Consider the following 288358-nt stretch of genomic DNA (forward strand, 5'->3'; position numbering starts at 1 on the left):
TTTGTATATATGACTAGACTGTGAGCCCGTTGTTGGGTAGGGACCATCTCTATATGTCACCAACTTGTACTTCCCCAGCACTTAGTACAGTGCTCTGCACACAGTAAGCGCTCAATAAATACGATTGAGTGAATGAACGAATGATGGTTACATATACATCTAGACTGTAAGCTCGTTACGGGCAGGGTACTAATTCTGTTGCATTTTGCTCTCCCAAGCACTTAGTATAGTGCTCTATTCATTTTAGGCGTTCGATAAAAACCATTGATTGATTGATATGATGAGGCACGGACGTAACCAAGTTATATAGAAAAACCAAGGTGGTTGGAAATATGCACATCAGCACCTATAAATTGTTGTTGTTTTTATTATTATCTTGATATTTGCTAAGCTCTTACTAGGTGTCAAGTGCTGTGATGGGCACTGGGGTGGATACAAGTTAATCATTCCTTCATTCATTCAATTGTATTTATTGAGCGCTTACTGTGTGCAGAGCACTGTACTAAGCGCTTGGGAAGTACAAGTCAGGTCAGACACAGTCCCTGTCCCACATGAAGCTCACAGTCTGATAATGTAAGTCTTTGGCCTAGTGGAACAAGCATAAGGCTGGAAGTTAGGAGACCTGGGTTCTAATCCCAGCTCTGGCATTTTCCTGCTTGGGTAGCCACACAACCTCAATTTCCTCAACTGTAAAATAGGCATAAAATGTTTGTTATCCTTCCCTCTCAGACTGTGAGACCTGTTTGGGTCAAGAATTGTGTTCGATCCGATTGTTTTAGATCTACCCCCAGGGTTTAGCAAAGTGCTTGGTACTTAATAAGTGCTCGATAAATACCAATCAATCACTCAATCAGTGGTTTTTATTGAGCACTTGTGTTAAGAACACTGAACTTAGTGCTTGGGAAAGTACACTAGAGGTGGTAGAAGAAATCACTGCCCTCAAGGAGCTACCAATCTAGTGGGAGAAACAGACACTAAAATAATTTATTATTATTATTATTTGTTAAGTGCTTACTCTGTTCCAAGCACTGTTGTAAGCACTGGGGTAGATAAAGGGTAATCAGGTTGTCCCACACTGGGCTCACACTTTTAATCCCCATTTTACAGATGAGGTAACTGAGGCACAGAGAAGTTAAGTGACTTGCCCAAGGCCACAGAGCAGACAAGTGGCGCAGCTGGGATTAGAACCCATGTCCCCTATTATTATCATTATTATTATCATTATTATCATCATCATTTGGGGGCGTGGAATGTGTCTACTAACTCTGTTGTGATGATGATGATGATGGCATTTATTAAGTGCTTACTATGTGCAAAGCACTGTTCTAAGTGCTGGGGGGATACAAGGTGATCAGGTTGTCCCACGGGGGTGCTCACAGTCAATCCCCATTTTACAGATGAGGCAACTGAGGCACAGAGAAGTTAAGTGACTTGCCCAAGGCCACAGAGCCGACAAGGGGTGCAGCTGGGATTAGAGCCCATGTCTTCTATTATTATCATTATTATTATCATTATTATCATCATCATTTTGGGGCAGGGAATGTGTCTACTGACTCCGTTGTGCTCTCCCAAGAGCTTAGTATGGTGCTTTGCACACAGTAAGCACTCAATAAATACCACTAATGATGAGTATCATTATTACTATCATCCATTATCATTATTATCTATTCTTTATAATGAATCTGCCTGTGAACAGTAGACTATAAGTCAGTTTCTCCATGATAAGTCTGTCTCTAGAATGAAGCCTCTTTGAGGGCAGGGAATAGATCTACCAACTCTGTTTTATTGGCACAGAGTAAGCGCTTCCAGGAGAAGAGATCGATCGACAGTCTCAAAGGCGGTTGAGAGGTGAAGGAAGATTAGGATGAAGCCCACTAGATTTGGCCAAGAAGGGGGTCATTGTGAAGCAGCGTGGCCAAGCGGGAAGAGCCCAGACCCGGGAGCAGGAGACCTGAGTTCTAATCCTGGTCTGCCACTTGCCTGTTGTGCGACCTTGGGCGAATCACTTAACTTCTCTGCTTCCTCTTCTGAAAAAGGTGGATAATATTCCTGTTCTCCCTTCCTTTAAGGCTGGGAGCCGCATGTGGGATAGAGAATCAATCAATCGTATTTATTGAGCGCTTACTGTGTGCAGAGCACTGTACTAAGCGCTTAACGTGTCCGGTCTGATCAACCCCAGCGCTTGGTATGCCATAAGCAAATGCCAACAAATACCACAATTAGCATTATTATCACTGTTGCTCCGTAGAAACGTTTCAGAATCAATATTAGAAGACCTCTAGCAGAATCAGGTTTGAGGGCTTTGTGCTCACTAATGATTTATTCTGCTCTCTGAAATGCAACAAATTCTGAGCTTTGATAGGTCTATATCCCAATGCTTTACTGGTTTGAATCTATTCATCTTTATCCACCTCTGACTAGCATCTGCCTTGCAACCATCTCACCTACTGACGTTTTCATTTTCTAACTTCATCCCTTTCCGATAAATCAAACTCTAACTTATCCTAGCTTCTAATAATGTCTCCAAAGGCTTTCTAGATGATGACAAGTTTCTAATATGGTTTTTTTATGCCCCAATTTGAGCCATGGGACAATACCATCTGCGCTGATTATTGATAGCATCTCCAGGCAATTGGATTGTTTTCAATGAGCACTTATTTTCTGAATATAAATGCTATTATGCTTTAGGACGGGTCTCGTGTGAATCCAATATCAGGAAATTCTCTGACACACAGGAGAATGTGATGTAGAATTTCACAGCATTTTCTCTCAAACCTCTCTGAGCAGAACACGTTACCGGAAAGGAAGACCAACTGTTCATTTTGGGATGATAAAATGCTATCTGGTGCAAATGGAAATCTTCTGATACACCTTCAGCAAGTCACACTGCTTGCATCTTTATAATCTCTTCCAATGCCAAGGCAGCCTGGGGTTTCGGGTTCCTAGGTTTTTCTAAAGGAACTCAGAATGCAGTGAAATAGTGAGCTGATTCAGGGACCTGATTGTTGATTATCTGCAATTTTTAAGATTAAAATGATCAGCCGCAATGTTTCCGCCTGATCTGATCTTTCATCGTCACCATTCACACCACAGTGATTCCTGATAATGATAATGATGATGGTATTTGCTAAGTGCTTACTCTGTGTCCAGCACTGTACTAAGCATCGGGCTAGGTACAGAACAAAAGGATCAGACACAATCCCTGTCCCACATGAGGCCTTACATCCTAAGACAGACGGAGAATGGGTATTGAATCCCCATTATGCGGATGAGGAAACTGAGGCACAAAGAAGCTCAGTGACTTGCCCAAGGTTATCCAGCAGACATGAGCCTGTTTTTGGGTAGGGATTGTCTCTATTTGTTGCCAAATTGTACTTTCCAAGCGATTGTGTGCTCTGCACACAGTAAGCGCTCAATAAACACGATTGAATGAATGAATGCGGCCAAGCTGGGATTAGAACTCAGGTCTTCTGCCTCCTAGGGCCATGCACTTTCCACTAGGGTCTTTCTTACTCCTGCCGTGGACAGAAGCCTGCTAAGCAGGGTAATTTCCCAGTCAATTGGACCACTCAGCCGGCTAATTCCTTCAAAACAATAATTATAAATGAGGTATTTGTTATGCATTTACTATGTGCCAAGCACTGTGCTAAGAGCTGGGGTAGAAAGAACATAATTAGGTGACGCACACTCCCTGTCTCACGAGGGGCTCACAGTCTAAGGAACTAAGCGTGCCTGGCGGCTTTTCACCGTTGACTTCTAATTCCGGGTATCTTTAATCCTTGAGTAATAATCTGAGCCCTGGGCAGATAGTTTGACAGTATGAGTAATGGCTCCCTCCAATTTAGATTGTGAGCCCTGGGTGGGACAGGGCTTTCCCTGTGAGTTTGTCATCAGTTCATCTTCTTTTGACCTTGAGAGTTCCCTGAGGGTTGGGGCCTTGTCTGAATCTCTATCCCTATACCTTCCCCCAGAACTTGGTCAGGACTTTACCTGACCTGATTATCTTAGAACAGTGTTTGACACAAAGTGCTTAACAAATACCACTATCGTGATATCTCCTTGGTAGCTTCCCTTGGGGAAGAGGAGGAAAGGAAGGAGGAGGTTCCTCCGGCCACACCGGACCCGGTATGGCCCGGTGGTTGTGTCTGATGGAGCAGAGATGAGAGGTCGGTTATCCGGGAGATTGCCAGCTCCCTCCCAGCCCTGGAGCCACGGCAAGATCCACCCTGACAAGCACAGACACAATCCCACAGGCTCCCGCACCCTTTTCAAAAGAGCCATTGCACGGGGGTTGCCTTCCGGGGCGGTGAGCAAGAGGGTAATCAGGGGCCCGGCCCCTGAGTGCAGGCCCGCGGGCCGGGGGTCCGCCCTCCGGACCTGGCCCAGCCCCCAGAGCGGTACCACATCCTTGGCCCACGGGCCCCTCGTTGGGCAAAGTGTTTTGTGGGGACATGGTGAGTAGGCCGGGGCTCGGGTGGGGCCTGGAGGGTCCGGGGCGGTCACTACATAGGCTAGAGATGGAGCCTGGTTGGGGTGGAGCAAGGGCACAAGTGAGGATAGGGCCTATGGCCTATTTTAGCATCTATCGTCCCCTGCTAGATTGCAAGTTCCTTACAGGCCACGGCCACCGTCAATGAGCATTCTTCTAGACTGGGTAGGGACCGTCTCTATATGTTGCCAACTCGTACTTCCCAAGCGCTTAGTCCAGTGCTCTGCACACAGTGAGCGCTCAATAAATACGACTGAATGAATGATTGTGACCTGGAGCCTGGTAAGGAGGCTGCTCGTGGCTCATTCCCATTGGGCGCTCTGGGGGTGAGCGGTCTCCTTCCCCGCCTGGCTCGGCTGGTCTGTCTGGGCGGCGATGCCGCGGAGAGGAGGGCGAGAGGTAGGGGAAAGGCTGAGAGCAGCCGGAACTCACTGGACAGTCTCGGAGCCTCCATCGTGGCTCCTCTTCAACCCTCTGCTGGCTCTCGGAGGGCAGGTGGCCCAGCCAGGGCCGGGAATGTGTCTGTTTATTAATAATAATAATAATAATAAGGGCATTTATTAAGCGCTTACTATGTGCAAAGCACTGTTCTAAGCGCTGGGGAGGTTACAAGGTGATCAGGTTGTCCCACGGGGGGCTCACACTTTTAATCCCCATTTTACAGATGAGGTAACTGAGGCACAGAGAAGTGAAGTGACTTGCCCAAAGTCACACAGCTGACAATTGGCAGAGCCGGGATTTGAACCCATGAACTCTGACTCCAAAGCCCGGGCTCTTTCCAGTGAGCCACGCTGCTTCTCGTTATACTGTCCTCTCCCAAGGGCTTAGTACAGTGCTCTGTACAAAGTAAACATTCAATAAATATGATTGAGTGAATGAGTTTTATGTGATGCAGGGACTGTTAACCGATTGTATTCTATTTACCTCAGCTTGTCCCCTAATAAGTCTTTAACAAATACAACAATTATTGCTATTGTTAGGGCTTGGGGGGCTGCTGGAGACCTTGGGAGGGTCATCGGGTGGAATGATTGTGAGCAGGGAATGTGTCGGTTGTTGTATTGTACTCTCCCATGCGCTGAGTACAGTGCTCTGCACACAGTAAGCGCTCAATAAATGTGATTGAATGAATGAATCACTGCATCAGGCAAACTCCTCACCAAGCAGAAGCATCTGGTTGGAATGCTCTAATACACAGCTTGGCTTTAAAGAAACAAGGCACTGATTTTAGAGAGCCATGGCCAGAGAGATTACAGACCGCCTTTTGAGAGTCAGGCGGGCAAAGGGTTCAGCGGGCTACCGGCCCAACACTGTCTCTGGCCAATCTCGTATTTGCCCTCTCCTGCCAATCTTCCGGTTAAAGAAGCAGACAATGTCGCCTTTTAGATTCTGCCATCCAACCCTCCCCCTCGCCCACAGGAGTGGCGTGCGGCTGCCCCGGCCCTGGCATCTGACCCTTCTTTCTCAGAAAGCCTGTAACTGGGAGGGGGGTGGTCTCTGCCCTGACTTCAGGGGCCGGTTCTGGGCCCCGGGGGCTAGTCTAGACCGTTGCCAGGATATGTTCCAGGATTTGGAGGAAATGCCACCCCACCAGATGAGTCTGAAGCTGGGCTCCTGACTCAGGTTGGAACAGGGCCCGGAATTCAGGCCTGGGGACATCAGCAGATTCCAGGGGCCCAGGAAAGACCCCCGAAGGCAACCGGGCTTCCAAATCTGCACAGGGAATGCAGAAGCACAGGGAGCATGTTCAGCTAATAGTGATGGTATTTGTTAAGCGCTTAGTGTGTCTCATGCACTGTTCTAAGGGCCGCATAGCTAACACGCAGACACGACCGGTGTGTATGGTCAGCTAATGCAGATGCAAGATGATATGTATGCATAGCTAGTTGGGTATACTCAGCTAATACATATGCATAGCTAATATGCCTGCACAGCTAGTGTATATGCTCAGCTAAGGCATTATGCACAGCTAATATGTATGCACAATGGATATACTCAGTTAATTCAGCCCACCCCTGAACGACGAGAAGCTGGAACTGTAGCACAGCTGATACTGCTCTTGCCAGAAAACAGAGTGGCTTAGTGTAAGCCCAGACTGAGCCCCTTCCTTCCTCTCCCCCTCGTCCCCCTCTCCATCCCCCCCAATCTTACCTCCTTCCCTTCCCCACAGCACCTGTATATATGTATATATGTTTGTACATATTTTTTACTCTATTTATTTATTTATTTATTTTATTTGTACGGATCTATTCTATTTATTTTATTTTGTTAGTATGTTTGGTTTTGTTCTCTGTCTCCCCCTTCTAGACTGTGAGCCCACTGGTGGGTAGGGACTGTCTCTATATGTTGCCAATTTGTACTTCCCAAGCGCTTAGTACAGTGCCCTGCACACAGTAAGCGCTCAATAAATACGATTGATGATGATGATGATGGAAAGCTTAAGGGACTTGGAATGCAGAGCCGTGGGTTTGAGCCCAGCTCTGCCGCTGGCCAGCTGTGAAACCTTGGCCAGGTCACCTAACCTCTCTGGACCTCAATTTTCTCAACTGTAAAATGGAAATAGACAAAGACTGCGGGGGACAGTCTTTGTCCAACCTCAAACCTTGTATCTAATCCAGTGCTTAAAATATACCATCATTCATTCATTCTTTCATTCAATTGTATTTATTGAGCACTTACTGTGTGCAAAGCCCTTTTCTAAGCTCTAGGGAGAGTACAATACAACGACAGACACATTCCCTGCCCACAACTAGCTCACAGTCTAGATTATTTGTTGTTGTTGTTACTTCGTTGATTTGGTGTTTTTACGCTATTACGTCTTTCCCTGTGAGACTGTCATCAGTTCATCTTCTTTGACCTTGAGAGTTCCCTGAGGGTTGGGGCCATGTCTGAATCTCTATCCTTATACCTTCCCCCAAAACTTGGTACAGTGCTGAGCCCAAAATAAGTAGTAGACAAATGCACTAAATACTAATGGTAATAATGCCTATGTTCATTTAATATAAGCTGGCCATGTATTATAATAATAGTAATGATTGTGGTATTTGTTAAACACTTACTATGTGTCAAGCACTGTTCTGAGTGCTGAAAAAGAAAAAGAGACAAGATAATTGGGTCAGAAACAGTCCCTTTCCCATCCAGGGCTCACAATCTAAGTAGGAGGGAGAACAGGTATTGAGTTCCCATTTTACAGATGAGGTAACTAAGGCACAGAGAAGTTAAGTGACTTACCCAAGATCACACAGCAGGCACAAATAATAATAATAATAATAATGGCATTTATTAAGCGCTTACTATGTGCAAAGCACTGTTCTTTGGGCAGAGCGAAAACCAAAGCAGCATGGCTCAGTGGAAAGATCCCGGGCTTTGGAGTCAGAGGTCATGGGTTCAAATCCCGGCTCCTCCACTTGTCAGCTGGGTGACTTTGGGCAAGTCACTTCACTTCTCTGGGCCTCAGTTCCCTCATCTGTAAAATGGGGATGAAGACTGTGAGCCCCACGTGGGACAACCTCATGACCTTATATCTCCCCAGTGCTTAGAACAGTGCTTTGCACATAGTAAGTGCTTAATAAATGCCATCATTAAGGTGATCAGGTTGTCCTTCCTTTTCTTCCTTCAATCGTATTTATTGAGCGCTTCCTGTGTGCAGAGCACTGTACTAAGCGCTTGGGAAGTACAAGTCGGCAACGTATAGAGACGGTCCCTACCCAACAGGGGGCTCAATCAATCAATCAATCAATCGTATTAATTGAGTGCTAACTGTGTGCAGAGCACTGTACTAAGCGCTTGGGAAGCACAAGTTGGCAACGTATAGAGACAGTCCCTACCCAACAGTGGGCTCAATCAATCGTATTAATTGAGCGCTTACTGTGTGCAAAGCACTGTACTAAGCGCTTGGGAAGTACAAGTCGGCAACATCTAGAGACGGTCCCTACCCAACAGCGGACTCACAGTCTAGAAGGGGGAGACAGAGAACAAAACAAAACATATTGACAAAATAAAATAAATATGTACAAGTAAAATAAATATGTACAAACACATCTACATCATAAATACAGGTGACGTGGGGAGGGGAAGGAGGTAAGGCAGGGGGATGGGGAGAGGAAGGAGGGGGCTGAGTGTGGGAAGGCCTCCTGGAGGAGGTGAGCTCTCAGCAGAGCTTTGAAGGGAGGAAGAGAGCTAGCTTGGCGGATGTGCGGAGGGAGGGCATTCCAGGCCAGGGGGAGGACGTGGGCCGCTTACTGTGTGCAAAGCACTGTTCTAAGCGCTGGGGGGGGTTACAAGGTGATCAGGTTGTCCCACATGAGGCTCACAGTCTTAATCCCCATTTTCCAGATGAGGTAACTGAGGCCCAGAGAAGTGAAGTGACTTGCCCAAAGTCACCCAGCTGCCAAGTGGCGGAGTTGGGATTTGAACCCACGACCTCTGACTCCAAAGCCCGGGCTCTGTCCGCTGGGCCACGCTGCTTCTCTAACGTGGCACCCAGAAGAGGACTCGATTTAGTCACTAGGTGGCAGCATAGCCCCACCTGCCCTCCCGCCTGGAATAATAATAATAATAAAATAATAATAATAATAATAATAATAATATTTGTTAAGCGCTTACTATGTGCCAAGCACTGTTCTAAGCACTGGGAAAGATACAAGGTGATCAGGTTGCCCCACATGGGGCTCACAGTCTTCACCCCCATTTTACAGATGAGGGAATTGAGGCCCAGAGACTTGCCCAAAGTCACCCAGCTGACAAGTGGCAGAGCTGGGATTAGAACCCATGACCTCTGACTCCCAAGCCCGGGCTCTTTCCACTAAACCATGCTGCTTCATAATAATAATAATAATAATAATAACAATAATAATAATAATAGTATTTGTTAAGCACTTACTATGTGCCAAGCACTGTTCTAAGCACTGGGGAAGATACAAGGTGATCAGGTTGTCCCACGTGGGGCTCACAGTCATCATCCCCATTTTCCAGATGAGAACTGAGGCCCAGAGAAGTGAAGTGACTTGCCCAAGGTCACACAGCGGACAAGTGGCAGAGTCAGGATTAGAACCCATGACCTCTGACTCCCAAGCCCGGGCTCTTTCCACTAAACCATGCTGCTTAATAATAATAATAGTAATAATAATAATAATAATAATGATAACAATAATAATAATAATAATTTTGGTATTTGTTAAGCATTTACTATGTGCCAAGCACTGTTCTAAGCGCTGGGGAAGATACAAGGTGATCAGGTTGTCCCACGTGGGGCTCACAGTCTTCATCCCCATTTTCCAGATGAAAGAACTGAGGCCCAGAGAAGTGAAGTGACTTGCCCAAGGTCACACCGCAGACAAGTGGCAGAGTCAGGATTAGAACCCATGACCTCTGACTCCCAAGCCCGAGCTCTTACCACTAAGCCACACTGCTTCATCATCATCATCATCATCATCATCATCATCATCATCATCATCATGGTATTTGTTAAGTGCTTACTATGTGCCAAGCACTGTTCTAAGCGCTGGGGAAGATACAAGGTGATCAGGTTGTCCCACGTGGGGCTCACAGTCTTCATCCCCATTTTCCAGATGAGAACTGAGGCCCAGAGAAGTGAAGTGACTTGCCCAAGGTCACACAGCAGACAAGTGGCAGAGTCAGGATTAGAACCCATGACCTCTGACTCCCAAGCCAGGGCTCTTACCACTAAGCCACGCCGCTTCATCATCATCATCATCATCATAATGGTATTTGTTAAGCGCTTACTATGTGCCAAGCACTGTTCTAAGCGCTGGGGAAGATACAAGGTGATCAGGTTGCCCCACGTGGGACTCACAGTCTTCATCCCCATTTTCCAGATGACAGAACTGAGGCCCAGAGAAGTCTTGGAGGAGGTGAGCTCTCCGCAGGGCTTTGAAGGGAGGAAGAGAGCTAGCTTGGCAGATATGTGGAGGTTTAATAATAACTGTGATATTTGTTAAGCACTTACTGTGTGCCAGACACTGTGTTAAGCACTGGAGTAGGGACAATCAGGTCAGATGCAGTCCCTGTTCTATATGGGGCTCCCAGTTTAAACAAGAGGGAGAGTGGGTATTTAATTGCCATTTTACAGTTGAGGAAACCGAGCCACAGAGAAGTTGAGTGACTTGCCCAAGGTCACACAGTTCATTGTCCTTCTAGCAGCCCACCTCATTCAGAAGGCTTTCCTCAATTAGTCTTCCTTCTCCCCAGCTCAAAGCCTCCCAATTATTATCTCAGCACTTTCCCACTGGATCTGCACTTCTGCATTCGCAACCACCCATAACATTTTATACATATAGAGAAGCACCATGGCCTAGCAGAAAGAGCACGGGCCTGGAGTCTGAGGACCTGGGTTCTGGCATTAGAACCCCAAATCCCAGCTCTGACACTTGGGCAAGAGAAGCAGCGTGGCTCCGTGGAAAGAGCCCGGGCTTTGGAGTCGGAGGTCGTGCGTTCAAATCCCGGCTCCGCCAATTGTCAGCTGTGTGACTTTGGGTCACTTCACTTCTCTGGGCCTCAGTTACCTCATCTGGAAAATGGGGATGAAGGCCATGAGCCCCCCGTGGGACAACCTGATCACCTTGTATCCCCCCGAGTGGAACAGTGTTTTGCACATAGTAAGCCCTTAATAAATTCCATTATTATTATTATTGTCACTTCACTTCTATGTGCCTCATCTGTAAAACGGGTCATGGACTATATCCAAAATGATCCAAAATGATCAGCTTGTGTCTACCTCAAAGCTCAGTACAATGCCTGGCACATAGTAAGTATTTAAATACCATAAAAAAATCCATCTTTTACTATTTAAGCACTTACCCATATATTTATCTTTCTATCCCTTCCCCCCTATTTGTTGTTTATTTTTTGTCTACCCCCCACCGCTCCATTTTAAGTTCCTTGTTCCTTGTTCCTTGTTGTGGGAACAGGATGGCTTAGTGGAAAGAGCCCTGTCTTGGGAGTCACAGGTCGTGGGTTCTAATCCCAGGTCCACCACTTATCAGCTGTGTGACTTCGGGCAAGTCACTTAACTTCTCTGGGCCTCAGTTACCTCAGCTGTCAAATGGGGATTAAGACCGTGAGCCCCGCGTGGGACAACCAGATTACCTTGTATCTACCCCAGCGCTTAGAACAGTGCTTGGCACATAGTAAGCGCTTAACAAATGTTATCATCATCATTAAGCTCCAGGGATCACATTTTCTATTTCAACTGTACTGTCCCAAGCAGTTAGTATAGTACTGTGCACACAGCAGGCACTCACTGAACACTAATGATTAATTGTTTTGCTCCGGTCAAGACGGCAGGCTCCTGGAACCCAGAGTCCACGGAGACAGTTGGCCCATCCAAATGTCCCAACCGCTTATCAAGAGATCTGCTCTTTTCCCAGGGGGTGGAGAAGGTGGTAGCAACAAGTGCCAGCACCGATCATAATTCTGGGGCTTGTACAACTCTTCCTTAATAATTGTGGCATTTATTAAGCGCTTGACCTTGGGAGATACAAGATAATCCAGTGGGACACAGTCCCTGTCCCACATAGGGCTCGCAATCTAAGTAGGAAGGAGAATAGGTATTTAATCCCCATTTTACAGATGAGGTAACAGGCCCAGAGAAGTCAAGCGACTTGCTCAAGGTCACAGAGCAGGCCCCTGGTGAGTCCCAGGCCCGCGCTCTTTCCACTAGGCCACACTGCTCCTTCTGAGGAGAGGTCCAAGCTGAAAAGCGAATTGCCCTTCCCAGTTACTGCCCTGGGCCCTAGGGTCCTAATTGGGAATTTTTCCCTCAGCTATGTAACCTCCCAACGGTATTCCATGCTCAAATTTAGCGCTTATTACAGTGCTTTGTACACGGTAAACATTCAGTAAATATCACTGATGGATGGATTAACTTTACCCTCCCTATCCCCTTCCCTGCCCACCTCACTAGACAACCGAATTGAGTTCAGGGATTCACGGTCTTCATCGATGATATTCATTCATTCACTCAATCGTATTTATTTAGCGCTTACTGTGTGCAGAGCACTGGACTAAGCGCTTGGGAAGTACAAGTCGGCAACATATAGAGACGGTCCCTACCCAACAACAGACTCACAGTCTAGAAGGGGGAGACAGACAACAAAATAAAACGTGGAGACAGGTGGCAGAATCGTCAGAGCAAATAGAATTAAAGCTCTATGCACATCATTAACAAAATAAATAGTAAAAATGTACAAGTAGAATGGAGTAATAAATCTGTACAAATATTTATACAGGTGCTGTGGGGAGGGGAAGGAGGTATGGGGGGGGATGGGGAGGAGGAGGGGGAAAGGGGGGCTTAGCCTGGGAAGGCCTCCTGGAGGAGGTGAGCTCCCAGTAGGGCTTTGAAGGGATGAAGAGAGCTAGCTTGGAGGATGTGCGGAGGAAGGGCATTCCAGGCCAGTGGAAAAACGTGGGCCGGGGGTCGACGGCGGGACAGGCGAGAACGAGGTACGGTGAGGAGGTTATCTGAAGTGACATCGACTGGCTAAGCTTTTCTTCTTTGCAATGCCCCACGAATGCCACAATCAATCAATCCATCAGTCCTATTAACTGAGCACTTATTGTGTGTAGAGCAGTCATCATCATCAATCGTATTTATTGAGCGCTTACTATGTGCAGAGCACTGTACTAAGTGCTTGGGAAGTACAAATTGGCAACATACAGAGACAGTCCCTCAGAGCCCCATCTATTTGTTGACAAAGACTCTTGTGATGTCATAAGGGCCTATATTGAGTAATAGAGGGGATTCTGCGCACAGTAGAAGAAACCCAGGCGGGGTCTCTGATCCCAGGCGGCTCCTTCTGTGGATGCCGGGAAATAACGGCCCAGTGGGTTTTTCTTGGCAAATACAGGCGGTACTAAGGGCCAGCAGCATGTTGACAATATTCTGTATGGCCCCCATTGTGACTAGAATAGCCATTTGTTTTATTTTAGATTAGACAGTCCAGTTTGCAGCTGCTCTGTTCCTGCCTGGTACCGATAGAGAACAGGAGATTTTCAAGTCCCCGCCTCCCTCCACAGTGGCTTCTCCTGCCGAGTTCCGTGGCTCGAACGAGGTGCCAGACTTCATAATAATAATGATGGTATTTGTTGAGCGCTTACTATGTGCAAAGCACTGTTCTAAGCGCTGGGGAGGTTACAAGGTGATCAGGTTGTCCCACGGGGGGCTCACAGTTTTAATCCCCATTTTACAGAGGAGGGAACTGAAGCATGGAGAAGTTAAGTGACTTGCCCGAAGCCACACAGCTGACAGTTGGCGGAGTGGGATTTGAACCCATAACCTCTGACTCCAAAGCCCGAAAGAGCCACACTACTTCTTCATGTTAACAGAGTCGGTGAACACGTTCCCTGCCCACAGTGAGCTTACAGTCGAGAGGTCGTGGTTTGGGGTCTTTCTTCCTCTCCTGCTCAGAGGGATTTCCAAGTCCGCATCAGGGCAAGAGGGAGAAAGTCCTTGCTAGAGTGAATGTCCCCGTGGGCAGGGAACACATGTCTTGATCCTTCTGCAAGGACACCAAGTGGGTGCTCAATAAATGCTACTCTTCCTCCTCCTCCCCCATTACATACAAACACAGGTGGGGACGCAAAACTCTGGGAACCTGGGTGGAACGGGAAGAGGCTGGGGGGGGAGTTTGACGATCCCCTGGATAAACACCCTCAAATTGTGTAAAGTCAATATACTTCAATTAAAATGGCACACACAATGTCCTCACCTTACAATGTTTGCTGACATAATCAGAGAAGCAGCGTGGCTCAGTGGAAAGAGCCCGGGCTTTGGAGTCAGAGGTCATGGGTTCAAATCCTAGCTCTGCCACTTTTCAGCTGTGTGACTTTGGGCAAGTCACTTCACTGCTCTGTGCCTCAGTTACCTCATCTGTAAAATGGGGATTCAGACTGTGAGCCCCCCGTGGGACAACCTGATCACCTTGTAACCTCCCCAGCGCTTAGAACAGTGCTTTGCACATAGTAAGCACTTAATAAATGCCATCATTATTATTATTGTAATATAGCAATAAGCAGACGCATTTCCCGCCCGCAACGAACTTATAGTCTGGAGATTAGCTTGGCACTGTGGGTTTCCAGTGGACCTGGGGGAACCAAGTCCTGAAACTCCCTCCCTGTTCTTATGTCTGGGGAGTCCCCAGGGACCCTCTAGAAAATCCTTGTGGGCAGAGATCGTGACTACCAATTCTAATGTCGTCTGTCTCCCCACTTCTAGACTGTAAGTCTGGGGTGGGCAGGGATTTCTCTCCTTATTGCTGAATTGTACTTTCCAAGCACCTAGTATAGTGCTCTGCACACAGTAAGTGCTCAATCAATATGATTGAATGAATTGAATGAATGAAAACTGTTGTGTACTCTTCCAAGTGCTTAGTAGTACAGTACTTTACGTGCAGTAAATTGCACTGCAATTTGTATTGTAAAGATGCATAGATCAAGTAATCAATCATATTTATTGAGCGCTTACTTTGTGCAGAGCACTGAACTAAGCGCTTGGGAGAGTACAGTATAACAGGGCTTGTACACATGTTTCCTGCCCACAGTGAGCTGGGCCGTGTTCATATCAACGTATTCCCGTTGGGTAGGGACTGTCTCTATATGTTGCCAATTTGTACTTCCCAAGCGCTTAGTACAGTGCTCTGCACATAGTAAGCACTCAATAAATATGATTGATGGTGATGATGATGATATCAATCAATCGTATTTATTGAGCGCTAACCTTGTGCAGAGCATTTGCAGCTCAAGAGAAGAAATATCAAGAAATGTCAATTAGTCCACCGAGATTTTTGCTGTTAGTGGACTTTGTATACTACTTATAGACTTGTTGGGATTTAGATAAGTTTTACTGACTCATTATTTACTCATTTCACTCTCCTAGAAATGGGAACATTTTGATAAAAGATAGCTTTCCCTTCTCTCTGATGAAAGTTTCTCTGATAAAAGCTGCTTTTCCCTTTCATCAGAAAAATATGGCTTTCTACACACATTTCCACAGGTACTGCTGTTCATTAACAATGATGCTAGAAAGGTACGCACTTTATGTTCTTGTGTTCTTTTCTTCAGTGGTGGTGGCTTGCCCTTAGGTCACAAAGGTGGCATTTTATCAGGTCTTCCTGTTCTTGGTAACCACAGGTCCTAAATAACATTTACAATAGAAACACCCTCTGCAATTTGCTCTTCAGCACAGGGGCAGCTTGAAATGTGATACTGGCATGAAAGGAAAAAATGTCAAGTTTTAGAGTGTAGACTGTAAGCTCCCCTGGAAACTATAAGCTTCTGGTAGAATCATGTCTATCAACTCTGTTGTGTTGTACAAGCGCTTAGTTCAGTACTTTGCAAACTGTAAGTATTCAATCAATACCACTGATTGCTAATTCTGACCTCAAACCATCCTACTCCTGGGAGCGAGACCAGACTAGAAAGGATAAATCTGATCCTCTCCTTTGCTGAATTTCCACTGAATCAGAGAAAGGGATTAAAAAGTACAAGGAGGACAAGAGATTGTTCCTTGTTCGGAATAATCCATTTTTATTATTCTGTTTCGGTCTTGCACCAGCAAACACAAATTTACTAAAGTCGATTTATGAGTGCACAGCACAATAGACTCCTCAGTTATCTACTGCCCTTGTACGGTGGGAACTTAAGGACACAGGATGCCTGGGACTAAGTCAAGTCTGGATTGTGGGATATTGGATAATGAAGTGTTTTTATATTGACTGAAATGCAGATGAATGTGACCTGAGAATAAATAGGGTCACACATCAGGATCGGGGTTGGGAAAGTTTCAGTCATGATTTTGTTGGTTGTGTATCTTTTTCTCTATGGATACACTAGCACAATGATTGCAGATGGAGGTAGGGTGTTCTGGGAGAGATGTTCCATGGAGTCACCATGGGTTGGAGATGATTCAACGGCATAAGAAAAGATTAAGTATCTTTTTCTGTGAGAAATATCTAGCCTGATGTATCTGTTAGCTGTGAGTCTCAGCAGTAAATAGTTCTCCACTTCCTCATGGCCAGAAGTGCGGTACGAAACAGTTCAGATCTACTAAAAAAGCATAGATGTCTTGGAAAATTCTGGAAAACTCAACAAATCGGAGTCCCAATAAAAGAGTCTCCCTAACACATCCCCTTATCTGCCGCCATGTAGATTTTCCCTCATCCCTATTATTACTATAATAATATTTGTTAAGTGCTTACCCTGTGCCAAACATGGTATTAAGCACCGGAGATACTTGGGTTGGACATAATCCCAGTTCTATATGGAGCTCTCAGCCTAAGAGGGAGAACATGTATTTAATCCTCATTTTACAGATGAGGAAACTGAGACACAGAGAAGTTAAGTGACTTGCCTAGAGTCACACAGCAGGCAAATGGTGGACCTGGCTTTAGAACCCAGGTCCCCTGACTTTCAGGACCAAGCTCTTTCCACTAGACGAGGCTGCTCCTCTGTTTTAGATTGGAACCCTGTATCCTCCTTGATACCGCTGCTACCAGAGGTTCAAAGAAGGAGACGGAGTAACCTTTCATATAGCTCACACGCTAATTGATGATCTATTTCTAGACTCCCCATTTTCCCTGTGCTTCCTCTGTCCCATTTCTAGGGAAGGCCACGTCCTGTCTAGACAGACACAATAGCTTTTCAGGCAAACAATTTTCCAGACAGATGACGAAGAAAACTTCCTGGACTCTGCATTATGTTTAAGCGGGTACGTCAGAGACAAGTTTATTTCTACTAGTGCTAGTAGGGAGTGGTGGTAGACAGGCAAAGTTTCCTCTTTGAGAAGGAAAGTCAAGCCCAACTCAACTCCACATAATACAGAGTTGCTTTGTATGCAGTTGGTACAGCATCTGAGCTTCACATGTAATCAAAGAGCACATTATAAAGTATATACTTCTAAGTCAAGTAGTAGTAAATTTTAACTCGGTTAGCTGGCAGCGATCTTGACCTTGCTAAGGGATGAGAGCTCCCCAAACTCTCCCCCGAAGGTGGACATTTGGACAGGATGAAACAAAGGAAAGGAGGAAACATGTGATGTGCCTGCTCTGTGTAAATAGCAGCTTGACCAGACAAAATGGATTCCAAGCTCCTTGGTAGTCTACCACTTCTAGAGACTTTAGTTAGTTTAGTTAGTTTAGTTGCTCTTGTTCACCTAAACGAGATGGTTAGGAGACAATCAAGTGGGCCTAGAAGCAAAACAGCTTGAGGGCCAGTCTGAAGAGAGAAGGAACTAATACACCTAATTAGTAACGGCTCAGCAATTAAATTTTTTCCTTGTGCGCAGGTGCCCTCTTATCACAGACTCTAAGATTAATGGCTGACAAACTCTTTCGGCCTAAGCCTATTTCACTGAACCCTTAAAAGCCATTTTGAGAGCTGGGGTTTTATGTAGACCTCAGAAGATGCCTCATTCCCGGGTCTTAGTCCAAGAAAGTTTTGCAACCGAGTCGGCTTCTGGGAATCTAACACATATTTCTTAGGTTCTCTTTTAACTCCCATTTGTGAAAAATCCAGATTATCATTCCAATTTTCCTCTTCCAATCTTTAGTTACCTTTTCCTCAGAGCATTTGTTTATATAACATTTCCATATTCCAGTTTACCCAAACTATATAAGGAACACATACGTTTTCCTACATTTTGCACCACACATTCATTTCCATAGCGAACATATCAAGGCAAGTTTATTTGTTGCAACCATTATACTTATCCCTGCTGGATATAAAGTTGACCGCCTTTAGCAACTTAGCAAAATCTGCAGTTGAATTTCTGACAGTAATTAAATCACCACCCCTACAGGCATTCCTATCCAGATAAAAACAATTGCAAATCCTCCTCTCCCAGTTACCTCCTTTGCATTTTCATACTAATCAGTTGAGAACTAACTTTGCCAACAAAAATATCCACACGTCACAATAAAGCAACTTAATCATTTGCTTGCCTTCTCTCAAATTAATTTTTTCTTTGGTCTTCTAAACTGATAGCTCCAGCCCTCTAGGGTTAATAAGGATTAAGTTGGCCTAACCCCGTGCCTCAGTTGCAGATTCCCTGCAACTAAGCGGTGATTTCAAGCACTGCTGTGAAAGGGGAAACCATTAGAAACAACACCAAACCCATAAAATGACTCTCAACCTTTCTGCATCTTAAAACAGACCACAGATGTTATCTGGTCAGCTTCAGGAGCTTCTCATTTGATTGAGGCTAAAACTCTATGGATACACTGCAAGCACGATTGCAGATGGAGGTGGGGTATGCTGCGAGAGATGTGTCCATGGAGTCACTATTGGAGGGAGATGACTAGAGAGCATAAGACAAGACAAGAAGCCTCTTAACACTCTTCTTCCAGGGACTTCAGTATCAAATATCAGCAGGAAAGGTCTGATTCAGACAAACACTGATGTTCGTGAGATGCTGGTTTGTTCCTGCAACTTAAACTGGGTTAATGGGATTGAAATATATGTTTCGATCCCAGAAGTACCTCAGATATGATCCCGTTTAATAGCTTTCATTCCTCGGACTCTGGGAGGACCGGAGTCCGGGGGGTGGTAAATACAAAGGAGGGTTCCCCAGCAAGTTTGGTCTCACTGGGTCCCTTTCTTCCTTGATGATGGGTTAGAGGACCTTAGCCTGCCCTTCTGGAGTTTACGGGGGTGACTGGCGTGGGGGTTGACAAGCCGTTTTGATTTGGTGAAGGTCCAAAGGAGTCCCATTGTAGTCACCCTCCCCACACAACCCGATAAACAAAATTTGTCCAATCTTTTGCTCATTCACTGAGCTTTTCCTCTAATTCTTTACCTAGCTGGGCTGCCAAGTTTTGCTCCAGAATGGCAGCCTGGTAGGTCTTAAAGTTGGCCGCCAACTTAGCATTGCACATTTAGGTGCCAGTTCATCCCTTTCCTTTGCTAAAGCCCCTATTTCCTTTTGCACTTCTCTCTTTTCGTTGGCAGCCGCCTGCAGCGCAGTCACCGATAATCTCAACAGTGCAGTTTCCCTTGTACTTTCTTAACCTCACTCGCATTTCTCCATTTATAAAATTCTTCCCATAATTCCCTCAGTTCTGCACAGTGGGCAATTACCCAACCCACATCCCATCAAGAGTCTCTTCACCCTTCCTTTTTCAGGCTTTTGAGCAACGCATTGGTGTCATTCTACCCAGAGGATCAATTTGTACTTCCCAAGCGCTTAGTACAGTGCTCTGCACACAGTAAGCGCTCAATAAATATGATTGATGATGATGATGATGATGATCCTCATGGCCAAATCTGTCACTGGTCAATAAGACCTGGGCTTTGACATCCCACTTAGGCCCGCCGATGTGATTCAGGAGCTAGACAGAATGATCTGAGACGTGTTTAAAATAAGAATCTTGATTTTTCGTTTTCTTCAGGGAGTCCTTAAGACTCCTCACTTGAGATTACTGGTGCTTTTTAGAAGTTTCACATTACCAATCAAAACACAAATCCTGCTAACCTTGGTCAATTTTACTTCCTTTAGACTCTAATGCTCTCTGGATATGAGGTATTATGTCTAGATCGAAGGTTCCTCTTTGGGGGAACTGCTTAGTAGGGTTATCCAATTTATCTTAGGTCCATAATTAATTTACATACAATAAGTCGGAGTTCCCTTTGGTGGGAAAGGTATCGTTTTGAACTGTCCTGAGAACCAGTGCAGTTTGGGCACCCTATGATGCCCCGCTCTATCCAACTGAAGGTTTATCTCAACTTTCAGTTTTGTCCCCTGCCATCCACTCAGACGGAAGGCTTTATCTATGCCTTACACTCCAGGAAAGACACCCAAGGGATGCCAACCGGGAGTCAGATTTGGCAGACAAACGGAACAGAAGACAGGCAACCGCTGTTGATTTCATGAGGTTCCACCAAACCCACTTGCTTTAACAATCTACTGAATTACAGAGTGATTATGAGGCATCGACTTTTTTTAAAATGGTATTTGTTAAGCATGTGTCAAGCACTATTCTAAGTGCTCTCCCCATCGCTCCCCTCCCTCTCTGCCCTACCCCTTTCCCTTCCCCACAGCACTTGTGTATATTTGTAGATATTTATTACTCTATTAACTTTATTAAGTATGTGTATATGGCTGTAATTCTATTTCTTCTGATGGTATTGACACCTGTCTACTTGTTTTGTTTTGTTTTGTTGTCTGTCTCCCCCTTCTAGACTGGGAGCCTGTTGTTGGTTAGGGACTGTCTCTATCTGTTAACCAATTGTACTTCCCAAGCACTTAGCATAGTGCTCTGCACACAGTAAGCGCTCAATAAATAATAATAATAATAGTGGCATTTATTAAGTGCTTACTATGTGCAAAGCACCGTTCTAAGCGCTGGGGAGGTTACGAGTTGATCAGGTTGTCCCATGGGAGGCTCACAGTCTCCATCCCCATTTTACAGATGAGGTAACTGAGGCCCAGAGAAGTGAAGTGACTTGCCCAAATCACACAGCTGACAAGTGGCAGAGCCGGGATTTGGACCCATGACCTCTGACTCCAAAGCCTGGGCTCCTTCCACTGAGCCACGTTAAATACGATTGGATGAATGAATGAATGATTAATATTTTGGTGAGGCCCGAGGTAGGGATGGGCTGAGATTAGGGGCGCTTAGCGTGGCTCAGTGGAAAGAACCCGGGCTTTGGGGTCAGAGGTCATGGGTTCAAATCCCGCCTCCGCCATTTGTCAGCTGTGTGAGTTTGCGCAAGTCACTTCACTTCTCTGGACCTCAGTTCCCTCATCTGTAAAATGGGGATGAAGACTGTGAGCCCACCGTGGGACAACCTGATCACCTTGTAACTTCCCCAGCGCTTAGAACAGTGCTTTGCACACTGAAACAGCGTGGCTCAGTGGAAAGAGCCCAGGCTTTGGAGTCAGAGGTCATGGGTTCAAATCCCAGCTCCGCCACTTGTCAGCTGTGTGACTTCAGGCAAGTCACTTAACTTCTCCGGGCTTCAGTTCCCCCATCTGTAAAATGGGGGTGAAGACTGTGAGCACCCCTGTGGGACAACCTGATCACCTTGTAACTTCCCCAGTGCTTAGAACAGTGCTGAGCACAGAGAAGCAGTGTGGCTCAGTGGAAAGTGCATGGGATTAGGAGTCAAAGGTCATGGGTTCAAATCCCGCTTCCACCAGATGTTAGCTGTGTGTCTTTGGGCAAGTAATTTCACTTCTCTGTGTCTCAGTTCCCTCATCTGTCAAATGGGGATGAAGACAGTGAGCACCCCCGTGGGGCAACCTGATCACCTTGTAACCTCCCCAGCGCTTAGAACAGTGCTTTGCACATAGTGAGCGCTTAATAAATGCCATCATTATTATACAGCACCTATATATATGTTTGTATGCATTTATTACTCTATTTATTTTAGTTGTACATATTCTATTTATTTTATTTTGTTAATATGTTTTGTTTTGTTGTCTGTCTCCCCCTTGTAGACTGTGAGCCCACTGTTGGGTAGGGACCGTCTCTAGATGTTGCCAACTTGTACTTCCCAAGCGCTTAGTCCAGTGCTCTGCACACAGTAAGCGCTCAATAAATACGATTGATTGATTGATTGATTGATTGATTGTTGGGCTCTAGATGTTGCCAACCCGTACTTCCCAAGCGCTTAGGCCGGTGCTCTGCACACGGTCAGCGCTCAATAAATACGATTTTTAGACTGCGAGCCCACTGTTGGGTAGGGACTGTCTCTATGTGTTGCCGATTTGTATTTCCCAAGCGCTTAGTGCAGTGCTCTGCACATAGTAAGCGCTCAATAAATACGATTTTTAGACTGTGAGCCCACTGTTGGGTAGGGACTGTCTCTATGTGTTGCCAATTTGTATTTCCCAAGCGCTTAGTACAGTGCTCTGCACATAGTAAGCGCTCAATAAATACGATTGAGGATGATTGATTGAATGAACGAATGAATGAATGAATGAATGAATGAATGAATGAATGAATGAATGAATTTTGGGGCCCGAACGAGTCTCTTCCCGGAAGTGGGGGCCGGGCCTCAGCGGCCGGACGGCAGTGCGCATGCGCGGACGCGCCCCCGGGGCCGCGCGCTCTCCCCTCAGCACCGCCCCCCCTCCCGGGGGCAGGGCGGGGCCTGGAGAGGCGCCCTCCTGATTGGTCCGCTCCCGGGTAGCCCCGCCCCCCGCGCGGGCCGGCAGGACTTCCGGTTCCGGTCCCCCCCGTCCTGTCAGCGGCCGGTTATGGCGGCGGGAGGGAGGCTGGAGGAGGAGGCGGCCCGCTGGCTGCGCTGGGACCGGGTGAGTCCTCCACGTTCCCTCACTCCCTCCTTCACTCATTCATTCAATTCTATTTTTTTGTGGTATTTGTTAAGCGCCTACTATGTGCAAACCACTGTTTGAGCGCTTCCTACTACTACTAACAATAATGATGGTATTGGCTAAGCGCTCCTTCACTCATTCATTCAATTGTATTTTTTTAATGGTATTGGTTAAGTGCTTACTATGTGCAAACCACTGTTTGAGCGCTTACTAGTACTAATAATAATAGTGATGGTATTTGTTAAGCGCTCACTATATGCAAACCACTGTTTGAGCGCTTACTACTGCTACTACTAATAATGATGGTATTTGTTAAGCGCTTCCTATGTGCAAACCACTGTTTGAGCGCTTCCTACTACTACTAATAATAATGATGGTATTGGTTAAGCTCTCCTTCACTCATTCATTCAATTGTATTTTTTTTAATGGTATTGGTTAAGCGCCTACTATGTGCAAACCACAGTTTGAGCGCTTACTACTACTACTAATAATAATGATGGTATTTGTTAAGCGCTTCCTATGTGCAAACCACTGTTTGAGCGCTTACTGCTACTAATAATGATGGTATTGGTTAAGCGCTCCTTCACTCTTTCATTCAATTGTATTTTTTTTAATGGTATTGGTTAAGTGCTTACTATGTGCAAACCACAGTTTGAGCGCTTACTACTACTACTACTAATAATGATGGTATTTGTTAAGCGCTTCCTATGTGCAAACCACTGTTTGAGCGCTTCCTACTACTACTAATAATAATGATGGTATTGGTTAAGCGCTCCTTCACTCATTCATTCAATTGTATTTTTTTTTTAATGGTATTGGTTAAGTGCTTACTATGTGCAAACCACAGTTTGAGCGCTTACTACTACTACTAATAATAATGATGGTATTTGTTAAGCGCTTCCTATGTGCAAACCACTGTTTGAGCGCTTACTACTACTACTACTAATAATAATGATGGTATTTGTTAAGCGCTCCTTCACTCTTTCATTCAATTGTATTTTTTTATGGTATTTGTTAAGCGCCTACTATGTGCAAACCACTGTTTGAGCGCTTACTACTACTACTACTAATAATGATGGTATTTGTTAAGCGCTTCCTATGTGCAAACCACTGTTTGAGCGCTTACTACTAATAATAATGATGGTATTTGTGAAGCGCTCCTTCACTCATTCATTCAATTGTATTTTTTTAATGGTATTTGTTAAGCGCTTATTATGTGCAAACCACTGTTTGAGCGCTTCCTACTACTACTAATAATAATGATGGTATTTGTTAAGCGCTTACTATATGCAAAGCACTGTCTGAGCGCGTACTGCTACTAATAATAATGATGGTATTGGTTAAGCGCTCCTTCACTCATTCATTCACTTGTATTTTTTTAAATGGTATTGGTTAAGCGCTTACTATGTGCAAACCACTGTTTGAGCGCATACGGCTACTAATAATAATGATGGTATTTGTTAAGCGCTTACTATGTGCAAACCACTGTTTGAGCGCTTACTACTAATAATAATAATGATGGTATTTGTTAAGCGCTTCCTATGTGCAAACCACTGTTTGAGCGCTTACTGCTACTAATAATAATGATGGTATTTGTAAAGCGCTCCTTTACTCATTCATTCAATTGTATTTTTTTAAATGGTATTGGTTAAGCGCTTACTATGTGCAAACCATTGAGCACTTACTAGTACTAATAATAATAATGATGGTATTTGTTAAGTGCTCACTATGTGCAAACCACTGTTTGAGCGCTTCCTACTACTACTAATAATGATGGTATTTGTTAAGCGCTTACTACTAATAATGATGGTATTTGTAAAGCGCTCCTTCACTCATTCATTCAATTGTATTTTTTTAATGGTATTTGTTAAGCGCTTATTATGTGCAAACCACTGTTTGAGCGCTTCCTACTACTAATAATAATAATGATGGTATTTAAGCGCTTACTATATGCAAAGCACTGTCTGAGCGCGTACTGCTACTAATAATAATGATGGTATTGGTTAAGCGCTCCTTCACTCATTCATTCAATTGTATTTTTTTTAATGGTATTGGTTAAGCGCTTACTATGTGCAAACCACTGTTTGAGCGCTTCCTACTACTACTAATAATAATGATGGTATTTGTTAAGCGCTTACTATATGCAAAGCACTGTTTGAGCGCTTACTGCTACTAATAATAATGATGGTATTGGTTAAGCGCTCCTTCACTCATTCATTCAATTGTATTTTTTTTAATGGTATTGGTTAAGTGCTTACTATGTGCAAACCACTGTTTGAGCGCTTACTAGTACTACTAATAATAATGATGGTATTTGTTAAGCGCTTCCTATGTGCAAACCAGTTGGAGCGCTTACTACTAATAATAATAATAATGGTATTTGTTAAGCGCTTCTTATGTGCAAACCACTGTTTGAGCGCTTACTACTAATAATGATGGTATTTGTTAAGCGCTTACTATATGCAAACCACTGTTTGAGCGCTTACTGCTACTACTAATAATGATGGTATTGGTTAAACGCTCCTTCACTCATTCATTCAGTTGTATTTTTTTTAATGGTATTGGTTAAGTGCTTACTATGTGCAAACCACAGTTTGAGCGCTTCCTACTACTACTAATAATAATGATGGTATTTGTTAAGCGCTTCCTATGTGCAAACCACTGTTTGAGTGCTTACTACTACTAATAATAATGATGGTATTTGTGAAGCGCTCCTTCACTCATTCATTCAATTGTATTTTTTTTAATGGTATTGGTTAAGCGCTTACTATGTGCAAGCCACTGTTTGAGCGCTTACTACTACTACTAATAATGGTATTTGTTAAGCGCTTCCTATGTGCAAACCACTGTTTGAGCGGTTACTGTTACTAATAATAATGATGGTATTTGTTAAGCGCTCCTTCACTCTTTCATTCAATTGTATTTTTTTTAATGGTATTGGTTAAGTGCTTACTATGTGCAAACCACAGTTTGAGCGCTTACTACTACTACTACTAATAATGATGGTATTTGTTAAGCGCTTCCTATGTGCAAACCACTTTTTGAGCGCTTACTACTACTACTAATAATAATGATGGTATTAAGCGCTTCCTATGTGCAAACCGCTGTTTGAGCGCTTACTGCTACTAATAATGATGGTATTTGTGAAGCGCTCCTTCACTCATTCATTCAATTGTATTTTTTATAATGGTGTTGGTTAAGCGCTTAGTATGCGCAAACCACTGTTTGAGCGCTTACTACTACTACTAATAATAATGATGGTATTTGTTAAGCGCTTCCTATGTGCAAACCACTGTTTGAGCGGTTACTGTTACTAATAATAATGATGGTATTTGTTAAGCGCTCCTTCACTCTTTCATTCAATTGTATTTTTTTTAATGGTATTGGTTAAGTGCTTACTATGTGCAAACCACAGTTTGAGCGCTTACTACTACTACTACTAATAATGATGGTATTTGTTAAGCGCTTCCTATGTGCAAACCACTTTTTGAGCGCTTACTACTACTACTAATAATAATGATGGTATTAAGCGCTTCCTATGTGCAAACCGCTGTTTGAGCGCTTACTGCTACTAATAATGATGGTATTTGTGAAGCGCTCCTTCACTCATTCATTCAATTGTATTTTTTATAATGGTGTTGGTTAAGCGCTTAGTATGCGCAAACCACTGTTTGAGCGCTTACTACTACTACTAATAATAATGATGGTATTTGTTAAGCGCTTCCTATGTGCAAACCACTGTTTGAGCGCTTACTACTACTACTACTAACAATAATGATGGTATTGGTTAAGCGCTCCTTCACTCATTCATTCAATTGTATTTTTTTAATGGTATTGGTTAAGTGCTTACTATGTGCAAACCACTGTTTGAGCGCTTACTAGTACTAATAATAATAATGATGGTATTTGTTAAGCGCTTACTATATGCAAACCACTGTTTGAGCGCTTACTACTACTACTACTACTAATAATGATGGTATTTGTTAAGCGCTTCCTATGTGCAAACCACTGTTTGAGCGCTTACTGCTACTAATAATAATGATGGTATTTGTGAAGCGCTCCTTCACTCATTCATTCAGTTGTATTTTTTTTAATGGTATTGGTTAAGCGCTTACTATGTGCAAACCACTGTTTGAGCGCTTACTAGTACTACTAATAATAATGATGGTATTTGTTAAGCGCTTCCTATGTGCAAACCAGTTGGAGCGCTTACTACTACTAATAATAATGATGGTATTTGTTAAGCGCTTCTTATGTGCAAACCACTGTTTGAGCGCTTACTACTACTAATAATAATAATGATGGTATTTGTTAAACGCTCCTTCACTCTTTCATTCAACTGTATTTTTTTTATGGTGTTTGTTAAGCGCCTACTATGTGCAGACCACTGTTTGAGCGCTTACTACTACTACTAATAATAATGATGGTATTTGTTAAGCGCTTCCTATGTGCAAACCACTGTTTGAGCGCTTACTACTACTACTAATAATAATGATGGTATTTGTGAAGCGCTCCTTCACTCATTCATTCAATTGTATTTTTTTTAATGGTATTGGTTAAGCGCTTACTATGTGCAAGCCACTGTTTGAGCGCTTACTACTACTACTAATAATGATGGTATTTGTTAAGCGCTTCCTATGTGCAAACCACTGTTTGAGCGCTTACTGTTACTAATAATAATGATGGTATTTGTTAAGCGCTCCTTCACTCATTTATTCAATTGTATTTCTTATAATGGTGTTGGTTAAGCGCTTAGTATGCGCAAACCACTGTTTGAGCGCTTACTACTACTACTAATAATAATGATGGTATTTGTTAAGCGCTTCCTATGTGCAAAGCACTGTTTGAGCGCTTACTAATACTAATAATAATGATGGTATTTGTGAAGCACTCCTTCACTCATTCACTCAATTGTATTTTTTTTAATGGTATTGGTTAAGCGCTTACTATGTGCAAACCACAGTTTGAGCGCTTACTACTACTAATAATGATGGTATTTGCTAAGCGCTCACTATATGCAAATCACTGTTTGAGTGCTTACTACTACTACTAATAATAATGATGGTATTTGTTAAGTGCTTACTATATGCAAATCACTGTTTGAGCGCTTACTACTACTACTAATAATGATGGTATTTGTTAAGTGCTTACTATATGCAAATCACTGTTTGAGCGCTTACTGCTACTAATAATAATGATGGTATTTGTTAAACGCTCCTTCACTCATTCATTCAATTGTATTTTTTTAATGGTATTGGTTAAGTGCTTACTATGTGCAAACCACTGTTTGAGCGCTTACTAGTACTAATAATAATAATGATGGTATTTGTTAAGCGCTTCCTATATGCAAACCACTGTTTGAGTGCTTACTACTACTACTACTAATAATGATGGTATTTGTTAAGCGCTTCCTATGTGCAAACCACTGTTTGAGTGCTTACTGCTACTAATAATAATGATGGTATTTGTTAAGCGCTCCTTCACTCATTCATTCAATTGTATTTTTTAATGGTATTGGTTAAGCGCTTACTATGTGCAAACCACTGTTTGAGCGCTTACTACTACTACTGATAATAATGATGGTATTTGTTAAGCGCTTCCTATGTGCAAACCACTGTTTGAGCGCTTCCTACTACTACTACTAATAATGATGGTATTTGTTAAGCGCTTCCTATGTGCAAACCACTGTTTGAGCGCTTACTACTACTAATAATAATGATGGTATTTGTGAAGCGCTCCTTCACTCATTCATTCAGGTGTATTTTTTTTAATGGTATTGGTTAAGCGCTTACTATGTGCAAAGCACTGTTGGAGCGCTTACTGCTACTAATAATAATGATGGTATTGGTTAAGCGCTACTTCACTCATTCATTCAATTGTATTTTTTTTAATGGTATTGGTTAAGTGCTTACTATGTGCAAACCACAGTTTGAGCGCTTACTACTACTACTAATAATAATGATGGTATTTGTTAAGCGCTTCCTATGTGCAAACCAGTTTGAGCGCTTACTACTACTAATAATAATGATGGTATTTGTTAAGCGCTTCCTATGTGTAAACCACTGTTTGAGCGCTTACTACTACTACTAATAATAATGATGGTAACCAAGGCACTGAGAAGTTAAGTGACTTGCCCCAGGTTACCCAGCAGGCAGATTGCAGTCCTGGGATTAGAACCCAAGTCCTCTATCTCTCAGGCCTGTGCTCTTTCCACTAGGCCATGCTGCTTCCCAATTCCACACCTTTGATGGAATTTCATCTCCCCAAATCTTTGGTATTTTATAACATTCTTCTAAAGAAGCAGTCAAACTGGAACACAGTGGGCAAAAATGCGGCTGTCCTAGTTTTCCCTAATCGAAACCTAACCTCAGCCGAGTTGTGAAAAACACCAGAGAGCAAATTTCTGACGATCATTTTGTGGGAGAAATGAAACAGCCCGTCCTGTAGTGGGTAGTGGAACTGCTTACCCTGTAGTGCCTACTAAAGCCCTTGCACTTAATTCAGTACAGTAGCTTCCTCGTTTATAAAATCGGAGGATCCTGACCAGTTTCAGTATTTCTGGTGAAGGAGAGACAACGTCTGTTGACCGCATGGGGTGATCTGTTTTTGTGTTTTACAGAATCCTAAAACTTCAGAAATAGTTAAACAGCTGGTTGCAGATGGGAATACCGAAGAGCTGCAGAAATGTTTCGGTTCCCGAATGGAGTTTGGAACGGCTGGGCTCAGAGCTGCCATGGGAGCGGGAATTTCCCAGATGAACGATCTGACGATCATTCAGACCACTCAGGTACCGGCTTCAGTCTGACTTCCTTGGCGAGTGTCCGCTCCATCTAGCATTTGTGGTAGGGTAATTCCGAGGTTATAGTCTTGGCAATAGTTGGAGCGTTAACTATTTCCACTGCTGATTTTTACTGTGACTGTATTGATTATTCGATTCTCTGAGCAGCTTCCTCAGTTGCTAAGACAATCAGAGTTCGGTCACTGAAATGGTAAGCTGAAATGTAAAGTGAAATTGTTCTGCGTTCACATGAATAACTTCAGATTCGTGCCGGAGAGGTCGAGCTGGCGACTTTCAAAGACTAGGAACGAGTTTTGACAGGCTGGGATGGTTTCAACCATTCTAAGAAATGAAATTCCTCTTTTTTCCCCATTGCCTCCTCCCCCTCGCTCATCTGGTGCCCCCTCTCACCCAGACCCCCTCACTTATATCCCTCCCTCCCACTCTCTCTTTCTCTTGTCTTCGCTCTCTTTCCCTACCTCCCCTCAGAAAGACTAACTGGAGTCTAGCTGTTATCGTGGAACAGGTCACAAGTGAAAATCCCACCCGCAAAACAGCAGGATAGAGCCTTGGTCTGGGAATCTGAGACTGTTTCTGTCTGGAGCTGGCTAACGTGGGCGAGGAGCTTATATGTACTCCGTGCCCCAGCGGGACATGGCTGGCAGGATAACCGAGCCCGTGACACTGCGCAAACCACTAGCCCTACAGTCAGTTTCTTTCCTGAAACTCATCTGCCATTCCTTAAGTGGTATCGGGCAATTTGGGACCTGTCTCCCTTTTAGAAAGTAAGCTCCTTGAGGGTGTTCCCAACTGCCTACTATAGTGCTTCTCACACAGTAGGCCCTCAGGACAGTCTTCTGCCCTGATGCCCGGTGTAGTGTTCTGCATGAAGTCGTTGCTCAGAAAATTCTGGTGGTGATGTGACCAGTACGTAGAAGTGAGTTCCCAGCATGGCACTGGTTCAGTATCTGTTCTCAACGTAAAGGTGGATGTGATAACCCAGAGTTTTAAGCAATCTGATTCTCATCTGTTACGCATTGTAATACAAAACAATTCCTGCCAGAACGGATGCTGTCACGATAGGTTTGGGCTAGAGTGTGACAACAGAATAAGCAGACTTCTTCCAACAATGCAACCCTGTCTGGAATCAGCTCAGGGAACTGAAGAAAATAGTCAAAGATTCCCTCCACCTTTCTCCCTCCTCTCTTTCCCCTGCACCAACTAGAGGAGAGCTAACCATTGATTCATTGAACTGAAGATGCTGAATTTTTGCATAGGGGCTTTAAATGTTGTAAAATGTTAAGGATCTTCAAACACTTTGTTAGATCAACACCTTGTCATCATTACTTAGTATGTACTGAGTTCCCGTGATGTGCTATGTGTTGTACAGCAGACCAGAACACCCCAAATTTAGAGTAATTGTCAATTAATCAGTGGTATTTGAGTGCTTATTCTGGGCGAAGCACTGTTCTAAGCTCTTGGGAGAGTACGGTATTACAGAGGTGGTGAACACATTTGCTGTCCAATTGTCTTTTTACTCACCAGTGTTCTCCTTAAAAATGGTGCCCGAGGGTAATGGGTGAAAGCCTCCCTTAATTTTAATGGATGTTTTAACACGTTTGAATGTTCTACCCCATATGAATGAACAAACTGATGCCAGATACTTGGATATTTTTAGGGGTTTTGCAGATACCTAGAAAAGAATTTCAGCGATCTGAAGAAAAGAGGCGTGGTGATCAGTTTTGATGCTCGGGCTCACCCCCCAAGTGGAGGTAGCAGCAAAAGGTATTTTTGCGCTCTGCAAAATTGGATGGGCGACAAACTATCAGTGGTAATTTTTGGAGCACTTACTGTGTGCCGAACACTGCACTAAGCGCTTGCCTCCAGTGCTGCCCAAACCCTTTCTACTCTAGCAACGGTAGGGAGTGAGGGGAAAGGGCAGGAGTTGTCATGAATTCTCATTTAACGGATCTGAATGAGCCAAGGTTTGCTGCACAGCATTTCTGCCCAAATGCCTGATGACGCTGTTTACTGATCATCATCTCCCCGCATCATTCTGCATTTCTAGGTTTGCCCGGCTCGCCGCGACCGCTTTCATCAGTCAGGGAATCCCTGTGTATCTCTTCTCTAATATCACACCAACTCCTTGGGTGGTGAGTAAGCCTTTCCTCTCTTCTCTCATCTTGTAAAATTTATAAACGTGTATGTGAATATGTGAATTTGTCCTTTTTTTTGGTAAACAACACTGACACCAACTCCTTGGGTGGTGAGTAAGCCTTTCCTCTCTTCTCTCATCCTGTAAAATTTATAAACGTCTTAAGTGAATTTGTCTTATTTTTTGGTTAACAGCACTGTAGACAAAAGCTTTGGTTAACTATCCTCCCAGATAGTCCTTTGTAGTGACTTGGGTTGAATTTTTTAGTGCACCTAATTTTTTTTTTGCCCTCTTCATGTACAACTGAGCACAGATCAGAATGACTCCTTTTCTTTCTTGCCTCACAAGCAGTGTGGCCTAGTGGATAGAGCACAGACCTGAGAGTCAGAGGGACCTGGATTCTAATCCCAGTTCTGACACTTTTCTGCTGGATGACCTTGGGCAAGTCACTTCACTTTTCTGTGCCTCAGTTAACCTCATCTGTAAAATTAGGATTAAAACTAATGCTTAGTACATTAACTTAGTGCATTAAGTAATTAAACGCTTAGTACAGTGCTCTGCATACAGTAAGCGCTCAATAAATACGATTGAAGAAGTGAATGAAAACTATGAGCCCAAGTGGGACAGGGACTGTGTCCAACCTGATAAGTTTATACCTACCCCAGCATTTACTACAGTGCCTGGCACATAGTAAGCACTTAACAATACCATAATTAAAAAAAAAAGTCCACTACCACCCGAATCCTCATCAAGTAGCACCAACTTAATGCTGACTTGATGCCTGGAGTATTTTTGGCTAAAAATTCGTGGCGTAGGGTAGGCATGGTCCCCATCTTTGAGGAGCTTTAGAGCTATTTGCTGCACATAGTGAGTTGGAGGGTTAGGTCTTTAGAAGGGGCTTGATTTAGGGTGGGATGTTGAAGGCCATTTGGGGTCCTTAGGGAATCCTGGCCCAAATACCCTGGATTGGCCAGGAAGAATTGGTGAGGGTTGAGCAGGAGGCTGAGGTTAAGTAGGTGGGGTTATCAGGGAGAGGTACTGGAGCTAAAGGATGGGAATTTTTTTTTATGGTATTTGTTAAGGGTTTACTATGTGCCGGGCACTGTAGTAAGTGCTGGATTAGATACAAGCTAATCAAATTGGCAGCTAATCAGGGCGCACAGTCTTAATCCCCATTTTACAGATGAGGGAACTGAGATGCAATGAAGAGAAGTGATTTAGTGAAGGTCACCCTCCAGACAAGTGACGGAGCCAGGATTAGAACCGAGGCCCTACTGACTCCCGGGCCTGTCCTGTATCCACTAGGCTGGGCAGTTTCTCAATTTAGATGCATAGGGCAAAAGGGGAGCTTAGAATAATGGGGTGTCCTGGTCAAAGGGTACACTCGGAAGATGATTTTAATAGCGACAGGTGAAACAGAATTGAGGGAAGTGAGACTGGAGGTAGTTGCAGCCGCGCTGATGTTTTGGACAAAGTGGCCGATCACATGGAGGGGGAAAGAGGAGTGTCCACGAATTGAGACTTGAGAACAGGGAGTGGGTTAATGTTGCTTCTCACTGTGAGAGGGAAGTTGCTGGACTTGGTCATCATCATCATCATCAATCGTATTTATTGAGCGCTTACTGTGTGCAGAGCACTGTACTAAGCGCTTGGGAAGTACAAGTTGGCAACATATAGAGACAGTCCCTACCCAACAGTGGGCTCACAGTCTAAAAGGGTGAGAAGTGTGATCAGTCATATCCAGTTAGACCGAATCTGGTGGCCCCCCGACAGCGAGGTCCCATAGTGAAAACACTTGTCTTTGTCATGTTTAATCTGGGAACACCTTTTTAGTGACCTTTAAAAGGAAAGGAAGGCATGAAATAGCCCTCTCCCTCGGAGGGCCACAGGTGGGAGCAGATAGCTGGACCTGGGAATAGGAAGCAAGGTTTATCTGTCAGAAGTGGAAGGAGGTTCATTTGCGAAGAGAGGAGTCACTTAATTTCTCTGTGCCTCAGTTACCTCATCTGTAAAATGGGGATGAAGACCGTCAGCCCCAGGTGGGACAGAGGCTGTGTCCAACCTGACTAGCTTGTATGTACCCCAGTGCTTAGTAGCTTGCTTGGAACATACTAAGCACTTAATAAATGCCATTTTAAAAAAGCTAAAGTAAGGTGAAAGACACACTCTTAAATCAGATTCCCAGAGAGAAGTCAGAGCATAAAGCACCAACTCGTGGCTCAGTGGAAAGAGCCCGGGCTTTGGAGTCAGAGGTCATGGGTTCAAATCGCGGCTCCGTCACTTGTCAGCTGTGTGACTTTGGGCTTACCTTCCCTGTGCCTGTTTCCTCAACTGTAGAATGGGGATTAAGACTGTGAGCCCCCTGTGGGACAACCTGATCACCTTGTAACCTCCCCAGCGCTTAGAACAGTGCTTTGCACATAGTAAGCGCTTAATAAATGCCATTATTATTATTATTATTATTATTATTATAAATGGACAGTGATCTTTGGGCTGAGAAAAGTTAACCTACTGGCAGAATTCAGTGCAAAGGGAAATAAACAAGAATAAAGATACCCCTTTCACACCTCTGTAAAGGTGGTGATGTCAGAGTCTAGTCAATCAGTAAATCAGTCCTATCTGTTGAGCACTTACTGTGTGGGGAGCACTGTACTAATGGCCTGGGACAGTACAGTATAACAGAGGTGATAGACAGAATGCTCAGATGTCCACACAGAGTGCCTGGGGGGGATGACATTGAGCCTCACCCCTTCTCAGTTCCCTGCAGAAGTGATTAAAGGCAAAGCGAGAGGGTGAAAGCGACTGATGGCGGTGTGGGAGAGCATGCAGGGCTGTGTGCAGGAAGGTGGGTAGGTCCCAGGAAAAGCTGTTCACCTGCCATGGGCTACCCTGGGTCTCCCAATCCCTTCCCAGCTCACAGGAAAATCCTCGGAGTGTCCCTTCCAAAGTCATCGGGGATAGCCCTGCCAATTTGTAATCAGGCTGCAGCCATCTGCCTAGTGGAAGGGCCCCTCTCCAAACAAAGACAGAGACACCGTTTCCCCAAAAGGTCTCTCTCACCAGAGGGTCGGGCTGGAAACTCTCTTGCCACTGCCACCGGGCACTGCTCTGCCCCCCTCCAATCAACCAGTGGTATTTATTGAGTGCTTACTGTGTACGGAGCACTGTAGTAAGTGCTAGGGGACAGTTCAATACAATGGAGTTGGTAGAAGCCATCCTTGCCCTCGAGAAGCTTGCGATGGAGCCGCCACTCTCTGCCTTGCATGTTAGCCCACCCGTGTTAGCCGCTCTGAACCCAGGAGGAGTAGCAGTCATTTAGCAGAACCAGTGGCTTCTTGGGCTAGTTCAAAGGGTCCAGAGCCGGTGGAATCAATCGGTGGTATTTATTGAGCGCTTACCGTGTGCAGAGCACTGTACTAAATGCTTGAGAGAGTACTCTACAACAGAGTTGGTAGATATGTTCCACCTGTACAAAGAGTTTACAGTCTAGAGGGGAAGACAGACATTAATATAAATAACTAATTTGTAGCTCTGTACATAGGTACTGTGGACTTAGAGCTAGTTCTTAGATTAATTCTTAGTAATTCTTAGAACTAGAATTCTAAGAACTCCAACTCTACTGTAAGGAAGCGTTAGGACTTTGGTGACTATCAGTGCCAACAGGGAGAGAGGAGAATGGTGTCAGACTACGGTTCTGAATGAAGTCTCCGGCCATCTGTGGTACTCTGTGGGGAGGCTATCTGGTCTTTGCGAGGTGTTCCAAGAAGAGATTTTCTCAACGTCCTCACGGTTCCTTCCATTCTGATCTTAAGGCCCATTGTTTTTTTTTTAAAAAATCTATGTCAGAACTAAAAACATCATCTTACTTTTGGTAGCAACTTCCCAGCCAACTTAAGATTCACGCTATTTGAGAGTGGCTTTGTGCATGTGTAACTGGCAAGATATGACTGTAGTTTTAGGACATTTTTAAGCTGATTTGCCATAATGTTTGGTTTGTTGGGTGGAAATATATCGAATAATTTAAGCCTGCATTTCAGTGTGTGTGTGTTATTGGTTTTCACCTGTATTAAATTCATTCTTTCTAATCAATTCATTCTTTTCTAATATACCTACAGCCCTACACAGTGTCTCATCTGAATCTTTGTGCTGGAATCATGGTAACAGCTTCCCACAATCCAAAGCAGGATAATGGTTATAAGGTACTGTCGCGTTCCTTCCCATTGCAGTGTCTTTCTGGAGGCATCTCGTAAGTGTATCATTATTATTACATGGAAGGTTGCCGCATCAGAAGCTGCAGTAAATCAATGCGTCGATCCATTCATAATTCTTTTGTGTTTGTTGCGCTCTTTAGGTGTATTGGGACAACGGAGCTCAAATAATCTCTCCTCATGACAAAGGAATCGCTCAAGCTATTGAAGAGAATCTGGAACCCTGGCCTAAAGCATGGGATGATAGTCTGATTGACAACAATCCCCTTCTCCATGATCCATACACCAAAATCAATAAGGACTACTTTGAAGACTTGAAGAAATACTGCTTCCATAGGTAAATCGGAAGCGGTTTCACCTTTGCCCGTGACCGTGATCCACCGGCCAAGAAAACCCCCGCCTCACGTTCTCTTATAGTGGAGGGAAAGGTGGGGGAGTTGGATGGTCCATTCCTCCCCATGAGGGTGGGTATCCAGGAGGGCAACCAGCACTTGATTCCTTCAAGCATCCTGATGGTGGGGGCAGGGTGGGCGGGTGGACGTGGGTTTGACCCACGGCATTGGGTCACCCTCTTGGGTTCTCTCTAGTTCACTTTATTTGGCCAGTGTCTGCCCGACAGACTCGTTGTTTGTTTATCTTTTTAAGTCCAGTTTGCTCTCGGTCCCAGAGATAGCAGAATGACGGAATAGTCCCTGTTCAAAGGGCTGTGCTTTGGAAAGTAGGCTAAACCATCCAGAAATATGAATATGAAATACGAACTCAGTGATGCACCATTGGCATCATAGAGGGAGTTAAACAGAGGACCATAAGAAGAACCAGGTTCATTGGCCTTCAGTGGGAGGCTAGGTTTCTCACTTACTACTCTGGCTTCTTCACTGATGCGTATTTCTCAACCTTGTTGAGGCTGACCTGCCCCAGAACAATGAATGAGCTTTGAAGTGCCTATTTGATTATCTTCCTGCCCTCAATGTACTGTTTGACAGAAAATATTTGTTTGTCCAGAGCTTAACCAATTGCAAAACGGTTGCATCTTCGATTGCTTTTGACCAAGAATGAATCATCCCTTTACATGGAAAGCATGAAAAACCTAATGCTTTGATGTTTTAATTTTTACGTGGTATTTGTTAAGTGCTTACTACGTGCCAGGCACTGTACTGAGCTCTGGGGCTAATCAGGTTGCACACAATCCACGTCCTATGAGGGGCTCACGGTCTTAATCACCGTTTTACAGATGAGGGTAATTGAGGCACAGAGAAGTGAAGCGATTTGCTCAAGATCACACAGCAGACAAGTGAAGGAGCCTAGTATTAGAGCCCAGGTCCTTCTGGCTCCCAGCCCCCTGATCTATCTATCCAGTAGGCCACACTGCTTCTCAGAAAAGTATCTGTTAAGCAATTACAGGGCCAACAGGTTTTATTTCTGCTTTATGTGGCTGGTTGCAGGCAAATTCTTAGTAAAGAAAAGTTGATTAAAATAAGCTTCAGGTGAAATATGAAAGATCTTCTCCTCCCTGTTCCTACAGCCAAATAATGCTAACGTCGCCATGTCATGAGGTACCAGCTAGCAAATCACACTTCAGAATCGTAAATTTTGGAAGTATGTTTTGATTTATAAACTTAAACCTAATTTCAAAGTCAGTGTTGTCCATTTCCTTAATGTACTTCATTTCAGAAACATAAACAGGGAATCCAAAGTGAAATTTGTCCACACCTCGGTGCATGGAGTCGGCCATGATTTTGTGCAGTTGGCTTTCAAAGCGTTTGACTTTGCTCCTCCTTATGCTGTTCCCGAACAGAAAGACCCCGATCCAGAATTTCCAACAGTGAAATATCCAAATCCTGAAGAGGGTAAAGGAGTCTTGGTAAATGTTTTATTGGTTTTTTTTACAGCCAGTCTCTTGTTGAGTATTCAAAAATGTCAGCATTGAATGAAATAGCCCAGACCTGTTTGATTAGCCAGGAATCTTAACCTTTCCAGGTTAGAGTCCTCTAGTGTTGTGATTCTTAGGCTTGTACATAGGCCTTCTCAGCCACAAGCACACGCCTCGATCAAATCTTCACTGCCAGTAGCCTCATCTTCCAACCTGAAGGAAATTCGTTCTTGGGAAAAAAACCCATCCTCCAAAATCGCCTTTCCTGAATCACTGCATCAGTGGGAAATTGGGGATTAGCTTCCCAATATCTCAAACTGATTATTATTAAAAGATATTTTAAGATAATTTAACATGTAAATAAAATTCTGAAAATGAAAGCCGAAGATATGAGTTTATACATGTCGTCTTTCCCTTTAATCTCTACCTCCTTCTCTGGTTTCCCTCCTCTAATAATGATAATAAAAATATTAGTTAATCCTCCCTGTAGATCTCCCCCCCCCACCCCACCTCCCTCTTCCTGGCAGCACCTCCTTAAAGTGGAAATTGGTTCCTCCACTATGTTTTCCCAGGTTGCATTGTCTTTATGATTTAAGGCTTTATGACTAATGCCATCCTGTTTCTGGAGATATCGCCAGAATCAATCAGTGGTATTTATTGAGCCCTTATGTGCAAAGCACTGCAGTAAGCGCTTGGGAGAGTACAATACAACAGAGTTGGTAGATACGTTCCCTGAAAAAGGGACCGTTTATCTCCCTCTTCAGTACTTGTATTCTGTCTCGTAGGTAGGTTTAATTTGGCTCGTCAAACTCCTTCTTATCCAGGCAAATGGCTCTGCCTCCTCGGAGCTTGTCAAATATTGTGCCTTCTGAAATCAAGTTTTGAGACGTTTGACTTCACTAATTTCCCCAAATAAACTTCAGACTTTCCTCTAGACTGTTAACTCATTGTGAGAAGAGAATGTGTCTACCAACTCTTGTTTTGTACTCTCCCAAGCACTTAGTACGATGCTGTGCACATACAGTATGCGCTCAGTAAATACCATTGATTGATTCAAATTAGTTCCCCAGTTCATTCACAGTGATTCAATAGGGACTTTAATATGTCCTGGACTTTAATATGTCCTGGAATCTCCTCGAGCCACGAGAAAATTACAACAGAAACTACTGATAACAAGAAGGTGTGAAATGGGTCATGTATTATGTTTTGTTCAGTTCTCATTTTCATATCATGAGGAAGTTTAAGGCTGCAGTTATGGTTGGGTAATGAGACATCTCACTGTCATATTACACATTTTGAAACAAAACAAATGCACTTGGGATACACGATGGCTGCTAGTGTAAACCCCAAGTAATAAAATACCTTTGCGGTGCAGAACCCAAGTGGCAGGGTTCAAAGTGAAAAAAGAATGAAATGTTTTGAAGATTGTCATCATTTTCATCTCGATAAAACTGCCTCATTTTCCACCGTCTTGCAGACTTTATCATTTGCTCTCGCTGACAAAGTTGGGGCCAGAGTGATCTTAGCAAATGACCCGGATGCTGATCGACTTGCAGTAGCAGAGAAGCAAGAAAGGTAGAGTAATACGTGCCGAGTGCGGAAAGATTTTCAGTGCGCTGCTTAGGTTGTGTGCCAAATTCTGATGGCAGTTTCCCATTGCCGGGCCGGCTCGTGGAAAATAGAGAATGTGCTCATTTTGCTCCCACTAGCTCAGTAGAGTATTTTCCTCCTGTACCTTTAGGTGGTCTTCCATAGTAGAAATATTTTGCTTTTAAGGTACTCTTCTAAAAATGGCATGAATGAAGCACTTACTGTATGCTAGATGATCAAAATGATCAGATCACACATAGTTTCTGTTCCACCTGGGGCTCACTGTCTAAACAGGAGGGAGAGCCTTATTCCCCCATTTTACAGATTAGGGAATTTAGGTCCAGAGAGGTACTCCAGGTCTCATTGTCCTTCGGATGCTAGGCCTCATCCTTCATCCTGGCTTACCATTATTGTTATTATTATTATGAAAAATAGTGATAATAATTTTATTCATTCAGTCGTATTTATTGAGCGCTGACTGTGTGCAGAACACTGGAGGTTAGCTCTGCCGCTCAGCTCCTCTCTGTCCCTCATTCTCACCTGTCCCGCCGTCGACCCCCAGCCCACGTCTTCCCCCTGGCCTGGAATGCCCTCCCTCCATACATCCACCAAGCTAGCTCTCTTCCTCCCTTCAAAGCCCTACTGAGAGCTCACCTCCTCCAAGAGGCCTTCCCAGACTGACCCCCCTTTTCCTCTCCTCCTCCCCATCCTCCTCACCCCACCTCCGTCCCCTCCCCTTAGCACCTGTATATATATTTGTACAGATTTATTACTCCATTTGTTTTACTTGTACATATTTACTATTCTATTTATTTTGTTAATGATGTGCTTCTAGCTTTACTTCTATTTCTTCTGACGATTCTGACACCTGTCTCCATGTTTTGTTTTGCTGTCTGTCTCCCCCTTCTAGACGGTGAGCCCATTGTTGGGTAGGGACCGTCTCTATATGTTGCCGACTTGTACTTCCCAAGCACTTAGTCCTGCACACAGTAAACGCTCAATAAATGCGATTGAATGAATGAATGCTGTGAGCCAAGTTTTGGGGTAGAGTAAGTGCAATCAGATCAAATCCAGTCTCTTTCCCACATGGGGCTCACTCCACCTCTTCCCTCAAGCTGTGATTAGAATGTGTGTCTCACGCTCTTTACACTAGACTCCGCTACCTACTTTCCCCTGCTTTCTTAGAACTAGCAAGTTGGCAGAAAATTGCTTTCGGAAGCCAATTTTTTGCAGATTTATTCAGAATGCTCAGTGATTGGGAACTTTAAATAGAGAAGTTCAGGATTAAGAGTTCAAAGACAGTTGTGCCAAGCAGTCATCTTTCTTGGAGAAGCAGCATGGCTCCGTGGAAACAGCCCGGGCTTTGGAGTCAGAGGTCATGGGTTCAAATCCCGGCTCCGCCAGAGGTCAGCTGTGTGACTTTGGGCAAGTCACCTCACTTCTCTGAGCCTCAGTTACCTCATTTGTAAAATGGGGGATTAAGACTGTAAGCACCCCTGTGGGACAACTTGATCACCTTGTAACCTCCGCAGCACTTAGAACAGTGCTTTACACACAGTAAGCACTTACTAAATGCCATTATTCACCTGTCTACATGTTTTGTTGTCTGCCTCCCCCTTCTAGACTGTGAGCCCGTTGTGGGGTAGGAACCGTCTTTATATGTTGCCAACTTGTACTTCCAAGGGCTTAGTACAGTACTCTACACACAGTAAGCGCTCAATAAATACGATTGAATGAATGAACCTCTCCGCAGCCAGATGTAGACCATCCACTGCTCCCAAATGGAGTTAATGGGAATTGGAATGAATCTTTGGAGATTTGGCTCATTCCAGGTCCATCTGGGGTCCCGGGGGTCCCGGCTAGGACTTGTGGATCTGACGAGTGGACTCCTCTGAGTTTGGGTGTGGCAGGGATAAACCCTCTAGAAAGGGCTGGTCACATTTCCAGGGAGACAGGGCCAGGGAGGAAGAGGTCATGAGAGGTGGACTGGGGTGAATCAATCAATCAATCAATCGTATTTATTGAGCGCTTACTATGTGCAGAGCACTGTACTAAGCGCTTGGGAAGTACAAATTGGCAACACATAGAGACAGTCCCTACCCAACAGTGGGCTCACAGTCTAAAAGGGGGAGACAGAGAACAGAACCAAACATACCAACAAAATAAAATAAATAGGATAGAAATGTACAAGTAAAATAAATAAGTAAATAAGTAAATAAATAGAGTAATAAATATGTACAACCATATATACATATATACAGGTGCTGTGGGGAAGGGAAGGAGGTAAGATGGGGGGATGGAGAGGGGGACGAGGGGGAGAGGAAGGAAGGGGCTCAGTCTGGGAAGGCCTCCTGGAGGAGGTGAGCTCTCAGCAGGGCCTTGAAGGGAGGAAGAGAGCTAGCTTGGCGGATGGGCAGAGGGATTGGGGGCATTCCAGGCCCGGGGGATGACGTGAAGCATCACGTCAGGCCCGGAGGATGACGTGAAGCATCACGTCACCGGTGAAGCATCACCGGGGGGTGAAGCATGGAGCCCAGTTAACCATTAGCGATTCAGCTGCAGGACAAGTCTGTCCTCGAGGGGCCTCTTGGCTTAGAGATAGCACCGGAGAACTTGGTTGGAGAGGGATTCGACCACCAGCTACAGGTGACACAAGGCAGGTCCCATCCCAACCCCACCTGAAACGCCTTCCTCCTCCCGGGCCCTCCCCTGGCAGCCGATGAGAGCCCCGGTTCATTTTAGCCGCACTTTGAGCTCGGCATCCCCTCACTCCCCTCCTCATTTAAATATTGGTGGTATTTTTGTTTTCAGTGGTGAATGGAAAGTGTTTTCTGGAAACGAGCTGGGGGCCCTCTTAGGTTGGTGGACGTTCACCTGTTGGAAAGAGAAGAATCCGGACCTTACTGCGCTCAAAGACGTATACATGTTAGCCAGCACTGTCTCCTCCAAAATCCTAAGAGCCATAGCTTTAAAGGAGGGATTCCACTTTGAGGTAAAGCATTCCCTAAGCGTTCTTTTCTTCCCGTCCTTGGAGAATGGTTTGTGACTCTTTCGTCTGTGTGCTTCTGCCCTCAGGAGACTCTGACTGGCTTTAAGTGGATGGGAAACCGAGCCAAGCAACTGATAGACCAGGGGAAGAGTGTCCTGTTTGCATTTGAAGAAGCTATTGGTACGGAATGGTGGGCCATGGAAGTGTTCTGAGACCCTAGAAGATGTTAATTAAAAGCTTATTAAGCACCTCTCTTTTTTTTATATGTGTTAAGCACTTACTATGTGTCCAGCACTGCTCCAAGTGCTGAAGTAGATACAGGGCTATCAGGTTGGAGTCAGTCCTTGTCCCACATGGAGCTCACAGTCTCAGTAGGCGAGAGTAGGATTAATCCCCATTTTGCAATTGAGGAAACTGAAGCAGAGAAGTGGTGACTTGCCCAAGGTCACACAGTAAGCACATGGCAGAGCCAGCACTCAAAACCAGATCCTCTGTCTCCCAGGCCTGTGCTCCTTCCATTAGGCACAACTACTCTCTGCTACTCTGTCCAGGGCCCTGGACTAGGCTCTTGGGGGAGAGTCCTATAAAGATAAAAGCCTTAGGCTCTGCCCTTGAGGGGCTTACAGTCGATTTGGGGAGACAGGCAGTAACAAAGTAAACCAGGGGCCCCTTTATTTTGTGAAGGGACACTGAAATGTCCCAGCAGAGGCAGCCAGCTGGGTGATTTTAGCCTCCAGGCCCATCCCGGCTTCATGTGAGAAATTCAACGTCCTCCTGACGCCCAGCCAAACGATGTCGATGATAGTCTTGTCACAGCTGTGGGGTTGGGTTTATCATTGGGCTGACTCAGAAATGGCATTCCCTGTATTCTTAATTTATGCTCATCCCCAAGTGTGATAGCCCAAAGTTTATTGTATTTAAACAGCCTCAGCCAGTGTGCTGAAGAGGGCAAAACAAGGGGAAAGACACGGAAAAGGGCTTCCACTCGCCAACTAAATCATCTTTTATGGATGTGTTACAAATGGCTTAGCCGTGAGAAAGCATACTTTGTGCAGAGTAAGTGTTCAGTAACTGCCATGGAATGAATGAATGAATGAACGAATGAATGAAGAAACTTATTCTCACCCTGTTCGCGTGTTCTTTGCAGGATACATGTGCAGCTCCTACGTTCTGGACAAAGACGGCGTCAGTGCTGCTGCTATAACTGCCGAGTTGGCTAGTTTTCTGGACACTAAGAATATATCCTTATCTCAGCAACTGAAAAATATCTATGTTGAGTAAGTTCAAGTCGACTGTAACATTTTACAAAAGGGGTCACTCCACTTGGTCCAGTAGTATTGTTAGTCATGGAGCTCGTTGCTCCTACAACTTTCATTTTGAGAAAATGACTCACCGTCCTTCATGAAAGCTACTGGAGAATGTCTGTAATGTCAAGGCTTTGAAAGGGGCCACCGTAAACCAACTGCTACCAAGGAGATGCAGTCCTAGCCTGGGTAGTAGACAAATATCCGTGTCTGTTCTTAAGTGATGAAAGAAAAATCTAGACAGGTGAGAGAGTAATCCTGACTGTAATTAGCAGACGCAGTAGGGGAGGCAGAGAGCAATGTTCCCTCCCGGTGGTACAGACTTCTACCCCCTTGAGAACTTGCACGTACTGTCCCTGCGAACCATGGGCTTCAGAGAGCGCTCAGCTGGACCGATCTTGGCCTAATGTGGCTGGCAGCTTTTGCGATCAGCCAGCCCACTGCTAGGAACTGGTCCTACAAGGATAGGAAGAGCTTCTCCTTACGCATGCCCTACCCCCCTTTCTTCCTTTCTGGCGCAAAAGTGCAGCCTTGCAAGCCATTTTGCAGCAGGGTGGGCAAAATGTTGACAGTGAAGGGAGCATTAGCAATAAGGGATCATGCTAGGATTTGAAACAGAGCAACCAGAGGCAGTGCACCAGACAGCTGTCGTTGCCTCGGTCATAGGATTTTGAGAGTCAGTTTCCTTGCAATAAAATAAGCTTAATTCCTTTTTAGTCAGAAGGGTTTTTTTTGTTGTTTTTTTGTCCAGGTAGCACTCAAAAATCATTGAGTAGACTTAAAAAAAATGTCAGTGAAGTTTCAGCCTTGGATATGACAAGTATAGTTTTGTCAAATAAAATACCCACACTGCAGTGAGGCCAATAGGCTACCAAATAACTGACTATTTAAATCTGTGCTCCATCCAAAGTCTTGTAGCTTAGCTCTCTCATCCTTTTTAGGAACAAGAGATTGTGTGGGGCAGAGCTGACAAAAACCAGAGGGTGGCAGTGACCGCCGTGTGTTTACAGCACCTTCGCCTCTTGAAATCCTGCGGAGCTGAATTTATGCCTCCTCCAGACTTTCGGAGAGTTGAACTGTGTCTCAGCTAATAAACACTCAGCTCTCCTATAACATGGAAGGTTCGGGGGCAGTGACTGCTGTGTGTTCCCGGCACTTTTGCGTCTTGCAGTCCTGCTGAGCTGAATTTATGCCTCCTCCAGACTTTAGGAGAGTTGAGCTCTCTCTCAGCTAAAAAACACTCAGCTCTCCTATAACAATGAAGGTTCGTTCTTGACGAGTCCCGTGTTAATAAGAGCTTATGTGGTCATACGCATGGCTTGTTCAAGGCTGCACACGTGCTCTCAACTGTTTCTTCTGACATTGTATCATGTTCTAGAACAGCCCCCCTCCAGAATGGATGCCTATGTGGGCTCCCGGTATAAGAAACCTTCCCCTCCCCAATTTATGCCAGGTTGGGCTGGGCAGGGCCAGACTGCCCACCAAGGGCACACATTTAGCCTGCTGGGTGAGGCTGTGACAGTTCTCACTCCCGCACCTTCAGGATGGAGGGTGGAGGTTCCTCTGAACTGGCCCTTTTTCCTTCTCTCTACCTCTCTTGCTTGCTGTTTTTTTAATAGTATTTTTTATACACCAGGCAGTGTACCGAGCTCTGGGGTAGATACAAGCTAATCAGGTTTGACACGAAGCTAATCAGGTTGGACAAAGTCCATGTCCCACATGGGGCTCACAGTCTTAATCGCAATTTTACAGATGAGGTAACTGAGGCACAGAGAAGTGACTTGTCCAAGGTCACACAGCGGACAAGTGGCAGAGCCGGGATTAGAATCACTAGGCCACACTGCTTGTCTCTGTCTCTCCTCTCTCCCCCCACTCCCCAGCCATAGCACCACGTGCACAGCCAAAAGAATTTCTCCCGGTTGGAGAAAACAAAGCTACTGTGGTTTACTGGTGCAAATCTAGTTCCTCTCTCCTGAGCTCTTGTGGAGACAGGCTTTGGTGTTCACCCTGTAAGAGCAAAGTTAGACTGTTAAAATAGTAAATGCAGTGGTGTTAGAAAAGTGATGCAGTTAGGAAGATCAGAGACCACCATCACGTATGTTAACGACTCCATTAATGGTAGCCTCATTTGTATTGGTGACGCGATCTGCAGGTATTTTGGATTATGCATTTTCAAACTTGTTTCAATAGATACGGCTACCACATTGCCAAAACTTCATATTTTATCTGCCACGACCAAAAGATCATAAAGAGTCTATTTGAACACCTCCGTAATTATGATGGAAAGAACAATTACCCGAAGACCTGCGGCAAATTTGAGATTTCCGGCGTTCGCGATCTTACTACAGGCTATGACAGCAGCCAGCCAGACAAAAAAGCCGTGAGTAATTTCATCCGTTTCTCTCATTTAATACCGGTTCTCCATTTCCCTTTTGTCCCTAGAATATTTAAGCATTAGATTGGTTGGGAAGCCCTTCTGGCATGACCTCTGCCCAGATGATCTTAGACTGTGAGCCCACTGTTGGGTAGGGACTGTCTCTATATGTTGCCAACTTGTACTTCCCAAGCGCTTAGTACAGTGCTCTGCACACAGTAAGCGCTCAATAAATACGATTGATTGATTGATGATCTTGTGCTGGCTGGGTAGTACTCCCAGGCCTGGGTTCTTTCCTCTAGACCACGCGGTTTCTTTGACTGTTAACTGTTCACTTGGGTATCCTGGTTTTCACTGACAGGGACTGGAATCGGAGGGGCTCACTCTGACCAATCGATGAAGGAGATTGTAACTTTTAAAATGTAACTTTTAAACTTTTAAAATGTAACTCCTCACTCTCGGCTTCAAGGCTGTCCATCACCTCGCCCCCTCCTACCTCATCATCATCATCAATCGTATTTATTGAGCGCTTACTGTGTGCAGAGCACTGTACTAAGCGCTTGGGAAGTACAAATTGGCAACATATAGAGACAGTTCTCCAGCCCAGCCCGCACTCTCCGCTCCTCTGCCGCCGCTAACCTCCTCACTGTACCTCGTTCTCGCCTGTCCCGCCGTCGACCCCCGGCCCATGTCTTCCCCCTGGCCTGGAATGCCCTCCCTCCATACATCCACCAAGCTAGCTCTCTTCCTCCCTTCAAAGCCCTACTGAGAGCTCACCTCCTCCAAGAAGCCTTCCCAGACTGAGCCCCCCTTTTCCTCTCCTCCTCCCCATCCTCCCCACCCTACCTCCTTCCCCTCCCCACAGCACCTGTATATATGTTTGTACAGATTTATTACTCTATTTTACTTGTACATATTTACTATTCTATTTATTTTGTTAATGATGTGCATCTAGCTTTATTTCTATTTGTTCTGACGACTTGACACCTGTCCACATGTTTTGTTTTGTTGTCTGTCTCCCCCTTCTAGACTGTGAGCCCGTTGTTGGGTGGGGACCGTCTCTATATTTTGCCAACTTGTACTTCCCAAGAGCTTAGTACAGTGCTCTGCACACAGTAAGTGCTCAGTAAATACGATTGAATAAGCACCCACGATTCTTAGGCCCATGGAATTAATCATCAATCGTATTTATTGAGCGCTTACTATGTGCAGAGCACTGTACTAAGCGCTTGGGAAGTACAAATTGGCAACATATAGAGACAGTCCCTACCCAACAATGTTTCCACATTTCCATCTGTGCTGGCTTTTGGCCGTGAAGTTTGCTCCAAGTTCCGCATTCGTTTTTTTAGTGAAGGAGGCAAATGGGAGACACCGGAATATTTTATACAGAGCACGGCCTCCCATCATTATTCAACAATTCCTTTCAATTGATAGATTCTTCCCACAAGTCAGAGCAGTCAGATGATCACCTTCACATTTGCCAACGGAGGAGTGGCTACAATGAGGACCAGTGGCACCGAACCCAAGATCAAATATTACGCTGAGCTCGGGGCTCCTCCCGGAAACAGGTATGGCTGGTTCCTGGGATGCTTTTCCGTTTTTACTCTGTTCCAGATTTTGAGCTTTAACTGTTTTGAGAGGCTGGGGCAAGGTGGGCAGTGCCTTGTGAAACTGTATCTCCAGTGCCATTTCCAGCATTGTGATGCTATCCCATATTGCTATTGACTGCCTGATCTGTGAGCCCTGAGGCTTATTCACACCCCTGGGGCCCTTTGGGATCGGGGATGCCCGGTAGACCAGATTTTCTCTGAGAGAGAAACCACTAGGATACCTTTGGCCTGCTGGCAGAGAGTTCCTTCCGCTCTCCTCTGGAGAGCGCTTAGTACAGTGCTCTGCACACAGTAAGCGCTCAATAAATACGATTGATGATGAGCATGCCTTGCCTTCAGTTTCTTTCTTTCCCTCCGAGAGGCCCGGGGGTGGTGGTTGGCATGGGGATTGTCCGGGTGGGAGTCTGCCGGACAGTCAGAGGGTTCATGGAGGATTCACGGAGAAGCAGCGTGGCTCAGTGGAAAGAGCACGGGCTTTGGAGTCAGAGGTCAGGGGTTCGAATCCCGGCTCCGCCACGTCTGCTGTGTGACCTTGGGCAAGTTACTTAACTTCTCTGAGCCTCAGTACCTCATCTGTAAAATGGGGATTGACTGTGAGCCCCACGTGGGACAACTCAATCACCTTGTATCCTCCCCAGCACTTAGAACAGTGCTTTGCACATAGTAAGCGCTTAACAAATGCCATTATTATTATTTTATTATTATTATTATTATTGTTGTTGTTATTCATGTCCTGGATTGTCAGGCCCCAAGGCCCAGGCCTGTTTCTAGAAAAAGCCCAGCCCGGTCCCTGTCATCATCATCAATTGTATTTATTGAGCGCTTACTATGTGCAGAGCACTGTACCAAGCGCTTGGGAAGTACAAATTGGCAGCATATAGAGACGGTCCCTACCCAACAGTGGGCTCACAGTCTAAAAGGGGGAGACAGAGAACAAAACCAAACATACCAACAAAATAAAATAAATAGGATAGATATGTACAAGTAAAATAAATAAATAAATAAATAGAGTAATAAATATGTACAACCATAAATAAATATGTACAACCATAATAAATATGTACAACCATAGTCGAGAGAGCCTTTCAGCTCAATATGGAGGACATCCTGAAACAGCTTGGTTGGTTTCATGGAGGCGTGGCTGAGCCTGGTGCGAGCATGGTCCCCCAGTAAAGTTATCTGAAGCACTAGAAACCCTTCCTGAATTATTGCCAGCAGAACATTTTGATTGATCTGTAGGGAATTGTCCAACCTTAAAACTTATTCTGGTCGCAGAAAATCTTGGGTTTGTTAAGGGAAAACTAAATGGTGCTTCCAAGGCATCATCTTTGCTGCTGCCCCTACTTTACAGAGTAAGCTTGTGGTGGGCTGGGAATGTATCTGTTTATTGTTATATTGTACTCTCCCCGGTGATTACTACAGTGTTTTGCACACAGTAAGTGCTCAATAAATACAATTGAATGAATGAGGAATTCTCCTTTTCTCTTCCTCCTTCTGCTCCCCTCTCCCCACCCCAAGTCCGGGGTATCATTAACTGACATAAAATCCCCTCAGTAACTTTCATTTCTTCACCCAGGGCTGCTGCTTGCCCTTTGTCGGCCCTGTCAGGAACTTCCCTTCTGTATCCGGCTTCCTGTGGCCTCACCACCCCCGACTCACTGACTCACTCCCCCGGTCCCCAGAGAGTTGAATTCTTTGGTTCATTTTAAAAAAAAAAAAGAAAAAAAAAAGAAGTTAAGCCCATTTTACAAGGGAAACAACTTTTGAAAGCGCTGATTACCACAGCAGCAGGCATTTATATCAGTAGTATAGAGGGTACACCCAGTATCCTGCCTTTACAAGAATTTTAAAAAAGAAAAATCTAATAACCAAACTTTCTAACATTTTTGAAAGGGCCTTTTAACAATCTGCCTTACAGTTACAAGGGGAACTGTAAAAGCAGACATTAGTTTGAAGCTTAAGGACCTTCTCAGAGTATTTTTTGGTATGAAGAAATTGTTTACAAAACTTGCCCACAACTAAAAAGGCTGCAGGAAAAACTCAGAGACTTTGAAAAATGCTAATACTAACAATGGTACTCGTTAAGCACTTACTATATGCCGAGCACTGTGCTAAGCTCTGGGGTAGATGCAAGTTAATCAGGGTGGATGCAGTCCCTGTCCCATGTGGGCCTCACAGTTTTCATCCCCATTTTACAGATGAGGTAACTGAGGCCCAGAGAAGTGAAGTGAATTTCCCAAGGTCACGCAGCAGACACGTGGCAGAGGTAGGATTAGAACAGAGGCGGGATTAGAACCCAGGTCCTTCTGGCTCCCAGGCCCGAGCGGTATCCACTAAGCTACGCTACTTCTCACTAAGCCACGGTGCCTCTGTTTTGAGCACTTACTATGTGCAGAGCACTGTACTAAGCGCTTGGGAGAGTATAGTACAACAGAGTAGGCAGACACGTTCCCTGTCCACAACAAGCTCTGTGGTCTGGAGGAGGAAACGGACATTAATATAAATAAATAATTTACAGATATGTACATAAGTGCATACACACAGAGTTTCAAAACACCATTCACAAGAGAAAAAAACTTGGTTAAAGCATATCCTGCCCGGGCAGGGTAAATGAGTTACGGAATAACCATTATGGCCAATCTATTGGTTTTTTTCTCGCTGAGAGGCTACATTCTGTACACTCTTGCTTTTTTATTTCTCTTCCCAAGTCCTGGATGCATCTTCTTGGTCAGTTGGTAAAGGAGACCTAACGTCTGGAGAGGTTTAGAGGTTTAAATCCTTGAACTGGTTTCAAGACCATTCAGTCTTGAATGTCTTTTTCTTCATGCAAATTAATATGCCCTTCTGAGGAAGAGGAACTGAAATTCTCAACAGCATCTCATTCAGATGCATTATCGATAATATTTATTGAGCACTTACCCTATGCAGAGCACCGCATTATGCACTTGGGAGAGTATAATAGAATTAGTAGGCATGATCTCTGCCCTCGAGGTGCTTACAATATAATGGGGGAGACGGACGGTAACATAAATGACAAGTAGAAAGAAGTAAAAGAAACTAAAATATGCATCAAGCATTACTGAGGTTGTGAATACTTAGAAGCTTACTTGGCTCGGAAGTGCAGAAATAGCAGCTGGGTGACGGAAACTGAGGAGATTAGAAATCAGTCAGAGAAGGCCTCCCTGAGAAGATGTGATTTCAAAAGGGCTTTGATGGTGGAGAGGACAGTGGTTTGTAAGATTCAAGGGGAAGGGAATTCCAGGCAGGTGTGAGGAGGTGAGCAAGAGGCAGAAGAGATCAGAGCGGGGTACAGTGACTAAGCTGGAGAGGAAAAAAGTGCGCGAGCTGGGATGTAGTGGGCGACGTGAGTGGGTAAGTTGAGTGAGAGAGTTGATTGGCAGCCGTAAACCAAGGGACAGGAGTTTCTGTTTGAGATTATTTGAAGAGTGGGGAGATGTACAGAGTGATGTGTGAGAAAGATGCTTTGGACAGCAGAGGGAATTGTGGAGAGAGAGACTGAGGGTGGGGAGATCAGCAAGGAGGCTGATGCAGTAGTCACGTTAGGCTATGACGAGGGCCTGGATCAGTGTGTTGGCCGTTTAGTTGGAGATGAAGGAGTGGATTCTGAGAGAGAAGTGAAGGAAGAACCACCTGGATTTGAAAACAGCCTGGATGTGAAGGTTGAGAGAGCCAAGAGCCAAGAACTGTGCCAAACCTATGGGACTGAGAGATGGGAAGGATGGTGGTATGGGGAAGATGAGCTCAGTTTGGAACTTGTTGAGTTTGAAGTCCCAACAGGACATTCGGGCGGAAATGTGTGATTCTAGAGATGGAGATGGTCTGGGCCAGTGCAGTAGATTTGGGAGTCACCTGCATTTCCAATGTAGTCGAAGCCATGGGAGTGGATGAGTTCCCTATGGGAGTGAGTGCAAATTGAGAAGAGAAGGAGACCCAGAAGAGAGCTTTGGGATTGCCCGCGGATAGGGTGTGGGAAGCAGGTGAGAGCTGGCGAGAGAAACCAGGAAGGAGCAGCCAGAGAGGTTGGAGGAGAACCAAAAGAGAGGGCCGGGAAAACCAAGGTGGTGTGTGTTTCCAGGAGAAGGGAGTGGTCCGCAATGTCAAAGGCACTTAGAAGAGAAAGGAAAATTAGGTAGAGCCTGTGAGATTTAGCCGTTTCAGTGGAATGAAGGGGGTGGAAAGTGGATTGCAGAGGGACCAGAAGTGAGTTGGAGCAGAAAAAGAGGCGGGCAGAGGGTGTAAAGAATCCATTTGAGGAGTTGAGACAGGAATGGGAGGAGGGACTGGGAGGGATAGCTGGGGGCGGGGGGGTTCAGGAGGGATAGGGAAGACTTGGGCAGGTGTGAAGACTCAGGCCAGGGCACGATTGATGATCGTCCTTCCAATCAATCAATCAATCAATCGTATTTATTGAGCGCATACTATGTGCAGAGCACTGTACTAAGCGCTTGGGAAGTACAAATTGGTAACACATAGAGACAGTCCCTACCCAACAGTGGGCTCACAGTCTCCTTCCAGAAGGAGAGAAGTGTCTTTAGAAGATGGGAGGGGAGGGGGTCGGAGGAGAGAGTGGCGGCGGTGAGTTTTGAAAGCAGATGGGTGATCTGTTGAGTGAAACTTTCACTTCTGAAAAATTTGAGGATCAAATGGAGGGTAGCTTCTGGGGCGTAGCTGCCTCAGCACCCCCTTTGTGGCCGCTTTCAAAACCCTAGATGGACTGGCCAGTTTCCTTTTTGGAAGTGACATTTCAGATCTTACCCAAAGGGCACCCGGCTCCAGTAAGCGCGTGTCACCCCTCTAAATCCGGCTCCGGCCTGGGCACGAGCAAAGCTTGCTCAAGCGTGGGAAAAGCTGTGGGCAGCTACCGTTTTAGCCCAGCGAGCTTTCCCCTGTGTTCATCTTTCCCGCGCGTGCTTGGATCCTGTCGTCTGGTCTCTCTTTCCCCACTGCTCCCTTGAGTTCCCACATGCTCTGGGAATGCCAGTCAGCAGCCAGGCTGTTTGCCAATTCCGTCAGCTGGCTCCCTGGGCCTGGGAGCAGTGTGAGAGCAGTGAGTCCCTCCTTTCATTCATTCAGTCGTATTTATTGAGCGCTTACTGTGTGCAGAGCACTGTACTAAGCGCTTGGGAAGTACAAGTTGGCAACATATAGAGACGGTTCCTACCCAACAGCGGGCTCACAGTCTAGACTAGTTACAGTCTGTGTTTTACCTGCTCAGCCCAGGGTGGGCTCTTGGGAAAATGTCAGTGCAATGCTAAGTACTTAAAAAAAAATTGAGGTATTTAATTTAATAAATTATTTATTATTATTTAATTTAATTTAATGTTCCAGGCACTGTACTAAGTGCTAGGGTACGCACAAGGTAATTGGATTGGACACAGCCCCTGTCCTATTTTGGGCTCACAGTTTTAATCCCCGTTTTACAAATGAGGTCACTGAGGCGCAGAGAAGTGAATGATTTGCCCAAGGTGTCACAGCAGACAAGTGGCGGAGCTAGGATTAGAACCCAGGTCCTCCTGACTCCCGGGCCTGTGTTCTAACCACTAGGCCACTCTGCTTCTGTAGTATTCTGGAACCACAGCCAAAAGCATATTTTCAGCCTCGTGGATCCACGTAATCGTGTTTGCAGACATACTGTGAAGGGAAAAGATTAGCTGCTTTTAACATCTCTTTTGTAAGTCCACGTACATTGCAGAAGGTCATAAGCTCCTGGAGGGCCCAGATCGTGGGAAGCAGCATGGCCTAACTATAAGAGTGTAGGATTGGGAGTTCAGGAGACCTAGGCTCTGATCCCAGCTCTGCTCCTCTGTTTCCTCATCTGTAGAATGGGCATTCAGTACCTGTTCTCCCACATCGGGCAGGAACTGCGTCTTATCTGATTGTAGAGCAGTGCTTGGCACATAGTAAGCACTTAACAAATGCCATTATTATTATCTACCCAAGAGTTTAGCACACAGTAATTGCCGAAGAAATACCACAATTATTTTTATTGTTATTTTTGTGAAGTCTTCTTTTACTGTACTCTCCAAAGCACTTTCAGTGATCTGCATGCAGTAGGTTCTTAACGCATGATTGAGTACAATGATTTGGGGGGGGGGGGGGGGGGGGGGGGGCATTTGTTCATTCATTCATTCAATCGTATTTATTGAGCGCTTACTGTGTGCAGAGCATTGTACTAAGCGCTTGGGAAGTACAAATTGTTAAGCACTTACTGTGTGCCAGGCAATGTACTAAGCGCTGGGGTAGATTCAAGGTAATCACGTGCAATGCTGGTGGGGTCCAGAGAGTCCCTTCTGCAGCTGGGTCGAGGCTGGGGATTGCCTCACAGTGGTTCCCCAGAAGCCAGCCTGCCAGCCTTAATGAAGCCCCCCTTTCCTCTTCTCCCACTCCTTTCTGCGTCACCCTGACTTGCCCCCTTTATTCATCCCCCCTCCCAGCCCCACAGCACTTATGTCTATAGTCAGCACTTATGTCTATATCTGTAATTCACTGATTTATAATAATAGTGTTGGTATTTGCTAAGCGCTTACTATGTGCCAAGCACTGTTCTGAGCACTGGGGAGGATGCAAGGTAATCAAGGTTGTCCCACGTGGGGCTCACAGTCTTAATCCCCATTTTACAGGTGAGGAAACTGAGGCACAGAGAATCAATCAATCGTATTTATTGAGCGCTTACTATGTGCAGAGCACTGTACTAAGCGCTTGGGAAGTACAAATTGGCAACATATAGAGACAGTCCCTACCCAACAGTGGGCTTACAGTCTAAAAGGGGGAGACAGAGAACAAAACCAAACATACTAACAAAATAAAATAAATAGGATAGATATGTACAAGTAAAATCAATCAATAAATAAATAGAGTAATAAATATGTACAAATACATATACATATATACAGGTGCTGTGGGGAAGGGAAGGAGGGAAGATGGGGGGGATGGAGAGGGAGACGAGGGGGAGAGGAAGGAAGGGGCTCAGTCTGGGAAGGCCTCCTGGAGGAGGTGAGCTCTCAGAAGTTAAGTGACTTGCCCAAAGTCACACAGCTGACGAGTGGCGGAGTTGGGATTAGAACCCATGACCGCCGACTCCCAAGCCCGGGATCTTTCCACTGAACCACGCTGCTTCTCACGTCTCTCTCCCACTCTATCAATCAATCAATCAATCGTATTTATTGAGCGCTTACTATGTGCAGAGCACTGTACTAAGCGCTTGGGAAGTACAAATTGGCAACACATAGAGACAGTCCCTACCCAACAGTGGGCTCACAGTCTAAAAGGGGGAGACAGAGAACAGAACCAAACATACCAACAAAATAAAATAAATAGGATAGAAATGTACAAGTAAAATAAATAAATAAATAAATAGAGTAATAAATATGTACAACCATATATACATATATACAGGTGCTGTGGGGAAGGGAAGGAGGTAAGATGGGGGGATGGAGAGGGGGATGAGGGGGAGAGGAAGGAAGGGGCTCTAGACTGTAAGCTCACTTGGGGCAGGGAATGTGTCTGTTTATTGTTATATTGTACCCTCCCAAGCGCATAGTACAGTGCTCTGCACACAGAAAGCGCTCAGTAAATACAATTAGATGGATGAACGGATGCCTGGCCCCGGCTAGAACGGCCTCACCCGTGACTGAAGGCTCACTCTGCCAGGGCAGAGTGTCTCCCCCGGCTTGTGCCCTCGTTGTGCCAGCGCTGGGCCTCCTCCCAGGCTGTACCCTCCGGGCCAGCCTATCTCTTAGCTCTTTGGGAGCTCTTCGTAACCACGTCTCTGTTTGGCTTCTTTTCTTCCAGCGACCCTGAGCTGCTGAAGAAGGAACTGAACGATCTGGCCGATGCCATTGAAAAGCACTTCTTTCAGCCAGAAAAGAATAATCTGCAGCCCAAGGCTGAGTAAAGACCACGCCAGCCTCGGGCCACACTCCCTGGCCCTAATCGATTGGGAATGGTTCCGCGGAGCTTTACCTGGAGAGCAGCTTTCTAAGAGGGAATGGTATTTATTAAAGCACATACCGTGTGCGAAGCATTGAACTAAGTTCGGGGAGAGAATATACATGTGGGAATTAGGATTCCGGTCCCTCGGGGGTGGGGGGGGTGCTCTGCAAATTATCGCTCAAACTATTTGCATCTTGCAAAGATGAATTGCTCATCGTATCCAGCTAATATGCTTTAATGCGGACGGGAGCACCTGCTTGTCCTCTAAAGGAAATGACCATTCCTTCTCTTGAGCTTTCTAAACAGCTTTCATTAGTCACTTTAAGTAGAGCCATTTGTAAAATAATCTTATCATGTGCCTTAAATCCACAGAAATGACTGTTTTGAGGGGGATAGCCCTGAGTTATTTCTGCTCAAGTGAAACAGCCAGCAGTGTACTCACAGATTACGTTTTTGTTAACCGCCAATTCTCCGTGGCATTTCTGGCTTCCGTGCAATCAGCGGGTCACCAATTGAAAAGCACTCCTCATTGTTCCCAGCCTGGGGAACAAACTCCTCAAAGGCCCTCGGGTTGTGAATTGTCCAATTTAGATTCCTGCGTGTTAAAAGATATGCCTATAAAAATGACCATTTACCTTTCATAGCCTTCTGCTAAGAACATGATTTTTAGAGGTTTTTCCGTTGCTTCATTTTGTGAAAATAAAATGTATTTTCCTTATTGGATGGCTCTGTGGAATCATGAAAACCAAAGAACTGCTAACTTGAAAACAGTACATCGTTTCTCTCTCGGTAGCTTAATGACTTCTTTTGCTCTGGGTGATTTATGTAATGAAGATTCAGGATGGATTTGATGCAGTAAGTAGTGACCTCAGTTTAACTGTTGGGTTTTATACCTGCTAGCGTTCTTCATCCGAGACAGAGTGGCCCGTGGGAACTCTTTCCGGGGAGACTGTTCCAAAAATAATGCCCTCCTCCTCCTCTTTTCTTCCTCCCCACTTGATCCCTCATTCATTCAAGACAACACTGTGCCCGTGCCCAGACTAGTAGCTCTTATGAATCAATCAAGCCATTGTATTTATTGACCGCTTACTATGTGCTGAGCACTCTGCTGAGTGCCGTACAGTACAACAGAATTAGTAGACACATTCCCTACCCATAAGGACCTTACAGTTTTTATGAACGCATTTTTCACCTTACTCCTGCAGTTCACCTTAAATCCTCAGTATTGAAGACACCCCACCGTACTAGGTACTTTTTAATAGAATTTCTGGGACATTTCTTCCCCTCTAAACGCTCCAGTCTGTGGCAGAACGGGGTAGGCAAGATCAAACTAAATAGAAGCACAAAAAAGGGAGGGTGAGGGGCTGGGCAGAGCCCAAATGGAATCATCTGGGGAGCTAGATGGATGTTCCAGCTGTGATTGCAAGGGTTTAGACCATCAATCAATCATATTTATTGAGCGCTTACTGTGCACTGAGCACTGTACTGAGTGCTCGGGACATTACAGTAGTCGGTAGACACGCTCTCTGCCCACAACGAGCATCAGCCCCCTTTTAGACTATGAGCCCAATATTACTATGTGCTCTGCACATAGTAAGCACTCAATAAATACGATTGATGATGATGATCAGCCTCATCCAGGGCTTTAAACAGGCCTCGTTCCGTCTTTCAAGATTTACACATTTAGCAGAAGCTGATTCCAGCTCGGTTTTAGAAGGTGCTTAGGTTTGGCAGGTCGACATTTCATTACGTTTCCCTGTTGGCACGTTTTTTAGAGTAAGCCTGTGCAGATTGTCCCGGCTGATCAGACTAGGCCAGTTAGTCTCGTAAGTCCCTTGTCCCTTTGCCTTTACTGACCAGCAGCCCGAAGAGTTGGGACACGTCCAGGAACTGGCCTTGCTACAGGGTACCAGGACCACCCCAACCTCACCTGGAAAGATGCCGCAGTTCAGTGTCGGCCAACCTACATCTCCGGGCTCCTGGAGCGGCCCCCACCTCGTCACTCTGGCAAGATGTGTTAAAAATGTTGTTGAGAATCTCATTAATTTGAGAAAACGAAAGTTTCCGCCAGCGTCGCGGTTAGAGCCTCTTCCCGACACCCTGGTTGTTTCCCTGGCTGACCCGCTGCTGCAGTCGCACTTCTTTATTTTGAGCCGTTTTCACAGGAGCAGTCAGATGTCCCCACAGCCGGTGGCCAGGGTTTGCTTGTGACCCGAGGCCAGCTCCATTCCGTGGCTGGGCAGGCAACGAGATCTCACTGAGCTGCAGGGACCCGGGCTCCCGGGCCGAGAGGCAGCCCGACTCCATCTCCCGGCCTGGCTCAGCAGGAGACGCTTGGGCCCGGACTCCGGCACCTTCCTCCTCCTCCACCTTCCCTTCCCCCATCGATGGGCCTCCACTCGCGAGTGGAAATCCAGCCGCCAAGTGAGGAAAAATCCAGCGTTCTTTAGTGGGGGGGTCCACAGATCAGCTCTAAAGCGGAGGCAGCGGGGCGAGAAAGGCCAAACTGTCTTAACGGGTCCAACTTAAGAGTTGTTATTTCCTGAGTGGGTTTGACTGGGTTCCATACAGGATTATAATAATGGCCCCAGGGGACGGTAATAATAACCTTTGAGGTGTTGGAGCAGAAAATAAGCTCTGGTGTTGCCAGCAGACTTGGCCCCCTTCTAGCTATTAGTTCTCCTTCTGCGGCCTAGATTCCCAGCCAGTCCTTTGGTAGGGCCTTCGGCCCACAGTCTCCGGGCCTACCTGAGTCTACTGCGTTATAGCTCTTGTTTTTGTTTCCAGGATTATTTCTGGCCACAAAGGGTGTCCGGCCCAAGTTCAGTATTGATGTGAGAGGGGGAACCCCTATTTCCAGTTCGCTCAAAAGCACAGATCGATAGTGATGGGGCTTTTCTCGTCCAAAAGTACAACAGAATTAGTGGACACATTTCCTACCCATAATGACCTTACGGTTTTTATGAAAACTGGAATGCCCTCCCTCTGTACATCCGCCAAGCTAGCTCTCTTCCTCCTTTCAAAGCCCTACTGAGAGCTCACCTCCTCCAGGAGGCCTTCCCAGACTGAGCCCCCTCTTCCCTCTCCCCCTCCTCCCCCTCCCCACAGCACCTGTATATATGTTTATATGTTTGTACATATTTATTACTCTATTTTACTTGTACATATTTTATTTTGTTAATATGTTTTTTGTTGTCTCCCCCTTCTAGACTGTGAGCCCGCTGTCGGGTAGGGACCGTCTCTATATGTTGCCAACTTGTACTTCCCAAGCGCTTAGTCCAGTGCTCTGCACACAGTAAGCGCTCAATAAATATGATTGAATGAATGAAAGCATTCGTAACTTTCATTCATTTCATTTCATTTTATGAAAGCGTTCATAACTGGCCTAGTCTGATCAGCCAGGACATTCTGCACAGACTTACTCTAAAAAACGTGCAAACAGGGAAACTTGATGAAATATCGACCTGCCAAACCTAAGCACCTTCTAAAACCGAGCTGGAATCAGCTTCTGCTAAGCAACGTGACCTAGTGGAAGGAGCTCTGGCCTGGGAGCCGGAGAACCTGATTTCTAAACCCTGCCTCAGTCACTTATAATAATAATAATAATGGCATTCATTAAGCGCTTATTATGTGCAAAGCACTGTTCCAAGCGCTGGGGAGGTTACAAGGTGATCAGGTTGTCTCACGGGGGGGCTCACAGTCTTAATCCGCATTTAACAGATGAGGTAACTGAGGCACAGAGAAGTGAAGTGACTTGCCCAAAGTCACACAGCTGACAATTGGCAGAGCTGGGATTTGAACCCCTGACCTCTGCCTCCAAAGCCCAAGTTCTTTCCACTGAGCCACGCTGCTTCTCACTTGTCTGCTGTGTGACCTAGGGCAAGTCACTTAACTTTCCTGTGCCTGTTACCTCATCTATAAAATAGGAATTAAGATTGTGAGCCCCACGTGGGACAACCTGATCACCTTGTATCACCCAGTGCTTTGCACATAGTAAGCGCTCAATAAGTACGAATGAATGAATGAATGAAACTAGCTTTACTTCTATTTATTCTGATGACACCTGTCCACGTGTTTTGTTGTCTGTCTCCCCCTTCTAGACTGTGAGCCCACTGCTGGGTAGGGACCGTCTCTATATGTTGCCAACTTGGACTTCCCAAGCGCTTAGTACAGTGCTCTGCACACAGTAAGCACTCAATAAATACGATTGATTGAATGAATGAATGAATGAATGAATGAAGACTGTGAGCCCTATGTGGGACAGGGACTGTGTCCAATCTGATGATCTTTTATCTACCCCAGTGCTTAGTACGGTGCCTGGCACATAGTAAGCGCTTAAATACCATAAAAAGCAGTTCCCCAAGTGCCAGCAGACTGTCAGATTCATCTCTGCGAACAGAAGGCGATTCCCAGCATCGATGCAAGCTGACCTGTGTTTCTGTTGCCCAATGTCAGATCTGTGAGGTAACAAAAAGGAAACCGTGCAAATGAAACAGCTCAAGTGACCAATTCTGGATGTGGGGGATTGGAAGGACGGAGCAAGGGAACCAGGGGCTATTGGGGGCTTTCCTAAGGCAGGAGACCTCACGGCCTTCCGAGGAGAAGCGGTCTGGCCTAGCGGAAAGATCACGGGCCTTGGAGCCGAAGGACCTGGATTCTAATCCTTGCTCTGCCACTTGTCTCCTGGGTGACCTTGGGCAAATTAACAATAATAATAATAATGGCATTTATTAAGCGCTTACTACGTGCAAAGCACCGTTCTAAGCGCTGGGAAGGTTACAAGGTGATCAGGTTGTCCCACGGGGGGTTCACAGTCAATCCCCATTTGACAGATGAGGTAACTGAGGCACGGAGAAGTGAAGTGACTTGCCCCAAGTCACACAGCTGGCAGTTGGCGGAGCCGGGATTTGAACCCATGACCTCCGACTTCAGAGCCCGTGCTCTTTCCACTGAGCCCCGCTGCTTCTCTACTCTGGCACTTACGTAGGTGACATCTCGCCTCTTGGGTATGTGAAATCTTTCCATTTGGGGCAACCATGGGTTTGATTGGAGGGGCCTAGGGTTCTGGAGCAATATCATGTCAGCCTCGGGGAAAGGAAGTGGGGATAATTCTCCCGGCTCTGTTTCCTTAGGTCACGATTGCCAAATCTTCCCGGGGATGGGGAGGAATAGAAGAAGGATGAGGCGCTTAAGGTGACCCTCCAGTCATCCGTATGTGACAGAGTAATTAACTACTCTGTGCCTGTTACCTCATCTGCAAAATGGAGATTAAATCCTCCTTCCAATTTAGATTGCAGGCCCCTATGTAGAACGGGAAATTAGTCCAACCTGATAACTTGTATCTACCCCAGCATTTAGGACAGTGCTTGCCGCGTAGTGAGCACTTAACAAATACTATTGTTTAATAAAAAAAAATGATGTGGAGATGTGCTCAAGACCAGCATTCCAGGCCCCCTGAATCAGCAGCTGGAACAGAAGGGAGAGAGGAGTAAGGAGGACTTTGTCGAATCTGGCGTGGACCTTACGTCCTGCAGGGAACACTATTTTGCAGGCGCTATAACTAGGCCCCTTAATAATAATAATGGCATTTATTACGCGCTTTCTATGTGAAAAGCACTGTTCTAAGCGCTGGGGAGTCTTGGGGCTCACAGTCTTAATCCGCATTTTACAGTTGAGGGAACTGAGGCCCAGGGAAGTTAAGTGACTTGCCCAAAGTCACACAGCTGACAAATGGCAGAGCCGGGATTTCATCATCATCATCAATCGTATTTATTGAGCGCTTACTGTGTGCAGAGCACCATACTAAGCACCTGGGAAGTACAATTTGGCAACATAGAGAGACAGTCCCTACCCGACAGTGGGCACAGTCTAAAAGGGGGAGACAGAGAACAAAACCAAACATACTAACAAAATAAAATAAATAGAATAGATATGTACAAGTAAAATAGAGTAATAAAATAAATAGATAAATAAATAGAGTAATAATAGAGGGATTTGAACCGATAACCTCTGACTCCAAAGCCCCTGCTCTGTCCACTGGGCCATGATGCTTCCTTAATCTTAAAGAATTAAGATTGCTTAATTCTTTCAGACAATCAATCTAATTAGTGAGCACTTTTACCCCACATCGCCATCGGATAAAGTTGCACACGGACTCTCGTGGGCCCGGTTCAGGGCCAGATGCTGACCAAACTGAGTCGCGGTGCTCTCTCTGACTTGACTGCACATAGTAAGCGCTCAATAAATACGATTGATGATGATGACTGCAAATGCCAGATCAGATTCATTCATTCGTTCATTCCATCGTATTTATTGAGCGCTTACTGTGTGCAGAGCACTGTACTAAGCGCTTGGGAAGTACAAGTTGGCAACATATAGAGACGGTCCCCACCCAACAGCAGGCTCACAGTCTAGAAATTCATTCATTCATTCAATCGTATCTATTGAGCGCTTACTGTGTGCAGAGCACTGTACTAAGTGCTTGGGAAGTACAATTTGGCAACGTATAGAGACGGTCCCTACCCAACAGTGGGCTCACAGTCTAGAAATGCGTAAGTATGTGAAGTGTTTCCATTTGGGACAACCGTGGGTTTGATTGGAGGGGCCTAGAGCAATCATGTCAGCCTCGGGGAGAGGAAGTGGGGATAATTCTCCGGGCTCTGTTTCCTTGGGTCATAATTGCCGAATCTCCCCCGGGGTGGGGAGGAATAGAAGAAGGATGAGGCGCTTAAGGTGACCTTCCAGTCACATGTATGTGACATTTCTCCTCTTTGGTTTGTGAAGCCTTTCCTTTTGGGACAACTGTGGGTTTGATTGGAGGGGCCTAGAGCAATCATGTCAGCCTCGGGGAAAGGAAGTGGGGATAATTCTCCAGGCTCTGTTTCCTTAGGTCATAATTGCCGAATCTCGCCCGGGGTGGGGAGGAATAGAACAAGGATGAGGCGCTTAAGGTGACCCTCCAGTCATACGTATGTGACATCTTGCCTCTTTGGTATGTGAAGCCTTTCCATTTGGGGCAACCGTGGGTTTGATTGGAGGGGCCTAGAGCAATCATGTCAGCCTCGGGGAGAGGAAGTGGGGATAATTCTCCGGGCTCTGTTTCCTTAGGTCATAATTGCCGAATCTCCCCCGGGGTGGGGAGGAACAGAACAAGGATGAGGCGCTTAAGGTGACCCTCCAGTCATACGTATGTGACATCTCGCCTCTTTGGTATGTGAAGCCTTTCCATTTGGGACAACCGTGGGTTTGATTGGAGGGGCCTAGAGCAATCATGTCAGCCTCGGGGAGAGGAAGTGGGGATAATTCTCCGGGCTCTGTTTCCTTGGGTCATAATTGCCAAATCTCTCCAGGGTGAGGAGGAATAGAAGAAGGATGAGGCGCTTAAGGTGACCCTCCAGTCATACGTGACATCTCGCCTCTTTGGTATGTGAAGTCTTTCCATTTGGGACAACCGTGGGTTTGATTGGAGGGGCCTAGAGCAATCATGTCAGCCTCGGGGAGAGGAAGTGGGGGTAATTCTCCGGGCTCTGTTTCCTTAGGTCACAATTGCCGAATCTCCCCTGGGGTGGGGAGGAATAGAACAAGGATGAGGTGCTTAAGGTGACTCCAGTCACATGTATGTGACATCTCGCCTCTTTGGTATGTGAAGTCCTTCCATTTGGGACAACCGTGGGTTTGATTGGAGGGGCCTAGAGCAATCATGTCAGCCTCGGGGAGAGGAAGTGGGGATTATTCTCCGGGCTCTGTTTCCTTAGGTCACAATTGCCGAATCTCCCCTGGGGTGGGGAGGAATAGAACAAGGATGAGGTGCTTAAGGTGACTCCAGTCACATGTATGTGACATCTCGCCTCTTTGGTATGTGAAGTCCTTCCATTTGGGACAACCGTGGGTTTGATTGGAGGGGCCTAGAGCAATCATGTCAGCCTCGGGGAGAGGAAGTGGGGATAATTCTCCGGGCTCTGTTTCCTTAGGTCATAAATGCCAAATCTCTCCGGGATGGGGAGGAATAGAAGAAAGGATGAGGCGCTTAAGGTGACCCTCCAGTCATCCGTATGTGACATCTCGCCTCTCTCTCAACACTGAGGAGAGAAACTGAAGTCGGCCAGCGTAAAGGCCAGATGGTTGAAGGAGCCGGAGAGCACACCCTGATCCGGAGGAGATTTAACAGATAGGGTAAGGAGCTGAAAAAGGAACTGGAAGCTGTGCCCAAACCTCTGCCTTGTCCATAAAAGGAGATTTCAGCTTTGAGCGGCACATAACCTCCAGCGCCACCAATCTCTCATCACAGGGCTTTCAGACCTCCCTGAATCATCATAACAGCGATGGCATTTGTTAAGCGCTTGCTTTGCGCCAAGCACTGTTCTAAGCGCTGAAGGGGATACGAGGTGATCAGGTTGTCCCACGTGGGGCTCACAGTCTTCATCCCCATTTTCCGGATGAGGGAACGGAGGCCCAGAGAAGTGAAGCGACCTGCCCGAAGTCACACGGCTGACAAGTGGCAGAGGCGGGATTAGAACCCATGACCTCTGGCTCTGAAGCGAGGGCTCTCTGCTCTGAGCCACGCTGCTTCTCCTCAACACGCTAGGTGGTTGCCCAAACCTGCCACTTAGGCACTTTGCTTGGAACAGAGGGGGGGAAATCATCAAACAAGACACAGTTCACAATCCCGTCTGGGGACTTTCAGTCTGGTGCTGCCTGGAGGAACCACCATTGAGGACGGGAGAAGATGGACGGGGAGAGTAGCAATCGTTCAGTTCATTCCCAACCCAAGGGCCTGACAGGCTCCTCTCTCTCCCCCCAACCCCCCTCAGGGATGGGCCCCCTCAGGCCCGGTTGCCCCGGGAATGGGCCCTACCGGCTCCGGAGGGCCCCGCCCCTCGCTCCGGCCCCGCCCACTTCCTCCTCTTCTAGACCGGGAGCCCACTGTTTGGGGAGGGACCGTCTCTCTGTGTTGCCACCTTGGGCTTCCTAAGCGCTTAGTCCAGTGCTCTGCACACAGTAAGCGCTCAATAAATACGATTGATTGATATTGATTGATTGATTGATGATTGATTGATTGATTGATTCCTCCTCCCGGCTCTGGCCCCGCCCCCCTTTCCCCCACCACCTCCGGCCCCCGCCCCTCTCCGGCCCCGCCCCTCTCCGGCCCCGCCCCTCGCTCCGGCCCCGCCCCTTCCCTCCGCCCTCAGGCCCCGCCCCCTCTCAGGCCCCTCCCCTTTTGCTCCCCGTCCCGGGCCCCGCCCCCTTTCCCTCCCCCCCGCCCAGGCCCCTCCCCTCTCGCGGGCCCCGCCCCTTTCCTCCTCCCGGCTCTGGCCCCGCCCCCTCCCCCCCACCACCTCAGGCTCCGCCCCTCTCGCAGGCCCCGCCCCTCACTCCGGCCCCGCCCCTTCCCTCCACCCCTCTGTCCCCGCCCCTCGCTCCGGCCCCGCCCCCTTTCCCTCCCCCTTCCCGGGCCCCGCCCCTCGCTCCGGCCACGCCCCTTCCCTCCGCCCTCGGGCCCCGCCCCCTCTCCTGCCCCTCCCCTTTTGCTTCCCGCCCCGGGCCCCGCCCCCTTTCCCTCCCCCCCGCCCAGGCCCCCTCCCCTCTCGCGGGCCCCGCCCCTTTCCTCCTCCCGGCTCTGGCCCCGCCCCTCTCTCAGGGCCCGCCCCTCGCTCCGGCCCCGCCCCCTTTCCCTCCCCCTCTCCCGGGCCCCGGCCCCGCCCCTTCCCTCCGCCCTCGGGCCCCGCCCCCTTTCCCTCCCCCCGCCCAGGCCCCTCCCCTCTCGCGGGCCCCGCCCCTTTCCTCCTCCCGGCTCTGGCCCCGCCCCTCTCGCAGGCCCCGGCCCTCGCTCCGGCCCCGCCCCCTTTCCCTCTCCCGGGCCCCGGCCCCGCCCCTTCCCTCCAGCCTCAGGCCCCGCCCCCCTCATGCCCCTCCCCTTTTGCTCCCCTCCCCGGGCCCCGCCTCTTCCCTTCTCCCGGCTCTGGCCCCGCCCCTCTCGCAGGCCCCGCCCCTTTCCTCCTCCCGGCTCTGGCCCCGCCCCTCTCCCGGGCCCCGCCCCTTCCCTCCACCCCCTGGCCCCGCCCCTCTCTCCGGCCCCGCCCCCTTTCCCTCTCCCCTTCCCGGGCCCCTTCCCTCTGCCCCGGGCCCCGCCCCGTTCCCTTCCCCCCCCGCCAAGGCCCCTCCCCTCTCACGGGCCCCGCCCCTTTCCTCCCCCCAGCTCCGGCCCCGCCCCCTTTCCCCTCCCCCCTTCCCGTACCCCGCCCCTCGCTCCGGCCCCGCCCCTTCCCTCCGCCCTCAGGCCCCGCCCCCTCTCAGGCCCCACCCCTTTTGCTCCCCCGCCCACCTCTCCGGTCCCGCCCCCTTTCCCCTCCCCCCTTCCCGGGCCCCGCCCCTCTCTCCGGCCCCGCCCCTTCCCACCGCCCTCCGGCCCCGCCCCCTTTTCCTCCCCCCGCCCCGGTCCCCGCCCCCCTCTCCCGGGGCCCCGCCCCCTTCCCGTCCTCCCGCCCCGCCCCTCTCTCCCGGGGCCCCGCCCCTTTCTCTCTCCCTCCCGGAGCCCCGCCCCTTTCTCTCTCTCCCCCTCCCGGGGCCCCGCCCCTTTTCCCCGCCCCCTCCGTCCCCGGGCCCCGCGGCCGGGAGGGAGGAAGGGAGGGAGCCGGGAGCGGCCGGAGGGAGCGGCCGCCCCGTCCTCCGCCCGTCGGGGATGGACCCACCGCCACCCGACGAGCAGGACGCCCCCGACGGCCAGGTCGGTGCACCGCCCCCGGGGAACGGGCCGGACCGGACCGGACCGGACCGGACCGGACTGGGCCGCTGCGCTTGTGGCCAGACTTTCCTTCCTTCCTTCCTTCCTTCCTTCCTTCCTTCATTCATGCAATCCTACTGATGGAGCGCTTACCGGCCTCAGACCAATCAATCAATCAATCAATCAATCGTATTGATTGAGCGCTTACTGGGTGCAGAGCACTGGACTAAGCGCTTGGGAAGTCCCAGTCATTCATTCAATCCCATTGATTGAGCGCTTACTGTGTGCAGAGCACTGGACTAAGCGCCTGGGAAGTCCCAGTCATTCATTCAATCCTATTGATTGAGCGCTTACTGTGTGCAGAGCACTGGACTAAGCACTAAGGAAGTCCCAGTCATTCATTCAATCCTATTGATTGAGCGCTTACTATGTGCAGAGCACTGGACTAAGCGCCTGGGAAGTCCCAGTCATTCATTCAATCCCATTGATTGAGCGCTTACTGGGTGCAGAGCACTGGACTAAGCGCCTGGGAAGTCCCACTCATTCATTCAATCCTATTGATTGAGCGCTTACTGGGTGCAGAGCACTGGACTAAGCGCCTGGGAAGTCCCAGTCATTCATTGGTTTTGTTCTCCGTCTCCCCCTTTTAGACTGTGAGCCCACTGTTGGGTAGGGACCGTCTCTAGATGTTGCCAATTTGTACTTCCCAAGCGCTTAGTACAGTGCTCTGCACGCAGTAAGCGCTCAATAAATACGATTGAAGGTGATGATGATGACTGTCTCTAGATGTTGCCAACTTGGGCTTCCCAAGCGCTTAGTACAGTGCTCTGCGCACAGTAAGCACTCAATAAATATGATTGATTGATTGAGCGCTTACTGTGTGCAGAGCACTGTACTGAGCGCTTGGGCAGTCCAAGTTGGCAACATAGAGAGACGGTCCCTACCCAACAGCGGGCTCACAGTCTTGTCTGCACCTCTATATATGTTTGTGCGTATTTATTACTCTACTTATTTTATTTGTGCCTATTTATTCCATTTATTTTACTGGGTTAATATGCATATATGTTTGTACGTATTTATTACTCTATTTTATTTGTACATATTTATTCCATTTATTTTATTGGGTTAATATGTATGTATGTTTGTACGTATTTATCACTCTATTAATTTTACTTGTACGTATTTATTCCATTTATTTTATTGGGTCAATATGTATATATGTTTGCATGTATTTAGTACTCTATTTTACTTGCACATATTTATTCTATTTATAATAATAATAATGGCATTTATTGAGCACTTACTATGTGCAAAGCACTGTTCTAAGCGCTGGGGAGGTTACGAGGTGATCAGGTTGTCCCATGGCGGGGGGCTCACAGTCTTCATCCCCATTTGACAGGTGAGGTCACTGAGGCTCAGAGAATAATAATAATAATAATGGTATTTGTTAAGCGCTTACTATGTGCAAAGCACTGTTCTAAGCGCTGCGGAGGTTACAAGGTGATCAGGTTGTCCCACATGGGGATCACAGTCTTCATCCCCACTTGACAGATGAGGGAACTGAGGCTCAGAGAAGTGAAGTGACTTGCCCAAAGTCACACAGCTGACAACTGGTGGAGTCGGGATTTGAACTCGTGACCTCTGACTTCAAAGCCCAGGCTCTTTCCACTGAGCCACGCTGCTTCTTTATTTATTTTACTTTGTTACTATGTTTTATTTCGTTGTCTGTCTCCCCCTTCTAGACTGTGAGCCCACTGTTGGGTAGGGACCGTCTCTACGTGTTGCCAACTTGGACTTCCCAAGCGCTTAGTACAGCGCTCTGCACACAGTAAGCGCTCAATAAATCCGATTGAATGAATGAATGAATGTTTTGTTTTGTTCTCTGTCTCCCCCTCCTAGACTGTGAGCCCGCCGTTGGGAAGGGACCATCTCTATAATAATAGTAATAACAATAATAATGATGGTATTTATTAAGCGCTTACTATGAGCAAAGCACTGTTCTAAGCGCTGGGGAGTTACAAGGCGATCAGGTTGTCCCACGGGGGGCTCACACTCTTCATCCCCATTTTACAGATGAGATCACTGAGGCCCAGAGAAGTGAAGTGACTGGCCCAAAGTCACACAGCTGACAGGCAGAGCCGGGATTTGAACCTGTGACCTCTGACTCCAAAGCCCGGGCTCTCTCCACGGAGCCACGCTGCTTCTCTATATGTTGCCAACTTATACTTTCCAAGCGCTTAGTCCGGTGCTCTGCACACAGTGAGCGCTCAATAAATACGATTGAATGAATGAATGAATGAATGAATGAATGCAGCTGCCTCTGTCTGTGTCTGTTACTCTTTATTTTACTTGTGCATATTCTATTTATCTTATTTTGTTAATATGTTTTGTTTTGTTCTCTGTCTCCCCCTTCTAGACTGTGAGCCCACTGTTGGGTAGGGACCGTCTCTAGATGTTGCCAACTTGGACTTCCCAAGCGCTTAGTACGGTGCTCTGCACACAGTAAGCGCTCAATCAGTCCGATTGAATGAACGAATGAATGAATGTGTGTGTGTGATTCTAGACTGTGAGCCCACTGTTGGGTAGGGACCGTCTCTAGATGTTGCCAACTTGGACTTCCCAATCGCTTAGCACAGTGCTCTGCACACAGGAAGCGCTCAATAAATACAATTGAATGAATGAATGAATGAATTTGTGTGTTTGTGTGTGTGCACACCAGACACACAGACAGACAGAGCAGTGTCCGAGTGTCTGCGGAGCAGGCGGTCAGTGTGGGTGCCCCAGCCGGCCGGGGTCTTCTTTCCCTTGTCTCTCCCCTGCTACTGCCCCCTCAATCAATCAATCAATCAATCGTATTTATTGAGCGCTTACTATGTGCAGAGCACTGTACTAAGCGCTTGGGAAGTACAAATTGGCATCACATAGAGACAGTCCCTACCCAACAGTGGGCTCACAGTCTAAAAGGGGGAGACAGAGAACAGAACCAAACATACCAACAAAATAAAATAAGTAGGATAGAAATGTACAAGTAAAATAAATAAATAGAGTGAGCGCTTAGTACAGTGCTCTGCACACAGTAAGTGCACAGTAAATATGATTGAATGAATGCATGGATAATTAATGATGTTTGCTGATAATAATAATTTTGGTATTTGTTAAGCGCTCACTATGTGCCAAGCGGTGTTCTCAGCGCTGGGGGCGGTTCCAAGCTAATCGGGTTGTCCCACGTGGAGCTCACGGTCTTCATCCCCATTTTCCAGTTGAGGGAACTGAGGCCCAGAGAAGTGATGTAATGATAATGGCATTTATTAAGCACTTACTGTGTGCCAAGCATTGTTCTAAGCGCTGGGGAGGTTACAAGGTGATCAGGTTGTCCCACGGGGGGCTCACGGTTTTCATCCCCATTTTCCAGTTGGGGGAACTGAGGCCCAGAGATGTGATGTAATAATAATAATGGCATTTATTAAGCACTTACTATGTTCTAAGCGCTGGGGAGGTTACAAGGTGATCAGGTTGTCCCACTGGGGGCTCATGGTCTTCATCCCCATTTTCCAGTTGAGGGAACTGAGGCCCAGAGAGGTGATGTAATAATAATGATGGCATTTATTAAGCACTTACTATGTTCTAAGCGCTGGGGAGGTTACAAGGTGATCAGGTTGTCCCACGGGGGGCTCACAGTCTTCATCCCCATTTTCCAGTTGAGGGAACTGAGGCCCAGAGAAGTGATGTAATAATAATGATAATAATGGCATTTATTAAGCGCTTACTATGTTCTAAGCGCTGGGGAGGTTACAAGGTGATCAGGTTGTCCCACGTGGGACTCACGGTCTTCATCCCCATTTTACAGATGAAGGAACTGAGGCCCAGAGAAGTGAAGTGACTTGCCCAAAGTCACCCAGCGGACAAGTGAGGGAGCCGGAATTTGAACCCATGACCTCTGACTCCCAAGCCCGTGGTCTTTCCACTGTGCTAGCGGTTACTATGTGCCGAGCGCTGTTCTAAGCTCTGGGGTGGATATCAATCAGGTCATGTAGACGGTGAGCCCGTTGTTGGGTAGGGACCGGCTCTATCTGTTGCCAATTTGTACTTAGTACAGTGCTCTGCACACAGTAAGCGCTCAATTAATACGATTGAATGAATGAATGAATTGGAATGTGACTCCACGGTGGCTGGCCCTGGCTCCTTGTCGAATAATAATAAAATAAAATATAATATAATATAATATAATATAATATATTATAATATAATATAATATAATATAATATAATGTAACATATAATAATATAATAATAATAGCATTTGTTAAATGCTTATTTTGTGCCAAGCGGTTTGCTAAGTGCTGGAGTAGATGGATTATAACAATAATAATAATAATAATAATAATAATAATAATAATAATAATAATTCAATCAGATCGGACACAGTCCCTGTCCCACGTGGGGCTCAGAGTCTAAGGAGGAGGGAGAAACAGGTACTGACTCCCCATTTTATAGCTGAGGCGATGCTGCTTCTCTTGGGGAGCAGGAGGGTGGGGGAACAGGGGAGGAGCATGCCCTATGATGATGGTATCTGTTAAGCTCTTGCTATGTGCTAAGTACTGTTCTAAGCGCTGGGGAAGATACAATCAATCAATCGTATTTATTGAGCGCTTACTGTGTGCAGAGCACTGTACTAAGCGCTTGGGAAGTACAAGATGACAAGGTCATCAGGTTGTCCCACGTGGTGCTCACAGTCTTTATCCCCATTTTCCAGATGAGGTAACTGAGGCCCAGAGAAGTGAAGTGACTTTCCCAAGGTCACACAGCAGACAGGTGGGGGAGCCGGGATTAGAACCCACGGCCTGTAACCCCGGCTCCACCCTGCCCTGGGTGATAATCCTGACTCTGCCACTTGCCTACTGTTTGGGCAACTCACTTAACTTCTCTGCCGCGCTCTCCTCCTCCTCTTCCTCTGTGACGTGAGGATTCGATACTTGTTCATCATCATCATCATCAATCATATTTATTGAGCGCTTACTATGTGCAGAGCACTGTACTAAGCACTTGGGAAGTACAAATTGGCAACATAGAGAGACAGTCCCTACCCAACAGTGGGCTCACAGTCTAAAAGGGGGAGACAGAGAACAAAACCAAACGTACTAACAAAATAAAATAAATAGAATAGATATGTACAAATAAAATAAATAAATAAATAAGTAGAGTAAAAAGATATGTACAAACATATATACACGTTCTCCCTCGTCCTCACGCCGTGAACCCCGTGTGGGTCAGGGACTGTGGCTGATCTGATGATCTTGTCTCTACCCCAGTGCTCAGTACAGTCTTGGCACATAGTAAGCCCTCATCCCATAGCGCAGTTACTTATTAAGAGCCGGGTCCTCATCTCTCAAGTCTCCCTTAGACCTCGCCCCGGCCACCAGGCCAGAACAGTGCTTTGCACATAGTAAGCGCTTAACAAATGCCATTATTATTATTATTATTATTATTATTATTATTATTACCACTGCCCCCCAGGACCCGCCCTGGGCCCAAGGGCACTTTCTTAGAGGGTGCCACTTGCGGCTGCCCGGACATTGAGAGTTGCTTTTAGACTGTGAGCCCACTGTTGGGTAGGGACTGTCTCTATGTGTTGCCAATTTGTACTTCCCAAGCGCTTAGTACAGTGCTCTGCACATAGTAAGCGCTCAATAAATACGATTGATTGATTGATTGATTGATTGATTGCCCAGGGCATCGAGGCATTTCAGGCACGCAGCACCAGGAGAGGCGGGCCCCTGTCCTGTCCGGGCATCACCACCCTGGTCCGTTGGGTAGGGACTGTCTCTATATGTTGCCAACTTGTACTTCCCAAGCGCTTAGTACAGCGCTCTGCACACAGTAAGCGCTCAATAAATACGATTGATTGCGGTTGAGCCGTGGCAGCACAGGGGAAACCTGCAGGTCCCTGGGCCCACCGTGATCCCGCCCAGTGTCACAGGAGTCGGAAGACCCGGCAGGCGGGATCGGCCTCTCGGAGGTCCGCGAGCAGCACCGAACCGACCCCAGCCCCACAGTGCCCGCCCCCCCGCCCCAGAAAGCACTTTATTTCCACCCTCGGTGCTGTACTGAACCACACTCACGTCAGCACGCACGGCTCTCTCCCTGGAGGCCTTGGCCTGGTTAGCTCGAGAGCGGCGGGCCTCAGGGAAGGCCTCGTGCCTCAGGTCAATTGTTGTGTCGTCCTTTGTCCGTCTATGTTGGGGGGGATGTAATAATAATAATAATAATAATGATGGCATTTATTCATTTAATCGTATTTATTGAGCGCTTCCTGTGTGCAGAGCACTGGACTAAGTGCTTGGGAAGAACAGGTTGGCCACATCTAGAGACGGTCCCTACCCAACAGCGGGCTCACAGGCTAGAAGCGCTTACTGTGTGCAAAGCACTGTTCTAGGTGCTGGGGAGGTTAGAGCTCACCTCCTCCAGGAGGCCTTCCCAGACTGAGCCCCTTCCTTCCTCTCCCCCTCGTCCCCCTCTCCATCCCCCCATCTTACCTCCTTCCCTTCCCCACAGCACCTGTATATATGTATATATGTTTGTACATATTTATTACTCATTTATTTATTTTACTTGTACATGTCTATTCTATTTTATTTTGTTAGTATATTTGGTTTTGTTCTGTCTCCCCCTTTTAGACTGTGAGCCCACTGTTGGGTAGGGACCGTCTCTATATGTTGCCAACTTGTACTTCCCAAGCGCTTAGTACAGTGCTCTGCACACAGTAAGCGCTCAATAAATACGATTGATTGATTGATTGGGTTGCCCCCACCGTGGGGCTCACATCCCCATTTGACAGATGAGGCGGCTGAGGCACAGAGGAGTGGGGTGGCTTGCCCAGGGTCACACGGCTGACAAGTGGCGGAGCCGGGATTTGAACCCCTAACCTCAGACTCCTCCTTTCCCCTCCCCACAGCACCTGTATATATGTTTGTACGTATTTACTACTCTATTTTATTTGTACATATTCATTCGATTTATTTTATTTTGCTCCTATGTTTTGTTTTGTTGTCTGTCTCCCCCTTCTAGACCGTGAGCCCGCTGTTGGGTGGGGACCGTCTCTAGATGTTGCCAACGTGTCCTTCCCAAGCGCTTAGTCCAGTGCTCTGCACACAGTAAGCGCTCAATAAATACGATTGAATGAAGGAATTAATGAAGTACTGTAGGGGATTTTCGCAGAAACCCCCGGCCTCCCTCAACCCGGAACTGACTGTGGTGGGGCTTTTCCGGCCTGCACGGGCCAGGCCGGGGCCCTGGGGATTTCTATCCAGCGACAGCTCGTTGAACCATCTGATCCTCTTCTTTTTGATCTGTAAGTTTTCTTTGCGTGGCTCAGTGGAAAGAGCCCGGGCTTTGGAGGCAGAGGTCACGGGTTCGAATCCCGGCCCCGCCACATGGCTGCTGTGTGACCTTGGGCAAGCCACTGAACTTCTCGGAGCTTCAGTTCCCTCATCTGGAAAATGGAGATTAAGACTGTGTGACTGTGGGACCACTTGATCACCTCCAGCCAGTTTTGTTGTCTGTCTCCCCCTTCTAGACTGTGAGCCCGCTGTTGGGTAGGGACCATCTCTATATGTTGCCAACTTGTACTTTCCAAGCGCTTAGTACAGTGCTCTGCACACAGTAAGCGCTCAATAAATATGATTGAATGAATGAATGAATGTTTTGCACATAATAAGTGCTTAACAAATGCCATTATTATTATTATTATTATTTCTGAGCCTTAAGCAGGTCCCCGGCAGGGCAGGGGCAGGACCCAGGAGCGAAAAGTTCACACTAGGGATCAGAGGGTGAAATATGTCTGGATGGGCACAAATGCAAAAATCCCTATCCTTAAACACTGACCCTGAGGATGAGAGGAGCGTCCCTTTGGGTTATAAGGAGAGTGAAAGTCCTGCCCTCTAGACCTTAAGCTCGTTGAGGGCAGGGAACGTGTCAGTTTATTGTTGTATCGTACTCTCCCAAGTGCTTAGTACAGTACTTTATCCACAGTAAGCACTCAATAAATGCAATTGAATGAATGAATGAAATACAATTGACTGACTGACTGTCTTACCGTAACTATCGCCCAAAGAACCTGAATTAGAGCAGAGCAACAGTATCGTGTTCAAAACTTGATCTGGGCCAGAACAGCTCAAGAATCTTTTTACCAACTATCACTGCAACGTAAATCTATATATATATAGCTTTTTAATCTTCAGATTAGCAGCCGTCCTCACTTAAAATTTGAAGCAGATTTAGTTTCAGGAGTTGAAACTGAGACCGCTGTTCCCTGGCCCTGACATTTTGTAGAGCAAAAAGATGCCCCCCAACTGGTGTTTCTTGGCTATTCGATCTTACCTCTTCAGTCAGGAAGAGCTAGAGGAAGAGAAAGGAGAAATCAAAACGGTTGAATCGGGCCCGGACGGAAGTGTGGCAGAAGATCAGGTGTTCTCTGAGGATGTCGGTCCCCGCCGAGGCCCATTTTGTAGGTGAAGTGTTAAGCAGGTTAAATCCGCCCTCAGATCTCACATCCTTAGGTGGCTTTTCCAAACGCTGACACCCCTGAGAGTGAAAAACAGCAAGGACGTTGCTCACTAGGACTGTGTTTTAAATCAAATTGGAGGTTTCGGTTTCGATTCCTGGCGTCGGAGTCAGTTGGCTCTTTGCTGTTTACCGTGCGGTCGGCGAAGGATTCAAAGCTGGCAGAATAAGAATGGCATTTGCTCTGCGCTTCGTCTGTACCAGGTGCTCTGGTGGATACAGGACAATCAGGTCGGACACAAGCCCCGTCCCACATGGGGCTCTCAGTCTAAGGGCAGTGGAGAATGGGTATTTCATCTCCATTTTACAGATGAGGGAACTGAGGCACAGAGAAGGTGACTTGTCCAAGGTCTCATTGCTCCCCCCCTTCTAGACTGTGAGCCCACTGTTGGGTAGGGACCGTCTCTATATGTTGCCAACTTGTACTTCCCAAGCGCTTGGTACAGTGCTCTGCACATAGTAAGCACTCAATAAATACGATTTGATTGATTGATTGAGTGGCAGAACCCGGGTTAGGACCCAGGTCTCCTGACTCCTAGTCCTGTGCCACATTGCTTGTCTCTGAATCATTCGCCTCGTGGTTTGAACTCTGTAACATCCGCCGTCCCCCGTCCTCCCCCCGGGTTCGTTGGAGATCCTTTCAGTCAATCAGCGATATTTATCGAGCGCTTACCGTGGGCAGATCACTGTCCTGAGCACTTGGCAGAGAAGCGGCGTGGCTTAATAGAGAGAGCAGGGGCTTGAGAGTCAGAAGGTCACGGTTCTAATCCCGGCTCCACCGCTCGTCTGCTGTGTGGTCTTGAGCGGGCTCGTGAGACGGGAAGGATGGTAGTGCCGTCAACGGAGATGGGAAAGTCAGGGAGAGGGCAGGGTTTGGGAGGGAAGACAAGGAGTTCAGATTGAGCAAATCACTTCTCCGGGCCTCAGTTACCTCATCTGTAAAATGAGGATTAAGACTATGAGCCCCATGTGGGAAACGGGCTATGTCCAACCAAATTTGCTTGTAAGTACCTCAGCCTGGTACTTCAGTCTGTACTTCACGCTGCTGCCTGGATCATCTTTGTGCAGAAATGCTCTGGGCATGTCACTCCCCTCCTCAAAAATCTCCAGTGGCTGCCAGTCAACCTACGCATCAAGCAAAAACTCCTCACTCTCGGCTTCCAGGCTGTCCATCCCCTCGCCCCCTCCTACCTCACCTCCCTTCTCTCCTTCTCCAGCCCAGCCCGCACCCTCCGCTCCTCTGCCACCGCTAACCTCCTCACTGGGCCTCGTTCTCGCCTGTCCCGCCATCGACCCCCGGCTCACGTCCTCCCCCTGGCCCGGAATGCCCTCCCTCCTCACATCCGCCAAGCTCGCTCTCTTCCTCCCTTCAAAGCCCTACTGAGAGCTCACCTCCTCCAGGAGGCCTTCCCACACTGAGCCCCCTTTTTCCTCTCCTCCTCCCCATCCCCCCCACCCTACCTCCTTCCCCTCCCCACAGCACCTGTATATATGTATATATGTTTGTACATATTTATTACTCTATTTATGTATTTATTTTATTTGTACATATTCTATTTATTTTATTTTGTGAATATGTTTTGTTTTGTTCTCTGTCTCCCCCTTCTAGACTGTGAGCCCGCTGTTGGGTAGGGACCGTCTCCATATGTCGCCGACTTGTACTTCCCAAGCGCTTAGTCCAGTGCTCTGCACACAGTAAGCGCTCAATAAATACGATTGAATGAATGAACGAATACAGATTTATTACTCTATTTATTTTACTTGTACATATTTACCATTCTACTTATTTTGTTAATGATGTGCATCTAGCTTTATCTCTATTTATTCTGATGACTTGACACCTGTCCACGTGTTTTGTTTCGTTGTCTGTCTCCCCCTTCCAGACTGTGAGCCCGTTGTTGGGTAGGGACCATCTCTATATGTCGTGTACTTCCCAAGCTCTTAGAACAGTGCTCTGCACACAGTAAGCGCTCAGTAAATACGATTAAATGAATGAATGAATGGTAGATGGTATGCGCTTAACAAATGTCATCATTATTATTATTGATTACTTTATTATTTTACTTGTACATACCTATTCTATTTTATTTTATTTTGTTAGCATGTTTGGTTTTGTTCTCTTGTCTCCCCCTTCTAGACTGTGAGCACACTGTTGGGTAGGGACTGTCTCTAGATGTTGCCAACTTGTACTTCCCAAGCGCTCAGTACAGTGCTCTGCACACGGTAAGCGCTCAATAAATACGATTGATTGATTGATTGGTTATTATTATTACATTTTAACCAAGTTGGTAGACACATTCCCTTCCCAGAGCAGGCTCACAGTCTAGTTCCAGCCGCATCCGAGAGGGGTGGAGGGTCAGGGCAGTGGCGACTCCAGCTTTCCCCTCCTTTCCGAGGGACCCCACCTCTCCCAGATGGACGTTTGCCCGTCAGCCTCTCGTCCTTCCTCTCCAGGAGCCGCCCGCAGAGGTAGGAGAACCGCCGGTGCCAACGGCTTGAGCCCCAGAGGATCCCGGGCCGGGGCGCCTGCAGGATGGAGCCGATCACGTTCACGGCCGGGAGGCCCACGGGCACCGAGGTGCCGGCCGAGTTCTCTCTGGAGCTGGTGGGCTCGCTGGCCGTGCACCCCCTCACCACCATGCCCATCCTGCCCTGGGTGGTGGCCGAGGTGCGGGGCCTGCGGCCCAGGCAGCCCGGCGCCCAGCGCATCCGGCTCCTGGTGTCCGGCGCGGGGCTGAAGGGCGAGCCGGACCCGGGGGCCGGCCAGCAGCGGGACCCCCCCATCCGCCCCTGCGTCTTCGAGCACAAGCCCCAGCACGTGCGCAAGCTGATCCACAACAGCCACGACCCGAGCTACTTCGCCTGTCTGGTCAAGGACCACGCCGAGGCCCCACGGCAGAGCGTCTGTTACGTGTTCCGAGCCGACGACCAAACCAAAGTAGGTGCGGGGCCTGGGCCGGGGCTGCGGGGAAATTCCCCCCACGATCCTTCCAGAAACGCTGAGAGGGGGACAGTGGGACTACTACCAAGCGCTTAGTACAGTGCTCTGCACGTAGTAAGCGCTCAATAAATACGATTGATGATGATGATGACAGGAGCACCGGGCCCCAGCCTCCGGATGCTCTGGCTATTTCCACTCCGGCCTCCCCCTGAGAATCTTTTGACCAAGGAGTGGAGCCCATTGACCCTTTCATAGAGAAGCAGCAGGGCTCAGTGGAAAGAACGCAGGCTTGAGAGTCAGAGGTCATGGGTTCCAATCCCGGCTCTGCCACTTGTCCCCTGGGTGACTTTGGGCAAGTCACTTCACTTCTCTGCGCCTCGGTTACCTCCTCTGGAAAATGGGGATGAAGACTGTGAGCCCCATGTGGGACAACCTGATTACCTTGTATCTCCCCCAGCACTTAGAACAGTGATTGGCGCTTAGTAAACACTTAAATACCAAAATTACTATTATTATTATTATTTGGTATTTGTTAAGAGCCCCTTCCTTCCTCTCCCCCTCGTCCCCCTCTCCATCCCCCCCTTCTTACCTCCTTCCCTTCCCCACAGCACCTGTATATATGTATATATGTTTGTACATATTTATTACTCTATTTATTTATTTATTTATTTTACTTGTACATATCTATTCTATTTATTTTATTTTGTTAGTATGTTTGGTTTTGTTCTCTGTTTTCCCCTTATAGACTGTGAGCCCACTGTTGGGTAGGGACTGACTCTATATGTTGCCAATTTGTACTTCCCAAGCGCTTAGTACAGTGCTCTGCACATAGTAAGCGCTCAATAAATACGATTGATGATGATTGATGATGATGGCCTAGTGTGAAGAGCGCAGGCCATGAGTTCGAGTCAGTAGGCCCTGGGTTCTAGTCCTGGCTTCACCACTTGTCTGCTGTGTGATCTTGGGCCATCACTTCACTTCTGTGTACCTCAGTTACCTTCTCAGTGCCTCAGTAAAATGGGAATTAAGATTGCGTGCACCCTATGCAGGATACGGACTGTATACAACCTGATTATCTTGTATCTTCCCTGCACTTAGTACAGTGCCTGGAATGTGGCTGTTTAATAATAATAATAATAATGATGGTATTTGTTAAGCGCTTACTATGTGCAAAGCACTGTTCTAAGTGCTGGGGGATACAAGGTGATGAGGTTGTCCCACGTGGGGCTCACAGTCTTTATCCCCATTTTACAGATGAGGTAACTGAGGCACAGAGAAGTTAAGTGGCTTGCCCAAGGTCTCACAGCTGACAAGTGACGGAGCCGGGATTTAGAACCCATGGCCTCTGACTCCCAAGCCCGGGCTCTTTCCACTGAGCCACGCCGCTTATTGGCATATTGTACTCTCCCAAGCACTTAGTACAGTGCTCTGCACACAATAAGCAATCAATAAATGTGATTGAATAAGTGAATGAACAAACATCTTAAAAAAGTTTTTACTCTTTGTCAAGGACTGTTCTAAGATCTGGGGCAGATACAAGATAATCAGGTTGTATGCAGATGTTGTCCCCCTTGGGGCTCACAATGTAAGGCGGGGGGACCCTTGTAACCCACCATACCATGAAGGAACGTGGCTCTGTGGAAAGAGCATGGAGTCAGAGGTCCTGGGTTCAAATCCCAGCTCTGCCAATTGTCAGCTGTGTGACTTTCGGCAAGTCACTTAACTTCTCTGGGCCTCAGTTGCCTCACCTGTTAAATGGGGATTAAGATTGTGTGCCCCTCGTGGGACAACCTGATCACCTTGTAACCTCCCCAGCGCTTAGAACAGTGCTTTGCACATAGTAAGCGCTTAATAATTGCCATTATTATTATTATTATTATTATAACCCCCTCATTCATTCATTCAATCATATTTATTGAGCGCTTACTGTGTGCAGAGCACTGTACCGAGCGCTTGGGAAGTACAAGTTGGCAACATATAGAGACGGTCCCTCGTGAGAAATGTCCCGAGCCATCATCATCAGTGATATCTATTGTGCACTTACTATGTGCCGAGCACTGTACCAAGCGCTTGGGAGAGTACAATACAATAGATGGGCAGAGCTATTCCCTGCCCGCAATGAGCTTCCAGTCCAGAGGCATATGGGTGACTCTCGCGGCTGGCCGGAGTGAGCATCTGTCTTTGGTGAGCGAGAGGGCTGCCCTTTCCCTGCGCCTATAGCACTCCTGGACAACATCTACACATTTGTGGTTCTTGTGGGCTCAAAGCCTGGCACGAGGGTGATGTACCCACAGAAAGGTGACATGTTTGCCCAGCGGACCCTCCGAAGGGTGCCATGGTTGCCCTCTGGGCTCACAGAAGGGTGGCGTGGTTGATCAGGAGACCCACAGAAAGGGTGGCATGTCTGCCCAGTGAGTCCACGGATGGGTGGCACGGTTGTCCGGTGAATCCACTGATGGGTGATGTGTTTTCCCGGTGGACCCACAAACGGGTGGCATGGCTGCCCAGTGGAGCCAATGGTAGGTGGTGTGGCCACCAGTGGGTCCACGCATAGGTGGCACGGCTGCCCTGTGGATGTACAGACACGTGGCATGGGCGCCCAGTGGATCCGTGGACTGGTGAAGTGGTTGCCCAGTGGGCCCATGGGCGGGTGGCATGGCTGCCCGGTGGACCAACAGAAAGGTGATATGGTCGCCCAGTGGATCCACAGATGGGGGGCATGGTTGCCCAGTGGACCCTCAGGTGGGTGTGAAGGTTGATGGTCTTAGTGGCACCAGATGGGCCTGGCTGCCTGGCCCCCTCGGATCCCCGATGGGACTGAGGGGAGGTGCCGAGAAAGGGGCTCCGGGGAAAGAAGAAGGAGCCGGCATTGAAGGAGAATGAGGCTGACAGGGTTTGGGGAGTGGAGGGTAGGCATTGAATGGGGAGAGGGGCGAAGGGAGGCTTGGTGTACGTTGAGGGACGGGAGAGTGGGTAAGCAGGGGCAGAGCGGGGCGAATCCCCAAGAGCGGGCAGAGCTGGCTCTGGAAAATGGCTGGGGGCCGGGAGGTGGTCACGAGATGAGGGGAACAGGGGCCTGTTCTGAAATCATCGACCCCTCAGCCTTTCCCTGACCCGTGCTCGCGGCTCTCCTTTTTGCCAGAAGCTGCTATTGAGGGTTTTGCTCTTCTCACATTTCATATTCCCCCCTACCCACCAGTCTGCCCACATGCCTGGGTCTGACCGCCCGGGCTCCTGGGGTATAAACACATTCCTTCTAAAGGCTGTGGGTCCGGGAACGGTTCCTCCGTCCTTGTTTAAGACCGGGCCGCTTAAAGGCTCGGCCGCATGTGAGCAGTCAGGTGGCGTCTCTGCAGGGCTGTACTCGGGCTTGTGACTTGATTTTCCCGTAGCCTTCCTGGTCACCGGCTAATCTCCCAGCTGGGGGCCTGGCCCAGGGGAGCTGTTGAAAGCAGCACCTCCCTTCTCCAAATCCCAGCCCCCATCTCACCCCCTCTGTCGCCCCTGGCAGCCCCCAGTCCTGTCTGGAATGAGGGAGCCAGCCGGAGCAGGGGATGTGGTCCCCGGGCCGGGGTTGCCGAGGGAACGGAAGAGTTTCGGGCCCGAGCTCGTGAAAAACACTGCTCCGGGCCCAGGCCGAAGGCCCATCCGCCCAGGAGCCTTGGCATGCGGGCCTTTAAAAGCTGGCACTTAAAAGCCTGCCCTTTAAAGCTGGCCCTTAAAAGCCCCAGGCCGGGGCCGGGGCCGCCAAGACAACGGGAGAGTTTTGGAGCAAGAGCCCAGTTACCCACTTGTCCTATTTATTTATTTATTCTATTTATTCTATTTTGTTAGTCTGTTTGGTTTCGTTCTCCGCCTCCCCCTTTTAGACAGTGAGCCCGCTGTTGGGTAGGGACCGTCTCTGTATGTTGCCAATTTGTACTTCCCAAGCGCTCAGCACGGTGCTCTGCACACAGTAAGCGCTCAATAAATACGATTGATGATGATGATGCTTAGTACGGTGCTCTGCACACGGTAAGCGCTCAATAAAAACGACTGAAGGAATGAATGAGCAACACTGTTTCGGGCCCAGGCCGAAAGCCTGTCTGGCCCAGGAGTCTTGGCATGCCGGCCTTTAAAAGCATCGGTCTGCAGAGGCCTCCCACCCGCACCGGTCGAGGGTTGTGGGCCGCGCTGGTCTGCCAAGGCCCGTGCCCGGAGGCGTGTGTGCCCGATCCCTAATCTTCTGGCTCGGTGGGGACCAGAGCTGAGACGGGGCAATAATTCATCGTGGTTCAGAGGCCTGGAGCTGGGGTTGAGTCAGCCCACCTGTCTCCGGCCCCTCAGCGGCTGGGTCAGCCGTGGGTCGGCTAGCCGGGTGCGATAGCGGCCTACTTGGAGCTGATCACAGCGCCTCGGGCCCGCATTCCCTACCTTGGGGGCTTCCTCTCTCCTTGTCTCCCATCATCAATCATCATCATCGATCGTATTTATTGAGCGCTTACTATGTGCAGAGCACTGTACTAAGCGCTTGGGAAGTACAAATTGGCAACACATAGAGACAGTCCCTACCCAACAGTGGGCTCACAGTCTAAAAGGGGGAGACAGAGAACAGAACCAAACATACCAACAAAATAAAATAAATAGGATAGAAATGTACAAGTAAAATAAATAAATAAATAAATAGAGTAATAAATATGTACAACCATATATACATATATACAGGTCCCACGTGTCCCACGTGGGCCTCACAGTCTTCATCATCACCAGGGGCTCACAGTCTTCATCCCCATTTTACAGATGAGGTAACTGAGGCCCAGAGAATTAAAGTGACTTGCCCAAAGTCACCCAGCTGACTATCGGAGGAGCCGGGATTTGAACCCCTGACCTCCGACTCCAAAGCCCGGGCTCTTTCCACCGAGCCACGCTGCTTCAGGCAGAAGGGTCTGGCTTGCGCAGGGGGCTTGTGGACGAGGCGGCCAAGATTGTGCCACCCGGCTGTACCCGGCCCAATTCCTGCAGGAATGTCCAAACCGGCATCCTGGATGTGGTGGCCCTGGGGGGCCCCCGCCGGAAACCGCAGGGAGTCCTCCTGGGAGCCCTCCCCAGAGATCCCCTGTATATATGTATATATGTTTGTACATATTTATTACTCTATTTGTTTATTTATTTATTATTTTATTTGTACATATCTATTCTATTTATTTTATTTTGTTAGTGTGTTTGGTTTTGTTCTCTGTCTCCCCCTTTTAGACCGTGAACCCACTGTTGGGTAGGGACCGTCTCTCTATGTTGCCCATTTGTACTTCCCAAGCGCTTAGTACGGCGCTCTGCACATAGTAAGCGCTCAATAAATACGATTGATGATGATGATGATGATGATCCCCAGGGGGCCATCCTTTGCGGGGGCTGCAGGGAACCTTCCCCGTGGGGCCGCAGGGAGTCCATTCCCAGGAGTCTTTTTATTACTCTATTTATTACTCTATTTATTTATTTATTACTCTATTTATTTATTTATTGATTTATTTTGTCGCTCTATTTATTTATTTATTTATTTATTTTACTTGTACATTTCTATACTATTTATTTTATTTTGTTGGTATGTTTGGTTCTGTTCTCTGTCTCCCCCTTTTAGACTGCGAGCCCACTGTTGGGTAGGGACTGTCTCTATGTGTTGCCAATTTGTACTTCCCAAGCGCTTAGTACAGTGCTCTGCACATAGTAAGCGCTCAATAAATGCGATTGATTGATTGATTGATTGATTGAGTCGCAGGGAGTCCATTCCCAGGAGTCGCAGGGAGCTGGGGGGCTACTCAGGGTTTTCAGAGAGGTCGGTGGCCCACGTTATTCCACCCAAAACTACAGGCCGGTGCTGCTGAGCTTCAGGAGGGAGGAGGAGAGATCCCAGGGGGTACAAGAAGCTGCCAGCCCCAGCTGGCCCGGACCCTCAATCATCCCGGCTCCAAACCCCAGGAGCCAAGTCCCCTTTCAGACACATTTGTCATTACTGGCCTCCACCGACAGCCATCCAGCCATCATCATCATCATCAATCGTATTTATTGAGCGCTTACTATGTGCAGAGCACCGTACTAAGCGCTTGGGAAGTACAAATTGGCACCATATAGAGACAGTCCCTACCCAACAGCGGGCTCACAGTCTAAAAGGGGGAGACAGACAACAAAACCAAACATACTAACAAAATAAAATAAATAGAATAGATATGCACAAGTAAAATAGAGTAATAAATATGTACAAACATATATACAGGTGCTGTGGGGAAGGGAAGGAGGTAAGGCGGGGGGGATGGGGAGGGGGAGGAGGGGGAGAGGAAGGAAGGGGCTCAGTCTGGGAAGGCCTCCTGGAGGAGGTGAGCTCTCAGCAGGGCCTTGAAGAGTACAGTGCTCTGCACATAGTAAGCGTTCAATAAATACGATTGATTGATTGATTGATTGATTGAAAGAAGAGAGCTAGCTTGGTGGATGGGCAGAGGGAGGGCATTCCAGGCCCGGGGATGAAGACTGTGAGCTCCCCGTGGGCCAGCCTGATCACCTTGTAAGCTCCCCGGCGCTTAGAACAGCGTTTTGCACATAGTAAGCGCTTGATACATGCCCTAAAAAGAAGAGGGGGAGACCCAAGGGCCCGGGCTGTCAGGCGCTCAGTGGGGGAAGGAACGCCCTTAGACCACCAGGGGGCGATCATGGGGCGGCCCTGTCGGGTTGGGACACGGGCGCCCCCTGGTGGTGCGACGGAGCACTCGCTCTCCCCCAACAGTTGGGGGAATTGAGGTTCAATTCAATTCAATTCAATCGTATTTATTCATCATCATCATCAATCGTATTTATTGAGCGCTTACTATGTGCAGAGCCCTGTACTAAGCGCTTGGGAAGTACAAATTGGCAACATATAGAGACAGTCCCGACCCAACAGTGGGCTCACAGTCTGAAAGGGGGAGACAGAGCGCTTCCTGTGTGCAGAGCACTGTACTAAGCGCTTGGGAAGTACAAGTCGGCAATAATAATAATAATAATGACATTTGTTAAGCGCTTACTATGCGCAAAGCACTGTTCTAAGCGCTGGGGTGGCTACAGGGTGATCAGGTTGCCCCACGTGGGGCTCACAGTTTCAATCCCCATTTTACAGATGAGGGAACTGAGGCCCAGAGAAGTGAAGTGACTTGCCCAAAGCATATAGAGACGGTCCCTTCCCAACAACGGGCTCACAGTCTAGAAGGGGGAGACAGGGAACCAAACAAAACATGTGGATGGGTGTCAAGCAGCGTGGCTCAGCGGAAATCAATCAATCAATCAATCGTATTTATTGAGCGCTTACTGTGTGCAGAGCACTGTACTAAGCACTTGGGGAGTCCAAGTCGGCGACATATAGAGACGGTCCCTACCCAACACCGGGCTCACAGTCTAGAAGGGGGAGGCAGATGACAAAACAAAACATGTGGACGGGTGTCAAGCAGCGTGGCTCAGTGGAAATCAATCAATCAATCAATCAGTCGTATTTATTGAGCGCTTACTGTGTGCAGAGCACTGTACTAAGCGCTTGGGAAGTACAAGTTGGCAACATAAGTTGGAAAGAGCCCGGGCTTTGGAGTCAGAGGTCCCGGGTTCAAAATCTGGCTCCGCCAACTGTCAGCTGTGTGACTTTGGGCAAGTCACTTCACTCCTCTGGGCCTCAGTTCCCTCATCTGTAAAATGGGGATTAAGACCGTGAGCCCCCACTTAATCAATCAATCAATCGTATTTATTGAGCACTTACTGTGTGCAGAGCACTGTACTAAGCGCTTGGGAAGTACAAGTTGACAACATATAGAGACAGTCCCTAACCAACAGTGGGCTCACAGTCTAAAAGGTGGGCTCACAGTCTAAACTTAACTTCTCTGGGCCTTAGTTCCCTTATCTGTAAAATGGGGATTAAGACTGTGAGCCCCCCGTGGGACAACCTGATCACCTTGTAACCTCCCCAGCACTTAGAACAGTGCTTTGCACATAGTAAGTGCTTAATAAATACCATTATTATTATTATTATTATCAGAATTAGTAGAAGTAAAGCTAGAGTCATTCATTCATTCAATCGTATTTATTGAGCACTTACTGTGTGCAGAGCACTGGACTAAGCGCTTGGGAAGTACAAGTTGGCAACGTATAGAGACGGTCCCTACCCAACAGTGGGCTCACAGGCTAGAAGGGGGAGACGGACAACAAAACAAAACATGTGGGCAGGTGTCAAGGCATCAGAATAAATAGAAGTGAAGCTAGATGCACATCATTAATGAAATAAATAGAGTAGTAAATATGTACAAGTAAAATAGAGTAATGAATCTGTACAAACATATATACAGGTGCTGTGGGGAGGGGAAGGAGGGAGGGTAGGGGGATGGGGAGGAGGAGAGGAAAAAGGGGGCTCAATGTGGGAAGGCCTCCTGGAGGAGGTGAGCTCTCAGTAGGGCTTTGAAGGGGGGAAGAGAGCTAGCTTGGCGGATGTGTGGAGGGAGGGCATTCCGGGCCAGGGGAAGGACGTGGTCCACCACGTCCAGCTCCGCCACTTGCCCGTGAAGCCCACTGACTGCCCTGTATCTCAGTTTCCCCATCTGTAAAGTAAGAATTTAGCACTTGTTCTCCCTTCCCTTTAGACTGTGAGCTCTGCAAGGGGTAGGGAAGGTGCTGCATCTCCCCCAGCACAGCGCTTGGCACAGAGTACACATTTAGCAAGGACCACAGTTATTATTCAGCAGCACATTGGACCGATGATTTGAAGGGGAAGGAGGTGAGATGGGCTGTACCTACTTCTTAAGGTCCGGGAAAGTCATTAAGGGATGCAGATGGGGGGTGGAGGCTGAGGGTGGAGGATGGATTTGTGGGGTAATAATAATGATGATGGCATTTATTAAGCGCTTACTATGCGCAAAGCACTGTTCTAAGCACTGGGGAGGTTACAAGCTGATCAGGTTGCCCCACGGGGGGCTCACAGTCTTCATCCCCATTTTATAGATGAGGTAACTGAAGCACAGAGAAGTTAAGTGACTTGCCCAGAGTCACACAGCTGACAACTGGTGGAGCAGGAATTTGAACCCATGACCTCTGACTCCGAAGCCCGGGCTCTTTACCACCGAGCCACGGACTGGGGGTGTTTGATGTCCTCAAGAAAAGAGAAGCAGCGTGGCCTAGTGGATAGAGCACGGGCCTGGGAATCAGAAGGACCTGGGTTCTAATCCCAGCTCTGCCACTCGCCTGCTGGGTGACCTTGGGCAAGTCACTTCACTTCCCTTCAAGGCCCTACTGAGAGCTCACCTCCTCCAGGAGGCCTTCCCTGACCGAGCCCCCTCTTTCCTCTCCCCCTCCTTCCCCTCTCCATCCCCCCCGCCTTGCCTCCTTCCCTTCCCCACAGCACCTGTATAGATGTATATATGCTTGTACGGATTTATCACTCTATTAATTTGCTTATAATTTATTATTTATTTTACTTGTACATATCTATCCTACTTATTTTATTTTGTTAGTATGTTTGGTTCTGTTCTCTGTCTCCCCCTTTTAGACTGTGAGCCCACTGTTGGGTAGGGACTGTCTCTATATATTGCCAATTTGTACTTCCCAAGCGCTTAGTACAGTGCTCTGCACATAGTAAGCGCTCAATAAATACGATTGATGATGATGATGTTGGGTAGGGACCGTCTCTAGATGTTGCCAACTTGTCCTTCCCAAGCGCTTAGTCCAGTGCTCTGCACACAGTAAGCGCTCAATAAATATGATTGATCGATTGATTGATTGATTGACCATGATTGGTCCGGACGTGGGGGCGTGGTCTCGCCCCTGATTGGGTCCGTGCGTGGGGGGGCGTGGCCGGATCGTGGGGGGCGTGTCCCGGACCACGATTGGTCCGGGATCCGGGGCGTGGCCTGACCGGGGGGGGGGGGGGGGCGTGTCCTGGGCCATGATTGGGTCCTGCGGGGTGGGCGTGGCCTGGCCGTGGGGGGGGACGACGTGTCATGATTGGGTCCGTGCGGGGGGGCGTGGCCTGACCGTTGGGGGGGGCGTGTCCCGGACCACGATTGGCCCGGACATTGGGGGCGTGGCCTGGCCCCGGCGCGGTGGGCGTGTCCTGCCGTTTGTGGGCGTGTCCCGAGCCGTGATTGGGTCCCTGCGTTGGGGCGTGTCCTGGCCGTGGGGCCCGGACGGTCCCCTCCCCTCTTCCCCTCCCGTCCCCTCCCCGTCCCTCCCCGGCGGCGGCGGCGGCGGCGGCCCGCGGTCGCAGGGTCCGGTCGGCTCGGCCCGGCTCTCGGAGCGGCCCGGCCCGGCTCCCGGCCCCCGGCTCCCGGCCCCCGGCCCCCGGCTCCCGGCCCCCGGCTCCCGGCTCCCGGCTCCCGGCTTGGCGCGCTCGCCGGGGGACGATGTCCCCGCTGTTCAGCTGGGTGGCCAAGGTAGGGCGGCTGGGAAACTTTTCTCTTTTGTCCCCGCCTCTCCCGCCCATCGCCCATCGCCCGCCGGGCCGGGGCCGGAGGGGGGCCGGAGGGGGACCGGGCTGGGGGCCGGGCCGGGCCGGGCCCCGGGGAAAGGCAGGAGGCGCCGCAGACCGAGGGCCGGGCCCCGCCCCGCCGCCCCACACCCCGCTCCCCTACAAACACACACACACACACACACACACACACACACACACACACACACAGAGAGCCCCCACCCTCTTCCTCCCCCCTTCTTCTCCTCCTCCCCCTCCTCCTCCCCCCTTCCTCTTCCTCCCCTTCCTCTTCCTCCTTCTCTTCTCCTCCTCCCCTCCTCCTCTTTCTCTTCTCCTTCACCACCTCCCCTCCTCCTCCTTCTCCTGTCCTTCTCCTCCTCCTCCTCCTTCTTCACCAGCTCCCCTCCTCCTTCTCCTCCTCCTCCTCTTCTCCTCTCCTCCTCCTCCTCTTCTTCTCCTCCTTCTATTCCTCCTCCCTCCTCATCTTCCCCTCCTCCTCCACCTCCTCCTCCCATTTCCTCTCTTTCATCTTTCTCCTTCTCCTCCTCCTCCTCCTCTTCTCTTCCTCCTTCTCCTCTTCTACTTCCCCTCTCCTCCTCCTCCTTCTATTCCTCCTCCCTCCTCATCTTCCCCTCCTCCTCCACCTTCTCCTCCCACTTCCTCCCTTTCATCTTCCTCCTTCTCCTCCTCCTCTTCTCCTTCTCCTCTTCTACTTCTCCTCTTATTTCCTCCCCTTCATCTTCCTCCTCCCTTCCTCCTCCTCCTCCTCTCCTTCTCCTCCTCTTTCTCCTTCTATTCTTCCTCCCACCTCACCTTCCCCTCCTCCACCTCCTCCTCCTCCTCCCTTCCTCCTCCTCCTCCTCCACCTCACCTCCTCCTCCTCCTCCTTCTCCTTCACCACCTCACCTCCTCCTTCTCCTCCTCCTTCTCCTTCACCACCTCACCTCCTCCTTCTCCTCCTCCTTCTCCTTCACCACCTCACCTCCTCCTCCTCCTCCTCCTCCTCTTCTCCTCCCTTTCTATAATAATAATTTTGGTATTTATTAAGCACTTATGTGCAAAGCACTGTTCTAAGCGCTGGGGAGGATGCACAGTGATCAGGTTGTCCCATGTGGGGCTCACAATCTTAATCCCCACTTGACAGATGAGGTAACTGAGGCACAGAGAAGTTAAGTGACTTGCCCAAAGTCACACAGCTGCCAAGCGGCAGAGCCGGGATTTGAACCCATGACCTCTGACTCCCAAGCCCGGGCTCTTTCCGCTGAGCCACGCTGCTTCTCCTCCTCTTCCTTCTTCTCTTCCTCCTCCCTCCTCATCTTCCCCTCCTCCTCCTCCTCCTCTTCTCCTTCTCATCTCCTCATCCACCTCCTCCTCTTCCCCTCCTCCTTTTCCTCCCCTTCATCTTCCTCCTCCCCTCCTCCCCCTCCTTCCTCCCCCTCTTCCCTCCTCCTCCTCCTCCTCCCTTTTTCTCCCCTTCATCTTTCTCCTTCCTCCACCCTCCTCCCTTTTCCTCCCCTCCTCCCTTTTTCTCCCCTTCCTCTTTCTCCTTCCTCCTCCCTTTTCCTCCCCTCCTCCATCCTTCTCCCGGGTCCGGGAGCCTCCGGTGGGCGAGGCCGCGGGAAACTTTGGGGGCACTCCATGTCTCCCCACTTGGGTCTGCCTGCCCGTCCCCCCCACCCAAGCCCATCACCCCGGACTCACTCCATCAGTCATTGTAAGCCCTCTGTGGGTGGGAACTGTCTCTCTTCTTCATAATAATAATAATAATAATTATTATTATTATTATTATAAGAATAGCATTTGTTAAGTGCTTGTACCACGTGGAGCTCACAGTCTTCACCCCCATTTTACAGATGAGGTCACTGAGGCACAGAGAATAATAATAAAAATAGTATTTTTATTACGCGCCAAGCACTGTTCTAAGCGCTGGGGAAGATACAAGGTAATTAGGTCGCTCCACATGGGGCTCACAGTCTTCACCCCCATTTTACGGATGAGGGAACTGAGGCCCAGAGAAGTGAAGTGACTTGCCCAGAGTCACACAGCTGACAAGTGGTGGAGTTAGGATTAGAACCCATGACCTCCGACTCCCAAGCCCGGGCTCTTTCCGCTGAGCCACGCTGCTTCCCATCTTTAGTGCTAGATTGTACTCTCCAAGTACACGTTAAGCGCTCAATAAATACGATTGAATGGATGAATGAATCAGGAGACCGTGTGGACAGGGAACAAACTCTATTGTACTTTCCTGAGCCCTTAGGACAGTGCTCTGCGCTTCGTAAGTACGATTGAATGAATGAATGAATCGAGCACTTACTCTGTGCTGAGCACTGTATTAGCGAAGCAGCGTGGCTCAGTGGAAATAACGTGGGCTTGGGAGTCCGAGGACGTGGGTTCTAATCCCGGCTCCGCCACTTGCTTGCTGTGTGACTTTGGGCAAGTCACTTCACTTCTCTGGGCCTCAGTTACCTCATCTGTAAAATGGGGGTGAAGGCTGTGAGCCCTACGTGGGCCAACCTGATTCCCCCAGCACTTAGAACAGTGCTTGGCACATAGTAAGTGCTTAACAAATGCTATTATTATTTTTATGACTACTACTAAACTCTTGGGAAGGAACGGGCAACCCCATCGCTTCCTGGAGCACCTGGGAGGCGTTCGGGGAGAAGGGGGCTCGTGCTTTCGGGGGTAAAACAGCCGGTGGCCACTGCAACTTAATAAGCGTAATAATAATAATAATGATGGTATTTGTTAAGTGCTTACTATGTGCCAAGCACCGTTCTAAGCGCTAGGTTAGATACAAGCTAATCAGGTGTCCCCGTGGGGCTCACAGTCTTAATCCCCGTTTTACAGATGAGGGGACTGAGGCATGGAGAAGTGAAGTGACTTGCCCAGGGTCACACAGCAGACAAGTAGAAGAGTCGGCATTAGAACCCATGACCTTCTGACTTTTAGGCCCGTGCTCTGTTCACTATGCCCCTTCTGCCCCCTCCTTTCCCCCCTCAACCCCCTGCCCCTTCACCTCTGCCCGTTGTTGGGTCGGGATTGTCTCTATTTGTTGCCAAATTGTACTTTCCAAGCACTTAGTACAGCGCCCTGCACACAAAAAGCAACGTGGCTCAGTGGAAAGAGCCCGGGTTTTAGAGGCCGTGGGTTCTAATCCCGTCTCTGCCACTTGTCAGCCGTGTGACTTTGGGCGAGTCGCTTCGCTTCCCTGGGCCTCAGTTCCCTCATCCGTGAAATGGGGGTTAAGATTGTGAGCCCCACGTGGGGCAACCTGATCACCTTGTATCCTCCCCATTCATCCATTCATTCATATTGAGCGCTTACTGTGTGCAGAGCACTGTACTAAGCGCCAACGTCCCCTTTGCACATAGCACTTAACAAATGCCATCATTATTGTTATTAAGTGCTCAATAAATACGGTCGAATGAATGAACGGACAAAGATGACCTGTGGGCAGGGACTCTGTTGTACTTTCCCGAGCCCTTAGGACAGTGCTGTGCACACAGTAAGCACTCAATAAATGCACTGGAGAGGCTGGGGGCTCCTTGGAAGGGAACAGCTGGACTTCCCAATGAGCCGGTGCCAGTTATTGGAAGCGGGCTGTGGCCAGGGAAAGTCCGAATGAATCCGAGACACGATCCCCGCCCCGGAGAAGCTTGCAGGAACCTCCGTGCGGTTTTCTTGGTGAGGAGTTCTACGCAAGCAAGATCGGGCAGGAATCCGGCTTTATCTCGATCTGCCTCCACTTATCCTGCCCCGGAGCATGTAGTGGTAGCAGTAATAGTAGTTATTAAGCACCTACTGGGTGTAGAACCCTGGGAGAGGACACACCGTCGGGAATTCAATTTTATTTTTCCTCCAGGGCTTGCATCTAGCACTAAAGGGGTGACAGAGGATTGGCGATGGGCTTGTAGAGGAAGAGTAAACCATTCAGAACACCAGATCAACAAAAAAGATGAGGCGAGGGAGGTGACCCAAGCGCTGAGTACGGTGTGCTGTACACACACACGATAAGATCAATCAGTCGTATTTATTGAGCGCTTACTGTGTGCGGAGCACTGTACTAAGCGCTTGGGAAGTACAAACTGGCAACATAAGATGGCAGAAATTCCCATTTCCCCGATCCAAGGATTGTGGGCATGCCAGTACCCACCACCCCCTGTTGCCCAGAAGTTCAGGGGCCTGAGAGAAGCCCTGAGTCTGGCTTGCATTCCCTCTCCTTTCCCTGTCTGCCCATATCCCATTCATTCATTCACTCAGTTGTATTTATTGAGCGCTTACTGTGTGCAGAGCACTGTACTAAGCGCTTGGGAAGTAGAAGTCGGCAACATCCAACTGAGGCCGGGTGGGGGTGAGGTGCCGTCTCACTCGGGCCCGTTCTTTCCCCATTTTCCCTGATCTCGCTCTTCCTCCCCTGGGACTCCCAGCTCCTAGTGGCTGGAAACTTTGGGATTTTCCGATCTGACTTATTTCACCAGAATGGAAGGGAACCTGGTCGCTTTATTCTTTTGTGCCAGGAGAGTGTCACCCGTGGCCGTTCACTCCCGGCTTCTGGCCTTTTGAGCAGTCAGTATCTCAGTTTCCCTCTTGGTTTTCCAAGCGCTTTCCTTACGACTGTCTCTTCCTTTTGTTTTCTTGCCCTGGCCTTTCACTCTTCCTCCTCCTCCCTTCCAACTCTTCCTTCTTCACATCCCACTCCCCCAACCCTAAACCCTCCCTATCTGCTACATTGTTTGCATGCCTTTCCGCCGGATTGCTGGGTCCCTCTGGTTGTGTGCGTTTCGTCTTAGGTTTTGCTAAACATTACGCGTTTGCTTTTCATGTACCTTGGTGTTGAAAATGGGATTCTGGCCTGCTCCTATTAACCTAGGAGCTCGTGTCCGTGTTAACGAGACTCGTTGTCGCTGCCGAAAACGGTCACACTGTTTCTCCATTCATAAGAAAGGGGATTAGGGGTTGAGCCCGTGCACATTCTTCTTTGTCAGAAGTGGTTTCAAGAATTGTCGAGCAAGGAGAGTTACCAGGGCTTGACGGGAACAGCCATTAGAGGAATGGATGTCGCACCTTGTGTGCACCACAGAGCTCTGTCAAGGAGCTAGGTGATAAATGTATAAACGATTATTGTACTTGTTAAGCGTTTTCTAGGTGCCGGGCACTGTGCTGGAAAAGATAGAAAGATGTGTCAGATGGGACACATCTCACAGTCTACAGAGGTGGGAGAACAAGCGTCTCATTCCCGTTTTACAGATGAGGCGACTGAGGCCCAGAGATGTTCAAGTGATTTGCCCGTGGCTGCTCGGCAGAAAAATAGCCGAGCCGAGATTAGGAGCTAGGCGTCCTGACTCCCAGCCCTGCACCCTTTCCACTCACTAAGCCATAGTATTTCCTTTCCTAGGAAAAGAGCCACCGCAGCTCCCCTTCATGAGGTTTCATGGAAGGGCCTCCCGCGTGCCTGAATCCACTGTCTGAGGACCAGAGGGGCAGCGGTGGAGAAAGAGGGAGTGGTTCCTCTTCCTCCTCTCCTCCGTTCCCTCTCTTTTTTCCTCTTCTCCATTCCCGCTTTCTTTTCCCCCGTCTCCTCAAAGCCCTCCACCCCAACTCAGTAGGAAAAGTTGGCATCCCTGCCTGAAAGTGCCCCCCTGGGAAGAAAGCTGCTCAGATGATTAGCGACCTTTTTCTGGTGGAGCTGCTGGACTCAGGCCCGACGAGTGAGTCCTGCCGGGAATACCGGAGGGCCAGAGGGTCTCCCTGCCCAACAGTGGGCTCACAGTCTAAAAGGGGGAGACAGAGAACAAAACCCAACATACTAACAAAATAAAATAAATACAATAGATTTGTACAAGTAAAATAAATAGAGTAATAAATATGTACAAACATATATACAGGTGCTGTGGGGAAGGGGGTGGAGACTTCAAGCTGCAGGAGCTTACAGTTGTCGTGATGTTGACTTTGAGCCCCCAAAAGCAGGGGACTGATGGATGATCAGAGTTCAAAAAATGTTTTAAACCCCCTTTTCAAGTACGTTAGTGGACTCCCCAGTGGAGAAGGATGGCTGAGCGTCAGTACTAGGAGCAACTGTGTGAAGGAATGGATTCTGGTGCCAGAGGGTTGTGCAGTGTGCCTCTTGCTCGCCACGCCTCATCTTGCCCCTGCCAGCCGTGATCCCGATGAGTGAATTGCACTCGCTGCACGCTGCTAGATTATCAATCAATCAATCAATCGTATTTATTGAGCGCTTACTATGTGCAGAGCACTGTACTAAGCGCTTGGGAAGTACAAATTGGCAACATATAGAGACAGGCCCTACCCAACAGTGGGCTCACAGTCTAAAAGGGGGAGACAGAGAACAAAACCAAACATACTAACAAAATAAATAGAATAGATATGTACAAGTAAAATAAATAAATCCTTGAGGGCAGAGATCCCTCTTATGCTCCCAAGTGTATAGCCCCTTCTTTCCTCTCCCCCTCGTCCCCCTCTCCATCCCCCCGTCTTACCTCCTTCCCTTCCCCACAGCACCTGTATATATGTATATATGGTTGTACATATTTATTACTCTATTTATTTATTTATTTATTTATTTTACTTGTACATTTCTATCCTACTTATTTTATTTTGTTGGTATGTTTGGTTCTGTTCTCTGTCTCCCCCTTTTAGACTGTGAGCCCACTGTTGGGTAGGGACTGTCTCTATGTGATGCCAATTTGTACTTCCCAAGCGCTTAGTACAGTGCTCTGCACATAGTAAGCGCTCAATAAATACGATTGATTGATTGATTGATTGATTGATTGATAGTACAGTGCTCTGCAGGCAGGAACTGCTCAGTAAGCACAATTGAATGAGTAGACCAGCCAGGATACAGCACATTGGAAAGGGGCACATGAAGGTTTATTTATGTTTATGTCTGTTTTCTGTTTTTCTGGGATCTTGCCTAGTGACTCTATCGTACTCTCCCACACGCATAGCACAGTGCTGTGCATGCAGGAGATGCCCAATCAGTACTACTGAAGAATGGATTGGTTGCCACCAGGAACGTGTCTGAGGTTTTTTGCAGGGCTTTGAGGAAATAATTGCCCCGGAGCCAAGAGGGGAAAAGGGCCTGCCTCACGATCGGAGGCACATATTACCAGAGGGGCGACATTTCCATTTGAACTTGAAGTTGAAGAAGGGGAGAGAGGCCCCATTTACCTCCTCAGAAGCTGGGGCTGGGGGAGAAATGAAGGAAAGGACAAGGAACATTGGAACTTTTAGACTGTGAGCCCACTGTTGGGTGGAGACTGTCTCTGTATGTTGCCAACTTGTACTTCCCAAGCGCTTAGTACAGTGCTCTGCACACAGTAAGCGCTCGATAAATACGGTTGATTGATTGATTGATTGGAACGTGGGAGAAAGGGTTGCTGAGATCCCAACAGGGCCTGGGCAGCACCTCTGCAGAAAGGCAGGGCCGCTGGTCAATCAGTGGGATTTAATAATAATAATAATGATAATAATGATGGCATTTATTAAGCACTTACTATGTGCAAAGCACTGTTCTAAGCACTGGGGAAGTTACAAGGTGATCAGGTTGTCCCTCGGGGGGCTCACATGCTTCATCCCCATTTTACAGATGAGGTAACTGAGGCCCAGAGAAGTTACGTGACTTGCCCAAAGTCACACAGCTGACAAGTGGCGGAGCCGGGATTTGAACCCATGACCTCTGACTCCAAAGCCCAGGCTCTTTCCGCTGAGCCACGCTGCTTCTTATTGAGCACTTACTGCGTGCAGTACATTGTACTCAGCACTTGGATCACCCTGGGGTAACATCTTCTCCATTAAGGTCACTGTAAGCTCGATGTGGGCCGGGAATGTGTCTGTTATATTGTATTCTCCCAAGCGCTTAGTACAGTGGTTGGCACACAGTAAGCGCTCAGTACATATGATTGATAGAATGAATGGATGAATTTTCCCCAAGAGGCCTTCCCCAGTTAAGCCCTCTTTTCCCCAGCTCGCTCTCCCCTCTGGGTCATCTATGGATTTGGATTTGTGGTCTTCAGACATTTGATATTCAACCCATCCACAGCTCCACAGCACTTGTGTGCATATCTTCATATCTTCATATCTTCATCCCCATCTAGACTATAAGATCATCAGGTTGGAGAAGCAGCGTGGCTCAGTGGAAAGAGCCCGGGCTTTGGAGTCAGAGATTATAGGTTCGAATCCCGGCTCTGCCACATGTCTGCTGTGTGACCTTGGGTAAGTCACTTAACTTCTCTGAGCCTCAGTTACCTCATCTGTAAAATGGGGATTAAGACTGTGAGCCCCACATGGGACAACCTCATTACCTTGTTTCCTCTCCCCAGTGCTTCGAACAGTGCTTTGCACATGGTAAGTGCTTAACAAATGCCATTATCTTTTAGACTGTGAGCCCACTGTTGGGTAGGGACTGTCTCTATATGTTGCCAATTTGTACTTCCCAAGCGCTTAGTACAGTGCTCTGCACATAGTAAGCGCTCAATAAATACGATTGATGATGATGATGATGATCATTATGGGCAGCGAACGTGTCTGCTGATCCTGTTGTACTCTCCCAAGTGCTTAGTACAGTGCTCTGCATGTAGTAAGCACTCAAAATACCATTGACTGACCGACTGATCGATTGGGAGAGTACTTTAGAGTTAATGGGCACATTCCTTGCCCTCAGGGAGCTTACCATCTACTGTGTGCATGGCACTGTCTTAAGCACATGGGAGAGTACTTAGTGGACATGATTACTGCCCTACGGAATACATTCAATCAGTGGTGTTTATGGAGCAATATGTGTAGAGCACTGTACTAAACGCTACAACGAAATTAGTGGATGCATTCGCTCCCCACAACGAACTTACAGTCTAGAGGGTAGGGATGGGGAGGACTGAAAGGGGGCAAGGTGCCCAATGAATCACTGTGAGCCCGTTGTTGGGTAGGGACCGTCTCTATACGTTGCCAACTTGTGCTTCCCAGGTGCTTAGTACAGTGCTCTGCACACAGTAAGCGCTCAATAAATGCGATTGAATGAATGAATCAAACAAAAGTGGATCAAGGATGGGGTGAGCCCTGGACAAATTTACGGGGCAAGAGGAGGAAGCCCAGAAGGAAGAGTTTCCACTATAAGGGCTAAGGAGAGTTTTTGCTCTTTGGCCAAACAGAGCCAGTCCGTCAGTCATATATTTTTGAGCACTTACTGGGTACAGAGCACTGTACCTAGCGCTTGGGAGGGTACAGTGTAGCAACCTAACAGCTACATTCCCTGCCCACAGCGAGCTTACAGTCTAGAAGCTTATAGTCTAGCTGGTAAAAGACGTCCCTGAGAAGGCTGAAATGAGGTGAAAGAGTTTGGCGGCCTCGGCTAAGACACCACTGTGGGTGTCCGAGGCCGGCTCATGTTCATTTGGGCCTTCTGCCCCTCGCCGTTCACGGAGCCCTTCCCGGAAATACTCCAGCCCAAAGCCTTCACTGACCGTGTGGGCGGCTCCTAAATCCCACAGGTCTCTCCAGAATTCCCAATTTTGCTCCTAACTGGTCTTCAGCGTTAAGGACATGAAAAAGAGCCTGTTTTTCAGCACATCTCAGAAAGGCTCCGTTTGCTTAACTTTGCTGAAAGCAAAGGATTGTGCCTGAAGCATGAAGTAGAAAGCAGAGGCAAGACAACCTCGCCTTTGTGCTGCTGCTAATGGCTTCCGGAGTCTCCCCGTCTAGACTGGAAGCTCCTTGTGGGCAGAGTTCGTGGCTGCCAACTCTGTTGGGTTGCATTCTCCCAAGTGCTTGGTACTGACTAGTACTGATTGACTGATTGATGGTCCGTGGCTCCTCTGGCTATTTGGCCTCCGAGGGGTGCGGTCGTGGGTTTTCGAGTGGCTATGTGGCCTGATGGCATGGAGGCTGGTGCCTGGGAGCTGCCCTCCCTGGCTCCTGGCCCATTTTCTAGCTCCCAACCGGGAAATCCTCCCGCTGTAGCCTTCCCAGAATCCCGGCATCTTTTGGTGGTTTCGGCTCCCTCCGCCCCCACCCCCCGGAGATAGCGTTGTAGCGTTTAGTACAGTGCGCTACTCACATTACTCAATAAATACCACTGATTGAATGTATTCCGTAAGGCAGTAATCACGTCCACTAACTCTGCTGTACTCTCCCATGTGCTTAAAACAGTGCCATGCACACAGTAGATGGTAAGCTCCCTGAGGGCAAGGAATGTGTCCATTAACTCTAAAGTACTCTCCCAATCGATCAGTCGGTCAGTCAATGGTATTTTGAGTGCTCACTACATGCAGAGCTCCCTCCCGCCTCGGTGGGAGCCCCACACCGGTGATCCTAGGCTGCCCTGGACGGGCTTCGGGGCCGGGAGATAACCTGGAGCTTGGGGATTAGCCTGGCCCCCGAGCCAGGTCTCCCTGGAAAAAGGCAAAGTTTGGGGCTGGACTCCAGGTTGGAAAAAAAGCAGAGGCTGGACTCCAAGTCGGGGCCTCAGTGGGCTCGCGGCTACAGAGTTGAGGGGGCTTTTCCCCTTCACTGATCTGAGACGGAAGAAACACCCCACACGTTTCTCTAGGTTTTCAACACCACACGTCCAGCTCCTCCGAAAAGGGGACGAAATTCCCACACGTAGGAGGTGATGTTCCTCTGTCGGAATGTGCGTTCCTTTATTTGATAACGATAATAATAATTGGGGTATTTGTTAAACGCTTATTACGTGCCAGGCACTGTGCAAAGCACGGGGGTAGATACAATACAGTCAGATCAGACACAGTGTAAGGGGAAGAGAGAACCGTTATTTAATCCCCATTTTATCAACATGGGAACTGAGAGAAGGGAAGTGACTTGCTCAAGGTGACCCAGCAGGCGGGAGCCAGAGCTGGAGTTAGAAGAGAGGGTTCCCGATTCCCAGTCCCGGGCTCTTTCCATTGGACTACACTGCTCCCTCTCTTTGCCACCCCAATTTGCGTGTTAGTTGAAAACATGGTAGGCCGAGAATGCCCGAGAAGGGTGCTGAACTCACTCCTTGCCCTCCTATTTGTCCCAAATTCCATCCCAAATAACAATAATAATAATAATAATGGCATTTATTAAGCGCTTACTATGTGCAAAGCACTGTTCTAAGCACTGGGGAGGTTACAAGGTGATCAGATTGTCCCACGGGGGGGGGGCTCACAATCTTAATCCCCATTTTACAGACGAGGTAACTGAGGCACAGATAAGTTAAGTGACTTGCCCAAAGTCACACAGCTGACAATTGGCGGAGCCGGGATTCGACTCCATGAACTCTGACTCCAAAGCCCATGCTCTTTGCCCTGAGCCCTAATTGGAATTGATCTGATACTATCTTCAGAGTAGATGGAAATAGAAGTCCCAATAAATCTGGAATCTCAATACTACTACTACTCCTCATAATAGTAATAATAATAATGGTATTTAGTAAGCACTGACTATGTAGTAGTAATAATGATTGTGGTATTTGTTAAACGCTACGTGCCAGGCACAGTACTAAGCACTGGGGCGGTTACAAGCAATTCGGGTTGGACATAGTCCCTGTCCCATTTGGCTCACAGTCTCAATCCCCATTTTCCAAATGAGATAACTGAGACTCAGAGAAGTGAAGTGACTTGCCCAAGGTCACACAGCAGATAAGTGGCAGAGCTGGGATTAGAACCCATGACCTCCTGACTCTTAGGCCAGTGCTCTGTCCACTCTGCCGTGCCGGTCGGTGCCAAACACTGTACTAAGCACTGGGGTAGATACAAGATAATCAGGTCCCACATGGGGCTCACAGTCTAAGTAGGAAGAAGAACCGATATCGAACCCCCTTTTGCAGATGGGAATCGAGGCACAGAGAAAGTAAGGGACTTGCAAAAGCTCAGATAGAAGATATGTGGCTGTGCCGAGATTAGAACCCAGGTCCTCAGACTCCCAGGCCTGTGCTCTGTTCTCTAGGCCACACTGCTTCCCTCGGTAGTGGGACTGGGCAACCACTGGCTATGGGTTCAAATCCCGGCTCCGCCAACTGTCAGCTGTGTGACTTTGGGCAAGTCATTTAACTTCTCTGGGCCTCAGTTCCCTCATCTGTAAAATGGGGATTAAAACTGTGAGCCCCACGTGGGACAACCTCATCACCTTGCATCCTCCCCAGCGTTTAGAACAGTGCTTTGCACATAGTAAGCGCTTAACAAATACCATTATTATTATTATTATTATGGCAGCGCTGCCCTGGGTGCCCAGGGAATTGGCAATAAGAGCAAGAGGCGGGGCCCTTCCAATCTTCTCTTCTAGGGTATCACCCATCTGCTTTCCTCTTGTAATAGCGGTAGAGAGCGTGTCTAGCAACTCCATTGTATCGTACTCTCCCAAGTGTGGAGAATAGTGCTCTGCGCACAGTAATCGCTCAATAAATATCATTGATTGTTAGACACCATATCTCTATTCATGCCATCTCTTATGGATAACATCTGAGCTCACGCAGCTTCATGGAGCTGTGTCCAGGAGGCCTTCCCAGACTGAGCCCCCTCCTTCCTCTCCACCCCCCACCTTACCTCCTTCCCTTCCCCACACCACCTGTATATATGTATATATGTTTGTACATATTTATTACTCTATTTATTTATTTATTTTACTTGTACATATCTTTTCTGTTTATTTTATTTTGTCAGTATGTTTGGTTTTGTTCTCTGTCTCCCCCTTTTAGACTGTGAGCCCACTGTTGGGTAGGGACTGTCTCTATATGTTCCCCATTTGTACTTCGCAAGCGCTTAGTACAGCGCTCTGCACATAGTAAGCGCTCAATAAATACGATTGATGATGATGATGATGATGAGAGACTGAACGACATTCGTTTGCCGGGTGGGTCCTGCTTTTTTTGTGCCATTCTTCTCCCGTGCGGACCTGGGGGAAGCAGTTTAATAGCTCCAGATGAGATAACTCCGGTCTGCTTTCCTAATAGTGGACGCATGACCTCATTTCCCCCCTCTCCCCGACTTCCTTCTCCCTCGCCTCTTTGTCCCCCGTGCTTCTAATCCCAGAGCTCGGCATCAGCAACAGTGACCCCTTCCCCTTACCTCCTTCCCCTCCCCACAGCACGTGTATATTTGTATATATGTCTGTATGTATTTATTACTCTATTTTACTTGTACATATTTATTCTATTTATTTTATTTTGTTAATATGTTTTGTTTCGTTGTCTGTCTCCCCCCTTCTAGACTGTGAGCCCGCTGTTGGGTAGGGACCGTCTCTATATGTTGCCAACTTGTACTTCCCAAGCGCCTAGTACAGTGTCCTGCACACAGTAAGCGCTCAGTAAATACGATTGAATGAATTGGCTGGTGCTCTGGTAGCCGGAAGGCCTTCCTTGGTCTGTGGTTCCCACGTGCAAGCCTTGGGCGTGATTCTGTTCGATCGGGTGCCGGTCTCCGGGGAGTAGGGTTGCTCCTTCCCAGAATACGTAGCACGACGGGCATGACATCCAGTCACAAACTAGAGTGAAAGCCATTTTTTTTGTCTGTCTTCCCTGTTGGAATGCAAGCTCCTTGTGGGCCGGGAATGTGTCGTGGCCTTCTGTCGTTCTTTCCCCAGCATGTACTACAAGCACTGCATTGCGTCCAGTTGGGCGCTCAGTAAACATTACCACCACCACCACCAGACCCTGCCATTGCCTTTTAGACTGTGAGCCCACTGCTGGGTAGGGACCGTCTCTATATGTTGCCAACTTGTACTTCCCAAGCGCTTAGTACAGTGCTCTGCACACAGTAAGCGCTCAATAAATGCGATTGATTGATTGGTGTCGCTTAGGAGTTGGGTCTCTTGGACATTGGCGGAGGCGGCTGCCAACCGGCTCCGTTCATCCGCAGTTCTGGCAAAGGGCCGACTCGCTGGGATCCCTGCCCAGGGAAATGTGGAATTCTGCCACTTTTTGCCTTCAACAGTTTTACGGCGGGCTGTCGTACATTTAATCCCCAAGTCCATGCCTGCAGTTTTTGGTCAATGCAGCACTTCCTAAATCTGAACAAAGGAAAACCGGTCAGGCATTCAAGAGTATTTGAGTGCTCACTGTGTATAGAGCACTGAACTGAGCACTGTAGCAAGCATTCGAGAGCATGGAATTGAAGTAGTAGCCACAGTTCCTCCTCATCAGTGGTATTTATTGAGCACTTACTGTGTGCAGTAAGCGGAGGAGTCCAGTGCAGCAGAGGTAGTAGACACATTCCCTGCCCACAACGAGCTCCCTACTGACAAGGAGCTTAGAGTGTTTTTTTCTTGTTTGTGTGTGTTTTGTTTTTTAATGGTATTTGGTAAGCGTTTACTATGTGCCAGTCACTGTACTAAGCCCTGGGGTACAGCCAAGTGAATCAGATTGGACACAATCTAGTGAGGGAAACTGACTCTGAAATGAAAAACAAGCAGAAGGAAGCAAGAGGCTGTACATTTCTACCCATCAGTCAGTCAATCACATTTGAGTGCTTATTGCATGCAGAGCACTGTACTAGGTGCTTGGGAGAGTACAATATAATAGAGGTGATAGACACATTTCCTGCCCACAACAAGCTTCAAGTCTAAAGGGGAAGACAAGACATTAATATAAATAAATTACGGATATCTACATAAGTGCCTTGGGACTGAGATAGTAGTGAATAAAGGGAGCAAATCCAAGTGCAAGGGTGACACAGAAGGGAGTGGGAGAAGAAGAAATGAGGACTTAGGGAAGGCCTCTTGAAGGAGATGTGCCTTCAATAAGGCTTTGAAGGCGGGAGGAATGATCACCTGTCCGATACGAAGAGGGAGGGCATTCCAGACCAGAGGCAGAACATGGTCGGAGACAAGAGAGACGAGATTGAGGTACAGTGAGAAGGTTACCATTAGAGGAGCAAAGTGTGCAGGCTGATTTGTAGTAGGAAAGCAGTGAGGTAAGGTAGGAGGGGGCAAGATGATGGATTGCTTTAAAGCCAATGGTGAGGAGTTTATGTGATGCAGAGATGGATAGGCACCCACTGGAGTTTCTGGAGGAGTGGGGAAGCATGGACCGAGCGTTTATGTAGAAAAATGATTCATTCATTCAATCATATTTATTGAGCGCTTACTGTGTGCAGAACACTGTACTAAGCACTTGGGAAGTACAAGGCGGCAACAAATAGAGACGGTCCCTACCCAGCAACGGGCTCACAGTCTAGCAGGGGGAGACAGACAGCAAAACAAAACATGTAGGCAGGTGTCAAAATCAAAACCGTCAGAATAAATAGAATTAGAGCTTTATGCACATTATTAATAAAATAGAGTAGTAAATATGTACAAGTAAAATAGAGTAATAAATATGTACAAATATATACAAGTGCTATGGGGAGGGGAAGGAGGGTTGGGGGAAGATGGGGAGAAGGAGAGGAAAGAAGGGGGCTCAGTCTGGGAAGGTCTCCTGGAGGAAGTGAGCTCTCAGTAGGGCTTTGAAGGGAGGAAGAGAGCTAATTTGGTGGATATGAGGAGGGAGGGCATTCCAGACCAGGGGAAGGACGTGGGGTAGGTGTCGATGGCGGGGCAGGTGAGAATGAGGCACAGTGAGGAAGTTAGCGGCAGAGGAGTGGAGTGTGCGGGCTGGGCTGTAGAAGGAGAGAAGGGAGGTGAGGTTGGAGGGGGCGAGGTGATGGACAGCCTTGAAACCGAGAGTGAGGACTTTTTGCTAGAAAAATGATCTTGGCAGCAGAGTGAAGTATGGCCTGGAGTGGGGAGAGACAGGATAATGAAAGAAGAGAAAGTTGGGGAAGTGAGGTCTTTGTTAGGGAAGGCCTTTTGAGAGAGAGGTGATTTTAGTGAGGCTTTGAAAGTGGGGAGAGTAGTGATCTGTTTTACGTGAAGGGAGGGAATTCCAGGCCAGAGAGAGGATGTGGGCAAGGGTGGTGGTGAGATAGATAGACAAGATAGAGGTAGAGTGATTTAGGTGGTGGTAGAAGAGCGGTGTGCGGGCTGGATTGTAGCAGGAAATGAGTGAGGTAAGATAGGAGTGGGTGAGCTGATTGAGGGCTTTCAAAGCCAATGGTAAGGTGTTCACATTCTTCCATTCCAAAGGGCGGAGGTTGAGCCATTTTCAGACCTATTGCTTTTCCCAAGGGCTCCTTTTGCTCAGCTCCCGTCCGTGTGTGTCCAGATTTCCCCTTCTGACCCTTCAAGGGTTGGCCTTTTTCTTTTCCAAGTAAATCTGTACATTCAGGGAATGCCAACCTAAGAAACCTGACCTCCACGCCTCAACTCAGGAATGCCTATTAAAGCCAAAGTTTTTTTTTAAACTTGGGAAAGTGACATGGTTCTCTTTGCAGAGTTATTCCTTAAGTCAAACAGGCTGGAATTTGGAGGAAGAGCTTCCAAAGGTGGCGTTATCACTAAGGTTTACTGCTAAGTGGGAGCCAGGTGTGGGACACTCTGGGAGGCAGACACAGGAACACGGAGCCCTTTGACCTCCGATCTTGGAAAGAAGTGCGGCTTCGTGGAGCAGTGTGGGTTCCTGCCTTGCCCCTCTGCTCGGCCCAGGAAACATGGTGTGCAAATGCCTCCCTTCCTGCTCCGTGCTCCATGCTCCCTGTTCCGGGTTTCCTGCTCCTGTGAGAGGGAGGGGTTGAGCACTTTAGAGATTGGTTCCAGGAGCCAGATTTGGGGCTGGGAGAGGGAAGCGCTCGGCTGTGGTAGCTCAGCCCGCATCTTGGCTTCCCTGACTCCTGCGGGCCCTTGTCAGCTGGATCCGTAGCAGCCACAGACACAATTGATTGCCACCTTCCCTTTCTGCTGCCAGGGAGCCAGCTGAAGGGGCTTGTCCTCCAGCCAGGCTAAGTACCTTTGTGCCAGCCTCACACAGGTCCTGGCTGCCCAGGAGGGTGGCGGTGGCAGTAGGAGAACAGGCAACCTGGGCTCCCTCTAGGCATCCCGAGCCGCTATTAATAATAATAATTATAATGGTGTTTGTTAAGCTCTTACTATGTGCCACGCACTGTTTTAAGCACTGGGGTAGATAGAAGGTAATCAGGTTGTCCCACGAGGGGCTCACAGTCTTAATCCCCATTGAGGTCACTGTGGCACAGAGAAAAGTTACGTGACTTACCCAAAGCCACCCAGCTGACAAGCGGCAGAACCGGGATTAGAACCCACAACCTCTGACTCCCAAGCACGGGCTCTTTCCACTAAGCCACGCTTCTTCTCTATTGGACCCCATGGGTCACTCGGAGGCCCCCCTAGCCCGACATGGCTCATGGCCCTGGCCTGAGGCAGGTTTCCCTGGATTCCCTGATGCTTTCATTCATTCAGTCTATTTATTGAGCGCTTACTGTGTGCAGAGCACTGTACTAAGCGCTTGGGAAGTACAAGTTGGCAACATATAGAGACTGTCCCTACCCAACAGTGGGCTCTCAGTCTAGATGCTTTGGTCCCCAGACCCTTTGGAAGGCCCCCAGTTGGGAACACATCTTGCATTTGTTAAGCACTTTCTACGTCCCAGGCACTGTACTAAGCACTAGGGTACAGGTTGAATCCATGGCCAGTCACGGAGGCCCCTGCATTTACGTGTCTGGCTCTGGGATGCATATGAGGATGAGGAATATTAGTTTCCCTGGCAGATGACGGTGATGAGTATGCTCTTAAGGCACGTGGACAATTATGTCCATTTCACAAAGCTGCCACAATATTCTGGGCTGAAAAGTAACCTGGAAGAAGATTTAAGTTATGCAATAGCTACACACTGAAAATGTAGAAAAAAACCAAGATTTTCGTTGGCAGCACAGAACGACATGCCGTCATGGAATTCTGCTGGCTAGTAATCTGATAAAGCACTGGTATTTGATGATACATGGATTTAAAGACAGAAAATAGAATCACAAAAAGCTTTAGGGAACTTGGCAGACAAAGCTGGGGGTGACAGTGGGGTATCGAGTTTCACACCGAGGAGCGGAAGGTCAGTAATGTCAAGCCATTTATCTGGCAGTGAGACTTGGAACTGATAATTTCTTATCTGCACTGTTGTTTCTTAATCACAAGGCTCACCAGGTGGAATGGTCCTAGAGAAGAGAGTCTGGGGTGACAAGGTAATCTCGCCAATTTGGTGGAAACCCTCAACGTTTAAATCAAACTTCTGCATTTTTTTAAAGGTTTGCATACATCTATTTTTTTTTTTATTTCTGCCGGACAAGAAATGCATAGCTAAATCTGTGTTTCAGAGATTCAAAACTTCTTCACAGACTCTGTCGGAGCACATTTGTAATGCTAGCTGGAACACAGAATGTCATATATTGGAAACTTTTAATAGACTCAGCTCTGCCCCGAGGCTTGATTTTTGTGTGTATTTTGGCTAAAGCACAACTGGGGAATTGGGCCTATTTTTTGAAAACACAAGCCAGATTGGGCTCTGCGGACCATATTGTTGGAGAAACAGCAGGTGCCTTCATTTGTGATGTCAGAGCAGGTGAGCACCTCAGCATCAGTTTTCCTCTGTGCGAGGATTGACGAGAGGTGAGGAGGAGAGCCGGTTGCACGGTCATTCCCAGAGGGGTATAACCCCAGGGAGAACTCAACACTCCCAGAACTCTTTTTTTCTTTCTAAATGGTATTTATTAAGCAGTTACTATTTTCCAGGCACCGTTCTAGGACTTGGGTGGGTATAAGCTAATCAGGTTACACAATCCATTTCCCACGTGGGGCTCACAGTCGTACCCTCCATTTTACAGATGAGGTAACTGAGGCCCAGAGAAGTGAAGTGACCTGCCCAAGATCACAAAGCAGACAAGTGGCAGAGCCCAGGATTGGAACCCAGGTCGTTCTGACTCCCAGTCCTGTGCTCTCTCCACTAGGCCTCTATGCTTCATGATCATCCTTGTTGGGCCGTCCATCATTTAGCAGTCTTTTCCATCAAGCGTCAGCTGTGTGACTTTGGGCAAGTCACTTAACTTCTCTGTGCCTCAGTTACCTCATCTGCAAAATGGGGATTAAGAGGGTGAGCCCCCAGTGGGACAACCTGATCAACTTGTAACTTCCCCAGTGCTTAAAACAGTGCTTTGCACATAGTAAGCACTTAATAAATGCCATCATTAATTATTCATGTTCCACTTTTTAGTTTCTCCTGTCATTTCATGATGTCCTTGTCTTTTTGTGTCAGCCGCAGCGCTCTCGGTTCAGGTTTCTCCAGACTCACCTCTTCTTGGCTCCTGTTTCTTTCCACTCCTTTCTCTCTCTCATCCAGGGTGACACTTTTTCCCCTTCGGGCAGGGAATAGTTCTACTCTTTATGGCGCAGTGCTTATCCAGCTGTTTTTGATTTTGCTTCTGCGATCTTGCTTATCTTTGATATCTGTTGGTTGGAGGGAAGCAGTGTGGCTTACTGAAAAGAGCACGGGCCTCGCCGTCAGAGAACCCGGGTTGTGATCCTTGCTCTGCCACTTGCTTGCTTTGTGACCTTGGGCAAGTCACCTTGCTTCTCTGTACCTCACTTACCTCGTCTTTAAAATAGCGATTAAATGGGTGTTCTCCCTCCCCCTGAGAGCGTGAGCACCGTGTGGGGCAGGGAGTGTGTCTGACTACAGCGCTTACTACAGTGCTTGGTACATTGTAAATGCATAACAAATGCTACAGTTATTAGTGTATGTGCTCAATAAATACCACCCATTGATTGATAATAATGATGACGGCACTTGTTAAGCGCTTACTATGTGCGAAGCACAGTTCTAAGTGCTGGGAGGGATACAAGGTAATGAGATTGTCCCGCGTGGGGCTCGCAGTCTTAATTCCCATTTTACAGATGAAGTAACTGAGGCTCAGAGAAGTTAAGTGACCTGCCCAAAGTCACACAGCTGCGGAGCCAGGATTTGAACCCATGACCTCTGCCTCCCAAGCCCGGCCTCTTTCCACCGAGCCACGCTGCGATCGAGCACTAACTCTGTGCAGGGCATGGTACTTAATGCTTGGAAGCGTACAATAGAGTGAGAAGTCAAGATGCTTAAAGGCTAGCAGTTTGACAATGACAGTGCCCTTGAGGTGACCTTCTAGTGGCCAAGGAACCTATCCCACCGAGCCTTCGGACTGCTTGTCCACTTCCCACCCTGGCTTTGGGCCACCGAGTCATTGCGCTTCTCATTTGGCAGTCGCCTCACTGGGTCGGCAGGATCCACGCCATTCACGGGCGCCGACTCCAGGGCCAGTAGGTTTGGCACCGCGGGGAAAAGTTATTAGCTTTGCCCCCGTGGTCTCTGGGGCAGGGCCAGCAGCCATGTCTATCTTGCCCCACTCCCACAGCTGGAAAGGACCAGGGATGGAGTCGGGATGGCGGCTCCGCCTCTTCCCTGCCACCAGCAAGGAGGAGAGAGATGGTGAGGGCACCGCAGCTGGGTTTCTCCTGGCCTCGGGGACTGGGTGTGAACAGGGGCATGGTATTGGTGTTCTTCTTGTCCTCATCCTGGGGATGGACCATCTGCCCGTCCCCTGCCCCCACCGTCTCTCCCCGGCATTGTGGTGGTAGGGCACCAGAGGAGGAGCTTTGGAACGAGTGCGTTCCCATCCGATGGACACTCCGAGGCCAGGCCGGAAAACGGGAGGGTGAGAGGAAGTGTGAGTGTGGACGGCGGACTGTGGATTTGTGACGACTGCGAGGTTTTGGTTGGCCCAGGGACCAGGGAAATCTGTGGGCCAGTGGGAATAAAGATGGTGGTATTTGTTAATCGCTTACTACGGGCCAAGCACCAGGCTAAGCGCAGGGAGAGATATAGGCCAAGTAGATCGGGCACAGTCTTTCTCCTGCACATCAGTCAGTAAATTGTATTTATTGAGCATTTACTGTGTGCAGAGCACTGTACTAAGCACTTGGGAGAGTACAGTATAACAGTGTAGTAGATACATTCCTTGCCCACAGTGAGCTTACAGTCTGGAAGGGGAGACAGATGTTAATGTAAATAAATAATAATAATGATGATGGCATTTAAGTGCTTACTATGTGCAAAGCACTGTTCTAAGCACTGGGGAGGATACAAGGTGATCAGGTTGTCCCACGTGGGTCTCACAGTCTTAATCCCCATTTTACAGATGAGGGAACTGAGGCACAGAGAAGTTAAGTGACTTGCCCAAGGTCACACAGCTGACAATTGGCGCAGCCGGGATTTGAACCCATGACCCCGGACTCCCAAACCCACGCTCTTTCCATTGAGCCACGCTGCTTCTCTTTAAAATTAAAGATCTGTGCATAAGGGTCGTGGGGCTGGGAGGGAGGATGAATAAAGCAAGCAAGTCAGGGGGTCACAAAAGGGAGTGGGAGAAGAGGAAAAGAGGGCTCAGTCAGAGAAGGCCTCTTGGAGGAGATGTGCCTTCAGTATGACTTCAGAGGTGGGAAGAGTAATAGTCTGTTGAATATAAAGAGGGAGAGTGTACCAGGCCAGAGGAAGGACATGGGCGAGTGGTTGCCGATGAGACAGATGAGACTGAAGAACAGTGAGAAGGGTAGCAATAGAGGAGTGAAGTGTGTGGCTGGGAGAGTAATGAGCTGAGGTAGGAGGGGGCAAGGAGATTGAGTGCTTTAAAGCCGATGGTGAGGAGTTTCTGTTTGATGCAGAGGTGGACAGGCAACCACCGGAGGTTCTTGAAGAGTGGAGAAATATGAGCTGAATGTTTTCATAAAAAAATGACATGAGGCTCGCAGTCTCTGACCTTCAGGGAAACTTGGGAGTCGGCACTACCTGGCGGGGTCTCTGAAGAACCATGGGTTGAAGCCCTCCTGCCGGGAACCAAGACGTCCCCCTCCCCCCCGCCACCTCCCAAAAGTTGCCCAGAGCCAATCAACCTTTCCTCCCCATTGTCCCTCCCCTGCACCGACCCCTCTGGTGTGGCTGCCCCCATCATTTCTGGCCGGCTTACCACTTCTTGGATTCTTTAGACTATAAACTCCTCCCCTAGACCTTGTGGAGAGGGAACGTTTCTCTCCCAAATCTGTTGTATCACATTCTTCCAAGCGCTTAATACAGTGCCCCGGCCCACGTCATCCCCCTGGCCTGGAATACCCTCCCTCCGCTCATCCACCAAGTTAGCTCTCTTCCTCCCTTCAAAACCCTACTGAGAGCTCACCTCCTCCAGGAGGCCTTCCCACAATGAGCCCCCTTTCCTTTCCCCCTTCCCATTCCCCCCAGCCTTACCTCCTTCCCCTCCCCACAGCACCTGTATATATATTTGTATGTATTTATTACTCTATTTTATTTGTACATATTTATTCTATGTATTTTATTTTGTTAATATGTTTTGTTTTGTTCTCTGTCTCCCCGTCCTAGACTGTGAGCCCACTGTTGGGTAGGGACCGTCTCTAGATGTTGCCAACTTGTACTTCCCAAGCGCTTAGTCCAGTGCTCTGCACGCAGTAAGCGCTCAATAAATACAATTGAATGAATGAATGAAAATGAACGCTCCGTACACAGTACACGCCCAGTAACTATCATTGATTGATCCAGTCTCTAATTTTCCACAGGTGCCAGAAATCATCGGCTCCATCAGACAGGCTGGGAAGATCGCCCGCCAAGAAGAGTTCCACTCTCCTTCCGAGTTCGACGACACTTTCGCCAAGAAGTTCGAGGTCCTGTTCTGTGGGCGTGTGACCGTAGCCCACAAGAAGGCCCCCCCAGCGCTAATCGATGAGTGCATCGAGAAGTTCAACCACGTCAGCTGCTCCCGCAAAGCGGAGTCTGACTCGACCTCCCGGAGCCTACAGGCCTCAAACAGCTCGGAAGGGCTCTCGCTCTCGGAGAAGTTCCGGTCGGCCTTTCAACCCGGGAGCGGCGAGGAAGGGGACAGGCGGCCTATTCGCAAGTCTTGCTCTCAGCCCGGACTGCGTTCCTTGGCTTTCAGGAAGGAATTTCACGATGGAAGCCGCAGGACCGGTAGCCTTTTCCGATCCTTTGAAGGAAACGACATCGAGAGCCACCTCCTTGGGGGCCACAACACGGTGCAGCCGACAGACATTGAGGAAAATCGAACTATGTTATTCACGGTAATGCTGTCTGCCTTAAACCTCTGAGTAGGAAAAGTTCCAAAGCAGACAGGCCAAAGTCACTGCAGATAATTCTTGGGAGTTTGAGATAAATACAGCCAACTGGGCGGCGTCTACCCATGGCATTTATTATGTGCAAGAATATTGTACAAAGCTCTTGAGGGCTTCTCAAGATAAACGCTCCCCCGTCAATCGGACGTATCTGGGGAACTCCCAATTGAAATATTCTTTGGCATGTGAAAATGGTTTCTGGGTTTACGTGCATAAAAAAGATGTTTTAAAAGCATCAAAACTAGACCAGATGAAACAGCAATATAGGGAGGGGGTCATAAAACTGGGAAAAATAACTCCTTTCGAAAGAAGCGCTCGAACCTATCCAAAGTTCACCCAGAATAAGGTTGTTTAGAGGTTCAGGGGTTACATTTGAACATCATCATTCCCTCTGGGTATTATCTGCCAAGGATCCATAAAAATGCAATGCAGATAACTTTGGACTCTGTAGCTGGTCCCCGCTGAGCCCATGGAGGGCCCAGAGGAAGTGGGGAAGGTTTGTGAAAAGGAAACCTCGTTTTGATTTCATTTCACAACCTATTGGGCAGAGTTGGGGGATGGCTAGACTTCCACTTTCTTTTTCCCTCTTCCTTGTTGTGTGACTATTCAGTTCTTACTGGGTTGATCAATGAGAAAAGTAGGGAGGCACTCACCATAATAATTCTGGAAGCAAACAAGTCTTACTGTAATGCTAGATATTTCCTCTCTCTCTCTCTCCCTCTCTTTCCCTCTCTCTCACTCACTCTCTCTCACACACACACAAATATAGGATAGAACAGTTCAGAGTACTTTCTGTGTATATATATATATATATATATATATATATATATATATATATATAATATTAGCTTTGTGCTGTCTTTTTTTTAATTACTGTAAGTATGCCCTGCTCATCTTTTTCAAAGTTTCACCTGTGTACATTCCCAATTTTACATGAAATAGGGACAGTGAGTTGCTTAGTCATATGAATTTTAAGGGAATGCAGCAACAGCATTAGGAACATTGGGAAGCAGTGCAGTCTAGTGGAAAGAGCACAGGTCTGGGAGCCAGAGGACCTGGGTTCTAATCCCGGGTCTGTCCCTTGTCTGCTGGGTGACCTTGAGCAAGTCACTTCTCTTCCTCTGTACCTGTTACCTCATCTGCCAAATGGGGATTAAGACTGAGCCTTAGGTGGGACAGGGATTGTGTCCAACCCTATTGATTATCTTATATCTTTCCCAGTGCTTTGTACAGTGCCTGGCACATAGTATGGGCTTAACAAATTCCATAAAAGAAAAACCTGAAACCTTGAAAAGGAACTGTTCTCTCCGGCTCCCATCCACACCCCCATCCTCCCCTCCCACTTCTCTAACCTCTCCCCCAGGGCTGGCATGGTTCTGAAACAGCCCACGTGCCAGGACGGGTGCAGGCCGAGGGTCTTCCGCCATCCTGGAGCAGCTCTAGGTCGGATTCAGCCTTCCCGAGACCCTCAGGGGTCCATTGGGGCACTTCAGATCAGAATGACATGCCCCTACCCCTGCTTCCTATGCCTTTCCACTCCAGGGCCATCCCCACAAAGCACAGGCAGTGGAAACTCTGTCCATATTATTATGAACCCAGCTCGGAATAAGTAGCCAAGGGCAGGAGGGATCATCTGACGTGGACCTCAGCCTCCTCCCGCATACCCCACTCCACCATTTGGGATGAAGTGTCCACGAGTTCAAGAAGAGAAGGAGGCTATGGATGAGGCTAGTGAGACACATTAGAGCTTAAAGGGACTGAGCCCGTCAACGTTTAGAAAACTGAGATGTATAGAAAACCAACACTGGAAACGTCAGTTTTAAGTCTGATTTTTGTCCTTTGACAGTTCTGTTGCCTGGGAAAGGATTTGGCTTTTTTTGTTTATTTTGTTTTGTTGTGTTTCTTTCATTTTCGAGCTTGTGTTCTTTAAACCACGGTCCAAATTTGATAACCGTCTTAAAGTTGGCCAAATTATATGAGAATCAGAGTGCGGGGCTGTTTGGTAAAGGAGCTTCCGTTAGTTGTTAGGAAGGTAATAATAATAATTGTGATGTGCTATGAAGTGATATTGCTTTGTACCAAGCATGATACTGAGCACTGGGATAGATACAATGTAAGAAGATCAGAGTCACAGTCTTGAGGGGAGGGAGAGCAGGTATTTGATCTTCATTTAACAGATGAGGAAACTGACGCATGTAACAATAAAGTGACTTGCCTGAGGTCACAGAGCAGGTAAGAGGTGAAACTGGAATTAGAACCCAGGATCCTGACACCCAGGCCCAAGGTCTTTCCACTATTGCACAGTGCTTCTCAGATGTGAAAGAGGAGGACATCTGGTGATTCTAAATCATTGCAGAGCTAGGATTTAGTTAAAACTGGTATTCCTTTTTTGTTTCCGTACTTATAACCCTCTCACAGACCACAGCAACCAGAAATGGAATGCGGGTCAAATGGTTTGAATCGAAGGATAAATGTGTGTTTTAAATTTTTTAGATCGGCCAGTCTGCGGTCTTCCTCATCAGTCCTGACACAAAGAAAGTAGCGCTGGAGAAAAGCTTTAAGGAGATTTCCTTTTGCTCTCAGGTAAATTGGCTGTAGGGGTTGATTCCCATCCTCCAAATGGGTTTCTGGACTGAGATCATCTCTCCTTGGTCCACGCGGCAGTCGAGCCAAATAGGCTGCAGCTATTTTCAAAGCTACGCCCATACATTCATTTGGGGGCCTGGACTATCGTGCCAGTTAGGGGAGTGGGAAAGGAAGACGGGGATCCTTGAACTTCCTGTCGTATTTGGTTATCTTTAATGAGGACATTTTAGATTTTCTAAATAGGGCCCTGAAAGTGTATGATTATGTCTTCAAGTCTCCCCCCTGGGGGTGTGCAGAAAATCACTGAAGTTCTTCTTGGGCTGGCTGGCCCTGTCCTGAATTGTCTTCCTGGCAATCATTGGCCAGGGGTCCCTTTCCTGTGCCCTTTAGGAGGAAGGACCCCGGGGTCCATTAGACCTAGCAGGGAGGCCTTTCTCTTCATGTCTTTCTTCACTGTAAACACTGGGATAGAATGCACAGGTGGAGATTAGACACAGCCCCTGGCCCTCAGTGGGCTCTGTGCCTATCCTTGCATGTGCCTCCTAAATGGCCGAGGAAAGGATGACTGACAGCTGAACCGGTGCTCCATTCAGAATCTCCCAAGGCGCACCAAGTGCATTTCCTATGACAAATCCTCCAAAACAATTGCAGACCCATCGATTATCCAATGCGTAGCCTTCAGTGAAACCAGTGAGCCCAGCCTGGGAACCTAGCAGATCTCCGTGTCTCCGGCCTAACCTTGTGGCACCTGAGAAACTGGGCAGATGGGCCCGAGGTCTCGGTCCTGAAGAACTTTGGGGTTACCTCTTTTGGGGGAACCAAGCAGAAGGTGCCGATCGAGACTTGTCTTCTGGGAGTTGGAACCCACACTAGATTTGAACTCCAATTCATCTCCATTGAAAATGTTTCTTGACTCCTCTTTTAATGCTTCTTTGGTGCTTACACAACACCAAGCTGCACTGAAATAACCCTGGAGGCCTGTCGAGGGAAAGAAGCTTTCCAAAAGGAGCCATTGGAATCTTGAAAGGCACTGCCCCTTCCCCCAGGGGAACACCAGTGCTGTCCCTCAGGGATGAGCAAGCTCCCTGTCCTCGGATTCCCCACCCCCAAGCAGAGCCCGCTGTAGAGGCTATTTCTGATTTCAGAGGGGACAAGAAGTTCTTGGATTTGTTGGCTCAGCGGCTGCTGTTTGTCAAAGAGAAACGTTGGGGTAGTTGAGTGAACAGCCTCAGGAGGGCAAGGCTTCCGAGTAGTCTGTGCTCTGATGTAAGCTCGTTGTGGGCAGGGAATGTTTCTGTTTATTGTTGTAGTATTCTCTCTCAAGTGCTTAGTACACTCTGCATGGAGTAAGCGCTTAGTAAATACGATTGAATGAGTGAATCCCTGGCCGGACCCTTGAGGGTCTCGCTGGTTCCTGTCCCTCTAGGGGATCCCTGCCGCCTTCTCTCACCACTGAGCTGGGGCCTGTGCCATTTTCACAGCTCAGCTCAACCCACGTCTGCCCTAGAAGGTTGCAGACATGGATGCTTAGTACAGTGCTCTGCATACAGTAAGCACTCCATAAATGCCACTTACTGACTTCATTCAGATTTCCCTCCTCCTGGCTTAGTGTGGACCCATCTCTATACAGCTAGCCGGTAAGCCGGTGTCCATGGCAGCATGGGATTCATACAGTCCCATGGAATGGGGGGCCGGGGGCTTCCTTGGGCCTGTAGGGTGCACAGTGTCGAGGGAGCAGTGAGACAGCCCTTCTGAGGAAGGGTAAACGGGGGGAAGAGTAGACTGGGGGCTTGGGGCATCAAGCTGGCATCCACCTCCAGGACAAAGTGGGCAGAGCTGAGGGGCGGCAAGGACTTGGAACAACAGGAAAAGCCCACCAAGGTGGGAGGAGAGGAGCGGTTCTCGGCCGGTCCGCCGGCAGGTTTTCAGCTGGGCTGCTCCCTTCAGATCTGCGTTCACTTTATTTTCTGCCCCCAGTCCCACAGTCCAGGAGCCTCAGCGCCCGTGTCTTACAAGGACCTGACTGCAGGAAAGGCGGTGGGGCAGTTGGGTCCCTCGTGATCTCGCTCAGGAGCAGCCATCTAGGTTCCCGGGCTGCTGCAGAGAGCCCCGGAACAGGGCCAGCGGGGACTGTCCGGGATCCTCGGGTTCCGCCAGCCACCACCCTTCCCACGGGGAACCCACAGGCCCCGGCTGTCGGCGACCGTCTCCTTGCCCCCTCCCGCCGGTGACATCGGAAGCTCCTGGCTGGGGAGCCGGGGGCCAGTCTGTCTGTTTGCTTTATGATATTTAAGTGCTTACTATGTGTTGAACACCTTTCTAAGTGCTGGGATAGATACAGGTCAGGTTGGACACAGTCCCTGTCCCGTATGGGCCTCACAGTCTAAGGTCTGAGCTGCTCACACCCAGTGTTCCTTCCTTGGGGCCAGGACAACAGGTGGGCACTCAGAAACCGGTGCAGACTGCCATGAAAACGCCAGCCCTGGGAGCCTACAGAGGAACCGAACAGATCTCTTTGAAATATTAATCCCATTCTGCCTTTGCCTTAATGGCCGTAATGGCCTCCGGATTTCTGAACCGGCTCCTCATTTGCCTTGGCAAATGGTCTGGGGACCGGGAAGGGGGTGCGGGGGCGGGCGCAGCCTCCGGCTTTCTGCCGCTGGATTTCTGTACCTCGTTTCTCCCATTGGCTGCTTTTAGAGGAAGTACTGTGTGAATATTGATGACTGAGAAAGGTGGAATAGAGAAGATGGAGGAGACCGAACCGGGACCACTTTGATCATTAGGGAGGCAGCCCGGCCCAGTGGTTGAAGCACGGGACTGGGAGTACGGATTTGCTGTGTCACCATGGGCAAGTCACTTAACCTCTTAGTGCCTCAGTTTCCTTATTTATAAAATGGGGCTACCTGACTCTCCCTGTTAGGAACCTTGCGTGGGGCAAAGACCGTGTCCGGTCTGATTATTTTGTTTGTCTCCCAACAGAGGAGATGGATATTAAAGGTGAACTACTGATAAGGGAATTGGGGACTGTAAGGATCAATTAATCAATAGTTTCTACAAAGTGCTTACTTTGTGCAGAGCCCTGTACCAAGCTCTTGAGAGAGTACAGTACAGTTGATTGGGGGACGCTTTCCCTTTCCACAAGGAGCTTACAGTCTAGAGGGGGGCAAAGGTGGGAAGTTTGGCTTCTTCCCTGGTTTTCCCCTGGGGAACCTGGCTGCTTTGGACTGGTTGTTCATGCCAGTTTAATCCCTTGCAAAGAAGGAAAACATCTTCCCACCCACCAGGCTGTTTTCTGTTTGCAGGATTCTTCTGCTCTTGATTTTCAATCAATAGTTTTAGGGAGCACTTACTATGTACAGAGCACTGTACTTAAACCCTTGGATTTGCACTGTGTATGGATTTGCGCAGCACTTGTATTCTCCCAAGTGCTTAGTACAGTGCTCTGCCCATAATAAGTGCTCAATAAATGCCACTGATGGAAATGATTTCCCCATCTTCCCGAGCCCAGTGTTTCAGAGCACATGGAGGGATGGGCAGGGATTTTTGTATGTGTTTTCTAACTTGCTTCTGATCACACCCTTGCTCTGAAGGGGGCCTCTGTAAAATCTCAAAGGCTGGGTTTTTAAGGATAAAATCTTATTTGCCATGCATTGCAGATAAGGTTTTATAGACTATAGGCTGAAGCAGGGAATCTGTTATTGTTATGTTGTACCCTCCGAAGTGCTTACTACAGTGCTCTGCACTCAGGAAGCGGTCAGTAAATATGATTGATTGATAAGGGACAGTGTGGCTAAGTGGATAGAGTATGGGCCGGGGGGGTCAGAAGACCTGGGTTCTAATCCTGGCTCTACCACTTGTCTGCTCTGTGACATTAGGTAAGTCACTTCACTTCTCTTCCCCTCGGTTATCTCATCTGTAAAGTGGGGATTAAGGCTATGAACCCCATGTGGGACATGGGCTGTGTCCAACCTGATTATCTTGTACAGTGCCTGGCACAGAGTAAGTGCTTAACAAATGCCATTTTAAAAAAAATTGGGACAGTCCAGCTTTTGAATACTTAAGTAGGAAGAAGCAGCCCTTGGCAACAGACTCTCGTGACCCTCATTAACCTCATTCCTTCCGTTCTCCCTGCCCTGTCTCCCCGCCTCCCGGCCCCCTTTCCTTGTGTTTCCAGGGAATTAGCCATGTGGATCACTTTGGGTTCATCTGCAGAGAGTCTTCAGGGAGCGGTGGAGTCCACTTTGTCTGCTACGTATTCCAGTGCACAAATGAGGCCTTGGTAAGAGCCCTGGGATTACCACCCAGATCCGTCCCTAGGCTGTGGCTCTGACCTGCTGGCCGTCTGTCTGTCCCTCCCAGTTCTCCCCCGACCCCCCCCAGCCCCCAGAAAGGTTGCCTCTGGGGTGCAGTTCCTCAGGGGGTTAGTTTGTTAGTCGGCTTTCAACGGGAAACATCCAGCCCCCCTCCCACCCCCGACACCCAGCTCTGCAGGTGGAGCGGGTCTCTGGTTTGTGCTGACACCCACCCCCAGCTCCCGGCTCACGTCCCGGGGCCTAGCCCTGCATTTCTGAAAGCCATTTCCCGTGACCTGCGATCGTGGGAATTTTGACGTCTGAGGAATGTTCTTCAGATAAGCAATCACGTGGACGGGGGCTGGCGATTTCCTGGAGAGAGGATGTGGTCCGCAGAGCCACTGGCCTGGGAGGTTGTCTGAGCTTGGATTTGCTCCTGTTTCGCTCAGGTGGATGAAATCATGATGACGCTGAAGCAGGCCTTCACGGTTGCGGCAGTGCAGCAGACGTGCAGAGGCCCCGCGCAGTTGTGCGAAGGCTGCCCCATGCAGAACCTGCACAGACTCTGCGAGAAGATCGACGGTAAGCGTGAAGGGCCAGCCTAGTGGATCGAACTCGGGCCTGGGACCTGGGTTCTAAATCTGACCGCCACTTGTCTGCTCTGTGACCTCGGCCAAGTCACTTCGCTTCTCTGTGCCTCAGTTCTCTCATCTTTAAAATGGGGATTAAGACTGTGAGCCCCACGTGGAACATGGACTGTGTCCAACCTGATTACCTTGTATCTACCCCAGCACTTACTGGCATATAAGCACTTATCAAATACCATTAAAAAAAAGGCCGGAAAGGAACTCCACCCCAAAAAACTGGCATTGGGCCTTGTCCACCGACCAGCTGGGGGGAAGCAGTGCTGCGTAGTGGACAGAGACCTGGCATCTCCAGACTCCCTGGGTTCTGATCCCAGCTCCGCCACTTGCTTGCTCTGTGACCTGGTGGGATCCTTCACATAGCTTCTCTGGGCCTCAGTTTACTCATCTGTAAAATGGCGATAAAATAACAGTCCTCCCCCCTTCCTTAGACCTTGCGCCCTGTGTGTCCGATCTGGTTGCTGTTTATCTTCCCGAGTGCATAGCACAGTACTTGGCACCTAGTAAGCATTTAATAAATACCATAGTTATTATTCATTTTAAATATTGAAAATTGTCCAATTACTAATTTAGTAATAATAGGAAGGAGCAGAGCAGTAGCACTTTCCTTAGGCCAGAGCGTCTGCTGACGTGGAAGGACGTGGGAGACTCACGTGGGCGGGTGACGGTGATGAGGCCCCCGGTTGGAGAATCCAGCGCCTTTTGGTTTCTAGCGTTTAGGCAAGCGGCACTTGGAGCTCTGAGGATGTCACTGGGGAAAGGTCAAGGAAGCTGGGCAGCCCTAATCAATCATATTTATGTGTGTACTGTGTGCAAAGCACTGTACTAAGTGCTAAAAATAAAACAGACACATTCCCTGCCCACAGTGAGCTTACCGTCTAGAAACACACGTGTTGGAATGTTTTTCCCTGGCCCTGCTCTCCCTTTTCGAATGGTGTCCAGGTTTGCTGTCTGATAGTAGAACTAATGGAGCCGTGCGCACGTACATACACACACACAGCTCTGTCCAGGGACTCCGGGAAGGGAGGAGGAGCAGCATTAGCTGAACCTGATGTGGACAGGGGTGATAGCAGAGCCAGTGCGGGGGAAAGCGGGGACTAGTTGGCAGGGTCGGGGTCCATGGCTGCACTCCAGCTGAGGTCAGTCACCCTGAGCAGGAATGTCTCCAGACAGCACCGCTCTGTGATGATCCCGCACATTCCGGCATGGCCTCCTCCGGATGATCCAGGCTCGAGAAGCCACCGGGTTGTGCTGCTGAAAGCTTGGCATTTTGCCGTTAATTTTCTTTTCGCTTTATTCCATCTGAGCAATTTGCGATAGGCTGGGGTGTCACACAGCCCGCACGAGCTGAAATGCCTCCCCTGAGCCGAGCCAAATAGCCACCGGTGACTTTTCCCCTTCCCCCGCCGAAGACCAGAATGGGGCCCAGGCCTGGACGCCAGGGTCCCCTGCCACCCAGGGGGTGCAGACTGCCTTGGGGCTGTGGGGAAGCCAGCAGAGCCAAGTGTTTCAGCAGACACTGTGGCTGTCCACAATGCTGCAGCCTCCCGACGCTGCCCTCGATTCCTTTTGGATCCATCCGGTGGGCCAGGGTATGGTCCCCGCCAGACCCTGATTCCTCAAATCTCCCGATCACCTCAGGAAAAAAAAAAAGGTCCATCATTCTGCAGGCCACGGGCCTTGCAAGAGGTTCTGGGTGACAGCTCGTTCGTGTGTGACTTTTTTCTCCCCCGGAGAAGAAGAACGGAATCCAGGAGACTTGGGAGCAGATTGGTACCTGAACTAAAGAGACAGTTGGCATTTGAAATGAGGATTGAAGGCTTCAGGAGGGCAACTCCTGTTTTTGAACCTGACACAGAGGAGTTCAATGGGACAGGGCTGAACCTACCAGGACTCAAAAACTCCAGAGGGTTTCTGGAAGGTGTCGGTCCCGGGGGCCGACAGGAGAAATTGGACCCCCGGTAGGCATTGCTGCATCACCCCATATCATCATCATCATCAATCGTATTTATTGAGCGCTTACTATGTGCATATGTGCAGAGCACTGTACTAAGCGCTTGGGAAGTACAAATTGGCAACATATAGAGACAGTTCCTACCCATGTCCCAGAGTGTCTGTCTGTGTGGCTCCGTTTTCTCCATGTGGCTCCAGGGGCCTCTTGCCCTGCTGATAGGGCAGTGACCGGAAACTCATTCATTCACTCTGTCATATTTATTGAGCGATTACCGTGTGCAAAGCACAGTACTAAAGGCTTGGGAGAGTACAGTACAATAATAACCAGCCACATTCCCTGTCCACAAAGAGCTCATGCTCCAGGAGCCAAAAATGGGGAGCCGCTCCTGCCAGGTGGCATGTCACATAGATTCTCCGTCCCTGGAATCTACTCATGTGCTTATTTTTCTCCCTTCCCTAGGGTTGCCCTCTTCTAAGACAAAACTGGAACTCCAGAGGCACCTGACAACTCTAAACAATCAAGAGCAGGCATTGATTTTTGAGGAGGTTCAGGTACCGGTGTTGCTCCAGAGGGAGAGGGTAAGAGGTGGGGTGTCCCGCTAACCGCCCCGGCCGTCCGGGAGAAGACTTGACCGTTGTGACCCCGCGTTTTGAGAGGGCGATCCCCACCGGGATCCCCCATTGAGCCGAGAACAGCACCGACCCCTTTCCGTTCCACCTGATGTTTCACTTGGAAGCGACAGAGCCCAAGCAGCAGGAGAGCCGGCTCACCACTCTGTCCTGTCCCGAGCGTCAAGGTCTCTTGGCTGTTCGAGCCAGAGTCGCTGCTTGTAGGCTGCTCCGACGTTTGCCACCCCGCAGGCCTACTGGCAGGGCGGCCAGAGAGCTTGTGGTGATTTCTATTAATCAGTTCCACGTTTGCAGAGGTCACGTTTTCCCTCCCCGCCAGTGTGACGATGCTCCACGCTATCACCGCCCGTCTGCCCTAGCCAAGCCCGGCTTCCAGGATCAGCGGGTTTTGGCCCTTAGGGCGAGGCAGGCTCGATGGCTCCGAGGTTGGAGCGAAGGCACAGGAGGGAGGTTTGCCGCCTCCTCTGCTTCAGTTTCCTTATCTGTAAAATGGGATTGAATGCCTCGTCTCCTTCCCTCTTGAGACCAGGAGCCCCATGTGGGACCAAGATTCTCTGGTCCGGTTGTACTTGCAGTATCTACTGCAGCGCTTAACACAGGGCGTGGCCCGTAGTACGTGCTTTACGAAAACCACGATTATTATTATTTTAAGACTCAGAACCCATGGCTTGAGGCAGGGCTTTAGTGGCGGGGGCAGAGCCAGGTCTGGAGGGACTCCACCTGGGAAGGAGGCGAGAGAGCAGACTGGACTGGCCAGACAGAATTTAATCAATCATATTTATTGAGTGCTTACAGGGTGCGAGCACTGTACTGAATGCTTGGAAGAGTACAGTATAACCAAGTCGTTAGACACGTTCCTTGCCCTCAAGGAGTTAGAGAAGCAGTGTCGTCAAGTGGAAACAGCTCAGGCCTGGGAGCTAGAGGACCATCATCATCATCAATCGTATTTATTGAGCGCTTACTATGTGCAGAGCACTGTACTAAGCACTTGGGAAGTACAAATTGGCAACATATAGAGACAGTCCCTACCCAACATTGGGCTCACAGTCTAAAAGACTTAAAGTCTAAAAGTCTAAAAGACTAAAAGTCTAAATTAGACCAGAGTTCTAATTCCTGTTCTGCTGCTTGTTTGCTGTGTGACCTTGGGCATGTCGAGTCAGAGGTCGTGGATTCTAATCCCGACTCTGCCACTTGTCTGCTGTGTGACCTTGGGGAAGTCACTTAACTTCTCTGTGCCTCAGTTCCCTCATCTGCAAAATGGGGATTAAGATTGTGAGTCCCATGTGGGACAACCTGATTACCGTGTATCTACCCCAGCGCTTTGAACAGTGCTTGGCACATAGGAAGCGCTTAACAAATACCACTATTATTATTATTATGTCGATGAGTTGTATTTAAGTACTTGCTGCGTGCAGAGCACTGTACTAAGCCCTTGAGAGACTACCATGCCGCAGAGTTGGGAAACATTTTCAGTGCCCGCAACCAGCTTAGTCGAGAGTCTGCAGTTTAGAAGTCACATAACTGCTCTGTCCCTCAGTTTCTCAGCTGTAAAATGGGGATTCAATCCCTGATCTCTCTCCTACTTAGACTATGAGCTCCATGTGGAACGGGGACCGCGTCTGACCTGATTAGAGAAGTAGTGTGGCTCAGTGGAAAGAGCCCAGGCTTTGGAGCCAGAGGTCATGGGTTCAAATCCCGGCTCCACCACTTGTCAGCTGTGTGACTTTGGGCAAGTCACTTCACTTCTCTGGGCCTCAGTTCCCTCATCTGTAAAAATGGGGACGAAGACTGTGAGCCCCCCGTGGGACAATCTGATCACCTTATATCCACCCCCCCACCCCCACCCCCCCCAGCGCTTAGAACAGCGTGGCTCAGTGGAAAGAGCCTGGGCTTTGGAGTCAGAGGTCATGGGTTCAAATCCTGGCTCCGCCACTTGTCAGCTGTGTGACTTTGAGCAAGTCACTTCACTTCCCTGGGCCTCAGTTCCCTCAACTGTAAAATGCGGATAAAGTCTGTGAGCCCCCTGTGGGACAGCCTGATCACCTTGTAACCTCCCCAGTGCTTCGAATAGTGCTTTGCGCATAGTAAGCGCTTAATAAGTGCTATCACTACTAGAACAGTGCTTTGCACATAGTAAGCGCTTAACAAACGCCATTATTATTATTGTTATTGATTTGTATTTGTCCCAGTGCTTAGAACAGGGCTTGACACACGGTAAGCACTTAACAAACACTATGAAAAGAAGAAGAAAAAAGCTTGGCTTGTTAGGGAGAGCCGAGAGAGCCAGCAGATGGGAGGACAGTGATCGCAGAATGTTGCCAACTTGTGCTTCCCAAGCGCTCAGTACAGTGCTCTGCACCCAGTAGGCGCTCAATAAATACGATTGAATGAATGAATGAATGAATCTCGACCGCCCTCTAGCGTGGGCTCCCAGCAACGGCCCCCTTGCTCCCCAGGCTGCCTCAGGAGCCCCAGTGGGAAAGCCGACACCGTGGTTTTCTGTTTTGTTTTGGAAGAAAATAAGGCCGAGAAATGAGCAGAGGGAGAACGAGTTGATTATTTCCTTCCTGAGAAGCCTGTACGAAGAGAAGCAGAAAGACCACGTTCACCTGGGGGCAGGGATGCAGGTAAGGACATCGCCATCTTCCCCTTGGGGTACCCGTCCTCGGGCGTGCGTCCGGCCCGCCCTTTCCTCATGGTCCAGGCATCCGAACCCTCGCTGGCCCTGGCCCCTGTGAGGACGGGTGAAGCGCTTAGTACAGTGCTCTGCACATGGTAAGCACTCAATAAATACGATTGATTGATTGATTGATTGATAAGTCTTCCAGATAAGACTGTTTCTTTCTCGGTGATAAAGAGAAGATTCCTGCCTAACTTTTTCCCTTCTCTCCCCTCAGTTCCTAAGTAAACTGTTTCCAGGTATATTGTCCACCAAGGCTATTTTCAGTATAGTTGCTGCTTAGTCAGTTGTAAAATGCCATGGCATCAGAGGGCATAAGCGAACACGACTGAGCCCCCTTTTTCCTCTCCCCCTCCCGATCCCCCCCACCCTACCTCCTTCCCTTCCCCACAGCACCTGTATATACGTTTGTACAGATTTATTACTCTATTTTACATGTGCATATTTACTATTCTATTTATTTTGTCAGTGATGTGCATCTAGCTTCACTTCTATTTATTCTGATGACTTGACACCTGACCACATGTTTTGTTTTGTCTGTCTCCACTTCTAGACTGTGAGCCTGTTGTTGTGTAGGGACCGTCTCTAAATGTTGCCCACTTGTACTTCCCAAGCGCTTAGTACAGTGCTCTGCACACAGTAAGCGCTCAATAAATGCGATTGAATGAATGAATGAAAAGGGGGCTGGCGGGACAGTTCCCGGGAGCCGAGAAGAAGACGGAACCCGAGCCTGAGACGTTCTGGGCACGTGGATGCTGGAGGGGAATTGACAGGAGGTTATTTTGTAACATCGAGCTGCCTGTTTTGCTCCCACACATACTTTAGGCCCAGAGGCGTGGGCGACGGGGGAGCCCCCTGGGAAACAGAAGCAGCGTGGCTTAGTGGAAAAAGCACAGGCTTGGGGGTCAGAGGTTGTGGGTTCTAATCCCGGCTCCGCCACTTGTCAGCTGTGTGACCTTGGGCAAGTCACTTAACTTCTCTGTGCCTCAATTACCTCATCTGTAAAATGGGGAAGAAGACTGTGAGCCCCATGTGGGATGACCTGATTACCTTGTATCTATCCTAGTGCTTAGAACAGTGCTTGGCACTTAGTAAGCGCTTAACAAATACCAACATTATTATTATTTCATGGGGCTCTGCCCCCTCACTTACAGAGAGTTCAGCACCCAGTACAGCACAAGAGATTCCAAGCCTAGCCCCCCGAACTTTCTTGCTGTGACCATAGGCAAGTCACTCACTTCTCTGGGCCTCAGTTTCCTGTATAATGGGGATTCAGTACCTGTTCTCTCTCCCACTTGGTTTGTGAGCCCTGTGAGGGACAGGGGCTGTGTCTGTACCGCTTGTATTGTATGTACCCAGTTCATAGAGTAATGTTTGGAACATAAAAATCCCGTAACAAATATTATCATTATTATTATTATTTTTATCATCATCATCAACCCATAGAGTGGGGTTCCCCTTTTCAAACAGTGTAACTATCCAGAACTCCCAAGCCCTAAATCACTAGTGAGGCTCCCTGCCATAGAATCTGCCTGTAGAACCATCAGTTTGGCATCTGAACAATGAAGAGCATTTAAATTCTTTTGATTTCACATGAATTTTGACCTTTGCTGAATGTCCACTCCCTAAAAAGCATAAGGTCTGGCTGTTTGGAGAATGAAAGGGAGAAGGGAGTATTTCCTTCAGACTTGCACCCTTGTTTTCATTAGGCCTTCAGAGCTAATTGAAAGTTAGTGTCTGCTGAGCAAGGCAATAGCTCAGAAACCCAGAGTGTGGGTAATAAAGCCCCGCTGATAAATTGGATGGGTAATCGAACCTTCCAAAGTGGTAAAGATGCCAAATCCTGTGAAGCTGGACCAACCTTACCTCATAAACCATAAATTCGGGGAAAGTTCTCACCTGCCATTTGGCCTTTTCTCTTTCTGACCACACAGTGACAAGGACTTAGCAGGGAAATACTGAGCGCTCTGGAAATGAGGTTATTAGTCTCTGAGAACCCAGGCCCAGGTTCTGGAGGGACAGCGATTTCTTTACCTGTTCAAACTGAATGGAAGGAGTTCAATTCTTTTTCAAAGCTGAGGCCACTTAAAGACGCTACTCTCACTGGCCCCAGTGAATACCCTCTTCCAAACCAAGTGAAAGCAAGGTGGGGGAGTAGTGCTAGTGGTCGTAGTCGTCGTATTTATCAAGCGAGCAGCCTTCTGGGCACAGCGTGCTCAGAAGGAAGCTCTCCTGCCTGCAGTGAGTCCTGGGACATTGTGGAGTGAGCCATGCCGAGGCCAGCAAGCAAGCTGGAGGCTGTGGTCAGTAAGACCAGCCTTGCGTCCAGACTGTCTGTCCTCTCGGGGTCTGAGAAGCTGGCCTGGAAGCCAGAGAGCATTTGCTTCTCGGAGGCCAGAGTGGGAGGCCCCAGGCTGGGCGAATGGAGTGGGCTAGCCAGCATGACCATGGGGGCCGTGTTAAAGCCAAACCCACCTTCCTCCTGCTAGGCAGGGCTCCTTCCCGCCTAGGCTTCCCCCAGCATCCAGCCTATCCCCGGGATGGAGAGAGCGGGGTGACTGCCAGGCCCATCTGAAGACCCCAGGGCTGGAGCGGAATGTGATCATCATCATCATCATCATCATCAATCGTATTTATTGAGCGCTTACTGTGTGCAGAGCACTGTACTAAGCGCTTGGGAAGTACAGGTTGGCAACATATAGAGACAGTCCCTCCCCAACAGTGGGCTCACAGTCTGAAAGGGGGAGACAGAGAACAAAACCAAACATACTAACAAAATAAATAGAATAGATATGTACAAGCAAAATAAATAAATAAATAAATAAAAATAGAGTAATAAATATGTACAAACATATAGACATATATACAGGTGCTGTGGGGAAGGGAAGGAGGTAAGGCGGGGGGATGGAGAGGGGGACGAGGGGAAGAGGAAGGAAGGGGCTCAGTCTGGGAAGGCCTCCTGGAGGAGGTGAGCTCTCAGTAGGGCCTTGAGATAAAAACAGACACATGTCCTGCCCACAGTGATCTTACACTTATTAATTCAACGACTGCTACTGATCGGACTTGGTCTCAGCTCCAGCCCCGGCCGGCCGGCATTCAAGTTTGTAGTGCAGGGCGACTGAGAGGAGCTGGCTAACTAAGGAGAACTTTGTCCAAGTACCTGCTGTCCCAGCTGTCAGGATCCGGATCTGGGCCAGTGGCCAGGTTGGGATGCCTATGAGGCAGCTGAGAAAGCCCAGCAGAAAGTTCAGCCCGGCCCTCTGGGCACCCGTGCGGGCAGACCGAAGAAAAGACGGCTGGAGGTGCCCGCCTACCCTGAGCAAGGATGAGTTGGTACTTGGGTAGGAGCTCTCTTTAGAGGCCCCAGAAGTTCTCCTAACCACCAGTTGATTAACCGATCTCTGACCTCGGCATTTCTCTCCCCTCACACAGGCTGCAGCGGAGAGTACGGGCCAAGAGTTGGGGAGCCCCGGGCCCCGGTTTCGACTGGATATGCTAAAGAGCAAAGCGAAGAGGTCGCTGACCGAGTCATTGGAAAGCATTTTATCCAGGGTGAGTACGGTGCTTGTCACATAACAGGCACTTAGCAAATACCAGAGTTGTTCTTCTCCGTATTATTAGTATTGTGGTGAGAGCCTTGATTCGTCCTGGGGTGAGACAGAACTTGGGAGATGAAGATGGTTTGGAGCCATCTGGACGTAGCAGGCCCCCGAGGCACTGACATGGTGGAAGCAGCCCTGCGTGGCAGAGGGGAGCGTGGGAGTTGGTTTCACACTGCCGTGGGAAAGTGCAGGCCAGTTTGCCAGTGCGGGGAAGAACGGATTTCTCCTAGCCCTGTTTCTAAGGGAAAGGGGTGGACTGGGGAAGTGTTTTCTCGGAAGAGAATCTCCATCTCTCGGCAGAGGCCAGTCCAGGGGTTCCAGCCCCTCTGTCACCGGCTGGAAATTAGGGAAAGGTCATTTGCCTCTCCCAAACCTTGTTATCCCCCATCGCCACCATGGCTTCATGTACCGCGCATGCGTGGATGCATGCATGCATAAAAACACACACACACACTCACTCCTGAGAGAGCGGGCCCATCTATACCATCAGAGCAGTCTCACCTTAGACCCCCTCCAGAGTAACAGATCCCCGAATGTAGGACACCTGGCTGTCAGCCTCCTGATAGTCCTTTCCCAAACAATCAATCATTAGTAATTATTGAGTCCTTACTATAAGCAGGGCACTGTTCTAGGTGCTTGGGAGAGTATAACATGACAGAATTGGTAGACGTGATCCCTTCTTTCGGGGAATTTACAGTCTAGCAGGGGAGATGCGAACTGAAATAAGTTGTAGGTAAGAGGAAGTATTGTAGTTCTCCATTACTCTAGACATCTAGTAAGATGTGTTCAGAAGCAGGATGCCTCAGTGGAAAGAGCATGGGCTTTGGAGTCAGAGGTCATGGGTTTGAATCCTGGCTCCACCACATGTCTGCTGTGTGACCTTGGGAAGCCACTTAACTTGTCTGGGCCTCATCTGTAAAATGAGGATTAAGAGTGTGAGCCCCTGTGTGGGACAAAGACTGCGTCCAACCTGATTAACTTGTATCTACCCCAGCACTTAGAACAGTGCTTGGCACATAGCACTTAACAAGTACCATAATTATTAATTGGTAGAAGCCTCCTAGGGTTAAAAGCTGCTGTAATCCTTTTCTGTTTAGTTTTCACAGGAGAGCTGTATTTGTGAGGATCCTGGGATTAACGTGTGTGTGTGTGTGTGTGTGTGTGTGTGTGTGTGTGTTTGCTGACCCCATTGTTCGCGTTTCCCCAGCTTCACTTTTCATTATGCTGTGGGTCTCGGAGTTCAGGGGGCTGGCCAGTAGCAGGCAGGAGATTAGCATCTAGACTTGACTTCTGTGCCCAGTCTGGAGAAGAAATGGCCATCTGGGTCCCAGTCATTGTGCCTGGCCCCAAGAAAAGCAGCACTTTAATGAAGGATCCAGCCAGCAGCGGGTTTTCAGGTAGAGACTTGGGCCAGAACAATAACGTCCAGTGGAGATGGCATTTCCAAGAGAGATGGAGGCTTCGCGAAGCAGCGTGCCGCCATGGCTTCCCACTGTCTGTGGATGCTGACGGTGTTCTCCAAAGCTCAGCCAAGCTGAGGTCTTCCAGAGGAAGCCTCCGTCCTCCTGAGGGTTCTGCTCTATCCCCTGTCCTCCCCAGCCACATCACCACAGCCCAGCTGCCCTATCCTGCCCGGGGCCTGCCCTGTTTCTGACAGTGTGGCATTTAGGCTCCTATCTGTTGGTTGCTGGTCCCAGTGGCAGTTCACAGCTGGGGCACATTCGTACAGGATTCTTGTGGACATTTCCTGTTAGGCTGTACGCTCCTAAGAGGCAAGAATCATGTCTGCCAACTCTATTGCATTGTTATCTCCCAAGCACGTAGTACAGCGCTGTGTTCACAGTAAGCAGTCAACAAATACGAGTCAATAAATTGCCCTGGGTTCAGCCAGTCATCTCCAAAAAGCCCTCTTTGGGCCAGGCTCACTGGGGACTAACTGAGCTGGGTTTCCTTTTCTAGGGTAATAAAGCCCGAGGTCCCCGAGAGCCTACTGGACCTGTGGACCGGGACATCTGTGTAGCCAGCACACAAATCAGCACCGACAAAGTAAGTGGGCTGCGGGCACCCCGTCGGGCGGTTTAGACGGGGGGGGCGGTGGCCGAGCGTCGCAAACCAGAGAACGATTGGAAGCGGTGGGGCCTAGTGAAAAAAGCGCAGGCGTGGGAACCGAAAGAAATGCGTTCTAACCCTGGCTCCACCATTTACCTGCTGTGTGACCTTGGGCAAGCCACGTAACTTCCATGTGCTAGTTTCCTCATTTGCAAAATGGGGGTTCCTTTCTCTCTCCCCTAGTGAGCCTCATGTGGGACCTGATTATCTTGTATCGGCCCCAGCGCTCAGTACAGTGTTCGGCACACATTACTGTTTTTGTTATTATTATTATTTGCCAACCTAAAAGCATAACCTGACCGAGAGCCGCAGGTGAAGATCCTTGCCAGATGGGCGAGCAGGTGTTTCAGGGTGGTGTGGCCGCAGATGGTAAGCCCGTCTTCCCAGGGTGGGGATGCAGGGCCAGAGGCAGCTGGGGAGGGGTAGATCGGGCCCATGACGGTGGCCATAGCCAGGCCTAGACTGGTCCGTCAGTGGTCGACACGTGGCTAATGGCCAAAACAGACTGGGGCCCCAGTATCAGTGAGCCAGACTCCGGGTCCACCCGTGGCCCAGGTGTTTGCTCCAGATGGAGTCAGCTTGCCCTGAAAGCAGCCGAAGGAGGGGTTGCTACCACAGGGAGTCAGGGGGAGTCAGGGCAGCACGTGTAACTTCGAGCCGCACCGACCGCAAGGGCCCTGATCCTCAGCTGTTTGTGTCTTAGGAGCCGCAGGAGGGTGAGAGCGAGCCCCTCCACCCGCCGGGCAGTCCGTATGAAGCCGCGGGGCCGGCGGATGACCCCGCCGTCACGGCCCCCGAGACCCCGCCCACGGGGGACACGGCTCAGGCGTCCCAGCAGGGGCTCAGGCGGCGAGCCAACACCCTGAGCCACATCCCCGTGGACCGTTGGAAGTCCTCGGATGCTACGGAGACCCCGCTGGGCATGCCTCAGAGAAAACTTTTGAGGTACCACTCGGTGAGCACAGAGACTCCTCACGAACGAAAGTAAGAGTCCTTCGACAGTGGGGTCCTTGTCTCGGGCTCGGCGGGGTTCTGGGAGCAGGCGCAGAGGGGAGTCCGGAGTATAGGTCACTCCCTGGTCAAGAGGCTGCAATTCGTGTGGCCAGGTGCCTCCTTCCCATCACCGCCCCCGTCCTGTGCTCGGGCGCCCTGGCTCTGTTCTCCCTTGGGGCTTATGGACGGGGTAGCAGTGGTTAGGCACTGGGCCAGGACTGCAGGAGTAGCCAGAAACCCAGAGGGAATTCCTACCTGTCCTAGGAAGAGGCTCATAGCCTGTCCCAGCCACTGGGCTCCAGAAGCGTGTGATGGGGTAATGTCCTAGCAAGACAAGGAGGGAGAAAGCGATTCATGAAGGAGCTCGGGGTGGTAGATGGGGAGAGAGAGCATGTACCCTATGTGGAGGAAAACCCCTGTGGGCTCAGTACCCAGGGAGGGAACCACGAAAGGGAATCCACCCACTCCCCAGTGGCAGTCTGGCTACCTCACCTCACTCTTGGAAGTAGCTGGGGCTCAGAAACCAAGATCCCGTAGATGTCGAGTGAGTGTCCCCTCTTGGAGGATTGCGAGGGGCCTGCCTCCTGCCTGCAGCTCCAGTCTCTCTGCTCGCCTCAGAAAAACCCTCTTTCTGCCAGCACTTTTTTCCTTAAACAAGGGGTTCAGCAATTGCCATACAGAGCCAGCCCAAGAGGAAATTGGGTGGTATTGGAAGGCCACAAGCAGAACCCCAGTGCCTTTCTGCCCCACTGGCACCCTCTGCTCTTCCTCCCTGGGGGCCGAGGGCTAGTTTGGGATGACTTCTGAACCACAGTCAGTGGCCTGAGTTAGCCAACTCCGCTACTGACCGAGTGGCCCTGGACCACTAGGAGCCATGAGCCCCAGCTGGAATCTAGTCCTCGCCTGGGGGATGGAAAGTGGAGGATCTCGCCGGGAGCTTGACAGGCTTGGGAAATCGGAGGGCAGAAGCGCTACAGTTGGATGGAACAGAGGGGTGGGCTTCAGCCCCGCCCTGCCAAGGTTTAGGATTCAGTGGTGACAGGGAAGCCCTTGTTCCTGCTTCTGTTTGGGCCCTCCCTCTCTCTTCCACCTTTTCCCCTCTCTATCTTTGTTCTGCCTCCCTCTCTCTTTCTGTCTCTCTCCCGAATTTCTGCATAGCCTGAACCCATCTATCAGCGAGTCAGAAAGCTGGCCAGACCAGTCCTCCACTCCCTCTCCTCCACCTGGCCTTACCCCCTGTACCTCTTCGCCCAGTCTTTTTAAATCCCTAAGGCCCGCTCCCAGCGGAGAGCAGAGCAGCCCTGCGGCGCCAAAGAGGTGAGAGCCGGGCATGGGCGTGGCGAATGGCTTTAGCTCCGGAGTCAGCGTGCTTTTGGTGTGTGGAGAGCATCTGCCGGGTGGGGATGAACAAAGCCCGTCTCAAAAGGCACTGGGAATCCCGCTGCAGTTGGAGTTCGGAGAACGAACTCAAGGGTCAATTAGCGGCAAAGGAGCAGCAGGAAGCAATTTTCCTGGTGGTGACTGTTGGCTGTTTGTTCTTTTTTTCCACATTATTTCCCCTCCTTGCAAAATTATTCATTCATTCTGAGCGCTTACTGTGTGCAGAGCACTGTACTAAGCACTTGGGAGAGTACAATACAACAATAAACAGACTCATTCCCTGCCCACAGCGAGCTTACGGTCCAGCCAAACAATAAGGATTGTTTGACATCCTTTGAGGCCCCTGCACTGGGATCAGGGCCATCGTGGCTTCAGGGGTTCAAGGGAATGGTCAGAAGCTGTGTCCCAAAAGAAATAGTGAAGCAGGGTGGCCCAGTGGAAAGAGCTTGGGCCTGGAGTCAGAGGACCTGGGTTCTGATCTTGGCTCTGCCACTTGTCTGCTGTGTGACCTTGGAGAAGTCACTTAACTTCTCTGTGCCTCAGTTACCTCATCTGTAAAATGGGGATTAAATTCTACACCCTGTTACTTAGGCTGAGAGCCCCATGTGGGTCAGGGACCATGTACCATCTGATAAACTTGTATCTACCCCAACACTCGGAACAGTGCTTGGCCCATAGTAAGCACTTAACAAGTACCCTAAAAAAAGTCCTCTCTGGAAGGTTTCCTCCTAAGTCATCACTCGTTTCAAATGGAGTAGTTTGTTTTTAACTTAAAACTGAGATCCACTTGATCATCAGGTTCCTGGGCTAGTGTTGGGACCGAATCCCCACCACTGCCTTGGTTGTGATGCTCGTTGGTGTTTTCTGCTTTGTGTATTTGCATTTCCTTCCCCTCAACTCTACTCTTCCCCGCCCTCTCAGCATTTCTTATCGTAGTGCCCTGCGGAAAAAGCTTCACTCTTCCTCCTCTGTGCCCAATTTTCTAAAATTTCTGGCTCCCGTCGATGAAAATAGCACGTCTGACTTTAGGACCTCGCAAAGGTAGGGCATAGAGTTTGGAGCAGCAGAGCCCAGGCTCTCAGCAGGACATTAATGCTGACTGTCTTTAGTTTGAGCAACTAAAACCACCCCCAGCTTCTCTCCTCGGTTTGTGTCCGCTCTTGGGTGTGAGCAGACATCGTTTCAGTCCAAGAATCACCGGGCCCTTACCAAGGTTGGGTGGCTAAGAGCCAGGATTCACTGGTCCGGGACCCTGGCCAGTGTCTCAAGTGGTGGGTGTGGGAGCCCAATCCACTGCCCCCAGATCGTGCCCGGATCATGCCTGGTTCCATCTTCTCAGGTGGCTCCAGCATCCTTTGGGGAAAAGGGAAAGGAAAACCACTCCAGGCATGGTGACTGTACAGTCAGTTCTTTAGGTTCTTCATTTTGACAAAGACCTTGAGCTCATGGTAGTAGAAACAGTTTGCCATCGTGCCACTCAATAGAATTTTCCCACCGCCCCATCTGCCCACTGCCACCCTTTGGGGTGTTGGATTCTTAAAGCTGTCGGGTCCCTGCCCCAGGGACTGGTCTCCCTTGAAGCCCACAGCTGGCAACCATCCTGCAGATGCCCAGACACAAGCCCAGGACAGAACTGGACCACACAATGAGGGTTCTCGGGCCCACACCGGCTCCGCTGGCTTCTCACCTGTGGCAGGGGGTGGTGAGGGCGGTGGACGTGGGTGCTGGCGGAGACCCTCACCCCTCCTCTCTGTGGTCTCAGTTTGGCCTTCAGGCATGGAAACAGGGCCAGAAAGGGCCTCTGCTGCCACACACCTGGGCCACTCTGTCCCCCATGACAGGATGTCCATGGTTTGGTGGCTTGGATAAATAATGGCTTACTGGCTGGCAATGACCTGGCTCGAATCACACATCCTGCCAGTCTTTGGGTTTATCCTCTCCATGGCGGGACTGGAGATGTTGTCGGGCCCCCCGTGGCCTCTCTGGCCGCTGGGCTTGAACGCTTTGGGGCGGGAGGGCTGGACCGTGGGCGGGAGAGCGGGAACGTGCAGTGGCCGGCCGGCCCCAACCCCCTGCCCTGTTGTTCCAGTGATGTGGGGTCGGAAGCGAAGCTGCCGGAGGGCGGAGATGGGGAAAGCCCCGCCCGGCCCCGGAGACACTCTTGGAGGCAGCAGATCTTCCTCCGGGTGGCAACGCCGCAGAAGGGCTGTGATCCCCCCAGCCGATATGAAGGTAAGAGCCCCGTGGGAGGGTTGGGGGTGCCGAGGGTCATCCAGGTGTTGGACCGGGTCTCTCCTGAGCCTGGAGAACAGTGGTAGCTCGTGGGGACAAGGACCCATCCTCTGGCCGGCCCCAGGCCCCACTGTGAGCCTCTGGTCCAGGGACTCCTGGGCATCCGGAGCGTCCGGTATCAGCTGTGTTCCTTCCCAGGATCCTGGCTGCCCCCACGGAATTGACCGCCGAGCGGGGTGGCTCTCCAGGCTGGGAGGTGGGATTCAGCCCAAAAAGAGATTCCCCAGAGAACCACTCAGGGCGAGCTTTCTGCATCCCTGTACCAAGGTTGGGGAGCCGTGGGCTTGCCGTGTGTGTTGCCTGTAAGGGGTCCGAAGCCAGGGCTCTTTTGTGTTTAGAGCAGCCTGCAGCTGCTTCTCCTCTGGCTAGCCTGGCCCAGCATGTGGGCTCTGGAGGATGCAGCCCCAGGCCAGACAGGTGGCATTGAAGGAGTCCGTCACCGAGCCCATACTGTGTGCAGACCACTGGATTAAGCACTTGGGAGAGTATAATTCAACAGAGTTGGTAGACACGTTCCCTGCCCATGAGGATCTTACAGTGGGCATTAAAGGAGATGAGGGATAGTGGAAATAGTACAATAGGAATGGAAACAGGAACCCAGGTGGCAGTTATGGGGTGAAAGCCGTTCGGGCAGGCTGGCCCCACTGGGGATGTGCAGAGAGAGTCTGAGATCACAGACTGAGCAGCGTGGCTCAGTGTAAAGAGCCCGGGCTTTGGAATCTGAGGTCAGGGGTTCAAATCCTGGCTCTGCCAATTGCCAGTTGTGTGACTTGGGGCAAGTCACTTCACTTCTCTGGGCCTCAGTTACCTCAACTGTAAAATGGGGATGAAGACTGAGCCCCCCCCCCCATGGGACAACCTGATCACCTTGTAACCTCCCTAGCGCTTACAACAGTGCTTTGCACATAGTAAGCGCTTAATAAATGCTATCATTATTATCACAGGATCCTGAAGACACCTCCCATACCACCTCCTCTTCTGCCCCCCAGCTGGTGCCCCATGAGATGTCCAGCAGGCTGTCCCCAGCCCCACCCCACTCACACACACGTCCCTGTGATGCAGAAGACCATCATGCCCCCCGCCCCACCTCTCTCTGCCTGTCTGCACTAGCGTCAGCTGGCAGTTCAGTAAGGACCCCCTCCAGTTACGAGTAGGACACGTTTAGTCCTAGAATAGCCCTGCTGGTTCGGAAGGGGCCCCCCGGGGGGAGAGCCAGTCCCATCTCCCCTACCTCCCCCTCTTTCGCCTTCCCCAGGGGAAGCCCTCTGCTTCCGCTACAGTCCAGCCCAGTTACGAGCAGATGGAGTCAGTCCACCAGAAACCAAGCTACTAGGGGTTACCCAGGAGCAGACCAATTGGTCATAACCCTCTGTGGTTCATGCCCATCTTGTCCTCCACTCCTTGCCTCAGGCTCTGGACATTCATCAGAAAGACATGTCCCAAACTCGCATTCCTTCCAGGCCGACAGAGGCCTCCTTGGTCGAGAAACCACGAGGCCGAGGAAACGTTCAATGTCTGTCGGGCAGCAGAACTCTCAGGGCCGTGGAGCGTTAGGAACAGCGAAGAATCAATCAGTCAGTAGTGTTTATCGAGCACCTCCCGGATGCAGGGTACTGTACTGAGAGCATATAATCAAAGGAAATGACACGGTCCAACACTGGGCTCGCAGGGGAGCCCAGTGCAGTGACAGATTATTTACAGCCCATAGAAGGGGGAGGAGTCGGAGAACGAGTTAAGTGAACGAATTGCCGAGCGCGTCCATGGCTGCGCAGCCTCTCTCGCCGTTCTCAGAGAAATGATCATTAGTGCCATCTGGGCCTGGCCGTGAATATTTATTCAAGAATCTGTGGCCACCGGAGCTTGGCCTGGGTTAGGGGGATGGGCGAGGCCAGCAGCCCTGGAGTCGGAGGGGCTGCAGCTGCCCGTGGCTGGGGGCGAGGTTCAGCGGCAGGTAGGGGGCCGGTCAACCACAGATAGAATCGTGGGCAAAAATCTGCGAACCCCAGGGGACTGCCGTGGACGGACGTGGTGACTGATGGAGCGGTTCTGTCTGGGTGGGTGGCATGGGGGCGGCGACATGGCAGGTTCCTTGGGCGGGACGGTGTACGCTGAGAATGTGCCATCTGTGTCCTCAAGGGAGGTGAGAATTTGGAACACTTCCCCCCACCCCCAGATGTGGATCTTCTTTTCTTCCTTTGTAGCTGGAACGTTGCCCTCCCCACCCCCGGCTCCCCCCAGTTCCAGAGGGTGGGAGGACCACCCAGGGACCTTTGAGACTCTCACTACACACTGGTAGATGACCACCTCTTCCAGCATCCACTGAGCTGGGCAGGTCACCCCCCGCCCCCCGCCCCCCGCCACCCTGCAGCCGAGCTGGACCTTCCGGCACCGACTGGGAAAGACTGGGGGTGTTGGCCCCACATCGGGTACCTTCGGGCTGAACCGTCCACACCGCCTCCGAGGATGTCCCTCAGCCAGAGGAAAGACAATCTGGGCGCAGCTAGTGAGGGGTTGGGCCAAAGGGAGATCTGCCAGGCCTGCCTATGGTCTGGATGGAGGCAGGGGAGCAGCAGGAGCGTGACTGGAGCTTCCTGGCCTCCATCTCCGGGCGGCCGGGGGCAGGACTTGCCGGCGGCTCTGCGGGCTGGTGTCCCAAACTGGCACCTGGCTTCTGCTCTGGAGAGAACCCCGCCTTGAACCCATGGCTAGGGGCCTTCCTCTGGCAAAGCGCAGAGGGCTTCCGTTGTTGGAGTCGTCATCGCTGTTTGCTCTGCCTTTCCATCCAAGACCTCGGGGTCTAGGGCAAGACCTTAATTAGCTGCGAGGCAGGAAAATGAGTCAAAGCTAATTATAACGTCCACCCGTGGCACCCCGCCCCGAAAACTAACATCGGCCCAGAGGGGAGGCTGCCGGGAATGCCAGTTTCAGGCCTTGGCGGGGGGTCTCCTAAACCGAGGACAGGAGCCGGAGAAAAGCAGGAGATGGGGCGACGGGGGGAGGTGGGGAGGGAAGGGATGGGCCGAGAAGGAGGCTGGGAAAGGGTCCAAAAATGGCAGTAGTGCCGTCCCAGGCAGAGGGGCCCTCTGCGGTGCAAGAAGTCCACATAGACAAAGATTTTATTTCACAAACCACTGGGGAATGGTTTTTACAGAGTAATGTTAGTGGTGTTGAACTGGCTGGGGGGCCTCAACAGCAGGCAGGGAAGCACCTTCCAAGATTGATTTGTGCAGCAAGTCAGCAGTATGTCAGGATAAACAGTACAGCCTAGTAAACAGTCAGTAGTACTGAGTGCTTATTGCATGCGGAGCACTGAGCTAAGTGCTTGGAAGAGTACGATATAACAGAGTTGGTGGACACAACCCCTACCGGCAGTGAGCTTACAGTCTAGAAGGGGAGACAGACAATAATGTAAAATAATTTGAAGATATGTACATAATTGCTGTGGGGATGAAGGAGGGGTGAATAAAGGGTACAAATCCAAGGGCAATGCAGAAGGGAGTTGGAGAAGAGTAAATGAGGGCTTAGTCAGGGAAGGCCTCTTGAAGGAGATGTGCCTTCAATAAGGCTTTGAAGGTGGGGAGGATGATTGTCCATCAGATATGAAGAGGGAGGGCGTTCCAAGCCAGGGGCAGGACGTAATACTAGAAAAGCAGCGTGGTGTAGTGGAAACGGCACAGGATGTGGGTTCTAGTCCCGGCTCTGCCACTTTCCTCCTGTGTGGCCTTGGGCAAGTCACCTTACTGTGCCTCTGGTCCCTTCAGACAGTATGGCTCATGTGGGACAGGGACTGTATCCAACCTGATAATACTGCCTCTATCCCAGCATTTAGTCTAGTGCTTGGAATAGAGTATGGGGATTCAGTTCCCGTTCTCCCAACTACTTAGACTGTGAGCCCCATGTGGGACCTGATTATCTTGTCTCTACCCTAATGCTAAGTACAGTGCTTGATGTATAGTAAGTGCTTAACAAATATCACCGTTACTCTATTTTTATTGGCATTAAGTATGACAGTCCATAAGTGCTAGAGATGTCTGTCGAGGTGGTAATCGAGGAAGACTTGCTGGAGCTGGTAGAACAGTGCTTTGCACATAGTAAGCGCTTAACAAATAGCATTATTATTATTATTATTATTATTATCTTAAAGGGACTTGAATGTTGTCAGAGCTGTGGCTCTTTGGGGTTGGCTGGGGAGGGTGCTCCAGGCCTGGGGAATGGTGTAAAGGGATGGAGAAAGGACAACCAAGAATGAGGGATCACTGGGAGGCCGGTTTGGTCGGAATGGGGAGAGTGAGCTGGGGCGTGGCTAGCAAAGAAAGCTGATATGTAAGAGGGGAAGAGGTGGTGGAAAGCCTTAAAGCCGACCGGTGGTGACGAGGCTTTGCTGAATGTAGGAGTTGGAAAGCCAGTAGAGTTTTTTGAGAAGAGGAGAGGCGTGTGCCAGGCGACACAGCAAGAAAGTGGTTCATGTGTCTGCAGCCTCCCTGGGGGTTGGTTCCCCCTCCAGAGAGTGGGATGCTGCAGTGGAAGGGGATTCCTCAGGGCAGCAGGTGGGGGGTTGATTTCAGAACCCTGGGAGCCAGTGGCGGGAGGGTGGAGCAATCAGCGGGGGAGCCCGTTGGCTGGGGTCTTAAAATCAGCCAAGGTAGGGCCAAAAAAAATCAGGCAGCGGGCCCAGTGAAAAGCAGGAAGGGGACCTAAATGGATTTGAATGTATTTTACCTTTCTCCTTCCTTGAGAGATTCCCAAGGAAAGACCGGACTGAGCTCCCCTGGAGATCTCTCTGTACTCCTCTCTTTCAGCCAGGTGTCCTACCATGCATGTGTGGACCTTCCTGCAGGAGCAGTTGAGCCCAAGGTTCTGGGACTAGAATTCCCAGCGGACTCTGGTGCAACCACATAATGGAAAGTTGCACCACCCCCCTCCTCCTCCCCCCCACCACCCTCCGGACGTGATTCTAGACTGACTTCCTGCCTGGCTCCCGTCCAGTGTGGTCTGGCAGTTCCCAGAGGCTGAATTCTTTGCCTTCCCTCCTCTTACCTTTCCCAATTCCAGCGACAAGTCCAAAATCTTCCCTCTGAGGCAACCGTGGTGCCTTCTCCGGCTCCTGGCCGGTCTCCATCTCCCTCATCAGCCTGTTTCCAAAGACTGCCAGTTTTGTCTCAGTAATATTTCCTGGACCTGCCCCTTCCCCTCCACCCTCCCGGCCGCCACCCGGGTCCGAGTTCTCATCACCTCCCAGCGGGATTCTTGCATCAGCCTCCTCTCTCGTTCCCCACCACCTCCGGCCCCCACACCGTCTCTACTCCCCCCCTCGTCCCCCGCCTCGTGAGCCAGCTGGGCCAGTGGTTGGCTGGGTGGGGTCCCCGACCAGGCCTGGTTTGGGTGGGACAGGAGGGCCTGGGCCCCAGACTTCCTCTGCTTTGGTGGAAGTCTACCAGTTGGCCGCCCCCACCCCCCTGACGTGGGGTGTCCGTGTGCCGAGTCGAGGTATGTTTTTGCTCAGCCTGAAGCGAAGCTCCACTCCCCCGTCCCATCCGACCTCTGTCTGCAAGAGAGCGGCCTTTGTGGGTCTCCGGTTTTCTCCTTGAGTCGCACTGGCTCGTCGACCCCAGGCTGCCCAGCCGGGCAGAAAGAGGGGCTGGGGAGAGCGCCCATCCTCCCCGAGAAAGGCTTCCGGGCTGGTCTTCCTGAGCAAAGATCAGCTAGAAAGAGAAATCCGAGGGAAAACTGATAGATCAGTGAGCAGGAATGGACTTCAGAAAGCTGAAGGATCAAAATGCGCTCTGACACCCTTCTTTTTCTGTGGGAGCGGCTGGGAAGCAGTGTGGCCTAGTGAAAAAGAGCACAGGCCCGGGTGTCAGAGGACCTGGTTCTGATCCCGGCACCTCCACTTGTCTGCTGTGTGACCCTGGGCAAGTCGCTTCACTTCTGTGGGCCTCAGTTAGCTCACCTACGGTGAGCCCTATTTGGGACAGGGACTGTGTCCAACCTGATTAGTACAGTGCTTGGTACATAGTAAGCAATTAACAAATACCATAAAGAGGGGGGTGGGAGGGGAGTGAGGGGCAGAGACAGCTTGCCTTTCCTCCTCAAATTGGCTTGCGTGTTTTGCGGCCAAGGCTTTTAGACGGTAATGTTTAAGGGAAAGGATTCCCGCCTCGCTTGTACTAAAAGATGCCACTTGTTATCGCTGATGATTTACGGCAAAGGAAGTGCCTCGTGCGATCTCCCGGGGAAAGGGTAAGAAGCCCCCATTCCCCTCCCACCCCTCCACCCAGCCTCTCCAGGACTGTACTTCGGAGCAAGCACCTGTCAGTCTTTCGCATCACCTGGGCCATTGAGGCCAGTTCTCCCACAATTGGACCTTTCAGGCCTTGCTTCTTGGGTAAAACAAAAAATGAAAGACCAGTCGAGATAGGAGTGATTTACTGATCCAGAATCACTTTGAATAAGCAAATAGTCTGGGAAGTTTCTGTTCAAAGGGACTGGTGATGACCACTGCTGAGGAAATACGCCAAATTTATGTCCAGGTGACGCGTGAGAGTTATATCTACAGTAATTTCAAAATGAGGAAGGCAGAATTGTTTTTTCTGTTTCAAAATCTAAGGAGCTATTTTCTAACCCTCCCTTTGTATTTTTTGTGATATTAAGCACTCACTGTGTCACTGTTCTAGTGGAAAAAAGCATGGGCTTTGGAGTCAGAGGTCATGGGTTCAAATCCGGGCTCCGCCACTTGTCAGCTGTGTGACTTCAGGCAAGTCACGGAACTTCTCTGTGCCTTAGTTACCTCATCTGTAAAATGGGGATTAAGACTGTGAGCCCACCGTGGGACAACCTGATCACCTTGTAACCTCCCCAGCGCTTAGAACAGTGCTTTGCACATAGTAAGCGCTTCATAAATGTCATCATTATTATTATTATTATTATTAAGAGCTGGGGTAAGCACAAGTTAATTAGGTCAGACACAGTCTAGTAGGAGGGAGAACAGGTATCCCTATTTTACAGTTGTGGAAACTGAGGCACGGAGAAGTGAAGTGACTTGCCCGAGGACACAGCAAGCAATCGGCAGAGCCGGAATTAGAACCCAGGTCCTTCCGACCCCCAGGTCCGTGCTCCCTCCGGTAGGCCCCACTGCTTCTCACGTGCGCGGTGGAAATGGGGGCTCGTGGAACCGCCGGAAGGCTTGCGGCTCCCAACCTGGTGTTGTGTTTGCTGGAAATGGAAAGGTTCTGCGTTTGTTGGACTAAGAGGGTGGCACGCAATGTGGTAAATCGATCAAGCGTGGAATTGATTGACCCCCCCGGGCAGCCCAGAGGGAGCCCTGCCTTCTAGACTGTGAGCCCACTGTTGGACAGGGACCGGCTCTATATGTTGCCAACTTGGACTTCCCAAGCGATTAGTATGTTACTCCCCTCCTCAAAAATCTCCAGTGGCTACCAATCAATCTGCGCATCAGGCAGAAACTCCTCACCCTGGGCTTCAAGGCTGTCCATCCCCTCGCCCCCTCCTACCTCCCCTCCCTTCTCTCCTTCTCCAGCCCAGCCCGCACCCTCCGCTCCTCCGCCGCTGATCTCCTCACCGTACCTCGCTCTCGCCTGTCCCGCCATCGACCCCCGGGCCCACGTCATCCCCCGGGCCTGGAATGCCCTCCCTCCCAACATCCGCCAAGCTAGCTCTCTTCCTCCCTTCAAGGCCCTCCTGAGAGCTCACCTCCTCCAGGAGGCCTTCCCAGACTGAGCCCCTTCCTTCCTCTCCCCCTCGTCCCCCTCTCCATCCACCCCCATCTTACCTCCTTCCCTTTCCCACAGCACCTGTATATATGTTTGTACATATTTATTACTCTATTTATTTTACTTGTACATATCTATTCTATTTATTTTATTTTGTTAGTCTGTTTGGTTTTGTTCTCCGTCTCCCCCTTTTAGACTGTGAGCCCACTGTTGGGTAGGGACTGTCTCTATATGTTGCCAACTTGTACTTCCCACGCGCCTAGTACAGTGCTGTGCACACAGTAAGCGCTCAATAAATACGATTGATTGATTTGATTAGTACAGTGCTCTGCACACAGTAAGCGCTCAATAAATACGATTGAATGAATGAATGAATGAATGCTAGGGGCAGCAGGTTGGAGGCGTTGGGAGGCTCGGTCCCCACTAGGTGGCGCTGTGGGTTGGGCCTCTGGATCAGTTTCCCCCCTAAGCCCCTGTCAATCATTCGGCCAGTGAAATTTATTGAGCGCTTTCTGTGTGCAGGCGACTGTAATAAGCGCTTGGTAGAATACAATATAACAATAAATAGACACATTCTCCACCCACAATGAGCTTATGGTCTAGTTGAAGCAGCTTGGCTCGGCGGAAAGAGCCCAGGCTTTGGAATCCGAGGTCGTGAGTTCAAATCCCGGCTCCGCCAACTGTCAGCTGGGTGACGTTGGGCAAGTCACTTCTCTGAGCCTCAGTTACCTCATCTGTAAAATGGGGATTAAAACTGTGAGCCCTCAGTGGGACAACCTCATCACCTTGTAACCTCCCCAGCGCTTAGAACAGTGCTTCGCACAAAGTAAGCGCTTAAAAGATGCCATCATTAATTAGTTTCTAGAGAGATCTCCCCCTGGGCTCATTCGTTCATTCAGTCGTATTTATTGAGTGCTTATTGTGTGCAGAGCCCTGTACTAAGCGCTTGGGAAGTCCAAGTTGGCAACATATAGAGACGGTCCCTACCCAACAGTGGGCTCACAGTCTAGAAGGGAGAGACAGAGAACAAAACAAAACATATTAACAAAATAAAATAAATAGAATAAATATGCACAAATAAAATAGAGTAATAAATACGTACAAACATATATACATATATACAGGTGCTGTGGGGAGGGGAAGGAGGTAAGGTGGAGGGGGAGAGGAAGGAGGGGGCTCAGTCATATTTATTGAGCGCTTTCTGTGTGCAGACGACTGTAATAAGCGCTTGGTAGAATACAATATAACAATAAATAGACACATTCTCCACCCACAATGAGCTTATAGTCTAGTTGAAGCAGCTTGGCTCGGCGGAAAGAACCCGGGCTTTGGAGTCCGAGGTCGTGGGTTCAATCACCTGGGTGACGTTGGGCAAGTCACTTCTCTGAGCCTCAAGTTACCTCATCTGTAAAATGGGGATTAAAACTGTGAGCCCTCAGTGGGACAACCTCATCACCTTGTAACCTCCCCAGCGCTTAGAACAGTGCTTCGCATGAAGTACGCACTTAACAGATGCCATCATTCATTAGTTTCTAGAGAGATCTCCCCCTGGGCTCATTCATTCATTCATTCAGTCGTATTTATTGAGCGCTTATTGTGTGCAGAGCACTGTACTAAGTGCTTGGGAAGTCCAAGTTGGCAACATATAGAGACGGTCCCTACCCAACAGTGGGCTCATAGTCTAGAAGGGGGAGACAGAGAACAAAACAAAACATATTAACAAAATAGAATAAATATGTACAAATAAAATAAATAGAGTAATAAATACATACAAACATATATACATATATACAGGTGCTGTGGGGATGAGAAGGAGGTAAGCTGGAGGGGTGGGGGAGGAGGGGGAGAGGAAGGAGAGGACAGTCATATTTATTGAGTGCTTTCTGTGTGCAGACGACTGTAATAAGCGCTTGGTAGAATACAATATAACAATAAATTGACACATTCTCCACCCACAATGTGCTTACGGTCTAGTTGAGGCAGCTTGGCTCAGTGGAAAGAGCCCAGGCTTTGGAGTCCGAGGCCGTGGGTTCAAATCCCGGCTCCGCCAACTGTCAGCTGTGTGACGGGCAAGTCACTTCTCTGAGCCTCATCTAGAGAGATCTCCCCCTGGGCTCATTCATTCATTCAGTTATATTTATTGAGCGCTTACTGTGTGCAGAGGACTGTACTAAGCACTTGGGAAGTACAAGTCGGCAACATAGAGAGGTGGTCCCTACCCAACAACGGGCTTGTTAAGTGCTTATTATATTTATGCCAGGACCTCTCCTGTGATAGATATAAGCTAATCGGGCCACTCCCCCACTTGGAGCTCACAGTGTATCTCCATTTTGCAGATGAACTCATGACTTTGCTCCCACAGAATTATGAGGGTTCAGAGAGAAAAAAAAGAAGACGGTGGTTTGCTACTCCTAGGGATCCCAGTCGGTTTTAAATCCTGCCCTCATCGGTCCCTTCATCACTCCCATCAGGTTCTCTGTAGACCGTGAGCCTGTTGTTGGGTAGGGACCGTCTCTATATGTTGCCGATTTGTACTTCCCAAGCAGTTAGTACAGTACTCTGCACACAGTAAGCGCTCAATAAATACGATTGAATGAATAAATGAATGAATGAAGACGCTTGCTTCCCAGTCCCTTCCCTGAAGTCTTACTAGAAAAAGTGAAACTTTCAGAGTGGAGCCTGTTTTCTAAAGCTTCAGGAGTTTCCACGGTTGTGACTCACTCACTCTGTCATCCCCATGCCTCATTTTCCAGAGTGTTGTCTGAAGGGATCCAGAAGCCTTCAGGAGCAGTGTGGCATCCTACTGGTTTTCAATCAGACAGACCAGTTTTTATTGTGGGCCGGCCCAGTGTCTGGACCAATATTGAACTGGGAACTTTTGTGACCTTTTTCAAAGTTTTCCAGCGTCAAGCTTCCCCCCGCCGCAACCGCTGCAGCTCCAACTCATGGGCTGCACCGTTTGGATAATAATAATAATGGCATTTATTAAGCACTTACTATGTGCCAAGCACTGTTCTAAGCGCTGGGGAGGTTACAAGGTGATCAGGTTGTCCCACATGGGGCTCACAGTCAATCCCAATTTACAGATGAGGTAACTGAGGCACAGAGAAGTGAAGTGACTCGCCCAAAGTCACACAGCTGGCAAGTGGCGGAGCCGGGATTTGAACCCATGACTTCTGACTCCAAAGCCCGGGCTCTTTCCACCGAGCCACGCTGCATCTCTATGTGGCACTAGAGCTCAAACGGAGCCAGGAGGGGAACGCACGCTCAGAGGGTGGTGATGGGAGAAGGGGAAAAGCTCAAGGGCTGCATGAAACCACCGTCCTTCCGTAGCCCGGCATGCTAGGCACCGCCAGGCCACGTGACATTTCTTTGTCCAGTATTCGCAAGGGCTCCCAGTGGCTCCTCTTTGAGGTGGGACACACTCCATTAGGCTGGAGGTCATTGTGGGAAAGGCCGGTGTTACTCCTCACCCTGGGCTTCAAGGCTGTCCATCCCCTCGCCCCCTCCTACCTCACCTCCCTTCTCTCCTTCTCCAGCCCAGCCCGCACCCTCCGCTCCTCCGCCGCTAATCTCCTCACCGTACCTCGCCCTCACCTGTCCCACCATCGACCCCCGGCCCACGTCATCCCCCGGGCCTGGAATGCCCTCCCTCTGCCCATCTCTACCTCCCTTCAAGGCCCTACTGAGAGCTCACCTCCTCCAGGAGGCCTTCCCAGACTGAGCCCCTTCCTTCCTCTCCCCCTCGTCCCCCTCTCCATCCCCCCTTCTTACCTCCTTCCCTTCCCCACAGCACCTGTATATATGTTTGTACATATTTATTACTCTATTTTACTTGTACATATCTATTCTATTTATTTTATTTTGTTAGTCTGTTTGGTTTTGTGCTCTGTCTCCCCCTTTTAGACTGTGAGCCCACTGTTGGGTAGGGACTGTCTCTATATGTTGCCAGTTTGTACTTCCCAAGTGCTTAGTACAGTGCTCTGCATGCGATTGATGATGATGATGATGAATATGAACAGGTTTGGCTCCTTTATTCGACAGATGCTCAAAGCAGAGGCCATGTGGGTAAAAAAGGATGGGACCAAAAGCTTATCCTGGGGGCTCTCATTGAAGATCTCCTCCTTGGGGAGCTCTGAGGCCAAGATCAGCAGCCCTCTGGTCCCTCCAGTCCAGGACTCTGGTCTCCAGCGGGCCCTGGGACCACCTGAGGCAGTCAGCCACGCCTGCTGGCTACATTTCCAGACAACCCCTAACACTCCCTTCTCCTTCCCTTAGGTTGTAAGCTCATTGTGAGCGGGGAATGTGACTATTTATTGTTGTAATGTACTCGCCCAAGTCCTTAGTACAGTGCTCTGCACATAGTCAGTCATTCATTCATTCAATCGTATTTATTGAGCGCTTACTGTGTGCAGAGCACTGTACTAAGCGCTTGGGAATCAATCAATCGTATTTATTGAGCGCTCAATAACATAACATCACAGTAACATAAATGATAATCAATCAATCAATCAATCGTATTTAGTGCTTACTGTGTGCAGAGCACTGGACTAAGCGCTTGGGAAGTACGAGTTGGCGACATATAGAGACGGTCCCTACCCAACAGCGGGCTCACAGTCTAGAAGGGGGAGACGGACAACGGAACAAAACATATTCACAAAATAAATAGAATAAATATGTACAAATAAAAGAAATAGAGTAGTAAATATGTACAAACATATATCCCTTCCCCATAGCACCTGTTTATATGTATATATGTTTGTACATATTTATTATTCTAGTTATTTATTTTACTTGTACATATCTATTCTATTTTATTTTGTTAGTATGTTTGGTCTTGTTCTCTGTCTCCCCCTTTTAGACTGTGAGTCCACTATTGGGTAGGGACTGTCTCTATATGTTGCCAACTTGTACTTCCCAAGCGCTTAGTACAGTACTCTGCACACAGTAAGCGCTCAATAAATATGATTGATTGATTGATAGATATATACAGCTTCCAAGGTAGAATTCTAATTTTTTCAGTTAGTTTCTAGACTGTGAGCCCACTGTTGGGTAGGGACTGTCTCTCTGTGTTGCCAACTTGTACTTCCCAAGCGCTTAGTACAGTGCTCTGCACACAGTAAGCGCTCAATAAATATCAATGAATGAATGAATACATATATACAGGTGCTTTGGGGAGGGGAAGGAGGTAAGGTGGGGGAGTTGGGGGAGAGGAAGGAGGGGGCTCAGTCTGGGAAGGCCTCCTGGAGGAGGTGGGCTCTCAGTAGGGCTTTGAAGGGGGGAAGAGAGTTAGCTTGGCAGATGTGCGGTGGGAGTGAGCCCTCAATAAATATGATTGAATGAATCCCCAGCTTTTTCTCTAGTAATACCACAACTGTGGTATTTGTTAAGCGCTTACTGTGTGCCAGGCACTGTATTAAGCGCTGGGGTGGATGTAGCAATTCAGGTTGAATGGAGTCCCTGTCCCATGTGGAACTCGGTTTTAATCCCCATTTTACCGATGAGGTAACTGGGGCACAGAGAGGTGAGGTGACTTGCCCGTGGTCACATAGCAGACAAGTGGCAGAGCGGGATTAGAACCCAGGTACTTCTGACCTCTAGGCCCGGGCTCTATCCACTAGGCCATGCTGCTTCTCCTAGGCTGTCTTTCCCCTTTAACTAGCTGATATTTGTCAACAGCCCAGTTTTCTAATAATAATAATAATAATGTTGGTATTTGTTAATCGTTTACTATGTGCCAAGCACTGTTCTAAGTGCTGGGGTAGATACAGGGTAATCAAGGTAATCACAGTCTTCGTCCCCATTTTGCAGGGAAGAGAATCCCTCCCACTTTTCCCAGGGCTTGGAACTGGGGTCTGCACGCAGTAAGCTCTTAATAAGTACTCTTATTACCACCACTACTACCACCACGTGCTGGGCGAGGGATGGGAAAAGGTTTCCATTTGTTGGTTTGGAACCTGCCATCTCCAAGCTTCGGTGCCTGCGGCTGAGGGGTCCGGGGAGCAGCATTTCCACGTTTAACCTGGGGTTTTCCGACAGCTCACAGGGTTCTGCCGCCCAGATTGTGGTGCCCGCAAGCCGAGCCGCACGGAGCCATTCGGACCCGGGCGATGGGCCTGGCAGCCCGCCCCCACCCCTTCCTGCCCTTCCCTTGCCCTCACACTACCCCCACCCTTTCCTGTTCTTCCCCTGCCCAAGGGTAAATATTTTTACTTCTGTCTCCCGGGTGAGAGCGTACGCGCCTCCTGGGCAGGGACCGGGTCTCGTATCTCCGTTATACTCTCCCAGGTGCTTAGTTCAGTGTGGACACCCAGCAGGTGCTCAATGAAGACCTTTGCTACTACTAATTATTATAATGGTAATTGTGGTATTTGTTAAGCACTTGTTATGTGCCTAGTGTTGGGCTAAGTACTGGGATAGGATAATCAGATCAAACCACACACAGTTCCTGTCCCACAGAGGGCTCACAGTCTACAATCGTTGCTGCTGTTGCTGTTACTACTACGACCAATCAATCAATCAATCGTATTTATTGAGCGCTTACTGTGTGCAGAGCACTGTACTAAGCGCTTGGGAAGTGCAAGTTGGCAACATCAGTGGGCTCACAGTCTAGAAGGGGGACCACCACCAGTACCATCCTTTAGAATCCCCAACCTTTGTTTCTGCAGATGCCCGACGTCCTAGTAGTCCATCTCTCCGTTCTTTTTCCTACCGCCCAAGTCGTTTATTCATCTGTCCATTCGTTTTCCTAAACCATTTTGTGTCTGTCTCGGCTGTTAATCAATCAATTACTGGTATTTATTGAGTGCTTACTATGTGCGGAACACTGTACTAAGCGCTTGGGAAGCAGCGTGGCTCAGTGGAAAGAGCCCGGGCTTTGGAGTCAGAGGTCACGGGTTCAGATCCCGGCTCTGCCACTTGTCAGCTGTGTGACTTTGGGCAAGTCACTTCACTTCTCTGGGCCTCAGTTCCCTCATCTGGAAAATGGGGATTAAGACTGTGAGCCCCCCATGGGACAACCTCATCATCTTGTAACCTCCCCAGCGCTTAGAACAGTGCTTTGCACATAGTAAGCGCTTAATAAATGCTATCATTATTGAGACAGTTCAGGGAATGTGTCTGCTTATTGTTATATTGTACTCTCCAAAGCACTTAGTACAGTGCTCTGTACACAATAAGCGCTCAATAAATAAGACAATGAATGAATTCAGTAGAGTATAGAGAATTAGCAGGCATGTTCCCTGCCCATAATGAACTTACAGTGTAGAGGGGGAGATGGCCATTAATATGAATAAGTAATTTACAATAATACACAATTTGAGGATATGTACATAAATGCTGTAGAGTTGAGGGCGGGGTGAATATCAACTGTCCAAGGGTCATAGATTCATTCATTCAATCGTATTTATTGAGCGCTTACTGTGTCAGAGCACTGTACTAAGTGCTTGGGAAGTGCAAGTTGGATCCAAGAGCATAGATGACGCAGAAGGGAGAGCGAGCTGAGTAAAAGGGGACTTAAATCAGGGAAGACCTCTTGGAGGAGATGTGACCTTAGTAATGCTTGAAAGTGGAGAGAGTGTCAGTCTGGCGTACATGGTCTTGTCTTATGCCATCGAATCGTTTCCGACCCATAGCAACACCACAGTCACATCTGTGACTGTGAGAGAAGCAGCGTGGCTCAGTGGAAAAAGCACGGGCTTTGGAGTCAGAGGTCATGGGTTCAAATCCCGGCGCCACCACTCGTCAGCTGTGTGACTTTGGGCAAGTCACTTAACTTCTCTGGGCCTCAGTTCCCTCATCTGTAAAATGGGGATGAAGACTGTGAGCCCCACGTGGGACAACCTGATCACCTTGTAAATTCCCCGGCGCTTAGAACAGTGCTCTGCACATAGTAAGCGCTTAATAAATGCCATTATTATTATTATTATGATTATTATCTCTCCCAGAACGCCCTGCTCTCCATCTGCAGTCATTCCGGGAGTGTATCCATAGAGTTTTCTTGGTGAAAATACGGAAGTGGTTTACCATCACCGCCTTCCGCGGTAAACTCGAGTCTCCGCCTTCGACTCTGTCGCATGCTGCTGCTGCCCCTGGGTGAGTTTTGACTTGTAGCAGATTGCCTTCCACTCCCAAGCTAGGAATGGAATGGATATGCCTCTGCTTGACTCTCCCTCCTGTTGCCGAGACTGGTAGAGTACTGGAAACTCTCCAGGTGTGACCCTGAGAAGGGTGGCTTATGTGGAAGGAGAGTTAAATACGATAAACTGTTTTATGATAAGTTGGAGTAGTAGTGGTAGCATCAGCAGCAGCATTTAAGCACTCATTTGATAATAATAATAATAATAATTTTGGTATTTGTTAAGCCCTTACTATGTGCCAAGCACTGTTCTAAGCACTGGGGGAGATACAGTGTAATCAGGTTGTCCCACATGGGGCTCACAGTCTTAGTCCCCATTTTACAGATGAGGAAACTGAGGCACAGAGAAGTGAAGTGACTTGCCTGAAGTCACACAGCTGATAAGTGGCGGAGCCAGGATTAGAACCCATGACCTCTGACTCCCAAGCCTGGGCTCTTTCCACTGAGCCACGCTGCTTCTCTTATAAGATTGCTTCTCCCGATAAGATTGCATTAATCTTGGTGCTGGAAAAGAACAGAATAGCAACGTGACACACTCCCTATCCACAAAGTGCTTCCACTCTAATGGGATAGTTGTAATGATTGTGCTGTATGTTGTCATGTGCTGTGCTGTGCCATTGGGGAGAAACAGAATAATCATTCATTCATTCAATCGTATTTATTGAGCGCTTACTGTGTGCAGAGCACTGTACTAAGCGCTTTGGAAGTACAAATCAGATCAGACACAGTCCCCGTCCCTCATGTCTAAGGGAAGGGGAGAATAGGTGTTGAATCTCCATTAGACAGATGAGGAAACTGAGGTGCAGAGAAGTAAAGTGCCTTGTCCAAGGTCGCCCAGCGGGCGATTCACAGAGCCGGATTAGAACCCAGCTCGTTGTGGGCAGGGAGTGTGTCTGTTTTATTGTTGTATTGTACTCTTCCAAGCACTTAGTACAGTGCTGTGCACACAGTAAACGCTCAGTAAATTCGATTGAATGAATGAACCCAGGTCTCTTGATTCCCAAGCCTCTGCTCTTTCCATTAGGCCACGCCAAGTACTTCGAACAGCGCTTTGCCTATAGTAGGCACTCAGTAGATACAATCGATTGCCTTGCCCAACGCGTACGGTGCTCTTCTATCCCACCCCCTGCCTCCACACCCTTCCGCTCCTGTATCTCAGAGAAGATTGATGGAGCATCGACTGAAGCAGATCGACAGGGAGATAGCTTTAGTCAGCACCCACTGCCGACTCTCTCTGTTACCCTCTGTGGGCTCGAGTTTGGAAACAACACCTCCAACTGAACGCTTTATCCCTGATGGGCGGCCGAAACTACCGTCGGCACCCTCCCACTTCATAGCCCTTCCAAGTGTCCGGGGCTGTCGTCGTGGCCATCTCACGTGGGCTCCCATTCCAGTGATCAGTCCCTCCCTCGGGGCAGTCATCGTCTCCTGCCGTTCGATGTCGCGGATGGCTTGGAGCGGACAGTGAATCGATTCCAGTAGCGGTGATAGATGACGGTGGTGTTTATTAAGTGCTCAGTGGGTGCAGAGTACCGTACTGAATGCTGGGAGAGAACACGGGTGGAAATCCCTTGCCATCAAGAGGTGCACAGAGCTGAGCAGAAACTCACAGGGAGGGGACAGACACATAAGAAGAGGCGAAACCATGAAAACACTTCCAAACCACAAGGCAGGGACAAATAAACACAAAGTCGAAGCAAACAGAAGCAACAAAGGAGTGCAGTGAGAGGAGCAGAGGTAGTCCTCTAGACTTTAATCTCGTTATGGGCAGGGAATGTGTCTGTTATAGTGTTATATGGTACTTTCCCACGTGCTTAATACAGTGCTCTGCACATAGTAAATGCTCAATACTCAATAGAGAAGCAGCGCGGCTCAGTGGAAAGAGCATGGGCTTTGGAGTCAGAGGTCATGGGTTCAAATCCCGGCTCCACCACAAGTCTGCTGTGTGACCTTGGGCAAGTCACTTAACTTCTCTGAGCCTCAGTTACCTCTTCTATAAAAATGGGGATTAAGACTGTGAGCCCCACGTGGGACAACTTGATCACATTGTACCCCCCCCAGCGCTTAGAACAGTGCTTTGCACATAGTAAGCACTTAACAAATGCCATCATTATTATTATTAATAAATACGATCCACTGACTGGGCTCTGTGCGGCTCAGAGTCCCACGATCCCGACCGCGAGGGCCGCCATGGGGATGCTTTGTTGAGACCAGATGGTGGTCCTGGTTCAGCAGCCGGCCCCCTGGCGACTCTGTTCTGGATACCCCCATACCTGGAGTGGCACCTGTTCTCGGGGAGTGATTCCACTGATGCTTCAACCTGGTCAGTACCAGACCACGGCGAGAGAACAGTCTGATAATACATAGGTTTTTACTTAGTATTTGTTAAACGCTTACTATGTGCCAAGTACCTGGGTTAGAACCGGATATTCAGGCAGAAACTCCTCACCCTGGGCTTCAAGGCTGTCCATCACCTCGCCCCCTCCTACCTCACCTCCCTTCTCTCCTTCTACTGCCCAGCCCGCAACCTCCGCTCCTCCACCGCTAATCTCCTCACTGTACCTCGTTCTCACCTGTCCCGCCGTCGACCCCCAGCCCACGTCATCCCCCGGGCCTGGAATGGCCTCCCTCTGCCCCTCCACCAAGCTAGCTCTCTTCCTCTCTTCAAGGCCCTGCTGAGAGCTCACCTCCTCCAGGAGGCCTTCCCAGACTGAGCCCCTTCCTTCCTCTCCCCCTCGTCCCCCTCTCCATCCCCCCCATCTTACCTCCTTCCCTTCCCCACAGCACCTGTATATATGTATATATGGTTGTACATATTTATTACTCTATTTATTTATTTATTTTACTTGTACATTTCTATCCTATTTATTTTATTTTGTTGGTATGTTTGGTTCTGTTCTCTGTCTCCCCCTTTTAGACTGTGAGCCCACTGTTGGGTAGGGACTGTCTCTATGTGTTGCCAATTTGTACTTCCCAAGCGCTTAGTACAGTGCTCTGCACATAGTAAGCGCTCAATAAATACGATTGATTGATTGATTGATTGATATTCAGGTCAGATACGATCCTCGAGTGATACATTGGAGAGAAAGATTGGGTAGCAATGTGGCTTGATAATCTCCCCCTGTAGACTCTAAGCTCACTGTGGGCAGGGAATGTGTCTGTTTATTGTTATATTGTACTCTCCCAAATGCTTAGTACAGTGCTCTGCTCACAGTAAGCTCTCAGTAAACATGACTGACAGAAAGGAGGGTGCTGTCCGTCAGGTCTGCCGTCACGTGGTTCTGGTGACTCTTTTGGCTAGAAATATAGACTCTAGGTTGTCACGCCTTATGGGCAGAGAACATGTAATGCTTTGGAAATGCACTAAGCGTTCAACAAATTTGACAGAATACCGTCAAGGAAGGATGTATCACGGGGTGTCAGCAGAGATATCGGCACGTGCGTCTGGCATCAGTTAAGGAGCAAATGCTACATTGCAATTTCTCCCAAACCTGGGATTATGCAGCACGCAACAGCACATTGAAGGAGAGCTGACCAATTTGGCTGCCTGTGTTTCACGGCTTGGATATGCGAGTCTTGGACTTGATTGTCTAAGGCCGTCTCACCACAGTTAATGTGGAGGTAGTAAGCTACTGTAGTAACTCGCCCTGGCTTGGCACGCTGTTTCTTAGGATCCTTAAGGACTGCATTTCCCTACATCCTTTAGGAGTTTGGGGCATCTTGGGAAGAGTCGACTCTGATCAATCAATCAGTGGTATTTATTGAGCGCTTATTGTGTGTACAGCAGTGTACTGGAGCGCGCAGGAGAGTACGGTACAATAGAGTTGGAAGACACAATCCCTGTCCATATACGGCTTACAGTCTAAAGCAGACATTAAAACAAACTAGAGAGGGGGAACTAGCAGAGATTGAGGATATGTACCTAAGGGCTGTGGGGCCGAGGGTTGGGCGAATATCGGGCGCTTAGAGGTGGGGTGAATTGAAAATGTCTAATGGGTACAGATTCAAGTGCAAAGGTGATGCAGAAGGGAGGACAAGTAAAGGAAAGGAGGGCTGAGTCGGGGAAGGCTTCTTGGAGGAGGTGTGATTTTAATAAGGCTTTGAAGGTGGGGAAAGTGGAGATCTGATGGATACGAAGTGGAAGGGAGTCCCAGGCCACAGTGAGGACGTGGACGAGGGATCGGCGGCGAGATAGAGGTACAGCGAGTGAGTATTTTGGTGTTAGAGGAGTGAAGTGTGTGGGCCGCGTTGTCATAGGGGATCAATCCCACCCAGTCGGTAACCCAGGACTTTGTGAAGCAAGGGAATCCCTCCTGTCCTCCTAGTGTTGCCTGTTTTCTCTGATTCGCCAATTGCCCCTCTGTGAGTTGACAACGTTAAAGCCAGGTGCTTAGGCTTAGTGGACCTGGGGTTTAACCTCTCTATCTTTATTGCTACTGGAGAGTCGCCTTGTCGGTATTTAGGCTGAGTTTTTTAGTGTGGTAATTGTGTTAAACCAAGTAACTTCTAGTGGTCCCAAGAAGCTAGTCGTTGGAAGTCTGTCTCTGCTTTTTTTAGGATTCTGTAGCTGATTACACTTCCTCCTGGCTTTGGATTTGCAGAACGGAATGCTGAAATACCTTATCGGGCTGCTGGTGCTGTGCCTTTGGAAATCCAGTTTTAATTCATTCATCCAATCGTATTTATTGAGCGCTTACTGTGTGCAGAGCACTGTATTAAGCGCTTGGGAAGTACAAGTTGGCAACGTATAGAGACGGTCCCTACCCAACAACGGGCTCACAATCTAGAAGGGGGAGACAAACAACAAAACAAAACATGTGGACGGGTGTCAAGCTATCAGAATAAATAGAAGTAAAGCTAGATGCACATCATTAACAAAATAAATAGAATAGTAAATATGTACAAGTAAAATAAATAGAGTGATAAATCTGTACAAACATATATACAGGTGCTGTGGGGAGGGGAACGAGGTAAATTTTAATCTCTGTTTCTGGCTCATGCTGACCCTCTTCTGGGCTGCTGCTTTGTGGCAGCGGGGCGGGGGGGGACGGATTCTGCCCCACAGTCTTGGTGGGTGGAGGGGAATGATTGTGGTTCGGAAAAACCTCCCAGTGGAAAGAGCACGGACTTTGGAGTCAGAGGTCATGGGTTCAAATCCCGGCTCTGCCAACTGTCAGCTGTGTGACTTTGGGTGAGTCACTTAGCTTCTCTGTGCCTCAGTTACCTCATCTGTAAAATGGGGATTAAAACTGTGAGCCCCCGGTGGGACAACCTGATCACCTTGTAACCTCCCCAGTGCTTAGAACAGTGCTTTGCACATAGCGCTTAACAAATACCATCATTATTATTAGCCCCCTCCTCCCTCTCCCCCTCCTCCCCCTCCCCATCCCCCCCGCCTTACTTCCGTCCCCTCCCCACAGCATCTGTATATATGTATATATGTTTGTATGTATTTATTACTCTATTTTATTTGTACATATTCTATTTATTTTATTTTGTTAATATGTTTTGTTGTCTGTCTCCCCCTTCTAGACTGTGAGCCCACTGTTGGGTAGGGACCATCTCTATATGTTGCCAACTTGGACTTCCCAAGCGCTTAGTACAGTGCTCTGCACACAGTAAGTGCTCAATAAATCCGATTGAATGAATGAATGAATGAACAAAGAGCCTAGTTGAACTGGAGGGAGGCTTGTGGTGTTTGCCAGTGTTTCCCGGCACGGAGTGGAGACTCAAACCAACAGGGGAGCATGCACAGCTGCTTGGAGGACAGAAGGACAGAAATCTGGGAGCCGCCTCCTTCCTCTCCCCCTCCTTACCTCCTTCCCCTCCCCACAGCACCTTTATATGTGTTTGTACAGATTTATTACTCTATTTTACTTGTACATATTTACTATTCTATTTATTTTATTTTGTTAATATGGTTTATTTTGTTGTCTGTCTCCCCCCTCTAGACTGTGAGTCCGCTGTTGGGTAGGGACCGTCTCTATAAGTTGCCAACTTGTACTTCCCAAGTGCTTAGTACAGTGCTGTGCACACAGTAAGCGCTCAATAAATACGATTGAATGAATGAATGAAGGGAAATAACCAAATCGGGGATAGTGAGGAAAAGACAGAAAAGACCAGACCTGATATCCCTCTGAGTGGTATCACCATCATCATAATATTTAAGTACCAAGCACCGTACGGGGTAGTGGCTGGAGAATCATGTCAGACACAGTTCCTGCCCCACGAGGGGTTCACAAGCTAAGTAGGAGGGAGAACAGGAATTGACTCCTCATTTGACAGAAGAGGAAACAGGCACAGAGGGGCCAAGTGACTTGCCTAAGGTCACTTCTTCCTTCAGGTTAGTGTGGGACTGCCCTGTGGAAACTCCCAAGTAGAAACCTTGCCAGATGAGACCGACCTATGTCTGTCTCTAGCATGTTTTCCAGTCCTGCCTCTCCTCCACCCAGTTCTAATCGTCATTGTCACCAAAGTAGAACTTAAAGGAACGTTCACTGACCTCTCTTCTCTCAGTTGCCTTCAGTTTCCTCCTTTGTAAAATGGGAATTCAATACCTGTTCATTCATTCGTTCAATTGTATTTATTAAGCTATTAAGCGCTTACTGTGTGCGGAGCACCTGTTCTTCCTCACGCTTAGACTCGGAGCCCCAGATGGGACAGAGACTGGGTTTGATCTGATTATCTTATATCTATCTCTCTTAGTGCTTGGCACATAGTAAGCACTTGGCAAATACCACAGTTGTTGTTGTCATTATTACAATAGTGTAATTGGCTACTTTTTCCCTGGGGCTAGTGTTAATGATCTCCATCTGTGGCCGTTTCACTTCCCCCAGGTTTTCTAGAGAAGAGGTATTTCCCAACCTCAAATGGCCAGGGTGGGCCCCTATGTTCTAGAGGCCCTGGAATGGGAGTCACAGATTTGGTAAACCGAGAATAAAACGTGAAATGTTTAGAGATGACACAAATGCAAGGCAAAGTTCAGGCATCTCTGGGAGGTCTGTCCGGTCTCATCTCTCCCCTTCCATCTTCTCACTCTCCCTGCCCACCCTGAGACCTGATCAGAGACACAAGAGAGTCAGGATGAGGGAACTGAAGGACAACTCAATTTGCCCATGTTTGCTCCCTTCCTCAGTCAGACATCGTAGAGAAAGTCCTTGTTTGCTAGCTGAGGACCCATTGAGACCCAGATGGAGCCTCTTGTTTCTTTAGACTCAGGAGCAGCTGGGGTGCTTGGCCACAGCTGACAACACAGACACATACGGTGGTGTGGGCCCCAGGGGAGAGGTTCATTGCCATCACTGAGGAAAGTCTGGTTATGTTCCCGAAAGAGGGGGAGATTTTCACAGAACTTGTCAGCATGCCAAGATCGAGAGCTTCTAACGCTGCTCCAAAAGTTAGGTGGGGGAAACCTTGGGCAGGAAGTTCAGTGTTTGGCAAGCGAAGGAGGAAACCCTTTCTCTCAGAGCCTGCTAATTGTGAGCTTGAGTGTTTGGGTTCTTACCTCACCCACCCCTTACCCACTTATCTCTGAGCTGCTTGAATAGCTGCCCGCCGTGGAGGACGTCTTTCTCTGGAACAGCTAGAACACGGTCTCTGAATTCTTTCCCAGGGCCTTAGTCTCACCAGCCAGGCAGGGTCAGCTCTTTGGTAGGTACCTCCCTGCAGGGAAGCTCAAGGGACGGAAGTTGGTGCTTATTCTCAGAAGAGGAAAAGGAATATATCCATAATTTATTTTAATAGCTGTCTCCTCCTTTAGACTGTAAGCTTCTTGTGGACGGGGAACATATCTACCAACTCTGTCATTGTGTGCTCTCTCAGGTACAGTGCTCAGCACAAAGTAAGCACCCAAAAATGTGATTGGTGGATGGACTGAATATTTCCCTGTGACCAGCTGCAGGCAGGGCAGCAGGGGCAGAGCAGAGGATCCAAATGAGAGGAAGGAGTGATGGAGTGAAGAAGCTCTGGATGATAATAATTATGATGGGAGTTGTTAAGCACTGACTGTGTGCCAAGTGCTGCACTAAGTCCTGGGGGAGATACAGGATGCTCAGGTTGGACAAATTCCTGACCCACATGGGGCTCACAGATGAGGACACTGAGGCACAGAGGCTCACCCTGAGGCAAGTGGCAGAGATGGGATTAGAACCCAGGCTCTTTCCCACTAGGTCACATAATAATAATAATAATAATGGCATTTGTTAAGCCAGTGCCGAGCACAGTTCTAAGTGCTGGGGTAGATACAAGGAAATCATGTTGTCCCACGTGGGGCTCACAGTCTTCATCCCCATTTTCCAGATGAGGGAACTGAGGCCCAGAAAAGTGAAGTGACTTGCCCAAGGTCACACGGCAGACAAGCGGCGGAGCCTGGATTAGAACCCGTGACCTCTGACTCCCAAGCCCGTGTTCTTTCCACTTTCATTATATGCTGACAGCCAGCGTAGAGTGAGCCGCGTCTTACAGAGACCGTTTTTATGGAAGCCAGCCCGGTTTACTCAGATCTAGAGGGCTTCTCCGGGCTATGCTGGCCCCCAGCTTACCTGCCACTTCTCCCCTCCAGAGCCCTTGTGAACTCAGGCGTTGGGTCCGAGCTGCGGAACTTGAAAAACATAAATTCCAGCCATGAGGGGCTCCTGACTCTGTAGCCTGAGTCCTGCACCAGGCGGGGAACAGACGGGCTGAAAACCAGACTGTCGGTCCAAATGGCTGGATGTCTGGTCACCCCATGGCCTGACCCTGTTATCTCTCCAACAAGATTAAAGATTCCCATCTTATTCGCCCTTCCCATCCACATCCACAAGGTTGATTCCGTTTGTTGGTCAGTGTGCTTCCAGCCTGGCGAGCTGCATTTAAGCAGGATTTGTAGGTCACTTTAGGATTCAGCCCCCAGAAATGTTAACTAGAGAATTAAGGGTGCAGGGATCGTATCTACTTTTACATTTGTATTCTCCCATAAGCTCAGTAAGCACTCAGTAAGAACCATTGACTGATTGGTAATTACCAGCAGAATTTGACAGTCAGAGAAAGGGTCAGACCAGTAGAAGATGAGGAAGAAAAAGCATGTGGAAGACACACCCGTGTTCCTGCTTATCAGTCAGTCTTTCGTATTTATTGAGCACCTGCTCTGTGCAGAGCACTGTTCTAAATGCTTGGGAAGGTAGAAAAGAGTAAGTAAACACTTTCCCTGCCTTCAAGCGTCTTGCTCACACCCACTGTACAATAGTAAAACTAAATATAAAACTAAAATGTAGACTTTTTATCTTTGAGACTATTTTCCCAGCCCGATGAGTGAGGTTTTCCCTCATCTGTCTTTTGATCTCTAATAATTACAGTATTTATAATAATTATGGTATTTGTTGAACACTTATTCTGTGCCAAGTACTGTTCTAAGCACTGGGGTAGGTACAAGATTATCAGTTTGGACACAATCCCTATCCCACATGGGGCCCAAAGTCCAGGTAAGAAGGAGCAAAATTTAATTCTCAGTTTGCAGATGAGGAAACTGAGACATGGAGAAGTTAAGCAACTTACAAAGGCCACACAGCAGATAAATCGCAGAGTCAGAATTAGAACCCATGTCCTCTTACTCCCAGGCCCCTGCTCTTTCCACTAGGCCATGCTGCTTTTCTAGTATTTCAGGTTTCATTCAGTCATTATTGTTGCATTGCTTTACTTTTTATTTGATTTACCTCATAGCTGAGGTGACTGAGATGTCATTTCTAGAGGCCTGTGGGTCATATGGGCAGAAGGCAAGTTCTCAATGAACACCCCAAGACTTTTTTTTTCCTCATGTCTCATGTTAGATTGCTGAGGTGGCAGTAAACTAATGCAAGCTGAGAAATCCTCTTTAGCCTATAGGTCAGTCAGTCATATTTATTAAGCATTTACTGTGTGCTCATCACTTTACTAAGCTTTTGGGAGACTACAGTATAACAGATACATTCCCTGCCCACAACGAGTTTACAGTCTAGAGATGGTGTGTCTTCTAAGTTACATGCTTGTGTTTGTCCACATCCAGTCCACGGCTTTCTCCGTCCAGGTTGGGAATCGCAAAGCCTTTGTTAATGCTGGAGAATGTAGTTGGGCCAAGGAGGGGTAGTTTTGGGGGAGGTTCTGTTTGTCATTTCAATGGCTTTTCCAGAAAATGGTCTGGTTTGTTCCACCGAAGTTGGTTAGACCCCCTCCTTGCCTTTCAAACAATGGAGGCGCTTTGGGGCGACGTCTGGAGTTGGAATCTGAAGCCCGATCCCCAGTTGGGGTTTGTGGTTTAATTGATCTGAAGTGGTTAATTGAAAATGCAACAAAAGCCCTGAACGTCATTGGGTAGTTTGGGACCCTCTCTCCGCCCCCGCCCGGCTTGCGATCCAGGGTTCGACCCACATTGAGAGATCCTGGGGGCTGTGCCTTGGTCCGGTCAGCCAGGGTCCAGAGGGCCCCCAGGAGGCTGGGCCTAAGCCAAAATCAGGATGTGAGACCGGCCTGTGTCGAGCCCAGGGCTCTCCACTGGCCTGGATCCCTGTGGGGTTTTAGATCCTTCAGAATCGCCCAAATCCCACAGTGTCACCACAGGGATATCAGGGGGTATGCTGGGAAGGAAGGCAAACTGTGGCGAGGAGGAATCCTGGATAAAAGCATATTGTTATTCCAGAATGAGATTGAGGCTGACTGAGACTCCCTTTAGCCAGACAGTCCTCCTCCCAGAAGGTTCATTTCCCAGAGGATCTGGGAAATGTTATTCCAAGAAGGAGAGGGGTTCAAGAAGAAGCTTCCTGCTCCTCCAGCTCCTTTGATCGTAGCTCCCGCCGGAGGTGACTTGTGGGTTGTTAGATGCATTATTTGCGGTTTAGGGGACGTCCACACGGAGCTTGTCAAACAATTTAGTAGGATAACAATGGAGACAATTGGCAACCCGAGGACCCTGGGGTCATTTCATATTGCACATACCATGGCGAGCTCCGTGGACTGAACCAAGCAGTCCGGGATGGCCTTTTAGTTTCACTGGCAGTCGTCCCTGGGGCACTCCACTGTCCTTCACTTCTAGGGTGTCTGCAAGTATGCAGTTCATGAATGTGCCCCTCACGCCTTGGTGAAGTGCCCTGTTCCAAACTAGTTTCCTCCTCTTCGCCCGTGCCACAGCCATCCCCCTTTCCCCGTCCCTGCCTGATTTCAGAGGGAAAGAGGACCGAGCAGAGTCTTGTGTAGTACATAGAGGGATCCCCCTCCCCTCATGACCTCTCCCATCGCCGCTCCCAGTTTCCCTGCCCACCACCCTCACCAGGCCTACTGGGAAATGGGTCTCAGCCAGCTCGAGCAGTGGACCCCTGGGCCGCTGACCGAACGGCCGAGACGGTGGGAGGGTCTGGGCCGGGGCGAGAGCTGGGGGGTCCATTTCTCGGCCCTCCCGCCGCCCCTCACACTATCTGGCAATGGTGATTGTCACTGTTTACTAAGCCCAGCCCAGGTCGGGGAGAGCTGGTTCCTGGGTGGCCGTGGTCCTCTGTGGGGGATGGAGGTCAGTTCTGTTTCCTCCGTTGGCACCGCTGTGAAGGCAGTAAGAAAGCAGCTTTTGAAGATTGCTTTCCACCCGACTAGGGCAGAGCCAAGCTCCAGCTCAAGGCTGGACCCAAGTCAGTGAGATTCAGCCTATCCATGTTTAATTGTGAGAAGCAGCGTAGCCTAGAGGATAGAGCACGGGAATGAGAGCCAGAAGGACCTGGGTTCTAATTCCGGCTCTGCCACCTGTCCGTTTTGTGATCTTGGGCATGTCATTTCACTTCTCTGTGTCTCATTTACCTCCTCTGTAAAATGGGGATTAAGACTGTGAGCCCCCATGTGGAACAGAGACTGTGTCCAAATTGATTAGCTTGTTTGTACCACACCACTTGGAACAGCGTATGGCACAAAGTAAGCGCTTAACAAATACTGTTTTAAAAATTGTGCCATTTGGGGAAGGAATAGCAAAGAAAGCATGAATCTAAAACTGTGCCCTCTCCTTTTCCACTACCTCTCCCTGCCCCTGCTTCTTAAACTTTCCTGCCAGGCTTTCATCTTCCTTCGAAGCATTTTTTGTGGTTTGCCCCGTGACCTCTCCAGTTTCTGTTTAATTGGGCCCTTCTTCTTTCATCAGTACGTTGGTAGTGTTGAAGAGATGAAGTATGGGAAATTCTTGGGGCACCTCGATCCATAGGGACTACACTAACACAAAGCAGGATTGAGAAACGTCATGGTGTAGTGAAGGAACACAGGCCTAGGATTCAGGGCACCTGGGTTCCGATCCGGGCTTTGCCGCTTGCCTGCCATGTGACCTTAGGCAAGAGACTTAACCTCTCTGTGCCTCCTTCCTCAGTTGTAAACTGGAGATTAAATACCTGTTTTTCTCTCCCCATTAGACCGTGAACCCCACCTTGGACGGGCTCTGTATCTGATCTGATCGTATTGTATCTACCCCAGCACACATAACAAATACCGCGATTATTAGTATCGTTGTGACACTGCTGCAGTGATGTCCCAAAACAGGAGTGGGTTCCTGTGTGCCCTCAGAGGGGTTTTCTCCAAAAGCTGGCTCAGCTCCTCGAGACAGACTCCTTTTGTATTTGGTTTTAGCCAATCGACAAATCAGTGAGAAAATTCTTCCTAGGGCTCACTGCTGGAAATGGCATATGCTTGGTGAAACAACGGACCATCAGGAAGAGAGGATTTACTTTCTTAAACACACACCCATTCTTTATTTAGCACTTTAAAAGTTTCTTCAGCTGCTGGGCACAAGAGAATTTGCAGATGTTAATCCTGCAGTCAGCATTCTGAGAGGTCCCAGCACTCTTTCAGTTCCTGTTCCAAAATCCACTTGAATTGTATAAATGCCTTCCTCCCTGTCAGACCTTAGGCCCCGGGTGGGACAGAGACCGAGATCCGGTCTGATTTTATCACGAATCTCCATGGGCGCTCAGCATGTAGAAAGTGTTCAGTACATACCATAAAAATCAATTGTTAATAATTATGGCAAATAAAATGTCAGTCATCCCAAATGTAATGATAATAATGGTTATTTAATAAATGCCTACTTTGTGCAAAGCGCTGTGCAAATCGTTGGGGTGGATACTGGATAATTGGATTGGACAAAATCCCTGACCTGCCTTGGGGCTCACAATCTTAGAGGGTATCCAGGTGTCTAATCCCCATTTTACAAAGGAGGAAACTGAGGCACAGAGAGGCTAAACGACTTGCCCAGGGTGACCTAACAGGCAAGTGGCAGGGCCAGAACAAGAACCCAGGTCTCCCGACTCCCACACTGTGCTTTTTCCACTAGGCTATGCTGCTAGTTGTTACCGTTATTATTGTTATTATTGTTATTATGTTAATGGACTCTTCTTTGGCATTCGAGGGTCTGGAGTTGCATGCAACCTAAAAGAGTGTCTTTTAGTAGAGCGAGCTATGGACCAGAGTTTTAGGGTCCCTCTAGAATGTACTTCCCAAGCGCTTAGTACAGTGCTCTGCACACAGTAAGCACTCAATAAATACGATTGAATGAATGAGTGAATGTAAGCTGCAGGCAGACAGGGAATGCGACTACCAACTCTGTTGTATTCTACCCTTCCAAGCGCTTAGTACAATGTTCTGCACTTAGGAAGCACTCAATAAATACCATTGATTGAGTGGTTGGGTCCAGTCCCGGCTCTGTCACCAGGGAATAGTCAGCTAATCAATCAGTCAATAGCATTGATTGAGCATCTGCTGTGTGCAGAGCCCTGCTCTAGATAGAGTTAGTACAAATGATCTCTGCCCTCAAGGAGGTTACGGTCTAACAGGGAAAAGGCAGACCCAAAATACATTAGACATATGAGGAAGAAGATCATGGAAAGGTGGCTAAGTGGATGAGGAACAGCAGAAGGGGAGTCTCCTAGGACCCCATGCCCCAAGGTGAAGGAAAGAGAGAGACACCCCTCCATGCTTTGGAAGAACCAGGCTCGTGTCTAATAATAATAACGATGGCATTTGTTAAGCGCTTACTACGTGTGAAGCATTGTTCTAAGCACTGGGCACTGTTCTGAGCTGTGTGGAAGTCAGAGCTCTTCATGACACTGTCTTCTTGACCGGAATGTTGATTAAGCGTCTATTAGAACGGTCTGTTCAATAATAACACACGGCTTCTCTAGGAAAGAGTATAATGTGCAATGAAAAAGAAGAGTGGTGGAATAAATCTGTCTAAAGATTAATTTGGTGCCCTAAATATTGGCAACCTTGACTGGAGTGATGTCTCCACTGAGGGAAAGGTAGGGTAATCGTTTTGTGTGGTTTTTCAAGCCCACGTGACTCAGGGCTCTTTTGGAAATCTCAGTGGTCTGACTTGCGCCTTCTCCATCTTCAGTCTCGGAGCCTTCATGCTCATGGATATGTTACAGGCAGGTCTCCTTTCTTCCCCACTTGACCCCCAGAAAGGGAGGCCCAGGCTGGAGAGGCGAGGGTCTCTCAGAATCAGTCGATCAGTCGTTCATATTTATTGAGCACTTACTGAGCTCACAGTCCACAGGGGGAGACTGACATTTAAATAAGTGACAGATGTGTAGGTAAGTGCTGTGCAGCTGAGGGTGGGGTGAGTAAAGTGTATAAATAATAATAATGGCATTTATTAACTGCTTACTATGTGCAAAGCACTGTTCCAAGCACTGGGGAGGTTACAAGGTGATCAGGTTGTCCCACGGGGGGCTCACAGTCTTCATCCCCATTTCACAGATGAGGTAACTGAGGCCCAGAGAAGTTAAGTGACTTGCCCAAAGTCACACAGCTGACAATTGGCGGAGCCAGGGTTTGAACTCATGACCTCTGACTCCAAAGCCCGGGCTCTTTCCACTGAGCCACGCTGCTTCTCTATAAATCCAAGTAAATGTAAGGGTGATACAGAAGGGAGAGGGAGCCGGGGAAATGAAGGTTTAGTTGGGTAAAGCTTCTTGGAGGAGATGGGAGTTTTACTAAGGCTTTGAAGGTGGGTCATGAAGGGTGAGGGAGTTTCAGGCCAGAAAGAGGATGTGGGCAAAGGGTAGGCGGTGAGATAATAATAATAATGATAATAATGATGATGTTATTTGTTAAGCGCTTTGTGCCAGGCACTGTACTAAGTGCTGGGATGGATAAAAGCAAATCGAGTCCCCGTCCCATGTGGGGCTCACAGCCTCACTCACCATTTTACAGATGAGGTAACTGAGGCCCAGAGAAGTGAAGCGACTTGCCCAAGGTCACACAGCAGACAGGTGGTAGAGCCGGGATTAGGACCCATGGCCTTCCGACTCTCGGGCCCATGCTCTATCCACTCCGCCACATAGACCGAGGCACAGTGAGTAGGCTGGCTTTAGAGAAACAGGGTGGCTCGGTGGAAAGAGCACGGGCTTGGGAATCAGAGGTCATGGGTTCTAATCCTAGCTCTCTCGCTTGTCAGCTGTGTGACTTTGGGCAAGTAACTTCTCTGTGCCTCAGTGACCTCATCTGTAAAATGGGGATTAAAACTGTGAGCCCCACGTGGGTCAACCTCATAACCTTGTATCTACCCCAGTGCTTAGAACAGTGCTTGGCACATTGTAAGACTTAACAAATACCATCATTATTATTATTATTATTATCATTATTATTAGGGGAGCAAAGAGAGTACCCAGTTGGACTAGGTAATCAGCTAGAACTTTCCCAGAATCTTCCTTGTAGTCGGGGGCAGTGAAATCCCAGATTTACTTGCATGACTGCCCCAACTGTTTTGCTGAATGTTTGCAATCCACCAACAGTGGTGAGGCTGTTGTGGGGGGAATTGATTCTAGCAATAAGGGAAACAGGAGGTTAAAAAGAGGAGCGGCGAAGGAAGGTAAGAGGACTCTTGAGACTGCATCCCTTACTTGTACTGCATTCTGCCCAGAGCTGCGTACACTAGGCACTCAATGAATTACTCTATTTATTTATTTATTTTATTTGTACATATTTATTCTATTTATTTGATTTTGTTAATATGTTTTGTTTTGTTCTCTGTCTCCCCCTTCTAGACTGTGAGCCCACTATTGGGTAGGGACTGTCTCTATATGATGCCAGCTTGTACTTCCCCAGCGCTTAGTACCGTGCTCTGCACCCAGTAAGTGCTCAATAAATACGATTGAATGAGTGAATGAATGAATGAACTACAGTAATCACCACCCCGTCTCCCTATTCCTAACTACTGCTCCATATTAAAAAAAAAAACCCTCTGCAGTATATGAGTCTACATCTCGGATATTCCAATCCTGTGCCTCTTCCTAACCCAGCGCGCACCACTATCACCATTTGCAAAAAGTATTTTTATTTTTTCCTTAAAAACCAGAACAGGGGATGGGAACAGAGGGTATTATGCAGTGGAGGCATTTATAAGAGGAAATATGGTACTCTGAGCTAGGCGGGCTGGGGCTATGAAAGGAGTCTTGGGTAGGTGGAGGGTTCCTTCACTTCTTTTCAAGGGCCTAGCCGCCCCCAACTTCCCCTGGTAGAATTGGAGCCAAACCAGCACTTTTCTCCTGAAAAACAATCTGCCATTGCTGGCTGCCCAGGCCCCACTCGGGAATTTGGAAATGGAACTTAGATCCCCCATCGCCTGCCAGGAGCCCCAGCTCCCAAGCCTGGTTGCCCTCACCTCCTGACCTCAGAATTACCCCCCAACTCCCCAAAGAGCTCCCGGACGCCCTCCGCACTGAAATCGGGGTGAATCCAGGGAGAGCGCCATAAACCAATGGATTTGGAGTCTGGTCCTCCCTAGCTCCCAGAGGATCTCCCTCCAGGAGGAGCAGCATGACCTGGTGGATAGAGCATGGGCCTGGGAATCAGAGTGACTTAGGTTCTAATCAAGGCTCTGCCACCTCTCTGCTTTGTGTTTTTGAGCAAGTCACTTCACATCTCTGTGCCTCAGTTACTTCGTCTACACAATGGGGATTGAGACTGTGGGATTGCGGCCAACCTGATTAGCTTGTATCTACCCTACTGCGTAGTACAGTGCCCGGCACAAAGAAAGCTTAACAAATGCCATTTAAAAAAGGCATACGTGGCCATTGGGTTGTGTCTGTTCTGCTTCATTTCCAGGATGCAGTATGAGGGAGTTGGTGGAGATTTCTGGGCAGCTCCCAGGAAGCTCGGGGTAAGACTGTCAGCCAGCCAGCTTCTCTGTGGTATTTGTTAGATGCTTAGTAAGTAACCAAGCACTGTGTTAAGCTCTGGGGTGGACACAAGATAATCAGATCAGACACAGTCCTTGTCTCACATGGGCTCACTGCCTAAGGGAAGAGAACAGATATTGAATCCCCATTATACAGATGAGGAAAGTAAGGCACAGAGAGGTTAAGTGACTTGCCTAAGGTCACACAGCAGGCATGTGGCAGAACTGGGATTAGAATCCAGGTCCTCTGACTCCCAGGCTGCTTCCTAGATTAATTTACAGGGTTTTACTCTAAAAAATGAACCAGCAGCCAACACTCTGGAGTGACTGCCAAATCCACCAGGACCTTTCCAAAGAATTGCACTGTTGAAATTAGAATCCTTTACAAACCAGTGGGAGATTAAATACTTACAGTATGAGATAAAGCAGCACTTGAATCAACTCACAGTGTCCAGCTCAGCTTCCCAAAGCCAAGAAGAGGGGAAAAAAGTGAAACGCTAAAATGCTGAAATGAAACATTCCGGGGTTGAGTTTTAGATGATCATTTCATAAAAACCGTGACTGCGGGATTCCCTTATGAGTAAGAAAAAAGCAAAGATATAAGCTCTCCAAAATGCACTCATCAATAATAATAAGTAAGGCTTTTTTGTGGTATTTGTTAAGCACTTACTAGGTGCCAGGAACTGTAATAAGCCCTAGGGTGGATACAAGCTAATCAGGTTGAACACAGTCCATGTCCCTCGTGGGGCTCACAGTCTTAATCCCCCTTTTACAGATGAAGCAAAGGAAAGGTAAGTGACTTACCCAAGGTCACACAGGGGACAAGTGGCAGTGTCAGGATTAGAACCCAGATCCTTCTGACCCACAGGCCCTTGCTCTCCACGGTAGCCCACATTGCTTCTAAGTGCTTACTGTGTGCTAAGCCCTGGGGTACAGTCAAATCAGATCAGATGCAGTCCCTGTCCCACATGGTACTCACAGTCTAAGACAACAGGTATTGAATCCCCATTTTACAGATGTAGAAACTGAGGCCCAGAGAAGTGAGGTGTCTTGCCCAAGGTCACAGAGCAGGCTTGTAGCAGAGCTGGAATTAGAACTCAAGTCTCCTGAATTCCACTCCTGGGCTCTTTCCACTCAGCCGCATTTCTCTTCGCTAGTACTATCAGATGATGCTACCCTTGGGCTGGTTCCCTGCTGACCCCAGAAGCTTTTTTTTTAACAAACCGTGGACTCGTGAGAACAGAGGGAATGTACTATCATGGATAGAAACCTGGTTGAAGGGTTGGCCCAAAGTGTCGGGATGATATTCTGCGTCTAGGTATTTAAGCACTTAATGTCTATACCTGGCACTGTGCTAAATGCTATGGTAGATACCAGACAATCGTGTTCTGGGCAGAGTCCACTCGGGCCTTTTTCAGGATGGAGAAGTGTAGCTAGTAGGGGTCCCCCAGGAATCTGTACCAGGACCTATTTCATTTGACTTCTTCAGAAGGAGCGTGCAGGGAAATCTCCACGTTTGCCGAAGACTCTAAGCTCACTTGGGTGGTGACCTGCTCTTGGTTAAACCGCAGGGAAGCGTCATTACTCCAAAGAAACAGGCCGAAGATGGGTAGCTGAGCATCCGTGTGAGCGTGTGCGGGGCCGTGCCCTTGGGCAAAATCACCCAAACTACAACCACGTGATGACAGGCTTGCAACTGCCAGTCACGGCGGGCGTATTTTAAGCAATCATTAATTGAGTGTGCAGCAGGAGCTTAAGGGGCCCGTCAGCTTGCAGGCACCATCAAGGAAGGGATAGAAAGCCAGAGAGCCGTGACACCACTGTAGAAAGGCTCCAGACCTGCAGTGATGCGTGTAGTGTCGGTCTCTATGTCTACCGTGTGAGGCTGCATGAAGGGGTCAGGACTCTGGCCTTGAAAGACTCAGGTTGAGGAGACGAATTAGAAGGGGACAGAATTGTGGCGAGGTGGATCGGGTGAGAACCAAGAGGGCAGATGTCACAAGATTCCTCCAAGGGTCGTGGGAGGCCGGGAGGAGGACGAGGCCTGGGCTGGGTGAACCGCGGGGCTGAGCCGGTGGGGAGGGGACGTGGTTGATGGCCGACCCAGGTAGGTGTTGCTGACAGTCTGACACTAGAGAGATAAGAGACAAGGACAGAGGTACAAAGAAAGAGGTTAGAAATCTTCCTTGTGGGCAGGGAATGTGTCTGTTGTGTTGTACCCTCCCAAATGCTTAGTATAGTGCTCTGCACACAGTAAGCACTTAATAAACACGATCAATTGATTGATCTACTAGGAGGCTCCAAACATTTTGGAATAGATCGATGGGTAGGTGCAAATTATGTGCCAAGCACTGGGGTAGGTAAATAATGAGATCAGACACGGTCCCCGACCCATCGGCATCTCATAATCTAAGAGGGACGGAGAGCGGGGGTCTTCTCCTCATTTTCCAGATGAGGGAACTGAGACTCAGAGAGGTTAAGTGGCTTGTCTGTGGTCCTACAGCCGATCAGTGGCAGAGTTGGACTCGCTACCCCGGTCTCCTAACTTCCAAGGCTCTCTTTCCATTAGGCCACACTGCCTGGTTGGGCAGTCCATATTGGGGGCTGCAGGAATAGGGAGGCCTAAGTCAGGGGTGTTGGGTAGTCCATCGTTTCTCAAGAGGATGAGCCTCCAAGAAGGTGTAATAATAATAATAATGATGATGCTGGCGGCATATATTAAGCGCTTACTGTGTGCAAAGTACTGCTCTAATCACTGGGGAGGTTACAAGGAGATCAGGTTGCCCCACGGGGGGCTCACAGTCTTACTCCCCATTTTACAGATGAGGTAACTGAGGCACAGAGAAGTTAAGTGACTTGCCCAAACTCCCACAGCTGACAATTGGTGGAGCCAGGATTTGAACCCCTGACCTCTGACTCCAAAGCTCTGGCTCTGGCTCTTTCCACTGAGCCACGCTGCTTCTATAAAATAAAACACACCATTCCCCCAACCATCCTGAGCTCACTGTTGAGCTCAAAGTAATGGGCACAGGGGCACCACAGGGCTGAGCCAGGGTGGCTTCATTAAGAGACCGATGCCCCGACTTTCTCGTCCAAGCGCAGGATTGATTTCAGTCCATAAATCAATCTTATTTATTGAGTGCTTACTGTTTACATAGCAGTGTACTAACCGCTTGGGAGAGTACAGTACGACAGAGTTGGTAGCCACGTTCCCTGCCCACAACAAGCTTACAGTCTAGAGGACGAACTTACATGGTTTGGCGCCAACATTTCTGATGGAATGATTCAGTCTTTAATTTGTGGCTGCTTGTGGGTTTCTTTAGTTGCTTTCCCTTTGGTGAAAATGACAACAAACACCTGGCATTCATGTATTAGTTTTGCACATTGGAAATCTATATCTAAGGGTGTAGATAGATTGATAGAACTATGTGCATAGGTAGATAGATGATTGTCCATATATAGAGATATGTGGTTGTCCTTCGTAGTTGAAAAATTTCACATAAGAGTTTGTGTGCGGCTAAAAGGGCCAATGTGGGATCCACAGTCTTGGGCACACAAGAAGACCGTTCAGTCAATCAGTCAGTCATATTTATTGAGTTCGTATTATGTGCACAGCACTATGCTAAGCGATTGAAAGAGTACACTATAACAGTAAACAGACACATTCCCTGGCCACAATGAGCTTGCAATCTAGAGGGGGAGACAGACATTAATATAAATAAATTACAATAAATTCCTTTTTATGTTCTAGTTAATATTTGTTGGGCCTGTTGCTGTTTTCTTTTTTTCCTCCTTGTCCCTCATTCCGTTTGAAGCTTTGGTCAAAGAGAGCTGTTCCCTTCTGGATGGCAGTGCGCCATGCAGGGCTGTCCTCAGCCCCTGAGTCCCAGTTTTCAGCTGGCAGGCCTGCACGGTCAGAGGCTGAGTTTTATCTGTTCGTGCACTAGAATCTCAATGAGAGCCGCCTCCTCTGAGCCTGGGGGACGTTCGCGACCGGTAAACCGGGCGACTGAGCTGGAGCTCAGGCTAGGGGACGGTGAGGGGAGGTGGGTGAGAAGTGAAGGGGTAGCCCTGACCAGAAGCAGATGGGCTGCGACTGCAGGAGACTTGAGAGTGCTGAACCTGAATGTCAGTGGAGAGGGGGCGGCCCGGCCCTGGCCAAGCTGAGGATGGTGACTGAGCCTGGCGGGAATTGGGGTGTGGGGAATCAGGTGCTGCAGTGGGTCTGTGGTGATGAGCCGTGACAGGAGGTGAATGGACCTTCACGCTGCTTCCACGACGAGGCAGCGGTTCGAGTTATTCTGGGGAAGTAGTGGCCCTCTGGTCCACTGCTGCCCATCTGGGCTGCCTTCCCCGGGCAATGGATGCTTCCTGCTGGCGTGGGGTCGGGCATGGGGGGAGGCGAGAGGGCGGAGGTGCCCTCAGACTGGTTTGGAGATTGGTCTTTTGGCTTATGATTGAGGTTTTGTTGGAAGCGTACCAGATTGAGGCCTCCTGGGTGTTTGTTTCTCTGTGCGTTTGTGTATGTGGTTTCGTGGGAACATACAAGATTGAGTCCTTCTAGGTGTTTGTGCCTGTGTCTCCCCACTTCCCCTCTCCCCACTTCCCTTTTTCCCGTATGCCCGAATGCGTCTGTGTCCACTTCCCCACCCCCGAGTGTGTGTCTGTGTCCACTTCCCCAACTGTGTGTGCGTGTGTGAGAGAGAGATAGACCGCGGCTATTGGCTGTCGCTGTCGGGTAGGGATCGCCCCTCTGGCGTAGCCAAGGGAAGGACGGTCCAGCACTTGTAAACGACAGGGTTTCACCTTAATTAGGACCTCGGGATTCTGAGCTGGCGAGGCCGGAAGCAGTTTTCTGGGCAGCTGACGAGCCGCTGCAGCTGCCATGTCTGGGAGATTGCGTCTCCCCAGCCGGTCAGGCGGCCCTTCCCCTCCCCTTCCTTTCCCTCCCCAGATTTCGTGGCCGCCCTCGCTCAGAGTCCGTCCGCTTTAGCCCCCGCCAGACTCCCCATAGCCCAGCTGGCAGCCCTGAGTGCCCACAGCTCCGCCGCCCACCCGGGCACGCTTGGCTGGAGCAATCCCACAGCCTGCAAGGGGAAGGTCACTTCCCTGCACTGGGCCCTGGGGGGACCTCATGCCCACCCTCCTCCATTCCCTCCCCCCCACTCCCCGCGGCCCGGCTCTCATTGCAGGAGTGATGGAAAATATCCTTAGGTCATTGGAAATTCCGGCGGGGGGAAGAGGATGTGCACTGTTGGTTCCCGGGTCCCGCTCCGAGATGCAGGGCGTCTGCTGGCCCACGGCAGGCTTGGCGGGGAACAGAATTCTTCTCTCCTGACCTCAGCCCTATGGTTAGTTCTAAACATTTCTAAACATTTTCAAAATGCAGTAAGACCGTTCCTTCTAAGATGGTTCCTCCCCCATCCCCGAGGCCAGCTACTGAAAACGTCTCAACGTGGAAAAGTTCTTTTGTGGGGAAGAGGGAAATCGGGACCTAGAGATGTGAGCGTGAACCTCAGTCGGGCCACAGCATTTTCCACGGCGCACCTCACCCCAGGGAAACACGATTGTGAAAACGGATGAAGGGGGACGGCAACTGGTTCGAGGGGTTCAAAACCGACGAATGAAGGCTTTGGTGGGTGAATGAAGGCTTGGGTGCCGACTTGTTGCTCTCCCGCCCTTCCCTCCAACACACAGAGGCTGTTTTGGAGAATTTCATTGGCTGCTGCAGGGCACCTGTTCACACGGCATTTGACAAGATCACTCCCTGGAGTGCAGGGCTCGTGTCTGTTCATTCCTGGCTGCTCTCCGAACGCTTAGTACAGGGCTCCACCCGTGATGGTCCAGAAACTCCTTCTGTGGTTCTCTCCCAAGTGCTTACTACAGTGCTCTGCCGCACAGTAAGGACTCCATAAATACGATTGATCCGTCGCTCCATCGCTTGCCCCATACAGACGTTACCCTAGGAGGCAAAACCACCCTTTAAAACCACACTGAAGCTTCCGAGCCGGCCGAAACCCCGAGTGGTTTCTGGAGAAGGGGCTTGTGCGGGGTGAGGGTGGGGATGGTGTCTCTCCCCAACTCATGGTGCCATTTCTCCTTCCTCCTGCGCAGAGTACCCGGATCTGGGGGACCTCCCTCCGCGGTCCCCCCTGCAGCCGGTCCGTGAGGATGGGCCCCCGCGGGAGGCAGCGGCGAGGCGGCGGACCCCCCGGGAACTCCGCGAGTTGTGGCACAAAGCAATCCTGCAGCAGATCCTGTTGCTTCGCATGGAGAAGGAGAACCGGAAGCTGCAAGGTCAGTGGCGAGCAGGGGACGGGGCTGGGGACGGAGCCGGCCTTGCTCTGGGACAAGAGCACTCTAGTTTGAGTTGTCCTCCCACCGGGGCAGACCCAAGGGGGCCGGCCTGGATCCAAGCTGTTGGCTCTTGGGCTCGCTCTGTACCACCACTGGCCTTGGACCATCATGGCACCCAGGAGGCCAGGGTGGAGGCTGGGAAGTGGCGAGTGAGGTGAGCCCATTGTTGGGTAGGGACCGTCTCTATATGTTGCGGACTTGTACTTCCCAAGCACTTAGTACAGTGCTCTGCACACAGTAAGCGCTCAATAAATACAATTGAATAAATGAATGAATGAATGAGCCACTTGTGTGCCCCCTTAGCTTGTGTGGATCCTAGTTAACCGCTCTGCCAGATGTATGCCTTGTGACTTGGACCAAGTCACGTAACTTCTCTGTGCCTTAGTTCTCTTGTTCTCCCTCCTACTTAGACTATGAGCCCTTTACAGGACAGGAATTGGGTCCAACCTAATTCACTTCTATCTACCCCATCACTTAAAACAGTGTTTGACACATAGTAAGCATTTAACAGATACCATTTAAAAAAAACAAAAAACAGGGGACTCAGAGGCTGGCCTATATGTGCCCCCTTGAGTGGTGGCTTGAAAGCACTCCATCACCTTGTCCCCTACTGTGTCACCTTGCTTCTCTCCTTCTACAACCCAGCCCACACGTGTTGCTCCTGTAGTGCTAACCTTCTCACCGGGCCTCCATCTCCCCTGTCTCACCACTGACCCATAGCCCATATCGTGCCTCGGGCCTGGAACCCCCTCCCTCCTCAAATTCCACAGACAGTCCCCCCCTTCAAAGTCTTATAGAAGGCACTTCTCTTCCAGGAGGCCTTCCCACTTTTCCTCATCTCCCACTCCCTTCTGCATCGCCCTGATTTGCTCCCTTGGCTCTTCCCCCCCACTCCCAGCACCACAGCACTTAGATAGATATCTGTCATTTTATTTATTTGTACTGCTGTCTGTCTACCCCACTCTAGACTGAAAGCCCGTTGTGGGCAGTGACTATGACTGTTTATTGTACTGTACTGTTCCAAGCGCTTAGTACAGTGCTCTGCACACAGTAAGCACTCACTAAATAGTATTCAGTGAGTGAATGAATGTTACTTAACCTCAACAAGGACTCAAAGGCGGACCTAAATGTGCTCCATTTTCCTTTTTATGGTGTTCGTTAAGCATCAGTTAAGCATTGTTAAGCATATGGTGTTTGTGAAGCAGCATGGCTCAGTGGAAAGAGCCCGGGCTTTGGAGTCAGAGGTCATGGGTTCAAATCCCGGCTCAGCCACTTGTCAGCTGTGTGACCTTGGGCAAGTCACGTCACTTCTCTGGGCCTCAGTTCCCTCATCTGTAGAATGGGGATCAAGACTGTGAGCCCCCCATGGGACAACCTGATCACCTTGTAAACTCCCCAGCGCTTAGAACAGTGCTTTGCACATAGTAAGCGCTTAATAAATGCCATTATTATTGTTATTATTCACTATATTCCAGGCACTGCACTAAGCATTTTCATTCGTTCATTCAATCGTATTTATTGAGCGCTTACTGTGTGCAGAGCACTGTACTAAGCGCTTGGGAAGTACAAGTTGGCAACATATGCACTGAGGTAGGTATAAGCTAATCAGGTCGGACACAGTCCATTTCTCGCAAGGAGCTCCCAGTCTTAATCCTAACCTAGGCCCAGAGAAGTGACGTGACTAACCCCAGGTCACACAGCAGATGAGTGGTGGAGGCGGGATTAGAACCCAGGACCTCCGACACCAAGGCTCGCACTCTTTCCACCAGGACACGTTGCTTCTTGTACTCCCTCCTGTGACTCTTAGTTAACCGCAATACAGGACACAGAGGCGGGCATGTTGTGCCCCGTTGTGTGGCTTGCGTGCTCCTCTTTTGTGGCTCCTCATTAACCGCAACACAGGACCCTGAGTCAGACCCGTGTGTGTTCACTTGTGTGGTTTGTGTGTGCTTCCCTTGTGTGGCTCCTCGTTAACCACAGCACAGGACCCAGAGGCAGACCTGTGTGCTCCCCCTTGTTCCAATATACTTGCCGCCTCTCCCCTCTCTGACCCGTCCATTAAACTCTAAGTCACTCGAGGGCAGGGACCTTGCCTTCTAAGGCTGTCGTGTGGCATGGGCGCCTACTACAGCACCTTGTGTGGAGCTGGACTCTCTCAGGGGGGATCGATAAATATTGGTGGGTTCCGGCGACAGTCAGGGCTGGAGGATCTCTCCTATTGCTTCAGAAGCGCTAGATTTCGAGGGGCCCTGCTACACAAGTCTTTCTCCTAAAGAGAACATGTCTGCTAACTTGTTTTCTGCTCTTCCAAGCGCTTAGTACCGTGCTCTGCACATAGTGAGCCCTCAATAAATACCATTGATTGAATGCTTAATTGATGGATTAAAACAAGATGATCACAATTTTGGTAGTGAGGCTAGACAAAACTTTCCTTTTAATTACCATAAAGCTGTGCTGTGGCTGCATTTCCGTCTTAAAGCATGTAGAATGCAGTTTTAATTCCAAATGCTGTCGCATACCCCCTGAAGTATGGGATCATACAATTCACGTGTGCCGCCTTCTCGAATATAATTGTGTAACTATGGATCTAATTTTTGTCCCTCTCCCCGGCCCCCCAGCCAAAGGCTCTGAGCTGCAGACACTAAGGGCCCCATGTTAATCTGGCTGGGGTGGTGGATGATGTGGTGACATCTGTGTACTTCCCAAGTGCTTAGTACAGTGCTCTGCACTCAGTAAGCGCTCAATAAATATGATTGATTGATTGATTGATCTATTCTATTTATTTTATTTTGTTAGTATGTTTGGTTTTGTTCTCTGTCTCCCCCTTTTAGACTGTGAGCCCACTATTGGGTAGGGACTGTCTCTATGTGTTGCCAACTTATACTTCCCAAGCGCTTAGTACAGTGCTCTGCACACAGTAAGCGCTCAATAAATACGATTGATTGATTGATACGTGGAGAATAGCTCAGTGATATTTGCTTAGCACTTAATATGGGCCAACCGTTGACCATATACAAGATAATTAGATTAGACACCGTCTCTGCACCACATTGGGCTCACAATCTAAGAAAGGGAGAGAACTGAGGCACAGAGAGGTGAAGTGTCATTTCTGTCCAAGGTCACACAGCATTCATTCATTGTCAGATTTATTGAGCGCTTACTGTGTGCAGAGAACTGTACTAAGCGCTTGGGAAGTACAAGTTGGCAACATATAGAGACGGTCCCTATCCACAACGGGCTCACAGTCTAGAAGGGGGAGACAGACAACAGAATAAAACATGTGGACAGGTGTCAAGTCGTCAGAACAAATAGAATTAAAGCTAAATGCACATCTTTAACAAAATAAATAGAATAGTAAATATGTACAAGTAAAATAGAGTGATAAATCTGTACAAACATATATACAGGTGCTGTGGGGAGGGGAAGGAGGTAGGGCGAGGGGGGATGGGGAGGAGGAGAGGAAAAAGGGGGCTCATTCTGGGGCAGATTCAGGAATAGAACCCAGATTGCCTGGCTCCAAGCCCTGCACTCCTTCCAAGAGGCCATACCGTTTTCCGTGTGAGGAGATGTTTTCCTTGCTAGTTGATGTCCAGTTCAGGGGTCTCCTGATAGAGGGTGCCCAGCCTGAGGTCTGGCAGAGCCAAGGCCCCTCTGCGGGGCTGGCCCTCTGCACCCGGCGTAGTTACGTGAACAGGAGATCCTCCCCTCCCTGAGGACCAGGGACAGCAATAGTTTGGTGGTCTCCTCAATCAATCAATCAATCAATCGTATTTATTGAGCGCTTACTATGTGCAGAGCACTGTACTAAGCGCTTGGGAAGTACAAATTGGCAACACATAGAGACAGTCCCTACCCACCACCCCCCTGCAGCCCTGATTGTGTCCGGAGTGGGCCCGGGCCCCAGGAAGAGGCTCTGGGCCCCTCCATCCGTCCCCTGGGTCTGGCCCCGCAGGCCTGCTCTGCCCCTGCCTGCCCTGAAAAGCCTCGGGAGGGTCAGCCCGGGGCTTGCTGGCACCCTGCTATGGCATGCCGGAGCCAGGCTACAGGCACAGCCACACAGTGGAGGCCGGGCCCACAGCCAGGTGACTACTTCCCAAGGATCCTAGGGGTGGGACTCCCCAACCCCAGCCCAGCCCCCCCAGGCCTCCTCGTCACCGCTGTGGAAAGGGTCAGCATTTCAGTTCCTGGTCGGGGGCCCCAATCAATCAATCAATCGTATTTATTGAGCGCTTACTGTGTGCAGAGCACGGTACTAAGCACTTGGGAAGTACAAGTTGGCAACATATAGAGACAGTCCCTACCCAACAGTGGGCCCACAGTCTAAAAGGGGGAGACGGAGAACAAAACCAAACATAGTAACAAAATAAAATAAATAGGTCCAGGCCCCAGGTCCAGGGAGGGTGGCGGGGGGTGGCCATTGCCTCCTTGGCTTCAGTTGGGAGCCAGCAGGAAACCAGAGCTGCAGCACGGCTCCTGGGTCCTACTGTCTCCTGGCCCTTCTTCACACGGGTGGAATCGCTGGGCCCCGCTTGACTCTGGCCCTGGCAGAGAGCTCAGTCCCTGCCATGCCTTCCTTGTGTGCACTTCCATTTGTGTGGGTGTGGGTATGTCCCTGGCCCTGCGTGTGTTGTGTGGGTGTGTGTCTAGCCCTGTGGGTGGGTTTGCCCATGTATGTCCGTGTCACTCCAGGATCCTGTATGTGTTTGTGTGTCCCCCCTTCTCACTCTTTCTGTGTCTCCCTGTCCTCATATGTGTGTGTGTGTGTGCCTGTGTGTGTCTGTCTCCACCTCTCTAGCCCTAGGTGGCGGGGGCAGGGGAGTCTCTGTCTCTAGGTTTTTTCCACAACACATCACCCCAATTTTGTCCTGCACTTGAAGGCAAAGGCCTGTGACTCCATTCTGGATCCATCAGCCCAGAAAGCTCAGTGTTTTCTAAACCCAACTGCCTTCCAGACATGTGTGTGCATGTGTGTGCGTATGTGTGTGTGTGTGAGTGAGAGAGAGAGAGAGAGAGAGAGAGATGGAAGAAGAGTGCTCTATGTGAACTGTACATTTGTATGAGGGAATTAGGAAACCAATCCCCCTTTGCCAGGGGCAACTGGCAGGGAGGGCCAGTGGGCAGGGCAGGGAGGCTGCGGATAAACTGGATTCCTGCGGGCGCAGCCTGTCGTTCTGCACGCCCTGCGGGGCCCTGCTTTGGAGACACGCCTCCCAGGCAGACCAGCCACGCCACTTTCCCAGTGAAGGGGAAACTTTGAGAGCTCAGCGTTATGCAATGTATGCTTCCCCAGGAGGCCCGCGCAAGCGCAGGAGCAATCCAGGCCTGCCCCTCGGGCAGCAGGTCGACACTGAGCCGCTGGCAGGCAGGGACGGAGGATGACCGAATCCTGGCCCGAGGATCGCGGCACAGATCTGGGGTGGAAGGCAGGGCTCGGCTGATGCAGGAACAGAAAATCCCTGCCAGATATGACCCCGGCCGGCCTCTCATGCCCGAGGTCTAATCGTGTCCATGGCAGGAGCCACAAGAGTCCCGCCCCCGTCTTCCCGTGTGCCCTCTCTCAGGGCCAGCTGTGGGACCCTGCCCAGAAATGACAGGGTGAGGAAGCGTCAGTCACGTGAGGCTCAAAGTTCCTGGGGAGGAGGTGCCAGGGACCCATGGACAGTGCGGAGAGTTTGCCAGTGGTTCAGCTTGGTCCCCTTGGAAGAGAACCGGCAAGTTGGGCAGATCCGATCGATAGAATTCACATCTCAGTTTTTTAAAAGTGGAGGTAACGTGGGGCCCTCGGGGCAGAGTTAACAGCATGGCTTTGCGAATAGAGCACGGCCCTGGTAGGAGGACCTGGGTTCTAATCCTGGCTCCGCCACTTGTCTGCTGTGTGACCGTGGGCAAATCACTTCACTTTTCCATGCCCCAGTTACCTCATCTGTAAATAGGGATTCAGAGTGTGAGCTCCATGTGGGACAGGGACTGTGTCCAACCTGATTAACTTGTATCTACCCCAGCGCTTAGAACAGTGTTAGGCACATAGTAAGCTCTTAACAAGTACCAAAATTAATTGTTAATTATTAGACCAAGGGGCTTGAAAGGAACTGTGTCAGACCTTGCGAGTGGCCAGGGCACCCGGCCATACTGGAGAAGCTCAATGGGGGCCCAGAACAGTTTCCCCAGAGTCGCCTACCGGCCCTTCTCAGCCGACCATTGGTGAGGGTCTGAGACGCAGGCAGCTCACCAGCCCCGAGGCAGTTTCCCCGGCCGCACTGGATGGGACACAGCAGGCGATGTCGTTACAGACGAGGGCCCAGTAAAGCCTTCTGAACACCATCGGTATCCAGGGCAACCCCCCTCATTCCACCTAACCCTCATAGTGCCTAGTCAAGGATGATGTTGATTAGGGTATTTATTCAGCACTTAATATGCATCAAGCACTGTTCTAAACACTGGGGTGTGTGTCAGAGCAGGCCTGTGGGGTCAGATCCAGGGGACGGATGGATGGGCCCAAGCAGTGGCCTTGGGCCCAGAGCCCCCTCCCAGCTTCTGTACCCGCTGCAGGGACAGTCGGGGCTGGGGAGGGATGCTGAGCATGAGGAAGCCGGGGGACCACCAAACTATTGCTGTCCCTGGCCCACAGGGAGGGGAGCATCCCCCGTCCACTTAACTGAGCCGGCTGCAGAGGGTCAGCCCTGCAGAGGGGCCATGGCTCTGCCTGACCTCGGGCTGGGAATCCTCCCTCAGGGGACCCCTGAACTGGACATTAACCAGCAAGGAAGACATCTCCTCACGTGGAAAACGGTGTCGCCTCATGGAAGGAGTGCAGGATTTGGAGTCAGGAGACCTAGGTTCTATTCCTGAATCTGCCATTTGCCTGCTTTGTGACTTGGGGCAGAAATAAGTTAATCAGATGAGACACAGACCCTGTCCTACATGGGATGCACATCCTAAGTAGGAGGGAGAGCAGATATTGCCTCCACAGTTTGTAGTTGAGGAAACTGAGGCACAGAGAGGTCAAGTCAGTTGTCCAAGGTCAAACAGCAGGCAAGTGGCAGAGCCCGGATTAGAATCCAGGTCCTCTGATTCCCGGGCCCATGCTCTTTTCACTAGGCCACATTGCTTCGCCCAGTGGGAAAACACGGAGGAAGCAGAGATCTGAATTCTGCTTGGCTCCTGGGGGATGCCTCTAGTTCCGCCTCCCCGGTTAATAATAACAATAATAATAATAATAATAATAATTTTGGTATTTGTTAAGCGCTTCCTATGTGCCAAGCACTATTCTAAGCACTGGACACTGTTCTAAGCGCTGGATGCTAGAGGAGGCTGGGTCAGAGCGGCTAGTCAAAACTGGGGGGATCACGAGGGGTCCCACATAAGGGCTCATGGCAGCTCCCAGGCTGCCAGACAGGATCCTGGGGATCTGCCTGCCGTGCTGGAGATATTCCTGTTCCTGTTTCAACCTCAGCAGGGTCCAGGAACATGGGGGCCTTGGGCCCAAGCTAGGGCCTCCCAAGCTTGAGAGGGTTGACCTGTCCACCGTAGGCCAGCCCAACCGTGGGCCGCTTCTGCCTCAGCACTAGAGCCGCTGACCTGTTCGGCCCTTATTTTCATGTTTCTCACCTCTCCTAATGCAAGAGGAGAGAGGTCCTTAAGCATAGCTCAACCTGAGTTCTAATCCCCGCTCTGCCGTGTATTGGCTGTGTGACCTTGGGCAAGTCACTTAACTTTTCAGTTACCTCATCTGTAAAATGGGGATTAAGACTGCGAGCCCCATGTGGGACAGGTACTGCAGCCAACCTAGTAGTTTACCCAGTGCTTCATACAGTGCCTGGCATATAGTAAACACTTAAAAAAAACAGCTACTCAGCCCCTGGGGGTATGTGTTTCAGGAATATATTTATTCTTCTGATTTCAATTCCCTTTTTTAATTTACTCCAAGACAAGCAACTCACGAGTGTCTTTCCGGGACTTTCCCACGGACTCAGCTCTGGCCCCGTCTGGGCCCCGGCCCGAGCCAGGACAAGAGTCCGGGGCTGATAGAGATGAAGGGGGCCACCGCTGCAACGAGACCAGGGCTGGAGGGTCTCAGAGTGGCTCAGTAGAACAGAGGCGGGACAGTTCTCAAATCTTCCCTCCTGCTGCTTGGGAGCACCTACTCCATGGCTGGAGTTGGATTTGTTAAACACACTATGTGTCAAGGCCTGTACTAAGTGCTGGGGTAGATACAGGATAGTCAGGTCCCACCTGGGGCTCACAAAGTAGGAGGGAGAACAAGTATTGAATCCCCATTTAGTAGATAAGGAAATTGAGGCCTAGAGAAGTGGTGACTTGTCCAAAGTCATACCGCAGGTATATGGTGGAGCCAGGATGAGAACCCAGGCTTATGCTTTCCCAGTCAATCAGTGGCATTTATTGAGCGCTAACAGTGGGCAGAGCACTGTACTAAGCACTTGAGAGAATACAATAGGGTAGGTTGACACGCTCCCCTACCCACAACAAGCTTGCAGTCTTCCCATTAGGCCTCGCTGCTCCCCATGCCGGTTCTTTCCTCCTCTGTTAAGGGGAGGACAGGAGTTCCATGGTTCCTTCCAGGCTTTGTTTCCATTTTACCATTTTAAGCCCATTACAGTCAAATGTAGAAAGCGTTTCCTCCCCTGCCCTCACACACATGTAGTGGGGTGAGAAAAAATTCAGTTGGCTTCTCTGGACCCCAATCATGAATTACCCACATAATTAGCTCCAAACATTCCCCTGCTCATTGTTGCTGTCGAGGGAGATCAGCTGTGGGACCCCCTTCCCGGGGGAATTTCCAGCCGGCAGAAGGGAGTGCCGCATTTCCAGATATTCCCGGCCTGAACAGAAGCTTTGCGTGCTGAAGCCAGTTTCTTCTGGCTTCCTTTCTAAATCAGGTGATAGAGAGGCAGACCAGGCTGGCCGGGAACAGCCGCGGCAAGTGGCCCTGCGCCTGGATCTGTACTGAGCTCCTTGTGCGGGCAAGGTGCTGTACTGGGCACCTTCTGCATGCATGAGGAGCAGCGTGGGCTAGTGGGCAGAGCATGGGCCTGGGATTTGAAAGGACCTGAGTTCTAGTCCCAGCTCTTCCACTTGTCTGCTGTGTTACTTTGGGCAAATCACTTATTTCTCTGTGCCTCAGTTCCCTCATCTGTAAAGTAGGGATTAAGACTGTGAGCCACAGATAGGACAGGGACTGTGTCCAACCCGATTACTTTGCATCTACCCCAGTGCTCAGAAGAGTACCTGGCATTTGTAAATACTTAACAAATACCATAAAAAAAAGAGCACTGGACTAGTTGCCTTCTGCCTGCAGAGCGCTGGAGTGGGAACTTTGTTAGTGGAGAGCCCTGGGCTGGGTTCCTTCTCCTTGTGGAATCTTTCTTGGTGAATTGTTTCCACCCTGGGAGGTACATGCCCTCCATTTGCCCAATTTCAGGAAGCAGCGTGACCCAGCTGAAAGAGCCAAGTCCTGGTAGCCCCGACTCTAGTCTCCAGTCCCTCCCCTGCCTCCTCTGGGACCTTGGGAAAGTCACTTACCTTCTCTGGGCTTCAGTTTCCTCATCTGTAAAATAGGGATTCAGTTCCTGTTCTCCCTCCCCCTCGGACTGTGAGCTCCTTGTGGAACGGGGTCTGTGTCCGATGGCATCTATCCCAGGGTTTAGCACAGTGCCTGGCATACTCCACAATTATTACTCTTCTTCCCCTCCAAGCGTTTCCATGAACTCAGACAAAAATCAACTTGGACTATATCCCAAGCAGCTCTTAGGAGTTGGAAGTGTGTTTGGAATGGACGCAATGGTCCTATCGGCTTAATGATGCTTTAGATTGATGGATGCAAAGAATCTCTTATGCATTATGAGCCACTGTCAATCAGGAACGCATTAGTGTAAAACATCAAAAGACAGCCATTACAAGGAGTGATTTAAGAGTTCAACGTTTCCTCAGTTCTGCATTCCTGCATTTACCTGGTTTAGAGCCCTCAACGATAAGGAGGCGCAAGTCATTTCAAAGTCATCTTTAAGCTTCAGGTGTTAGCCAAAGTTTGTCCAAAAAAAGCTCTCCCAACTCAGTCTCTGATTCATTCATTCAGTCGTATTTATTGAGCGCTTACCGTGTGCAGAGCACTGTACTAAGCACTTGAAAAGTACAACTCGGCAACAAGTAGAGACGATTCCTATCCAACAGTGGGCTCCTAGCTGGTAAAAGCTGATTTTTTTTTTCCACTGAATGTTTTAGGAGTGTCTTGAGCTTAAAGGTGTTTCAGTGCAGGCAGTCCTGAGGGACTTGGCCAGATCTCGGAAAAGTTTTTCTGAGAAAGCCCTGCTCCAGCAGCGTGTTAAGCAGGGTCTCTGTGACGTTCAGACTCCTTGTGACTTTTAGACTGTGAGCCCATTGTTGGGTAGAGACTGTCTCTATATATTGCCAACTTGTACTTCCCAAGCGCTTAGTACAGTGCTCTGCACACAGTAAGTGCTCAATAAATACAGTTCATTGATTGATTGTGATGGCCGTACTACGGCTTCCACCCCTGGGTCAAAACCCCGAGATCCCTGGTGTAACTCCCCTCTGCTCCTGAGTGGTCCGCGCTTCTCCGGAAAGTGGTCTCCAGAGCCGCTTTCTAAAAATGGGAACCATCTTTTATCTTGCTGAGTTTTCAAACAACCTTCAGATGTGGGCCTTGCAGCTGGCCTAGCAGATAGAGCAAAGCCTCGGAGTCGGAAGGACCTGGGTTCTAATCCCTGGCTCTCTGTTGGCCTGCCGTGTGACCTTGGGCAAGCCACTTAACTTTTCTGTGCCTCAGTTCCCTCATCTGTAAAACGGGGGTTAAGATTGTGAAGCCACCGGTGGGACAGTAACTGTGTCCAACCCGATTTGCTGGTATCTGCACCAGTGCTTAGTTCCTGGTACACGGTAAGAGCTTAACAAATGCCAAGATTATTATTATGCCATGGCAAAAGCTTCAAAGGGTGTTGGGTGATGTAGGTTCAATCAAGCAATTAGTCAGCGATGTGTATTGAGCATCGAACCTGTGTAGAGCATTGTACTAAATGCCCGGGAGAGCACAATTGAATTAGTAGATTCAGTGAGGAAACTAACAGTCTAAAGGGGAGAAAGGCACTGAAACAAGTTACTGGTAAGAGGAAGCAGTGAAATATAAAGAAATGTACATAAGTGCCACAGTGCAGCCGGGGAGAACCCAAACTGCTTGGGGTGAAGGGAACTGCTGAAGTGGCAGGAAGCGGGAAACTGCCTGCCCCAAAACTCTCAAGACCCTTGTTAAAAATTCAGTGGAAGAGAAAATCGCCTTTTACCAGCCAGGATCAGAGAAACTGAGTTGGAAGAGCCTTTTTTGGAGAAACTCTGGCCAACACTTGAAGCTTAAAAATGACTTTGAAATGACTTGGGTCTCTTTTTCATTGAGGGCTCCAAACCAGGTATACACAGGCATGCCGAACTGAGGAAAAGGTGGAATGATGAAAGATGAGTCGGGGAAGGCCCCTGGGAGGCACTTTGCTCCTCTAACTCCAGCCCATTCACTGTCCCTCGATCTCGTCTCTCTCTCCATCGACCCCTTGCTCAGGTCCTCCTTCCAGCCTGGAACTCTCTCCCCTTTTACATCCAACAGGCCACCATTCTCCCCATCTTCAAAGCCCTAGTAAAGTCTCATCACTTCCAGGAAGCCTTCCCTGACTACTCTCTTATCTCTCCATCCTAATTACCCTCCTTGCTGTGTCACCTACACACTTAAAGAATAATAATAGTAACAATAATAATAATAATAATGGTATTTAAGTGCTTACTATATGCCAGCATTATACTAGGTGCTGGGATAGATACAAGATCATGAGGGCCTATATCAAGGCTCACAGTCTGAGTCAGTGAGAGAATACTTGAATCCGTAACCCCGCCCTCACCCCCACAATATTTGTGTATTTTAAACTGTGTTGCTTCCCCTCCATCTGTAATGTATTTTTGGGATGTCTCCCTTGCTAGACTCTAAGCTCCTTGAATGAAGGCAGGGGTCATATCTACTTACTCTCCTCTCCTCTCCCCAAGCACTGAGTACAGTGCTGTGCACACAGTAGGCACTTGGTAATTGCCATTGATTGATTGGATCAGATATCTGCAGAGCCGAAGTACAGCCCAAGCCAAACGAAACAGTGCGTAGTGATTCGAAAGCCAGGGCAGGGCCATTAACCGTCTCGGGCCCGGCATGGACCCCGCCGGAAATTCTCAATCCTCGTGTGACCAGTGGAGACCGTGCTGGGTCTCCCCCTTTGCGGCTCTGTCCTCGGCCCCGGGCCCCCAGGCCCACCTCAGGCTCTCACTGGCGTTAACCGGCCGTTACAGCTTCCGAAAACGATCTGCTGAACAGGCGCCTGAAGCTTGATTACGAGGAAATCACGCCCTGCCTCAAGGATGCGACGGCCACCTGGGAGAGTATGCTGAGCACGCCGGGGAGGGCCAGGATCAAGTTTGAGGCCGAAAGACTCCATTCCGCCGTGGGTCAAGGTAGGCCTGGCCGGGGGCCGCTGGTCCGCCCTGTGCTCTGCCCGACAGAAGCCTCCCCTTCCCAGTGTTGGGGACGAAGGGTGGTAGGCAGGACCTTCCCCGCTCTCTGCCTGCTCCCTCCAGTAGAAGTGGGAGGGAGATGCCCGCACTCCAAGCCCAGAAGAATAGAGTGGCCCCTCAGTTGGAAGGAGCCACTGCTGACATGAAGCTGCAGCCGGCGATCTCCTTTCCACTTACACACTCTATCCTGGAAGATGGGGTCGGGCCCCTTTTCTGGCCCCTGGCCATGGGGTGAGCTGCGCTCAGGCACCAGTGCTTAAGACGGGGAAGGCTGGTCCAAACCAAACCTGAGTGGTTTTGCAAGAAGGTTGATGGTTTGCTCTGAACCATCCACACTCTCATTCAGTCCCATCCCTGTGCCCAGCAGCTGGTAGGGAGAACGGGTGGTACAGTCCCAGGTCCCAGAATGGAATAAAAATGGTGACACTAAGTGGTGACTATGTCCCTAGTCACTGGGATGGATACAGGAAAACTGGTTGGGATGCAGTTCCTGTCCCACAGAGGACTCAGGGTTAGGAAGGAGAACAGAAGTCTCAGCCCCGTTTTGCAGATGAGGTCACCGAGGCCAAGAATGGTTAGCGAGGCCAAGAGAGAAGCAGCGTGGCTCAATGAAAAGAGCCCAGGCTGTGGAGTAAGAGGTCATGGGTTCAAATCCCGGCTCTGCCAATTGTCAGCTGTGTGACTTTGGGCAAGTCACTTCACTTCTCTGTGCCTCAGTTCCCTCATCTGTAAAATGGGGATTTAGACTCTGAGTCCCCCGTGGGACAACCTGATCACCTTGTAACCTCCCCAGCGCTTAGAACAGTGCTTTGCACATAGTAAGCGCTTAATAAATGCCATTATTATTATTAAACGACTTGGCCAGGGCCTCACAGCCCTAAACAAAACTGGCTAAATTTATTCCACTGGAAGCGCCCCTGCCCGGTTCAGTGACGGCAGAGCCAGCTAAGATTATCCCCTGCCCCAATAACCCAGCCCGGGCCGGTTCCATGAGCCTGGCCTGGCAAGCATCAGTTGGGTTGAGTGTCTTCCTTGCCACCGTCCTGAGTCTGGTGGGTTGGAAGGTCCAGCACACACAGTCAGCCACCCCCAGGATTATGGCTGGGCCCATCCAAAAGACAGACAGCCCCTCTCCACTCCCACTGTGGGTTTATGTGCCAAGGGTCTAGGCTCCTTTGCTCCCTTTCTGGGAAGGCCGGGCCCTGCGGGGGCCTCTGTCCTGGTCCTTGCCAATGCCTCTTCTTCCTCGTGTTCTTTGGAAGGTGTGCCCCGCCAGCACCGCGGTGAGGTCTGGAAGTTCCTAGCAGAACAGCAGCAGCTGGAACCTCCACTTTTCAGCAAGCAGCAGCCCAAAGACACCCCCTACAAGGAACTTTTGAAGCAGCTCACCTCCCAACAGCACGCAATTCTCATTGACTTAGGTGAGTCTTCTGCAGGGTTTGGGCACGAGGTTCAAGCGTCCCGCCCTCGTCGTTAGATCGTACTGTGTGTTGTGTGTGGTTTGGGTGTGGGTTTGTGGGGGTGTGAGTGTGCGCTTTCCAGGAGGTCAAAGCCACAGGTGTTTCATCAGCAGGGCCGGGCTGGGGAGGGGTTGGGACGCATCTCAGTCCGAGCCGTGTGTGGAGTTGTGGCCATGGCGAGAAAGCTGGGGGTGTCACCAGCCTCAGGTACCCACTTAGTAGTGCCCCAACCCACTTCTGATCTTCATTCCTCCAGGTGTTAGCCTATCTGTCACCATCCCTGAAAGGACTCGGAGTTCTCTCCGCATGGGGTGCGGCACAGAGCCCTCCTTAAGCGTTTAGTACGGTGCTCCGCCTACAGTAAGTGCTCCATAAAATTCCGTGGACTGAGTGCAGCCACTTCCCACCTCCTGGAGCCAAGCTGTGGGGGCCTCAGGCAGAGCAGAGTCCTGGGGGTGGCACGCTGGAAGAAGCGGGTAAGGGGTTGGCCGGTGGTTTTTGCTGTGCAGCTGTAAGGACAAGGAGAAGGGAGAGAGCTGATCGGTTAGCCCCAGGTACTAAACTAATTCAGCAAATGGCAGGAAACCTTCCAAAGGAAACTCCCAACCAGACATGATTCAGCTGCCGGGACCGGGGAACTGTGCCCTGTGTCCACATCTGGAATCTGTAGTTGTGTTGTTGTTTTTTTAATGGTAATAAAGTACTTACAAGGTACCAAGCACTGTTCTGAGCTCTGGGGTAGACTCAAGGTAATCAGGTTGGTCACAGTCTCTGTCGTATATGCTGCTTCCCAATCCCCCATTGCAGGGAGACGAAGGGTGAGAAGAAACTCTCTCAGAATGGAAAATGGTGGCGCAGAGTGGTTTGGGCGAGGGGCTGTGGTTTAATTCCGGCCGAGTCCAGGAAGGTGGTTTTCAAAGGGATTCCCTTTGGCGACGAGATATTCCAAATGGGCAGAGCTGGGGTGGCTGAAACTGGTTAACTGACACCAGGCTTCCCCGGTCACCCAGCGGGGCAGTGCCCAGGCCGTGAAGGGCTTCATCTCCTCTTATCTCCCTAGACACCCCTGTTCCCGTTTCTGCCTATGTGAGACTCTCGCAGTCAGAGTCCTGCCTCTTTTCATCCCCCACCCTTTTTCTCTTCCTGCCCCTGCTGCACACCCTCGAACCTCTGGATGGATGGGAGGGAAGAGAAGAAAAAGAGCAGGAAGAGGAGAGGGAGAGATGAGGCGGTGTGGTGGTATTTATTGAGCGCCTACTGAGGGCAGCAGTCTGTGCTAAGCACTTTGGAAACGTACAACAGAAACCCCAGTCGTGGTCCCTGTCCACAAGGAGCTAGCATTCCAACAGGGGAGACAGACATTAAAGTATTTACAAACAGTGAAAAGGGTAGGAACAAAGAAAAAGGGGAAAAGTAGAAAGAGAGCAGCAAAATAATAATAATAATAATAATGGCACTTGTTAAGCGCTTACTATGTGCCAAGCACTGTTCTAATCGCTGAGGTCGCAAGGCAGAGGAGACAGCAGACCAGAAAGGAGGAAGCCATAGGAAAAGCATAACTGGAAGCACATGGCTAAGGAAAGAAAACGAGAGTAGTAATAATAATAATTGTAGTGTTTGTGAAGGGCTAAATGTGGTTTTAAATAAAATCTAGACATTGGACATAGTCCCTGACCCACACGGGGCTCACGGTCTTAGGGGGAGAGAAAACAGGGATGCAATTCCTTTTTAACAGAAAAGGAAACTGAGACCCAGGGCTGTTAAGTGAGTGACCATATGATGGATCAGACTTTTGATTCCCAGACCTGGGCTCTTCCTGGGAGAGGTGGGGACAGATATAAAGTTCTGTAGAAGTAATTTGGGCAAAGTGAAGAAACAGGAGTTTAGCTGTTAGTAGGCCAGAGAAGGAAAAGATAAATAAGTAAGGTACTAAAGAGAAGAGAAAGTAAAAGAAAAAAGTAAACTAAAAGGAAAAGTAGAAGCAGTGTAGCTTAGTTGATAGAGGCCTGGAAATCGTAAGGACCTGGGTTCTCCTTGTGGCTCCACCACTTGTCAGCTGTGTGACTTTGAGCAGTCGCTTCACTGCTCTATGCCTCAGTTACCTTATCTGTAAAATGGGGATTAAGACTGTGAGCCCACATATGGACTGTGTCCAACCTGATTCACTTGTACGTACCCAAGCGCTTAGCGACTGGAACATAATAAATGCTTATCAAATACTGTAAAAAAAGGGGCCGAGTATCTAAATCACTGTGTGTATGTACGCTGTATGTGTGTAGAGAAGCAGCTTGGCTCAGTGGAAAGAGCCTGGGCTTTGGAGTCAGGGGTTCAAACCCCAGCTCCGCCAATTGTCAGCTGTGTGACTTTGGGCAAGTCACTTAACTTCTCTGGGCCTCAGTTCCCTCATCTGTAAAATGGGGATTAAGACTGTGAGCCCCCATGGGACAACCTGATCACCTTGTAACCTCCCCAGCACTTAGAACAGTGCTTTGCACATAGTAAGCGCTTAATAAATGCCATCATTATTATTATTATTATGCTTTGTATGTATGTGATATGTATGTGTATGTGTGTATGCATATATAAAATTATTTCACATAAAATATATGTGTGTGTATATATATATAAAATGTATTTCACACCACATATTTGTGTGTGTGTGTGTATGTGTGTGTTTCCTGTCTGTCAGATCCTCTCTGTCTTGGTCTGGGTGGGGTATCTCAAGGAGAAGCTGTCCTAATGGAGGAGCTCAGACTTGCAGGAGCGGAGATGGGTGTTGGAGGGGAGCCGTGTTGGGGGAGAGGTCCCCAGGGAGGTTTCCAGAAAGCTCCAGAAGCCATGAGTCAGGCTTGCCGCCCGACCACACCAAACCACTCTGCCGCCTGCACCTTCTTCTGAGGGCGGCCCCTCCCTTGAAGGAGAGAATTCACCTCAAAACTCACTCTGAAAAACTCGCCCCGTGGTTCTCCCCATCTGGGGAGACGGGCCCAGGGGCTGGCTGGTGGCATCTGTGGTGCATGTTTCGAGCACCTCCGACTCAGTGAGGCTGGACTGCCCCAGCCCCTGAAGGCGGGCTGTTTTAGGGACGATTCTGAGGTCCAGGGTGCCCGCCAGGCCTGGCCCTGGCCTCCTCGCTCCGTCTACGGGGGACTCAAGCCGTTGCTAGACGTATCTTGACCTCCGCCGGACCAGTGGGCCGCATCTGCCCTACCCTGTCTTCCCCTTGGGGTAGGGGTCTAGACTGCCAGCAACTCCCAGCTGGGGCTACGCCGGGGCTGGGGCTGGCTCAGCAACAGACGCCCTAAACAAAAGAAGGATTTAAGTCGCGTTGGAAGCTCGGCGTTTTGTGGAATGGGGAAAGCGAGGGACGTGGGGAGGCAGGGTGAGCTTGCCTTTCCAAAAAGGGAAATGTTTTGTTTCTCAGAAAACACCTGCTGTCACTCAATCCACCGCAGCCCTCCTCCCTTGTGGGAACACAGTTGGCAGAGGGGGCGGGGCTGGCCCAAACCATTCTCTTGTAACAATAATAATGACGACTGGGTGGATATTAATCAGGTGCTGGAAGAGGCCCAAGGTAAGGGAGGGAGAGCAGGGACCTTATCCCTATTTTACAGAGGAGGAAACTGAGTCCCAGGGCTGATAAGTGATGGATTCTAAGCTCCTTGTGGGCAGCGGATGTGCCTACAACTGTGTTTTTATGATACTTTTTCAAGTGCTTAGTACAGTGTTCTGCACACAATAAGACTTAGTAAATACCACTGATTACGGATTGATGCCCAAGTTCCCACAGGAGCCAAGTGGCAGGACTCAAACTCAGTCCTCCTGATTCCCAGCCCCACACTCTTTCTGTTGGGCTGCATCCTTGTGTTTAGGCTCCGTTATGGTCCTGGTTTTCATTGGGAAGCAGATCCCAGCAGAGTAAGGGCAGAGGTCAGCCTGGTTTTGCCATGTTTACTCAGCGGAGACCTAAGCAGCCTTTGGAGATAATACAACTTCAAATAATAACAGTAATAATAATGGTATTTGTTATGTGCTTACTACATGTCAAGCACTGTTCTAAGCACTGGGGTAGATCCAGTCTAACCAGGTTGGACACACAGTTCCTGGCTCACAGTCTTAATCCCCTTTTTACAGATGAGGCCCAGAGAAGTGATTTTTCCCAAGGTCACCCAGCAGACAAGTGGCAGAGCCGAATTAGAACCCAGGTCCTTCTGACTCCCAATCTATCGACTAGGTTACACTGCTTCTCCAATGTCCACGGGGGCTTGGGCCGCCAACCTAGGGAGCTTTTGGATTTGATTGTGTGTTTCCTTCCGCTCTCACCGGGGCTCTCAGGAAGAACTTTCCCAACGCACCCGTACTTCTCGGCCCAGTTGGGAGCTGGTCAGCTGTCCCTGTACAACATCCTGAAGGCCTACTCGCTGCTGGACCAGGAGGTGGGCTACTGCCAAGGCCTCAGCTTCGTGGCCGGCGTCCTGCTCCTGCACATGGCCGAAGAGGACGCGTTCAGAATGCTCAAGTTCCTCATGTTCGACGCGGGCCTACGGAAGCAGTATTGCCCAGATATGACCATCCTGCAGGTACCGAGCGTCCTCCCCCTCCGCCGAGGGGGATGCAGATAGCCTCCGGTCATTCCCCTAGCCACCCACTACCCATGACAGACCCCACTGGCGACTCTGGAGGGTGGGAGAGCATTGAGTGGTCAGTCTAGTCTGAAGTGAGAATGTAAACGAATTGTGTGCAGAGAATGTGTCCGTTATATTGTCCTCTTCCAAGTGCTCTGCACACAGTAAGCACTCAATAAACAGGATTGACTGACTGAAACTGAACTGCTTGCCTGCCCTAAGAGCCCGAAGGAAGAATGCTTAAAAGCCCCTGGGCATTTGTTTGATAATCAGAGGTATTTATTGAGCACTTACTGTGTGCAAAGTACTATACTAAACGCTTGGGAGAATACAGGGCAACAGACCCCTGCCCAAAACAAGCTCACAGTCTAGAGCGGGGTAAGCCGAGGCGATGAAGGAGGATTTCGGGAGGCTGTGGTAAAGAGCATCTGCAGGGAATTAAGACAACACAGTCCCCACCTCAGCCCTGCCCCTGAGGAGGAAAAGGCAGAGTTTCTCCGTCCCCACCCCATCACACACACCCTTCCCTCTCCTGCCAAAGCCAGACCGGCCTCTCCTCTCTGCTAATCCTACAGCTCTCTCTGGCACAGGCACTCCCCTGAGGGAGATCAGCACGCGGAGCTGATTCTGTCAATCAATTGGTGGTATTTCCTGAGCGTTTAGTACTGTATGCAGTAAGCACTCAGTAAATACCACCGATTGATTGACACTTAGTGGGCATAGAGCACTTTATTAAGCTCTTGGGGGAGTACAATAGAGCAAGAAGCAGCAAGGCCTAGTAGAACGAGCACAGGCCTGCAAGTCAGAGGACCTGGGTTCAAATCCTGGCTCTGCTAATTGCTTGCTGTGAGACCTTGGGCTAGTCATTTAACTTTTGTGTGCCTCAGTTCTCCTGTTCTCCCTCCTTCTTAGTGAACCCCATCTAAGACAGGGACAGGGACTATGTCCAACCTAATTAATTTGTGTCTACCCCAGTGCTCAGAACAGCGTTTGATGTGTAGTGAGCGCTTAACAAATACTATTAAAAAAAAAGTAGACACGAATCCCTTCCGTCAGGGAGTGTACAGCCTAGCAGCTGAGCCGATTAACTCTGAGGTGCCGTCCACGTGATGCCCGTCAATTAAGAGTTGGAGTTTCAGGGCGGGCAGTGTGACAGACAAATGTCCAATTGATAAATTTCAGCTCAACTCGATTTTCTCACTTTAAACTGTAAGCCAGGAGGCTACAGCCCTGTCTTCCCAAGACTGAATGATCTGCCCATCTCTCTTTAGGAGATAAAAGCAGGTGAATAGTCGTTTGGGTTCCATTGTTCTGCTCTGACCATCTTTATGACTGTTTGGAAGACAGCTTTTACAAAGATGAAGAGAAGGTCACTGTTAACCTGGAGGTCGGGGGGCACCTATTCATTCATTCATTCATTCAATCATATTTATTGAGTGCTTACTGTGTGCAGAGCACTGTACTAAGCGCTTGGAAAGTACAAGTTGGCAAAATATAGAGACAGTCCCTACCCAACAGCAGGCTCACAGCTAGAAGGGGAAGGCAGACAACAAAACAAAACATATTAACAAAATAAATAGAATAAATAGAATAAAGAATAGAATAAATATGTACAAATAAAATAAATAAATAAAGTAATAAATACGTACAAACATATATACAGATATACAGATATATACATATATACAGACCTATATGTCGGACCCTGGGTGTTGGCTTGGACTGAAGCTGGGATTCTGTGAAAAGAGCCTTAAATCTCTACTCCTCTAGACTGTAAGCTAGTTGCGGGCAGGAAGCATATAAATCAAATGCTACATTGTACTCTCCCAAGCACTAGTACAGTGCTAGGCACACAGAAATCACTCAATAAATATTATTGATCGATTGATTTCTCCTAGGGGATACCTGAGTCTGGCTCAAGTGGGAGGAACTTTGAAGCATTCTACATCAAGGGCATTTAGTGAAAAAGTTGGGCTGGACATACGGCTGACAAGTGGCAGAGCAGGATTAGAACCCAGGTCCTCTGAATCCCAAGCCCGTGCTCTTTCCACTAGGGCATACTGCTTCCCCAGCGCTGCTCTCCCAGTGCTTAGTACAGGACTCGCCACGCAGTAGGCACTTAATAAATTCTATAACTACTGTTACTTGATAGTATTTGTTGAATGCCTGTCATGCGTAGAGCGCTGAGCACTGGAGAAGGTGAAGTAGAATGAGTAGGCGTGATCCCTGCCCTCGAGTAGCTGAGTCGCGGAGTTGTTGACCAGCAGCTCGCTTGGTACAGTGCACTGTATCAAGCACTTGGGACAAAGTGACATGTTCCCTGCTCACAAGAAGCTGGCACACTTCATGGGCCTCATTAAATGCCGATGGCGATCGTGGTGATCATGATGATCAAGAAGACTGCGAGCTAGAATGTAAGCTCGTTGAGGGCAGGGAACATGCCTCCCGACTGTTATATTGTATTCTCCCAAGCACTAAATACAGGGCTCTGCACACAGTAAGGACTCAATAAATGCAATTTACTACTGCTACTACTACTACACTAAATGCAGGGTTCTGCACACAATAAGCACTCAATAAATGCGATGGATTGATTGATTGAAAAAGCCCAGTCTTCAAATGGACTGGATTAGAGTCCGTCCCTCAGACCTCGGAAGGAAGAAGGAGGCGTGGCAGGCGGGGACCGTGGATGGGGGGCCCTGGGGGGGACGGGGGGAGCCGTAGGGCAGCAGGAACGCAAAGCAAATGTGACGCACACGTTTTCAGGGACACTCAGTTTGGGTGGAGGTTTTCCCGGCAGTGTCACTCAGGCATGCTTGCGTGTTTCCCGCAGATCCAGATGTACCAGCTCTCCAGACTCCTTCACGATTACCACCGGGATCTCCACGACCACTTGGAAGAACACGAGATCGGCCCCAGCCTCTACGCGGCCCCATGGTTCCTCACGGTGTTTGCATCCCAGTTCCCGCTGGGGTTTGTGGCCAGAGTCTTTGGTGAGTCTTGGTCCAGCTCACTCTCCGAGGGGAGAGTATTCATAGCTCCTTCCCCCCGGCCCCACCCCACCTTAGAAATATGTCCCGTGTCTCGGTTCCTCAGGCCAGAGGGAGGGTGGGCGTGAGACTTGCGAGCCCACCAAGATGGGCCAAGAAACTAGTATCCCATGGCGTTGGTTCAGCTCCTGAGTTTTCTCCACCTCAGAAGCAGAGTCAGGCATTCCACCCTTTCCTGGGCAGCAGTGGTGGCAGTTAATAATAGTAATGATAACTGTGATGTTTGTTAAGATCGTACTGTGTGCCAAACGCTGGACTGAGCACTGGAGTAGATACAGAATAGTCAGGTTGGACCCTGCCCCTGTCCCACATGGGCTCACAGCCTAAGGAAGAGAGAAAACAGGTATCGACTCCCCATTTTACAGATAAGGAAACTGAGGCACAGTTCAGTGACTTACCCAAGGTCACGGAGCAGGCAAGTAGCCGAGCGGTATTAACAGAGGGATAATTTTCAGCAGAAGCTGAAAGCGTGGTAAATCCTGCCAGGTAGTGATGGGTTGCTTTTTTTTTAAAAAATGACTTTCATTGAGCACTTACTATGTGTCAGGTGCTGTACTAAGAGCAGGGTAGAAGCAATCGAATTGGGTTGGACACGGTCCATGTCCCATGTGGGGCTCACAGTCTTAATCCTGATTTTACAGATGAGGTAACTGAGGCACAGAGAAGTGAAGTGACCTGCTCAAGGTCACCAACAGAGGCGGAGCTGGGATTAGAACATAGGTCCTTCTGACTCATCATCATCATCAATCATATTTATTGAGCGCTCACTGTGTGCAGAGCACTGTGCTAAGCGCTTGGGAAGTACAAGTTGGCAACATATAGAGACAGTCCCTACCCAACAGTGGGCTCACAGTCTAAAAGACTCCCAATACTGTGCTCTATCTACTAAGCACATTGCTTCTCTAGGTTTCAGGGATGAGCTAGAAACATGGCTCTGAGCTATCCTGTTTCCCCTCCCGACTACCTTCTCCAACTCCCACCACCTCCTCCTTCAGGGTAATCACAATGTCCCGTGGTTTTTTGTTATTATTAGTAATAATAATAATTGCAGTATTTGTTAAATGCTTACTATGTGCCAAGAACCATACTAAGCATTAGTGTCAATAAAGATAATCACGTCCCACCTGGGACTCACAGTCTAATTAGGAGGGGGCACAGGTAATTGAATCCCCATTGTGCAGATCTGGGGTACGGAGAATTTGTGACTTCTGCCAATACCTTGTCCACGCGGCTCACTGAATCAAGAGCCACCCCAGTTCAGGGTGTTATTCTGGGGTGGGAAGAGAGCCCGGTCTGCGGGCTCATCAGTACCTCTCTTGGGCAGCCAGAATGCAGGAGCTGGGAAATGGGCATCCTTCTCAGGAGCTTTTCATGGGGACCCAGGGCTTTAAAGATGTCTGAGGTGAATGACGATTATAGGAGGTTTTGTGACTAATAATAATAATAATTGTAGTATCTTTTAAGCATTTACTATGTGCCAGGTACCGTACTAAGCCCTGGGGTTGGAGACAGTCCCTGTCTCACATGAGACTCACAGTCTTAATCCCCATTTTGCAGATGAGGTAACTGAGGCCCAGGAAAGTTAAGGGATTTGCCCAAGGTCACACAGCAGAGAAGTGGCGGAGCCAATGACGCCCAGGCCCTTTCCACTATCAATCAATCAATCAGTCGTATTTATTGAGCGCTTACTGTGTGCAGAGCACTGTACTAAGCGCTTGGGAAGTACAAGTTGGCAGCATAGAGAGACAGTCCCTACCCAACAGTGGGCACACTAGGTCATGACTAGTGGGGCATATTTACAGTGATCGGTTTGAAAGGAATCTGAATAAACCACATTGCTGCTATAACATCCCGAGTCAATCCCTCACAGGCGGTTTTTATTCTGCTTTCCTTCCTCGGCTGTAAGTTATATCAACCAACTCTCTGTTGTGCTGTGCTTTTCCAACTGCTTAATACAGTGCTCTGCACATAGTAAGATCCTAAGCAGTGTGATCTAGCAAAGTTTGGGCCTGGGAGTCAAAGGATCTGGGTTCTAATTCTGACTCCTCCACTTGTCTGCAGTGTGACCTGGGCAAGTGCCTTGACTTCTCTGTGCTTCAGTTACTTCATCTGTGAAAAGAGGATGAAGACTGTGAGCCCCGTGTGGGACAAGGACTTTGTCCAACCTAATTAGCTTGTATCCTACCCCAGTTCCTAGTATGGTACCTCGCACATAGTAAGCACTTAGCAAATACCTTAAAAAAAAAAAGATACCGTTGATTGATCGATTGACGGGAATTGAAGGTTTCCAGAACCACTACCTTTCTGGCAGAAGTGATCCCTCCAAGCAGCCTAAGCAAACGGTAGTTTGGAGTTGTTCCTTTCAGCTGGGATTGCCTTGGCAGCTTCGCCCGTGCGTTCTCTGGGAGAGGTTCGTGCTCCATCTGCTTGGGGATGGAGGGGCCCAAGAAGGTGGGAAGGTGGAGAAGCAGTGGGAACCGGGCAGCCGATGGAGCTGAAGAAGAGATTGGGTGCTCTGTCCAGTGCCTGAAGCTGGGCACAGGCCACGAAAGCCATTAGCTCTCCAGCCCCGACCTCTCTGGGGCAATGGAATCAGCCTTTCTGAGCCTCGACTCAGGGCCGGGATTGGACAGAGGAAGGGGGAAGAGGGAGCGGAGAATGGGGAATTCCTCAGTGGGTCCACAGCACCCATTTTCCCCAAGGGAGGGCTCGTGCAGACCCCCAGAGCTGGAAGGAACCACCCATCTGCTCTGTGAGCCCACTGTTGGGTAGGGACTGTCTCTATATGTTGCCAATTTGTACTTCCCAAGCGCTTAGTACAGTGCTCTGCACATAGTAAGCGCTCAATAAATACGATTGATGATGATGATGGGCAGCTGCTATGTCCCTGCCCTAGGCTGGCGAGGCCCCAGAGAGACCACCCTCCTTGCGATCGCCTTACCGAGGAAAGCGGCTGGTTTGTGAGAGTCAGACCTGGGGAGATCCCAGGTTTGTGTGGAATCCCGGGGCCCTGCCCTCTGCCCAAGGAGAATCTGGTTCTGCTGAAGCCCGAGCTGTGGCCCCTGCCCGTGACCCCTATGGGCAGCTCTGGTGGGGAGCTCCAGGGGTAGGGTAGGGGGTGGAATCAGGAGATGCTTTGAAACCCGAAACTGCTATCGAACCAGTTAATTCTTGGCCCCCAGAGTCCCTCATTGAGCCCTTCAGCCAATCGACGGTATTTACTGAGTGCTTACTGTGTGTAGACCCAAGCACTTTGTACAGTGCTGTGCACACAGTAAACTCTCAATAAATACAATTGATTGATTGGGAGAGTGAGTAGACGTGACCCCTTCCCTTGAGCTTCTGGTCCAGCAAAGAGCCAGTTCAGTCAATCAGAGGTATTAATTGAGTGAGCACTGTACTCGGCAGTTGAGGACTCTATCATCCCCATTGGGTTTCTTGGTCTGAAACGTGGGCCGGGCCTTCTCTGGACCTCCCAGTCCACCATGGCTGTGCTCAGCGGGGTCTTCTCCAGACTTCCAAAGTCACGACTTGGGCCACAAAGCCAAACCCCAGAGTTGGGAGAGAAGTTCACTCTATTGTGGGTGTGGATGGGTGTGGGTGGGTGGATGTCAGCGGGGGTGGGGAAGGGAGGAGAGAGGGGGAATCTGTTAAGTGCATACTCCGTGCCAAGCCACATACCAAGCACTGGGGTAGACACGAGGTAATCAAGTCGCACACACAGTCCCTGTCCCCCACAGGCTCCATTCCCAATCTCCACCCCGGGTGAGGACAAGATCCCGTCAGTTCCCCTCCCCCGAAGCCAGGCCCTCCAAAGCTTCCTGTTGATTTAGCGTTGGTCGAGCCCCGAGGGAACAATGTTCCCTCTGTTCCAAGGCTGCGGATAACCTGCTTTCGGATGGCGAAGCCCCGCCATTCACACACTGGGCTTTCCCTGGCCCGCAGCCTGTCTCTGTCCTAGCCCTGAGGACCGGATAAGCTCTCCCAACAAACGGGCCTTTGTGAACCGGCAGTCCCCACCATAGATGGCTGCGCCCTGCGGTCTGCCCGGCGTGTCCCTTCCTCGAGGGTGCCCGGCCTGGATCACCTTGAAGCCAGATGCACACTGCCCCAGGTGCCAGCTGCAGGGCCACCCTGGGCCCCAATCCTCCACGGGGGAGAGTTGCCGGCTGCTTCTCCCCAAGCCCGGCCCAGCTCTGTGTCTCTTCATGCAGAGTTCCACCCCATGGGCTGCCCCGACCACTGGGAACACGGGACAGTCAGTCACTCGTATTTATTGAGCGCTTTCTGTGTACTAAGCTCTTGAGAGAGTACAACATAATAAACAGACACATTCCCTGCCCACAATGAGCTTATAGTCTAGAGGGGGAGACAGACATTAATATAAGTAAAGAAATTCCAGATGGGTACATAAGTGCTATGGGGCTGGGAAGGGGGATGAATAAAGGGAGCGAATCAGTGTGAAACAGAAGGGAAAAAGGAGAGTTTAGTCAGGGAAGGCCTCTTGGAGGAGATGTGTCTTCAGTAAGGCTTTGAAGGTGGGGAGGGTAACTGTTGGATATGAGGAGGGAGGTCATTCCAGGCGAGAGGTCAGTGGTGAGATAGATGAGATCGTGATACTATGAGAAGATTAGCATTAGAGGAGCAAAGTGTGCGGGCTGGGTTGTATAGTAGGAGACTAGTGAGGTGAGGTAGGAGGGGGCAAGGTGATTGACTGCTTTAAAGCTAATGTGAGGACTTTTTGTTTCATGTGGCGGTGGATAGGCAGCCACTGGACGTTCTTGAGGAGAGGGGAAACGTGGCCTGAATGTTTTTGTAGGAAAATGATCTACAGGGGAATGAAGTATGGACTGGAGTGGAGAGAGATAGGAGGCTGGGAGGTCAGCCAGGAGACTGATACAGTTAAGGTGGGATGGGATACTAGGATAGAGGCAGAAGCTAGCTCGGACCCATATCTTCCAGCCCCACCTTCTTGGCGACAATCTGGTGAGCCAGATTTGCTGTCTTGGGATGAGAGGAGATAAATTGGAAGATTCCTGCCCAGTAACGAAGCATTGTTCCTCAGCTAGAGGCAGGAGCTGGGGGAAGGGGTTGATGAAGCCAGCAGTGGTACAGAGGGTTTGAAGGGGGACTTTTGGCTTAAATGACCTTTCAGCGTGAGTACTTGATGGGGTGTTTCGGGCCCAGGCTAACCGCTTCCAACTACAGCCCCAAAGCCCAGACCAAACAAGTGCCGGAGACCCCTCCGGGGTGACCCAGGCATACATCGGCACACGTACCCATCTGCCACCCCCTGGGCATTTCGTGGGAAGCTGGACGTGGGTACCCTCATCCTCAGGGAGAGCAGAGAAAAGAGTCACTCCTCAGCGACAATGGGGTCGAGGGCTACTGCTCCCCCCAGCCAGGGAAGGGTGGGAAGATGCCAGTCGATGGCGGTGGGCGTATCCCTGCCACATCCCCAGCCAGCTTCCCCCTGGAGGCATTCTGGAGTTGGGTGGAATCACCCCACAAATTGGGGCTGCCCAGCTGAGGTGGGCCCTCTGGTCACTCTGGGACTTATTGCCACAGGGCAGAGACTGGCGCTTTCCCAGGACAGTCCTGTAGGAAGTGGGAAGGACCCAGGGAGAGATTCTCTCTGTGTGAATCAGGTGGCCTGAGCAGGTGGGAAGTAGCGATGGTGCAGAGCCACCGGTCTGTCCCTTTTCTTTCATGACCCCAAACCGCCTCTCCCCCAGAACCCACAGTGTAAGCTCCACCCCTTTCCCACCCCCCACAGCTTCTTAACCACTGGGCTTTAGTGTCCCTGCATCACCCAGGCAGGTTTTCCAGATGATTTGCAGTCGGGAAGTTGCATAGCCTAATGAAAAGAGCACACGTCCCGGAGTCAGAGGACCTGGGTTCTAATCCGGATCCACCACTTGTCTACTGTGGGACCCTGGGCAGATCACTTCTCTGGGCCTCAGTGTCCTCATCTGTAAAATGAGGATTCAGTTAATACCAGTTGTCCCTCCCTCTTAGATTGTGAACCCTAAGTGGTACAGGGACTGTGTCTGACCTGATCATCTTGAATCTGCCCCAGCGCTTAGTACAGTGCTTGGTACATAGGTGCTTAACAATACAACATCATTATTATTACCGGTGGGAAACCCATCGGTGTCCTTCCATTTGGTGGGTCAAGCAGCCTTTAGGCTTCTCTTTAGTTCATCCATCCATCCTTTCCTGAGGCCTTTCCATCCCCCCTCCCACCCTCGCCCCCAACCCATGTCCTGTTCCTAAAGCCAGTGACTTTTCCTCATTGGAAAAGGGAGGTTGGCTGAGATGAGTCTGCCAGGCACTCCACTAGATTGAAAGCTCCTTGTTTGCAGGGACCGTGTCTACCTACTGTACTGTAGTCTATCAAGGGTTTGGTAGAGGGCTTAATAAATAGCATTAATTGATTCAGGCACAGACCTTGCATCTCAGCCACTGAAGCTTGACTCTTCTTTGCCTCGATTTCCTGAGGGTAACATTTGTCTCCTCCCAGAAGCCCCAGAAAGAAATGTTAGTGACGTTGGACTCCTGAAAACTGCCCTCTGTGTTTTTAAGGCAATGTGGTGTTCCTTTAAGAAACAGTGAATTTGGTGGTGGGGGGAGGCTTAGAATCCCACCACTTGTCTGCTCTGTGGCCTTGGATAAGTCACGTCACATCTCTGTGCCTCAGTTACCTCATCTGTAAAATGGGGATAGCGACTATGAGCCCCATATGGAACAGTGACTGTGTTCAACTTGATTTGCTTGTATCCACCCCAGTACTTAGTATAATGCCTGGCACATAGTAAACACTTAACAAATATCATAATAATATTCATAACTATTACCATTTTGTTTATTAATCATGATAATAATGAACTTTGTAAGGCTGGAAAGCCCCTCTAATCTTCGCTGTCATTGCTTATTTCATTTCTGATGCTGAAAACCAGCTTAAATAATAATAATAATGATGGCATTTGTTAAGCGCTTACTATGTGTAAAGCAGTGTTCTAAGCACTGGGGAGGATACAAGGTGATCAGGTTCTCCCACGTGGGGCTCACATTCTTAATCCCCATTTTACAGATGAGGTAACTGAAGCACAGAGAAGTTAAGTGACTTGCCCAAAGTCACACAGCTGACAATTGGCAGAGCCGGGATTTGAACCCATGACCTCTGACTCCCAAGCCCGTGCTCTTTCCATTGAGCCACGCTAAGCTTACTGGGCCCTAGCCCAAAGATTGGGCCCCCCGAACCTCTTGCTCAACCAGGGAATCACTGACACAATAGATGATGGAAATAGCAAGCTATCATCCATCTCTTTTTGTTTTGGTTTGGTTTTTTTGGTTTTTTGGTTTTTTATTTTCAATTGGGAGCATCTCTGTGTCTGATCAAATTGTAGAAAGCAGGCTTGGATTCGGGCATTAATCCGAAGCTTAGAGGAATTTCTTTCTGTCCATGTGCTGGGTTTCCTCGGGCGTCAAGAATGGAGGCTTCCTTGGTCATGCCCTTGGGCTTTCTGCCTGCACCAGTCAGCTGTGGCAACAGAAGCTGCTTTATCTCACTCTGTTCCTTTTCTTTCCTCAGATTTGATCTTCCTCCAGGGAACAGAAGTTATATTTAAAGTGGCTTTAAGTCTGTTGGGCAGCCACAAGCCCCTGATCCTGCAGTACGAGAATTTAGAAACCATAGTGGATTTTATCAAGAACACCCTGCCGAACCTGGGCCTGCTGCAGATGGAAAAAACCATCGATCAGGTACGATTCCATTTCGGCATTCAGAAAGAAGGAGCGACTGCTGGTCTCCTGGGGAGAAAGGTTTCTGTTGAAACAGAGCAGGGGCTTATGGTAAAATCACCCCGGGGAACCCCTTCCTTAACCGCACAACCAGAAGGCGGGCGTTCCCGGTTGCCTGCACAGCTGTGGCTGGATTGGGGAGTTGGACTGGGGTTAGTTTGCCTTTCTTGGGTGTTGAGCTGAAGTGGCCCACGTGTGAATCCTGGGGCCTTCTATGTACAGAATTGCTCCAGACTTGTTTTTTCTCTAAAGCAAACCGGTTGCTTGCGGGCCAGGCTGCCTCCTACATAGCTTATGTTCTGTGGGAGGCGTTCCCTGGAGAGAAAGAAATGTCAGTCCTTTCCGTTCATATCCCGCTCAAGTGTCAGCAGCAAAACCAGGACGTCCTACAGACTCCTTCTGCCCCCACAACCCCCTCTTTCCCTCATTCCTCTTTCTTCCTCTCTCCTTCATTTTCTCCTTTCCCCTCCCTCCCTCTATCCTTATTCGCCCATCCGTTTCTCCCTCTCTCTCTCCCCGTCTTTCCCTTTCTCCCTCTCCCTCCTTTTCTTCCCCACCTCCTCTCTCTCCCTCTCTCCTCCTTTCTTCCTCTCTCCCCCTCTCCTCCACTTTCCTTCCTCTTCCTCCCTCTCCCTCCCTCCTTCCTCCTCTCCCTCTTTCCTCCTCTCTCTTCTTCTCTCCTTTATTCCCCTCTGCTTTCCCTCCTTTCCCTTCCCCTTTCCTTCTCTTCCTCTTTCCTCCTCTTTCTTCCTCTGTTCCTCTCTCCTTCATTCCTCCTGTAAAATTCTGGACCTTAACTGTATTAAAAGCTCCTTTATGGATTCAACTGTAGAAGCGTTGTTGACACAGCACCTGTATATATCTATATATGTTTGTATGTATTTATTACTCTACTTTATTTGTACATATTTATTCTATTTATTTTATTTTGTTAATATGTTTTGTTTTGTTCTCTGTCTCCCCCTTCTAGACTGTGAGCCCACTGTTGGGTAGGGACCATCTCTATATGTTGCCAACCTGTACTTCCCAAGCGCTTAGTACAGTGCTCTGCACACAGTAAGTGCTCAATAAATACGATTGAATGAATGAATGAATTCTTCTCTGCTAGCCCTTCTCTCCCTCTTTCCTCATCTCTCTTCCTCTCTCCTTCCTTCTCTCCTCCCCTCTCCCTCTCTTCCTTTCTCCATCTCTTCTCCTCCTCCTCTCTCCTCACTCACCCTATCACTCCCCCTCTCCCCAGGCTCCTAGTGCACACTTACTGCATGTAGAGCACTGTACTAGGAGTTCAGTAAATAGGCACAATATCTGCCCTCAATCAGGTTACAATTAAGTGAAAAAGGCAGGCACTAAAGTAAATTATAGGTAGGGGAAGCAACAGAGTATACATAAGTGCTATGGTGAGGAGCAGCACATTAGGTGATGCGGAGTGGCGGTTGAGCAGTTAATTGGGGAAGGCTTCCTGGAGGAGGTATTTTAGTAGGGTTGTGAAGATAAAGTGAGTAATGATTTGTCAGATGTGAAGGGAGGAGGGAGGATGGGAGCAAGGGGTCAGTGGTCAGGGCACAGCAAGTAGTTTGGAGAAGCAAGATGTGTTGGCTGGGTAGTAGTGGAAGAGAAGTAAGGGTGAGGAGGGAACTGAGGGCCTTAAAGTCATTGTCAGCAGAGTCAAGTTTGGACCAGAGAGGGGGAGAGGCAGGAGGCAGGGAGGTCAGCGGGTCTTGGACCGGTGTGGTAGCAATTTGGATGGAGAGGAAGGGACAGATCCTAGAGATGTGAAGATAGAACTGACAGGATTGAGTGACTGACTGAATATGTGGGTTGAACGAGAGAGGCGAGTCAAGGGTAATTCCGAAATGGTGGGCTTGTGAGATAGGGAGAAGCAGCCTGGCTCAGTGGAAGGAGCCCGAGCTCTGGAGTCAGAGGTCATGGGTTCATATCCCGGCTCTGCCACTTGTCAACTGTGTGACTTTGGGCAAGTCACTTCACTTCTCTGGGCCTCAGTTCCCTCATCTGTAAAAGGGGGATTAAGACTGTGAGCCCCCTGTGGGACAACCTGATCACCTTGTAGTAAGCGCTTAATAAATGCCATCATTATTATTATTATTACAGTGACAGAAAATCAGGGGAAGTACAGGGTTTGGGTGGGAAGATGCAGGGTTCTCGGTGGACATGTGTAGTTTGAGGTGTCAGCGGGACATCCCAAGTGGAGATATCCTGAAGCAGGAGGAAATGTGAGACTATGGAGAAGGAGAGAGGCCAGGACTGGAGAAGTCAATTAATCATTTGTGTAGAGGTTGTAGTTCAAGCCATGGGAGCAAATGAATTCTCCAAGAGAGGTTGTAGATGGAGAACAGAAGGGGACCCAGAACTGAGTCTTGGGGGCAGCCAGTGCTTCTGCTACTACTGCTACTACAGCAAAGAGCTCAGTGCTTCATCGCCCTCCGATCATCGGCCATTCACCGAGCCAGGCCAGCCAGCACGTGCGCCCCTCTCCTGCCCAAGGCCCCAGTAGAGGTTGAAGGTGGCCACTCTGGACCACCACCAAGTCCTCCTGAATGCTTGTCTGCGGGCTCAGGGTCTGCTCTGCCCAGCCCCTCCTCCCACCCTGGAGCTCAGTCAGCACTGATTGTGACCACAGTCAGATCTTGAGATCACCAAGCCCCTGGGCAGCCCTAGGGTCCCCAAGAGAGTCCCCGAGCGGCCTCCCTGGGCCCAGCCTCCCATCCTTGCCAGCCTGGCGGGAGGCTGGGCCCCCCAAGGGCCCGCACTGAAGCGGTTTCCCCGGGACAGGTGTTGGACATGCATATCGGGCGGCAGCTGCAGGCTTACGAGGTGGAGTACCTAGTGCTGCAGGACGAACTGCTGCTGCAGGAACAGCTGCCGCCGCCGCCGCCACCGTCACAAGGCCAGCTCCCCGAGGCCGCTCCACCGGGCGGACAGCAGCGGCTGCAGCGGCTGGAGAAGGCCAACGGGACCTTGCGCAAGCAGAACCTGGACCTCCTGGAGGAGCTGCAGGTACCAGGCACCCTGGCCCCCCAGCCTGCCCTCCCCCCTGCCCTCCCTGCCCCTCAGGCTCCAACACCAGTCCCCTGGCTCGCTCGTCCCCGCAGCCCAGCCCTTTCCCGCCAGGGGAAGGGCCAGCTTCTGGCTCAAGGCCTGGATCCAGCAAGGAAGCTGCCCCCAGCCCACCTTTGCACCCCTCTGGTCCCTCGCTGACCTGGCCAGAGGTGGGACCGGTCAGCGGGCAGGGCTTGCCTTAAATGGAGAGGGCAGCCGTTGGGCAGGCAGGGTTCGGGCCGAGGCATCCCTGTGGGTCGAGAGGCCTGATCCCCAGCACTCCTAAGCTCCCCAGTCGGTGGCCATGTGGATGAGGCAGCCTGTGACGGCCCATCCTCACCGTCCCCCTGGATCCCCACCTGGGCTGCTGGGCCTGCCAGATGTACAGACCCTGCCACTGGCACGGCTCTTGGCCAGGGGCGAGGACCTGCAGGGTCAGTGCAAACATAAAGGTGCCTCAAAGGGTCTCCCCTGGGGACCACCTGCCCTAAATATCTGGACGAGAACCCTCTTGAAAAATAACCTCCCCTTTTCAGACCTCCATAGCCCCCGGCCAGTTCTGCCCCTTCGTGGGGTCAGACCCGGGGCCCGGTCACACCACAGGTCCAGGAAGTTAGCAGACCAGAGAAGTCGGGGTGAGCCTGCCACACTGCCACCCCACCTGAGCCCCACCCATGCTCTGTGGGTTCAATCAATCAATTGTATTTATTGAGCGCTTACTGTGTGCAGAGCACTGTACTAAGCGCTTGGGAAGTACAAGTTCACAGCCGCGCCACCCAGGACGAGGCGTCCCAGAACGCTGTGGCCCCCAGCAAATGTGGGGAGTGGGCGGGGGCGGGGGTCGTGGCCTTGGCTCCACGGCCGTCTCCTCCCTCTGCCTTCCCAGGTGGCCAACGGGCGCATCCACAGCCTCGAGGCCACTATCGAGGTCCTGCTGGCCAGTGAGAAGCAGCTGAAGCGGACGGCCGAGGAGCTGGAGCGGGAGCGGGCGGCCCTGCTGCAGACCGTGGAGGAGCTGCGGGCGGTGCGCGGGGTCTTGGCAGACACAGCGGGGCCCACCCCGGGGCCCACACCTGACAACTGACCGTGGCGGGCCGGCCGCAGGATGGACAGAGGGGAGGGCCGCGGACCCTCAGGGAGGGCAGTGGCCGGGCCCGGCCCCTCGAGGAGGAGACCCCCCACACACACTCATCCACCCTCTGGAAGGGCAGAGCTGGTGCTGGTTGGAGAGAAGGGCCCGGACCATCCGGATCCCGTCCTGGGCCACTGCGGCAGCTGGCCCCCGGACCCCCAGGCCCCCCACCTCCACTCAGCATCCCTCCAGGCTGCTTCCTGCTGCTGCTGATGCTCTTTCAGGCCCAGCAGGGCAGGCAGAGAGAGTCGGAGGCTCTCCCGCCCCACACCAGGACCTCCCGAACCCTGGCCTTCTCCCCACCTGCACCAGGACCCCGGCCCTGTCATCACGGGTTAGATCTGGGCTTTGGTGCGGCCGTCGGGGCTGGTGGGGATGAGTTCCCATCTCCGGGACGGGAGACCCCTCAGTGTTATGGGGTTGTGGGCCGGGGGGCCAGTCTCTCTCATATGTTTTTTGTCAATCGTCCCCATGGGCACTGCCGAGTAACTTTATATAAACAGCGTTTTAGCCTCTTCCGGGTCTCTGACCTCTTACTGCCCTGATCATCTGGGTTGGGGTCACAACAAGGCCAGGTGTGGGCTTCTCCCGGCCCCTTTGCCCCTTCCACCTGGACCCAGGGGAGAGTGGGAAGGCTGCCGGAGGCTGATGCCCTGCCTCACTGTTTTATCCATCGCTCTGCCTCACTCATTCATTCAGTGGTGATCTTGGCCGAAGTGGGCTCCTAATACGTGCAGGACACTGTACTGCACTGCTGCCTACTAAGTGCCTGCTCTGTGCAGCGCACTGTACTGGGGTAGATAGAGGATGCAGGAAAGTCTCCTCAGAATCAATTCCTATCCCATATGGTGCTCACAATCTGAGGGGTAGGGAGAGCAAGTATTTCATCCCCATTTCACAGAGGAAGAAACAAAGGCACAGAGGAGGTAAGTGACTTGTCCTTGGTCACACAGCAGGGAAGTGGCAGAGCCGGAACTTTCAGGCCTGTGCTCTTTCCACTAGATTTCTCTCTCCAAAGGGACCTGTCTCATAAACCTGGGTTTTAATCCCAGCTCTGCCACTTGTTTCCTTTGTGACCTTGGGTAAGTCACTTATCTTCTGTGTGCCTCAGTTCCCTCAGCTGTAAATTGGGGATTAAAACGGTGAGCCCCATGGGAGACATGGATTGTACCCAACCCAATTATCTTGCTTCTACCCTGGCGATTATTAGTACAGTGCCTAGCACATGGTAAGCACTTAAATAATCATTAAAAAAAAAAAGTCTTGGACAAGCCTGCCCCCTGGCCTGAATTTCAGCCCCGCCCTGCCCGTGGCATCTCTGAGATCCCAGACAGGGAAAGGCCCAGTGCCCTTAGCTCTGCCCACGCAGCCGAACCAGCCCGACCAGGGGAGAGGGCAGAGGAGTCTCAGATGACAACGCCCGCGGCCCCTGCTCATTCGTAGCAGATGGGAGAAGTTTATTGCCTGAAAGAAGAAAAGGGAACAGAAAAGAGCCTGCTCAGCAGCCCCCGCCAACCCTGCCAACGTGTCCACCCCTCCCCCCAAGGGCCCTGCCAGTATGCCCCCCGCCCCAAGGTCCTTGCCAGTGTGTCCGCATCCCTCCCTCCGGGCCTCACCAACCCCCAACCGCCTGCTCCTTATTTTCGTGTCCCTTTTCCCTCCAGTCCCACCTCCTACGAAGTCCTTGTGTTCGGGCCACCTTCCTGCCCCGACTTAATGAGCCCCAGCCTGGCCCCTCCCATCAGACCCACAGCCACTTGGACGGAAGAGAGCCCAGGGAGCAGAAACGGGAAGCAGAGCAGAAACGAACGAGACACATGGATCCCCCTCTCTGGCAGGGTGCCCGCCAACCCCTCCGTAATATTGATGGCGTTTATTCATTCATTCATTCATTCAATCGTATTTATTGAGCGTTTACAGTGTGCAGAGCACTGTACTAAGCGCTTGGGAAGTACAAGTTGGCAACGTATAGAGATGGTCCCCACCCAACAGTGGGCTCACAGTCTAGAAGGTGCTTACGATGTGCCCAGCGCTGGGGTGGGGTCAAAGTTGTGAGTCTCTGTCCCACGTGGGGCTCACAACCTTAGCCCCATTTTACAGATGAGGAAACAGGCTCAGAGGGGCTGTGACCTGCCTGAGGCACATGTTCGTTATGGGCAGGGAATGTGTCTGTTTATTGTTGTATTGTACCTCTCCCAAGCACTTAGTACAGTGCCCCGTACACAGTAAGTGCCCAACAAATACGATGGAATGAATGAAGTGGCAGAGCTGGGGGCTCAAACCCAGGGCTCCTGACTGTCAGCCCCGTTCCTGTCCCCAGACTTCCCATCCCCATGCCCTGCTAGAGCCTCTGCCCAGGAAGCCGGTGCCCCCAGTTGGTGCTGGATGCCCTCTCCCACGAGGAGCCATGCAGACTTCACTGTGTGTGAACTGAGCCAGGAGACGCCCCCATCAACTACCCAAACCACCTTGCAGGTGTTGATCTCTGACCCGTGCAGTTGAGCAGGGCGAGATTCTCACCTCCAGGTGAAAGAGAAGCCCTAAAGCTTCTGGAACACGCTTTAACAAGTAGTCATCCTTTGTAAGTGAAGACACCTCGGGTGGTGCGGTTCACAGAGGACTCCGCGTGTGGCCGGAAAGGCCAGTGTGGGATCCGCGGCCCCAGCCACATTGGGCACAAAAAGTGGTTGTCCTTTGTTGTGCCGTGGTGTTAAATGATTGTAGCCCCTGGTACCGGTTTCTCTCTGGCCTCCTTGTCTCTGTTTTGCTCAGACAGCCACTCCCTTCTTGATGGCAGTGTGCCACGCCGGTCTGTCCTCAGCCATCGACTCCCAGTTTTCAGCAGTATTGTCTGAGGCTTTGTTTGATCACGTCCTTAAAACCCTTCCTCTGCCCTCCCCGCTTTCAGTTTCCCAGTTTCAGCTCTCTTTGCAGCAGCTGTTCGGTTCTCCCGCTGTCGCCGATTCTCCTCCCACGTCCCACCCAGCGAAGCTTTGTTGAGGTGAGCACAACTTCGATGCCAGGAGACCAACGCCGTCTGCGGAGCTTCATTTTTCAGGATGTTATCTGATGAACAGGTGTTCGCTCCATCTTGGGTCCCCCCTCCCAGAGGAGAAGTTCACATACAGAAGCCTCTGGTGATCACTGAAGGCCCCATCGGAGCACAGCCAATTGCAGGGGAGAAGGGAACTGGTTCATTGGGTGAAGAAGGCATCCCATGGCCACCTGGAGACAGTGGGGAAGAAGTGATCAACACCATCCTGATGTCTGGAAATCCCGAGGGAAGAATCCAGAGGGGACAAACTTGAAACCCGATATTCCCCAAGAGAAGTGGGGATGGGGGAACAGACCAGTGCCAAGATTTCACCTGGAGCATCTTTAGGGAAGAGAGAATCCTGGAGAAGGAGAAGGTATTTCAGTGGTATTTATTGAGCACTCACTGCATGCAGAACACTGCACTAAGCACTTGGGAGAGTCCACTGCAACAAAATTAGTCGACACATTCCCTGCTCACAAGGAACTCGCAGTTCAGAGGGGGAGGCAGATATTAAAATGAATTATGGATATGGACTTAAGGGCTGCTACTGATATGAATATCAAGTGCTTAGAGTCTACAGATCCAAATACATAGGCAACACAGAAGGGAGGGGGAGTTCATTAAGCTTATTGTGGGCATGGAATATCTTTACCAACTTTGTTAAACTAGACTCTCCCTAGTGCTTAGTGCGGTAAGATTCCAATAAATACCATTCATTCATTGATTAAGGAAATGGGGACTTAGTGAAGGCCTCTTTGAGGAGATATGCTGGATGCTGAGAGCCAGTATGGCTTAGTGGATATAGCGCATGCCTGGGAATCAGAAGGGCCTAGGTTCTAATTCCCACTCCACCACTTGTCTGCTGTGTGACCGTGGGCAAGTCCCTTAACTTTTCTGAGCCTCAGTTTAAATCACTTTTAAAATGGGGATTAAGATGGTGAGCCCCACGTGGGACATGGACTGCGTCCAACCTGATTAACTGGTATCTAACCCAGTGCTTAAAACTGCCTTAACGGAGCGCTTAACAAATACCATAAAAAAAGGTGATGTAAGTAAATCTTTGAAGGTGGGGAGAGTAGTGGAAGGGAGTTTCAGGCCACAGGGAGGATGTGGGCAAGGGGTAGATAATGATATAGACAAGATCGAGGCACATTGTATAGTTTGGCAATAGAGGACCAAAGTGTGCTCTTTGGGTTGTAATAGGAGTCAGAGAGGTGAGGTAGTGAGGGAGCTGATTGAGTGCTTTAAAGCTGATGATATAAGGAGTTCATTTCATACAAAGGTGGATGGGCAACAAGTGCAGAGTTCTTGAGTGCAGAGATGTGGACAGAACATTTTTAAGAAAAGTTTTTAGAAAATGATCCAGGCAGCAAAGTGAAGTAAGGAGTGGAGTGGGGAGACTGAGGAGGGCAGGGAAGCCTGTGAGGAGGCTGATGAGTCAAAGCAGAATAGAATAAGTGCATGGATCAGCGGAGTAGCAGCTTGGATGGAGAGGAACGGGTGGATCTCAGCGATGTTATGAAGGCAGAATCGACAGGATCTGGAGAAAGACCAGGAAAGGATAGTGTAAGTGAAGCCAAGGGTTAGATAATGTTTCCAGGGGCTGGTCTACAGTGATGAAGGCAGCTGAGCAGTCGAGATGGATTAAGATGGAGTAGAGGCCTTTAGATCTGAAAAGAAGGAGGTCATTTTTGACCTTAGCTAGGGCAGTTTCCTTGCTAAGGGAAGGGAAGATAAGGGAAAATAAGTTCATTCATTCATTCAATCGTATTTATTGAGCACTTACTGTGTGCAGAGCACTGTATAAGCGCTTGGGAAGTAATTAGATTGGAAGGGTTCAAGGAGAAAATTAGAGAGGATGTGGAGGCAGATTTTGGAAAGGAATAGTTAGAAGGGAGATGGAGAACTAACCAGTGGGAGCCGTGTGATCCAGGGAGGGTTTTTCAAGGACAGAGAATACATAAGCATGTTTCAAAGCAGTGGGGAAGAAGCCATTGAAAAATGAACAGTTGGAGACAGTGGTCAGGGCACGGGAAAGTGTTTCGATAAGCTGCGAAGAGATGGAGTCAAAGGCATAAGTGGAGTGGGTAGATTTTGAGAGGAAATGGGAGATATCCTGAGATATGCTGGGAAACATGGGAGGGTCGAAGAGAGGGCTTGAGGGACTGGAGAGGAGCAGGGGAGATTTTACAGTGCTCTGCACACAATAATCACTCAATAAATATGATTGAATGAATTTTAGGGAGGTTGTGCCTGATAGTTTCAATTTTATTGATAAAATATGTGATTCGGTCATTAGGGGCAAGGGAGCAAGGGGGTTTGAGGAGGGAGTTAAAAGTCTGAAACAACTGTTGGGAGCAATGGGTTTGGAAGTCCATAAGGATAAGAAATATTGTTGCTGAGCAGAAGAAAGGACAGAATTAGAGCAAGTGAGGAAAAGTTTGAGATGGACGAAGTTGGCCAGGTGTCTGAATTTTGGCCAACAGCGCTTCAAAGCTCACGCACAGGAGCAAAGGAAGCGAACTATGGAGTTGATCCAGGGCTGCAAATTGGTGGTACAACATTGGCAGAGGGACAGAAGAGCGATAGGGTTGAGTTCAGTGGCGAGGGCAGATTTGGAAGTGTGGATTTGTGTAATGAGAAGCTAGGAGAAGCTAGGGTATGGAGACTAGGGCATGATGACTAGAAAATTGGAGGGGAATCCAAAGATTGGAGGTGTCTGGGAGAATGAGACAAGTTTGCGGAAAGTGGTATGTGGAAGAGAAGGCAAAGATTAGGAGACTGGGGTCAGATTGTGTGGAATCTGGAATTTATTTACATCTGTTACCTAATCCAAAACATTACTGTTGCCTTCATTATTTATTAAAAATCAGTTAAGATCACTACCCCAGGTGTGTGGATTAAGCAGAGTTGTGAAAGAGGAAGAAAAATTTCTCAAAGTACCCCACTGCCAGCCCTCAGGAAGCTTGGCTGGCTGGATTGTAAACTTCTCAAGCTCAGGAATTAGGAAGCAGCGTGGCTCAATGGAAAGAGCATGGGCTTGGGAGTCAGAGGTCATGGGTTCTAATTCCGGCTCTGCCACTTATCAGCCGTGTGACTTTGGGCAAGTCACTTAACTTCTCTGTTCCCCCGTTACCTCATCTGGAAAATGGGGATTAAGACCGTGAGCCCAACGGGGGACAACCTGATTACCTCCCCCAGCACTTAGAACAGTGCTTGACACATAGTAAGCGCCTAACAAATATCAAAATTATTTATGTATTTATTTATTTATTTATTTATCCCAAAATCTTAGGGCAGTGTTGTATATACAGTAAGCGCTCAATAAATACCATTGATTGATTCGTTGGTGGATTGAATAGAGTGTATGTGATTCCATTGCCCCTTTGAAGATGCTTGGCTGAGATGTCAAAGGATGGTGTGACTATTTGAGGGGTGAACTTTTGGAATGACTCTTAGAGAAGCTTTAAGGATGTGGCTTCTAATTCCAGCTCTGCCACATGCCTGCCGGATGATCTTGGACAAGCCACTTACCTTTTCATTGTCTCAGTTTCCTCATCTGTAAAATTGGTGATAAATGCTTTTCTCCCTCCTCTTAGACCGTAACGCCCACATGGGTTCACAATCTGTTTATCTTATATTGACCCTGAAGTTTGGCAAAAATACCACAGTTATCAATAAAAAAACAAAACCAGAGGGTTTTAGGGCCTCGTGGAAACCTCCAGGTATCCAAACCCACATCTGGTGGCTTTGAGGATGATTTTGGAGGCAGCAAGAAGGGCTGAGAGATCCCTAACGTTCCTCAGTAGTTCTGGTGGCTTTCCTATAGGGAACCCTAGTCCCACCTCTGGTGCTCACTATGTGCTAAATTCTGAAGTAGTTACAAGATCCACCAATCAATGGTGTTTATTGTGCATTTACAATGTACAGAGCACTGTACTAAGCTCTTGGGAGAGCAGAATACAACAGAATTAGCAGACTCGTTCCCTGCCAATGATGAGCTTACAGTCTAGAGGTGATCAGACACTCTTGCGGTTCATGTCGTGTAGAAGCCTCAAAAAGGAAATTGGCCCTTGCTATTATGGTAGTTAGGTTTCGGTTATCGACCGTGAAGGGAGGCCGAGAAGCAGGTAATCCAGAATGGCAGGATATCGCACAGACGCACGCTTCTGTGTACACATAGCCAGTGGTGTGTACTGAGTGTGTACTGTGAGATATACTGGGGTCCCAGGCCTTGAGGACAAGGCTCTATCCGAGAGGTCCATTTTCCCACGCATAGTCAGTCAGGTTCCGATCCAGAACCAGCCCCACCCCACCCTTCGTGTCTTGTAGGTGAGTAAAAATGGCCTTTCCTCTTCCCTTCGCCCCTCGCTCTCACCTGTTCCCACCCTCCTGAATGTGGCCCTCTCCCCAGCCCCCACCCCGTATGGTATCTTTAAAGCAAGTGATGCATAAGGCCCCCATTCCAGCCTCCCCCGCTGTCACCCATCATAAAGAGGCAAGAAGTCACCGATGCCTGCCGGGACCTTCTGGATGACTGGATTTTCCTCCCTGCCCTACACAGGTGGAAAGGATATTATTATTATTATTATTATTATTGTCCAGCTCTGTCCTGCTGTGCCCCCAGTCCCTGGGCTCCATTCATTCATTCATTCATTCAGTCGTATTTATTGAGCGCTTACTGTGTGCAGAGCACTGTACTAAGCGCTTGGGGAGTACAAGTTGGCAACATATAGAGACGGTCCCTACCCAACAGTGGACTTCCATGATCTCTGTCCCCACCCATTCAGACCACTGCAACTCTCCTGCAACTCCAGTTTCTGAGCCCCTGGTTGTCCCTGCAGCTCTGAGGCCCAGAGAAATTGTGACTTGCCCGAGGCCACACTACAGACAAGGGCAGGGTCAGTATTAAAACTCAGGCCAGTGCTCTTTAGGTTGGGGAGCAGTGTGGCCTGTTGGAAAGATCACGGGCCCAGGAGGGGAATGGGTATCCAGTGAAGGTTATTGAGACTTGGAGACATGTGCCCAGAACGGTGTTTTAGAAAAATAATCTGGTCAACAGTGAAGTATGAACTGGGAAGAAGAGAGGCTGGAGGGAGGGAGACCAGTGAGGAGGCTGATTCAGTAATCCATCTAGGAGCCAATAAGGGCTTGGACTGGAGGAGTGACAATCTAGATAGAGAGGCAGGGGTGAATCCGGGAAATACCGCGGAGGAAGAAACCACTGAATAAGAGTTGAGAGGGAGTGAGGAGTTAAGGATGATACTAAGATTTCGGCTTTGGAGACAGGGAGAGGGGTGCTGATGTGAAATGTAATGAGAAAGAAGGAAGGTTTGGGAGGAAAGAAGAGAAGTTCAGTTTGGCCTCATTCATCTATCTTGATGTGCCACGGAGGCATCCCTGTGGAGATCCCGGGAGGCAAGAGGAAATTCCAGACTGCAGAGGAGGGGAGAGGTCACAGATGGCAGACTAGATCTGGGACTCAAGCCCGAAGAGATGGTAGTCGGAGCCGTGGGTGGATGAGCTCTCTGGGAAAAGAAGAGGACCCAGAACAGAGCCCTGTGGAACGCCCACAGAGAGAATGAGGCAGAAGAGGAACCAGCAAATGAAACCGAGAAAAAGTGGTCAGCGTGGTAAGAGGAGGGCCAGGTTAATTCTGTGTCAGCAAAACCGAGTGTGGCTAGTGTTTCGAGGAGAAGGCAGCGGTCCACCGTGCCAAAGGCAGATGTGAGATGGAGGAGGAAGCTCTTCCCACCCCACCCCTGGAGGGGTTCTGACAGGACAGGTCCCTGTTTAGGGGTGCAGCCCACAGCCGCCCGGCCTGGACAGATAGAACTTTAGCACCACCCCGCCCCCGTGGGTACCGGTTTACCACAACCCCGGCCTCGTCTGCTCCGCCCAGCGATTCACATCAGCATCGGTTCGGCAACAGAGGATGACTCTTCAAGCCAGCCCCCGGTCCTGATGCCGGACGGTCCAACTGAGATTCTCCCCGGCCCAGAGCGGTGCCTTCCCCAGGACCACTGACTGACCAGTACAGTTTTACAAAGGTGACCCTGTTTTATGATCTCTGACTGGAGAAGAATCACAGTGGTATTTGTAATTATTGTGATGTCTGTTAAGCACTTACTGTGTGCCAAGCACTGTACGACGTTCTGGGGTAGATGCAAGAGAGGTCCCACGTGGGGTTCACAATCTAAGTAGGGGGAGAACAGGTATTGAATCCCCATTATTCAGATGCGGGAACCGAGGCACAGCGTTGCATGCCTTGCCCAAGATCGCACAGAGGGTAAATGGCTGAGGAGGGATTATTCATTCATTCATTCAATCGTATTTATTGAGCGCTTACTGTGTGCAGAGCACTGTACTAAGCGCTTGGGAAGTACAAATTGGCAACATATAGAGACGGTCCCTACCCAACAGCGGGCTCACAGTCTGGAAGGGGGAGACAGACAACAAAACAAAACATATTAACAAAATAAAATAAATAGAAGAAATAGGTCCAAATAAAATAAATAAATAAATAGAGTAATAAATACATACAAACAGGTCCTCTGATTCCCAGGCCCATGCTCTTTCCACTAAGCCGTGCTGCTGCTCATTTGAAGTGCTTACTATGTGCCAAACACTGCGGTTGATGGAAGATGACCAGATCGGACTCAGTCCCTGTCTCACGTGGTGATTTCAGTCTCATGGGGAGAGAGAACTTTTTTGAATCCCCATTTTGCAGGTGAGCAAAAGTGATGCACAGAGAAGTGAAACGACTTGCCCAAGGTCACACAGCAGGTAAGATGAAACGGGGATTAGAACCAAGCCCTCCCGATTCCCAGGCCCATGCTCTTTTCACTAGGTCATGCTGCTTCCCTAGCAGGAAGAGGATAGAATGGTGGAATTTTCTCATGTTGGCCGGGATCATGTCAACTCACTCGGTTGCATTGTACTTAGAACAGTGCTCTGCACAGGGTAAACACTCTGTAAATGTGATTGATTGATTGATTGATTGGAGGTTCCAGTGTGACCAGCTCACTGAGGCTAGGCCAGTGCTCAGATGGGCCACGGGGCGTTGTAGGAGGCCCAAATGGACAGTTCATTCATTCATTCAATTGTATTTATTGAGTGCTTACTGTGTGCAGAGCACTGTACTAAGCGCTTGGGAAGTACAAGTTGGCAACACATAGAGATGGTCCCTACCCAACAGCAGGCTCACAGTCTAGAAGGGGGAGACAGACAACAAAATAAAACGTATTAACAAAATAAAATAAATAGAATAAATATGTACAAGTAAAATAAATAGAGTAATAAATACGTACAAACATATATACATATATACAGGTGCTGTGGGGAGGGGAAGGAGGTAAGCCGGAGGGGGGGTAGGGGGGAGAGAAAGGAGGGGGCTCAGTCTGGGAAGGCCTCCTGGAGGAGGTGAGCTCTCATTCATTCATTCATTCAATAGTATTTATTGAGCGCTTACTGTGTGCACAGCACTGTACTAAGCGCTTGGGAAGTACAAATTAGCAAGTAGGGCTTTGAAGGGAGGAAGAGAGCTAGCTCTGCGGATGTGCGGAGGGAGGGCATTCCAGGCCAGGGGGAGGACGTGGGCCGAGGGTCGACGGCGGGACAGGCGAGAACGAGGCACGGTGAGGAGATTAGCTGCAGAAGAGCGGAGGGTGCGGGCTGGGCTGAAGAAGGAGAGAAGGGAGGTGAGGTAGGAGGGGGCGAGGGGATGGACAGCCTTGAAGCTGACCAGGTCCCTTCGCTCAGACTTGCTGGTGGCCTCATGTGTCCACAGGTACAACAGTGGCCGTGTGCCTTGTCAGATGAGCTGCCCTCCAGTCAAAGAAATCAAAGCTTGAATCAACCCAACAGCCTGTGTGACCCTCACCCCAGCGGGGTGGTCTTTCTCTCCGGGCCCAAGATTCCTTTTTACAGGAACCTGTGCCGGCTCAGAGGGGTCAGAACATCACAACAGTCTGGCGGACCATGTCCAGTCCGGCCTCCCACAGTTTGCCTGCTCTGTGACTTTGGGCAAGTCACTTCACTTCTCTGAGCCTCAATTCCCTCACCTGTAAAATGGGAATTAAGACTATGAGCCCCATGTGGGACAGGGACTGTGTCCAACCCAATTTGCTGTATCCGCCCCAGAGCTTAGTACCATGTCTGGCACATAGTAAAAGCTTAACAAATACCACAGTTATTATTATCCCTGAAGGGAGAGGCCCAGGAAGCTGGTTTGAGGATTGCTAAATGCCAAGTAACCAGGCGACCCTCAACTGTTGGGACGGTCTCAAATTTGTGCCCCATCCTTCCAGCCACAAGACAACTGGCAGGATACCCGGAGTGTCAGTTTGGTTGTGGCCGTTGTGGTGACTATCCCAACCCTAGTGCCACCCTACCAGAGCCACCACCAACAGTCTGCCCTTCCCAGCGGGCAGCCTTCCAGGCTCCCAAAGATCTTGTTCCCTGGTGAAGGAGCCTAAAGCAGGAGAAGAAGTATGGCCCGGCCTGAGAGTCTCTGCCACTTGTCTGCTGTGTGACCTTGGGTAAGTCGCTTTCCTTCTCTGTGCCTCATCTGCGATATGGGAACTGTTCTACCTCCCACTTCGACTGTGAGCCCTGTGAGGGACCAAATTGTCTTGTAACTACCCCAGCGCTTAGTATAGTGGTTGGCATATAGTAAGTGCTTAACAATTAGAGAAGCAGCGTGGCTCAGTGGAAAGAGCCCGGGCTTTGGAGTCAGAGGTCACGGGTTCAAATCCCGGCCCCGCCAATTGTCAGCTGTGTGACTTTGGGCAAGTCACTTCACTTCTCTGGGCCTCAGTTCCCTCATCTGGAAAATGGGGATTAAAACTGTGAGCCCCACGTGGGACAACCTGATCACCTTGTCACCTCCCCAGCACTTAGAACAGTGCTTTGCACATAGTAAGCGCTTAACAAATACCACCATTATTATTATTACTAATTAGGATTAGGATTGTTATCATTATGTTGCCAACTTGTACTTCCCAAGCGCTTAGTACAGTGCTCTGCACACAGGAAGCGCTCAATAAATACGATCGAATGAATGAATGATGTAAAATGGGGATTAGCCTCGTTGTTTGTGCGTGGCTCAGTCGAAAGATCGAGGGCTTGGGAGTCAGAAATCCCGGCTCTGCCGGTTGTCCGCTGTGTGACTCTGGGCAAGTCGCTTCTCTGTGCCTCAGTTGCCTCATCTGGAAAAGGGGGATTAAGACTGTGAGCCCCACCTGGGACAACCTGCTTGGCTTGTATCTCCCCCAGCGCTTAGAACAGTGCTTGGCACATAGTAAACGCTTAAGAAATACCAAAATAAAAATAATAATAATTATTATTATTATTATTGTGACCCAGTCTCCCCCCCGGAGACTGTGGAAGCAATGAGTTGGGCTTTCCAGCAGATGGCACGTCACAGCAGCCCGGGGCCGATGGACCGTGGCTTCCCTGGAATAGATGGAGAAAAGAGTAACAGGCTTGTCGGCCAGCTAGCAGAGCTTTTCAGAAAGGCCCCGAAAACAAGCCATCTGGATGAAGCAGGGTGCGGTCCCTGCTCTTGGGAGGACACTCTTGGGAAGGCTTAGCCCCTTGGAGGAGGGGCATCTCTCCAGAGAAGCCTGGCCTGCAGAGGCCGGACCCCCGGCTGGGGTGAGAGGGCGGAAGAATCTCCCAGTTGTCCCCATAGGTCCCCCCTAGAAGATGGAGACCCGGACCAGAAGCGAGTTTCTTAGCGGAGGCTGGCTGGAAGGCACGTACCAAGACGCAGAGGAGACTGAAAGTGTCCCAGCCCTGCGGTAAATCAATCAATCAATCGTATTTATTGAGCACTTACTGTGTGCAGAGCACTGTGCTAAGCGCTTGGGAAGTACAAGTCGGCAACACATAGAGACAGTCCCTACCCAACAGCGGGCCCACAGTCTAGAAAGGGCTGGCGGTCCCAAAATTTTGAAGGGTGTGGACAGGGTGAGGACAGAACTGGATGAAAGGCACGCCCACCGAAGTTTGGCCGGAGCAGGTTCAAAACACACAATTTAAAAAAACCTTTTTTTTTCTTCCAGAGGGAGGGGAGTCCAGATGGAATTCGCTCCCGCAGAAAGCCGTGTCCGAAATGTCGGCAGGCCCAGGAGGGGTTTAGATCGTCCGAGGGATTAGCGGTGAAGGCTCAGGCTCTTGAGAGGAATTTAGGATTGGATTGTGGGAATGTGGGATGCAGTCAATCAGTAGGATTTATGAGAAGCAGCGTGGCCTAGAGGGAAAAGACGAATCTGGGAGTTAAAGGATCTGGATTCTAATCCCAATATGGACTGGAGAATCATTAGCCAAGTCACCTTAATTTTTCTGCCTCAGTTTCTTCTTCTGTAAAATGGGGATTCAAAACCTGTTCTCCCTTCCACTTGGACTGTGAGCCCCATGTAGGACAGGGACTGTGTCCGTCCTGATTAGCTTGTGTCTACCCCAGAGACTAGTAATAATAATAATGATGATGGCATTTATTAAGCGCTTACTATGTGCAAAGCACTGTTCTAAGCACTGGGGAGGTTACAAGGTGATCAGGTTGTCCCCCAGGGGGCTCACAGTCTTAATCCCGATTTTACAGATGAAGTAACTGAGGCCCAGAGAAGTTAAGTGACTTGCCCAAAGTCACACAGCTGACAAGTGGCAGAGCCGGGGTTTGAACCCATGACCTCTGACTCCAAAGCCCGGGCTCTTTTCCACTGAGCCACGCGGTGTTTGGCACATAATAAGTGCTTAAACAAATACCACAATTATTTTATTATTTGAGCGCTTGCTTTGTGCAGAGTACTGTGCTAAGCTCTTGGAAGAGTACGGTCGAATCAGTAGAGCTGATCCCTGGCCCCTAGGAGCTTACAGTCTAGCTGGGGGTTCTCCATCCCTTACCATAAGGAAGGGTGCCCAGGAGGGAAGCCAGCACACAGTTCCTCCCAACATCCAGGTGTCCCTGTCAGAGACAGAGTCCTGCACTAGAAGGTACTTAAGGCTGACCCAGGGAAGTGGACAAGGAGCTGGGATGGGTGTCCTGCCTGGGCCGGTCCCATATCATCATCATCATCAATCGTATTTATTGAGCGCTTACTGTGTGCAGAGCATTGTACTAAGCGCTTGGGAAGTACAAATTGGCAACATATAGAGACAGTCCCTACCCAACAGTGGGCTCACAGTCTAAAAGGGGGAGACAGAGAACAAAACCAAACATACTAACAAAATAAAATAAATAGAATAGATATGTACAAGTAAAATAAATAAATAAATAAATAGAGTAATAAATATGTACAAACATATATACATATATACAGGTGCTGTGGGGAAGGGAAGGAGGTAAGATGGGGGGGATGGAGAGGGGGACGAGGGGGAGAGGAAGGAAGGGGCTCAGTCTGGGAAGGCCTCCTGGAGGAGGTGAGCTCTCAGTAGGGCCTTGAAGGGAGGAAGAGCGCTAGCTTGGCGGACGGGCAGAGGGAGGGCATTCCAGGCCCGGGGGATGACGTGGGCCGGGGGTCGATGGCGGGACCGGCGAGAACGAGGTACGGTGAGGAGATTAGCGGCAGAGGAGCGGAGGGTGTGGGCTGGACTGTAGAGTTCTTCAACTGGCAGCTTCCCATATTCCCGGGAAGACTCAACCACCTTGCCCACTCCTACCTCACCTCACTACTCTCCTACTGTCCCCCAGCACGCACACTTCACTCCTCTGTCAACCTTCTCACTGTACCTCAAGCTCATCCATCTTGCTGCCAAACTCTCGCCCACATCCTGCCTCTAGGCCTGGAATGCCCTCCCGCCTCATATCCGACAGACAATTCCTCTCCCCCGACCTTCAAAGTCTTGCTGAAAGCACATCTCCAAGAGATGTTCTCTGACTAAGCCCTCCTTTCCTCTTCTTCCACTTCCTTCTGTGTCACCCTGACTTGCTCCCTCTATTCATCCCCTCACTCAGGCCCACAGTACTTATGTACATATCTGTAATTTATTTATATTAATGTCTGTCTCTTCCTCTAAATTGTAAGCTCCTTGTGGGTAGGGAATGTGTCTGTTTATTGTTATATTCTCTCCCAAGCTCTTAATACAGTGCTGTGTACACAGTAAGTGCTCGATAAATCTGATTGACTGGCTGAACACCTCTGTAGGCTAGACTGACCCCTGCTCCCCCTGCCACTAATCAGGGGAGCAGTTGTTTGATCCATCAATTGACTGATGGTATTTATCGAGTTAATAATGATAATAATAATAATAATAATGGCATTTATTAAGCGCTTACTATGTGCAAAGCACTGTTCTAAGTGCCAGGGAGGTTACAAGGTGATAATAATAATAATGATGGCATTTGTTAAGCGCTTACTATGTGCAAAGCACTGTTCTAAGTGCCAAGGAGGTTACAAGGTGATAATAATAATAATGATGGCATTTGTTAAGTGCTTACTATGTGCAAAGCACTGTTCTAAGTGCTAGGGTGGTTACAAGGTGATAATAATAATAATGATGGCATTTGTTAAGTGCTTACTATGTGCAAAGCACTGTTCTAAGCACTGGGGAGGTTACAGGGTGATCAGGTTGTCCCACGGGGGGGGGGGGCTCACAGTCTTAATCCCCATTTTCCAGATGAGGTAACTGAGGCACAGAGAACTTAAGTGACTTGCCCAAAGTCACACAGCTGACAGTTGGCGGAGCTGGGATTTGAACCCATGACCTCTGACTCCAAAGCCTGGACTCTTTCCACTGAGCCACACTGCTTATCTAGAGCATTGTACTGAGCACTTGGGAAAGTCCAGGAGAGTCAGTAGAAGATGGATTAGCGGGCACTTTTTGGAGATGATGATTTGCACCCATGGAGAGTTCCAGCCTCCCCTAGGTTTTCCCCATTCTTGGCTGTAAGTTCTTTCTGGACAGGGAAGGTGCCTACCAACTCTGTTGTAGTGTATGCTCCCAAGCACTTAGTACAGTGCTGTGCACACAGTAAGTGCTCAAGAAGTACTATTAAGTGATTGTTTGAGCATCTTCCTCTTCTCACCTGCCACATTGCATTTTTATGGGCTCTAAGCTGCTGCTGGCTCTCTGCTAGGGAGAACCTGGCAGAGAGAGACAGAGGGGGAGAGAGAGAGAGAGAAAGAGAGAGATGAACCCCTCATCCAACCAGCAGGTTCTGGTAAAATGTTCTAGCTGTTCTTCATCATCATCATTATCATCCATGATATTTATTGAGCACTTACTGTGTGCAGGCACCGTACTGAGCTCTTGGGAGAGTACAGTACAAGAGTTGGTAGACACTTTCCTTGCCCACCGTGGACTTACAGGCTCCCGGGAAATGTAGTTTCCTGGAAGAGAGGACTGCAGGATTAAGCTTCCGATTCTCTCCTCATTCCTCATTGATTACAGTTCCACCTCCAATGGGGATGAAGGCTTCCACAAGAAGCCATGGGGCCAGTGGACAGAGCACACCCTGGGGGTCAGAGGACTTGGGTATCAATCTAGGCTCTGCCACTTGTCTGCTGTGTGACCTTGGACAAGTCATTTAATTTCTCTGAACCTCAGTTACCGTGTCTGTAACAATAGGGATTAAGACTGTGAGACGTATGTGGGACAGGGGCTACATCTTACCCAATTACCTTATATCTATCCTGGGCTTAGTGCAGTGCCTGGCACATAATAATCACTTAAGAAAAACTATAAAAAAAAACCCAAGCTCTGCCCCCAGTCCTATTTCTTGTGCCAGAACAGAACAGTTTTTCCAGCAATGTTAACCACAGCCAAGGCCTCTTGCAGGCTTTCTTGCCTTTGGGAACATCATGTCTGTGACCCAGGCCTGGCTTCTGTTTGATTCTGTTTCTATAGCACCCGCTGATCTTTTTTTTCCCTCTAAAAGTGAAATTTCCTTCTCCCTAAATTCATTCATTCATTCAATCGTATTTATTGAGCTCTTATGGTGTGCAGAGCACTATACTAAGCGCTTGGGAAGTACAAGTCGGCAACACATAGAGACGGTCCCTACTCAACAGCGGGCTCACAGTCTAGAAGGGGGAGACAGACAACAAAACAAATTAACAAAATAAAATAAATAGAATAAATTTGTACAAGTAAAATAAATAAATAAATAGAGTAATAAATCCATACAAACATATATACATATATACAGGTGCTGTGGGGAGGGGAAGGAGGTAAGGCGGGGGGGATGGAGATGGGGAGGAGGGGGAGAGGAAGAAGGGGGCTGAGTGTGGGAAGGCCTCCTGGAGGAGGTGAGCTCTCAGTAGGGCTTTGAAGGGAGGAAGAGAGCTAGCTTGGTGGATGTACGGAGGGAGGGCATTCCAGGCCCGGGGGATGACGTGGGCCGGGGGTCGACAGCGGGACAGGCGAGAATGAGGCTTCTTCTAGGAGAAGCAGTGTGGCTTAGTGGAAAGAGCACGGGTTTAGGAGTCAGAGGACATGGGTTCTAGTCCTGGCTCCGCCACTTGTCTTCTGTGTGTGACCTTGAGCTAGCCGCTTAACTTCTCTGTGCCTCAGTTACCTCATCTGCAAAATGGGGATTATGACTGTGAGCCCCAGGTGGGAAAACCTGACTACCCTGTATCTACCCTAGTGCTTAGAACAGTGCTTAGCACATAGTAAGTGCTTAACAAATACCATAATTATTATTATTATTATCATTATTATTATTATTCCCTTGACAGTGTCAAGTTTTGGCATTTTTTTTAAATGGTAGTTGTTAAGTGCTTACTATGTGCCAGGCACCGTTCTAAGCGCTGGGATAGGTACAGGGTAATCCGGTTGGACACAGTCCCTGTCCCACTTGGGGCTCACAGTCTTGATCCCTATTTTTACCAATGAGGTATCTGAGGCACAGAGAAATGAAGTGACTTGCCCAAGGTCACGTAAGAGACAAGTGGCAGAGCCAGGATTAGAGCCCAGGTCCTTCTGACTCCCAGATGACTGCTTTAAACACTAGGCCGTGCTCCTTCTCTGAGGCATCTTGGGATTGTCTCGTCTCCATTTCCCTATTAGTCCCATATTGCCTTGGTCCCCATGTCTCCATCTTTTTGTTCTGGATGTCCCCCTCCATCCTCTCCCTGGAAACCCCACCCAGATGTGCTCTCACATGGGAAGTGACAGGTCGGCTCCTTCATTCGTAAGTCTCTGTTAGACAATAATGCTGGAATCTCTGCACTGCCAGGGTAGAATCCCTCTTTCCTAACACCTGCCAGGCCCGGCCTCTGACCCGCCCCTCCCTCAGCCCCCTCCGAGTCGGGGAGAGGTGCCCAGCCCCAGAGGAGGGTCCCGTCCCTCCCAGGCTGGCCGTGTCTCCCCCCGGGCCCAGATCTCGCACGGCTGCTCCTAGCTTCCACGACAGCCAGTCCCGGGGTGTTGAGTCATCGTGACGTGACGCTCGAACCCCCCTCTTCTCCTGACGCCCAGAGACTGCACCGGTCACACCCTCTTATCTGCGCATCTTGAAGGAAAGAGCAGACACCCATCGGCCCTGGCCCAGTTAGTCATTCCCTGCCAGGAGGCAGGGGGCTGGCTCAGATGACCTCTCAAGGTCCCTGCCTGCTTTGGATCTGGGTTCTGAGATGTCCGGCAGCCGAGGGACCCCAGGTTGAAATAGCTGGAGTGAGAGCCCCTGAGGGTTCTTGCTGCTGTCCAGATGCCTTTGGCATGGCTGGGCCACCTGGCTAATCCTGGTCTTGGCGGCCCTTCCCGCTGGTGGTTGCTTTGAAGCCCAGCAGCTAAGAGAGAATCTCCCTCGAAAATCCCAGGGAGGGTCACGTCCATTTCTTTAAGGCCACAGGGAACCCTGTCGTTGCTCAAGACCAAGAGAATTGAAGAGATGGGTCCCAGGCAGCATCCCAGCCAGTGTGAGAAACAGCATAGCCTAGTGTAAAGAGCACCAGCCTGGGAATCAGAGGACCTGGGTTCTAGTCCCAGCTTTGCCACTTGACTGCTGTGAGACCTTAGGCAATTCACTTCACTTCTCTGTGCCTCAGGTACCTGATTTGTAAAGTGCGGACTAAGACTTTGAGCCCCATGTGGGACAGGGATAGCACTGAGAAACCTCTTTTGCTGTGTACTGTACTGGATGTCCACTGGCTACAGAGAACTGTAGGAAGTGCCTAGGGGTTGAGAACAGCCAAAGAATTCAATGTCAACCTCCCACCCTCAAAGACTTACAATCTAATGGGAAAAAACAGTAGAACCCAATTGCCAAAGAGATAAGAGGCCAAAGAATAAGAACTGGGATCAACTGTTTAAAAACAAAAGAAACCAATTAATGGATAATTAAATAGGTAACAGATAAATAGTTATCCACATGAGTGCTTGAAGTAGCTAAGTGACCCCTGGCCCATGTCCTCCCTCTGCACATCCACCAAGCTAGCTCTCTTCCTCCCTTCAAAGCCCTACTGAGAGCTCACCTCCTCAATCAATCAATCAATTAATCAATCGTATTTATTGAGTGCTTACTGTGTGCAGAGCACTGTACTAAGCGCTTGGGAAGTACAAGTTGGCAACATATAGAGACGGTCCCTACACAATAGTGGGCTCACAGTCTAGAAGGCCCAGGAGGCCTTCCCAGACTGAGCCCCCTTTTTCCTCTCCTCCTCCCCATCCCCCCCGCCCTACCTCCTTCCCCTTCCCACAGCACCTGTATATATGTTTGTACAGATTTATTACTCTATTTTACTTGTACATATTTACTATTCTATTTATTTTGTTAATGATGTGCATCTAGCTTTATTTCTATTTATTCTGATGACTTGACGCCTGTCCACGTGTTTAGTTTTGTGAGCCCTTCTAGACTGTGAGCCCGCTGTTGGGTAGGGACCGTCTCTATATGTTGCCAACTTGTACTTTCCAAGCGCTTAGTCCAGTGCTCTGCACACAGTAAGTGTTCAATAAATATGATCGAATGAATGAATGAATAAGTGCAGGTGGCATTATCAAGGTGGTGGGGATTAGTGAGAGCAGGCCTCCTGGAAAAGGAAATCTGAATAGTGGGGAGGGATGTGGCTGGAGAATTGGAGTCTGGGAGAGCATTCCGTGCAGGGGAAAAAATGGGGGTAAAGAAAGGGTCAGAAATTAGGAGCATTAATATGCAGATGCAGTTAAGAAGTTGGCAGGATTGAAGAAGGTAAAACAAGGCAAGCAGTGTGGTCTAGTGATAGGGCATGGGCCTGAGAATCAGAAGGACCTGAGTTCTAGTCCCAGCATGGTCGTTTTTGACTGTTGTGGGACCTTGGGCGAGACACTTACCTTCTCTGTGCCTCAGTTTCATCATCTATAAGGGGATTAAGACTGTGAGCCCCTTGGGACAGGGGACAGGAATTGTATCCAACCTGATTAGCCTGTATCTACACCAGTGCTTAGTACAGTGCCTGGCACTGTAATAAATACCATTTTAAAAAAAAGTTAAGGGAGTGGAATAGCCTGTAAGCTCATTGTGGGCAGGGAATGTATATACCAACTCTGTTGTAAGTACTCTCTCAAATGCTTAGTACAGTGCTTTGCACACAGTAAGTGCTCAGTAAATACGATTGATTGAGAGATGGAGAGCTGGTGGAAGCCAATGTAAGCCAATGGTTAGAGAGAGATGGGCATCCATTGAATGTTTTTGAGGAGTGAACTTGTCCAGTCCGACTAGTGTTTGAGATGGTGATTTATCATTTTGGTTCTTGTTAAGCACTGGTTATATGCCAAGCACTGTGTTAAGCACTGGGGTAGATAAAGAAAATCAGGTTGGACCCAGTCCCTATCCCATATGGGGCTCACAGTCCAAGTAGGAGGAAGTAGGATTTAATCCCCATTTTGCAGCTGAGGAAACTGAGGCACGGGGAAGTTAAGTGACTTGCCCAGGGTCACACATCAGGCTGAGAAGCAGTATACCTTAGTGGAAAGAGCGCTGGGAGTCAGGAGATCGGTGTTCTAAACTGTAAGCTCTTTATGGGCAGGGAACATGTCTAGTGTACTCTCCCAAGTGTTTACTTAGTACAGTGTTTTGCACACAGTAAGCGCTCAATAAATACGATTGATTGGTCAATCTAATCCTGCACAACCACCCGGGCTGCAGCGGATTAGTGGGTCAGTGCCAGGATCATGCCAGGACCCAGCAAGCATGGGAATCATCATCATCATCATCAATCGTATTTATTGAGCGCTTACTATGTGCAGAGCACTGTACTAAGTGCTTGGGAAGTACAAATTGGCAACATATAGAGACAGTCCCTACCCAGCAGTGGGCTCACAGTCTAAAAGGGGGAGACGGAGAACAAAACCAAACATACTAACAAAATAAAATAAATAGAATAGCTATGTACAAGTAAGATAAATAAATAGAGTAATAAATCTGTACAAACATATATACATATATACAGGTGCTGTGGGGAAGGGAAGGAGGTAAGAAGGGGGGGGATCACCTTGTAACCTCCCCAGCGCTTAGAACAGTGCTTTGCACATAGTAAGCGCTTAATCAATGCTATTATTATTATTATTATTATTATTATTATTATTAAGACGGCGATGAGGGCAGGGGCCTCCTCAGGAATAGCCCCAACAGCCACTCAGAGAGGCAGCAGGCTCAGGCAAACACACCCGGCCTGAGGCTAGGAGCAAACTGACACAAGGCTGGAGGGGGAAGTTCCCAGGGGAGCCCTCCATAGAGGGTTTGCCGTGAAACCACAGATTCTACAGATGAGAAGCAGCATGGCCTAATGGAAAGAATGCAGGCCTGAGAACTCAGGAGACTTGGCTTCTAATCCCGTTCTGCGGCTTACCTGCTGTGTGACCTTGGGCAAGTGACTTCACTTCTCTGTGCCTCAGTTACCTCATCTGGAAAAGGGGGGTTCGATACCTCTTCTTCCTCCCCGCCTTGGGCTGTGAGCCCATGCAGAACAGGGACTATGTCCAACCTGATTATCCTGAATCTGCTCCAGGGCTTAGCACATGTATACCTCTATTATTCAGTTATTATTCAGCACTTAGAACAGTGCTTTGCACATAGTAAGCGCTTAATAAATGCTATTATTATTATTGTTATTATTATTCATTCATTCATTCGATCATATTTATTGAGCACTTACTGTGTGCAGAGCACTGTACTAAGCGCTTGGGAAGTACAAGTTGGCAACATATAGAGACGGTCCCTACCCAACAGCGGGCTCACAGTCTAGAAGCAGCGAAGCAGCGTGGCTCAGTGGAAGGATCCCAGGCTTTGGAGTCAGGGGTCATGGGTTCAAATCCTGGCTCTGCCAATTGTCAGCTGTGTGACTTTGGGCAAGTCACTTCACTTCTCTGTGCCTCAGTTACCTCATCTGTAAAATGGGGATAAAGACTGTGAGCCCCACGTGGGACAACCTGATCACCTTGTAACCTCTCCAGCGCTTAGAACAGTGCTTTGCACATAGTAAGCGCTTAATAAATGCCATTATTATTATTATTATAGAAGTCACAGTCACAATTATTACTGTGCCATGGAGTTTTCTTCATTCCGCAGGGTTTGAGAACTGGGTTGTCCCCACCTTCGTCACCCTCTATCTGGGGTCCTCGGGTGCTCAGGCCCCGAGGAAGGTCAGAACGGACCCGAGAGGCGAGCAGCCCTGTTCTCGGCCCTGTTTCTGGGCGGGCCGGGGTCCGGCCTGAGGCTCCGACCCCTGCTCTGGCCAGCAGGACCGACAGCCTACTGGTCGCCGGGCAGTCCCCAAGGTCAGTCCAGGCGAAGGAGGCCCGGCCAGGTGGACCAGCCTGCTGTTGCTTTGGGCAGGACCATGGGCGGAACCATGGGTGGGGCAGAAAACAAACCCACCTGGGCTGCTGGACCCGTCCCGCCCCTCCCCACCATGGCCCAGAGGGCGAGACAAGGCCTCTGGTTGCACAACTGCAGGGGGGCAGCCCCAAATCCCAGGCTTCACTGCTCCCTGAGTTGGGGACCCCTGGTCCCATCTCTGGGATGCTTCAGAGACCCACCTACTCTGCGTGTAACTTCAAGCTCTCCCCAGAGGCGGGCTGGGGGCTCCCCCCATCCACGGACCCAGTGTGTTCGTGCTGCGAGCACAGCCTAATGGAAAGAGCACCAACTTGGGAGTCAGAGGACCTAGGTTCTCATCTTGGCTCTGTCACTTGTCTGCCGTGTGACCTTGAGCAAGTCACTTCCCTTCTCCGGGCCTCAGTTACATCATCTGTAAAATAGGGATTGAGACTGTGAGTCCTATATGGGACAGGGGCTGAGCCCAAGCTAATAATCCTATATCTACCCCCATTGCTTAGTATTGGGTCTGACACATACATAGTAAGCACTTAACAAATGTCATTTAAAAAGAAATGCCCTGGGGTGGAGGGCGGGGTTCAGCCTGAGAATCCAGGTCACCTGGGCCTGTCTTCCGGCTCCTCCCAGCTCCTGATCAGTTCCCTGGAACCAGGCACACTTACTGGGCTCTCAACAGGGGTCAAGGGCCTTGGTGGTCTAGATCATTCATTCATTCATTCAGTCGTATTTATTCATCATCATCATCAATCGTATTTATTGAGCGCTTACTATGTGCAGAGCACCATACTAAGCGCTTGGGAAGTACAAGTTAGCAACATATAGAGACGGCCCCTACCCAACAGTGGGCTCACAGTCAAGAAGGGGAAGATAGACAACAAAACAAAACTTATTAACAAAATAAAATAAATAGAATAGTAAATATGTACAAGTAAAATAAATAGAGTAATAAATCTGTACAAACATATACAGGTGCTGTGGGGAGGGGAAAGAGGTAGGGTGGGGGGATGGGGAGGGGGAGGAGAGAGAGAGGAAGGAGGGGGCTCAGTCTGGGAAGGCCTCCTGGAGGAGGTGAGCTCTCAGTAGGGCTTTGAAGGGAGGAAGAGAGCTGGCTTGGCGGATGTGCGGAGGGAGGGCATTCCAGGCCAGGGGGAGGATGTGGGCTGGGGGTCGACGGTGGGACAGGCGAGAACGAGGCCCAGTGAGGAGGTTAGCGGCAGAGGAGCGGAGGGTGTGGGCTGGGCTGGAGAAGGAGAGAAGGGAGGTGAGGTAGGAGGTGGTGAGGTGATGGAGAGCCTTGAAGCCGAGAGTGAGGATTTTTTGCCTGATGTGTAGGTTTTTGCCTGATGCGTAGGATCACAGGGACGGGGGAGACCAGAGGCTGAGGGAGCCCTGTCTGGGTGGCTGGAGAACTGGAAGTGATGGGGTCTGGTCAATTCTCCAGCTGGAGCATACGATGCCTGAGACCCCAGGGACTAAGTTTGAATGGACCAGACCAGACTCCCTGCATTTTCAGGCCAACCCAAGCAGGGCCTATGAGTCAAAGTCCAAGTTACCACCAAACCTCAGAAGTAGCCAGTGGTCTCTGACGTTGGACTACTCGGGACAGGCAGGGCCCTGGGACACCTGTGGCCGAGACAATAAGAGGACAACAAGAGGCCTTTCCTGACTTAGCCCACATTTCTTCTTCTCCCGCTCCCTTCTGTACATGGTAAGCACTCAACAAATATCATAATGATTTTCATTATAATTAACCACCTACCACTCCCACCAAAAAGCAGGCAACATTGGCAGGAGACCCTGATAGAAACCTCATTCTCGGGTGTAGTTGAGTTGTTTTCACGAGTTCTTCCTAGCTTTCTTCCCTACCACCTTGACTTGTACTTTGTTATTGACCTTATTTTAAGGCAATGCGATTTGTCCCTTTGCGGTTAATGTTAATGATGTGCATATAGCTTTCATTCTATTTAATAATAATAATAATGGCATTTATTAAGCACTTACTATGTGCAAAGCACTGCTCTAAGCGCTGGGGAGTTTACAAGGTGATCAGGTTGTCCCACGGGGGGCTCACAGTCTTGATCTCCATTTTACAGATGAGAGAACTGAGGCCCAGAGAAGTGAAGTGACTTGCCCAAGGTCACCCAGCTGACAAGTGGCCGAGCCGGGATTTGAGCCCATGACCTCTGACTCCAAAGCCCTGGCTCTTTCCACTGAGCCATGCTGCTTCACAAACACCAGATGCTTAACAATGCTTAACAAATGCTTAACAAACACCATAAAAAGGAAAATGGAGCACAGTTAGGTCCGCCTTTGAGTCCTTGTTGAGGTTAAGTAACATTCATTCACTCACTGAATAGTATTTAGTGAGTGCTTACTGTGTGCAGAGCACTGTACTAAGCGCTTGGAAAAGTACTATACAAGAAACAGTCATAGTCACTGCCCACAGTGGGCTTTCAGTCTAGAGTGGGGTAGACAGACAGCAGTACAAATAAATAAAATGACAGATATGTAGCTAAGTGCTGTGGTGCTGGGAGTGGGGGGGAAGAGCCAAGGGAGCAAGTCAGGGCGATGCAGAAGGGAGTGGGAGATGAGGAAAAGTGGGAAGGCCTCTTGGAAGAGAAGTGCCTTCGATAAGACTTTGAAGGGGGGGATTGTCTGTGGAATTTGAGGAGGGAGGGGGTTCCAGGCCCGAGGCACGATATGGGCTATGGGTCAGTGGTGAGACAGGGGAGATGGAGGCCCAGTGAGAAGGTTAGCACTATACGAGCAACGTGTGTGGGCTGGGTTGTAGAAGGAGAGAAGCGAGGTGACACAGTAGGGGACAAGGTGATGGAGTGCTTCAAAGCCACCACTCAAGGGGGCACATACAGGCCTGCCTCTGAGTCCTCTGTTTTGTCTTTCTAAATGGTATCTGTTAAATGCTTACTATGTGTCAAACACTGTTTTAAGTGATGGGGTAGTTAGAAGTGAATTAGGTTGGACCCAATTCCTGTCCTGTAAAGGGCTCACAGTCTAAGCAGGAGGGAGAACAAGAGAACTATTTGTTCTGACGATTTTGACACCTGTCTATATGTTCTGTTGTCTGTCTCCCCTTCCTAGATTGTGAGCCTGTTGTTGGGTAGGGACCGTCTCTATATGTTTCCGACTTGTACCTCTCAAGTGCTTAGTACAGTGCTCTGCACACAGTAAGCGCTCAATAAATACGATTGAATGAATGAATGAATGGTTCATCTCTATATGTTGTTGACTCGTACTTCCCAAGCACTTAGTACAGTGTTCTGCACACAGTAAGTGCTTAATAAATACGATTGATTGATTGATTCTGTGTCACCTTCACACTTGGATTTGCTCCCTTTATTCACCGGTCCCTCCGCTCCACAGTGCTTATGTACATATTCATTCATTCTTTCAATCGTATTTATTGAGCACTTACTGTGTGCAGAACACTGTACTAAGCGCTGGGGAGGTACAAGTCAGCAACATATAGAGACGGTCCCTACCCAACAACGGGCCCACAGTCTAGATATCCGTCATTTATCATATCCATCATTTATTTATTTAATGTCTGTCTCCCCCTCGGGACTTTCAGCTCACTGTGGGCAGGGATCTACCAACTCTTTTCTGTTGTAGTTTCCCAAGTGCTCAGTACAGTGTTCTGCACACAGTAAATGTGTGTTTACTGTTGATTGGAACCTCCACCCAGCAGAGGAGAGAGCCCCCACCAGAGATTTTGCTCAAGGCCGGATCGGAAGATCTGACAGGCTCATCCAGTTGGAAACAGGTCAGTGTTTGCATGGGAGAAGCTTCGTGTCCTGCCCCTCACACTGAGCACCCTGAGGCTCTCAGTGTCTGGGTCTTCATCCCAGGCTACATCACAGGAACAGGTTGCTGGCGAGAGAAACAGAAGCTCTGCTCCTGCTTCTCCAGCCATGGCTGCATATCCAGCTGTATCTGTGACTCCAGTTCCAGCAGGGTCCTGGCTCAGTCTGGGGGAAGGGAGAGCAGGGTAACAACAGTGGCAGCAGTGGGTGGCCACCTTTTCCTCCCAACCAGGAAAAGGGGGAAACGTCTGCTTGTCCCCATCACCTCTGCTTCCTTGACCCTGCAGTAGGGCTCAGCCAGCAGAAAGACCAGGACGGTGGTTCAGGCTGGGTTCTGGACAGTGAGTCAAAGCCCCAAACTCCCAAGCCGTTCAGGCCCCATCAGGCAGCAGAAGTGACATCGGCCGGACTGGGGACACTCCTCTTGGGGACCCCTACCCCGCAGCAGCAGAGTGGGACCAGGGGGACTTCTGGGACTTGTAGTCCAGCAGCGGCCCTCCTGCTATCCTCCCTATGGCGCAGGATCTGGGTTGGTTATGCCCTTCAACGAGGGTGTGAAGGAATCAGGCTGGGATCCTGTATATCTGTATATATGTTTGTACATATTTTTTACTCTATTTATTTATTTATTTATTTTATTAGTACATATCTATTCTATTTATTTTATTTTGTTAGTATGTTTGGTTTTGTTCTCTGTCTCCCCCTTTTAGACTGTGAGCCCACTGTTGGGTAGGGACTGTCTCTATATGTTGCCAATTTGTACTTCCCAAGCACTTAGTACAGTGCTCTGCACATAGTAAGCGCTCAATAAATACGATTGATGATGATGATGATGATGATGATGGGAGAGGGTGAAGAGAAGAACAGTGCAGAGGATGAAAGGGACAGGAAACAGGTCCCAGGAGGAAAGGTGAGAAGTAACTGAATTAAGCGAGCTCCCCATTCTTGCCTGTGACCCAGCTAGGGAATTCCTTCTCACTCTCTGTCTCTTCAGAAAGCAGAGACTATAACCTCATCCCGCAAGACTGTAGGTTTGATGTGGGCAGGGAATGTGGTTGTTTATTGTTGTATTGTACTCTCTCAAGCGCTTAGTACAGTGCTCTGCTCCCAGTAAGCACTTAATAAATCGGATTGAATGAATGAATGAGTGAATGCAGATCAGCGCAGGGAGAGTTGGGCAGAGTTAGACCTGGTGAGCTGTGTATCCACTAGGTATCCAGGGTTTCCTGGAAGAACTGGAGTGTTGGGGAGGGGGTGGGGGAGGTTGGAGGGCTCTAATCAGCTACAGGTTCCTAGCCTTTTGAGGAAAATGGGTTGGCCCAGTGCCAGGCAGCTGGACCCTCCCTTCTGGGGGTGTGTATATAACCATAAGGATGTGTACATAACTGCTGTGGGCCTGGGAGTAGGGTGAGCATCCAAATGTTCAGAAGTGTTTAAGTGATGCAGAAGTATTGACATGGTAGTAATGGGGGAGATGAGGGATTAGTCAGGGCAAGCTCCCTGGAGGAGATGTGATTTTAGTAAGGCTTCGAAGATGGAGAATGGTGGTCTGCCGGATATGAAGCACATGGTAATAATAATAATAGTAATAATGGCATTTATTAAGCACTTACTATGTGCAAAGCACTGTTCTAAGCACCGGGGGCGATACAAGGTGATCAGGTTGTCCCACGGGGGGCTCACAGTCTTCATCCCCATTTTACAGATGGGGAAACTGAGGCATAGAGAAGTGAAGTGACTTGCCCAAAATTACACAGCTGACAAGTGGCGGAGCCGGAATTTGAACCCATGACCTCTGACTCCAAAGCCCGGGCTCTTTCCACTGAGCCACGCTGCTTCTCTAAGTTAAGTGCTTGGCACATAGTAAGCACTTAGCAAATGCCACTAAAGGAAAAATGAAGGGTGGGGGGAGTTCCAGGCAAGAGGTAGGGTGTGAGTGATTTTTGGCGAGAGAAATGAGAGTGAGGCATGGTGAGTAGGATGGTAATAAGGGAATAAAGAGATAGGCAACCCTGGAGTTTTTTGAGGAGTGAGTTAATCGTATTTATTGAGCACTTACTGTTTGCAGAGTACTGTACTAAGCTCTTGGGAGAATACAATATAATAGTGAACAGATGCATTCTCTGCCCACAGTGAGCTTACAGCCTAGAGGAGAAGTGGGTGAAACCATGCTTTAGAAAAATGATCTGGGCCTCGGAGTGACGTATGAACCGGAGAGGGGAGAGGCTGGAGGCAGGGAGATCAACGAGGAGGCTGAGGCAGTAGTCGAGGCGGCAGATGATCAGGGCTAGGAACAGTGTGGTAGCAGCTTGGATGGAGAGGAAGGGGTGGATACTGGAGATGTCGTGAAGAAAGAAGCAGCACGGCATTTGGTGGCTGACTCAGTAGGCGGTTGGACACGTCTCCTCTGTCTCCCTCCGGAGGCCGCGTCCCAATTTGAGAAAATCCCGTCTCTTCCCCGGAAGAGTCATGAGCTCCAGGGATGAATCTCCCGAAGGGAGGAGCCTTGGGTGCGGCAGCCCAAGCCGGGAGAGGCCCTCCCTGGGTTCATGGAATCTTACCGCCAACTGGAAGAGGTCAACACCTTCCAACCATAGGGGAGGAGCGGAGTCAGACTGCCCTGGACCCATCCCAGTCCTCCGGGCCCGAGAACGGCATTCATTCATTTATTCATTGATTCAATCGTATTTATAGAGCACTTACTGTGAGCAGAACACTGTATTAAGTGCTTGGAAAGTACAATTCAGCAACAGAGACAATCCCTAACCAACAACAGGCTCACAGTCTAGAAGGGGGGAGACAGACAACAAAACAAAGCAAGTAGACAGGCATCAATAGGATCAATATAAATGAAGAGAATTATAGGTATATACACATCATTAATAAAATAAATAGAATAATAAATATATACACAAGTGCTGTGGGAATAGGGGTGATGGGGAGGGGGGGGAGGAACAGAGAAAAAGGGGGCTCTCAGCCGGCCAGAGAGCCCGAGTGGGGAGACAGGATTCGACCAGCCTTGGATCAGGAGCCTGGGCAGGTTCAGGGGCAAAATAGGGGGTCTGGTGGGGCCGCAGAGGATCAGAATCACCGGTGTGCAGGCGAAAAGGCAAGCAATGGAATAGGTGTCGGAGCTTAGACTCACCAGTCGAGTGGACTCATACACCCCGCCTCCCACCCCACCCCGTTTAGACCGGGGCCCTGGAGAGAAAAACAAATGAAACTCCAGATCTCCAGGCACTGGTGGTCTGTGTTACTAGAATTATTATTGTTATCATTATTAGTATAATCATCATTATTATGGTATTTGTTAAGTGCTGACTATGGGTCAAGAACAGAGCTAAGCTCTGGGGAAGATACAAGTTAATCAGGCTCAGTCCCTGTCCCACATGGGGCTCACAGTGTAAAGTAGGAGGGAGAACAGGGATTGGACCCCATTTGGCAGTTGAGGAAACCGAGGTACAGAGAAAGGAAGTGACTTGCCCAAGGTCATACAGCAGGCTAGTGGTGGAGCCGAGATTGGGACCCAGGTCTTCCGACTCCCAAGCCCGTGCTCTATCCATTAGATCATGCTGCTTCCCATGCTTTTTATGTTCTTATGCCCTATTCCTGGAATATTTGTTAAGTGCTTCCAAGGTACCAAGCACTGCGTTAAACATGGGGTGGATACGAGATGATCAGGTCAGACACAGTCCCTGTCCCACATGGGGCTCACAGTCTAAGTAGGAGGGAGAACAGATATGGAATCCTCATTTTACAGTTGAGAAAACTGAGGCACAGAGAAGTGAAGTCACTCGCCCAAGCTCACACAGCAGGCAAGTGGCAGAGCCAGGATTACGAGCATCATGTTGGTTCCACCCGTGCTGTATTCTCCAGGTTCTCCTTCCTCTCTGGCCACTTCTCAGGTCTCGTTCTCTGATCTTCGTCTCCCACAGGGGCCACCGGGCCCTCTCGCCCTACACTCACTCTCTCCAGGAGCTCATCTGCTCCAACGGCTTTAGCTCCCGTTTCCTGGCTGACGATTCCTGATTCAACCTCCCAGGCTCCCATCTCTGTCCATCTTTATAATCTCTCATTTCCTCTGGGCTCTATGCCATCTCCACCTTGTTGGAGATCCCCCTAACTTCCCCATCTCTGGAGACAGTGCTACCATCCTCCCTGTCCCAGAAACCCACAGCTTGGTGTCATCTTTGACTCCACACTATCTTTTAACCCTCACAGTCAGTCTGTTGCTAAATACCTCCGGTTCTTTCTCCACAATCTTTTTCAAGATCCGCCCCTTCCTTTCCACCCGAAGAGCCTCTGCCCTGGTTGAAATTCTCATCATCCCTAGAGTAGATTACTCTATCAGCCTGGCTGTCCCCAACTGCTCCCTTCTTTGATCTACACTACATTCCGCAGTCTGGTTCACCTTCCTAAAATTACTATGTTCTGGTCACATCTTTCCCCTTCTAATAATAATAATGATAATTGTGGTATTCGCTAAGAGCTTACTATGTGCCAACCACTGTACCAAGTGCTGGGGTAGTTAGAAGATCATCAGTTCCCACATGGGGCTCTCAGTCTAAGGAGGAGGGAGAACAAGTATTGAATCCCCATTTTGCCAATGAGGGAACTGAGGCATGGAGAAGTTAAGTGACATGCCAAAGGTCACAGCAGGTACGTGGCTCAGTGGAAAGAGCACGGGCTTTGAAGTCAGAGTTCAGGGGTTCAAATCCCGGCTCCGCCAATTGTCAGCTGTGTGACTTTGGGCAAGTCACTTAATTTCTCTGTGCCTCAGTTCCCTAATCTGTAAAATGAAGACTGTGAGCCCCCAGTGGGACAACCTGACCACCTTGTAACCTCCCCAGCACTTAGAACGGTCCTTTGCACATAGTAAGCATTTAATAAATGCCATCATTAGTAGTAGTAGTAGTAGTACATGGAGGAGCTGGGGTTAGAACCCAGGTCCTCTGATTCCCAGGTCAGTGCTCTTTCCACTAGGTCACCCTCCTTCCCTCCTCAAAGATCTCTAAAAATTCCCCATTTCCCCCTGAAACAAGCAAAACTGACCACCATCTCTCCTCGGACATCACCCCCAAACCTGGCTTTCTCCCTGAAGCCCTCCCCAGAGAAACTCCTCACCGTCCCTCATTTTCACCTCTCCTTGCCCAGAACTCCCTTCCCCTTCACATCCCCCATCTTCACAGAATCTCCCTGTCTTCAGAGTCTTTCTGAAGTCCACCTCCTCCTGGAGGCTTTCCCTGATTCATCTTTCTACTCCCCTTTCAGGAGATTCTGTGAAGATGAGGGATGTGAAGGGGAAGGGAGTTCCGGCAAGGAGAGGTGAAAGCGAGGGACGGTGAGGAGTTTCTCTGGGGAGGACTTCGGGAGAGAGCCAGGTTGGGCAGTGATGTCCAAGGAGAGACCTGGTAGACTTAGAAGATGGTAGTCAGTTCTGGCTTGTTTCAGGAGGAAATGGGGAGCTTTTAGAGGTCTTTGAGGGGGGAAACAGGGTGACGGCAGTAGCCATCAGAGATGTCGATGGGGTAGTGTATCTACGTGTGTGAGTGTGTGAGGGGGTGCTGAGGAGGAGGCTCGTAGTGAAAGATCAGGGTAGGACAGTCAATCAGTCCTTCCATCACTGGTATTTATTGAATGCTTATTGTGTGCAGAGCTCTGACAGGAGGAAGAGAGCTAGTTCGGCGGATGTGCGGAGGGAGGGCCATTCCAGGCCAGAGGTAGGACGTGGGCCGGGGGTCGAAGGTGGGACAGGTGAGAACGAGGCCCAGTGAGGAGGTGAGCGGCAGAGGAGCAGAAGGTGCGGGCTGGGCTGGAGAAGGAGAGAAGGGAGGTGAGGTAGGAGGGGGCAAGGGGATGGATAACAATAACAATAATAATGATGGCATTCATTAAGCGCTTACTATGTGCAAAGCACTGTTCTAAGCACTGGGGGGAATACAAGGTGAGCAGGTTGTCCCACGGGGGGCTCACAGTCCCAATCCCCATTTTACAGATGAGGGAACTGAGGCCCAGAGAAGTGAAGTGACTTGCCCAAAGTCACACAGCTGACAAGTGGCGGAGCCGGGATTTGAACCCATGACCTCTGACTCCAAAGCCCGGGCTCTTTCCACTGAGCCACGCTGCTTCTCCTAGCCTTGGAGAGCCTTGAAGCCGAGAGTGAGGAGTTTTGCTTGATTCGTAGGTTGAGAGGCAACCACTGTAGATTTTTGAGGAGGGGAGTGACATGCCCAGAGCGTTTCTGTACAAAGATAATCCAGGCAGCAGAGTGAAGTATAGACTGAAGCAAGGAGAGACAGGAGGATGGGAGATCAGAGAGGAGGCTGATGCATTAATCCAGTCAATCCCCAGGTCATGGATGCTTTAGAAGATGGTCCAGGTGGTCTGAGCCCCGAAGACATCTGCTTCAGGATAGAATCCAGTAGTCCAGCTGCTGGCTGAGAAGGAGCAGAGACAAGGATGGAGGGACTGCTGGGTGAGACATTAGGTTTCTTATTATCAGACAAGTGGCAGAGCAGGAATTGGAGCCCAGGTCCTTCTGAATCCCAGGCTTGCTCCAGCCCGCCAGCCCCCTTCCCCGGATAGACAACGCCAGCCCCCCTCCCCGGATAGACAACCTCAGAGGTATCAGGGGTCATTCATTCAATCGTAGTGATTGAGCACTTACTGTGTGCAGAGCACTGTACTAAGCACTTGGGAAGTACAAGTTGGTAACATATAGAGACGGTCCCTACCCAATAGCGGGCTGTCAGTCTAGAAGGGGGAGACAGACAACAAAACAACACATATTAACAAAATAAAATAAATAGAATGGTAAATATGCACAAGTAAAATAGAGTAATATAGAACTGCTGTTCCCTGAATCCCACCCCTCTGGGGCCTGGAACCCCCACTGGAGGTGGAGGGGGCCAGGTTCATGACTGACAGAAGGAAGAGAGACTGGAGCAGATGGGATCTGTCCCCCTTGGCCGCCCTGAGGCTGGGCAGCTGGAAAGATCACCTGGTTCAAGAGGGTTGAGTTTGATCCAGGGATGAGGGGTCAGTGCTGGGTCACTGGAGCCAAAGTGAGGGGCAGAGAGGGGAGAGTTTGGCCATCCAGCCCCAGCTCTTGCCATGAGAACCATGGTCATCCAAGAAGAAAGCCATCGTACGGCTCCTCAAATCTCCTCAAAGGGGCCTTCCCTGACTAAGCTCTCCTTTCCTCTTCTCCCACTCCCTTCCGCTGTTGGGTAGGGACTGTCTCTATATGTTGCCAACTTGTACTTCCCAAGTGCTTAGTACAGAGCTCTGCACACAGTAAGCGCTCAATCAATGCGATTGAATGAAAGTGGGGGCTCAAGGTCTCAAACCCCACATGGCAGATGTGGAAACTGAGGCACAGAGAAGCTAAGTGACTTACCCAAGTTCACACAGCAGACAAGTGGTGGAGGTGGAATTAGAAGCCAGATCCTTCTGACTCCCAGAATGGTGCTTTATCCACTAGGCCACGTTGCTTCTCAAAACGTTCTCCAAATAACTTTTCAATCTGCCAACTGGAACACATCACGCCACTCCCCCAAAGCCTCCAGGGCTCCCCCTCCTCCCTGCCTCTCCTTCCCTCTTCCCCCTCCTTGCTACCTTCCTCAAACAAAACCTCCTGAGGGCTAGCTTCAAGGCTGCCCCTGCTCTCTCCTCATCTGCTCCCCTCTAGTCTGTAAATTTCTCGTGGGCAGGGAATGTATCTGTTTATTGTTGTATTGTACTCTTCCAAGTGCTTAGTACAGTGTTTTGCTCACAGTAAGCCCTCAAGAAATACAATTGAATGAATGAATAAATGAACCTTTCTGCTCTTGTCTCCCACTTGGATCATGTAGTGTCTCACTGTTGATCTTCTGACCCCTAGCACACCCATTTTCTCTTCCCACTCAATCTACCAGATAATAATAATAATGGCATTTATTAAGCGCTTACTATGTGTAAAGCACTGTTCTAAGTGCTGGGGAGGTTACAAGGTGATCAGGTTGTCCCACGTGGGGCTCACAGTCTTAATCCCCATTTTTACAGATGAGGTAACTGAGGCACAGAGAAGTTAAGTGACTTGCCCAGTCACACAGCTGACAATTGGCGGAGCCAGGGTTTGAACCCATAACCTCTGACTCCAAAGCCCGTGCTCTTTTCCACTGAGCCACACTGCTTCTCTAATGAGTGCCTCTCCACCTTCTGAGCCTCTCCCCGCAGAGGCCGTACCTGATTGAAACGGGCCGCTCTGTTCATGTCCTGTTCATCCCATCAGTCATCTCTGCACTCATGTCTTCTTTTGTTAGTCGTTTACTTGGTTAATTATGTGTTGACTTTTGCTATTATCATCATTTTGCCTCCCTTCTGACTCTACCTTTGGTCTCTTTGGCTATTTAGGGCTCCTGTCTTCCCTATCAGACTGTAATAATCATAATAATAATGGTATTTGTTAAGTGCTTACTATGTGCCAAGCACTGTTCTAAGTGCTGTAAGCACCTCAAGGGCAAGGACTCCACGTCTTTAATTGTGGTTTTCGTTAACTGTTTACTGTGTGCCAAGCACTGTACTAAACACTGGGGGTGGATACGAGATAATTAGGTCCCACATGGAACTCACAGCCCACTGGGAGAGAGAACAGGTATTAAATCCCCATTTTGCAGATGAGGAAACTGAGGCATAAAGACGTGAAATGGCTTGCCCAAGGTGACACAGCAGGCGTGTGGCAGGGTCAGTATTAGAACCCAGGTCTTGTGACTCCCAGCCTGTGCTCTTTCCACTAGGCCACGCTGCTTCACATCTTTCCCTTCCTTGGCTGTCTTTTGGCCTGTGAAGGTCCCTCTGTGCTCAGTAAGGCCAAGCCAAGCCAGGGTTGATGGTGATGATGAAACAGGGTGGCTTCTCTGGCCCTCCCTGCCCCCAGGCTGGGGTGAGGCCAGATGGAGATAATAGTTGGGAGGAGTGAGCTGTGGGGCCTTTAGAGGCCGCTTGCTAACTCCAGGGGCCGGAATAATGATTGTTATTTCATGGCTCAGAGAATAGGGCAAGCCTGAGTGTGTGTGTGTGTGTGTGTGTGTGTGTGTGTGTGTGTGTGTGTTTTGGGTTGGGGGAGGGTGGGGAAAGGCAATTAGCCATCTGCATACCCAGCCCCTGGCCCTGCCCCTGGCCCTGGCCCAACTCCTGCCCTTGGCTCAGCTCCTGCCCCAGTTCTCGACTTTAATAAGAATAATCATAATAATGATGGCATTTAGTAAGCGCTTACTATGTGCAAAGCACTGCTCTAAGTGCTGGGGAGGTTGCAAGGTGACCAGGTTGTCCCACGGCGGGGGCTCACAGTCTTCATCCCCATTTTACAGATGAGGGAACTAAGGCCCAGAGAAGTAAAGTGACTTGCCCAAAGTCACCCAGCTAAGTGGAGGAGCCGGGATTTGAACCCATGACCTCTGACTCCAAAGCCTGGGATCTTTCCACTGAGCCACGCTGCTTTGGTTTTCGCTCTGCCCTTGGCCCAGAACTTGACCTTGGTCCTGCCCGTGGCCCAGCCCCTGGCCCAGTTTTTATCCCTGGCTCAGCTCCTGCCACTGCCCCAGCTCCTAGGCCCGGTTCTTTACTTTGACCCTGCCCTTGGCCCAGCCCCTGGCTCAGCTCTCGCCCCTGGCCCAACTCCTGCCCCTGGCTCAGTTTCTCTGCCTGTCCCTGGCTCAGCTCCTACCCCTGCCCCTGCCTCTGCCCCTGGACCAGGGGCGAGAGCTGAGTCAGGGGTGGGAATTGCCCAAGTCCCTGCTCCTGGTCCAGCTTTTACCCCTAGCCCAGCCTCTGGCCTAGATCTTTCCCCTGACCTCCCCCAGCCCTGTCCAGCACTTCTCAGAGGGAGGCCAAAGCAGAGGGCAATCCCAGCTTTCAGTCCGCTGAATCAACTCAGCCAGAGAATTAGAATTACTGGGGTATCTGTTAAGTGCTTACTATGGACTAAAAACTGTGTTAAGCACTGGGGTAGATACAATACAGGGAGGTCGGATGCAGTTCCTGTCCCATGTGGAGCATACAGTCTCCAATACAGGCACTGAATCCTCATTTAACAGATGAGGAAACTGAGGCAGAGGGAAATGAAGTGACCTGCTCAAAATCACACAGCGGGCAAGGGGCAGAGCCGGGTTTAGAGCCCCGGTCCTCTGGGGTTCAGTCCTGTGCTCTTGTGACTAGGCCTTCTGCTGGGTGAAGCGGAGGTGACCTCAGCAGGAAGGGTGGGAGCCTGGAGTGACCTCTGCACATCCTGTGATCCGGCCAACACCCAGAGCGTAGCGAGGCCTGGGCCCCTGGAGCCCGAACCCTGTAGCCAGCAGGCCCCGGGGGGCTGGTCCAGATGGGCTGAGGCCCTGGGGTGGGCTCCAACCTCAGGCCCTGGGGCCCGTGTTTCCCACTCTTACCTGTCATCCTCCACCCACCCCATGGGCTAGGATGGGGTTGGCCCGGACAGTGTGGCCGCCTTATCCCCTGAGTTGGACTGAGCCGGGTGGTGGAGGGGTGAACTCTGGGCTGGGATCACATGGTCGATGCCTCCTGTGGAAGAATCTGGGACTCCCAGCTGCCCTGGTGCCAGGACAGCCCAGAGTGCTGAGTCCAGCTAGAATGGGGTCATTCATTCATTCAGTCGTATTTATTGCATGCTTACTGTGTGCAGAGCACTGTACTAAGCGCTTGTCATTCACTGACCTCAGTCCCTGGTGCCCAGGGGCTGCCCCTCCACATCCCATTTCTCCACAGAGGCCCATTCTGGGGAGCCCCAGGGAGCAGAGGCCTCCTTCTCCTCTCCTTTCCTTCTCTCCCTCCCTCTCTTCCACCTCCTCCTTCCCTTCCCCCTCTCCCCCTTTCCCTCCCTCTCTCCCTCCTCCCAGTACCACCCCCCCTTCCCCTCCCTCCGCCTGTGGCTGTAAAACATCCCCAGCGAAGCTTCAAGCTTCGCAGGTTTTGGGCCAGCGGCCAGGCTGGGAGTCTGAGAGTCACCGCTCTCTGGGAGGCAGAGAACCTCAGCTTCCTGCCCCCTGCCCTGGCCCTGCTCCTGGTGATGTCAGCCCCCTGCCCCCCACACCGGGCTGGCTCGTTGAGCCCCCAGCCTCAAGCCCCCTCCCCGCTTTCCCCCTGCCCGGTGCCCGGCCTGGGCCTGCTGGTGGGGCAGGGCCCAGCTGGAGGGAGGTTGCATCACTGTGGGGGCAGGGTGGGGCGGGCCAGATCAGGGGCCCAGCCTGACTCAGGGCTGCCAGGCAGGCGGCAGGCCAGAGAGGCCTCTGGGTGGGGCTGGCCCCGGGGCAATGGAGCAGAAATCCAGGAGCCAGGCCAGGGCCAGGCCAGGGCCGGGCCAGGGGAGGACTGGGAGGGGAGGGCAGAGTCGGGCTGGGCCCTGCCCTGTGTCTAGACAGCGGCTCCTGCTCGCTGGGATGAGGCCCTGGCGGGGAAGCAGGGAGGGTGGGGAGGAGGTGGGGGCACTGGTTAGGGCCCAGGAGGGCAGGGCTCAGGATCGGCCTGGCTGACCAGCCCTCAGACTGGATTCCGGCCCAGGGCCCGCTCACCACTTCCTCCATTGCTGGGCAACCAGGGTGGACACCATGCTGGCCCAGGGCAGGGGACGGGGACAGTGCCACGGCTGGAGAGGGTGGGTGAGGTTAGGCACTGATAATAATGATAATAACGGCATTTATTAAGAGCTTACTACGTGCAAAGCACTGTTCTAAGCACTGGGGAGGTTACAAGGTGATCGGGTTGTCCCACTGGGGGCTCACAGTCTTAATCCCCATTTTCCAGATGAGGGAACTGAGGCCCAGAGAAGTTAAGTGACTTGCCCAAAGTCACACAGCTGACAATTGGCGGAGCCGGGGTTTGAACCCATGACCTCTGATTCCAAAGCCCGGGCTCTTTCCAGTGAGCCACGCTGTTTCTCTCTGCAGTGCTGATCACACTGTTCTGCAGAGGGGTCAGGAACATCCATTTGGCAGGGGAGGGAAAGCCATGCCCAACCCGGTGTGGGCAGGGATTGTCTCTCTATATTGTTGAATTGTACTTTTCAAGCGCTCAGTACAGTGCTCTGCACACAGTAAGCGCTCAATAAATTGAATCAATGAACACGCCAGGAAGGCCCAAGCCATCACAGGCTGACTGCAGCCCTGGGGCTCTACCGCCCGGCTCTTCCAGCAGAGCTGCTTCTACCGGCTCTCACCACCTCACCTCTTCCTCCTTCTTCTAATCCCTTCTTCCTGCTCTGCTTCCCGCTTCAGTGACCTCTGGGGAAGGGGATGGGGAGAGGGAGGAGGAGGAGGAGGAGAAAGCAGAGTAGAAGGAAGAGGGGAAGGTGTTGGGCAGGGGGATTAAGAGGAAGAGGAAGGGCAAAGAGAAAGGAGGAGGAAGAAGGGAAAGGGGAAAATGGTCAATCAATCAATCAATGGCATTTATTGAGAGCTAACTGTGTGTGGAGCACTGTACTAAGCGCCAAGAGAATACAATAGTGTTGGCAGCCCGATCCCTGGTTTTAGTTCACTCTTGGCCTTGGATTCCACAGTTTCCTGTTCCTGTTTTAGGCTCAGACTGTACCATCCGAGGCCGAGTTCTAGCTCCGGGGCCAGTGGTCGATCCCTGGCCCAGACCCAGCGCTTGCTGAGGTCACTCTGACTCTCCTCATGGGCTTCAGAAGCCAAGCACCTGAAGGAGTCCAGGGTTGAGTCAGCAACACCCAGGGATCCTCGCTACCATCCAGCCCGTCCAACCATCCAGGTGCTTTGCACATGGGGTGCAAAGAACCTCCAAAGCCTGGCTAGTGTACTCTAGCAAACACTTAGTACAGTGCTCTGCATCTAGGGAGTAAATGTGATTGATGGATGGATGGATGGATGGATTGGATGGATGACTGAGTGGATGGCTGAATGGATGGATGGATGAATGATTGAATAAGCAGACCATACAGTAGCCAGGAGAGCAGCGGGTTCCCCTGACCTCTCCTGGGTCAGACGACAGCCCCAAATACACTAAAATAGTCCGGGAGCATCAGAGAATCAGGAGAGGGATCATGAGAAATGTCTGCTGGCTAAAGTCCAGGGAACCAAGAAATGATCCATGGCCTCCAGATCATTTCCCTGATCACATTCCACCTGTCAAAAGGATTACTTGGTGGATGGGCCATTCCTGGGCCACTTCCTCTGATTGCCAGAAGAGTTAACCAAATAGCAAAATCGCTGCCCAAAAAGACGAACTTCCTCTCTGAAACCCGTGAGGTGTACAGAGCTCCTCAGGCCAGAGAAAATGGAAGAAAGCAGAGGGTAATTCAGACTGTGTTGGGAAGAAGATGAGGACCTGGGTCCAGGAGGGATGAAAGGGAGAGGGAAGAAGCAAGGGCAGGGAGGAAGAGGGAGAGAAGATGGAGGGTTATGTTGAGGGGTGGAGAAATGGGCTGGGCCAGTCGGTGGGTAGACTAGGCTTCCAGGACTCACCCCTAAGGGATCTACTTTGACATGTTCCATTTGGGTGCTTCTACCAGCTTGGCTCTGAAACTGTGACAGAGGGCAGCATCAATAGGGTCACCAGTTAAGAGCAAAACTAAAAATCAATGAAAAAAAACAACATGTCCAAGTGGAAGGAACTGAATCTGGGAGTCAGAGGACCTGGGTTCTAATCCTGGCTTGGAGACTTATAGGCTGTTTGGCCTTGAGCAAGTCACTCAGCTTTTCTATGCCTCCATTTCCTAATCTTCATTCATTCAATCGTATTTATTGAGCGCTTACTGTGTGCAGAGCACTGTACTAAGCGCTTGGGAAGTACAAGTTGGCAACATAAAGAGACGGTCCCTACCCAACAACGGGCTCACAGTCTAGAAGGGGGAGACAGACAACAAAACAAAACATGTAATAGAAGTAAAGCTAGATGCACATCATTAACAAAATAAAATAAATAGAATAGTAAATATGTACAAGTAAAATAGAGTAATAAATCTGTGAAATGGGAATTAAATATCAGTTTTTCTTCACTCTTAGACTGTGAGCCCCATGTGGGGCAGAGACTGTGTCCAAACTGGTTATCTTGTATCTAGCCCAGTGCTTGATATAGGGCCTGGCATCTAGTGAAGGCTTAATAAATGGCACAATTATGCTCATTCCCAGGCAGTTTGTGTTATCCAACATGCATATTGTTGGGAGACCTGAACTGACCCCTGCTCCTGAAGCCATTTCTTCAGTCCCTCCTCTGCATCTACTGTGTGCCGCTCTCTGCAACAGAAGGCAGCCCAAGATTGGTAGCCATGAGGTTCTAGACCAGCTCAGCTCTCCTGAGCTGAAGCAGCGGTCCCAGCAGCCCAGCTCCTCTGCGCAGGCCGTGGGAGGAGAATGGAGACCACGGGGCGCCCAGGCAGCTGCTGTACGAGGGGTGCAGAGGCAGCACGTGCAATCTGGTAGGGCAGACCCTCGCTTTCAGGACCAAGCACAGTCGAAAGCAGGGCTGCACACATAGCAGAGGACAGAGGAGGGAAAGCAGGGGTCTCCCTCCGAGTCAGCAGCCTGTCTGGTTCCCCATCCTAATCCAGAACCCCAGGCCGCAAGGACGCAACGTTGACCATCGATAAGCCCCCACAGAGAGCCTCCCAGAATCAGCCCCGAGAATGGGCAGGGGGTCTATTACATTGCTTCTGGCTCCCCTCCACTAGACTGTAGGCTTCTCAAGGGCAGGGCCCATGTCTACCAACTCTGTTGTAATAAGAAGAAGAAAAATAAGGAGAAGAATTGTGATATATGTTTAGCGCTTACTCTACGACACAGTCTCTGTCCCACATGGGGCTCACAGCCTAAGCAGAAAGGCGAATATGTATTGAATTCCCATTTTCCACATGAGGAAACTGAGGCATAGAAAAGCTAAATGACTTGCTCAAGGTCAAGTAACAGACAAGTAGCAGAGCCGGAATTAGAATCGAGATCCTCTGACATCAGGTCCGTGTTCATTCCACCGTCTGGACTGCCTCTCTGTGCTCTCTGTCTCTTGCTCACCCAAGCATTTAGTAAAGGGCTCTGCATATGGTAAGCACATAATAAATACTTTTGATTGAGCTACTGATTGATGAATATGGCCCACTGCCGATTTCTTTAGACCTGGCCATCCGAGCAAGTGCTTCTTTCCTTAGAGGGGGCTTGTGTGCCTAGTGGATAGAGCATGAAACTGGGAGTCAGAAGGACGATCGAATGAGTGAACTGAGTTCTAATCCCAGCTCCACCATCTTGTCTGCTGTGTGACGTTTGGCAAGTCACTTCAATTCTCTAGACCTCAGTTCCTTCATCTGTAAAATGGGGATTGAGATTGTGAGCCCCACGTGGGACAGGAACTGTGTCCAACCCGATTTGCTTCTATTCACCCAGAGCTTAGTACAGTACCTGGAACGTTCATTCATTCATTCATTTGTATTTATTGAGCGCTTACTGTGTGCGAGCACTGTACTAAGCACTTGGGAAGTACAAATAGGCAACATACAGAGACGGTCCCTACCCAACAATGGGCTCACACTCTAGAAGATAGTAAGTGCTTAACAAATATCATAATAATTGTTTTTACTATAATTATTATCTACCCCAGTGCTTAGAACAGTGCCCAGCACATAGTTAAGCGCATAACAAATACCACTAAAAAGAAGTCCCAAGACTGTTCAACAGAGAAATATAGGCTGGGGGTGAAAGAGGAACGGTGTAGGTGTTTGTGGAAAATCAGAAGTGGGTCTTGGGCGATCTAGGAAGCAGTTACCTGAGCGAAGAGGCCCATGGGTCCCTGCTTGGAGATGGTAGAAACACCCCAGACCCTTTCTCTAAGCACAGCTCAGCTGGCATCCCAGTTAATAAAAATAATGATGATGATGGTATTTGTTAAGGGCTATGTGCCAAGAATTTTACTAAGCGTTGGGTTAGATACAAGGTAATCAAATTGTCCCACGTGGGGCTCACAATCTTAATCCCCGTTTTACAGATAATAATAATAATAATAATAATGGCATTTATTAAGTGCTTACTATGTGCAGATGAGGTAACTGAGGCCCAGAGAAGTGAAGTGACTTGCCTAAAGTCACACAGCTTCTGACATGTTTATTGATTGATTGATTGATTATAATTTTTTTGGCCATCATTACTACTCTCATTAGTATCACTAATAGTTCCACCATTACTACTACAATGTAGTACAATTTACAATGGAGAATCAGCGTGGCTCAGTGGAAAGAGCCCGGGCTTTGGAGTCAGAGGTCAGGGGTTCAAATCCCAGCTCCGCCAACTGTCAGCTGTGTGACTTTGGGCAAGCCACTTAACTTCTCTGGGCCTCATCTGTAAAATGGGGATTAAAACTGTGAGCCCCCCGTGGGACAACCTGATCACCTTGTAACCTCCCTAGTGCTTAGAACAGTGCTTTGCACATAGTAAGTGCTTTATAAATGCCATTATTATTATTATTATTATTATTATTATTATTATTACAATGGCTGTAGTAGTTCTACCTTTACAACTACCATCTCTTTGCAGATGATTCCCAAATCTACATCTCCAGCCCAGATCTCTCTCTTTCTCTGCAATCCCATATTTCTTCCTGCCTTCAGGACATCCGTACTTGGACACCCCACGGGCACCTCAAACTTAACACGTCCAAAACAGATCTCCTCGTCTTCCCACCCAAACCCTGTCCTAATACTGACTTTCCCATCACTGTAAACAGGACCACTATCCCCCCATCTCACAAGCCTATAACCTCACTATCAACCTCCACTCATCTCTCTCATGCAGACCGCATATTCAGCCTGCCTCCAAATCCTTTCTGTTCTACCTTCACAATATCATTAAAATCTGCCCTTTCCTCTTCATCCAAACTGTTACCCCTCTGCTCTAAGCACTTACCCTAGCCCACCTTGACTGCTGCATCAGCCTCCTCGCTGACGTCGCTGCCTCCTGTCTCTCCCCACTCCAGTGGATACTTTACTGACCAAATCATTTTTCTCCAAAACCATTCAGTCCATGTTTCCCCACTTCTCAGGAACCTCCAGTGGTTGCCCATTCCCCTCCGCATCAAACAGAAACTCCTTACCTTTGGCTTTAAAGCACTCAATCGCTTTGCCCCCACCTCTCTTACCTTGCTGATTTCGTACAACAACCCAGGACACTTGCTTTGCTCCTTAACTCCAACTTACTCACTGTACCTCGATCTTGTCTACTTCACTGTCAACCCTTCGCCCACATCTTGCCTCTGTCTTGAAACTCTTTTCCCCTTCCTAACAGTCCACCACTCTCCCCACCTTTGAAACCTTATTAAAATCCCACCTCCTCCAAGAGGCCTTCCCTGACTAAGCCCTCTTTTCCCCTACTCACTTTCCCTTCTGCATCACCCTTGCATTTGAATTTGTACCCTTTATTCACCCTTATCCCCACAGCAATGGTGTCCATATCTGGAATTTATTTTAATGTCTGTCTCCCCCTAAAGACTGCAAGCTACTTGTGAGCAGGGATCTTGTCTACCATTTCTATTATATTGTACTCCCTCCCAAGTGCTTAGCACAGTGCTCTGTCAGTCAGTCAATCACTCAGCCGTATTTATCGAGTGCTTACTGTGTGCAGAACACTGTGCTAATAAGCACTTGGGAGAGTGCAGTATAACAATATAGCAGACACATTCCCTGCCCAAAATGAGCTTATAGTTGAAAGGGGAGACAGATATTATGTTGCCAGCTTGTACTTCCCAAGCGCTTAGTATAGTGCTCTGTACACAGTAAGCACTCAATAAATACGATTGAATGAATGAATGAATAATATAAATAAATTACAGCTTTGTATATAAGTACTCTGCACACAGTAAGCCCTCAATAAATGCCATTGATTGATCAATTGATTGATTGAAAATCACAGACTGACTGGTATAAAACCAGGCATCACTTGGGCTGGCCAGTTTCAGAGTAGAAAACTCAGAGTAGATTCCTCTGAAGATAATCCTGTATGGCATGATGAAAGATGGCCCTCAGCTGTGGATATTGGGGATCTGGTTTTGGAGAGGTGTTTTCTCAGCCGAGCGGTCATTGCCTGAGGTTTATTTGTCTGGCCTTCCGTATCAACCTAGAAGTGGGAATGACTTCGTTTTGTTTTTCTTTTTCTTATAATGGTATTTGTTAAGTGCTTATTATGTGCCAGGTACTGCTGTAAGTGCTGGCACTATTCTAAGCTCTGGAGATGTGGAGATATTGTACCACCACCACCACTAACACTATTGTCCTTTACCTGCGCCTCCCCTTCTCTGGCAACCTGGTCATCTTCTGGCTTCAGTCTGTTGTAGATTGTTTTGTTGCTATTGTTAGTCTTCATTTTGGTTTTTGTTTCTTGAGTTTTGCTTTTCCTCTGATGTTTACAAGAAGGTGAAAAGACCCCCCGACCCTAAAAAAAGCACTTTGTCTCTCCTACTCGGCGACAGCTTATGGATTTGGTGAGGAGACAGTGGTGTTTGCCGCTGCTGAAATCTCGGAAATATTCTGTTTCGTGACTACAGATTGGATGCATCCTCCCTACCAGTCAATGTATACTGCTGTAGACTGGAACGTCCCCTCTAAACTCTAAGCTTGTTGTGGGCAGGGAAGAGAATTGTATTGTACCTTTCCACGTGCTTGATATAGTACTCTGCACATGGTAACCGCTCAAAAAATATCATTGATTGATTACTATTGTTATTATAGATACTGATTTATGATTAGGATTTATGAGTCTATTTTATGACCAGCCCTGTCCTAAGCACTTGGAAATAGACAGAAAACATGAGTAGAAGCAGTAGTAGTACTACTACTACTAATAATGGTATTTGTTAAGCACTTACTATGTGCCAAGCATTCATTCATTCAATCGTGTTTATTGAGCACTTACTGTGTGCAGAGCACTGTACTAAGCACTTGGGAAGTACAAGTTGGCAACATATAGAGACGGCCCCTACCCAACAGTGGGCTCACAGTCTAGAAGGGGGACACAGAGAATAAAACAAAACATATTAACAGAATAAAATAGATAGAATAAATATGTACAAGTAAAATAAATCAGTAAATAGAGTAATAAATATGTACAAACATATATACATATATACCGGTGCTGTGGGGAAGGGAAGGAGGTAAGGCGGGAAGGATGGAGAGGGGGAGGAGGGGGAGAGGAAGGAGGGGGCTCAGTCTGGGAACAGTCAGAACTTAGAACAGTCAAGCACTCAAGCAGTCAAGCACTGTTCTAAGCACTGGGGTAGATACAAGGTAATCAGGTTGTCCCATGTGGGGCTTACAGTCTTAATCCCTATTTTTCAGTTGAGGGAACTGAGGCAAAGAGAAGTTAAGTGACGTTAAGTGACTTGCCCAAGGTCACATAGCAGACAAGTGGCAGAGTTGGGATTAGAACCATGACCTCTGACTCCTAAGCCTGTGCTCTTTCCACTAAGCCATGCTGCTTCTACTAGACTGTGAGCCCACTGTTGGGTAGGGACCGTCTCTATATGTTGCCAACTTGTACTTCCCAAGCGCTTAATACAGTGCTCTGCACACAGTAAGCGCTCAATAAATACAATTGATTGATTCGACTAGTAGTAATAGAAGTAATAGTAGTAGCAATCCTTTGTGGTCAAGGATTGCTTCTACGAACCCTGTTGATTGTGCTTTCCCAAGCACTTACTCCGGTTCTCTGCACACAGTTAACGGTAAATAGTAAATAATAATAAATAAATAACATTAAATAAATACCACTGATTGATCGACTGCCCCTACCCCTGTGGACCCTTCCCATACCGCCCCGGCAGCCCCCACCCACGAGTAACTGAACAAGGTCAGCCTAGCAGCCTGATGGAGTCAGTTCTAATTTGGATTTGAATAAGTAAACTCTTCCCCACTGGGCTCCGTGCCCCAGCCTGGCTGGGGTGGCCAGCAACAAAGAAGTCAGGGAAACCGCTTCCAGCTGGGTGAGTCTGGGCAACCTGGCCATCTCTAGGTCTGTGGGGCTCCCTCTCCCACTTCTGGGTGCGTTCTTTCCCCCTGATCTGCAGGGCAGCAGCCTGGGTGGGGGCAAGGCGAGGCAGGGCAGGAGAAGGGGGAGATGGAGATTGTGCCCCCATCAATGGCTGTCGTAGGGGAGGGATACACTTAGAAGGTTGTGGGGGGCCAGGCCAGGAGGACAGGAGGGAGAAAGGAGAAAGCCAACATGGGGACATCAGCCTTGACACATTCATTCATTTATTCTTTCAATCGTATTTATTGAGTGCTTACTGTGTGCAGAGCACTGTACTAAGCACTTGGGAGAGTACAATATAACAATAAATAGACAAATTCCCTGCTCACAACGAGCTTGCAGTCCAGAGGACTGGGGACTGAACCCCAAGGTGGCATCAAATACCACTATTATTATTACAGTGCTTAGAAAAGTGCTTTGCACATAGTAAGAGCTTAACAAATACCATTATTATTATTGGGATTGGGCCTCAAGATGGCATCAGCACTGCCCTACTGAGAGCTCACTTCTTCCAGGAGGCCTTGCCAGACTGAGCCCCCTTTTTCCTCTCCTCCTCCCCACCCCCCCAACCTACCTCCTTCCCCTCCCCACAGCACCTGTACAGATTTATTACTCTATTTATTTTACTTGTACATATTTACTCTTTATTAATTTTGTTAATGATGTGCATGTAGCTATAATTCTATCTGTTCTATTTTGACACCTGTCTCCACGTTTTGTTTTCTTGCCTGTCTCCCCCTTCTAGACTGTGAGCCTGTTGTTGGGTAGGGACCATCTCTAGATGTTGTCAAATTGTACTTCCCAAGCACTTAGTACAGCGCTCTGCCCACAGTAAGTGCTCAATAAATACGATTGAATGAGTAAATAAATGATTCCCCAGGCGGCATTGAGATTGATCCTCAAGTTGGCATCGTTACTGATTCCCCAGGTGGCATTGGAACTGGTCTCCAACGTGGCATCAGGACTGGTCCCCAAAAGACCCTGCCAAATCTCCCCCCAGCCGGGGCCCGGTAGGCCCCCAGGAGCTGGTGATGCTGCTTTCCCGGGGGGCATGTGGTCTAGGGGCAGAAGCCTGGTGCAGCAAGGCTGCTCCTGCCCTGTCCCAGTTGGTCTAGTTGGAGTGGATGTCTGCCAGATTGACCCTCCCCAATGTCTCATTAGCCTCCCCAATGGGCTAAATCTGGGAAGGCTCTTGGAAGAGATGTGATTTTCGGAGGATTTTGTAGGTGGGGAGGGTGTCAGAGGTGACAGGTGAGGGAGTTCCTGGCCAGTGGGCATAGCAGGGATCAGGGCTGCCGCCGGGCCTGTGAGATGGGATTCTCCTCCCAGGTCCTGCAGCTGAAAGAGCTGGGACAGGTCTCATGTTTGGAACCCAGAGCTGGCCCACTCAAGGGGGTGACACTTCACCTGCAGGCTGAGTAGGGGGAGGATATGGGGGGAGCAAAACTGAATGGGAAAGTAAGGTGGCAACTGAATGGAAAGACTGGAGGAATCCTGCCCAGCCCCCATAAATCAGCCAGTGAGCCGCTCCCCAGGGACAGGTGACCAAAGGGGCCTCCTGGAGCGAGTTTCTACCTATGATGAAAGGTCTGGGGGATGGGGGTGGGGTTTGATGCTGCTCAGGCAGAAATGACTGGAAAAGGAGCAGCTGCGTTCAAGGACTTGCCTCAGCTGCTACTCTGGGCCCTGGGGTCCAGGGTGTGCTCGGCAGGTGGGCCAGAGAGACAGGGAGAGACCCTAGTGGAAGGCATAAGGCAGATGGAGGAAGGAGGAAAGAGGTGGGAGGGAGGAGGAAAGTGGAAGGCAGAAAGCAGAAGGAGGGAGGTGGAAGGAGGGAAGCAGAAGGAAAGAAGAAGGCAGAAGGGGGAAGGAGGAAAGAAGAAGGCAGAAGGAGGAAGGAGAAAGTCCTGCCTCTGTCGCTGCCTGCTCCTAGTGACTCAAAGTTTGTAGAAGCAAGGAGCTGTCATGGATGGGAATGATTTAAAGCTGCCTGAAGCTTTGTGCCTGTCTGGAATTTCTATGGGATTGTCCTGGGCTGAAATGGAGGGAGAGGTGGGGTTGGGCAGGGAGAGGAGGAAAATCAATCAGTGGTATAGATTGAGAGCTTAAGGAAGAGAAAGAGGTGGAGGATGGGAGGGTGAGAAGGCGGAGGAGAAGTGGAAGGAAGAGGAGGGGCTTCTGGAAAGAGGGGTGTGATGTCTGGAAGTGGCTTAGTACAGTGTTAAGCATTTAGTACAGTGCTTTGCACACTGTAAGCACTCTAATTTCGATTGAATGAATGGTTTTGTGTGTGTGTATATTTGTGTGTGGTGGGTGGGGGAAGGCACGAAAATAGACAAGTACTGTACTCTCAGGAGGGGGAATTTTTATTCAAGAATAATTATTATTATTGTGCTGTCAGTTAAGGACTTACGAGCCAAACCCTATTAAGTGCTTATGTGCCAAGCCCTGTTCTAAACACTGGAATAGATACAATATAAGCAGATCAGACAAAGTCCGTGCCCTACATAGATAGGTCTCATAGTCAAAGGGGGAGAGAGAACAAGTATTGAATCCCCATCTGACAGATGAGGAAATTGAGGCACAAAGAGGTTAAGTGACTTACCCAAGGTCACCCAGCAGGAAAGCGTCGGAACGGGGAATAGAACCAAGATCTCCAAACTCCCAGTTCTGTGCTCTTTCCACCAAGTCACGCTGCTTCTCAAAAGTCCAAAATATGCATGGGAGCAAATTTAACATGGTGTCATATTCATTCAATCGTATTTATTGAGTGCTTACTGTGTGCAGAACACTGTACTAAGCGCTTGGGAAGTACAAGTTGGCAACATATAGAGACGGTCCCTACCCAACAGCAGGCTCACATATGCCCAACCAACTCTCCATGCCCACAACAACCACTCTCCCCACTTTATTCGATCAATGGTTATTTATTGAGTGCTTACTGTGTGCTGAGCACTGCACTAAGCATTTAGGAGAGGACAATATAATGGAGTTGGTAGACACATTCCCAGCCCACACCGAGCTTTCTCTCAACACAATGATGCCAGAAGTGACGGGGCCCAGGTCTCTGTTACCATCCGAGCCCGGCCCTGCCCCAGGCCTCCAACTCTCAACCATCCCAGGCTGTTGATTGATCATCAATCAATCAATCGTATTTAATGATGAGAGCCAATCCCATTGGTAGGGTCCTCTAGGGATCCATCAAGGCTTGCTGACCCCCTCTGACCAGAAATCAAGCAAAAGCATTCGTTCATTCATTCAATTGACTTTACGGATGATGATGATGGCATTTGTTAAGCGCTTACTATGTGCAAAGCACTGTTCTAAGCACTTGGGGGGATGCAAGGTGATCAGGTTGTCCCACGTGGGACTCACAGTCTTAATCCCCATTTTACAGATGAGATAACTGAGGCTCAGAGAAGTTAAGTGACTTGCCCAAGGTCACACAACAGACATGTGGCTGAGCTGGCATTAGAACCCATGACCTCTGACTCCCAAGCCCGGGCTCTTTCCACTGAGCCACGCTGCTTCCCATTGAGCGCTTACTGGGAGAACTGCACTAAGCACTTAGGAGAGTACAATAAAACCATAAACAGACAGATTCCCTGCAAGAGAAGATAGGGCCGAGGCTGGGGCCCAGGAGCGATGGGGCCGGGGCCCCCAAGGGCCACACTGAGCGGAGGGGAAGGACAGGCGTATTGACAGTGAGGTCCTGGAAGGCAGCCAGGTGCTTGCCCCACGGGACTGCTCTCCACATGTCCCACTTCTGCTGAGACGAAATGACATGTGAGGAGAATGGATGACAGCGGGGCTGCCCAACCCCTGCTGCCTGGAGAGCTGAGATGGGCCAGTGGTCAACAAGGAGGGCAGAGGAAAAGACAAAAAAGCCAAACCTCAAACACTGGGGCCCGCAGGGGGCTGCTGACAGGGAGAGAAGGCTGGTCATCCTGGCATGTTGTCCTTACGGGACCCAAGCCAGGGCACAGGACTGGTCCTGGGAATGCTGCTCTTACCATAACTGTCATTGGACTGTAGGCTTGAGTTGCTTTTACCGAGTCCTGCTTTTTTTATGGTATTTTTTAACCATTGACTATGTGCCAGGACCTGCACTAAGGACTGGAGTAGATACAAGCTAATCAGGTTGGACACAGTCCCTGTCCCATATGGGACTCATAGTCTTAATTCCCATTTTACAGATGAGGTAACTGAGGCATGGAGAATTGAAGTGATTTGCCCGAGGTACACGCAACAGAGAAGTGACAGAGCCCGAATTAGGTTATTATTATTATATAATAATACTAGTATTTGTTAAGCACTTACTAAGTGCCAGGCACTGTACTAAATGCTGGGTTAGATACAAGATAATCAAGTTGGACACAGTCCCTGTCCCACACAGGGCTCACAGTCTTAATCTCCATTTTACAGATGAGGGAACTGAGGCACAGAGAAGTTAAGTGACTTGCCCAAGGTGACATAGCAGACAAGTGGCAGAGCCGGGATTAGAACCCAGGCCCTTCTGACTCCCGGACTTTGCTCTATCCACTAGACCTCACTGCTTTCCCTCTGTGATTGCCTCCTCCCCTTCTGGATTGTGAGCCCCCTGTGACTTTATCATCATTATCAATCGTATTTATTGAGCGCTTACTATGTGCAGAGCACTGTACTAAGCGCTTGGGAAGTACAGTGTACTAGTACTGTGACTTTATCACAGTCAGGTCACCTCTTTGCGGGTCTGCCTGCCTCCGGCCTCCCCGTGATGCCATGCTGCTGCACAGAACATCTTCCTGAAGTGTTACTCGGCTCAAATCTCTCCTCCTCTCCAAACCCTCCACTGGCCCCTGTGTCTCTTCACCTCAAACAAAAACTCCCCACGATCTCTTCAAGTCTCTCCATCATGTGTTACCCCCTTCACCTACCTGCTTTGGTCCCCTGCTGTTTCCCACCGTCTTTGTCGTTCCCAGGTCAACCTCCTAGCTGGACCTCGCTCTCAGTTCCTCTGCCTCCATCCCCTTGCTCACACTGTTCCCCCTGGTTGGAACTCCCTCCCTTCCCACATCAGACAGACCACAGCTCTCCCTACCTTTGTAGCCCTCCTAAATTCCCACCTCCTCCAACAAGCCTTCCTCAATTGATTTCCCAGGACTCTGAGCCAACCTTAACTCTTAAGAACTTATTTACAGTCAGTCAGTCAGTCAATCGTATTTGTTGAGCACTATAATAAAGACTGGGAAAAGGTAGCTGGACATTGATCAATCATATTTATTGAGTGCTTACCGTGTGCAGAGCACTGTACTAAGCGCTTGGGAGAGTACAACATGACGGAGTTGGTAGACACATTTCCTGCCCACTACAAGTTTACTAATTATGTGGGCAATTTTTTTTGTTCTTTTTTAATGGTATTTGTTAAGCACTTATTATGTGCTGTGCATGGTACAAAGCCCTGGGGTAGATACAAGTTAATCAGGTTGGACACAGTCCATATCCCACATGGGGCTCACAGTCTTAATCCCCATTTTGCAGATGAGGTAACTGAGACCCAGAGAGGTGAAAAAGTGACTTGCCCAAGGTCACACAGCAGACAAGTGGCAGAACCAGGACTAGAGCCCAGGGCCTTATGACTTTCAGGCCTGTGCCCAATCCAATAAATCACATTGCTTCTCTTACACTGTGGGCAAGGAACGTGTCTACCAACTCTGTCATAGTGTACTCTCCCAAGCGCTTAGTACAGTGCTTTGCACACAGTAAGCACTCAAAAATATTATTGTCCAGTGTCCAGCTACCTTTTCCCAGTCTTTATTATAGTGCTGGGTCTGTGGTGAATACTTCACAAATGTCAAAGCCAGCAAGCTGCAAGCAAAAATAAACTAACTGCCCTGGAGCAGAGACTGTGGGAAGATCATGATACTGAGAGGGAGAGGAGAAGACAGTGAAGGCCCCTGAGCATGCTACATGCGAAAGGGCTGGTCAGCCATAGACAATCTAATCAGCCATGTCTCTCCCTCCAAACACACACACAGAGATAAATAATTGTCTGACAGGCAGCTAGATAGCCTAAAAAGCCCAGCCTGCCTATGTTGTAGTTGAATGATTTTCCTGCCCAGCACTTTCTGGAACTCCCTTCTCTCCTCCAATTCACACACCCTCCCTTCCTGAACCCTGGTGACCTCTTTGTCCGCAAAATGGAATCCATCAGAAGTGAACTTCCCATAGCCCTGTCTCACTTTCTCTCCTCTCTGCCATCCTCTCCTCCTCTCTCTCCTTTCCACCTGTCACTCAACACAGTGATCTCCCATCTGCTCTCTAATTCTGTCCCCCTCTTCCAACCCCACACCCCTCTCATCTCGAAAATCACTTGCTCCTATAAGCTTCTCCTTTCTTACTGACCTCCTCAGTCTCTCTCTCTCTTGCTCTCTGAACAGCATCATCCTGGAGATCAGGCAAGGCTGGAGGACCACAGGCCCTGAGGCTGTAATTGTGTCATTTATTAAGCATTTACTATGTGCCAGGCACTGTACTAAGCTCTGCCACTGCCCTGCTGTGTGACCTTGGGCAAGGCACTTAATGTCTCTGAGCCTCAGTTTCCTCATCTGTAAAATGGGGATGAAATTCCTGTTCTTCCTCCTCCTTAGAGACTGTGGGACTGTATCCAACCTGATTATTTTGTATCTACCACAATGCTTAGTATAGTGTTTGACACACAGCATACACTTAACAATGATTATTAATATTATTGTTATCACTACAATATAAGGTGATCGGGCACACTCTCTGTCCCACCCTGGGTTCACAGTTAAAGAGAATGGGTACTTTATCCTCATTTTACAGATGAGAAAACAAAGGCACAGAGAAGATAAGTGTCTTGCCTTAGGACACACAGCAGGTGACTATGTGGTGGATTCAGACAGGCATGCAAGGAGTCATGAAGCAATCCTCTTTGGAAAGCTCAGAGCCGTAGCATACCCAGGAAAGGGACCAGAGGGAAAGGTACAAGAACAAACTGACAACCAACTTCCAGATAGGCTCCATCAGTTTTTGTGCTCTGGGACCCTGTGGCCGGAGATCCTTCCCTTGGTGTCTGTCAGATCTGCCATTTGGCTCACAGGAGGTGTCCAGTACAGTACCAGTGCACATGATAGGCACTCAGTCACTTGTTCTACACATAGCAGGCACCAGCATAATGAGGAACCTACCCAGGCCCTCATGTTTGTGTTCTGGGGGCCTTAGTTGGAGTATGAAAGAAGAGCTCTTTCTTGGGGGGCCGCATTAGAAATCTTGGAAACCCTGGAGGGCTTGGGGAGATGTGTCCGTGACATTCAGTGTTGACCGGAGCTTGGCTGCCTTGCAGCTTTCATTGCCTTGCCAGCCTTATGGAGTTTCCTAAATATGAGGTATGAAGAGCTACCTTCTCTCACTGACCCCTGAGCATCTGGAGGATTCAAACTGGCTTTCTTGGGGCCTTGTGCACAGCTAGGTGGGCCAGAACGGACAGGGAACCCAGGAGGTGGAGGAGGAAAGGAAAAAAGAAGAGGAAGAAGAGGAGAGGGAGGAACAAAAGACCTCAATAAATACGATTGAATGAATGAATGAATGAATGAATGAACAAAAGGAGGAAAAGGAGAAGGAGGAAAAAGGAAGAGGAGGAGGAGGAAGAGGAGAAAATAGAGAAAAAGAGGAGGAAGAGAAAGTGGAGAAGGAGGAGGGTGAGGGAGAGGAGGAAAGGGAGGAAGAAGAGAGGAGGAAGAGGAAGAGGGGGAGGAGGAGGAGGAGGCATTCACATAGCCACCCTAGGGCAGCCCCTGGTTCAAGTCCTGATGCTATTGTCCCACTTGAGTGCTGCGACATCCTCAGTCCCAGCCTCAGACTTCCCCTCGCACCCGCCATTCCCCCATGTATTTCTCCATCTGACGGATGAATAGGCATAGGGAATGGCTGGGCTGGGGGTCACTGATAAGTGCCAAGAGCTACTGGGGACAAGGAATGATGGGGAGGTGGGCGGGGATGCATTGGGGAACCTCCCCCAGCAGTGATCTTTTTTATAATGGCATTTATTAAGCGCTTACTATGTGCAAAGCACTGTTCTAAGCTCTGGGGAGGTTACTAGGTGATCAGGTTGTCCCACGGGGGGCTCACAGTCTTAACCCCCATTTTACAGATGAGGGGACTGAGGCACAGAGAAGTTAAGTGACTTGCCCAAAGTCACACAGCTGACAATTGGTGGAGCAGGGATTTGAACCCATAACCTCTGACTCCAAAGCCCGTGCTCTTTCCACTAAGCCACGCTGGAGGAGGGAAGGGAGGCAGTTTGGCTGATGTGAGAAGCAGCGTGGTCTAGTGGAAAGAGCACAGGCCTGGAAGTCGGAGGACCTGGGTTCAAATCTTGACTCTGCCAATTGCTTACTATGTGACTTTGGACAAGTCACTTCAATTCTCTCTGCCTCAGTTTCCTCAACTGTAAAATGGGGATTCATTACCTGCTCTCCTTCCTACTTAGACTGTGAGCCCCATGTGGGCCAGGGACTGTGCCCAACCTGACTGTCTCAGACCTACCCCGGAGCTTAGAACAGTGCTTGACACATAATAAGTGCTTAACAAATGCCCTAATAATGAACACTATAATAATGTGAGTGGGAAGGGATTTTCATACTGGGAGAAGAATATACTCAGTGAAGTGCACAAAGTTTGTTGTACACAAGAGGTAAACTTGAGAGAACAAGAGTGCGAGAGTGTCAGCCAAACTGGGGAGGGTGAAGAGAATGGAAAGGAGGCAGTTACACTGGTAGTGTATCAGTCCCCTAGCACAGTGATCAATTGTAACGATAGCTGATACTCATTTGTCAGGATGACTGCAACCTCCATTCCAAGATCCTCTTCTGTGACAGCCAACCAGGCCCAATGATTTGACCATCTCCAGTTTCCTAATTGGGGTCCAAAACACCTGGGAAGGGTGTGGGGGGAGTGTCATTACAGCTGAATGCAATTCCTCTCATCCATCTGTAGCACAAGCAGTTTGGATGTGGAGACCTCTTTGAAGTTTTCCTCTGTACCAACCAAACTAAAGAATTCATGGAGGAGCAGTGCTGCCTAATGGGAAGATTCTAATCCCAGCTTTGTCACCTGCCTTCCATATGGCCTCGGGTAAGTCACTTCATTTCTTTGTGCATCGGTTTCCTTATCTGTAAAATTTTATTTGTACATATTCTATTTTGTTAATATGTTTTGTTTTGTTGTCTGTCTCCCCCTCCTAGACTGTGAGCCCGCTGTTGGGTAGGGACGGTCTCTATATGTTGCCAACTTGTACTTCCCAAGCGCTTAGTACAGTGTTCTGCACACAGTAAGCACTCAATAAATACGATTGAATGAATGAATAAAATGGGAGAGAAGCAGCGTGGTGTAGTGGATAGACCATGGGCCTCGGAGTCAGAAGGTCTTGGGTTCTAATTCCAACTCTTCCACTTGTCTACTTGCTGTGTGACCTTGGACAAATCACTTCACTTCTCCATGCCTCAGTTACCTCATCTGTAAAATGGGGATTAGGACTGTAAGCCCCATGTGGGACATGGACTGTATCCAACCTGCTTTGCTTATATCCAATCCAATGCTTAGTACAGTGCCTGGCACATAGTAAGCGCTTAGCAAATACCACAATTATTATTATTATTAATTCAATTCCTGTTCTCCCACACCCTTAGATTGTGAGCCCTGTGTGAGGCAAGTAATGTGTTGAATCTGATTGTGTGGTATCTCCTCCAGCACTTAGCAAAGTGCTTTGCACAGAGTAAGTGTTGAGCAAATACCACAATGGTCAGTATTATTGAGCCTCTGTGCTATTTCCTTTTCATCATTGGCCCAAAGATCCAGGGACCCCACTGATTTCCTTGACAGCTTCTTGCTCCAGATGCATTTGAAGAATCTTTCAGTATTGGCTTTGACATCCAGTAAGGGGCTCTACAAGGGTCCTTTTTGGATGAAAATTGTGCCTGACCCAAAGGTGAGCCCCCCTACATCCCCACACCACCTGACATCTCCTCTGACTCAGGGAACAAGCAGGAACCAGCCCCCGTCCTGGGGGCGGTGATTCATTCATTCATTCAACCGTATTTCTTGAGCGCTTACTGTGTGCAGAGCACTGTACTAAGCGCTTGGGAGAGTACCGTGCAACAATAAACAGATGCATTCCCGGCCCACAACGACAGGAACTGACCCCCCTCTGAGCAAGCCTCTTCATAATGTTAATTAATCATTATGGTTCCTGTTAAGCTCTTACTATGTGCCAAGCACTGTTCTGAGCACTGGAATAGAAACAAGAAGCAGTGTGGATCAGAGGAAAGAGCCCGGGCTTTGGAGTCAGAGGTCATGGGTTCAAATCCTGGCTCCGCCAATTGTCAGCTGTGTGACTTTGAGCGAGTTACTTAACTTCTCTGGGCCTCAGTTACCTCATCTGTCAAATGGGAATGAAGACTGTGAGCCCCCCGTGGGACAACCTGATCACCTTGTAACCTCCCTGGTGCTTAGAACAGTGCTTTGCACATAGTAAGTGCTTAATAAATGCCATCATTATTATTATTATTATTAAGTTGATCTGGATTGGAAGCCAGGAGGGGAGATAATAAAGGTATTTGTTAAGCTCTTACTATATGCCAAGCACTGTTCTAAGTTTTGGGTAGATACAGGGTAATCAGTTTGTCCCACGTGGGGCTCACAGTTTTAATCCCCATTTTACAGGTGAGGTGACTGAGTCACAGAGAAGTTAAGTGACTTGCCTAAGGTATTTATTCTGATGATATTGACACCTCTCTACTTGTTTTGTTTTGTTGTCTGTCTCCCCCTTCTAGACTGTGAGCCCCGTTGTTGGGTAGAGACTGTCTCTATATGTTGCCAGTTTGTACTTCCCAAGAGCTTAGTACTGTGCTCTGCACACAGTAAGCACTCAATAAATATGATTGAATGAATGAATGAAAAGTGGCAGAGCCAGAATTAGAACACACAATCTCTGTCTCCCAAGCCCATTCTCTTTCCACAAAGCCACGCTGCTTCTCTGTATCAGGCTAATTTTCATTCTGCAGCATCCTGGCACACACCGCTGGGTGCAGTTCTCACTGAGCAGAAAAGCTACCAGTCCTGTACCCAGAGAGAAGGAACTTCCTCTGGGGTATCACGGCCAGGCAGGGACCAAAGTGTCCAAGCAGCAGCAACAGGCCTGGATGGGGAATTCTGGGCCAGGATGGACTGGGCAAGGCCATAGTGATAGACTTTTCACTTGGAGGACTACGGAGGGCAGGATACCCCAACCAAGGAGGGCAGAACCCCCCAGGGCAGGATCCCTGAGGGCAGAACTTCCCTAGGGCAGGATCCCTGAGGGCAGAACACCCTGCTCCCCACCAAGGGCATGATCCGTTGAGGACAGGAGGATCCTCAAGGCTCATGGTCCCCATGGAAACCACTGTGCTCTGGGCTCAGTCAATCAGTCGCATTTATTGAGTGCTTACTATGTGGCAGAGCATTGTTCTAAGCGCTTCAGAAAGTACAATATAAAAGAATTAGCAGTTCTCTCTCCATGATGAGCTTACATTCCAGTGTCTCAAACCTGGCTGGTCCCGAGGGGAGAGGGAGCCAGGGCTCCCATTTTGTTAATATATTTTGTTTTGTTCTCTGTCTCCCCCTTCTAGACTGTGAGCCCACTGTTGGGTAGGGACCGTCTCTACATGTTGCCAACTTGTACTTCCCAAGCGCTTAGTACAGTGCTCTGCACACAGTAAGCGCTCAATAAATACGATTGAATGAATGAATGAATGAATGAAAGGGCTGGGCTGGCAGGGTCCTTGGGTGTAATCAGGAATCCTGCCCTGGTCTCCTGGAAGACTTTTATGAGGCCAGGGTAGGGGGCATAAGGTCAGTGGGACCTGAAAGATAAACATTTAATTCCCATCCATGCCCACCCATGCCTACTGGTGTGCTTCTGAACCACAGAGGGGATCTGAACCCCCAGCTATTCACCTCCAACCAGCAGGGCTGGGCTGGGGCTGAATCCACCAGAAAATGCATAGCTTGCACTGAAAACAGAGCCAGGGTGTTGGCTGCCTTTGGATTCCAGCGGCTGACACTGTCACCTCCATTTCCTGGGTGGGTGGGAGAGAGCCGAGTCTAGGAGGTGGGGCAGCAGCTGAGAGGTAGCAGTGGTTGTTGTACTTATTGGGCACTCGCTGGGTAGAGTGCACTGTACGAAGCTCTTGGGGAGTACAAAACGAACAAGTGACATAGTCCCTCTCCCCAAAGAGCTGACACCCTAATGGGTGAGGCAGGTGTAAAAGCATTTACAGAGTAATCAAAATAAATAATTGAGTGTTCCTCTGAATAAAGGTACATACCTAAGTGCTGAGGATGGATGCAAATTGGGAGGCAGGTGCTAGAGATGGCTGATTGGTTTATTTTCTTTTATGGTATTTGTTAAGCACTTACTGTGTGCCAGGCACTGTATTAAGTGCTCAGGTAGATACAGATTAATCAGGTTGGATATCGTCCCTGTCCCACATAGGTCACGATCTTAATCCCCATTTTACAAATGAGGTCACTGAGGCCCAGAGAAGAGAAGTGACTCACCCAAGGTCACACAGCAGACAAGTGGCAGAGCCAGGATTAGAACCCAGGTCCATGCTCTATCCACAAGACCACTCTGCTTCTCACACTGTTTATATGACTTGGGATTCTAGAAATGAATCAGGGAAGACGTGTTGGAAGAGGTGGACATTCAGACATGTTGGAAGAGGGATTTGAAGGTGAGGATGGTGAGGGTCTGATGGAGTTGGGGATGGAGGGATTCTCATGCCAGGGGAACAGCCATATCTGCGCCTCTGGAGAACGGTGCAGTGCCACAGCCTTGGGCACAGGGACTGCCCGACCTGTCGGGTTATGGGTGAACACAAGGCCTGCAATCGCTGGCATGTCCCAAAGAGAAGCTTTAAGAAATCCCAGATATCTCCCTGTCTAGACTGTAAGCTTGTGGGCAGGGAATGGGTCTGTTCCTTGTTATATTGTACTCTCACAAGTGCCTAGACCCATGCTTTGCACACAGGAAGTGCTCAATAATTGCATAAGGATGAATGAATGAATGGATTAACTCCTATATGCCCCTGCTCCGGCCGGGCAGAGTTGCCTGGGGTATGGACCAGCCTGGGCAGAACGATCCCCTCCTCCCAGCTACAGTGGCATAGGAGAACGTGGCAGGGAGGCAGGGAAGCAGAGAGGGTAGATGAGAAGTGGCAGTGCCAGAGAGGCCAGAGGTGGAGGACAAGGGAAGGCAGCGGGGCCGCAAGGTAAAGGTCAAATTATGTGGGTGGAGAATCCACCAGCTCGCCCAGGGCAGTGCCTCCATTCACACCTCCAGCCTTCCACGGTCACTCACTCAATCAATCAATCAATCATATTTATTGAGCACTTACTGTGTGCAGAGCACTGTACTAAGCACTTGGGAAGTACAAGTTGGCAACATATAGAGATGGTCCCTACCCATATTTCAGCTGGCCTGGCTCCTGTCCGAGAGAGATGGAACCAGGAGCTTTCATGGCCAGTTTGCTCTCCTCCACCGGCAGCCCCTATTGCCAGGTTCTGCAGCTCAGATTCATTCATTCATTCAATCGTATTTATTGAGCTCTTACGGTGTGCAGAGCACTGTACTAAGCATTTGGGAAGTACAAGTTGGCAACATATAGAGACGGTCCCTACCCAACAATGGGCTCACAGTCTAGAAGGGGGAGACAGACAACAAAACATGTGGACAGGTGTCAAGTCATCAGAACAAAAAGAATTAAAGCAAAATGCACATTATTAGCAAAATAAATAGAATAGTAAATATCTACAAGTAAAATAAATAGAGTAATAAATCTGTACAAACATATGTACAGGTGCTGTGGGGAGGGGAAAGAGGTAGGGCCTCGGATGAGGCCCTTGATTCGTGTAGACTTGGGAGAGAGGGGTGTGGGAGCAGTGCCTCTGGAGGGAAAGAGGATTTGGGGTTCCCAGGGAGAAGTGCCTCCAGAATCAGAAGAAATCGGCTCGCTTAGGCAAAATGGTATCAGTAATATTGGCATGTTGTGTCGGGGCCTGGCGGACTCCGGGTGTGATGTCGCTTGGGTCTACACATTTGGTCCGGGTCAGGGTAGCTAATGACCCCTGGAACTCCGAGATTGAAACTGAGAGTCAGAAGCTTACTGAGAGAAACCACCAGTTGCCATTTCTGTAAGCTCATTGTGACGAGGGAATGTGTCTACCAATTCTTGTATTGTCCTCTCCTAATCAGTATGTGCCAGGCGCTGTACTAAGTGATGGGGTAGATGCAAGATAATCAGATTGGACACAGTACCTGGCCCACAGTCGATCAACTGATTGCCCAATCAATCAATAGTATTGATTGAGCTCTTATTATGTGCTGAGCACTGTACTAAGCACTTGGAAGAGCACCAAACAACAGACTTAGCAGACACATTCTCTGCCCATAACAAGCTTATAGTCATTTTACAAATGAGGTAACTGAGGGACAGAGAAGTGAAGTGACTTGCCCAAGGTCACTCAGTAGTCAAGTGGCAGAGCCAGGATTAGAACTCAGAATCTATAAGATTCCTTTATAGCAAACACCCCTAGACCAGCCTGCGTGCTCTCAAGGACAAGAGGACCTGGGCCTTCAATGGCATTCACTGAGCACCTTTTAAGTGATAAGTGCTGTACTAAAGACCTGACAGAGTACCTCAGACACAAGCCTCACATTCTCTGCCCTCTAGGAGTTTACAGTCCAGTGAGTGGAGGAAGACAAACAGACCCAGAGTATTTGCAGACACAGGGAGCAGAAGGAAGAACAGGGACCATCTCTATATGTTGCCAACTTGTGCTTCCCAAGTGCTTAGTACAGAGCTCTGCACACAGTAAGTGCTCAGTAAATACAATTGAATGAATGAATGAACCAGGATAAAACAGCCCCATGAATAACTGAAGGTACACACACATACCAAAAAGTAGTTAAATACAGATATACCTATGTATATGTGCCAAGCGTAGGAATAGCAGTGCGACCTACTGAAAAGAGCAGGGGCCTGGGGGCTGAGGGCTAGGAACCAGTGGTCAAAGCCCAGTCCCTCCACCCTTAAACTTCTCTTCCTCCTCCTCCTCCTCCTCTTCTTCCTTCTCTTTGTCCTTCTCCTCCTCCACTTGCCCAAACTGGGCTGGGCCTCCCCACAAGGCCTCTCTGTTGGTTGGGTCTGGCCTCCTTGCTGATAAGAGGCCGATAAGGATGGGAGGAGGCCAGGACCTCCCAAGTGCAGCGTGAGTCAGGGCTTGGGCAGCTGCGGGGAATATTCAGGTGATCTAGACAGTTGGGAAGAGTTCAGGGTGAGCCCTGGGGGACACATTGCCTGGCGGCAGGTACTGCTTCTGCTGCCTCTGCCTCCATCCCTGTCTCCGTGAGACCCCGGCTCCCGGCCTGGCTTTCCCAAGGAGGCTGCCATCTGGAGCTGGGTCTCGACCATTCCTTCTCCACCTCATTCACTAGTTTATTTTTTTTTTATAGTATTTGTGAAGCGCTTATCATGTGCTAAGCACTGGAGTAGATACAAGCTAATCAGGTTGGATGCAGTCCCTGTTCCATATGGGGTTCATAGTCTCAATCCCCATTTTACAGGTGAGGTAACTGGGGCACAGAAAAATTAAGCAACTCGCCCAAAGTCACACAGCGGACAAGTGGTGAAGCTGGGATAATAATAATAATAATAATGATGGTATTTATTAAGCGCTTACAATGTGAAAAGCACTGTTCTAAGTGCTGGGGAGATTACGTGGTGATCAAGTTGTCCCACGGGGGGCTCACAGTTTTAATTCCCATTTTACAGATGAGGTAACTGAGGCCCAGAGAAGTTAAGTGACTTGCGCAAAGTCACCCAGCTGACAATTGGCGGAGCCGGGATTTGAACTCCTGACCTCTGACTCCAAAGCCAGAGGTCTGCTTCCAGATTAGAACCAAGGTCCTTCTGATTTACAAGACCATGCTTTAACCACTAGCCATGCCGCTTCTTCCACCTCTCATTCCATTCCCTAACCGGGGGTGTCTCACCAAGCTCTGCTCTGATTTCCCTGGCCTTCTTAGTCTAAACTCACTCTCTCATCACCCAGTCAACCAACCAATCCGTGGCATTTATTGAGCACTTCGTGTCTGTGCAGAGCACGCTACTACGAGTAGGATTTCAGAGTTAGTTTAGAAATGTTACAGTGCCTGGAAAGATGAGATCGAGCGTGTGCCTAATTTGGGAGTGGGTGAGATGGGGCTGGAGCAGGATGCTGAAAGTGTAAAAGATGGGATTCATCAGGAACGTCCAGCTGGATGTTGAAGTCCCCAAGGGTAAGGCAGGAGAAGGAGCAAAGTGAGGCAAGAAAGGCATAAAAATCGCCCAGAAAATTGGAGGTAGGAGGTAGACGGAGACCACTGGTAATTTAAGTGGGCAGTAGACATGGTTGACGTGGGATTCAAAGGAAGAGAAGGTAAGGGATGTAGGGAGGGCCGGAGATGAAAGTGGCATTGGAGGTGGAGGAATAGGTCGTCACCTCCCCCTCTCTCTGAGAGCCTGGGGGAGTGGGAGAAGGAGACCCCCGTCAGTGTCATCTTGATGGCAGCAAGGAGCAGTGACTGGATCAGAAATCAATCCATCAGTTGTAATTGAGCATTTACTGTGTGCAGAGCACTACACTAAGTGCTCGGGAGAGTACAATAGAACAGAGATGGTAGACACATTCCCTGCCCCCCAATGAGAAGAAAAGCAGCGTGGCTCAGTGGAAAGAGCCCCGCCTTGGGAGTCAGAGGTCATGGGTTCTAATCCCGGCTCTGCCACTTGTCAGCTGGGTGACCTTGGGCAAGTTACTTAACTTCTCTGAGCCTCAGTTCGCTCATCTGTAAAATGGGGATGAAGACTGTGAGCCCAGTGTAAGACAACCTGATCACCTTGTATCCCCCCCAGCGCTTAACAGTGCTTTGCACATAGTAAGCGCTTAACAAATGCTATTATTATTATTATTGTTATTATTATTATTATGAGTTTACAGTCTAGAGGGATTAGACTGAGGAACTGGGTGAGTACGACGGCAAGGAGGTTACCACAGGCCGCAGTCAGGTGGAGTTGTAGGGTTGGGGGGTTGGGAAGGGGGTGGCAGAGGGCTGGGCACGGTTGGCTGGGAATGAGCCAAGGAGGGGAGTTGCTGAGGATGGGGAGAACAGAATGGGGATGCGGTGAGTGGAGTACAGGATGAGGAGGTCATGGGGAGCTTCCAGTCCCTGATCTTAAGTGGCTGCAGCTTCCTGATGCTCCCAATTAGAAGGAGGCCTGTTCTCTGAGCTTCCGCACCAGGCAGACTGTGGTCCCTCGTCTGGAGAAAACACACCCCAGGCCAAGAGGATCCCGCCACTTTGGCCATCATTCATTCATTCATTCAATCATATTCATTGAGCGCTTACTGTGTGCAGAGCACTGTACCAATAGGTCCTGAGTGAAAAAGAAAAAAAGACAACAAAACTGGCAGCATGGCACAGTGGGTGGCACCCCTGCCCACTCCTCATCGTGGTGTTCTGTGCCCCTGGCGGGAATCCGTCTGCCAGGGGATGAAGGAGTGAGTGAGTGTCCAGTTCACCCCCTTCCTACCCCTCTCAACAGCTTTAATTCTTTAATTCTATTTGTTCTGATGACTTGACACCTGTCCATGTTTTGTTTTGTTGTCTGTCTCCCCCTTCTAGACTGTGAGCCCATTGTTGGGTAGGGGCCATCTCTATATGTTGCCAACTTGGCCTTCCCAAGTGCTTAGTACAGTGCTCTGCACACAGTAATAGCTCAATAAATACGACAATGAATGAATGAGGGTGGCACTGCCCAAACCCCTGGCTCTAGAATCAACTCCTGCGGGCAGGTTCCCAGCCCTGCAATCTCAGAAGCATGGCGGTTAGTCGGTCACCAAGAGACTCCACCCAGATAGCAATCTACCGACTCTCCCTATTCATTCACATTTTTATCTGCGTATCTCTTTTTCCCTACCCTTCTTAACATAGTTGCTTCTTTGTCCTCCTTCCTCCTTCCTCTCAGTTTAAATAATTTGGGCCGGCCTGTCTCCTCCATTTGATTGGGAGCTCCCGAGTGCGGGGACCGCGTCTTTAAAAGCACAGTCTGGTCTGGGGAAAGATCACAGGCCTGGGAGTTAGGAGATCTGGGTTCTAGTCTTGGCTCCGCCACTTACCTGTTGTGTGACGTTGGACAAGTCCCTGACTTCTCTTTGTCTCAGGTTCCTCATTTATAAAATGTGGATGAAATACTTCTTCCCCCTCCCTTCGACTGTCAGCCCCACATGGGACAGGGACTGTGTCTCATCAGAGAAGCAGCGTGGTTCAGTGAGAAGAGCACGGGCTTGGGAATCAGAGGTCATGGGTTCTAATCCCGGCTCTATCACTTGTCTGCTGTGTGACTTTGGGCAAGTCACTTAACTTCTCTGTGCCTTAGTTACCTCATCTGTAAAATGGGGATTAAAAGTGTGAGCCCCATGTGGGACAACCTATCTTGTACCCCCCCCCTCCAGTGCTTAGAACAGTGCTTGGCACATAGTAAATGCTTAACAAATGCCATTATTATTATTATTATCAGAGTAAATTGTATCTTCCTCAGCATATAGCACAGTGTTCGACACATAGTAAATGCTGATTAGACAAATACCCCAGTTACTATTATTTTACCTCTTTAACTGGCTTCGGTATAGCACTCAGCACCCAGCAGGCACACTACAAATACTATTGATTGATCATCATCATCAATCATATTGATTGAGTGCTTATTGATGATCGATTGGTTGATTGGTTAGGGGCATCCCTCTTTCAGCCCCTTTCCCAGACCTGCCACCTTGACCAAGGCCACCATATGACTCAGTTTCTCCCGATGGACCGGGAGCCATTGCAGCTCAGTCTGTTGAATGGATCCAGTCCCTTGGGGTACCAGGTGGTCAAATGTTGGCTGACGTCTGGGTGATGGGGCCCTAACCCTCAGTGGATGCTGAGACCATTGGCAAAAGTTTTTGGAAGACTTCACCTCCGAGTGCCACCAGAGGTTGAGACTTGACGGCAGCCTTCCAGATGGCCAGCCGGGCACTCGGGACAGAACAGGCCGTGAGAAGGGATGGGCGGGGGCCAGTCCCCTCCCACTCCCCGCCTTCCCGCATCTTCCTCTTTTCTCTGATCTTCCTTCCGCTCTCCCCACGCTTCCTCCTCTCAGTCCCCCTCGCCAGCCCCGTTGCCTCAGCAGACCAAAGATAACAAGCCCGGTGAGGGTCCGACCCGCCACCCGAAACCAAGAACAGGCTGAAAAACGCAGCTTCTCGAGAATGGGAAGCAGTTCCTCTCTTGGCTTCCGGCCCAGACACCTTAAACCCAGTTTGTGGGAAATCCAAGCTCGAGATATCTGAAGTGGTGATAGTACCCCCTCTCGTTCTCCCCCCCACCCCCACCCCGTGACCTCGCTGTGCCGGGTCATCAGCCCCGGGGGCCTCCCCCACAGACAGGTCTCCTGGGTCCAGCCAGGTGCAGAATGGAGGAATGAAGAATGTTTCCAGATTATTCAAGCGAGAAAAACACCCCATATGCTCCCTGAGAGAATCTAACTGCTTCCACCTAAATGTTCCTGTTTTCCAGCATGGACCTCAGAATTCGGCAACTCCTCTCTTCCCTTCATCAGAGGCATGGCTGGGAGCATGCCCACCACCTGGACTGCTCTGCTCACAGTGGGCAGGGCAGAGGGACGTCTTGGGATGTCGCGCAAAGCTTTAAACCCACCTTCCACACTACTGGGAGTCATTAATGATAATAATGGTGTTTGTTAAGCTTTAAACCCACCTTTCACACTACTGGGAGTCATTAATGATAATGATGGTGTTTGTTAAGCACTTGCTATGTGCCAAGCATTGTACTAAGTGCTGGAGTAGATACAAGATAATCACATTGGACAAGGTCCTTGTTCCACATGGGGCTCACAGTCTCAGTCTGTCTGGGGAAGGAAGAGACTTTGATCAGAAGAGAGAAATGATCGATCTGTGCTGGTTAAGGAAGTCTAGATTAAGCTGCAAGAGGGGAAAGATATGTACATCCAACAGGGGCCAAACGGGAAAGAGCCAGGGAGAAAGATACAGAGTATTTGAATTTCCAGTTTTCCTAAGCAGATTTAAAAAGACAGTCAGAGAAAAAAGCAACCCACTACTGACACCAGATGACCTAAGCTTAGCAGATTTAGAGGTACATTCCCATGGCACTGTGGGAAATTTTCATTAAAAAAAAAGTTCCTTTAGTTCCAGACTGAGCACCATTCCCTTTATTTAGTCCACATCTTACTGATACTATGAAATTTATGTGAGAATATTAAAATTCTAACATAAACTGAAAATTTCTGGGGCTACATAAAAGTCTTAGCTGAGTCAACACTTCATTCAATCTTATTTATTGAGCTCTTACTGTGTGCAAAGCACTGTATTAAGCACTTGGGGGGAGTATAATATCACAATAAACAGACACATTCCCTGCCCACAATGAGCTTACAGTCTAGAGGGGGAGACAGACATTAATACAAATAAATAAATAAATTGTAGATATGTACATAACACATTTCCAATAAATTACTATCTTTTGAAAACATGCTTTATTGAGGTGTAATCCACATTTAACAGTGCTTTGCACATAGTAAGCACTTAACAAATGCCATTATTATTATTATTATTTAATACTATAAATTCTATTTTAAATCGAAATTTTTGGTACATTTTTCTGTCATCATCCAATGGCAGCTTTGGACATTTACAGTCTGCTCTGGAGAGGAAAGTGTAGATACATAATAATAGGACATGAATATAAATAAATGCCTGTGTATCAAGAAGGGAATTTTTTCACATTATACAACATGGAGAAGAAAGGCTGCTATTGAGGCAAATAAGTAGTTTATATGATAGTTTCCATGGCAATTCTCAAAGGAGAGGTCATGGACTTGAGGGGTCCAGACATAATCGTGGTTACGGTATCTGATTACAGAAGCTGATTTTTCGTTTTTTTAAATGTAATCCGTAGAAACAGACAGCCGCTTTTTTCCAGACAAAAGAACTGTAAAATGACTTTCACCTTCTTATCGCAGTAATTCTGGTATTTTTTTACTCAACTGTCAGGGTCAAGGAACCCAGTATGACCCCTGGTTCCAGAATGATCAAAATTGGGTCTCTCTGCTGTGGGGGGGAAGCTCAGAGTCAAGATCCATATAACTTCCTAACTGTTCTCCAGGAGGCAGGGGGTTCTGACTGTTTCCCAGAGGGCAGGAGGTCCTGATTTTGGGTGGGCTTGCTACCAGCTGGTGGTCAGACTGAAATGAAACCAGGACAACGTTTCTCAGCGTATGAGCGCTTCCCCTTCCTCCCCTCTTATGCTATTCTCGAGGGATTCCGGGTAAGAAGGCACCAGAGCCATTGGCCTCTTTGGGGAGGCAGAATGAGGTCACTGGACCCTGGGAAATAATAATAATAATAATAATAATGGCATTTATTAAGCGCTTACTATGTGCAAAGCACTGTTCTAAGCACTGGGGAGGTTACAAGGTGATCAGGTTGTCCCACAGTGGGCTCACAATCTTAATCCCCATTCTACAGATGAGGCAACTGAGACACAGAGAAGTGAAGCGACTTGCCCAAAGAGGAAGCTCCTTGTGGGCAAGGATCCTGTCAGCTAACTCCTTTGTATTGTACTCTTCCAAGTGCTTAGCACAGTGCTCTGCACACAGTAAGCGCTCAATAAATACTATCGATCAATTGATTGATGGAAATGGCAGGGATTCTTGGGGAGCGAAGGTTGGCAGAGAGAGCTTGGGAAATCAAGAAGGGGCTCGAACTAGCAGAGGCTGGGATTGTGGCTTTACTTGAATGTGAAAGGGTCCGTAAGGAGGAGCCCAGGTGCTGAGCACAGCACTCATCACACAGTAAGTGCTCAATAACTACCATTGAGTGAGAGCTGTCTCCTTGTTCATTCATTCAATCGTATTTATTGAACGCTTACTGTGTGCAGGGCACTGTACTAAGCGCTTGATGGGAGCCTTTGCACAGAGCCCCCTACAGCAGAGATGTTTCTGTTACACAGGCCCGGCTCCAGCTGTCTAGAAGCCACAGTAATAATAATTATAATAATGATGGCATTTATTAAGCACTTACTATGTGCAAAGCACTGTTCTAAGCACTGGGGAGGTTACAAGGTGATCAGGTTGTCCCATGGAGGGCTCACAGTCTTAATCCCCATTTTACAGATGAGGTAACTGAGGCACAGAGAAGTTAAGTGACTTGCCTAAAGTCCCACAGCTGACAATTGGCACCGGGTTGGTTGTCCAGAGGGACAATTCAGCAGGGTTAGGGTTAGGAGAGTTAGGGTTAGTCTTCTCCCTCCCTTCCTAGAGAGCATGAGTTTGATGGAAGAGCATCATCCTGGCCTGGCCAGGCCTGCTTGCTTTTGGATTTGGAGTTGGAAGGGAAACTTGAGCAGGAGAAGGTGGAGGAAGTATGGGAGAGGAGGGGGGGGAGAACAGTATGGAGGAGAAGAACAAGGATAAGGATGATGAGAAGGATGAGGAAGAGGAGGATGAAAAAGGAGGATGAGGAGAAGAAAGGTGAGGAAGAGGAGGAGGACAGGAAAGAGGAGGAGGATGACAATGATGAGGAGAATGAGGATGATGAGAATACCAAAGGGGAGAAGGAGCATGACGAAGAAGGGGAAGTTGAGGTTGGGGAAGGTGAGGAGGAGGAAGAGGATCAGGATGAGGAGGATGAAGATGATGATGAGGAGGAAAATAAAAAGAGGCAGTGACTTTTCTAATGAGGTTTGGAACCTCAGTGACCTGTAGTTTTCACCTCATGCTTTCTTCTGCTTTGTTTCTCTCAGGCTGATGCTGAGGGCCAGGGGTCTAGTTTAAGGTATTGATCACGTCCTATTGGTCATTGCTTGGGATGGCATCACAAGCTTCTCTTCTTCTGGGCCGGTGGTCACTCTGCCACTCTGATCACAGATCCTGCACCCCTGTGCCACTGAGATAAATGTCTGACCCTCTCCCCACTGTCCAGTTCCTTAAAGCACATGCTTCAGTCTCCAGAACCTCAGAGTTGATTCTGAGTACCCTGACTGCAGTAGGGGCTCTGCGGGCGGTACCCAAAACCACTGCCTGACCTGCTGCCTCTCCTGCAGAGCTACAGGAATGGTTCCTCTGGCCCTCATTTCTCTCTCTTCTCTGGGAGCCCCCGCTCCTCTGCCAGACACAGAACAGAATCTGGTCAGGAACTACCCCGCCTCCACAATCCCCAAACCACCGGGACCTCTGGTCTGGATGGAGGTAGGGATGGGGATGGGATGAGAATGGGGAAGAGGAGGAAGGTGGGGGTGGAGATGTAGGTGGCCTAGTGGAAAGAACACAGGCCTGAGAGTCGGAGGACCTGGGTTCTAATCCTGACTCTGACACTTGCCTGCTGTGTGTCCTTAGGTAAGTGGCTTTACTTCTCTGGTCCTCAGTTTCTTCATCTGTAAAAGGATTACTTGTCCCTCCTGCTGAGACTGTGAGCCCCATGAGGGACAGGGACTGTGTCTGATCTGATTATCTTATACATTGCTTGGCCTGTAGTAAGTTCCTAACAAATGCAATGATTATTATTATTATTATGAAAGAGGGAGATGAAGCAGAGAATGGGATGGAAGGCTGGGAGCGAGGAGAAGGACGGAGCATGAGATGGTCCTGCATCTGCAGTTCCACCCTCAACCCGCAGGCTCTGATATACATCCTGCTTCAAAAATAAACAGAAAATATTTCAGCCTAGCATCTCACCTCACCAGCTATACAGTCCGGGAGCAGCCTGAGAAGAGGGAGGTGCCTTCCTGGGTTTTTTAAACAGAACCTGTCAGGGATCAGCAAACACCCTTGCACTTGGATTTGAACCCTTTAAGTTCTTTATATGCACACCACACTCAAACCCACAGCACTTGTACAGTACAGATTGTAATTGAGTTTAATAGCCACCTCCCCCTCTAGAGTGTAAAGCTCCCTGTGTACAGGGAATGGTAATACCAACTCTGTTACATTGTATTCTCCCAAACACTTAGTCCAGTGTTCTGCATATAATAAGCACTCAATAAACACAATTGACTGACACCCAGGCCAATGTTCTTCCCACTAGCCCACCCTATGTCCTGAGTATAATTGTCCCTGGGAATCAACCAGGGCTGGTCTCATTACTGCTACAGGGGACTGCTCTGCCAGCAAAGCTCTTTCCCAAAATGCTATACAATCTTATTTTTTAATAATAATGATAACAGCTGTAGTATTTGTTAAGTCAAGCACTGCACTAAGTGCTGGGGTAGAAACAAGATCATTGGGATCAACATGGAGCTCACATTCTAAGTTGGAGAGAGGAATGGTATTGAATCCCCATTTTGTAGGTGAGGGAACAGAGGCAGAGAGAAGTTAAGCAACTTAACCAAGGTCACACAGAAGGTAAGTGAAGACAGACCAAGTCCCCCTTAGGATGGCTGCCCACAGTGGCCAGAGGATTCAGTCAACTGTCCTGAGACCTTAAGCAGGATCCCTGGCATGGGTCAAGCTGCCTCGGTCAGTTTGGATCCTGCCCAGGGGAGAATCCAAGGTGTGGACTTCATCCTTCTAGCTTCCTGGGCCCTTCTAGATCCCTGGCCCAGGCACTCAGTCAAACAGGTGGCAGCCAGAATAGAGATGCTGAAGTCCTGGAGGCTGCTGTCTGCCTTGGGCCCAGGAAGACTTTGTTCTGGGGAATCTTGGATCCAGAGAGTCTCGGACCCAGGGAGGGAGCTGCCAGCTTGGGGAGCCTCGGGTCCAGTGGAGGTCCAGGAAGGGAACCTCGGGGCAAGGGCGCCTTGGGCTCAGGGAGCCTCAGGCCCAGAGAAGGAGTATCAGGTTGATAATGATGGTGATGGTGGTATTTGTTAAGTGCTTAGTATGTGCCAGGCACTGTACTAAGGGCTGGTGTGGATACAAGCAAATTGAGTTGGACCCAGTCCCTGTCCCATGTGGGGCTCACAGTCTCAATCCCCATTTCACAGATGAGGGAAGTGAGGCCCAGAGAAGTGAAATGAGCTGCTCAAGGCCACACAGCAGACAAGTTCAAGGAGCCGGGATTAGAACCCCCAGGTCCGCACTCTATCCGCTACACCACGCTGCTTCTGCTCCCCGAGGTTCAGGGATCCTTGGGCCCGGGGAGCGTTAGACTCAGAGAGGGAGCCTGAGGCCAGGGCGCCGGGGGAGGCCAGGGTCTGGGCCTGGAAGCAGCAGGTTGGTCTGGGGAGCCGGCCGGCCAGCCGGCCAGTCAGCCAGGGAGAAGCTCCCTCTGTTGGGCCTGGATTGACCCGGGAGTAAAGGGAGGCCTCTTCCGGAGGCTGGGCTTCCCGGAGACGGGACACTTGCCCAGTGGTCAGAGCATGTGAAAGAGCGGGGGTCAGCCAGAGGGGGGAAGGGAAGGAGGCAGGAAAGGGATCAGGACAAAGAAAATCTGAGACAAAGCAGAGGCAGCTAGACATCCAGACACACTCACGGGGAGGGGAAAGATACACACACAGAAACACATTCGCACAGCCGCCGACAGACAGACACACACACAAACACATTCAACGCCCCCGCCCCCAACACTTCTTTCCCCAGACTCACACCTCACATAGATACACACTGCCCCAGCTTCACACATACACTTAAAAAGACACAAGCACTCCCATTTCCCCTCACACAGACACATACCTTCACAAAGACACATGCCTTCTCTCAGACAGTCAGTCGATATGTATTGAACGCTTACTGTGTGCAGACCACTGTACTAGGCCCTTGGGAGAGTATAATATGGATAAAAACAGATACATTCCCTACCCACAATGAGCTTACAGACATACACACTCACCCATTCATTCATTCATTCAATTGTATTTACTGAGCGCTTACTGTGTGCAGAGCACCGTACTAAGCGCTTGGGAAGTACAAGTTGGACCCAGATGCACACATCCACACAATGACCAGACACACACCCTCACCATCACACAGGCACCCAGCCCACTGACCCTTTCACATACAAAAACACACAATCGCACTTTCAGCCAGACACACAGAGAAACACACAAATTCACAGACCCAGACATACCCATCCCCTGTCTTCTCTCTCTCTCTCTCTCTCTCTCTCTCTCTCTCTCTCTCTCTCTCTCTCTCTCTGTCACACACACACACGCACATTCACTAACTCACACCATTCATTCATTCAGTCGTATTTATTGAGCACTGTACTAAGCACTTGAGAAGTACAAGCTGGCAACATATAGAGACGGTCCCTACCCAACAGCGGGCTCACAGTCTAGAAGGCAAATATCCTCTCCTGGATACACACATACAGATATGCTGTCACACATAACAGACATAAATGCACACATGCAGACGTACACACAGGCAGCAGACAGGCTCAGTGCAAGCTCAGGCAGATGTCGCTGGAGGGAGGTGGGTGAGAAACAGCCTCAGGGAGAGCAACCCGGTGACCCCGACCAGGCCTCTAGAGTCCATGTGAGCAGCCCATAGTCCGGCCCTGTCTGGGCCAGAGGAGGCGGGGACGGTGGGGAGGGCAGACAGGGTGTAGAAGGGTGGGGGACGGGGGCGGCAGCAGCTGCTCTGACTCTGCTGCTCTGCACTTCTGCTCTGGGCCTCCTTGAGTCCCCCCGCGGCCGGCCGCCGGCCACCTGGACGGAAAGCTTTTGTCTGCCCAAGACCGTGGCCTGCGGCCAGGCCCGAGGACGTGGTGTGTGGCAGGTGGCGGAGGGTGGGGCCTGGAGCCGTCGTCTGGGATACCTGCCCTCCCCAATCCACTGCACCCTGACCCCTGTCCCAGTCTGCTGCCTCTGGGCACCGCCCTGAAATCTCCTCCGGGTCAGTTTCAGTGGGGCTGGGGCAGGGCCAGGCCGGGGCCAGAAGTTGGCCAGGCTGCCAGTGACTCCCTGTAGGAGCTTGGGTCGTGCCGGGAGTTCAGGTCTGGGAAAGAGTGATCCGGGAGAATTCACTCTAATACCCAGGATGGGGAGGGTGTCCCTGGGCTTCAGGCAGACCCGGTGGGATTTGGGGTAAAACCCACACTGCCCCTGATACGGTCAGGTGGTTGTCATCATATTTATTACTCTATTTTACTTGTACATATTTATTCTATTTATTTTATTTTGTTAATATGTTTTGTTTCGTTGTCTGTCTCCCCTTCTAGACTGTGAGCCCGCTGTTGGGTAGGGACTGTCTTTATATGTTGCCAACTTGGACTTCCCAAGCAGTTAGTACAGTGCTCTGCACACAGTAAGCACTCAATAAATACGATTGAATGAATGAATGAATCACCAGCTCTGGGGGTCAGGGGCAGAGAAGGTGACTCCCTGCCCTTCCCCACCCTGTCATAAAGGAAGCAAATAGGGGGCAGAGGTGACCCTTGTGATCCAGATGGGGGCTACAGAAATCTGAGGGAGCTTCCCCCCCACCCCCAACTCACCCACCCATCGGTAAAACCGGCACATGCAGAAACATGCCCTCATATACCTACCTACACATTCTCATTATAGTCAGAGTCACATCGGAGAAGGGGCACCTCTGGACTGGTGGAAGGCATCTTGAAGGGCTTCAAGAGACTCCGATTTAATCAGGGAAGACTTCCTGGAAGCCAAAACCCTGCGGAAGCGTGGCTTGGAGGACAGGAAAGGTGGGCTCGGTTACTGCACATGAGGAACCCATCCCAGGCTTGCCTGGCTGGCAGAGGGAGCATAGAAGTGGGCAGGAAAGGGGCTGGGCGATGGGGCTGAAGAGGGGCGTAGAAGGAGGCTGGGGGGAGAGGGGAGGTGGTGTGGAGAGCCAAGGCCAGGAGCCACAAAGCCTTCTAATCCAGAGTCAGAAATTTGCTCCTGTTCCCCAGAGTGACTGAAGCCAACGAGGGGCAGGGTCTCAGCCAACAGGTTTAAGTCAAGCAGGGCGGGGGACTTCTGCGGGCATAGGCCCCTCCGCGGCCCCGCCCGTCCCCAGCCGCAGGGGAGGGCAGCGGGTTCAGGGCTCCAGCTCGGCACCCGACCGGCACGCAAGCCAATTAGGGAGGCTGATGCAGGAGGACCGGGTGACCACTGACTCAGGGGACCGGGGCCCTCGCCCTGCCTCGGATGCCCGGATGAATGGGTTTGAGGAGGATGGGGGCTTCGACTCTCGCCGCTGCCTCCGGGGTGTCTTCTGGGCAGTGAGGGCTGGGAGGGGAGCGAATACCTCCTACTTCTGGGAGCCCAAAGGCCTCCTCTGCCTCCTTGTTTCACAGCAAGGCAGGGACAGCTGATCCCAGAAAGGAGGAGTCTGGCAACAGCACCTCCATCAATCAATTCATTGATTCAGTTGTATTTATTCAGCGCTTACTGTGTGCAGAGCACTGTACTAAGCACTTGGGAAGTACAAGTCGGCAACATACAGAGATGGTCCCTACCCAACAACTGGCTCACAGTCTAGAAAGGGGAGACGGACAACAAAACAAAACATGTGGACAGGTGTCATCAGAATAAATAGAAATAAAGCTAGATGCACATCACCAACAGAATGAATAGAATAGTAAATATGTACAAGTAAAATAGAGTAATAAATCAATCTCTGATATTTATTAAGTGGCTGGTATTTACTGAGCACCTACGTCAGGCAGGAGAATACTGTGCTTGGGAGAGGAGGTCCAGCGCTTAGAACAGTGCTTTACACGTAGTAAGCTCTTAACAAATGCAATTATACTATTATAGGAGAATGAGTAGACATGACTCCTGCCCTTGAGGAGTTTACAATCTAACTGGGTGGGGGCCAGGGAAACAGCATCCCCTCTCAGTTTTATGCCCCAACACCTATCACCTTCCCCAGCCTCCTCCAGCCCTAGCCGGGGAGGAGGAGTTGGGGAAAGGACACATTTTCTGCCCACCGGCACCCTGACTCCATCAGGAACCTCAGCTCCAGTATATCCACATCAGCATGGGACCCGAGAGCCACAGTCTAGGGGCCCGGGAGGGCGGGTGGGTGGGCAGGTGGGTAAGGAGCCCACCTCAAGCAGACATGCCCAGACATGCCTCTTTGGGAAGCTGGGTCATGCCAGCCCAAAGGCAGACTCAGAGGGAGAATGGGCCGGACCCTCTGGGCTGGACCGACCAAACAGAGAATGGTTAGGGAAGGTTCTCTTCCCTTCTTCAAAACCCTGGTGAAGTCTCACCTCCCCAAGGAGGCCTTTTTCCTGATGAATTTTTCTTCCGGCCGGGGAGGCCACAACCCCCAGTTTCTGCCTCAGCACGTCTGTGGGCTCCCAATCACCCATACCACTTCTGCACAAATCCACTTAAATGCTCTAAAACTATTTAAGCACTTGTTTATCTGTCTACCAATCTTTCCATTCTCTCCCTCTCTTCCTTTTTCTTCTCCTTCCTCCTCCTTTTCTTTTTCCTCTTCTTTCTCTTCATCACAAGTGCCCCCACACTTGAGTACTCATACGTTCACAGTCACAAGCACACACTCACCCACAGAGATTCAGACACACCCAGAAACCCACACTTATAAAAAATATTCACATACATTCAAACACATCCATGCTCACACTTGTGTCCACACACCCCCTCACACCCCCTCACATATCTGCATACCCACTTGCCATCACTAACGAATACACACACTCACACTCTCATACCACACATTCACATATATGCATTTAATTCAGTGTTCAACCCACAGTAAGCTCTCAATAAATATCATTGATGGCTTGATAGGCACACAAACACTCTCATACCCACTCACACATACTCAAAATTAATCAATCAAGGGCATTTATGGGTACTTATTATGTGCAGAGCACTGTGCTAAGCATATGAGAGAACACATCAGAAATGAGTGATATTTCTCCTACCTCAAAGAAGCTTACAATCTAATGGGAGGAAACAGGCAGGCAAAGATTATTTACCAATAGTAGGAACAGGATAATGATTGAATGAATGAATGATAATAATAATGAATGATAATAATAATAATACTAATGGTATTTATTAAGCACCTACTATGTGCAAAGCACTGTTCTAAATGCTGGGGGAGATTCAAGGTGATCAGGTTGTCCCACAGGGGGTTCACAGTCTTAATCCCCATTTTCCAGATGAGGGAACTGAGGTACAGAGAAGTTAAGTGACTTGCCCAGAGTCACACAGCTGACAAGGGGCGGAGCCGGGATTTGAACCCATGACCTCTGACTCCAAAGCCCATGCTCTTTCCACTGAGCCACGCTGCTTCTCCATGAAGAAGCAACTAGTCAGAGCAGGAGTTTGAGAAGATGACTAGATGACTAAATGATGGAAAATGTCAGGTACGTACAAAATATCAGGTATGGTTAATCAATCAATCAATCGTATTTATTGAGCGCTTACTGTGTGCAGAGCACTGTACTAAGCGCTTGGGAAGTACAAGTTGGCAACATATAGAGACGGTCCCTACCCAACAGTGGGCTCACAGTCTAGAAGGGGGAGACAGAGAACAAAACAAAACATATTAGCAAAATAAAATAAATAGAATAAGTATGTACAAATAAAATAAATAAATAGAGTAATAAATATGTACAAACAAAAATGAAAATGAAATCAAAAATCAAAAATGAAAATGTCAGGTATGATCCAAATATCCCACCAACCTGAATATTTTTATACTTACAAGTGTTTTAAAGTTTGTCTCCTCCATTTGTGTCAGTTCCTTGTGAGCGGGGAACATGATTTCTTTATTCTGTACTTTCCAACTGCCTAGTACAGTACACTAGGTGCTCAATAAATACTACTCCTATTACTACTACTACTTATTACCACTACTTCTACTATTCATTCATTCAATCATAATCCAGTGTAGAGCACTGGACTAAGCGCTTGGGAAGTACTATTGCCATTACTATCACTGTGAGCCCGTTTCTAGACTGGGAGCCCATTTTTAGACTGTGAGCCCGCTGTTGTGTAGGGACCGTCTCTCTATGTTGCCAACTTGTACTTCCCAAGTGCTTAGTACAGTGCTCTGCACACAGTAAGCGCTCAATAAATACGATTGAATGAATGAATGAATGAAATTGTACTTTCCAAGTGCTAGTACAGTGCTCCGCACACAGTAAGCGCTCCATAAATACGATCAAATGCATATTACTACTATTATTATCGTTATCATTAGTACTACTACCACTACTAGTCAGTGAATCAATCAATCGTATTTATGGAGCACTTACTGTGGACTGTGTACCAAAGCGCTCGGGAGAGTACGATATAACAGATTTGATAGACACATTCTCTGCCCACAGTGAGCTTACAGTCTACTACTGTTAGCAACATGGTGTAGACTTCTAGACTGTGAGCCCGTTGTTGGGTAGGGACCATCTCTATATGTTGCCAACTTGTACTTCCCAAGCGCCTAGTACAGTGCTCTGTGCTTGCCCTTCAAAGCCCTACTGAGAGCTCACCTCCTCCAGGAGGCCTTCCCAGACTGAGCCCCCTCCTCCCCCTTCCCATCCCCCCCGCCTTACCAACTTCCCCTCCCCACACCACCTGTATATATGTATATATGTTTGTACAGATTTATTACTCTATTTTATTTGCACATATTTATGTATTTTATTTTGTTAATATGTTTTGTTTTGTTGTCCATCGCCCCCATCTAGACTGTGAGCCTGCTGTTGGGTAGGGACCATCTCTGTGTGTTGCCAACTTGGACTTCCCAAGCGCTTAGTACAGTGCTCTGCACACAGTAAGCGCTCAATAAATACAATTGAACGAATGAATGCTCTGCACACAGTAAGCGTTCAATAAATACGATTGAATATGATTGAGGGGATAGGGCCTAGGAGTCAGAAGGTCATGGGTTCTAATCCCAGCTCTGCCGCTTGTCTGCTGTGTGGCCTTGGACAAGTCACTTCACTTCTCTGTGCCTCAGTTATCTCATCTGTAAAATGGGGATTGAGATTCTGAGCCCTCCATGGGACAGGGACTGTGTCCAATCCGATTGGCTTGTATCCACCCCAGCGCTTAGTACAGTGCCTGGCACATAGTAAGCGCTTAACAAATACCGTAATTATCATTATTATTATTCTCCAGTGCTGTCATCAAAGGTTGCCCAGGAGAGGCCTGCGCCCTGTATTTTGCACCCTGTATCCTGTGCCCTCACCCTGCATCATGTGTACTGCACCCTGCGCCCTACATCCTGCACCCTCGCCCTAAGGCCTAAGCCCCGTGCCCTGCATCCTGCACCCTGAGTCCTGCTTCCTTGGCCCTGGGCCTCACACCCCGGGGACCAAGCCACCGTCCTCTGCCACGTCACCAGTTGTCCCAGGTCCCGCCCGAAGGCTCCTCCCCAGACCAGCTCCTCCCTCGTGGCCAGCAAGGCCTGAGAGGCCTAGGCAGGGGGCAGAGCTCCGGCTGGCCAGTGGGCCAGCGGGTCGGCTAGCCAGAGAGCCCCTTTGCCGTCCGCAGGGGGCTAGTCCTGCCGAGCAGGGTCCCCTCCCCGGAGCCCTGGCCAGCCGGGATGGAGGGACAGAGGGATGGATGGGGGGCTGGCCAGTGGGCAAGGCTTCTGGACTGGCTAGGCAGGGCATCCGGCTAGGGCAGCCGGCCAGGGCAGCTGGCACAGGGCGCTCCAGCCTCCCCCTCCCCAGGGCACCACAGGGGCGGGGGTGGGAGGCCGGGCAGGGAATGCTATAGATGCAGGGATATTCCCCAGCCCCGGGTAGCCCCTAACCCCCGGAATGTCCCCCTCCACCCCCTTCCTAGGGACCCCCAGCCTCACTCTGGTGAGGGGCTGGATGAAGAAGCCCCCCGGCCTGGAGGGGCTGAGGGAGGGCATCAGGAAGGATGGGACTGGCAGCAGAGCAGAGCAGCCCCCAGGTGGACCAGGCAGGGTCAGAGTCCCGAGCCAGGACCAGCCCACAGTCAGCTGACAGATGCGACGGGGCGGTTCATTCATCCGATCATATTTGTAGTTATGACGGTATCTGTTTAGCACTTACTATGTGCCAAGCACTGTTCTAAGCACTGGGGTAGATACGGGGTCATCAGGTTGTCCCACGTGGGGCTCACAGTCTTAATCCCCGTTTTATAGATGAGGGAACTGAGGCACAGAGAAGTTAAGTGACTTGCCCAAGGTCATACTGCAGACAAGTGGCGAAGCCAGGATTAGAGCCCATGGCCTCTGACTCCCAAGCCCACGCTCTTTCTGCTAAGCCACGCTGCTTCTGACTACCGAGCACTTACAGTGTGCCGAGCACTGTACTAAGTGCTTGGAAAGTACAATTCAGCAGTAAAGAGAGACAATTCCTGCCCATTCTACACTCTACATTCTACGCTTACACTCTTGTGGGGTGGAAGGGGGGAGACAGACATCAAAACGAGTAAACAGCCATCAATATAAATAAATAGAATTCTAGATATATACCTAAGTGCTGGGGGGCTGGGAGAGAGGGGGAAGAGCAAAGGAAATGAGTGAAGGTGACGCGGAAGGGAGGGAGAGCATTGACAAACACCCCAGGGCCCGCCCAGACTTACCTGCAGCCCGGGGAGCCAGGATCCCGCCCCATCCCGCCCCATCCTGCCCCATCCCACCCGGCCGGCCAGTGCAGCTGGGGAGACCCCGGGGGTCGAGGGGATAATAATAATAACAAATAATTAAGGTACTTGTTAAGCACCTACTATGTGCCAAACACTGTTCTAAGTGCTGGGGGCAGATGCAGGGTAGTCAAGTTGTCCCACGTGGGGCTCACAGTCTTCATCTTCATTTACAGATGAAGTAACAGAGGCCCAGAGATGTGAAGTGACTTGCCCAAGGTCGCACAGCAGACGAGTGGCAGAGCCAGGATTAGAACCCATAACTTTCTGACTCCCAGTCCCATGCTCTATCGATTACGCCATGTGATGTCAGTGCCAGAATGATGATGGTATTTGTTAGAAGCACATACTATACGCCAGACACTGTACTAAGCACTGGGATGGATTCAAGCAAATCGGGTTGGACACAGGCCTTGTCCCATGTGAGGCTCACAGTCTCAATCCCCATTTCACAGATGAGGGAACTGAGGCCCAGAGAAGTGAAGTGAC

General features: G+C 49.4%; 2 protein-coding genes across 2 annotated transcripts; both read left to right on the plus strand.

Annotated features, from left to right (window-relative positions):
- The first annotated feature begins 22695 nt into the window (after window positions 1–22695).
- PGM2 (phosphoglucomutase 2) lies at window positions 22696–56327 on the plus strand. The gene is made up of 14 exons (XM_038752908.1): window positions 22696–22757; window positions 29398–29565; window positions 31235–31341; window positions 31625–31709; window positions 35827–35910; window positions 36063–36256; window positions 37591–37780; window positions 39267–39364; window positions 42191–42371; window positions 42455–42548; window positions 43516–43645; window positions 45863–46052; window positions 47481–47614; window positions 55469–56327. The coding sequence occupies exons 1-14, from the start codon at window positions 22701–22703 to the stop codon at window positions 55569–55571; spliced, it is 1815 nt and encodes a 604-aa protein (XP_038608836.1). The 5' UTR covers window positions 22696–22700; the 3' UTR covers window positions 55572–56327.
- Window positions 56328–66251: 9924 nt separating this feature from the next.
- Window positions 66252–208058, plus strand: TBC1D1 (TBC1 domain family member 1). Its single transcript, XM_038752611.1, has 22 exons — window positions 66252–66332; window positions 77342–77825; window positions 110728–111246; window positions 113791–113880; window positions 118061–118165; window positions 118628–118760; window positions 121236–121327; window positions 123922–124032; window positions 127518–127637; window positions 129647–129733; window positions 130500–130780; window positions 131948–132106; window positions 133091–133210; window positions 134259–134401; window positions 173595–173777; window positions 186192–186353; window positions 187676–187834; window positions 192209–192453; window positions 195332–195491; window positions 203143–203312; window positions 206142–206366; window positions 207295–208058. The coding sequence occupies exons 2-22, from the start codon at window positions 77421–77423 to the stop codon at window positions 207490–207492; spliced, it is 3867 nt and encodes a 1288-aa protein (XP_038608539.1). The 5' UTR covers window positions 66252–66332; window positions 77342–77420; the 3' UTR covers window positions 207493–208058.
- The last annotated feature ends 80300 nt before the right edge of the window (window positions 208059–288358 follow it).

The sequence above is a fragment of the Tachyglossus aculeatus genome, chromosome 10 (assembly GCF_015852505.1).
Source record: "Tachyglossus aculeatus isolate mTacAcu1 chromosome 10, mTacAcu1.pri, whole genome shotgun sequence".
NCBI lineage: Eukaryota > Metazoa > Chordata > Mammalia > Monotremata > Tachyglossidae > Tachyglossus > Tachyglossus aculeatus.

Coding starts and splice junctions, on each gene's coding strand:
- TBC1D1 (XM_038752611.1), top strand. CDS start 77,421: ATGGAGCCGATCACGTTCACGGCCGGGAGGCCCACGGGCACCGAGGTG. Junction 111,247..113,790: donor ATCGAACTATGTTATTCACG/GTAATGCTGTCT, acceptor TAAATTTTTTAG/ATCGGCCAGTCTGCGGTCTT. Junction 173,778..186,191: donor GGAGAACCGGAAGCTGCAAG/GTCAGTGGCGAG, acceptor CGGCCGTTACAG/CTTCCGAAAACGATCTGCTG.
- PGM2 (XM_038752908.1), top strand. CDS start 22,701: ATGGCGGCGGGAGGGAGGCTGGAGGAGGAGGCGGCCCGCTGGCTGCGC. Junction 37,781..39,266: donor AAGAGGGTAAAGGAGTCTTG/GTAAATGTTTTA, acceptor ACCGTCTTGCAG/ACTTTATCATTTGCTCTCGC. Junction 43,646..45,862: donor CTGAAAAATATCTATGTTGA/GTAAGTTCAAGT, acceptor TTGTTTCAATAG/ATACGGCTACCACATTGCCA.